At 42.7% G+C, this 250,225-nt stretch overlaps 8 protein-coding genes across 27 annotated transcripts; 2 read left to right on the top strand and 6 right to left on the bottom strand.

The window, feature by feature from the left end:
- Window positions 1-66,928: 66,928 nt before the first annotated feature.
- On the bottom strand, window positions 66,929-145,230 carry LOC130920099 (F-box/WD repeat-containing protein 7). 4 transcript variants are annotated; one of them, XM_057842982.1, is made up of 13 exons: window positions 144,712-145,225; window positions 117,459-117,719; window positions 116,864-117,343; window positions 88,994-89,076; window positions 83,269-83,410; window positions 75,152-75,286; window positions 73,892-74,015; window positions 73,680-73,816; window positions 72,963-73,076; window positions 70,775-70,956; window positions 70,079-70,304; window positions 69,771-69,981; window positions 66,929-68,243 (listed from the first exon to the last, which is right to left on the bottom strand). In XM_057842982.1, exons 2-13 carry the CDS (start codon window positions 117,645-117,647, stop codon window positions 67,975-67,977), a joined length of 2,292 nt encoding a protein of 763 aa, XP_057698965.1. In that variant the 5' UTR covers window positions 117,648-117,719; window positions 144,712-145,225; the 3' UTR covers window positions 66,929-67,974. The 4 variants fall into 4 exon arrangements, with proteins under 4 accessions (XP_057698965.1, XP_057698966.1, XP_057698969.1 ...); XM_057842983.1 differs by lacking the exons at window positions 69,771-69,981; window positions 70,079-70,304 and having other exon boundaries at window positions 144,712-145,230; XM_057842986.1 differs by lacking the exons at window positions 116,864-117,343; window positions 117,459-117,719; window positions 144,712-145,225 and adding an exon at window positions 113,465-113,849.
- A 1,583-nt stretch (window positions 145,231-146,813) lies between these two features.
- On the bottom strand, window positions 146,814-158,148 carry tmem154 (transmembrane protein 154). Of its 4 annotated transcripts, none has more exons than XM_057842990.1 (7): window positions 154,772-158,148; window positions 153,557-153,625; window positions 153,414-153,485; window positions 153,296-153,337; window positions 150,442-150,612; window positions 150,307-150,361; window positions 146,814-147,016 (listed from the first exon to the last, which is right to left on the bottom strand). In XM_057842990.1, exons 1-7 carry the CDS (start codon window positions 154,866-154,868, stop codon window positions 146,923-146,925), a joined length of 600 nt encoding a protein of 199 aa, XP_057698973.1. In that variant the 5' UTR covers window positions 154,869-158,148; the 3' UTR covers window positions 146,814-146,922. The 4 variants fall into 4 exon arrangements, with proteins under 4 accessions (XP_057698973.1, XP_057698971.1, XP_057698972.1 ...); XM_057842988.1 differs by having other exon boundaries at window positions 150,442-150,615; XM_057842989.1 differs by having other exon boundaries at window positions 153,296-153,340.
- On the top strand, window positions 155,921-158,137 carry tma16 (translation machinery associated 16 homolog). The gene is made up of 7 exons (XM_057842991.1): window positions 155,921-156,104; window positions 156,213-156,319; window positions 156,423-156,460; window positions 156,535-156,619; window positions 156,963-157,111; window positions 157,191-157,233; window positions 157,301-158,137. The coding sequence occupies exons 1-7, from the start codon at window positions 156,102-156,104 to the stop codon at window positions 157,449-157,451; spliced, it is 576 nt and encodes a 191-aa protein (XP_057698974.1). The 5' UTR covers window positions 155,921-156,101; the 3' UTR covers window positions 157,452-158,137.
- Window positions 158,149-158,173: 25 nt separating the features above from the next.
- Window positions 158,174-180,972, bottom strand: marchf1 (membrane-associated ring finger (C3HC4) 1). Of its 5 annotated transcripts, none has more exons than XM_057843000.1 (15): window positions 179,827-180,972; window positions 179,495-179,543; window positions 179,338-179,418; window positions 175,135-175,370; window positions 174,968-175,070; window positions 174,635-174,768; window positions 173,983-174,479; window positions 169,238-169,294; window positions 169,105-169,178; window positions 164,056-164,676; window positions 163,415-163,595; window positions 163,185-163,329; window positions 158,887-158,931; window positions 158,565-158,800; window positions 158,174-158,472 (listed from the first exon to the last, which is right to left on the bottom strand). In XM_057843000.1, the coding sequence occupies exons 7-14, from the start codon at window positions 174,043-174,045 to the stop codon at window positions 158,568-158,570; spliced, it is 1,419 nt and encodes a 472-aa protein (XP_057698983.1). In that variant the 5' UTR covers window positions 174,046-174,479; window positions 174,635-174,768; window positions 174,968-175,070; window positions 175,135-175,370; window positions 179,338-179,418; window positions 179,495-179,543; window positions 179,827-180,972; the 3' UTR covers window positions 158,174-158,472; window positions 158,565-158,567. The 5 variants fall into 5 exon arrangements, with proteins under 5 accessions (XP_057698983.1, XP_057698982.1, XP_057698981.1 ...); XM_057842999.1 differs by having other exon boundaries at window positions 173,983-174,244; window positions 174,452-174,768; XM_057842998.1 differs by having other exon boundaries at window positions 173,983-174,768; window positions 179,495-179,595.
- apela (apelin receptor early endogenous ligand) lies at window positions 175,291-183,222 on the top strand. 2 transcript variants are annotated; one of them, XM_057843013.1, is made up of 3 exons: window positions 175,291-179,561; window positions 181,408-181,504; window positions 182,974-183,222. In XM_057843013.1, exons 1-2 carry the CDS (start codon window positions 179,471-179,473, stop codon window positions 181,494-181,496), a joined length of 180 nt encoding a protein of 59 aa, XP_057698996.1. In that variant the 5' UTR covers window positions 175,291-179,470; the 3' UTR covers window positions 181,497-181,504; window positions 182,974-183,222. The 2 variants fall into 2 exon arrangements, with proteins under 2 accessions (XP_057698996.1, XP_057698995.1); XM_057843012.1 differs by having other exon boundaries at window positions 175,291-175,476.
- Window positions 183,223-184,642: 1,420 nt separating this feature from the next.
- tmem192 (transmembrane protein 192) lies at window positions 184,643-200,957 on the bottom strand. 5 transcript variants are annotated; one of them, XM_057843004.1, is made up of 9 exons: window positions 200,652-200,957; window positions 199,789-199,921; window positions 199,611-199,717; window positions 198,990-199,139; window positions 196,418-196,679; window positions 196,228-196,350; window positions 186,135-186,225; window positions 185,161-185,320; window positions 184,643-185,020 (listed from the first exon to the last, which is right to left on the bottom strand). In XM_057843004.1, the coding sequence occupies exons 1-8, from the start codon at window positions 200,676-200,678 to the stop codon at window positions 185,206-185,208; spliced, it is 1,008 nt and encodes a 335-aa protein (XP_057698987.1). In that variant the 5' UTR covers window positions 200,679-200,957; the 3' UTR covers window positions 184,643-185,020; window positions 185,161-185,205. The 5 variants fall into 5 exon arrangements, with proteins under 5 accessions (XP_057698987.1, XP_057698986.1, XP_057698989.1 ...); XM_057843003.1 differs by having other exon boundaries at window positions 184,645-185,320; window positions 200,652-200,953; XM_057843006.1 differs by lacking the exon at window positions 184,643-185,020 and having other exon boundaries at window positions 199,611-199,840; window positions 200,652-200,752.
- A 1,562-nt stretch (window positions 200,958-202,519) lies between these two features.
- On the bottom strand, window positions 202,520-238,512 carry LOC130920102 (LIM and calponin homology domains-containing protein 1-like). Of its 5 annotated transcripts, XM_057842992.1 has the most exons (28): window positions 238,103-238,511; window positions 237,683-237,984; window positions 231,173-231,243; window positions 231,011-231,080; window positions 229,444-229,550; window positions 229,260-229,290; window positions 229,086-229,193; window positions 227,868-227,995; window positions 227,690-227,760; window positions 226,724-226,922; window positions 221,845-222,126; window positions 221,549-221,779; window positions 221,417-221,455; window positions 217,206-217,317; window positions 214,918-215,057; window positions 214,626-214,832; window positions 213,815-214,055; window positions 211,692-212,093; window positions 209,035-209,134; window positions 208,940-208,965; window positions 208,706-208,819; window positions 207,971-208,063; window positions 207,726-207,912; window positions 207,051-207,141; window positions 206,779-206,832; window positions 204,976-205,084; window positions 204,822-204,909; window positions 202,520-204,741 (listed from the first exon to the last, which is right to left on the bottom strand). In XM_057842992.1, exons 2-28 carry the CDS (start codon window positions 237,776-237,778, stop codon window positions 204,716-204,718), a joined length of 3,423 nt encoding a protein of 1,140 aa, XP_057698975.1. In that variant the 5' UTR covers window positions 237,779-237,984; window positions 238,103-238,511; the 3' UTR covers window positions 202,520-204,715. The 5 variants fall into 5 exon arrangements, with proteins under 5 accessions (XP_057698975.1, XP_057698977.1, XP_057698976.1 ...); XM_057842994.1 differs by lacking the exon at window positions 208,706-208,819 and having other exon boundaries at window positions 207,971-208,057; window positions 238,103-238,512; XM_057842993.1 differs by lacking the exon at window positions 208,706-208,819.
- A 1,119-nt stretch (window positions 238,513-239,631) lies between these two features.
- On the bottom strand, window positions 239,632-243,420 carry uchl1 (ubiquitin carboxyl-terminal esterase L1 (ubiquitin thiolesterase)). Its single transcript, XM_057843010.1, has 9 exons — window positions 243,373-243,420; window positions 243,275-243,286; window positions 242,825-242,953; window positions 241,470-241,611; window positions 241,218-241,303; window positions 241,068-241,115; window positions 240,931-241,000; window positions 240,372-240,430; window positions 239,632-240,241 (listed from the first exon to the last, which is right to left on the bottom strand). Exons 1-9 carry the CDS (start codon window positions 243,403-243,405, stop codon window positions 240,158-240,160), a joined length of 663 nt encoding a protein of 220 aa, XP_057698993.1. The 5' UTR covers window positions 243,406-243,420; the 3' UTR covers window positions 239,632-240,157.
- Between the last annotated feature and the right edge of the window lie 6,805 nt (window positions 243,421-250,225).

Genomic DNA, 250,225 nt, shown 5'->3' on the forward strand with positions numbered 1-250,225 from the left:
CACTGAACATATAAAGTCCCATTTTGGGACACCCTGGGGTCCGCCCAAGCAGAGCCTTTGTTTTGTAAATTGGGGCATTACTTATGCACCACCAGCCACATCCCATTTCCATTTTCTTCCCCCACCCCTTCAAACGAAGCTATAAGGAGTAGGGCTTGAAACGTCAGCCCTACGAATTGGGACACCTCTTTACACTCACAAACGTCATAAGTGCATTCGGCCAGTTACCTAACCAAAAGAGACGATAAAAAGTGCACTTGTGCGTTTAGCAAAACAAAAAAAAACATTACAAATGAAGAAACAATGAATAAACTAACATTAAAATTAGTGGTGTCATTTTTTATTTATTACACCCCTAATTAGTGCACTTCTTATCGTGATTAATCTTTTTAACTATTACTTTTCTGACTGAAGAAAACACATTTACAGGAAATACTGGTCATCAGCTGTTACAATATTATTCGGATGTATTAAACTTAATTTATTTTAGCAAAGCAAACAAAAAAACACATGCAACTAATGGAAGGCTCCATAACACATGCGCATAGATCTGGAGCACTAGTTCAGTTTAATTTAATTTGGTTTCAGATTCAATGTAATATTTACACCATTGTATGAAACCTGGATGGTTTCTGAACCAAGAGTGGTATTTACTAATCTTGCATATTTTTTTCCAGCAATTTCATGTGTAGTGCTCTTCGTTTCACCACTGTGTCTTGGTGTGCTTAGTTGTAGTATTGCTAAATATCTAGTATATCCACAGCAAATTGTTAATATATCTTTTCAAAAATGTTTTTAACATGTGGAGGGTATTCAAACAAATACTAACCTGCCTGACTGGTTTGACTACTTGGAAATTCAGCCATTAGCTCAGGAAGGGGTTGGGCGAAACCTTCCTGAGTAAGGCTACTTTGAGACACTTATTACTTGACACTAAACTGCTAAACTTCTGAGGATATTTTAATCATTCTAATTTATTCGAATGTATTTGTTTGAATACCCCCTACAGGTTAAAAACATTTTTGAAAAGATCAATTTACCATTTGCTGTGGATAGAAATTGATTTTTACAAATACTACAACTAAGCAAACCAAGCAACAGTGGTAAAAAGAAAAGTACTTCTCATTAAATTGCTGGAAAAATATGCAAGATAGTTTAGTAAATACCACTCTTGGTTCAGAAACAATCATTCAGGTTTCATACAATGGTGTAATTACATTTAATTTGAAACCAAATTAAACTGAACTAGTGCTCCGCATCTATGTGCATGTGTTGTGGACCCTTCTGTTAGTTACAAGTGGTTTTGTTTGCTTTGCTTAAATTAATTGAGAAGTTTGATACATCCAAATAATATTCTAACAGCTGATGACCAGTATTCAGTCAGAAAAGTAATAGTTAAAAGATTAATCACAATAAAAAGTGCACTAATTAGGGGTGTAATTAAAAAAAATAAAATTGACACCACTAATTGAAATGTTAGTTCATTGCGTTTATTCAATTGTAAGGTTTGTTTTGTTTTTTCAGTTTTGCTCAACCCACAAGTGTATTTTTTATCGTCGCTTTTTGTTTACGTAACCACTGGCCGAAAGGACTTCTGACGTACGTGAGTGAGTGTAAAAAGGTGTCCCAATTTGTAGGGGCTGACGTTTCAAGCCCTACTCCTTATTGCTTCGTTTGAAGGGCCAAGGGGTGGGGGAAGAAAAATATAAATGGGATGCGGCCTGTGGTGCATAAGTAATGGCCCAATTTACAAAAAAAAGGCTAGGCTCGTCTTGGGGGCGGATCCCAGGGTGTCCCAAAATGGGACACCTTTGGGGATGATCAGACTTTCTTCTAGTGTTACAATTCCCTCCAGGCTCACCAAAAGGCAAAACAAAACACTTTCTACCATGTTGGGAAGCTCACCTGCATGGTACTTTGGGCTGACCAATATGGCAGATAAGGAGTGCAAAAATGAAATGCACATATAAGTGTCATCAAAATGCTTCTCATTTCAGTTCATTCATTTTTTTTTTTATTTTAATCAACCCTGACCCCAAATAAGTAATAAGTGAAGAAATAAATGAAGTGAAATAAAATAAAATTAGTGAAATAAATAAAAAAGTGAAAATAAATGAAGTGAAAACAAATATTGAAATAGAAGCATTTTAATGACATTTAATGGTATTTCATTTTCACTCTTTGTCCTCCATACAACAAAGGCAAACAGCCACTTTCTACCATGCTAGAAAGCTAGCCTGTATGATACTGTCAATTCCCCCAGGCCCACAAATAGGCAAAACCACCTCTTTCTACCATGCTAGGAAGCTAGCCAGCCTGAGACTTGATTAATTTTAGGCCAGTGGTGGGCAAACTATGTTACAAAGGGGCCACAGTGAGTACGGGTTTTTGTTGCAACCCATTAAGAGGACACATTCTCACCAATCTGCCGTTTTACAAGTGCAATCAGGCGCTTCTCATTTCTACTGAAACCTCATTGGTTATACTATCTGTGCTAGTTCAGTGGGAACGAAGACCAGGACCCACTGCGGCCCTTGAGGACCGGTTTGCCCACCCTTCTCTAGGCTCACAAATGAACACCCACTTTATACCATGTTAGGAAGCTAGCCTGCATACTTAAGTCTCAACGGCACAAAAAAAGGCAAAAGCAGGCAGTTTCTACCACACTACCCAGCATGACACAGAATTCCCTCTAGGCTGATAAATTTGAAAAAGCAGCCACTTTCTACCACGCTAGGAAGCATGGAACCCAATTCCCTCTAGCCTCACAAATGGCCAAAAACAGCCACTTTCTACCAGACTAGCCAAGATACTTTGAATTCACTTTAGGCTCACAAATGGCAAAAACGGCTACTTTCTACCACGCTAAGAAGCTAGCCAGCATGACACCCAATTCCCTCTCGGCTCACAAATTGCCAAAAACAGCCACTTTCTACCGCACTAGCCAGGATACTTTGAATTCACTTTAGGCTCCAAAATGGCAAAAACTGACACTTTCTACCACGCTAGGAAGCCAGCCAGCATGAACCTGAATTCCCTTTAGGCTCACCAAAGCCAAAAGCAGCCCCTTTCTACCATGCCAGGAAGCCAGCCAGCATGACACCCAATTCCCTCTAGGTTCACAAATGGCCACTTTCTACCATGCTAGCCAGGATACTTTGAATTCACTATAGGCTCACAAATGGCAAAAACGGCTACTTTCTACCACGCTAAACAGCTAGCCAGCATGACACCCAATTCCCTCTCAGCTCACAAATTGCCAAAAACAGCCACTTTCTACCGCACTAGCCTGGATACTTTGAATTCACTTTAGGCTCCAAAATGGCAAAAACTGACACTTTCTACCACGCTAGGAAGCCAGCCAGCATGACACTGAATTCCCTTTAGGCCAGGGGTGTCCAAACGTTTTGCGAAGGGGGCAAGATTGGGTGTGGTAAAAATGGGGGGCCGAACTTGGCTGATGTCGTTTACGTAGAACGGGTAGCCAACGTCGGTCCTTGAGGGCCCCTATCCAGCTTGTTTTTGTGAGGAGCAGCATTTAGTGTGTAAGCTACTTCATATGCTGGTAGCAGGTACTGCTGACCAATTTATTAAGTCTGTGTGCCGGCCAGACGTTATTTATTTTATGACAGAGGCTGGGGGCCGGATGAAATTTGACCACGGGCCGCAGTTGGCCCCCGGGCCGGACTTTTTGACATGTGTGCTTTAGGCTCACAAATGGCCACTTTCTACCATGCTAGCCAGGATACTTTGAATTCACTTTAGGCTCACAAATGGCAAAAACGGCTACTTTCTACCACGCTAGGAAGCTAGCCAGCATGACACCACATTCCCTTTAGGCTCACCAACGGCAAAAGCAGCCCCTTTCTACCACGCTAGCCAGCATACTTTGAAATCTCCAGGCTCACCAAAGGGAAAAGCAGCCACTTTCTACCACGCTAGGAAGCTAGCCAGCATTGCTCACTACCTCAGCCAACAATTGCCCACCTACAAATAATGAAGGCATTTTTTAGTCTCCTACATACTCATTTCTAATCCAAATTCCATCCCCTGCCAATTTCCACACGGTGGAGCGACTGTCGCTCGGCTGGCCTGGGAACGCCTTGGAATCCCGCCGGAGGAGCTGGCTGGGGAGAGGGAAGTCTGGGCTTCCCTGCTAAAACTGCTGCCCCTGCGACCCGAGCCCGGACAAAGCGGAAGATAATGGATGGAACCCTGACCCTAGCCTCAGGACTGAAAGCAGCCACTTTTGACTATGCTAGAAAGATAGCAGCCAACGATCACTCACCTTTTTGCAATTGATGAAATTTTTACCATCTACATGAGCAGCTCCTACCAATTATATTTTGTAAGCTATAGCAAATCCAACAGACTCATTAGGAACCTCAATTAAAAAAAAAAATAATTCACCCATTACAACTCCCCCCCCCCCTAAAAATGGGAACCATCCCAGTTCAAAACAGTAATATAGTCAATTGGTATATATCTTGAAAATGCCACTTAATTAGCGTCTGGTGCCACCCGCATCCATCTATATTCTCAAACCTACCCCAAATGTTGCCCGTTCAAATTTGCCTTATGTGGTGCAAGATGGACTGTTGCATGAGCGGGGCTGATCCCCATAGAAGACTGGGCAACGATTAAGGTCCTGATGCCCTGGACCACCACACCCGCGTGCTTTGTCCCTGTAAGCGGGACGCAAGGGGGCCGCATACTTACCGCCTACACAGAACAGGTCGTTTGTTAACACCGCTAGGTTACCCCGACCTGACCGGATAGGCTTGAAGAGCAGGAAGTCTTGCAGCACATCCCAGGCTTTAAACACAAGTTTAAACATACAATTGGTCACATAGGTCAAAAACAGTTGAGACTCACCTGCAGCTGTTGGCCCTTGGCTTCTCTCCCACACGACTGAAGGGAGATGAGTCAAGGCAGCCTATATGGTGCCCAGGTGACTGCTGATTGGGTAATTGGCTAATTGGCATCATGTGAGACTTATCATGTGACTTGGTGCATTCAGGCAGTGTGGGGAAAACCAGCACTGGGCTAAAAATTGGTCATCTTTACACAGGATACAGATAATTTAACAGACCTAACTTAGTAATTCTTTTTATCCATTGCATTGCAGGCTTCAGGTGAATTGAGTAGGAAAGCTTTCCACTACCTTCTGACAAGAAAAGACAAGTCGTATTTTTAGACATATAATAATACTGTTCGTTCTTTTTCGAACTCTTTACGTGTCTTTTTAATCCAGCTTTATAACCCAAAAGCCAATAATTACATTAGTGGCATGTTTATTTTCAAACATACATAAATAAATGACTCTTATTAATCTGAAACTTTACAGACTACGAACATGGCTACCACATCACCTTCTACATTGAAAAAGCTGCAGACTTCAAACAGTGCTTTAGTTGAGCAACGACAAACATGGTCACCAAAATAACTACAAACATAGTTATCACAATACTTACTACTTTTAAAAACTACAAATTTAAGCCTAACGTGGGCCCAACATGTGCGTCACAAAAAAAGTTAAACAACAAACATGTTCACACGGCCACCTTGTTGAAATGAAAAGAACTCCAAACATGTTTATATTGAGTTCATTTTGTCTACACTTATATATTAGTTGAATTTTTCTTCTATCCCAGACTAATAAAACTACAAACATGGCCACCATGCTGATTTTAAAAGAACTACAAACATGACCATGATTAAAATGAAATTAAAAGGACTACAAACATGTCCATGATGAAAATTAAAAGACCTACAAACATGGCCACCATACTGACTTTAAAAGAACTACAAAGATGGCCACCAAGCTGAAATGAAAACTACAAAACATGGCCACCATGCTGATTTTAAAAGAACTACAAACATGGGCACTATGCTGATTTTTTTTTTTTAAACTACAAACATGTCCGTGATGAAAATTAAATTAAAAGACCTAAAAACATGGCCACCATGCCGATTTTAAAAGAACTACAACATGACCATGATTAAAATGAAATTAAAAGGACTACAAACATGGCCACTATGCTGATTTTTTTAAACTACAAACATGTGCATGATGAAAATTAAATTAAAAGACCTACAAACATGGCCACCATCCTGACTTTAAAAGAACTACAAAGATGGCCATCATGCTGAAATGAAAACTCCAAACACTGCCACCATGCTGATTTTAAAAGATCTACAAACATGGCCACTTTTAATAATTCTTCAAATAGTTAACTAATTTCGCCGTTTTATTCATTTGTTTTCTGTGTAAAGTCGCAGTGCAGTAGTCAATCATGATGTGAGTATGCATTTAGAGTAAATTGTAGGAGTTGCACATAGTTTGTGCACATTCCCCACAAGTCTAAGTGGAGGAATAGTCATAATAAATGTGGTTTAATGTTCGTTTTTGCCAACCATTTTCATTCGTAGCTTGAGGGATGAAATGTACTCTGGCACAGACATTAAAATTCTCTTTAAACTTCCCCCTTAAAAACTTTTAAAATTATATACTGCAAAATGTATAAATTGGTCATCAAAAAACATAGGATAAAATTGGTCCCTTAAATCAATACCACGCAAAAATGTCAAATCTCAAATTATCAAAAAATATATAGATATATTCAATACAAAATAAAAAAATAATTAAATTTTAAAAATATATTTGTCTTTCTCCCCCCTCGGCGCCCTCCTCCTCCTTATTTATGCCCTTTTCTCATCTGGTCCATCCGGTGTCCCTGAGGCCCCAGTCCTCGGTCGCCTTAAGTGCTAAAAAAGGTGATAATAAAAAATTGCAAACTAACAATCCATGCAAAACAATTTTTAAGATAAATAAAAATAAGTGGTTTGTAAAAATAAAAAAAAGTTTATCTAAAAAAATATATATATAAAAGTAAAAAGGCTCCCGTCACCCTACCGCGCAGGAACCCGAGAACACCACCAGATGGTGGCATTTCCTCCATTTGCCTATTCACCTCCTGCAAAGGAGGAAAATATTTCATTAGAGGAGGACACTAGGAGGGAAGACCGAAAAATAATGTTAAAAACGGGGGGGCACAGTCAGGGTTAGGATTTAGGTTTGGGTTTAGGGTTTACTGATGAAAATGAAATTAAAAGACCGATGTTGAGGTGGTTGCAGCGCAACGTTGTATTCGTAGGAAGAATTGACGGAGAATAAATTTTCTTTCAGCCAAAACTCGGCGTGTTTAATTTCCAACGACATGCGGATACATCCTCTCATTGCTGTCTTCACAGGCAATCACACAGATCAAAGTAATCAAAGTCAAACAAAAAGAAGTAATAAAAGTAGCACTTTAGACAATTAAGTCCCATCCTGTGGCAAAAAGATAATATGTCAATAATAACCAGTGTTGGGAGTAACGCCTTTATAAATAACGGCGTTACGTAACGGCGTTATGTTTTCAGTAACGGGGTAATCTAACTAGTTACTTTTTCCACCGTTACCGTTACTGACGGTCAAAAGCGGTGCGTTACTTACTCTGAATAAATTGAAGAAACTACCAGCCGTGTCGAGTCGACTCTCTGCTCTGTTGATTTGTCATCCAAGACTTGGGGTGAGTTCAGGTTCGAGAATAGCGCACGTACTTCTGACTCCAAGCTCTTTGTCCCTGCTCATTCAATCAGACAATGCTTTCCAAAGTTTGGTAACGTTTCTGTGTTTGCTACACCTGATGCTAGCCTCGTTCCCATCTCCCACTATCAGTCAGCAATAATTCTGCTTCCATCTTGAGGACAGAAGACGCTTTGAAGGTGACGTGAATTGTCGGGAAACGAGCCTACCTGAATGCAGCCCCTCGAGAGATGCGATGGAAGTGATTGTGATTGGCTGAGGGTTAGAGTCATGTGTCATGGTAAGCCAATCAGAGCCGGTGATTTCACAAGCAAACCGGAACAGCGCATGCGGCAAACACACACGCAAAACAGATGCACAGGGTCGGGATGGCAGAGCATCTAGAAAAAAATTTGACCTTTAAGAGGTGGAGATATAGACACAATTTCAAGTTTGTCAAAATTAAAGGAAAGAACCTGCATGTAATGTGTAATTTATGTCCCGGGGCAAAGCTTTTGTCGACATCTGTGGTAAGCAATTCAAATCTGCTGAAGCACCTAACAAGTTAACTACCTGTCTGTTCTTCTCTATTCCACTGACTCGAATACTGCTCAGAAAATTTCAAATTCTTTGACATACAACAAGTTCTTTTAAAGTAACGGAAATAGTTACTTTCCCTGTAACTAGTTACTTTTACTATAGAGTAATTCAGTTACTGACTCAGTTACTTTTTGGAAGAAGTAGTGAGTAATGTAACTAATTACTTTTTTAAAGTAACGTGCCCAACACTGATAATAACAAGCAACAGGACTGATAATAACAAGCAATAGGAACATTATTTTAACATCAACTGAGGACACATTTATGATTACAAAACATTTCTCCCAATATTTCTCTACAAACCTACAAACATGGCCAACCTTACTGCGCAAAGGATGGGGCCCAATCTTTGAGCTCCCCCGCACACGCCGAAGCGGCGGAAAAGCCGTGCGCGGTGGCTCCATTTTTTATAAAACGGCAAACGGATGACGCCCGGAGGACATTTTGGCGGGGCTGTGTCGAACCCGCGACGCTCGACTTAAAATGCCGGGTGCGCGTGCCGTTCTCACGTCATCCATCCGCAATGTATCCCTCACGTACTCCCTCATCGGAGAACACGTTCTTTCACTTTAGAACATTCAGATTGTGTCATACGCTCAAATTCCTTGCTTCTTTCAATTGATTCCTGGATAGCAATTTACCTCTTAGATAAACGAAGTATATTTCCCATTTGATATGCTTTTCATTCATTAGAATAGAATAGCCCTTTATTGCCATTATACGGTTGTACAATGAAATCTCCCTTTACAGTGCAAGACAAGAAAAAAAAAATCTCAAAAGTGGCTTGCAAGAATAAAGTATAGAATCTGAATAAATTAGGGCTGTCAAACGATTAAAATTTTTAATAGATTAAATTACAGCTTAAAAATTAATTAATCGTAATTAATCCCAATTCAAACCAACCTAATTATGCCATTTTTTTCTGTAAATTATTGCTGGAATGTAAAGACACAAGACGGATATATACATTCAACATACGGTACATAAGTACTGTATTTGTTTATTATAACAATATTTCAACAAGATGGCATTAAAGGGTATGACAACACCTATGGAAATGCTAATATTCCATCGTTTATCCATAAATGCATGCCTTTTGGATTCCTATCATGCCACTTCGTGTAATTATACACATCGCAACACCAAGAAAATGATTTGGATCGATTGTGAAGCTAAAAGGACCTTAACCCGAGATCCCGGAAATCTAGCATATTGTGTGCGTGACGTCACTACAAGGAAACAACCGGCTCAGTGCTTAGTACAGAATGGTGGCGATGATGGCGGACAATTTTGTTTCTAGTTGCAGCGACGAATCCGACTTAACGAACTTTCTTCTAATGGTGACGAGGAGAGTTATGAACCTTTCTTCGGTGTTTTGGGTTATCAATTTGAGCCCAAATGAAAGCCAGTGCAGCCTGATGAAAGGATCATTGAGGGGAGCAATCACACTTGCCACGTTTACATGGAGCCAAATATTCCAATTACAATCGGAATATTTGTTCAAACCGAATAAATGTGTTCCATATAAACACCTCATTCGGAATGAACAGGCCCAAACCGAATGGAATTTCATTCCGATTCACAGGGGTGGAATATTCCTTTTCCCAAACCGATTACAAGTAAAATTATATCATGTAAACAGGGAAGCGGAATGGTGTCTGGTTGCGTTCTTTCTGCACATGCTCCGTACTGACGTGGTGACGTCACTTTGTGACGTAAGTAACGTCACTTGCAACATGGCTTCCAACCACAGCGCACCTAATTGGAGTCCGGCGGAAAGATTGTATTTAATTCAAACTTTAAAAGAATTGAATATAATAGCTCGCTTAGACGAGCGTAAAACGAGGAACAGTGAACTATTTAAAAAAGTTCACGAGAGGTTACACGAAGCCGGAATAGACCGGAGCGTTGACCAGATTAGAAACCGGTGGAAAACCGGCTACTACAAGGCAAAAGAGCAAAACAGCAGAAGCGGTTACGACCCCACAAACACAACAAGTGGGTTAAAGTTAAAACAGTAGCACTCCGACGATCGAGCTCCATGTTTTGCAACGTGACGCTTTGTTTTGATTAATCCGCGCATGTCAGACGGCAGTTGTCAAACGTCCTTTCGGAATAAAGGCAGTCACATGTAAACGCTGGATCGGAATAGATGAAGTGACATGTAAACAGCTGATCTGAAATTTCCATTCGGAATGATTTGAATCGGTATGAATAAAAGTCAGCATGTACACGTGGCTACTGAAAGGTAATGCTACGTTTTCTGATGATATTACCTAGAGGAAGTATATACAGCGTAAACAAGATTGGCCTGAGGACCGATCCTTGCGGCACACCATAACTAACTCTACTGTTCACTATACGAGGCACGGACACAGTCTCTATCTTCTGTCCTGAAAGTTGGATTTGTGACAGCTCAGAAAGAGGCGAGTGATCACTACAACACTGCGCCCGGGCCCCCACTCTGGAGTGTCACTTTAAAAGTTGATAAGTTGTTTAAAAGCTGTTTAAGAGTTTAAAATATGCAAGTGAGTAATTTTTAAAGTCTAAAAAAAATATATATATATATATATATTTTTTTTTTTTAACTAAATATTAGACATCAATTAATGATTCTAAGCTAAAAATGATTGACATTGACATTTCATATTCATAGTTTATTTCTCTTAGCGCGTCGTTTTTGCTTTCCATGCACTAGCCAAAATGTTAGGCCAAAAGTAATAAACAGTATACATTGTGACACATATACAAACAATTAGCCAACTACTAATTACTTGACTATGAAACTAATTCTTTGTGGCAGCGCAGCCCTAGTGTGTTTCCATGCATGAGTGTTCCAGTTTTTTTTTTTTTTTTGCCTACGTCCACCCTTCATGACCCAAGAGCAGACTTCAATTTCACTATTTTGGAATTCCCAAATTGGCAACTGTACGATAAACGTCATTTTCAGAATGCTTAATCTGCAGCACCCCGGCACGGGAATGACCGTGCACTCCGTCAAAGTGGTTTCCTTCCATCTGCGGCAGAATTGATTGGTCCCTCTCCTACCCGACACTTTGATGGCGCTCGGTTCGCGTGATTGAGGAGCATCTTAATGACGTCCCGCAGGGCAGGTGCTGTTATGGAAGGTGCGCATGTAAGATAACTGGAAATTGAATTTTTTTCTTGGAAAAAATACATATTGGAGAGGATTTTGGCAGCCAAAATGGAAAAGGAAATTAACCTTTGCTGCCATTGACGGTTATAGACATTAAATCCATTTGAACTGGGGTCGCCGACAACGAATCAAAATGGATTGGACCAATACCGCCCTCAATGGCAGCCAATGAGTCGCTCTTGGATTTCAAACAAAATAATAATAAATTAAAAAATCAAGGCTGAGCAGGTTAACTCTAAATTAATCCAAAAATTAACAAAATTCTTTAACTGTGCATGATCTTGTTCCTAATAAGTTAACATGAATTGGTAATTCTTTACATTTAAAATATAGCCGTGCTAAATACTACTTCTGTATTTTATGATCGGAATACGTGCATGCAGTGCAATAAACGCTGTTAATCTCAGGCAATTAATAGCGATTAAAAGGTAACCATAGAACATAAAGATAATATTCAATGTTTTCAAATGTAAATAAAAATTAGAGACGTCCTGAACTGATCAGATAACGGGCCCATCACGCCATTTTTCAGAGGATCGGAATCGGGTGAAAAGAACAGGGTTTTTTCAAATTTTTCAATTTTTCAAAAAACCCAAGGCCCAAATCATCGTTTAATCAATCTTTGTTGTCAAGAGGCTGTTCTCCTCAGCATGAGCGTCAAAGCGTGAGTGAATTTGAGTGGACCCCTTCAATGACGCATTTAATAAAGACAAGCATTTTTCTGCGTTATTCTTGTTTAAAGAAAAAACCGAGAAAAGTATGCTGATTCAACATTCCAAATTGTCCGTAGGTGTGAGTGTGTGCATGATTGGTTGTGCGTCTACGGGGCCGTTTATATGGTGACATTCCAAGAATAAGACACATTTCATGTGTCTGTCTGGGGATGGCGTGGCTCAGTGGTGGAGTAGTTGTCCCCCAACCCAGAGGTTGTGGGTTCGATTCTCCACCCTGATGAACTCGCCTAAGTATCCTTGAGCAAGATACTGAACCCCGCATTGCTCCTGGTGCTGTGTCACCAGTAGGTAGATGGCAATGTAGTGTAAAGCGCTTTGAGTACCTTGAGAGGTAGAAAAGCGCTATACAAGTATAACACCATTTACCATTCATGTTTGCATTTACAGGGTTCTGTCTTGGTTCCACCTCCATTCGACCAATGTCGCACAAATTTCACACAATTTCTGCTTGTTTTCTCCGGTAATCTTTCAAAAGTAAACATGCCGATCAAACACTGCTACTATGCAACTTGTAGAAACGACTCTAGACATTATGACAGATGAAGGATGTTTTCTTCATACGTTTCCCGAAACCAAAAACTTGGAAGAAAAAATGTGAAGAATGGATCAACATGCGTGGATGTCCAAAGGACCAGTTTAAAGCCAGCAAGGTGAAGCCATTCACATTTAATATGCAGTAAACATTTTGTTGGGGGCCATGGTCCTTCAAAGGACGAAGAGCTAAGCCATGTTGATATTTTTACTTATCGTTTAGCATAGCGTTTTGCCGTGCTGCTTCTGTCTGACAATGAATGACCTGAACACAATGAATGACCTGAACAATATTAACATGGTATCTGACTGCCACTGTTACCTTTTCTGTTGTAATGAAACAACTTTAGTAAGGGGGAAGTGTAAATAAATTAAGCAGTCCATTCATATTGTTGCAAAGCAATCCCCGCAATCAAATCGTTCCTCTTTGGAGGCCGGAATCAGGTTTGCGTCTTTGCCTTCCGTTTTCACCGTCACCGTGTAAAGGTAAGGCATTCCGCAACACAATCCTTGCGTCGTGTTTGGTGTCGCAGCTTCACCATGTAAACGGCCCCTATATATGCCCTGCGACTGGCTGGCAACCTGTGTACCCCGCCTTCAGCTGTGATAGGCTCTAGCACCCCCGCGACCCTCGTGAGGATAAGCGCTTCTGAAGATGAACGAATGAATTACATGAATGTTATGGAAAGTGATAAAAAGTATGGTGTTTAAGGTGATGCAATGAAAATGTGTGTACGCGCAAACATTTTCTACTGGTGCACCTTAAGAAAAAGTGACGTGCACCATTGCAACCAATGCAAAAAATAAGTGTGGAGCCTTGCCAATGTATATCTAACCCAAAAAGTTATTTTCCAATATTGTTGAAGCCTAATTTATACATTTTTTCTCCTTTTTAAGGGCAAAAAAATCACAAAATAATCCAGAAATACAATGGCATTGCCAAAAGATACCAAAAATATATACGTGAAATTATTTTTATGTTTTACACTCAGAACCTTTATTATAAACTTTTAGTTTTATGTACCTTAAACAGTACAGCTATAGACTACAGCACAGTTAAGTCAGGCAGCTGTAATACAATATTTTTGAAGGAAATATTCATTTTGTCTTCCTTTTTACTTACAACATGCCTAAAACGACTTCAAGTTAAAATTTGAAGGTCAATGAAAAAAGTGACATGTATTCAGGTTCGGTTAATCGATGAATCATTTAATCAATGATCGATTATTAGAAAAAATTAAAAATCGTTAGTTACAACCGTCTACAGTAAACTTCATTATTCACAGATAAACTCGCTTAGCCTGGATTAAACGCTATTTATTATATGAAATAATCATATGACGGTTGTGCAGTTGTTGTTTTTTTTTTTCTGTTGTTTTGTTTTTCACTTTGTTTTGATATAAATAAATGAATACAATTTAAGTAAATTGAAGTAACTTAAATTTGTAATGCAACAATAAAAAAATAAATAAAAATACAGAAAGTAGGCCTGAACGATTATGGAAAAACCTATTGTTGCGATTTTTGGGGGTTTGCGATATATTGCGATATTGCGATGTTAAAGATATGTTGTTGTTTTTTTTCTAAAGACATTTTCACTAGATGACTTGAATAGCTGTTTGGAAAGACTTTGGATGATTCACCATGACCACAGTGTACATTGTACAGTTAATGGGGACCAGAACCCGCCGCGATAAGTGGGGAAAAAAAAAAAAAAGCAAAATAGAGCACCTCCCTTTTGGGTGTGTGTTCAATGTATTTCTTCAGATTTAGCATTTGAAAGAGATACATGTAAGATATGCTTTTTGACTTTTTTCCCCAAAGTATGATTTTGATATATATAGATATATACTGTATATTCTAATAAATGGTTTTTAAGCACTTCAAATGTAATAATTATGATCAGTTTTAAGCATAACTGTCCCACCGAATCATTTTTAAACAAGAATAAAGTACTGTAGTAGTAAAATGCTTGGCTTTATTAAATGCTTCTGTTTACCTACCTTGGCTGTGACCCCTGGAGTGACATGTAGAAATTACAAACTCTTCAAGACTTCTGACGTTTATTGCCACGACACAACATGTCCGGCTGCCTCAAATGTTTCAACACACACACATACACACACTTTTTTATAACACTTCCACTTCAGCTTTTCCGGGAGCGTTGCAAACTTGCAAAGTCTAAAACGCACACACCTTCATTCCAGCGAGTGCTTCCTTCCACAGCAACTATTTAACAAGTTAAAAGAGTATTGACATATGCGGCGCATGTGAAGTTCGCTCCTGGTAAGATCAAACAACCAACTGTCAACATCATTAACTTTTATAAGCAAGTGCCACAGTGACTAAGGAACAGAGAGCTGGAAAAGGGAGGGAGGAAGGTTTATAAGCAAGTGCCACAGTGACTAAGGAACAAAGAGCTGGAAAAGCGAGGGAGGAAGGGAGGCTGTGCGGCGCGCATGAATCAGAGCAAAAGTTTTTGGTTTAAAAATAAATAGTATCGCACATCCTTGCGATGGGACTGTTGCGCATGCTCACATCGTTCAGGCTTAACAGAAAGTAAGATAACATTTCCATAATCAAGATTACTTAAAATTATTTAAAGAATGAAAAACATTGATAAAATTAAAAACACCACGATAAATGAAGGGAAAAACAAGAGGGACAATAAAATACTGTTACTGATAATACTAATAATCAAATACTGAATGCAATACACTAATACAAAAACACTGAGTCCACCAAAATTTCCTAAACAGTGCTATTCAATCATCTGCTGAATTTTTTTCTAATTTTAATTTTGCATTTTATATCGCAATCCCTCAAAAAGGCGCAATGTCCTCCAATATTCTTCTTGCCTTGCACTGCCAGACTACTCTCCCTGTATTTTTCAAACACTGAGAAATAGTCTGGGACCCACCCCATTAACAGCCTCTCGAACAAGTACAAAATCAACCGTCCAATCCAATTCGTTTATTTGCGTGACGTGTTATTAACGAGTAACGTCACTCTTGCGCGTGGAAGGTCGTCTGTACAACAACACAGATGGCGAACGGAAGAGCCGAGAATATGTTCCAATCCGCAGAAACACCAGTTGAAATGACCAAAAACACATCGACACAAGTCATTGACAACAGTCAACATGGCTCGCGCTAGCCATGTTGAATAAACGTCTCTATTCTCCGCTCACGCTAATTACTTGTCGCTTTAATAACGTCACGTCTGCCCATCGCCGACTGGTCCGCTCCGCCCTCGGAATTTGATCTGCCGGACGGACGGTGGTATACCAGACTCACCGCTGTTCCAGCGATTGAGGCTGGTATACCAGGCAAATATTCTTCAGCTATACTCAATATACAAGTAAAAGCAAACCATTTTTACAGCAACTCTGGTTCGACACTCATGACAGCCAATGACTTACAAAGCCAATCAAAACACGGCATACATAAATTGCAGTCCAGAAACATTGCCTCACGATGAAGTTCAAAACAGAAGGAACAGGAACGATTGGTCGCTCGGAGACTGTACGTCTCAACGTGATAAATATACTACACTGCGTATATGCAATCCATCACATTTGGAGCTTGCCTGACTTTGACAGAAAACAACATTCCGGAAAAATGGAAAAAAAGAGGCCCATTTAGGCTTTTACGGTGGTCCATAAAAGCGGCCATTACGGACACGCTGTCACGCCTGGATTAATGGAGCCGGTCTGGGCAAGATGGCCGCCATTAACGAGATGGGGCAAGGAGGCGGGACGCTCCTCGCCGCTCATCCGTGGTGACAAGTTGATTGCTGTGTCGCAACCTCGAACGAGCGGCGAAGATGCTTTATCACGGCTCGTTCCCCTGCGGCGGGCTCGTTATGGACTTCTTTTTCGGGTCTTTCGTCGAGTGGCTTCACTATTATTAAATGGAGCGGCAAATTTAAATAAATATATATTAAAATACAAAATCAAAATGGAGCTTGACCCTGTCAGGGCCAGTGGTCACTAGGGTATAAACTTTGAATATAAGACTAAATGGGGATTGTTTATGTCAGTTACAGTATTTGTGTCCTCTTTTTGGAAATCAAAAGATGATCACCCTAGAATGAAAAAGAGCCAGCATGTGTCGTGATTTTTGTTAATGTTTTGATGCTTTTGCGCACGTGGGTCCGTATGCTCAGCGTGTGTCGACTGCGAGTTTTTTCTGTTTTTTTTCCCCCCAAATATTGACATTTTTACTTTTTAGTTTGGTACATGGGTGTAGTCTTTGTGAGGATACCCATTCAACAGCCTCAACAGCAAAAATCAAAGCAGTCTGAATACCAAGCCCATAAAGCTGCTCATCCTCCATTCATCCTAACCATTATGCAACCCCAACTTGCTTAAAATATGCAAAAAATATGCAAAAAGCAGAGACTGTTAGTCTAATTTGACTACTTCCCCGTTCACGTGAGTGTTGTCGGGATATTTTGTCGCCTAATTACATGGTGAGATTGCGTTTATCCACCAGTCAGCTTCTTCAAGAAATTTGCTATCAAGCTACGTGAACTGAGTATATTTTTCAGTTTTTTTTTTTTTTTTTAACCCAGTAGAAAAAATGCTAACAGTACAGTTTGCATTGAAAATAACTCCTGTCCTTAACCTTTTATAAGGCACTCATTGGTTCCCATTGACAGCGCTAGAATGAACTTTCATTCGTTGCCACCCCTCCCACTCTAAATGGATTGGATGTCTAGCATCAGGAGAGAATACTTAGAAATCTTAAAGCAGGTGCTTTGTACTTTGGCTGAAGTAATTTTTGCCCGTGTCTGTACTTTTAGTTCAGTTAAAAAAAAAAAAAAAAGTGAGTACATCATCCTTTGCAAAGAGTTAAACTTTTAATTGGCTGTAGAGACTGTAGGGACCACTGTCCCTAAAAGGGTTAATAGAAAAATGTTATTTTTTTATTAGGGTACACTTATATACACTTTTTTATTTTTACAGTTCATGGCTCTCGCCTCCATCATTGCCAACTGCATTCTGGGTTAGGAACGTCCCAGAGAGGAATATTTTTTGGAATGCCGCATTTGCATAATGGCAGCTAGCGTGCCGCATTCCGTCCCAGCTTTTGTGACAGTTTTAATATATCTTTTGAGGAAGAATAAAAACACATAGTAAAACAAGATAGCATATTCCTTAAAAATGAAAAAATAAAAAATGATTACCAAGCCTGCAGCTGAGTTTGACAGCTCTACGACGCTAATTCAGGACCCCCTGCGGGCAGAGAACATTGGATTTAGGGAGCCAATGAGAGCATAATAAATCACAGTCACAAAAACAAACGCTACTGCGCTACAACAAAAGTTACTCAGAAAACTTTTTTTTCCTCCCCAAGAAAAAATGTTTGAAACAGACAAGTAGCCAAGAGGCAAATACAGTACTAAGAAATTTAACTCATTGGTTGCCATTGACGGCGACATCCTAGCTAATTTCAATTCACACCAGAAGGATGAAAAGACGATTGAACATCTGTCCTCATCATCATAAGTTACCAAAAAAAAAAAAAAAAAAAAAAAGAACGGAAAGTGAGCAATATAGCAAGGAAGCGACCTAGAGATGCCCCATAATCAACAGGAAGTGACCTGCGGGAAGTCTCGCAAATCAACAGTAAGTGACTCGATATCAATAAGTGACCCAGAAGATCAACAGGAAGCGGACCAACGGGGCGTGACCAACGCGAGTACATTAAGCAGCCACACAAAGTCAAGTTTTTTACAATGACCAAAAATAGTTGCCCTTCAAAAGCTTAAAGTGCAGTGATTTTGCGCTTCCAGACTAGCTGTGAACACACTTGTGACATTGTTTGACTGCATATGAATGACCAGTAATACTTATTTTTGTTCAATCACATCTAATAATCAGGCTTACATTTTAAGACAAGTGCGCTCAATAGCACGGAGTTTAGGGTAAAAAACTTTTTGGAAGACAGTGAAAGTATGAAAGAATAGGCAAGAAACAATCTGTCATTGTTTGGTTGTGCCGCTAGATTACTTGTCTAGGTTCTTATGTGTGGCCGTAAAGCAAAAGGGAAGGGCGCCTTCTAATTGTCAATCGATAACGCGCAGCTTCTGTGCCATAGAGTCTCCTGAGAAGCTGGCGCTGTCTGTCGGCGGGGCCGACGTGGAAATGTCACTAGCTAGCTCTTAATTAGCATCTTCAATCACTAAGGCACCGCGCGCGAGCGACTAAGCAAGCCTTTTGGCATTGAAATGCAGCGCTGAGTCGCAAGTGGAATTACAGGACTACATATTTTCAAGCATTAACGCGTCATCAATACTATCGTCGCATCTGGTATTTTCTTAGTATTTCCATTTCTTATATTTTAGATTTTTCATGACAAAATAATTGGTTTATTTATTATTGTTTAATCATTATTTCTAAGAAGATTTGAATTAAGAATTCATATTTCATTGGCAGTAGCTTTGCATGTAAGCTAAAGCTACCATCTACAGGAACCTTCCCCCCCAATGGTGTTTCTTCAGCGCGTCAAACAACCCACTCCACCCCACCCCCACCTCACACGCTTCAAACACCAAAACGGCTTTTTTTGTGTGTGTGTGGGGGGGGGGGGGGGGGGGGGGGTCAATACGCTATTTGTACTCCAGTTTTTGCTTAAATCACATCATTTACACATCAGCTAAGTAGCACAAAAATTATAGATTTTGCCTGAAAAGTACAATTCAGCCAAAATCTTTGCCCTTCGTTTCAAATGGCCAAAATTTCTGATTCATTTTCAATGGCCCTTCTCGCCATTCATCTCAATGGCACAATATCTACTGTTGGTTGTGATTTTTGACCAAGCCCATTGCTATTCGACCAGGACCCTCACTGCCCTTGATGCCCATGTGCCTCTGTGCCGCCAGATCAACATGAAGTGACCATTTAACAACAGGAAATGGCCCAAAAATGCCCCCATATGAAGAGATATTGACCTAATATGAAAAGGATGAGACCCTGAATTGCCTCAAAATAGAAAGTGTTCCCGAAATGCCCCCAAATCCACAGGAATTGACCGGAAATGAACAGGAGCTAAAGCTACCATTGCAATTTCTCCATAAATTGGATTTAATTAAATAAGTCCTTAATTTATCATCTTTAATGAATTAAAACTCACTTCAAGGTAATGATTTCAGTTTATTATTTGAAACACAATTAAACAATCAAAATATATAATTTCAGTACCAACACCAACTAGCTAGCAATTCTGAATAGTGAAGGATTTTCCATTTTACATATATACTGTACTATACATTTTATATATATATATATATATACATATATAATGTGTGTGGCAGAAAACACTCAGGTGACTTGACGTTTCGCTCTGAGACCCCCAATTTGGCCAAATTTCAAAATTGTTCGATATGCATGTGTAATACATCATTGGAAAGATTAAAATCTCCATTTTCTGGGTTAAGAAAATTTTTGAACAGAAGGGCATTTAAAAAACATTGAATTTTTTTTTAAACAGCAAACCCTATCTGGAGCACGCGAGAGCAGAATTACAGACGCCATGACTTTAACGAGATATTATCGCGTCCTTACCTTCTTTCAATCCAAATACTCCATGTAGCATGTATCACTGAGTGTCAAGACACAGCTGTGAATGGCCACAGCTGGATTTTGGGTAAAACATGGTAATATAACAAGGGTCGCGATGCAGAAATCGCAGACATCAAGGAGTGGTCGAGATTTTCTTTTTCATATATTTACCCTTTTAAACTTTTTTTTTTCTCATTGTTTGGATCGATTAATTATCATCTAACATATCGGAGAAAATTCGACAGTAACAAAAAAATACAATTAAGTGAGAGTTATGAGCAGGGGTGAAAGTGGTTAGAATTTCTTGCCGGAACTCCCAGACGTGAAGGTCGCCACGGAGCCAGAAATTTTATTTTGGGGGTGGGGGGGTCAAAACTACTGAAATGCAAATAAAACTCTTTTTGGACAGTTATTTCTATAACACTTACAAACACTGATTTTCATTCAAAATTGTATTTTTTCAATGATTTGCAAAATAAAAGTTAACAAAAACAGCTTTAACCCCAACCTCCATCTCCTAATTTTTATATTCCCTCATTTCCTCACATACTAAATGCCAAATCTCAATTTTAACTACTTAAGAACATAGGATTTATATTAAAATTGAAGATAAGGTAAACATTTACTTTTTGTTGTATTTTTTAATAATAAAGATATAAGTAACATACATTCAGAAAAATAAGTACAAATGACTTATATTATGCAGAGTGAAATGGAATATATTTTGAAGATCGCGCATTGACTTTTTTAAATTAAAAGGAAATGAATAAGTAGCCTAACATAAATGAACAAATATAAGTCCAAAGTGCACATTAACAGCTAAGATGTTCTGAAGCTCCCCATCAGAACAAATAAAACTAAATATGATAAATAAGCCACCTTAACTCTTTCCTTGCTCTTAAAGATTTGATCCATTTTCTGCTGCATTGCCCTTTTTATTTATTTATTTATTTTTGCCGTTTCATAAACATGCACATTTGAACCAATCAGAGCTAACTATCTCTGGCGACCACATGTCAGTATGCCAGCCAATTGAACGGATAAATGAGTCCAGGCGTTTCGCTTTGCTGCGTGCATTGGCACATTAACGTGACTCGTCATCTTCAAACTCGGATAACTGCATCAGCCGGGGAAAACTCCATGCTGTCCGTGAAATAAATAATAAATATTGGTGGAAACGGATTACGCTACACAAGCAATTTATTATGCTTGTTGTTAACACTTGTGTATGTAAATCTGATTGTTGTAGATTGTTTGCTTCTTGGAGATGAAATGCATGTGTAGCAGCTTTGTATTTTATTTTATTTTATTATTATTTTTTTTTTAACATAGCGCTTTGACAGTTGCCGTCATATTTTCGGAATCAATGCACCGTATACCGGAACAACGTTCCGGCCCTGATTCTTATACCGGAACTGCGTTCCTGGCCGTTCCCGCCCACTTTTCACCCCTGGTTATGAGGTAGATATACGTGACTTTTTTATAGACACCATTTATTTCATTGTGACGTAATTTGTTTATAGGTATAAAATATGCGAGTGAATAATTTAATTTTCTTTTTTTAAATACGAAAAATTAGACATCAATTAATGATTCTAAGCTAAAAATGACAGACATTTTAAATAACAAATATAATTAATTACCTTTGTTTCATGGCTGGGTTGAAACAAAAACGGTTGTGCGACGTCTATAAACGGGGGGTTTTCAGGGTAAAACGGACAAATTAAAAATAGTTTGGGGGCTTAATGCGCGATGAATCTGTTATGGCAGCATATAGACCCCAATCACCAACGTCACACAATCACGTGATCGCTGTATTGTGCCGCCATATTCTCCGTATTATCATTAATCGTAGTTTCTAAAGGTGGATTCACTTGCAAATTATGGAAGCCCCGGTGCTTTCGGACGCTGTAAACTCGTTGGATGAGATGCATAAAAGCCGTTATTTGGAAAAGCTTCGGTCGATCCAGTCGTCAGATCCATATTTGATGGCCAAACCGATGTTTCCTCCCGTCCGGTCCCGTCCCGTGCGTCAGAGCTCGTCCTGAGACCACAAAATTTCCAATCATACTCCAGTTTATGTCACGATGAGGAGTTGGGTACCCAAAATAGGCACCGGCCCGAATGTAAACCGACATTTGGTCAGCTGAGGGTCACCATTGTCACAATTGTAAAATGAAACTTGATCGACAACGGGCCGGTGTGTGTCGAAAAATAGCTGCCCCGCATGAAATGTCCCCCCTGACGGGAGCGCTTATTTATAATGCTTTATTGACATGAAAACATCAAATGTTTTCATGGACACATTACAGTAATGGATTTACGACTGTAAGATCGGTTTTAAATAATGAAATTACACAAAATATCAGTACTGTATTTTAGTAACATCGTGGCCTGGGCCACATAACCATCTTTGAACACAAATGTATTAGTCTACAGGTTTTCACGACCATATCCCAATGACAGTCACAAAGGTATGACATTTACTAGTTCAAACAGAGTAAAATAATACATATTCACGGTACAAGAAAGTAGTTTCCGTGTGGGCGCTCCCGTCAGGGGGGACCTTTCACACAGGGCGGCTCTTTTTCGGCACAACACCTGTTGTTGCGCTCACCTTCTTGCTGCACGACCGTGGCGACGAGCTTCGTCGTCTCCGTCTGATGATGTCTGCAATCGTGTTGGCATCATATTGATGTTTTCGCCGCTGGCTAACGGCTGTCGACACAAACGCATCATGGAGCGAGATAAACAAACCGTGCTGCTTTAGAGATTTGCCCTTTTAACAAAGGGCACACAGCAACTACTAAAACTACCGTTTATCTTCTCTGTTACTGCAACCAACCGTCACACATGCATTCACCATTTTGATTAATCAATGTTAACAATTGTCAGGAAGGTTTTTGGGTTCGTTTACTAGGCGGTGATTCCTTAGACAAGCATAAAAACACGCAGTAATAGGAGGAATGTACGTAGCGGTAATATGTAAACACGATGAGCTGACGGACAATATGGCCGCACCAGTCAGCGGCGCGCAGTTGTGACGTCACGTGATTGGGGTCTATAGACATATTGCTTTGTCAAACACAACAGTTGTTTTGGCTTAAAATACAGCAGACAAGACTGAAAAAGCAGAAACTGCTTTTTCAGTCTTGTCTGTGTTTTCCGCCATATATATACTGTATGTGTATAGGGGCCGAACTACCTGAAGGCAACATAACAGATGTGCAGGACAGCTACAGTGCCTTGCAAAAGTATTCAGCCCCCTTGAACCATGCAACCTTTCGCCACATTTCAGGCTTCAAACATAAAGATATAAAATTTTAATTTTTTGTCAAGAATCAACAACAAGTGGGACACAATCGTGAAGTGGAACAAAATTTATTGGATAATTTAAACTTTTTTAACAAATAAAAAACTGAAAAGTGGGGCGTGCAATATTATTCAGCCCCCTTGCGTTAATACTTTGTAGCGCCACCTTTTGCTCCAATTATAGCTGCAAGTCGCTTGGGGTACGTTTCTATCAGTTTTGTAAATCGAGAGACTGACATTCTTGCCCATTCTTCCTTGCAAAACAGCTCAAGCTCAGTGAGGTTGGATAGAGAGTGTTTGTGAACAGCAGTCTTCAGCTCTTTCCACAGATTCTCGATTGGATTCAGGTCTGGACTTTGACTTGGCCATTCTAACACCTGGACACGTTTATGTTTGAACCATTCCATTGTAGATTTGGCTTTATGTTTTGGATCATTGTCCTGTTGGAAGATAAATCTCCGTTCCAGTCTCAGGTCTTGTGCAGATACCAACAGGTTTTCTTCCAGAATGTTCCTGTATTTGGCTGCATCCATCTTCCCGTCAATTTCAACCATCTTCCCTGTCCCTGCTGAAGAAAAGCAGGCCCAAACCATGATGCTGCCACCACCATGTTTGACAGTGGGGATGGTGTGTTCAGGGTGATGAGCTGTGTTGCTTTTACGCCAAACATATCGTTTTGCATTGTGGCCAAAAAGTTCAATTTTGGTTTCATCTGACCAGAGCACCTTCTTCCACATGTTTGGTGCGTCTCCCAGGTGGCTTGTGGCAAACTTTAAACCAGACTTTTTATGGATATCTTTGAGAAATGGCTTTCTTCTTGCCACTCTTCCATAAAGGCCAGATTTGTGCAGTGTACGACTGATTGTTGTCCTATGGACAGACTCTCCCACCTAAGCTGTAGATCTCTGCAGTTCATCCAGAGTGATCATGGGCCACTTGGCTGCCTCTCTGATCAGTTTTCTCCTTGTTTGAGAAGAAAGTTTGGAAGGACGGCCGGGTCTTGGTAGATTTGCAGTGGTCTGATGCTCCTTCCATTTCAATATGATGGCTTGCACAGTGCTCCTTGAGATGTTTAAAGCTTGGGAAATCTTTTTGTATCCAAATCCAGCTTTAAACTTCTCCACAACAGTATCTCGGACCTGCCTGGTGTGTTCCTTGGTTTTCATAATGCTCTCTGCACTTTAAACAGAACCCTGAGACTATCAGAGAGCAGGTGCATTTATACGGAGATTTGATTACACACATTTGGATTCTATTTATCATCATCGGTCATTTAGGACAACATTGGATCATTCAGAGATCCTCACTGAACTTCTGGAGTGAGTTTGCTGCACTGAAAGTAAAGGGGCCGAATAATATTGCACGCCCCACTTTTCAGTTTTTTATTTGTTAAAAAAGTTGAAATTATCCAATAAATGTTGTTCCACTTCACGATTGTGTCCCACTTGTTGTTGATTCTTGACAAAAAATTAAAATTTTATATCTTTATGTTTGAAGCCTGAAATGTGGCGAAAGGTTGCAAGATTCAAGGGGGCCGAATACTTTTGCAAGGCACTGTATATATATATATTTTTTTTTTGTTTTTTTTTTTCAGCGTGAAACATTTCAGCAATTTTACAACATCAATTAAATTCCATCATTAACCAACGATTTTTTTTTTTACACGGTCATGATTTTATTCAAAACTCTTGGAATTGTCAACTCTGTTGTTCTGTCATTTGTCAGTATTTTTGGGACTTCAAAAAATCCTCCAGGCCAAAATCTTGTTAGGTTCCATCTTTTTGCCATATTTCAACAGACGGGACGGCCATAAATGTCACATTTTCCAGGATCGACGGATGCTATTGTCTAATTAGTGTGCTTTTACGCTGCACCTTCCACATTAGACGGCAGTAAAATTGCCCACCTTTCTCACGCAGGTAAAGATAACGGCAGCGAGAGAGGGAGGAAAGAAAGAAACAAATCACTTCCATTTAGAAAAACACCAAAACAGCGCTCGTGGCTTATCTCGAGACGCATTAAGACGAGGACGGAATGATAAGCGAGGTGGCTTTAAGATGAGTGGGTGGGCTGCTGGCTGCCAAGCAGGCAGATGTGCTTTATTGTCTTATGATTTGATTTGCAATCATTCCGAGGTAGCGCCTTCTCTACGCCCGATGAGCGTTTGAGTACGCTTCTCAGTAGCAATGGGGGGAGGGGTGGGGGGCTAATAACCGAAAACTTTATGTGCTGTGAAATTAAATGTAACTAATAGCGGGGTGTGTAGACATGGGTTAGTTATAAGGCTGTCTATATCAATTTCTCATATGATGTACATTGATAGACCAAAGTCAAATGTATCAAAATTAAAAATGCAGAAAGGAATACAAAATTTGAAATATTTATACAATAGAAATGAAATATGCCAGTGCCAAAAGAAAATGGAAATCAATCATTACAGGGCAAAATAAACATACAAATTTTAGAAAATATGGAAATTTGCTGTATAAAATTTAGAAATAAATCTAGATAAATGATTTAGATGTAGAAATACTTCAATAAATGCAATTTTTTTAACATTTAAACTGGATTATTAACTCAAATATTGGAGCGAATAAACACTAAAATCAACACATTTTTTGTTCATTATGTACTGTACGTATGTACTCTATTTCATTTTGGTGACTCCTTATAATACTGCAAATTTTTCTAGTAATGTACTGATTGAGGTTATCCTATAAAGAGACACTTTTAATAGTCTTTTGTAATCAATTCATGTGTTGTAAAATGGGATATTATGGCTTTAATCTGCTCATAACTAAAAAAGACTAAGTCCAACCCAGTTTGATGACGATGGGCCTGCACCTACTCAGTCTAAATGGATAAGACGTCAATGGCAGCCAATGAGTTGATCGTGACCAAGTACGTAGAGATAAAAATTAGCCGTGAACACCAACGAGGTGAGTGAACAAACTTTGAAAAATATTTTAACGACAGCACGGAAATGATAAAAAGGTGTCTTGGCGGTCCTCGGCGGCGGGATAAACACATTTTCTGTCCCCGTAAAAATGACGGATGGGGAAGCTTTTTCCTTCCTTTCATTAGCTGCAGAGATGGGGATGAATCACGCTTTTATGCGGAGGCGGCTCCCCGCGGTCGTACGCCCGCCGGCCCGATATAAGACGGGACCCCCGGAGAGTGACGTTTGATCTGCTTAAGATGACATCATCCAGGGTCATTTAAAAGACTTTCTACTTCTTATAGCTCATAGTCGCCATGCGAAGTGCGATTAGCCGCCGTTGACGGCGATAGACGTCCGGTCCATTTGTAGCGGGAGGGTCGGCGGCCTAGGCGGAGTTTGACTTATGTGGCAGGGGGGTTAAAATGTTGCTGAGCCCGAAACACAGCGTCAGCAATAAAATTAACTTGCAAGATATATGCTCGGATAGTAGCTTGGCCCATGCTCGTACATCCCAGCTGTGTGTATGTGCGCGTAAGCGAGCGCACACGTTTTTCTGTGCTACCTAGTACACGCCGCATCCTTTTAGACTGAATATTCCAGCCTGGAACAATTTATAATAATAAGTTGAAAATGAATGGGTTTTTTTTTTTGTTTGTTTGTTTCCCATCATTTTTAGGGGAATTCTAAATCAGGCTGAATAGGACAGCTATGCTTTTGGCCAAAATCGTCGTCCGTTGAATATGACATGGCCGGTGGTGGCTCTGTTGTACAATTAACGTCGTCTTTAGTGGGGCAAACTGAAACACCGCTCACTATTTTGGTGGTGCTCTCAGTCGTTTCATGGTCCACATCTTCAATCCTTGGTTCTCACTCAGTAGTAGTTGTCACTTTTGAAAGCTTAAGTTTAAAAAAAAAAAAAAAAAAAAACATATCCATTTTGCCTCTTCTGTCCTCAGGTGTTTTTTTTCCAGCTAAGCAAATTAAATGGCCATCTCTAAGGTGCTGGTCACATGACCTGTTTGAAAAATTATTCTGGCCCGTTAGAAAAATATTAAATAATAGATAATACACACAACAAGTTGACTCTGCCCTTCAGCAGTCTGAAGGAGGAGTTTATGGTCACCCGAGCAAGAGAGGTGCTGCTGTACAGGGACTCCAGTGACAGCAGAGGCTCCTCGGCTGGCATGCAAGTGAGGACCGGCAGGAAGTGGTGCGCTCAAGAGGCAGTCGACCAGGCTGAGTCCTGCCTGCGGCACAGTGAGCTGGTGGGAACAGTGGCATGCTGACGAGCAGGACTTGGGAGTAACCAAAGACCTCCCTACAACAAGGCACAGGGGAAGGAAAGGCGCCTGCTTATCCAGAAAGAGGTTCGGGCAGGGGTGGAGGAAGAGCGCTGCAGTAGGACAGTAGGAATGCGGCAGCAGGGGGCGTAAACCCGATGGGAAGAGGCAGCTGGCCGAAAGATTTCGTGGACAGAACTATGGCGATCTGAGCCACACAGGATCAAGTTCCTCATCCAGTCGGTCTACGACGACCTACCGGGCCCATCCGACCACCACCGCTGGGGCCTGGCTGAGAACCCACTGTGCCCACTCTGCCAAAGGGCCGGATCGCTGGAGCACATCCTGAGTTGCTGCTCACGAGCACTGGGAGAGGGACGTTACCGCTGGCGTCATGACCAAGTGCTGCGAGTCATCGCTGAGGCCATCCGCACAGGGATTTCATCCAGCAAACACCAACACCCAGTAAGGCAGTCCATCGCCTTTGGCAGAGCTGGCAAGAAAACACAGCAGCACCGGGGTGAAGCAGGTGGTCTCCTTGCAACAGCCCAGGACTGGCATTTGAAAGTCGACCTGGGGAAACAGCTCATGTTCCCAGAGAACATCGCTGTGACCACACTCAGGCCTGACATCGTCCTCGTGTCGGAAACAACAAGGCAAGTGGTCCTGCTGGAATTGACTGTTCCCTGGGAAGACAGGATGGAGGAGGCTTTTGAGAGAAAGAGAGCCAAGTATGAGGAACTGGCAGGCGAATGCCGAAGCAGGGGATGGAAGACCCGGTGCAGTCGGGTGCAGAGTATTCGCCGGTCAGTCACTCATCAGGGCACTCAAGATGCTGGGAGTTAAGGGACTGCACAACAGGCGAGCCATTAAGAATATCAGTGACGCAGCAGAGAAGGCGTCCAGATGGCTGTGGATCAAGCGGGGTGACACGTGGTCACATGCTCTTAAGGCACAAGCAGGGACTTGATCAACCCCAGCCTGGTCTCCTGGGCGAGGGTGTATGTTGTGAGACCCGAAACACCCAGTGAACCCAGGTGCCAACATTGATGATGTGTCTTAACTTGCACCAAAAGTGTATATTCGAACCCATTAGAAAAATATTTTTCTTGTTCATTCATTTTTGTTGACGTTTTATTCCTTTACAACTTTATGCCGATAATATCTTGTCTGTAAGTCTTCATTTTAAATTCATACTGTATATTGGAAATTAAATTACATGCAACAACATTTTCAGCCACTGGCGTTTGGTCGGTGGCGAATAAAGGAAGCAGCCCTCCCGCTTCAGATGGACTGGACATATACTCGTGATGAACTTGTTTCAAATCCAAGCAGAAACACGATAACACCTTTCGTCACCCCTAACGAGATGGCCTCCGGGCAGTAGGAGCGACCTTCTTCCCATCTAGGTCAACGCAATTCTGTTGATTTTGGGTGATTTTCTATTAACATCGAGTCTCTTCCTGGTGATTTTTTTGGGGCATTTTTTGGATCAATTGCTGTCGATTTTGGGCCATATCCATCAGAAATCAACGTCATTTATGGACCGTAATGATAACACACTTAGGGCTAGGAGTCGAAATAGAGCCCAAAGCCAACCGTTTTGTTTTGAAGGAAATTTGTGGGGCTTGGATTTCATTAAAACAAGTCTTAGCCATTTTTAGAAAAGGAAAATGACCAATTACCAAATGCACCAAGAAGAGAACAATCTACCCACCTATCCTACCAAATCTACCTTGAAAAGAAATGAGGGCACACCTTATAGGTAGAGACGGCCGGCCCGAAAACAGTCAACCTTTTGTTTGAGATTTTTTTTTTTTACTCAAACCTGAATTTGGTGAATATTTCTGTCATATAAGCACGTGGAAAAACAATGATCAGCAATGTATTTTCATACAAAAAAAAAAAAACACGGCTAAATATTTGTCCTGCTCAATTCAAAAACTCTACAATTTACCCTTACACGACACCTAAAATGAAATCTTAAATAGCATTCTTTTCGGAATTAAAATAATATATTGAGGCAATTCAACTATGTACAACAATGGGGCGTAACGCGGATGAAGAGAAATCAGTCTTTAAATCTGCCGTTTAGCTCCTCCTGTGGTGCTTCCGTCTTGGCGATGACATCACTGGAGTAACAACCACAGCGGATTTTGAATTGGGTCGGATGGTGGGGGTAGCGTTTTATAGCGAATCTGGTTCAAGTGTGGATCTATTATCAATCTAGAGCAGGGGTCGGGAACCTATGGCTCACGAGCCAGATATGGCTCTTTTGACTGCTGCATCTGGCTCGCAGACAAATCTTTAAAAATAAAATAAAAAGTTTCATTATGTAATGGGAAGGGAGCTAGGTCCTCAGGGAAAACCTGGCGGGCGTAGGGGAGGCGTTAAAAATTGCAACCAGTAAGGGGCGCTCACATTTTTTCCTTTGGCAAACCAGTGATCAGGCGAGATTCAGGACAGCTGCGGCAGTGGAGATTGCCAGAGTCTGATGATACGTGTGGCAGTCGCTTGAAATAATAGCTATACACAGTGGATGCATCCAGGCACCTGTACGGCTTCAGCAGTAGAGGGTGTGTCTTAAATCCTTCACAGAGGGCATTTATCTTGCCGTGTGTCACTGTCCCCCCCCCCGCCCCCTGTTCAGTATTTTAAGGGTTCATAGTCTTAAAAAAATGCATTCTTATCGGAATTAAAATAAAAAATATGCATTTAAAAAAATAAATGCATTTATTCAGTATGACGGGGCTAAACTATTGCAGATTGGTCAAAATGGCCGACTTCTCGAAACTCCCAAACCGTTTTAACGGGCCACCGTTTCAGAGGACTACGACTCTCGTCATTCCCCTGCTGCGCCCTCGGAGATGGAGGGAGGAGATAACGTATACAGGAGGTGAAGTGCGAGCTACTAGCCTACATGCTAACCCACACCGACCAGCTTTTCCCGATCTCATCCTCATCAAAGATAGAACAAACAGGACATGATTCGGCTGAGGAACGTCTCGCGGAGAATAGATACTGTAGGTGTGTAGCCATTATCGCGGAAAAAATAAGTCTCGATTCAAAGTTTTTTCAACATAGACAAACTGGACTATAATGAAAGCGCTGACAACAATCGACTTCCCACCCAAGAACTCAAGTGTGATGCTTATTTCGTTCATTTTGTTTACATTTTGTAATGACAATAAAGATTGTATTTGAAATGATGCGTTTTTTTTTTTGTTTTTTTTTTTACAAAGGGCTCGAACCCATCATCCAACATGCCTAAAGCTAGCTCACGTACATATATATGGGAAACATACCAAAGTAAAACCTCACCAACACAGGAAAGTTAAATAAAACTAAAAGCTCTCGAACGTGACAAATCAAACAAAACTGTTTACTGGCCCGACGCAGTGATCACGCATGGCGGCGGGAGTGCTCGCAGACACCGGCCGGTGTCGGGTGAGAACGGAGTCAGGCGCCCGCTCGTTCACCAGGGCAGTTCACTGACGTATACGCCATGAGTGCTCCTAGTGTCTGGTGCGCACACATGCACAGATAAAAACCATCAGTTAGAACGATCGTATCTCCGGATTTCGTATTGTCGTTGTTCTGTCAATTTCTTTTTTTTCTTTCTTTTTTTTTTTTTAGTGCAATGACAAAAAAGGAAATTTGAATCTGAAACGAATTGGTCACAAACAGGAGAGGCGTGGGAATGCATTCCTCTGCATATTCTTTAAAAGCACTGTGCCGGTATTCATTCGTTCTACAAATCAGCCAAAATTATCCAGTTTCTTGATAATACGGGACAAAGCGTGTCCCTTGTAAGCTCAATATGGGACTTTTCTTTCTGAATATGGGACTATTCTATTTTTCAAGGAACATTTCAAGGAACATTTGGCAACCCCACCTCCACCTAACCCTAACCCTAACATATCAGTGCTAAAAAAAAAAATAAAACTCTCAGGTAACTATGCCCCGAAATTCAACAGGAGGACATCTAGAATTTGGGCTTTCTTTATTTTGCCAGTGGTTTCCAACAGTTTATTCCATCTTTCATTTGTATTTTCAATTTCATCACCGCACTGTAGCTAGGTTGCATACAATGGAGCTGCACTCAACTGCAACTATTTGAAAAAACAGAGCAGGAGGAAGAAAAAGTGTGGATAAGGGATGCCGCCGGGGGCTCTTTGCTACACTTCACAGGCAGCCATCTAATTACTTTTCTTCCTAACTAACTAACGAGGACTCTCAGAACAGCAGGGGGAACAACAAATATCTTACAGCCCCTGCATAATCCCCCCACATGGCGTATATTTTTTTTGAGAAACAAATTATTAAATCGGAAATCAAAAGAAAGTCAAGCTGCAGAAGGATGGATGGTGGGGTAGTGTTTGTGTGTCCCAATGATCCTAGGAGCTTGTCTGGGGCTTTGTGCCCCTGGCAGGTTCACCCATGACAAAAAGGTCCTAGGTGAGGGACCAGACAAAGAATGGCTCAAAAGACCTTCGATGATGAGCACCAACATTGAATTCAGCTTTCCCTTTGCCAGACGCGGGTCACCGGGGCCCCTCTCTGGAGGCGGGGCACGATGGCGAGCGCCCGGTGGCCGGGCCTGCACCCACGGGGTCGAAGAGGTAACGTGGGTTCTCTTCCGGTGGGCTCACCAACCAAGGAGCTCGAGCGCACAGAATGTTTGGTGGGAGGCAAAGGAGGGGTCCTTGGCGATCCCGTCCCCGGCTGGAGAAGTTGGCTTTAGGGATGTGGAATGTCACCTCTCTGGTTGGGAAGGAGCCCGAGCTTGTGCGTGAGGTTGAGAAATTTGGGTTCACCTCCACACATGGCTTGGCCTCTGGTACCAGTCCTCTCAAGGGGGCTTGGACACTATTCCAGTCTGGAGTTGCCCACGGTGAAAGCCGACGAGCAGGTGCGGGCATACTTATTGCCTCCCGACTCGCCACGTGTACATTGGAATTCAACCCGGTGGATGAGAAGGTAGCCTCCCTCCCTACCTCCTTCCTGCCATCTTTCCAGGTTGTCATGTTTATAATTGCGATGTTTGTTTACCGCTTTTCATCTTTCTGCAAAGAATGAGGAAATGACGTTGGCCCCGCCATGATGTTTACGACATCAGCCTGCAACGCGGGAATTAACCGGCTGCTTTAATACATGCCGCGCCCCGGTTAATGTCAATGTCAGTCGACCCAGGGTAAAATGTCGGACGGGACTTCGGCGTTGTAAAGTCCAAATCACGTAAGTTGGGTACGTCGTAACCCGGGGACTACTTGTAAATTTGTTCAAACCCGAACGTTATCACCCGATTCCAATCTTCTAAAAATGCGATCGGGCCCAATTTCCGATCGCGTCATCGGATCGGGGACACCCCTAGTGATGACCGATACACACTTTGACACCGGTCCTCATTGTATAGCATGAGTGAATGAGCTACGTGCGTATAATGAACCACCGGGCCCGCGAGGTCTTTTGTTTTCGACTTAAGCGGATAAATTTCCAATGAAGCGGGCTACGGCTTGCGGAAGGTGCCCTCTGGCGCGTCCCCGTCTTTGAGGGGATTCGTGGACGGGCCTCGTTTTGCCCCGGCCCGAAAAGCCGCAATAATGACTTTGCTCATTTGCGGCCCGACAGATAAGCGGCCTTTTCCCCGCCGCGGATAAAGTGGCTGCGAGCAGCCAAAGAGATTTAAAGCCTATTTCACACGCCGCTTCAAAAGGAGAGGGATGAGCCCGCGTCATGGCGTAACTTTGTCGGAGTGGTTTTTATTCCGTTCGGTTTTCTAAGGAAGGATGGCCGCACGCATGGAATTGTGGACCTGTTTGATTGGACTGTGAAGAAAGAATTCACCAGGAACTGGTGCGCCCCCAAAAAATGACTGAACAAGCATTGCTATAGCCTCATTAAGTGTTTTTTGTGGGGACACTTCCCCAGAAAGGATAGAATTAATAAATATATATTCAGTGATACCTCAAGGTACGAAATGCATTTGTTCCAGATTGGCTTTCGTATCAAGACGAAAAAATGTTCATTTGCCTTTTCCAGCTCGAAATGGATTGAACGTCTCCCGCCGTCAATGGCGGTGAAACATGAACACTCGCGGCCAGTTTAGATATATATATATATATATATATATACACACATTGCATGTTTCGCGAGAGGAAGGGAAGTGGCTTCGCTTCCCGTTCAATTAGAGCTGGCCGCCACTTCCCACGCAGCTGCCACAGCTGTCAACGCGATGGCGGCTCAAACTGGTGGCCGCGTCCCCCAATTTATTCCACACTTTACTCGCAAGTGTTTACAGAACAGCACAATACATATTTGGCCACTATATTTGACCACTTTATACTCTTGTGTGGAAGCAAAGTTTTTCATAAAAGATAACCAGTTTTTAGAGTTGATCATGGATCTTTTTATTCCCCAAATCATTTGAAAAAATAATTGGTAAACCTAGAAGAAAATCATTTACAAACATTGTCACATAAACTAGAAAATGCAATTTCTGGACAAAATTCCGATGGTAGCTTTCCTGTGGCAGGTAAACACCTAAGACACTTCCTGTTGATTTTAATAATACTTGTTTTGCATTCCCAATAGATTTCCGTCACATTAGATTTTTTTTTCTTATATTATCGTGAGCGTTTCCTTGATTTTACTCAACAAATTTCTTCTCAAAATACTTGTTTTTGGCATTGTCTGGAGATAAATAATTCTTATTGGTTTTTTTTGGCTCCCCGGCTTTGGAATTCACTCCCACCCGACCTCAGAAACATATATTCCCTTCCCCTTTTTCAATCAAAACTCACCTTCTCAGACTAGCCTACCCGTAATGATCACTAAGTAACCCATCTCTTTTAGTATTTTAAATTTCCTTTAACGTTCTTCACTTTAATTTTCTCACTTTTAATATGTTTAAATGATTGTAGAGCGACCTTGAGTGCCAGAAAGCCGCCTTCAAATAAAATGTATTATTATCATTAATTACATTTCCGAAACGTCAGTTCTAATGACCGATCGTGTGTTTGATGGCAAAACACGAGCCTGGGCTCTAATCCTGCTCGCGTCATGAGATACTTCTCATTTAGAAGAGGCTTCGGCGGGCGTTTTTTTCCTCAGACGCCAACGAGCTGAACGCGACGGCGGTCTAATTAACGCCATCCGCCGTGGGTCGACGGATTCTCGTTTGTCAAAAAAGCCCGATTGATCCACAGGTGGAGGTATCGAACGGATGAGGAACTCTTAGGCCCCATAATGGCTTGTTTTAATGATGCATCATGGGAGAGTGGTCTGATGAGTTATGGCTTGCGGGCCACCCGTTTTTACAATGTTTGGCCCAATTGTGTACATACCGGAGGAGCAGGTTGCACTACGGCTTTTGTAAGACAACAAAAATTGGGAAAGTCGAGCATTGAATTTTAGCTTTACTATGGCCCACACCATTTGTTTATGGAGTCACATTTTGAACAACGTAATATCCAATTTCTGTATGTCTGTTAGGCGTATTTAAATCACGACTTATCTAAATATTTGGCCGACTGGCTCCGACCGACCGACAACGCCAGGGAGACGACTGAGTAACCGACTCAGTTTTTCACAATGAATCGCTAACTAACAAATAAACCAAATGACTCAATCACACAACAGATCACCAACCACACCCAACTCATTATCAACCAACAAATGTGCAACTAACACGCTAAAAATTGGACAAACTGATCAACCCAGGTAACTAACCAAATACGTGTATCTGACTGACGAAAGAAGAACCAACAAACTCCAGTTTTTACAATTCATAGCCAACTAAAACTCATTTACAGTCACTTTTCATTCTGCAGAAAAAAAGCTAAGGATTATACAGAACATGGGGGGTTACAGGGAACACACACAAGCGCTTTCATTTCTTTCTTTCTTTTTTTTAATCTTGTTTGTTGATATTAGAAGACGTGATCCATTTTTAGGTATCGCAGATTCTTTTTAAGGCTAGACTCAATTTGCTTCCTTGCAACGTCCAAAAATGGTTTGGCACGCGATACAGTCTACGAAGGAAAAGGAACATTCTAAAACAGATCTCTCTAACTACTGCTATGAAGAAAATGGGTATTATAAGGAGAGGATTAGTAGATCTACAGCAGGGTTCACTAAATCTGGACCTCGGTGCCACTTCTCCTGTCGTGTTTTCCACGTCTCTCTCCCCTTAACACACCTGAATGAAATGATTATGTCATCAGCAACCTCTCCAGAGGCCTGATAATGATCCTGTTTATTTTGATTCAGGTGTGTTGGAGGAGGGAGACATGGAAAACACAACAGGAAAAGTGGCACCGAGGTCCGGATTTAGTGAACCCTGATCTACAGAATGACCTTCAGGAAAAAACAGAACTTCACTTCCTCAATTCAAACAGGAGGTACAAAGAGAAAATACTCCACATTCATGCCAGTAAAAGGGAAGAAGCATTTTAAGATGACATTCATTTATAAACAAACCCAAATTCATGTATGAGGTTGCAAAACTGTTCCATCCCTGTAAATAAGTATTAACTAGTACCTTTGCAACAACAGAACGTTTTTACTTGAACTGTCCACATTAAAAAGGGTTAGCAAAGGTCCTCCATAAGCTTCGGCTTCTGCCCAACTACCTAAATGCCCAACAAATGAGCCATGTAATACATATTTTGTACATTTTCCTCCTTCTTTGATAGACTTAGGCTAGGTTCATACTGCAGGTCTTAATGCACCAATCCGATTTCTTCGTGTTTTTCCGACTATTGGCGTTGGCGCCTAGCTTGCCTTGACTTGAGCTTTTGGGGAAGGGTCGGGTTTGGCAACAGTCATAAAAAAAATAAAAATGGGTCGAGGATAAGCCTGAGAATGATCAGTTTTCTCTCTGCTCTATATGAGCAATATTTCAAGATGGCTTACACGGCCGAGAGTCGGGGCAAACTGCCCGTACTAGTATGTGTGCGTGACATGCACGGACAGTGCGTGCACGCTATCGATCCACAGAAACTTTGAATGTAAGCCTAAACGGGGATTGTTTATGTGTGTTATTTGTGTCCTCTTTTTGGAAATCAAAATATGATCGCCCTTGAATGACGGATGACAGCCAGCATGTGTAGTCATTTGTTTTGACGCTTCTGCGCACGCGTGTCTTCTTGCCCGGCGCGTGTCGGACCGCGATTTAGTGCGCGTGCGAAATACTTGAACGATCTCAATGGACAAAGGCAATCTGAACGGGCACGCCAAAAAAACAGATATGACCAAAAAAATCACATTTGTGCATTAAGACCTGCAGTAAGAACGTAGCCTTAGTTTAACCTGAAACACGACGAAATGACATTGAACATATATTTGCTGCATAACTAGGATGTAAAATTTGACATTTTCAATATTGATTCTAATGACAAATTTTAGAAAACCCAAACATTTACCTTTTTAGAGCAACTTTTTCATTTAGTTTGGACCCAAGCAACACAAGAAAAAAGCATTACAAGGAACTTCTTTTTTTTTCTGTAACATGCCATTATTTGACAAAACAAGCAAACAAGTAGCTACACAAACATCTGACTGACTAAACTACGCACTACACAAACCAAGCAGTCAGTCAGACAGGCAACCAACCAACAAACTATTTCAAAGTTGTTTGACACTCAGCTAATGACAGTCTGACATTCTCTAACTAGATAAACTAAAGGCAACAAATGAGCAACCAATAATCTGTTTGACAAGCTGAGCAACTGAAGACGGGAGGGATGAAGCGTCAGAGTGACAAAAATAACCCGACCGTCTGAGAAGACGCGCTCAAATTCAGGTGCGGTCGAAAACAACCGCGATAGCCGCTCACGGAACCGGAAACCCGGGTTCCCCTTCGCTTCCCCTCACTTCCGCGACTTTCTGGTCCAGCGAGGACGGAGTTCATCGCCTTCACTTTCACTAGCCCGCTTTCCCTCGCCGGCGTATCGCTCGAGAGGAAATTAACGGCGCGAGAGGTCAACGTACTCCCGCGCTCCCACTCCCGTCCTGTAGATGGCCATAATGGCCAACTGCCTCCTGCGTCAAATCTTCATTATCACCCATCAAACTGTCTCTCGGAAGATATATGAACACCCTAAATGACTTTGGGCGCACGATGCTCACACCTCAGCAGGCGCGCGTGGCGCTGACACGGACAAATTGGCGAACGAGGAGAGGCGGAGAGTCAGGTCTATTTTTAAGGCGTGCCGATGCAGCAGCGGCGGTGTTGTTGCCCGCTGACAATGCAAATTCACTTCGTTGTGAAGTTGGACGATGATATCGACGCGGTGCCCTCAAGGCACTAATACCAAATTTCATTAAGGAGTACAAATATGATGACATCACTAAAGTGGTTAACGCAGTTTTATGAGTGAACTACAAAATGACATTTCCGGACAAATTGCGACGGTCGCTTTGCTGTGGTTGGTAGACACCTAAGACACTTCCTGTTTATTTGGGGGCGTTACTTTTTGTTGATTCGGGGACCGTTTCCGGTTCACTTCCAGTCGATTTCGGTTTTAGACATCGGCTGAACTTCTGAAAATTGGTATCTGCCTTTGAAAATCTCATATCGGTCGAACTAATCTATTACAGAATATGATGATAAATTGGTTGTTTTTGGTGGTGTTCTTATTGTAATCTGTGGCCCAAAATATTTACTCTTTTCAAATGTACATTTCTGAAATCACTGTTTACCAATGACATAGATGTCCAAACAACAGTAGATTTGTGATGTTGTGAAGAAGAAATCGGTTGATTTTCTATTGTAACAGGTTCTGTAATTCTATTGATGAACAGGAGATGGCGACACACAATCCAGGAACAAAAAGAAAGCAATAATCACCTAAGCTAAATACACTTATGAAGAAAAGGACAATTAAACGATGCCTTCGAGAAGAATCTGTCCCCGACCTTCCGAATTTGCCTTCGAGAAGAATCCGTCCACGACCTTCCGAATTGATACACTTTATATTATGGTTATGCAAATGTCCGAGTTAGTGTCAGCCCACCGGCTGGCAAAAACAATGGAAGATCACACTTTCCTAGGTAACCTTGGTGAGGAAAGAAGGCTCCCTGACCTCTTAACAAGAAAAAAACTGTCATATACTAGTTCATAGATGTGAGTAAAATACTAGAAATGAATGAATATGATCGCATGAATTGAACAAACGGGTGGGAATAAATAAATATAGCTACAGTCGTTTGCACCTTAAATGATCACTTCCAAAAATTGCGATCATGAAGTGATGAGATTCATCTAGAATAATCACAGGAAAAGAATCTGCTATTTGTTTTTGTAAAAGCAGCACTATTTTTTAAAAATACACCTTTCTTAGCTAATGGGCCCCCATTGAGAGCAATAGACGTTGGATCCATTGGAACTTAAAAGGCTGGCAATGAATCAGTACTGCAACGCTACTCATCATAGCCACAAAGATATCGATGCAATTCCCCACAATCATTTTGAACTCCAGTGCCTCCGGTTTGCTTTTGCCAGCAACTGGAATCCCAATGGAGCGGGCTCCGTCGCTGCCAAATGCCACTCGCCGGGGTCCGTGCCGCCCCTTTGGCTTATCTGTCTTATTGGCCTCTTAGCAGAGCAGAAGAAAAGCTGCCGCTGCCACCACCTCCACCGAAAGCATTAGAGCCAGTCCCAAAGCAATTACGTGCTTCAGCCAAACACGCCGATATTGTTGCGTCACGTCTGACTACCGACTAAAGATAAACACCAAAGAGAAAAGTTTTGGGCTGAAAGTCAAGTCCCCGGCTTGAAATGGCGACCAAGACATCTTTTACAGAAAATAATATTCCTTACTTACTCACTTCTCTGTAATTAACCTACACCACTAAATGGATGTGATTCATCAACACAAATACATATTCAATACAAATTGAATGAAAAAAAAAAAAAGGGGGGGGGGGGGGGGATCACATAATACAAAAATGCGGGCCAAACAGAAAGGTAAGATGATGCGCCAAGTTGTAACTTTGGCTCGGTTCAGAACAATTCCGGATTTTCGTCATACCTGCTCTTTCTCCATAAAGTACTGTGCATGCGCACTAACTCTCAGTCAGATACGCGCGTAGCTAACTGACACGCGTGCGTAGAAGCATTGAAAAAAAGACTACAAACGCTGGCTCTACCTTATTCTCTAGGGTGGTCATGTTTTCATTTCCAAAAAAAGAGGACACATATGATAGACATAAATAATCCTCCTTTATTTTTAAAATTTATACTGTATAAAGTTTATACTGAACGAATTCCCACACATACGGTCAGATCGCCCCGACTTTCGGGAACGTAATTAGTATTGACATATTATGCTAGCTTTATTTGGTGCTCAGAAAGAAAAGCGAGCATTTTATTTTTTCACAACGGCGGTCGAGCCCACCTAACGCCTAAAAGCTCAAGCTAGGCGCTAACGGTAATGCACAGCTCCGAGTCAAACTCTGCCCTGCTCCCTCCTTCGCTCGCTCTGCCGACGTAATTGCTGCACTTTTTGAAAAATGTGGCCCAAATCGGTTTTAAAACCGACATACGAAAGTGACCTAGACCGGGTTTTTAATGTGTCGCTTCCGTGCAACTCTGGCCGTTTGGACCGCCGTAAAAGTGTCTCACTCGAGTCGGTTAAATGTGAAAAAATAACATCTGAATTGGGTCGCTTCAGCCTGCCGTGTGAACGTAGCCATAGTGTTAAGGGGCACTTTCACATTTTAACTAGGGCTGTCAAACGATTAAAATTTTTAATCGAGTTAATTACAGCTTAAAAATTACAAATTAAAAATTAATCGTAATTAATCGCAATTCAAACCATCTATAAAATATGCCCTATTTTTCTGTGAATTATATATATATTCTGTAAAATAAATTGTTGGAATGGAAAGATAAGACACAAGATGGATATGTACATTCAACATACGGTACATAAGGACTGTAGTGGGGATTTCACTCTAGTATCATTTAAATCTGTCTATGCTGTCCTCTCCTCACTCCGAAGCGTCTACTTTTTCCAAAGCTAGACAGCTAGTGAACGACGCCTTAATAGTCAGACTTCTTCCTTTTTCATCTGATTTATTAATAAAATGGCCTCAAACCATTGTCCTCTTTAGACTGTCGTAAAACTACAATAAAAAAAGTACACAAGCATTGCATTAGCAACAACGTTAGCTTAGCACGCTATATAGGTTCACTAAACATAAACAAAAAGCGTCTCATACAAAAAATATAACATTTCGCTTACTAACATAATATGCACATTATTTACAACAACCATACTTACGGACAAATCTTGTCCAAGGATCATATAAGCACAACATTACAACGTAGGCGTCAGCCCGAGACGTCGTGCAGCCATATTGAACTGGCAAGAAAACAAACCATGTCTGAAAGCGACCACAAGAGTTCGCTGTTAGACAGCACAAAAAGCCTTGCTGTAAAACTTACCAAAAGGCAGAATACTGTCTGAGCGAGACATGTGTGTTAATTGCGTCAAATATTTTAACGTGATTAATTTTTAAAAATTAATTACCGCGCGTTAACGCGATAATTTTGACAGCCCTAATTTTAACCAATAGGACCGGGGTCCGGTTAGAGAGCTACCACGCAATAACACTTTGAAATGACTTGTTGAAAAAGGTTCAGTATATAACACTGCGCCAACCCAACTTTCCGAGTAGCATCGCTTGGACGAAAGGCGCGCTCGTTGACTGGACAAATTCAGAAAGGAAATTACCTAGGGGCGTCACAGCAGAGCTGCACTTAATGTAGCGCAAGCGTAGCCTAGTCCGCTCGCATTCACAAGCGAAGCAGAGTGCGCTTAAAGCGGAACGAGACCCGCGATTTTTGAGCGGACCGGGGTTCGTTTGTCTTGTCCGAACTACAGTTCGGATGCACGTTCACCTTTACAAAACTGAGAAAAAAAACTCTGGTCTGTTCAAAATGGACCAAACACAAGTGCCCCAAGTGTTAACCTCGACCCCCTGCTCGGCCAGTCGAGCCGGCTAAAAATATCCACTGGCGCCCCGCACCTCGTACACGATCGTCTTGAGGGGCGGGGCCCGCAAATAATTGTTCGCTAACAGACTTTCACCTCGGAGGGCCACGTTCTCATTTATTCTGCCATGTAAACAAATTCTTTTGCCGCCGGTCCAAATGCGTTAGACGGCATCGGGGCCCAATTGGCTCGTCAGACGAACAGCTTTACCCGTGTCTTACTCACTTTGCCCTCCGCCTCGGAAGGATTTTCACCACTTCTTTGCCACTCGCGGCGTGTACCCGCTGTCATTTAAAACAGACGGGGAACAATTGGAGTGTGGAAATAAGAAGTGGTCAAAAAAATGCATGCACATATTCCACAAAGGTGTGTGGGGGGGTGTGCGTTGACATGTACGCGTGTGTAAGATTGTCATCCTCGGTCCACTCACTTTCTTCTTTCTCATTGCACTGTTTGGTGGACCATAAAGTTGAAGCAAATCCAATTTAAAGCGCTTAGGGAAGTACGACTCTTTGGATTCGTGCTGTTAATAAAACATATACAAACATTGTGCATTAGCACACATGTATTATAAATGCATTTGTTCATGCACCTACACGAACCGTTTCATCCAATCACTAATCTACATATTGTCATTGCTATTTAACATTTACCTACACATTGTAACCATACTTGTCCATTCACGTACACACATAGACTAGGTGCATACCGCAGGTCTTAATGCACAAATCCCATTTTTTGGTGGTTTTCTGACTCGAGCGAGGCATTACACTTGACGGGTTTTCTAAATGTGTCGGCGAGCGGTCTCAAGTCTCCCAAATCAGAGTTAATTGCAGCAATTACGTCAGCAAATCGCGACGGACGGCAGTGATGAAGCCGTGCATTACCGTTAGCGCCTAGCTTGAACTTGGCTTTTAGGCGGGCGCTAGGCGGGCTTGACCGCAGTATAGGAAAAAGAAAGTAGTCATTGAAAAAAAGAAAAGAAAAAAAAAAAAAAGGATAATGCTCAGTTTTCTTTCTATGCCTCAAATGAACAGTACTGAAATACCGTTCAATACTGAAATACTGCTTACGTGGTCCAGGGTCGGGGCAAACTGACCGTATGCGTAAGCGTCATATGCGTTCTAACAATAACGTTTAAATATAAGAGTCTTCTTTTCCTTTCGGCTTTTCCCTTCTGGCGTCGCCACGGCGAAACAAACGGACGAAAATTTCGAAATCCTGAAACCTAGCCTTGCAAGTGGTCTCCCCCTTCAGTTCATATGGATTAGAGGTCTATCACCATCAATGGCAACCGTTCAGGTCAGTTGAAGCCCTTTTTTCCCCCATGACTCAAAAACAGCCGATCAATGTGTAGCGGCCCAAAAAAAACAACAACAAAAAAGGCACTGGCCAAAAATGGAGTGGAAAACAATTTGCTGTGTTTTGCAAGTCATCCTACTCATCTGGAATGAAAATAAGCATCTCACTAGTATCGAGCAGAAATTTCAAGATGAAAAATATCCCTACGCTCCGCATCATGGCTATTAATTATAAATCGGAAATCATAACAGCACTCGCCCGCTACGTTGACTCTCAATATTTCAAGTGTGGACGGAACGCTCCGTTTGACTCGTTCGTCTCTCGTTTCTGTGATGGCGTACAACTCTCCGAACAGAATTCCAAATGAAAAATGTCCAATTCAATTCAAAAAGAAAGCCGGTGAATGAACATTGGCCGCTTACTGTATGAATTTCATCACAAGGGGTTCCTTGTGATGAAATTCATTGGAAATTGGAAAACCTAATAGTTTTCAAAACCACCTGAGGACAGGTTTTCCATGTTCCAATTTTTTTTTTTTTTTTTAAACAGATAATGTGATGAATCGAGTCTACTTTGCCTTGGCGACAAATCGAGAGGAAAAGAGGAAGACTCCGATAAACCGGGTTATTTTCTTTGACCGCGAAAGTCCATCCATTTGAACTGGGAGGGGTGGCCACTATAAAATCATATCGCTTGTTACAAAAGCAGTCGATACCGCTTCAGTGATCAATTCCAAAATTGTTATTTAGTGGTGCCAGGAATTCTAGGAAATTGTGTTGGGAATTGATCTTTTCCTATCGACAGCACTATTAGCTTTAAGAAAATTATTATTTAATTTTTTAATTAATATTTTTTTTTTTATTATTTAAGAAAAATATCACATTTGATCAATGTCAATTTCATGAGTGTTGTATTTTAATCTCAATAAGATCATTCAAATAATACTTTTTTTTTTAATGTAAATCCTACTCTTTCAGTGTAATCACTCTAAGACATATCTTATAGTATTTTATTTGGAAAAATTTTCAATTTCAACGGCACTTGAAAACGGGATTTTTTTTCAGACTTTTAATGCTAATCCTTTTCCTAAGATGACATTTGTGCTTCACTTTTGGAAATGTTTATTTTGATATTGGCGCTGTAAAACTAGATTTCTGCGATGGAGTAGCTGCACTACTGTAGTGGGATCACTTTGGTGTCCACGGTTACTTTCGCCGCCCCCTCCCGGTCAAAACGGATCGCACCAAATGGACAGCTGGAAGTGCCTTAAAATCAACAGGACGCAGCACAGAAACGATTCCAAATGTACAGGAAGTATCTTAAGATGCCCCGGAAGTGACACAAAAGGAACTCATTGCCTGCAAATGACAGGGATAGACGCCCGATTGACTTACACCGGAAGGACTGGCCGCGACGCTCGTCTTCCGGTACCGTTGACGGCGCTCGACGTCCAATAGATTTTGACCGGGAGCGTACATTCCTCCCGGTCAAAATGGATTGGGCAGCTAGCGAGTGAACTTATTTGGCTAAAAATGAATTAGTCCGGCCCACCCGCCAATCAAAAATGAGTTGAATGACACCCCTGTCATTCTTTCAAAAATGGACCTCCTTCCCCTCAAATTGAATTGAATTGAATTCCCCGCGAACCACCGGAGAAAGCCTCTTCATAAGATCACAACACAAGGCGAGTGCAACATTGTCTTAAAGACCAGACAATTTTGTCTTTCTTGTCTGCGGTCCCGCACGCTCTCTGGCACTGACAAACATCACGCGTCCGGCGCTACGACCTTTGGCGCCGTCCCCGACTCGTTGGCATTCCGCCCGCTAAATGCCGGCAAATGTCAGGCGAAGGACACGCTTCGCGCCCCGTGGCAAATATGATTAACGAGCAAAGGGGCCGCCGACAACGTGTCAATCAGCATTCCCCCGACAACCGCCGCCTCCCTGACAGCCATGAAGGGGTTTCTACCTACTCAATAGCCCAAAGTCATTTCACGCCGGGAAGCAAAGGCCATTACATTTTAGAGCAGTCAGGTCAGTAAGAGGCACCGTTAGTCATACACGGAATTTAAGGAGGGGTGGCCGAAAAGTGTCATTGCATGACATTTTAAACTTGTGTGTTTTCCGGTAAAAGATTGTCTATAAAAGTTGTAAAGCAATAAATCAAACAACATCAATGAATGACGTGAACCCAAAAAAAAAAATCATAATGGGTCAACATTATTTTTCCAACAGATCATGTGACTAGCACCTTAGACCAGTGGTGTCCAAACTATTCCACATAGGGCCGCAGTGGGTGCGGGTTTTTGTTCAAACCCATCATGAGGACGAGCTTTCGCCAATCTGGTGTCTCACAAGTGTAATCAGTTGATTGCAGTCAGGTGCTGCTTGTTTTAGCACAAACTTCATTGGTTAAACGGTCTATGCTCGATTGGTAAGAACAAAAACCAGGACCCACAGCGGCCCTTGAGGACAGGTTTGGACACCCATACCTTAGACCGCAGGTGTCAAACAGATTCCAGAAAGGGCCAAGTGGGTGCTGGATTTTGTTCCAACCGATACAACGCAGAGAGTGTAACCGATGAACTTCCTGCTGAAACAAGCAGCACCTGACAAAGTTGAACTGATGACACATGTAAAAGATCTAATTGGTGAAAAGGTGTCCTCTTCATTGGTTGGAAAGCAGACCTGCACCCACTTGGCCCTTTCTGGAATCGGTTTGACACCTGTGCCTTAGACGGTCATTTGCTTCGCTTAGGCAAAACCACCTGAGGACAGAAGGGGCAAGATAGATATAGGTCATTTTAAAGCCTAAGCTTTCAAAAGTGACAACAACTACTGAGCAAGAACCACGGATTGAAAATGTGGACCATGAAACGCCAGAGAGCACCGCCAAAATGGTGAGCGGGGTTTCAATTTGCCCCGCTAAAGACGCTAATCGTACAACAGAGCCACCGCCGTGTTTACCATATTCAGTGGATGACGAGCTTGGGGAAAATTGTACCGTAGCTGTTCTAAGCAGCCAGATTTTGAATTCCCCTCAAAAATGATGGAAAACTAAAAATGCTCATTTCCAACTCGTTATTATAAATATTCATGCAAGTTCATTTTATTGCTAACACTGCGTTTTGGGGTCATCGACATGTTGTGCCCCCCCTGCCCCAAAAGTCTAACTCCCCCTATGCCGTTAGTGTGAATTGACGGTACGGACGCTCTCTAATGAACTCATTTGGTGCCGTTGACGGCAGGGCCGGCCCAGCCTATACGCAGACTATGCAGCTGCTTAGGGCCCCTGACCACTAGTGGGCCCCCAATCTGGCAATTGTTTAATTTGTATTCTATTTTGTTACTACAGTTTGCTTTATTTGACTTTTGTGAGTTTTGAGACTTGATTACAAGTGTAAAAAAATAAAAGTTCTTCCTTCTTTCTACCCTCACTCTTTTAGAAAAAGGTTTGGCGCTATCTACTAGGCCTGAACGATATATCGTTTAAACATCGCCATCGCGATGTGCGCATGTGCAATAGTCCCATCGCAAGGACGTGCGATAGTTTTTTAATTTCATTTTTTTTAATCCACAAACGTTTGTTTTGAGGAAGGAGAGGGAAAAAAAGCGAACAGCTTCTCTTTCCCTCCAGCAAGTCATCGGCTCCTCCCCCTCCCCCTGCAACAGCGGAGTGGAGGGAGGAGGGGCCGAACAGCAGAGCGGAGGGCCCGTTCTCAAAGTGAAAGCAAGCAATCAACACGTTGGAGGAGCAAGGAAGACTGTATCCAAAAGGAGTTTTGGAAGTATTTTGGCAAGAACAAGACTATAAGGGACAAAAAACAGCCCTGTCGACAGTGCCTCGCCATGGTTGCCTCAACAAGAAGTAATCTGTCAAACATGTGGGACCATTTAAAACGCAGGTATCTATGCATTCCTGCTACGAGCTCCCCATCAGAGGCTTTTTAGCACAGGTGGGAACATTGTTACGTGCCAACGTTCTTGTCTCAAGCCTGCTATAGTGGATAAACTAATAGTCTTGGCCAAAAACCTATGAGACCCAGTTGAGAATTGCTGAGCAAGGAAGGTGGACGATATGCAGACAAATACATAACACAGCTGAAGGAATGTCTTTTCTTCTTTTTATTCATGTGACAGCTATCAGGAAGGCAGGAAATTTGGGAGTTAAAATGGTTCTGTTATTCATCACAGTTATTTGTTCAATTATTTACAAGTTCAATTGAGTTTGTTTCTTTTATATTTAAATTTATTGTAAACCGTATTTTTCAAATAACTATATATAGTACAGCTGCACATAAAGTTTTGATACTTAATATTTTTGTTGAAATATTTTTACAACTTTGTTGCCGTTTTGCAGTTTTATATTGTTATATTTTGTGTAAACAACTCAGGGGACTAATGCACTTGCACTTTTATTAGTCAGATTTAATATTCAAGTTCAAATATGTTGACAACTTTGTTGTTTAACTGAGGTTTTTATGTATTGTTATAGTTTGTGAACTCTTGTCATATTTAATATTTTTGTTCAAATATGTTGACAACTTTGTTGTTTTACTGAGGTTTTTATTTATTGTTATAGTTTGTGAACAACTCTTTTATTTGTCATATTTAATATTTTTGTTCAAATATGTTGACAACTTTGTTGTTATTTTACAGAAGTTTTTATTTATTGTTATATTTTGTCAAAAACTTAGGAGACTAATGCACCTGCTCTTTTATTTATCATTTAATGTATCTGCTGCTGTTGAAGTGTAAAATATTGTATTCAATAAATGATCTATTTTGTGCAGACATGACTTCCTGGATACCTTCATACAGAAATCTTCATCATTCACAAATTAAACGGTATTATATGAATACACTGTGGTCACGGTGTGTTATGTAAAGTATTTCCAAACAGCTATTCAAGTCATTTAGTGAAAATTTCTTTAAAAAAGATAGATCTTTTTTTTTTTAATATCGCAATATAATATCGCAATATATTGCAAACCTAAAAAAAAATCGCAACAATAGTTTTTTCCAATATCGTTCAGGCCTACTATCTACTGCAAGTACTGACAATCATTTGGGGTGAGAAGTTTGAAGTATGCAGTGCAACAAAATCTGATTAATATACAAAATATGGATGTATGGGTTGGATTGCATGTATGGGTTTCACAGTACACTATGACGAAATGGTGGGCCAAAAATATGGGCCTATTTGCATTATTTTGCTTAGGGCCCCCAAATGGCCTGGGCCGGCCCCGGTTGACGGCGATAGACTTGTTGTTTGCTTGGACTCGGAGGGCCGGCGTGCAGCGTACGACTCGCCGTCAATGGCAGAGAAAGGTCCAAAACGATGAGCGCTCCCGGACATAACTCAAACTGTTCGAGTACTGTAAATTGTCATGTATTCATTATATCACCGCTTGCTGCTAGTCACTTACTCCCAATCTGTGGTGTTGTTATTATTATTAGCCTGATTGTATTATGTGGGGCACTTTATGGCGAAGCTTTCAATCTCGTTGTACTCTGCTTAATAACAATAAAGGCTTTTCTATTCTATTCTATTATTGAAAAAAAGTTGTGTTGTCAGTAGATTTTTTTGACTCTAATTAATCTCAATGACATATTGAAATGAATGCCACTGAGCTCACTTGATTTCATTGAAACTTTTTGAATGATCACTGCCAGACCTCCCAGTCAAAATGGATTGGACATCTATCACCGGCAATGGTGGAACGGTTGAAAATATCACGCTTTAGCATCCAAACCAGGACGTGAAGGTTTCCCAAATGAGAGTTTATACATAAGTGCGATTGAATTGTACGTCTACCACCGTCAATGATATAACTCTTATTTTTGCCAAATACCGTTTACGCTTAATGGTGCCGTCAATAGATTTAGAACTAAAAGTAGTTGATTGCACAGTTTTCCGAGGTCCATCTAGAACAGGGGTCGGGTACCTAAGGCTCGCGAGCTAGATCTGGCTCTTTTGATGGCTCGCGAACTAGATCTGGCTCTTTTGACGGCTCGCAGACAAATCTTTATTAAAGAAAAAAAAAAAAAAAGTTTTGTTATACTCCTTTGCGCATTGCGCGAAACGGCGACGGTCACCGGTCATACGCTGGTGTTGTGCAGTAATGAGCAGAAGTGACTGTTGCGGCGTATGTCCACTTTTTTTAAAATTTGCACTAGGTATCATCAAATAGCAACCTAGATGTGCAACGTTAGTCCCATGCCATTGGCTGCATGAGCCCAGGGTGATCACGGGACACGTAGGAAGACTAGGAAGCCGGTTGGCAGTCATTTTAGTGGGAAAGTGGCAAAAAGACAAACAAATCTATATTTTTATTTATCAATCGCATTGGCAACGCAGATGAGGCAGACATACTGTTCAAGAGGGTTCGCCGTGTTTTGCTGTCGAAAATAGCGGCCGATGCGCGTCAAGTAAACTTCCCTCGTTTTTAGTTTCGTTTTCCGCGCGTCGGCTCATTTTCAAAACCCTTTTGAGAAGATGGGAAAAAGAAAAAAGACGTATCGTACTTTTCAGCAGGAACAGACAGAGGAATTTGCCTTTGTGGCGAGTTTTTGACGACTTTTCGGATAAAGACCGTCATGATGTCAAATCAAATTGTAGCATCGCAAGTGAAGGACAAAAATGCGGCACCGTTTTTTCCCACGCTTTGGATGAGTCGACAGACGTAAGCAATTATCCCAATTCAGCGTGATTGCGAGGTTTTGACAATGAAAGGGACAACATGAGGGAAGGTTTTATTCAAGTCCTCCACCGAGTTGGCTAAAGAAAAAAATCTACCGATGGATAAACTTGTTGCAGTGTGCGCCGATGGTGCGCCGTGCGCAGAGGGGGAAAACAGGATTCGTGGGGCTTCATCAACATGAAAAGAGATGCATCCTAAGTTTCTCAACAACTGCGTGAAGCTTAACCCCACCAAGTATCAACAAAGCCATCAGCAATACCATGCAGCACCAGAAGTCGCATTAATGGTAAGAAATACTCATCATTGATTAGCCTTAGCATAACAATGTTATTAAAAAGAATCCAGAGACTTATTGTACTTTAAAAGTGTCGAAATAACATAAAATTCACACGTGACTTGTATTTTTGGTTTTCAACATACTCTCACGGAATTACATTTTTAAAAATGTGGTGTTCGTGGCTCTCTCAGCCAAAAAGGTTCCCGAACCCTGATCTAGAATAATCGCCAGCGCAAAACAGATTTGATCTTAACCGCGGTTCCTGAAATGAATAGCGCCATCTCCTGTCATTTATCTAGCTCAATCTCAACCGTAGCCTCTAAAACGATCCGCACAATTTGTCATTCGGATTCTCCATGCTTCGGCACTCGACAAAAGAAATACGAATCGTCGTAAACAAAGTTTGTAATTATTATTTGCCACCGCAAAAGGAATGTGAGCAAATGAGAACGAGACTCCCGAATCGATACGAAAATTTCTCGTCATGAATTCATCGCAGATCCCCGTTTGCAAAAAATGGATGCAATTCATCTCAAGGAATCGCCAACTCTGCCGGAATTTCAAAATGAATTGCGTCACTTCTGTTCGATCATCCCGCACAAAACAAATGCGATAAATCGCAAATACACAGGCCTCCCAAAATAAACACCATCTTGATTATTTGCCACCAAAAAAACCTGTGTCATTGCTGCTAAATTTGATTGCGGAATTTCCAGCAAGTCCTGTACCTGGAGTTAAGTACCGTACTGCTTGCCGAGTAGGAGGCTTGGTCTTGACGTGCGCCCGATGCAATTGAAAACGGATAAATGGCCCGTCCCGTTCCGTTCTTCAGATCCAAACGACGACTACTATCTCATAACACCTCACCAAAAAATTAAGACTTACAAATCCTATTCTGTACAAAAATAACAAACAAAACACTCGGGCACAGTCAAAATTTGTTTTGCCTCCTAACGAGCAACACCTGCTTCTCCATTAGCAAGCTGTCAATCATCCAACCTACATTCCGGGCCGGTTGCTATTTACAGCTCCTAGTGGCAGGGAGAGAAATGACATGAAACAAATTAGGAATATCGCTCAACGACTCGCCAGCAGAAAACAACTCTGATGGACTTCCAAAATGAATTGCGTCCTTTCCATCAAGTCACCGCACACAAAACAAATGTCGTTCAATATAATAATGAATACAATCTCCCGTTCGACTCAAAATTGTTTTTTTGCATTCCCGGACACTAGTAAGTAGACGCTCTAACTCTCCAATTGAAAGAGTTGACAAACGGGCTTAACCTCACATCGGCTTTCCAGACAAAACACCTTTTTTTTACGCCGAGCCCCGGCACCTTTGAATTCGCAGTCCGCTCGGCAACGCGTTCACGCTCCGCCGAAGGCCGCTCGGGAATAGCGAGTACTCGTGAAACGGCCTTTGATTGACGGCGTTTGGTCCCTCCGTCGCTTTGCATTTGAAGGAGAAATAAACCTCCAACTTTTGCACGCCGTCGCTGAAGTTCATCTCGTATATGAGATATACGGCTCGGCCGGCTCCCTAACGAGACGTCCGAACAATTTGACCGGTTCGAACGGAATGGACGTCGATCACCGTCGGTGGCAGCAAATGTCTATTTCAACGCCGGTGCTCCCACGCACTTGAAATGAATTGGTATTGGCCCGAATATAAGACGGTGTTTTTTGCATTGAAATAAGACTGAAAAAGTGGGGGTGGTCTTATATTTGCGATTCACGATGCTAGATGGCGCCAGATATCATTCAAGCGATGTTCTGTCATGACAGATCTCAGCTACTCTTTTCGTTTAACCAGTTTGCATTATTTTATTGCAAAAAACTAACTATATGATTTTCCTTATTCAGATTTGTTTCAAGACGACTGTTACAGTTAGACCTCACTTATTATTGCAATTTTCTTGTTTTATCACAATAGATTGGCTTCTGGTTTTTGAAATGTAAATCAACCATTTACGAATGCGGCTGCACTTTAGTTTACATATTTAAATGTTCAGATATTAAGATTTGAATGAGGCTAAATAACATGCTTTTTCTCTCAAATATATTGTTATAATCATTTGTTTCAGATGTACTGTAATTATTTTCTGTAGAAAAAATTAATTTGGTCTTTTTTCAAACTTGAGTCTTGAAAAAGAGGGGGCCGTCTTATATTCGGGCCAATACGGTACTATAGCCATCCATAGCAGGCACTGAATTGAAAAAAAGAATACAATCACACAATTTTCTCTCATTCATTTGGATGAATGGTGTGGCTAAATTCATGCGATGAAGGGCAACTTTTCAATCAACCAACCTGAATGAACTACTACATAATTTGATTGGCGCGATGGCCACTGCCGGACGGCACTCCCCATTCGGTTACATGAGACGTCTATCAACGTCAACGCTAGCTAGCCTAGCATACATAACTTGACGTTGTCTGCGCAGTGGATGATGACTCATCTACTGAAGACCCACCTTCATCCATCCGTTCGTTCGTCCTGACCAACAGAACACCTCTTTCCATTCTTCGGCACGTATCTCCCAAGCGGCCGGCCGCGGACGTCGGCATAATGATCACGGCGTCCTTCGCTTCGGTCGACCCGAAAGGTTCCCGCGAGACCGTGATTTACGCCGAGCTCGTCGCTTGATATTTGCGGAAGGGCCAGTGTTACGATCCGTTAGTGCTGACAAGACAACATGAGAGGCACGCGGCTTTGACGGCGATTCATCAAATCATTGATTCCGTGATTTGGTTCATGACAGAAAAGAGGGAGAATCAATTGTTTTTTCATCTATTGACAGCATTGTGAACTCATTCACTGGCATCTACGTCGGACGTCCAAATCATTTAAACCGGGAGGAACGAATGAACATTCGTCGCGTCAAAACGGATGGGACGTCGAGCTCATGCTCATCCGTTCGCCGGGAGGCCCGACGCTGAATGGTCGTGTTTCAGTGCCATTGACGATAATAGATGAACATCTCAGGTAGTTTGAGATAAAGGATCGGACAAGTGAAGGCAGTTCATTCTGAAGCCACGTTCATTTCAGACGAATTAGGTAGCTTGTTTCATCTATTGAGAGCACGTGCACGATCGACTTTAGTTTTAAATTACATTTGGGTTGAAGCCATTCGGTTCGCATCGTTTGAAACGGGAGGGCTGTGGACGGTGTCAAATTCAAGCGGTTTCATGGGTGAATTCGAAAATAGATGAATCCGGTCTTTAAGCGATGCGATGAACGAGACGAACGGTGTGACTTTTCAAAAAAAAATATACTGTAGCGTCGCCGGGGCTGTCATCGGTAGGTTAATTTATGCGCCAACGCGGGGCTGTCATTGGTGCTGGTGCACCAGCGCGACGCTCCGATTGGTGGACTAGAGAGCGTCAGTGTATATAGTTGTTGTTTTTGCATTGGTGAGGTGGCGGGAAGTTAATAAAAAAAAAAAAAAAAAGGTTGAGGCTCGTGTGTTGTTTTCGCGGCCAAACTTCCGCTTAGCAAACGTCACCTTTGGTGTCAGAAGTGGGATTGCAGGATGTCGACCACAATTGAGGAGATTGAAGATTTCATTTCATGCTTGCAAATGGAGCACGGGAGTTTGGCGAATCGGGAGCAAACAGAAAGGGCAACGCCACCCCGACAGAGCAAGCGAGCGAGCGAGCGTCGCTCCCCAGAACGACGAGCTGAAGCAAGTAATGAGAGGGGGCGGCTTTACGAGACGGCATGCACCCCCCTCCCTTATCAGAGCAAGCCAAAGAAACTACACTACTCTGACGGCGCAAGCGAGCGCCGCGCTCATGATCAGCGAGTTGAGGCGAGCAACGAGGGGGAGGGCTTTGATGGGATGACGAGCAATCCCCGTCCTTACCATGGGGGGGCGCCATTATGCGACATCAAGCATTCCCAAATGCCATGAATATAATAACATGGAAAGCAGTGTGCAAGCAGCAAGTGGAACTGTGGAGGTGCCGAGGCAAAAAGTGATGACCCAACTGCCACGTTACAATGGTGAGGGACCGCTGGAGACTTACCTCATCCAAGTTCAAATGGCGGCACAATTTAATGGCTGGTCAAATGAAGAGTCGGCGGTCCAAGTTGCCCTTGCATTGGAAGGTAATGCCCTGCAGATCCTCACTGATCTTCGGCCACAAGAACGACTTTGTTGGCAAGCACTAGAGGGAGCTCTGCGTCAACATTTTGGACACCGCAACTACGCTGATGATTCAAGGGACAAGCTGTTCAACCGTCAACGACAAGGAAACGAGTGCTTGGGCGCTTATGCAGCAGACCTCCAGCTTCATGCAAGACAAGGTTACAGAACTTTCAGTTCCATGGCACAGGAAGAACTGGCCCTGCGAGCCTTCATTTGGGGTCTTCGTCCACAGCAGCTTCAACAAAATGTTCGTTTGTGCGCTCCAAAGACATTGGCTAGTGCGCTCGGTGAGGCTGAGCGCGTAGAGCACATACTGTGTGACAGCAGGGCAGACTGTGGCCCAAGGCACAGAGCTCACCGCGTTGATCTAGGAGACTACGAAGCTGGCCGCGACGACAAAGTGGTTTGCCAAGCCGCCACCGCACCCCAGCACAGGCCGAAATGGCGTCGTAACAAAGACAAAGAGAAGTGCTTCCGGTGCGGTGAATCAGGGCACGTCGCACACCATTGTCCAGCTCCGGCACCGAAAACACAGCAGGATAACTGCCACCGATCTCTTCCTCCCACACGGATTTGCTACGACTAGGTCGCCTCAGGCAAGCACATGTTTTATACTTGGATTGCTACATCAATGGGACCCTGTGTAAGGCTTTGGTGGACACAGGGTCCACCATCTCCCTCATCTGCCATGGTACCCTGCCTGGTACCATGGCCCCAAAACCCCAAGGATGGAAACACACCAAACTGCACATAACGACTGTCACAGGAGAACGAGCCAAGATGTGGGGCGTTAAGACTCTCACTGTGACTGTGGCGGGACAACAGGTGGACCACCAGTTCTGGTTGGCCCAGATACAAGATCCCTGCATCATTGGGCTAGACTTGGTCTCAAAATGGAAAGAAAGCAGTGGTGGACGTAGCCAGTACTGCTCTAAAACTGGACTCTGAGGTGATTCCCCTGCAAACGGCTGGCGAAAAAGGACTGCGACACACGTCCATGCCATCGTCGATGAGAGGGCACGATGGACCACAAGCCACGAGACCGAATCCACAACCACCATCCGCTGAGACCGAGCAAGCCATCAAGGAGCTGTACCGACGGAGCAGTGATGGTTTAGAAAGCGGCCAGCGTCACCAGTTGAAGGAGCTGTTGGACTGCTTTGCTGACATCTTTGCCGCCAAAGACAAAGACTGCACGCACACCGGCTTGGTTCGGCACAAGATAGATACCGGGGACGCAAGCCCCATTCGGTGCCTTCCCTTCGCCAAGCGTGCTACAGCCGAAAAACAAATTCAAGAGATGTTGGAGGCGGGAGTAATTGAGGCATCGTCCAGCCCATGGACAGCCCCAGTGGTCCTGGTCAAGAAAAAGGATGGCACTTGGCGATTCTGTGTAGACTATCGGCAGCTCAATAAAGTTACGCGCAAGGACTCTTACCCCATGCCGCGTATCGACGATGCCCTTGCCTACATCACCCGGTCCTGCTGGTTCAGCTCTCTTGACCTGCGGCGCGGATATTGGCAGGTGGAACTAGCCCCAGAGGCACGACCAAAGACTGCATTCTCCCTGTGACAAGGATTATGGCAGTTCAGAGTTATGCCATTTGGACTTCGCAATGCTCCAGCCACCTTTGAGCGTCTGATGAGGAAAGTGCTCGCTGACATTCCACGCAGCTGCTGCGTTGTCTACCTGGATGACCTTCTAGTCCATGCAGCTAACTTCCAGAGCGCGCCGAGCCACCTACGGGAGGTGTTCGACACCATCAGACAAGCTGGGCTTCGTCTCCACCCCAAGAAGTGCAACCTGTTATAGACGAGAGACGTCATTCTTGGGCCACGTCATCAATGCGGCGGGGGTGGCCACCAACCCAGCGGCCGTGAAAGACTGGTCGGTGCCAGAAAATATCAGTGAGCTGCGCAGTTTTTTGGGCCTGGCGTCCTACTACCGTCGATTCATTGGGGACTTTGCCTCCATTGCCAGCCCTCTGCACAGATTGACACAAAAGGGGCAAGTGTTTCATTGGACCCAGGACTGTGGGCGGGCCTTCACGAAACTCAAGACAGCCTTAATTGAAGCTCCAGTATTGGCCTACCCTGACCTCCGGCGACCATTTATAGTGGACACTGATGCTAGTTACGTTGGCATAGGGGCAGTGTTGTCACAAGAAGGCGAGCACTGTGAGCAAGTCGTTGCCTACTATAGTCGTGATCTCAGCCGGCCTGAACGAAATTACTGTGTCACATGGAGGGAACTGCTGGCTGTGATCTTAGCACTGCGCCGGTTCCGGCCATTTTTGTATGGACAAAAATTCCTTCTGCGCACTGACCACGCCTCGCTCACCTGGCTTCTCAATTTTCGGGAGCCTGAAGGACAGCTCGCTAAGTGGATGGAGACGCTGCAGGACTACGACTACGAAATCCATCATCGTTCAGGCCGTCAACACACAACGCTGATGCCCGGTCACAGCGGCCCTGCAATGACTGAACGAGAACCGGTGACCACAGTGGCAGCAGCATGCCGAGATGCAGTCGCGGCCGAAGAGAATACTCTCGGCGGGGTGGGGCAAACGACCGAGCGACGGCTCCCGACATGGTTGAGGTTGACCTGGTGGCGTTACGACACGCCCAAAAGGGGGATCCCATTCTCAGCCGTGTTCGAGGATGGCTAGAGGCTGACCAGCGTCCAGCATGAGCGGCCATCGCTATGCTCGACCAAGAGACTAAGGCACTCCACTCACAGTGGGCTGGCCTCGTCATCTGTGACAACCTTCTCTACCGCCGCTGGAAGAATCCTGCTGGCACCCGTGTTATCCTCCAACTCCTGGTGCCTTGTAACCTGATGATGCAAGTCCTCCAGCTCGGCTGGAACGGGTCACTTCGGCGTCACCAAGACCCTGCTGCACCTCCGTTCCCAATTCTACTGGCCAGGGTGCTGCCAAGATGTTGAACTCCATGTGCAGCGCCATGACACTTGCACAGCACAGAAGGGGCCGGGCCAACGCTCGCATGACCCCTGCAACAGTACCAGGTGGGGGTACCCATGGAGCGTGTGGCCGTTGACATCCCGGGCCCTTTTCCAATCACCGAACGAGGAAATCGATATGTCTTGGTGGCAATGGACTATTTTACCAAATGGGCTGAAGCCTATGCTGTCCCTGACCAGAGCGCCATCACCACCGCCGAACATCTGGCCAATGACATGTTCTGCAGATTTGGTGCCCCAGAGGAATTGCATAGTGACCCGGGGTGGAACTTCGAGGCTAAGTCTTCAGTGAAGTCTGCAAGCGACTCGGAATCAAGATGACCCGTACTACGCCACTGCACCCCCAGAGTGATGGTTTGGTGGAACGTTTTAACCGCACTCTAGCCACTCAACTTGCCATCTTGACCAGCAGTCAGCAAAGTGATTGGGACTTACATCTACCTCTGGTGCTTTGGGCATATCGCTCGGCGGTTCAGGAGTCCACTAAATGCACTCCCGCGGCTCTCGTGTTCGGGCGAAAGCGCCGCACTCCTGTTGACCTGGTGTTTGGATCCCCTCCTGAGCCAGAGGTGGTGGGCGAGGCCAGAATGGATTACTATAGCCATCTGCGAGACAGATTACCAGAGGTTCACGACGTGGCCCGACAGACCCTCGGCCAGGCTGGCGTTCGCCAGAAGAGGACATATGACGTCCTCTGTAGAGGGGAAGACTTCACTGTCGGCGCACAGGTTTGGATCTACAGCCCAGAGGGAAGGCGGGGATTGTCCCCAAAACTCTGGGTGGGACCCTGCCCTGTTCTGGGGAAACTGTCGGATGTGGTGTATCGAGTACAGACTTTGAGGAGAAACCGGGTGGTCGTCCTCCATCGGGACCGACTCGCCCCTTATTAACCCCGGCCATCTCCAGAGACAGAGGTCAGTCTGGAGGAACGGGCTGAGAATCCTCGGACACTTCCAACGCCGGCTGGAGTAGAGACGGGGCGTCCTCGGCGGCACCGCATACTTCCTTTCCGGTTAAAGGATTACACTCTCGACGCTACGGTTGCTGGGGACAACTAACTGGCGAGGTGGGGGCTGTGTAGCGTCCCCGGGGCTGTCATCGGTAGGTTAATTTATGCACCAACGCGGGGCTGTCATTGGTGCGCTGGTACACCAGCGCGACACTCCGATTGGTGGACTAGATAGCATCAGTGTATATAGTTGTTGTTTTTGCATTGGTGAGGTGGCGGGAAGTTAATAAAAACAGAGGTAAAAGGCGCTGAAGCTCGTGTGTCGTTTTTGCGGCCAAACTTCCGCTTAGCAAACGTCACAATACATAGCTACTGTATTTCTGAACTCGTCGGCTGACCGCCAGCCCGCTATCGATGGCGATAGGGTCAGGTACGAGACGGAAGAACCGGTCGCGTATCGCCAACACGGGATTTTATTGATGTCGGCGGGCAAAGAAAACAATCAGGAATTGGAGAAATGCCGTTGTCGAATCGAGCAGGTCGGACACTGGCGTCGGCGGGAAGAGCAGGACGGGCGGAGCGGGTCGAGCGGTCACGGACGGTCGACGTGCGTGAGCGTGCAGAGTCGCCGACCAACTGAAACCGAATGCTATGAGCCTGGCCGTGCCTTAAATGCGCAGCCGGGCAACGGTCATGTTTTTGTTCTCGGTTCTTCTTTGCGACGCATGAAAAAGCACACAGTCTTTTTGACACATGAGTGTGATGGAATATGCTGACAATTAGCAGGGAAGGGCCAGGCACACGAAAGATACGTTCGACGTCCGTCCTTCCGTTCCACCGTAGCGCGGTTTGGGGTTCCCATGGTAACAGTGCTCCCCTTTAGCCACATTTTCCCAGCTGCTAAAATATGAAAATATTGGCCAAGCGACGCCGATTGAAGGGCAGCCTCATCGCCAGTCGTTCATCACACTCGCCCCGCTAATGGGAGCGGTTAGCCGCCCGTCGCTAAAGCCGCGGGGGGCTCCGAACGGCCCGACCGGTTGATGAGCGACATCAATGTGGAAACACGTGCGATTGTTAGGGTCATGACGTCAGCGAGTGTAGTTTAACAACCGCTGATCCGAATAGAGTGATCTCTCGTGACTTCGCGCCTCAACTTACACGCACTCGGTTCATCACGGATTTTTCAAATACATAAGACTTCTGAATACATTTCTGTACACTTACGGAGAGTACATTTATCTACATGGTTACCATGCCCAAAGCACTTTACTCTTTCACGCACACATTCACACACCGACGGCGCTGCCGACAACCCATTGGGGGCAAATTAGGGTTCGGCGCCTTGCCCGAGGGCACTTGGACGACGGGCCGTCGTAGCCGGGAAACGAACAACTGACCCTTCGGTCCCAACAACTCCAGCTACCGACGGCGCCGTGCCCGCAGTGTCCCCGTTGACGTTTATGCAACTCATTTTTATTCGGTCATGAATTCAGTTCATCGTAAATTTAGATTTTTTTCCCCATATGTTGAAAGGACAGACCACTGTTAAATGAGTTATTTTCATGATGTTGAGACTTAAATTTACGCCTTTTTACTTGCTGAATGTGCCAGTCCATTTTTTTCCCTCAAACACTGTGGATTGGCTGATGACTAGAACCCCCCACACGACACTCGCACAACCACGACAGAAATACATATCATTATGCCGCCTCCTTCGAAGAGGAGGGATACTAGAAGTTTTTCTTTCGGCCAGCAGCAGCAGCAGCAGCAGCCGCTGTAAGTCATGTAAAAAGGGGTCAATATTATGGAGGTGGGAAACACACCACTATTTTTACTACTGAAAACCCGACCCGGATTAGAGTTGGCATCAGGCGTGAAAGTGGCTAGAATTTCTGTCTGGGGGTTGCCAACCTAGGCACTTATTCTCATGTTTTGTTGGAAATACACTTCATTTCCTCAAAATAGGAAAAGGAAAGAACGTCCTGAAAAGCTCTTTTTTCTTGTTGGGAAAGTTTTTTCTCTTCCGCAAACTGTGGCTTCATCTGGATTGGGCGCCTTCTGATGGCAAGCCAATCCGGGGAAACGGGCGGGAGCTGCAGACGTGACCGGTAAGCCGCGCCTAGCTTTTTCTACAAAGGTCCATATTTTAGAATGTTAGGTCCTAGTTTTGTCTGAAGTACGCTTTATTTCCTCATCGAAAGAGGAGCAAAGACAACTGAAGAACTAAATATTCTATTTCTAATTTGAAAAAACGATTTTTGCAAAATTATTTGTATCCTTTGTATTTAGAGATTTTATTTAGACAAAATAAATCTATTTTTAAATTCGAAACACTTTAGAATATGAGGAAAAAGTGATTTCTGTGTTATCCATGAAAAAAAGGAAAAATCTGCTATAATATGGCATTTACAGATTTTATCTTGCATATAAGGCAATGCAAATATAGGTCATTCACAGTGCTGGAGAACGCCAACGATCAATGAGCGGACCATCCGAACGGTAACAGCCCTCCTTATTGGCTGCATGTAAACACGGCCAATATCTCCCATGGCAACAAACGTGACAGGTTAGGCGGAGGCTTACATCACGGTTAGGGAGGGAGGGAACCCCAACCTCCACCGCTCATTTATCAAGCGCCATTCACCCAGAAAAAAAAAAACTAAATGGATAAATGGCCGATAACCATAGGCGGATCTACTATTCAGGCCAAGTAGGCGATCGCCTTAGGCTCCCAACCAGTAGGGGGCCCACAACCAGCTGCCCTTGCCCCAACGAGCAAGGGCTTGGGCCATCGGAGCCAGCAGCAGCACCCCCCAACTATTCATAATGTGTAATTATGTCAGCATACCACAAACATGTAACAAAACAAAAAAGAAAGCCATTTGAATGCTGCATTTATATGAGCTCTCCCCCCCCACGCACGCACTACAATGGACTGTTCCTCGACGACGAACTGAGTATCAGTCGCTTAGCTTCATTTAGCGCCATTTAGCTTCACTTAGGTCCGTCTAGCGTCGCTTAGTTGTTCGTTAGCTTCACTTAGCTCTCCCGTGTTTTTCACGCCACAAAGCTCGCTATTTTTGCAGCTCACTTGCTACTTTGCACGTCTGCTATCGTTCATTTCATACACATGAGGGAACGTGCTCTCCGTGAGGCCGACGGCCGTTGTCAAAGCGATGATTCGTCACCATTTTAATTTGGAAATAAACATACGAGGAGAGCGGAGACGTTTATACACCATGGCTAGCGCGAGACAGACTGTCGGTTTTAGCGACTCAATGTGTTTTTGGCCATTTTAAACAATTTATCGCCGATCGGAACATATTATCGGCTCTCCCGTTCGCCATCCGCGTTGTCGCAGAGACCACTTCCGACGCGCAAGAGCAACGTTGCTCGTTAAGAACGCGTCACACGAATAAATGAATCCGATTGCAAGGTCACTTTGGTTCGGTTTGGGCTCCAGAGGCCAATGAGGAGCCAGACCGCTTAAAAAATACCGGGAGAGGAGTCTGGCCGTGCCAGGCAAGATTTGAGGAAAAACTCATTGCCACATGTTCGCGCCTTCATTTGGATGGGTCGCCATCAATAAACAAATGCCATTCATCCCATTTTAGAAAAAACAATCCACATTCTGAAATTCTTCTCACGTGATCGCTCTCGTCAAATAAATGCGATTCATCGCAATTTGGGTGGTAGACACAAGTCCAATGCTGTCGTCGTCGCCGTCGTGGTCTCCCGCTTATCCAAATCCGGGTGGCGGGGGCAGCAACCTCAGCAAAGAGGCCCAGACAGCCCTCTCCCCAGCCACTTCCACCAGCTCATCTGGGAGAATCCCAAGGTGTTCCCAGGCCAGCCGAGAGATATAATCCCTCCAGCGTGTCCTGGGTCGGCCCCGAGGTCTCCTCCCAGTTGGACATGCCTGAAACACCTCCCGAGGGAGGCGTCCAGGGGGCATTCTAACCAGATGTCCAAACCACCTCAACTGGCTCCTCTCGACATGAAGGTGCAGCGGCTCTACTCCGAGTCCCTCCCGAATGACCGAGCTCCTCACCCTCCTCTCGAAGGCTGAGCCCGGCCACTCTCCGAAGGAAACTCATTTCAGCCGCTTGTATCCGCGATCTTGTTCTTTCGGTCATTACCCAAAGTTCATGGCCATAGGTGAGGGTAGGAACGTAGACTGACCGGTAAATCGAGAGCTTCGCCTTCCGGCTCAGCTCCCTCTTCACCACGACAGACTGGTTAAGCGCCCGCAACACTGCTGACGCTGCCCCTATTCGCCTGTCAATCTCACGTTCCGACCTACCCTCACTCGTGAACAAGATCCTGAGATACTTAAAACTCCTCCACCTGGGGCAGGAACTCACCCCCGACCTGGAGCGAGCAATCCATCCTTTTCCGGCTGAGAACCATGGCCTCAGACTTGGGAGGTGCTGATTCTCATCCCAGCCGCTTCACACTCGGCTGCGACCTGTTCCAGCGAGAGCTGGAGGTCGCTGTTTGATGGAGCCAGAAGGACCACATCATCCGCAAAAAGCAGAGATAAGATCCTCCCTCCCACTACTGAACTCGACTCCCTCCACCACCCGGCTGCACCTAGAAATTCTGCCCATTAAAGTCACGAACAGAACCGGTGACAAAGGGCAGCCCTGGCAGATTCCAACCCTCACCGGGAACAGGTCCAACTTTTTGCCGGCCACACGAACCAGACTCACACTCCTGTGGTAGAGTGACTGGATGGCCCCTAGCAGAGGGCCATCCACCCCATACTCCCGGAGTACCCCCCACAGGGTGCCCCTGGGGACACGGTCACAAGTCTTCTCCAAATCCACAAAACACATGTGGACTGAATTGGCAAACTCCCATGCCCCCTCAAGCACCCTCGCGATGGTAAAGCGCTGGTCTGTGGTTCCACGGCCAGGACGAAAACCACATTGTTCCTCCTCGATCTGAGGTTCAACTATCGACCGGACCCTCCTTTCCGGTACCCTGGCGTAGACTTTCCCGGGGAGGCTGAGGAGTGTGATCCCCCAATGGTTGGAACACACCCTCTGGTCGCCTTTCTTAAAGACAGGGACCACCACCCCGGTTTGCCATTCCAAAGGCACTGCCCCCGATGACCACGCAATGTTGCACAGGCGCGTCAACCAAGACAGCCCTGCAACATCCAAAGCCTTGAAATACCCAGGGCGGACTTCATCTCTCCGCCGCCGTGTAGTAATTTCACTACCTCGGCGACTTCTGCCCCAGTGATTGACCTGCCAAGCCCAGGTCCCTCGGCTCTGTTTCCTCCATGGAATGTGTGTTAGTGGGATTAGGGAAGTCCTCAAAGTATTCCTTCCGCCGCCCGACTATGTCCTCAGTTGAAGTTAGTAGCTCCCCGCCCCCACTGTATACAGTGTGGGCAAGATGCCGCCTTCCCCTCCGAAGCGTCGGACGGTTTGCCAGAACCTTTTTGGAGCCGATCACTAGTCTTCCTCCATAGCCTCACCGAACTCCTCCCATGTCCGAGTTTTTGCCTCGGCGACTGCCAAAGCTGTACTCCGCTTGGCCCGCCGGTACCAGTCAGCTGTCTCAGGAGACTCACAGGCCAACCATGCCCTGTATGCCTCCTCCTTCAGCTTAATGCCCCCCCTCACCTCCGGTGTCCACCATCTGGTTCGAGGGTTACCACTACGACTGGTCCCAGCTACCTTGCGGCCACAGCCCTCAGCAGCCGCCTCGACAATGGCAGAGCGAAAATAAAAGCCCATTCAGACCCGATGTCCCCCACTGCCCCCGAAACGCGGTCGAAGTTCTGCCGGAGGTGCGAGTTGAAAATCAGTCTGGCAGGTTCCTCCGCCAAGCGTTCCCAGCAGACCCTCACTATTTGTTTAGGCCTACCAGGTCTGCGTAGCTTCTTCCCCTGCCATCTGATCCAACTCACCACCAAGTGACGGTCAGTTGACAGCTCTGCTCCTCTCTTTACCCGAGTGTCCAGAAGATAAGGCCGCAGGTCTGATGATACGACTACAAAATCGATCATCGACCGGCGGCCTAAGGTGTCCTGGTGCCATGTGCACCGATGAACACCCTTATGTTCAAACATGGTGTTCGTTATGGCCAAACTGTAGGTAGCGCAGCGGTCCAATAACTGAACACCACTCGGGTTCAGATCAGGCAGGTCGTTCCTCCCAACAACTCCTCTCCAGGTCACACTGTCATTGCCCACGTGGGCGTTGAAGTCCCCAAGTAGGACAATGGAGTCCTCTCTTGGGGCACTTTCCAGTACCCTTTCAAGAGACTCCAAAAAGAGCGGGTAATCTGCACTACCATTCGGTGCATATGCACTGATAATAGTGAGAACCCGTTCCCCAACCCTAACGCGCAGGGAAGCGACCCTTTCGTCACTGGGGTAAACTCCAACACAGAGGCAGAAAGCCATGGGGCTATCAAAAGACCCACCCCAGCCTTCCGCCTCCCCCCCGGAGCAACTCCAGAAAAGGTGAGTGTCCAACCCCTCTCGAGGACCTGGGTTCCAGAGCCAGAGCTATGTGTTGAGGCGAGGCCGACTATATCTATCTGGAATCGCTCAACCCCTTCAACAAGCTCCCGCTCCTTCCACGCCAGAGAGGTGACGTTCCATGTTCCAAATGCCAGTTTCCACAACCGGGGATCAGACCGCCAAGGTCCCTGCCTTGGTCTGCTACCCGATCCACATAGCACCGGACCCTGTGGATTCAACCTGTGGGTGGTGGGTCCACGAGACGACGAGCCCATGTATCCGGTTCGGGATGTGCCCGGCCGGGCCCCATGGGCAAAGGCCCGACCACCAGGCGCTCGCACACGGGCCCCAACCCCAGGCCTGGCTCCAGGGCGGAGCCCCGGTACCCCTCCGGGCCGGGTACACGTACTCCTGTTTTTATCGTCCATCAGGGTCTTTTGAACAGTTCTTTGTCTGACCCTTCGCCTAGGACCAATCTGTCATGTGAAACACTACCAGGGGCAAAATCCCCCGACAGCATAGCTCCTAGGGTCATTAGGGCACTCAAACTCCTCCACCACGATAAGGTGACGGCTCACGGAGAAGTCCAATGCCATTCATCACAATTTGGGTGGTAAGAACTAATTGCACACTTGTCTTCAATGAATCCTCATCCTTAAATGGGTGCAATTTGCGGTCCATTTCATCTCACCTCTTTTGATGGATCGCATCTTCCCGAAATGAATGCCATTGATTGTACCAAGAAGCATGGCAACATTTTTGGGGTCACAAATTTGGCCACAATCTGGATTTGAACAACTCACTGCAAAATACAGCCTAGTATCAATTTCAATGAAACATTTTAAGTGCCTATGACAGCAAAAAGCATGTTTATTTCATATTTCACGTCGGATTTTATGCTCCTGAATGAAACTGACCGCTCGGATGCATGTAGAAGCCATCCATTTATTTATTCCATTTTTTCATTTATTTCATTTATTTATTTATTCCATGAAAATGAGGTACTTCTGACTCCGGTCTCAGGTTAAGGAAGAACGCCGACGTGACGTCACCCGGGTCGACGTCTCCCAACACGGCCATTGCTTTGTAGCATGCGGACGGACCGACCGCGGATTCGGCCGATTTTGCCGATTTGTTCATTTTTCACATCACGCCGGCCCAATGTGCTGCAGGATTTTGTTGCTGCACCAGGGAGAGAGATGTGAGGCTTTTTGAATTTCCAAAAGATTGATGTTCACCGCAATGGGCATAACAAGTCCGACAACAGAGGAAACATTGGACTGACAAGGAAGTAAGCTTTGCGCTTTATGTCAAATACTGGGGTCGTGGCAAACGTTTTAATATGGAGGCGGCTTGCATTTTGCGGGTGATCATACCACTCCCGTTTTCTTTACATTTTCGGCATTTCCCCTTCTCTCCCCGGCGACCAGCGCCGCCGCGGGCCAGCCGATCGGCGAAGACGATCGAACCGCCGCCGCGCGTCACACAAGTCGGGGTAGTTTTGTGTGATTTTTTGTTTGCGAGAGGCGAAACGCCGCTCGCTTCGGGTTAGCGTGTCGGCTAGCCGTCGCGCCTCCCGTTTTGTTTGCGCTCTTTCCTCAGTCTCCGAAGCCGGGACGGGTATATGACAAAAGCCGGACTAACTACGGTGGCATAAAATACCGTTCGGGAGGTGCAAGACATTAACAGTTTGGACCATGATTCAGTCATTTTGCCCTGTCCTACTGAATAAATGCATTTTTCATATTTCATATAAAAAGAATATCCTGTAAAAATATTGGCGTAGAGAGATTGAAACAATGACATTTTACTGCTCTCTATCGCAACTTTCCTCAGTCCGAATCGTCCCCCCTCAATGGGCTGAATTCTAAATCGGCCGAAATCGTGACCCCGCTGTCATCCGCCGGCTAGGGACGCCGGAGCGCTATAACGACAGGCGGGGCTAAACGGCAGAATAAAAGATTCATTTCTCGTCATCTGCGCTTTGCCAAATTGCTGTATATCGTTGTCTCAAAATAGGATTCTAATTCACATAATAATGCTATGTAAGATTCTTTTTATGGTATCGCAGACACTTTAAGCACAATTCTTTTAGGAACTAATTGCACCATTTCTGTCAATTCATCACATCACTGAACCGATGACATTATTATAGACATAGTTTCACGTCTATTGAACGTTTTGAACTCTCCGGCCGTCAAACTATTTGCGCCCGCCGCATGCGGTCCAAATAGATCGGACCACTATGGCCGTCCGCTCCATCCAAAAGGAGTCAATTTACCCAAATAATTTGCTTTATTCAACATAGAAGATTCCTTCACACAAGGTAACAAAACAGACAACGGATTTTCGCTTGAAATGGGGGAAAAAAAAAAAAAGTCAAATAAACCCACATTTTATTGCACTTTAAGTTATAAGAAAATAAAATTCTAAATGAATGAAACAAATACACAAAAATCCCTTTAAGGTTTTTTTTTCCGTCCGTCCATCTAGTCTTTTTTTGTTTTTCGCCGGGCAGTTTTAATGGCAACTGAACTGTGGCGAAAACAAAAAAAATAAACGACAAATCTGATTGGCGAAACCAGACTATAAATTAAAAAGCGGGAGGAGAACGAGCAAGATTGTTTTGTTTTTTTGTCGACTATACAGTGTTGCAACCGCTTTCACAGTTCAGCTTTCCACACATTTTGGCTACAAGGTTGACTTTATGTTTCGTTTTTTTTTTTTTTTTTTTTTTTGCCGTCCCAGTTCTTTCCCTTCCCGTGGCGCCGCGTCGGGCAAGCGTTTTTACTCCGACGCGCTTTCTTTCTTTTCTCCGCCTCGTAGAGGCACGTTTGGCTCAAGTTTCAGTGGCAAAAAAAACAAAACAAAAAAAAAGTATGATTTTGCTTTCTCTTCTTTTTCCGCCTCTGGAAAATGCAGTTTATTTGGAATTTTGCTGGAGACTAAAACGTCACAGCAAAAAAAAAAAAAAGTCCAAAGTTGCCATTTTCGTCACCCCCGGTTCGTGTAGCAGCATTCGTCGTTTGGCCACGGGCCGGAGGGGCATTCGGGGGCGGGGGGCTCGGAAGTTTGTGACGCCGGACTGAAAAATTGGAGGACAGCTGTGTTTTCTGTGCGCGTCGCGGGAGATCAGAAGCGTAGAACGCACCGGCGGGACTGGAAAAAAAACATCCCCGGGTTACTTTTCGCGTCGGCGGCGAGCGGAACCCGACCTGGGAAAACCGGACGACGGACGGAAGTGGAACTGAAAATGGGAGAAAGAAAAAAAAAGCTTGACCTAAAAGACTTTGGACAGCCATCCTGTTCTCGTCAGGTTCTAATACTTGGGGAGACTTTTTGGAATTCACAGTTCATCGCGCGGAGGGTCGGAACGGGAAAGAAACGGAATCGTTGCGGTTTATCGCCCCGCCCCCTCTCCGGGTTCACTTGGCGTCGACGTCGAAATCGAGCACCAGCAACTTGGTCTCTTCGGTGCCGTTGCGGCTGCCCACGGCGCACACCAGCTTGGTGTTGGAGGCGCGGATTCGCCAGACCACGCCGCCGCTGCCGCCGCTTTCCAGCGTAACCAGGTTGCGGATGAACTCGCCCGTTTTCAGGTCCCACAGCTTGACCGTGCCGTCGTCCGAGCTGGTGATGACAAAGTTCTTGTTGAACTGGAGGCACGTGACGGCGCTCTGGTGCTTGTGCGGCCCTGAAAAGGCAAATCGGACAAACGGCGTATTAGGAAGGCGCGCGCGGCGAGGGACGGACGGAACGCCGCTCAACCGAACTAGGAAGGGCCGGCGGCGACCCGTTTCATATGGATCGTCGTCAACGGCGCCCCGAGAGTTGAGGATTTCGTATTTGAAAAGAAATACAAACGACAACCAATCATTTTCTGTCACGAAACTCATCACTAAATGAATGCGATGGATCGCATCCCAAAATGAATACGACCGATGGCATCACTAAATAAATGCAATTCATTGCTAGTGCCATCAACTGATTCCAAACGTAAAAGCATTGCATCATTTCCTGTCAACGAAATGCATCTTTAAAGGAATGCCATTCATCTCTATTTTCAAGTACGCGGGTTGTCGTTTTTATCAGGGATGTCCCGATCCGATCGCGCGATCGGAAATCGCGCCTTTTTTTTTTCTCCCAGAAGATTGGAATCGTGCGAAAAGGATGGGGCTTTTAACTTCAAATATATATTGACGTTTTTCTGCTTCATGCTAATACAGCCTCTCAATCCTGCTGCTTTCCTTGCTCAGCGGTGCAGCCGGAGTTGGTTTGATCTTGCCGGAGGGGCTCGGGAGCTCTACCATCAAAGACTTTTGTCAAACATTTGCCAACCTTGAGTAAGTGTGCTGTGGCAACTCATTGTGTAAGTGAGAGGCTGTTCTCAACGACGTCAGCGGAATCACTCGTTTGACAAGCATTTTTCAACGTTATTCAGGTTTTAAAATAATTCACATCATGAAAGTGGGACAGTAACACCCCCTCTTAAGTCTTGAATCCTCTTGTGCCGTAAAATGACGAACATACCTTTTTTGATTCTTTGCAGAAATACCGCACGATTACATCCGGAACAAAGAGTACAGTTTTTCAACCACTGTGCCGTGGCGTAGTGTCTGATGTGTCGTGGAAAATCATCCTCTTTCACCTAATTTGAAAATGAATCCTCAAATGCTGAGTGTCTTTGCTGTCTGTAATCATGCAATACCCTCAATAGGTAGCTAATTACCTGGCGTACGAGGTAAGAGTGGCATCTGGGCTAGCTAGCAAAACTAGAACTGACAGCCAGGGAAAAAGAAAGACGCTAACTCAGAACTGGACAAAAGTCCTTGAATGGCGGTCGAAAGGAAGCCAAGACCGGAAGGTAAAATATCATCGCTATCATTCGCGATGCTGCTGACAATGAAAACCGTGTATTTGCACGGTCAAATAACTCTTGTCCATTTGTCTGTCTGAGAGCAGGCGCACGCACATCTGTCAGTCATCGTTTCACTCTAACGCCGGTGTGCCGCGGCAACTCGTTGCGTATGCGAGAGACGACGTGAGCGTCAATGAAGCATTTCATAAAGGCGAGCATTTTTCGACATGATTTCAAAATAATTCACATTATGAAGGTGGGACCGGAACATGTTGGGAAATAAATTGCAGTTTGACAGCAGCGGACGTGCAATCCATTTGGGGCTTCAAAGAGAGTGAACGTCGGCAAGCGATCGGCCCCCACCTTGCAGCGTTTGCAGACACTGTCCCGTTTTGATGTCCCAAATCTTGACGGTGGAATCGGCGTTGCCGGACACCAGAATGTTGTCTTTGAGCTCCATGCCGCTGGTGAGCGACTGATGGCCCGTCAGCGTGTGGATGCAGTTGCCCGTCTCCACGTCCCACACTCGGATGGACGTGTCCAGCGAGCCGCTCACCACGTGGACGCCGTCGAACTGAATTCAAAGGGCGGAGGGGCTCGGCGTTTTGTTTTTGCCGCGGGCGGGCGGGCGGGCGGACGGACGGACGGACGGACGGACGGCGCGGTCCCACCTGTAGCGAGTAGACCCGGTTGCTGTGGCCCTGCAGCGTGTGGAGGCACGTCTCGGTCTCGGGGTCCCACACTTTGACCATGAAGTCGTAGGCGCCGCTGACCACCCGCCGCCCGTCGTACTGGACGCAACGCACGGCCGCCACGTGGCCCATCAGCACGTGTAAACACTGGCCCGTCTCGATGTCCCACACGCGCAGCGTGGCGTCCCGAGAGCCGCTCACCACTCTGCCCGAAAACAATTTCAAAATAAATGATGACCGTTAACGCGTCGGCCGTCCGATTCGCCCCCGCCCGTCGGACGTCTATCGTCGTCGATGGCAGTTAAGGGGCTCAAAAAACAGCACCCTTTTCATCTCCGTTAATTGCATCTGAAATCTTATTTCAAAAAGATATCAACAAGATTCAGTGAAAAAAAAAGCCCTAAAATTTGCACGGCGCGACCCAAAAATACCCTCAACGAATTTCTCCAGAAATGGAAGTGTTTGTTTTTTTGTTTTTGTTTTTTTTTGTTTGGAGCGAAATGACTTTGTGCTTTCAGACTGGCTGTGAACACACCACCGATCGGCTGCATACCAATCACTCCGTCGTTCAAATCTTTCCGTGTTAACGCTCGCTACTTACGTGCGTACTATCTCTTAAATCCATCCAGACGGCGTCGTTTATACCGCAGTGCGGAATTGACTGGCTTAGCTCACCTTTTCTCGTGCAGGTGCATGCAGCGCACCGTTGAGGTATGCCCGTAGAGGGTGTGGATACATTCTCCCGTCTCGGCGTTCCAAACCTTCAGCGTGCGGTCGGTGGAGCCGCTGATGATGATGTTGTCGCGCATCTGCGACGACCACACGCCGCCCGTGTGACCCACCAACGTCCTCAAACACTGGGGGGAGGGAGAAGCTTTTATAAAATACTACGGCAAAAAATCCACCCCCCCCCCCAAAAAAAAAAAAACACAGAAAAAGGTTGATTCAGGAATTCAGATCCTATTATTTCTCAGTAGCCTTGGCCCCACCCAATAAAAAATCTGAACGTCACACCCAGAATGAGGTGCAGATTGTTGCCATCTGCCAGCGTGCATTCTGTCAACCGTTGTCGTTTTTGTCAACGATGACGAGGAAAATGTATCATCTTGGCGACGCTTAAACCTTAAGAGGTTTCCGCCCGGCAATCCTCCCACACCCAATGTAACTCGTAGCGTTGGCATAGCATTTGCGTTAGCTTTTTTTTAACGGCGGTTTTACATTCCGTGACGTCTAGCCGGTTATCATTTGTTAAAAATAATATACAGCTTTAGCACGTATTATCATAGGAAGAAGTGCTGCGCGCGTTTGCTGGTTTGGTGGCAGTTGACATCTGCTTTGTAATCATGGTATCATTAGACTGACCTACTGGGTACTCAAAACGTACGCTGTCGAAATAGTTGGATTTTTTTTTTCTTTTCTTTTGGACCTTGGAATTTTTGCAGATGAAAACTAGAACCCATTTTGAAATGGCTAAAATTTGACTAATACGTATTTTCATCTCAAAGACGACGGCTGCAAAAACAACACTGCTATCTAACTAGCGCAGCACTAGAAAAGCTAGATGTGAAAATAGCGATGCGTTGTTTTGGGTGGAAAAAAACAGCCAGATTTGGATTCAAAGGGCATACGTCATTTTAATTTAGAACCATTTCATAGTACCTTTAAAAGGATCGGAATTAACGGCGTTCGTCCTCGTTAGGCGCGCTCCATCGATTACGGTAAATCATTTAGATCGATTGGCTTTGCTCGGTTTGTCTTCAATCTGCGGCGCTTCAATGAATTCAATTTAAAGCGCGTGGGGTAAAGCCGTACGTAGAAAACGCTCGGTCAGGATTGACTTCTGGGAGATTACCTGCGCTAATCCTCTGCCCTGTCACGATCGCTCTCCCTTTATGATGATGGTTTTTTGGGCTAACTCTCTGACCGCGACAAACGTCCGATCCATTTGAACCGGGAGGGGACGGCGGCGGCCTCAAATAGATCGGACGCCCAAGAGTTTTACAAACAAAAAGTCGGGACGACAACATTCCTACGCGCGCGTCAATGTTGCCGGAGTGAGAGCAAATGCCCGGTAGGAGTCAGGAATGTGTGGTTAAAACGTCAAAGGCCCTAAAATATAATGCCATTTTGTATGAAAACGTTGGCATGGTCCAACATGAAAAAAACAACCCTTTCTTTCCTGTTTTTAAGGCATGTGTAAAATGAAAGCAACGGAAACTTGTATAATGTCATTTCACGAATACAACTAGTCACTATGGACGCTATCAAATATTTCAATTGGTTTACGCGCAAATATTCACTTTTGGGCAAGTCATTGATATTCTGTAGAGCCACAGGCCATTACAAAAAAGAAAACAATTCAGCTTTAATGATCACCTCAACAACCTGATTCAATTAGAGTATAACAATAATCAATGAGAACCAATTATAAGGCTTAGCGATATTTTGCCAATTCATTTCTAGAACACCTTATAGCTCGGGTATGGAATTTGTTGTTGGTTTTTTTTCTGTCACTTCCTTGTTAATTTTGGGTACGAACAGGTCGTTTTGTGTCGTTTTTGGCTCACTTCCGGTACCTTCCCTGTTGATTTCTCAGACATATCCGAGTCAATTCCTGTTCACTGGTCACTTTCTGGTGGTTTTTCGGACAGACCGCTTTGGATAATTCGGAGGAAGCGCTCACCGTCCATTTTCTGAAAAGTATAATGGCGCCGACACATCGCCTAGAACCGGTTTGCGACGAGGTGCGGATGCCCGACGTATCTTACGCACTGCGCTTTCATCGGCGCGGACGGGAAAATTGCGGGCTTTAATTCCGCTCCCTCTTTCTGTTTTTCCCGTCCGATTTGCTCCGGAGACTCACCTTTCCCGTGACGGCCGACCAGACTTTGAGCGTGTTGTCGTCGGAACCGCTGACGATGCGGTTGCCGCAGAATTGGAGGCAGGTGATCACGTGGTCGTCGTGACCTTTCAGCACCTGAGACGCAGGGGTGACCGTCAAAGATAAAGTGGAAAATGTCCGGAAGCCCCGCTTGGCCGAGCAAACTTTAAGCGGCCACGGACGTCCGATCCGTTTGAAGTGGCGGGGACGGCCGATCGACCGATGTGAAAAAAAAACTTTTGGTCGCGTCTTGGCCAGAAGATCCATTTTGGAAAACTCAATAGACCACAATAGAGCCGTTTGAAGTTCGTTCCTCAATAAACAAATGCCATGAATCCCAATTCATTGCCGTTGTTATTATTGAATGCAGTTTGGAGCGGAGAAAGATTTCACTTTCCGTTCATTGTCATCAAATGCGTTGAATCCATTTGGATTTGAGCGAGAAAACTTGTCTGCGATTCATCTCAATTAACACTAAATTAACCCCAATGAGGATGGCATATTTTCAAATTTGAATTCATTCATGCAACTGCATTAACAGGTTCACTTTAATACTTGCATTGTTTGTCACATCTATTGAAAAATTGGAATTCATTGGCAGCCATCGAGAGTAACGGACTCCGGCCCCTACCCTTCCAAATGGATCGGATGACGGAACGGGGGGTTTTTTGGACATAAAAAGACTTTTCGGGTGGCCACCTTGGGTGATTTGAGGTCCCCTCTCCTCCAATTAGTGTCTATTCTGTGCTGCCTGATGTAGGCACTTTTCCAGGGGCTGTGCGTGAATCCGGGCTTGACCACTTTCCTCTTCTTAAGCGACAACGGCTCGTCGATGCCTGCCGGGGGCGGAGAAGCAAAAATGACAAAAAATGGGGCGGACTTTTTCAAGGTCATTCGGCCGGCGAGCACACCTTCTTCCCGGCATTTCTCCCTCCACAGCAAGTTGTCCTCGGCCAGAATGCGCCAGTAGCGACACGTCTGGGCGGCTTGGAGGAGGTCTTTGGGCTCCAGGAAAGACAGCACGTACAACGCCAGCTGAAAGCGTGCCGGAGAAAGGCGTGCGTGAGAAAAGCTCAAAAACAACACGCGGCCAATTTTGATTGAGGTTTTTCCGTCTCATCTTTTGGTCAATGGTGCATTTATCACACTATTGACATTTTGGTTGTGTACAGTTTTACAGAAAAAAGTATTCATGATTTTCCCCAAAAATATTTTCTCTAACCCTAAATAAAATATATATATATTTTTTTTTCAATTCCTCCATTTTTTTTCCATTTTTCAATTAAATTTGGCTCATTTATTTATCATACATTTTTATTTACTTTAAGTATCCCACCAATGCTTTTTCCCATATACTTGTTAAATTTCAATTCAGGCATCAAGGTGTTAACATTATATTAAAATGTGGACGCCGGTTCTTCATATAAAAGTAGTCACTTGCCCATAAAAAGAGCCCCCTCAATACTTTCCACTTTCTAGATGTGGTACCTATACTGTAAGTACGAATTGAATTGGTTCCAGAACCCGGTTGGTAAGTCAAAATGGTCGTACTGTATGTCGAGCATAAGAATACATCATAATTGGATGAATTGGTTCCGCGGCCTTTTCAAAAATCCTCCATAAATACTGCTGCTACAATTACACCTATCAAACACAAATTCTGGAATGATAAAATAAAAGTGGCGGTTGTGTTTTGCATGCTGTTCCCGAACGCACCGTGTGACTGATGACAGAGGTGGGGGCGGGAAGTTTTCACGTTCTTTTCATGTTTGTTCTGAAAAAAATGATTCGCCACCTGACGACTTCCTTGCCGATGTTACAAATAATATTAAGATATATTGTCACCTTAATTTATAGAGACTGGCAAACGGAGGAGACTGGCCATATTGTCGAGCCGGTTCACTCACACGTGGCACTCCGATTTTTCTCTCACTTCCTTCTTCACTCAAATGGTCATTTTTTCACCACCTGCACTAACCTTCTCTGGACCTACGTCGATTTCTCTCACGAGAAAATCTGCCGTGCGTCCGTCTCGCGGGGAAAATTGTCGCAAAACGTCGTATTTCGAGCACGTCGCCGTACGTCGAGATGAACGACCGGTCAAATTTGACCTACTGAACCGGAGTTTGGCGACGCCTCATTCAAAAAGCGGATGCAAACGTAGGGCTGACCTCCTTGGGCAGCAGGGAGATAAAGTCTCGCTGGAACTGCGGTTCGATGACTTGCATCATGTGCTTGACCTGCGTGGGCTCGCAGATGTCGATCAACTCGTCCAGCGCCAGCAGCTTCTCGGGCCCGCTCCAACTCTGCAAAACCACAAAACCGGCAAGGTTAACACGTATTCCCGCCCGGAAGACCGCTTTTGAAGCCATCAGACCGACGGCCAGCGGCAAAAAACAATTCTTTTCATAATGGTCTATTGCCCTACTGGTCCCTACTCACAGTTTTTGTTAGCATTCTCTGACTTTTTATCCGGGTATTTTGCTAAACTGGAATAGAATTATAATAGGGGATTTTTAAATATCCGTGTTGATGATGAAGGTGACTCTTGGTAAGGCCTTTGATGACCTACTAGATGAGACTGGCTTCATTCAAAATGTAAATAAACCAACTCACAGTCACAAGCACACCCTAGACCTGATCTTAACCTACGGTACTGAGATTAGTGAGCTTATTGTCCATCCCCATAAGCCCATACTGTCAGATCATTTTCTAATTACCTTTCAGTTTGTACTTCAAGATAATCCTACACTAGTAATAAATAAAACTCAGATGAAAAGGACACTATGTGATATCTCTGTCTCAGAGTATAAGCAGATCATTCAGCCAATATTTGCCTCCATGTCGCCTGATTATGAAGGGAATATGTCTGGTCCTGCTGTTAGTGATGCGTTTATTTACAGTGTCATGCTCAACGTACAAACTGCTCTGGATGTAGCTCGCCCCCCCCCCCCAATTTAAAGTCTGTCAAGCAGAGACAACCTTCTCCTTGGTATAATGCTGAAACACGTTCTCTTAAACAATCGGTACGTAAATTAGACTTTCCAGCGCCGTTCCAGCACAGAGCACAGTCTCTCTGCCTGGAAAAACAGTTTAGTGACCTATAAACAGGCCTTGCGTACGACTAAAACCAGATGTTACTCATCCATAATAGAAGAAAAAAGGGATAATCCTAGGTTTCTGTTCAGCACTGTAGCAAGGCTGACAAACAGTCACAGCTCTGTAGAACCCTCTAGCCCATCTACTCTCAGCTGTGATGACTTTCTAAAATTCTTCAACAATAAAATCTCAACTATTAGAAACAAAATAGATGAATTACTTCCAACTATTAGGTCTGACAAAGCAGACTGAAAATTCAGAATCTCCTATAAACCCCCTCTATAATATGAAATTACTTCACCACTGTAGACCAAATTGATGTAACCTCAATCATTGAGTCCTCCAAATCATCAAAGTGCCTCCTAGACCCAATCCCAACCAGACTTTTTAAAGAGACTCTGCCTCCATTGATATTATCCTAAATATAATAAATACCTCATTAGTTACTGGCCACGTGCCACAGTCCTTTAAATATGCAGTTATTAAACGGCTCTTGAAAAAAACCTACTCTAGATCCTGATATCTCTAACCTACCCTTCCTCTCCAAAGTCCTTGAAAGAGTGGTAGTTAAACTACTATGTCAGCATCTCCAGGACCATAGTTTATTTGAACATTTCCAGTCTGCCTTTTGAGCTCTTCATAGCACTGAAACTGCTTTAGTCAAAGTAACGAATGACTTGTTACTAGCCGCTGAGGATGGATTAGTCTCGAACCGGTTTCTGTTGGACCCGAGTGCAGCTTTTGACACAATCGACCATAATATCTTATTGCTGAGACTAGAATGGGACGTAGGCATTAGAGGAGCAGCCCTCTGCTGGTTTAAATCCTATCTATTAAAAATTTTAAAACTATCTAATAGGTACCAGTTTGTCAATGTAAACCAGCAATTATCACCGTATTCCAGAGTCAGTTATGGGGTGCCGCAAGGGTCGGTCCTCGGGCCCATCTTGTTTACGTTGTATATGCTGCCTTTAGGCAATATCATCAGAAAAAAAGCATTAATTTTCATTGTTACGCTGACGACACACAATTGTGTTTATCAGTTAAACCGGATCAGATCTGGCAAGTGAATAAACTAAGTACCTGCGTCCGAGATGTAAATACCTGGATGAGCACTAATTATCGTTTACTTAACCCTGAAAAGACAGAAGTCCTTATAATAGGCCCTAAAAGTCTTAGCGACTAACTACCCAGATAGTCATGCTGGACAATGTGAGTGTAGCCTCCAGCACCACAGTTAAAAACCTCTATCATTTAAAAACCAACCCATCATTTAAAGCTCATATTACAGAAACCTGCAGAACAGTCTTTTTTCACCTGCGCAACATAGCCAAATTTAGAAATATTCTGTCTAAAAACGATGCAGAAAAATTCACGCGTTTGTTACATCTAGATTGGATGACTGTAACTCCTTACTCGCAGCTTGTCCTAAAATGTTCCCTAAAAGGTCTTCAGCTAGTCAAGAACGCAGCAGCAAGACTTTTAACAGGAACTAATAGAAGAGAGCACATCACCCCTGTGCTCCAAGCCCTTCACTGGCTACCAGTCGAGTTTAGAATTAAATTTAAAATCCTCCTTCTTACTTTTAGACCATTATGGTTTGGGGCCATCTCATCTCACAGATGCTCTGGTTCCATACCGCCCAAACAGAACACTTCGTTCTCAGAATGCAGGTCTACTGGTAGTTCCCAGGGTCTCTAAAAGTACACTGTGGGCGGCGAGAGCATTTCGTTACCAAGCTCCTATCTTACAGAATCAGCTTCCAGCTAATATTAAAGAGGCCGACACAGTCTGCACATTTAAGATTAGACTAAAAACGTGCCTATTTGACAAAGCTTATGGTCAGGCTAGTTGAAAACTGACTGGACTCACAGTTCAGTCGAAGCTGAGCTATAATGCTGGGGGAAGTACAGCCACTAAGTCCTAACTCCTGTTTTTCACTCTACCTACCACTTGTTTTTACTTTATTTCTCTTTTCTAATTCTAATATCTAGTTGACTAGACACCCGGTGTCCCCTTTGGAGGGGCTACTTTTTCAGCCGCCGCCGCTTGACTATCCCGACCCCTGGCTGGCTGGACGTCCTTGTTGCCCCCCCCGTCTCATCTGGCTAGATGGACCCCCTCATGTTCCCTCACCCCATTGCATCTCTACAAAATGGAAGTCCTTCTGCTAATACCCATCAACAATCCTGTCCGTCCTGGGAGTGGATCTCTCCTGACTGTGGTTCTCCTCAAGGTTTCTCTTTTCCCCACTGTGTTTTTGGAGTTTTTCCTTGCCGCCACGGAGGGTCTAAGGATGGGGGATGCCCAGGACATGAATTCTTCTCATTTATCTACTGCACAGGTGTCAAACCGATTCCAGAAAGGGCCATGGTGGTGGAGGTTTGCTTTCCAACCAATGAAGAGGACACCTTTTCACCAATCAGATCTTTTACATGTGTAATCAGTTAAACTTTGTCAGGTGCTGCTTGTTTCAGTAGGAAGTTCATTGGTTAAACTCTCTGCATAGTATCGGTTGGAACAAAATCCAGCACCCACTTGGGCCTTTCTGGAATCGCTTTGACACCTGTGATCTACTGTATCTGAGTACGTATCAAATTGACTCTGTAAAGCCCTCTGAGACAACCTTGTTGTGATATGGGGCTATACAAATAAAACTGAATTGAAGTGAATTGGAAAAAATACACTAACAAGGGAAAAGGTAGAAAAAATGATCATTAAAAAATGACAAATTAAAAAAAAATTGCACTTTTCCACCACCCTAAAAAAGCCAATTCATTTTCTTTAATGACAAACACATTGATATTGAAGAAAAAGCATAAGGAAACCTTTTACTTGAAAATTGCACTTCTTTACATGGAGGGGAAATAAGTCAAGAATGACAAAAATATTAGGTTTTATGTGAGATTATATATACACATTAGAGATCGACCGATATAGGGTGTTCAGTATTATGAGTAGTTTGAGGGGCCCATAACCGATTTTTAAAGTCCATAATCATTTGCGGTTTAAAAAAAAAAAAAAAAATGGAATCGTGCAAACATTGAACTTTTTCAAATTTGGCCAAATTGGGGGTCTCACAGCAGAACTTCGAGTCACCTGAGTGTTTTCCGCCATATGTATGTATATATTTTGAAATTGCATTATTAAATGTTGCAAATGTGTTTTATCTGTGAATGTTAGGTGTGGGCAGTGGTTACTCATTTTAATGGCCACAAATCACTTGAGATGAATTACTATTCTGCCATATTCATGAAATAATAATCTTAATTGTGTCACGACCAGTGTTGTTAATAACGGCGTTACAATATAACGGCGTTACTAACGGCGTTATTTTTTTCAGTAATGAGTAATCTAATTAATTACTTTTCTCATCTTGGCAACGCCGTTACCGTTACTGAGGCGGGAAAGGCGTGCGTTACTATGCGTTACTAAGTTGGTTGAATAAAAAAAAAGTCTGAGAGAAACGGACTCACGGGGACGAGAGCTGAGCAGGAGTGGGGAAGACGCCGTTGCAACCGCGATGCTAGGTGGCTCCAATAATACCTGACTGCAGCCATAGCCGACAAACTACGCCCACATGACACGGTAGATATCATATTATAGAACTAGATGCAAATGACAGACACTGCTGCATTGCCAACATCTTTTAAGGACTACATGCGTTTGTAAACAGCCGCCATCTTAAAGCAGTAGACCTCTCAGGAAGGCCCTGATGTAGAGATCCTTCCTAGCGAACCTAAGTAATTTTTTTTTTTTATCTAAAATGCTCCTAAATCGGCAAAATCTTAACTTAAATCTATCCTTAAATGATGAAACAGTTTTAAAACTTACACATGTTTAAAGTAGACAGAAGGGAACTAATGCAATAACGGGAGAAATTTTAACAACTTTAACGATTGATTCACAACTTTAAATGACTTCCACACATAGCTAAGGTTACTAGCTAGTTATCGCAATACCCTTGTGTCTAGTTAAGCGGAGGGTAAAGAATTGGGTTAGGGCCAATTGTCCCCCAAACCCTTTAAGCTTCACATTGTGTGACCTGTGTTTTTTTTTTTTTTTTTTTTTTTTTTTTTTGAGAAAAAAAAAAATATATCACTAGTTACTTTGCCAAGTAACTAATTACTCTTACATTCAGGTAACTGAGTTACTAACGCAATTACTCTTTGGGAGAAGTAATTTGTAACTGTAATTAATTACTTTTTTAAAGTAAAATTAACAACACTGCATGGCACTAAATGCGTTAGTAGACAGCCGCCATCTTAAAGCAGTAGACTTTTTAGGACGGCTCTGTTGTAGAGAACCTTCCTAGCGAACCTAAGTAACTTTTTATCTAAAATACTTCTAAATCGGCAAAATCTTGACTTGAATCTATCTTTAAATGATGAAACAGTTTTAAAACTTTCATATGTCGAAAGTAGAGAGAAGGGAACAAATGCAATAATGGGAGCAATTTTAACAACTTTTAACAGTTGATTCAGGGTAAAGGGTAAATTCGGGTAAATAATTGGGCTCGGGCCAATTGTACCAAAAACCTTCACAAAAAACTTCACATAGTGTGGCCAATGTTTTTTTTTGTTGTTGTTGTTGTTGTTTTTTTTTTTTGAGGGGGAAAAAAAAAAAAGTAATTATCACCAATTACTTTGCCAAGTAACTAATTACTCTTACATTCAGGTAATTGAGTTACTAACGCAATTACTTTTTGTGAGAAGTAATTTGTAACTATAATTAATTACTTTTTTTCAGTAAGATTAACAACACTGGTCACGACAGCGATAGATGCCCAATCTACTGGAACCGGGAGAGACCGACATCCAAATGGATTCAACATTCATCAAATCAAATCAACAATGAGATGAAACTGCCATGAATGGCATTGTGTATCATCTAAAGCAGAATTTAGCCTTCTTTTGAATGTACATCGTGTCATGCCTCCAAATTGATTTGAATTGAAACGGTCCAAATGGATTCCAGGCAAACACCGAGCACACGTTATTTCCGTGATATCAACGGATTTCTTCACTGGACGGCTTACGTAAGCCCTTCGTGTGTCAGAATAAACAACCGAGGACGTGCCCTAGCTGCGGGCGGTCGCCGGTTCAGACCGCAAACACGCCAAGTCACAAAATATTTGGCTTCTGTGCGCCGCTTGAATGCTTTTCGCTGCTTTCCGTCACAACATCCTCATCGACCGCGTTCCGGCAGTGACAGAAACACCCCCCCTTTCCCCCCGCCGGAGTGTTTTATCAGGCCGCCGCCATTAGCTGATCAAAAGGCACACTTCTTTCTTCTAGTCATCCAGCAAAACACTCTTCAGCGTCTGTCCCGGGGTTATTTATGGAACATTTTGAGGAACTCCCCCAACATCCAGCTGTTATTTGGCACTCATTTTCAAGTAAGCAGTAGATAACATGCTCGCAGAAATAGAGAAATTTCCAGTGGTCGGTGGGAGGCCTTTTAAAGCGCAAAAGTTTATAGAGGCGAGAGTACACGCAAAAAAAAAAAAATGTCGTAGACATATATATTTGCTTTAACACCTTGAGCCCTGAATTTCCAATTAACTTCAACGTCATCAAAATGAATATTGCCATGAATGAGTTGCTCAATTCCAAATGGCCATGAATGGCATTAGTATCCTCACGAGGGCAGCAGGATGGGTGCGGAGCCTATCTGCCCCTGAACTAGCGGACGGGAAAAAGCTCGGGCGACGCTCGTAATACATCCGTGTCGTGGCGACATCCGACGACGGAGCGCGGAATCGCAATCGGCACGTGTCGTCGGCCCGAAAGACGCCGGACGTCTTCCAAAGTTGACCAGATACTATCCGGTGTCGGCGAAACGATGGCGATTCCCTATTATTTGCGAGGCCGAGGAGAAGCCGCGGCTAACAAAGGCCCGCCGTTTCGTTCTGACTAAAAAAAATTTTTTTAAAAAGGCCGGATGACCTGCATATTTAACTGATATTCCCTTCTAACGAATGAACTGACAACTACTGAAATATGTCAATTTTTAAATGAATTGGTACGGTACTCATTTATCAATTTGAATCATTCTTAGGACAAATTTATAATTGTACTTTTTATTCATTTCATACAATTTGACTTTGCATTTTGAATACTTCTTTAGAATTCTAATTATGAATAAATGATTTGAAGATTTTCTAATGATGACCCGATTATTGTTCTTTTATATAATGGCTAGATTTTCCTTCAATTTGTTTTTATTGTTCAATGTTATAATACATATTTTTGTTTCCTAGTTAGGAAAAAATATATTTTAATGTCAAGTGCATGTTTGGGAAAGTTTTTGATGATATATATCACCAAAATTTGGGTCATTTAGAAAATTCTCTCATTTTCGTCAATATTTGATTTTTTCAAATGTATACACCAATCAGAAAATATTCTTTGATGAATTGAAAAAGGTAAATATTCTGTAGTCCTCGATGAAATCCTCATATTTCCGAACAGCTATCCATCCATCCATGATCTTCCTCTTGTTCCGGGGTCGGGTCGCGGGGGCAGCAGCTTTCACAGGGAAGCCCAGACTTCCCTCTCCCCAGCCACTTCAGCCAGCTCCTCCGGCGGGATCCCAAGGCGTTCCCAGGCCAGCCGAGAGACATAGTCTCTCCAGCGTGTCCTGGGTCGTCCCCGGGGCCAAACAGCTACTCTTTCAATATATTCCTGTTTTTTGGCCTCCGGCGCAGACTTCTTTATAGGCCAGCCGGCACCATACGGTACATGGTTTGAACATCGCCGTGTGCGCGTGAGCGATAGTCCCATCGACATTCTTTTGTTTTGCGGCAAGCTTTGGCTTCCTGGATCCATTTAGTGTACATAAAGCAACAAACCCTAACCCTTAGCCTGGATGATGTGACTACAACGTGAGCTATTCCAATTCTTCTAGTTTTAGTACGGCAACACAAAATGCACACAATTAAGAACTTAAATATGAAGCCCTGATCAACTCATAGAACGTGACTTATCAACGATGAGTAGACCAGCCATCAATGGACCATCAAAACAACAGAGTCAGAATTGGAGTAGAAATCATCACTTTTGACAGAGAAAACACCAAACCGGACGGCATTTTAGAAGCTTCCCTTTGTCAATGGCCTTACTTAGTCAAATACGCAAAGCGTTTGGCTGCGTTTTTGTTACCTTTCGTTGAAAGGAACGAAGCCTACCTGAAAAGTGCGGAGCCATTCCTGAAGTCCCGAGGGCGGCTGGACGGAGGTGATGCGCCGCCTCTGCTGGCCCTGCCCGTTGGCCGCCCGGATGTGGCCGAACGTGGTGGGCGTGGACGGGCACGGCACGATTCCCGTCGGGCTGCCGGCGCAAAGAGAGGGAAAAAATGGTTTTAAAAGACATTTAATCGTCGTTATTTAATTAGCTCCTCGACAATCTAGAAAGCAACCGAAGCAGTTCAGGCCCTAGCATGGATGAATTCAGCGAGGGATTTAGTGAGACCAATGGATTCATCTTTAAAAAAACACGACAAATGACTTCTTCCCATCACCCAAATGCTGCGACATTGCACCCGTTTAGTGAAGATAGTGACAGTCAATTGCACAGAAGTTGATATAAGTACGGCAATGAATACAGAAATTCATTCATTCTTCCTCAATTCCTAATTGCGATGATTTGCATGTGTGTCAATTCATAAAAATGAATTCAAGAAAAAGTTTGAAATGACTGAGTTCTTGCCCAAATCCAAATTGCCATTTAAGACATGATTCAACAATAGCGATCAATCGGTCGACAGAGAGAACGACTTTGCTCAAATCCAAATTTCAATAATAGCATTCTGTTATCAATGGCAATTAAAAGTGATGTTTTCATCCAATCAAAGTTGAGTCACTTTGGTTTTTAATAATTGTGATCAATAAATACCTGCAATTAAATTGTGGTCATCATGTTTCACTGCCATCGATGGGGCAATCCAATTTGACGGTCAAAAATGGATCGGATGTCTATCCCCAAGGGGTTGATTTGAAAAAGAAAATTGCCGCCATTTCCCATCACCTGACCGTTCCAGCGACTAAAACGTCGACTCCCGTCGATAAAAGCGCCGTTTCGGTCGGCCCGGTACGCCCGTCTTTGGGTTGGAAAAGTATCCGATCGAAACAACAGGAACGAGGCCTCGTCGATTTTTCTTTGCTGCGAAAACGTCGACGGCCGAGGGAGGAATCCATTTCATTATCGATTCATATTTAATGGGCGATGCTGCCGATACGCGCCCGCGTTTACGCTTAAGTGCGTGCGTGTCTTTTGAATGCGGCGACACACGCATCAAATATTCATTGGGTACGTCAGGGACGGCCGGCGGGAAAAGCGTTTGAACATCTCGCGCGCGATGGTTTCCTTTTCGTGGCTTTTAAGGCGCCTTTGAATATTTCATTTCTTTCAATATGTACGCATTTTCCACACTACAAGACGCATAAGTCGCACCCGTTTTAAAACAGTTTCCATATATAGGGTGTCGCGAATTATAAGGCGGAGTAGTAGTTGTAGTCGTAGCGGTAATGGTGGTGGCGTTATGCGTCCACTAGATGGGGCAGTGCAAAAGTAACGGTACGCCACGATGAACCAATATCGGTCCATATATGAGGCGCATCAAATTAAAAGACTCAGTGTTGAGAAAATAGACATCTTATAGGTGCGCCTTGTCGTGCAGGAAATGAGCTCCATCATGAAATAATGAATGTTTTATTTTCACATTAAGATTCTTTAAGAAGAAATTCTTTGGTCAAATTTAGTTAGTTTAGTTAATAGTTAATTTAACTTTTATTTTGAATTTTTATTTATTTCTTTTTTTAAAAAATTGTTATTATATCACTGCTACCAATTGTATTATCAAACTTCATGTGTTTTGTTTCTTGGTTATTATTCTTTCATTTATTTATGGTTAAACTTATTTCCATTTATTTTTGTGTAGGTGTGTGTGTCGTTTCCCTGTGTTTGTTTTTTTTTTTTTTTAGTGATGTATATGTGGTCTGTGTAAAAAAAAGATAAAGGACCTGTTTATGACACAGCCAAACACAACTCTGGAATTAAGACAAAGACCAAGCGTTTACCTTTCCGTTGTTACCAAACGGACCATGAATAAGATTATTCTGTTACTATCGTTTTGGCTGAGATGTTCTGAACTCTGTTAAAAAACTCAAATTAAAAAAAAAAAAAAAAAAAAAAAAAGATTCTTTAAGAACAAGACTGCCAAACTGAAATAGGAATCAACGGCGCGTATTAAAAATATGGGAATAAAAACTCAAATGTAGGATGAAATGAAAATAGCCAAATGGAAAAAAATATGACATCAATGTTAGACTCGGTGTTTTTTTGGTCAAAAAAATATTTCGTCGACGGGCTCAAAACCTGGCTCTGAAGAGTAGAACGTAACGAGACGAATACCAAACGAAAATAGTTTCCGTCACCTGTTCGCGACGCGTGACTAGACATGTGCCGGTTAGCGGTTTCAAGGTTTACCGTGGTACGAAAACATCACGCTTTCAAAACCAATCAAATTTTCCGTCATACCGTCGTTACGGTATTAGCTATTTTTGAGGTCCCAAAAATATAGCGAGAATTTCGTGGCTTGGAGGGGCAGCGCTAACCCTTCCCCTTCCAGTTGTTGCCTTGTCCGTCAGTGACACGACACCTGAGCTTTCCCCCCCCCCCTCGCAAAGTCGCCAGTATGGGAGCACTTCGGCTACCGGAAAGAAACAGACGACCGCGGCTTAGAGAAGGAAGGTCAGCCGGCGTGCAGGCGACACCTCCAACACGATTTCACATTTACGTGACGGTCATCCGTCACTTTACACAAAATGTAAGGTAAGTAAATGCCGGCGTGAACGTTTCCCACTAGGGATGCAACGATACAGTTGGAGTTTGGTTTCGATTCAATTCAATTTCAATTTAATGCTCTGAAACAAAAAAATACAAGTGTTCCTTATGTTTTTACCTTTTTTTTTTTTTTTTTTTTCAGCTCTCTGAGCAGCTATGCTTACTACATGAGGCAGGGGTCCCTATCTGCCGGGGTACCGGTCCGTGGCGCATTTCCTACCGGGCCGCACAGAAATAATAATTTAATAACGACCGCATTCTGGCCGAATGAACCCTGTGCCCCTGCTTAACACACCAATATCCCTGTCTACTCTCGATACAATACTACGAGATGGATTAGAACGTCATCATAGAAATCCATTGATTGGACTGCTAGCACCACATCTTGTTTGTGTATATAATATATCTACGTGCGCTTGTCCTCGATAATAACGTATTACTAGGCCGTGGCGCAGCACGTTTGTTCCCGGAAATAATTAACCCCCACACGAGCGAAGATGACTGGAAAACAGACGTCTTTGGAGATATTTTTACGGCAAAAAGGGCACCTGACGAGCCTACAACCTCAAAGACCCACGAACTGCGAAGGAGTGGATTCGTGACCCGTTTGTGAATAAACCGAGTGATTCGAGCACGTCTGTGCAACAGGAGGATCAACTTGTAGAGATCGCAAATGACGGCGACCTTATTAAACGTACATTTGAGACAGCAACTCTACCGAGGTTCTGGATTAAAGTCATTCCGGAATATCCTGACATAGCTTCGAGAGCATTGAAAACCTTGCTACAATTTCCAACACCGTATCTTTGTGAAGCGGGCTTCTTAATTAATGCTTAACGACACGGCGAAGTCGTTAATGGTGAGAGCGGTGTGCAGTTGTGGCGTGCAGCTAACATGGCAGGATAGAACTTTTCTACAAGTCCTTCCGTGATCAAACATAAGTTAATATTCTTTTCTTTCAAGAAAGTTTTTAGTGTTTACTTTGGAATCGCTGCATTTGTGCATTTTGCGGCGATGTTTAACGTTACGCGCGTGCGCAGAACCGCATCGTTGCAATGTTTGGTGAGTTGCAAAATTTGTCAGAACCGTGAAAAAAAAAAAAAAAAAGACCCAAATAACGCCGGTCCGTGGTGCAAAAAAGGTTGGGGACCCCTGACATGAGAAATGCATCCTATTTGTGGTCCATCTGTGTTACGTACTGAATTCACAATATTTGCAGCATTATCTATAGTCACTGGTATGGATTGATTTGGCCTGCTTAACATCCATTCAGTCATGGCGGTTTTTAATTCATCGATGCGGTATTTGGACTTCACGTGCCCTGGTCACTCTGGGCTCACGCAGCCAATGGCAAGGGATCTAACATAGCACATCTAGGTTGCTATTTGATGATATCTAGTGCGTGCGTGCCCGAGTGTTGTCGGGGCATTGACTTTGGGCACTAAAAAAGTTGAACGCCACAGAAGTCACGTCTGCTCATTACTGCACAACTCCAGCATTTGACAATTGACTTTCATAAACAGGACGAGCTTGAAGTACAGCGCTCTTAATTTGCCGCTCGCTGTTCATCACAAAACCCGAGCTATTCGTAGCAGCCAAGTCGGCAACGATATATTGGCGGGCATTGTTGTGCGTGTCTGAAAAGACAGTCTTTGTCAATTATGTACGAGCGGGGATGGCGCATCGCTAACTCGAAATGCGGCCGCGCGATGGATCCGTACGACGTTGAAATCGACAACAATCGGCGCCTCCGTAAGCTTCTGCGTTTACTAACGAGCAATGGTCCTCCTGCACTTCAGGCAGTTTGGAGGAGCAGCGGAGGGGGGGCCGCTAGCAGGGAGGAGCTTTCTCATAGCTTTATTTACAAGGCAAAGATGCGCCGGAAATTATAGCGAGAGAGACCGCAAAAATGTTCGGAAGATAGATTTTGGGAGCTTTTTCAATTGGGTCGAACGTTTTTGCGTATTGAATCAAAGAGGACGCATCGAACGGTCCATATATAAAACCGAGTATTGTTGCATCTTTATTTCCCACCAGCTACGCCAGTTCACTCCGGTGTGTCTAGCGACGATCAAACAAATAATATAACGTAAGCTTGTTAACGACGCAGACAACGTGGCTAGTTAGCATGCCGAGACGGCTAACAGGTTTCTTCTCTAGCCTACTTTTGTAAAATCTTCCACTTCCATCTTGTAAACATCTGCCAATTTGGAAATATGTTGTGAATTATTTTTTTTTTTAAATCCTTTTCATTTTTTTTAACCCATACATCGCAAAATAACACATTTTAGCGCTATAATGGCAATACCGTGAAACCGCAGTATTTTGGCTTAAGGTTATCATACCGTCAAAATCTCATACCGACACACGCCTACGCGTGGTGACATTGTCGGCTTACAACGGAGCGGTGTTTGGGTTGCGTCGCTCGTGTGAGATTTGCCGCTCCTCACCCAGTTTATGATGTGTTTCAAACTAGGCTGCCTGCGCTTCATCTTGTTTTTGGAAACACATGTTAAGAGAACAGAATGTCCAATGTTGCTTTAGCCTTTAAAGATCTGCACTGAGCGATCATCGCACACTAAATGTAACCCAAAGCGTTGACGTAGCATTCGCGTTAGCATTACCATCAACTTTAGCGTGGCGAGCATCCTCTTAACGCTTGGATCATTTTTGGGGTTTTTTTGTTACATAAAGTTTGTGGCATCTAGGTGGGTTGAATTCAATAACTTTTCCTGCTGAGTGAGCATCATCGTCACGAAGTTGACACCACTGCTGGTCTTTCTGTTAATTGTTGGAAACCTTTATTTTGGGACTAAAACTTTTCAATTTTACGGAGGAAAACATTTGGAGTAACTAAAACTAGATGAAATTTGTATGAGATTCCATCAACTAGAAATGACTAAAATATGACAAATTATTTTCATCCAAAAGACTAATACAAATTAAAAAAGTTGCCAACAACAACACGAGTTAGAATGTTGAAATAAATTCATTGAAATCTTGATCCTTCAATATGACTGTAAATAAATGAAATGATTTGTGATTTGTGTGTATGTGTCTGAAGCTCACCTTGGGTACTCTGGACCTTTGCAGGGCTTTTTTCCTGAAGGGAAAGATCGGACCTCGGGGCCATGGTCCAACTTTCTCTTCATCTACAAGCCAGAACAAGACAAAGATACTCTTAGATGAAGCAGAGCAGCAAAAACCCCCCCCCAAAAAACCCAACTCTGCTTCTTCTGACATCGTTTGCATCGTGTCTGCCAATTCAAAATGGCTAGGAATGCCAAAAACAATCGTAATCACACGTCCGCTCTCAATTTCAATGACTGCCAATCACTCGAACCGGGCGGGCCACATTCATTCGCCGGTCGGATCGGACGTCTAGCGCCGTCAACGGTGCCGAGAGAGGAATTAACAAAGCAACTGCAATAGTATTTGATCTGCGGAGGCTCGATAACACGTCTCTCCGCCAGATTGCTCGCTTATTTTGCCCGTCCTTATAATTTGGCCAGTTTTTTTTTTTTTTTTTTTGGTCCCGAGGGGGCATTTGGGTTTTAATTACAACCCGAGCCCTTAAAACACAGCCAGGAATTCTTTTCTGTACAGAAAAGCCACGACAGAATCAATGCGCTAAAGAAGAAGAGCGTCGACATGACTAGCACGCTAATGCGTAGCCGGCGCGGCCCCCCTCAGGACTTTAAGACTGATCTAAAGCACAATTGACCATTTCCTCCCCCTTCTGCTCGTATGCGAAAAGCCCCTCTAAAGCGCCGAGTTATCCTTTCAGAGTAACCTTTTGACAAGAAACGTGGCGACGGCGGCGGGGGGATTAAGAATGTTGAAACAGAGTTTTGCGAGGGCCCTCGAATACCTTCGGCCGTATCCGCGGCGAGGGGGCTTTTCCGCGGCTTTAACCGTCGGAGCGTTCGACGACCACTTTTAGCGTTTCGGCTAGTCCGGCCCGTGGGTTCCCGTTACGTTTCGCGTAGTCCGCAGGCGGCAAGATAGACGGAAATACAGAGAAAGGATTGAACTGAGGGTTGTCGGTACACACGGGAACCGATGGCGTGATCGTATGGGGTCGTTACGGCGACTTGACCTTCCTACAAGCGAGACGGCCCTTCCCGATCCGTCCGTCGATAAGGCGGTAGCGTCTGGCAAAGCTCGAGCGTCCGACCCGCTCGTCTGATATTCCGGCCAATCGGGAGTAAGAAAGACGTCCGACGCCCGCCGATCAATTCGGATCGGACGTCCGTCGCCGTCAACGGCGGCCAACGATTCCGCGAATGAAATAATGGAACGGATCATTACGCAACGCAAAAATAATCGGATTCGTCGACGAGCGAACGATGCTCTCTGTCACCTCCCGGTCCAAACGGATCGGAAAGCTATCCCAGTCAATGGCTGACCGATGGGTTTAATGGAACGATAAAAGGGCGAATGGTCCAATTGTGCCAACTAAGGGCTGTGACAAAATATGGAAAAGGTGATATATAGTGATACTTTGCATCCTAAAAGGTTACCGATACGTTCATGGCTAGAATCGAGATGTCGTTTTTAAACGGTGTCAATGTTTTTAAAAAAAAAAACAAACAAAAACAAAAAACAATAAAGAACCAACAAGTTGCTACCAAAACCTTCCACCATTTTAGTCTCTCACTTAAACTCAATGGCTGCCATTGACGGCACTTGACGCCCAATCCATTAAGACTGATTGAACGTTTATTCACAGTCACTCTTTCCGACAGGTCACTTTCAGTTCATTTTAGGGCATTTACAGGTCCCTTCCTAGAGAGTCACTGCATTTTTATTCCCGGGTCACTTCCTGTTCTGTAATCTAAATGAGCCACAGGAAGTGACCCTGAAATGCCCCAAAATCAACAGGAAACGATACTTGAAATGGCCCAAAAAGGACCGCGTTACCTGGCATTGGCTGTTACTGATGGCCATAGAAGTGGGAGGGGCCCGTTTGAAGAGGGAGGGGTTCATTTGCTGCCACTCTCCCAGTTCAAATGGACTGGACGACTACCAGTGATACATTTACAGCGGAAGGATGAAGATAACTTGTTTTTCTGTTCATCAGTTGTATTGTAGAATATCCTAGAAGGGTTTCCTGACCAACGTATCCAGAATCATTGGATCGCCATATCGTGAGATCACCGTTATCCCGAGCTTTGAAAAAAACGTCTTATATGTAACTCTTTCCAAAGCTAAATCTGAATAAAATACATTGAACAAAAAAAAAAAAATTGTGTGTGTGTGTGTGTGTGTGTTACTTTGCGGTTTTTCCACTTATCGTGGCAGGTTCTGGTCCCCATTAACCGTGAAAAACGAGGGATCACTGTATGATTATTTCATAGCATAGCATTTACCAAGTATGTCTTTGCAAAAGAATGACATGTACGTTGAAAAAATATCCATTGAACAGACGGGACGTCGAGCGCCGCCAATGAGTTCGATTCAGGCACAGAGGGGTTAAAAAGAAAAATTGTGAGGCGCGCCAAAGAAAATGAAGGCGAGGCGCGCGCACGGAACAAGCCCCTTCTTGTACGTGAAGAGAATGCAGACTAATAAGCGCTTTCGCAAACGGAAAGTTGACGCAATTTTCTGGCGACGGAAGTCACGGCGCCGCCGGCCCGTTTGCGGCCGAAACGGGTTCTGTGCCCGGGCGGGGCCAACGACGGCGAATCGTCACGCGAGTTGCGCTCGTCGTATCGCGGCGCGCTTGTGCACAAGTCCACCGTGATACTTTTCGGAGTAAAAACAACCTTTTGTGACAAGTCGTGCTTTAGAGGAGATTAAAGAGTGTGGCCTGACAGAAGTCAGAAGCAGAGTAGCTGAGCTGAGTGCACAGTTCCTTTGACATATAAAAACCGAGGAAACAGATGATCCATAACCTTCCTATTGATATTTTTTCATGTCGTTTCAACAACGAAAATTTGAAAGCTGTAAATCAAGTTTTTATTTTTGTTTAGTTATACATTTAATGATGACCGTTGCATATAATTGCATTGCCCAATAAAACAAAAATATGTACGTTTTATACCCCGCAACACTCCCAGAAAAAGTGGAGGTACCGTCAAAGGTACAGTAATGTAACATGTTTGGTTGGAACTGAGGAACCCCCACGCCATCTGTTCGGGACTTTATATCGGCAGATTCTCAAAATCAGGTGACTCTGGTGCAAAAACGTGCGATTGGGACATCCCCACCTCAAAGTAAATATTGTTCATTTTGAATTGGTTAATAAAGTGAGGGGTTCAACTCATCTTTGTTACACTAAAATGCTTATGAAAAATGTCAAACACTTTTTAAGGCTACTTTGATTGGATGCAAGAAATGTTACATCAAAGAGTTGTAAATATGACTTCATTTGACGAAAAAGACTGAGTGGTTTGGCTAACATGTAGCTTTATTCGGCTGGTCCAAAATAATGTTTGAAATAAAAAACGGGGGGGGGGGGAACAATCATTATAACGTACGCTTTGAAAATACTGAAATCAATGGATCACTGTGACCGCGCGGCCACCTGAAAGAAAGGGGGTCCCCGATCGGGACGCCGTCCGCCGCTTGCGACCCCTCCCATTCGAGCGTAGTCGTGCGTCAAATCAATGGGGAAGTCCAACCGCATTTTCGCCATTTTTCTCAAAAGCCTCCTTTTGAGTGCCACCCGTCCGCGGTATGACAACAATGTGCGCGTTCAGCGAGGAAAGGAGAGGACGCCAATCGGTCCCAAATGAACGCAACAGCCGTGCCTTTTGCCTTTTTTTTTGACGGACGGACGGACGGACGGACGGAGCTCTGCGCCACGCCGCTCTCAGTCCTCCGCAGTGACCGAGCAACCTGAACCGCGAGCGGAGCGTCATCAAAAAATGTGTTAAAAAAAAAAAGCTGACGCAGTGACTCACTTTGTAGAAAATCATCTTAATGGTGCCGTAGAACCCCATGGCGCTGCCTTGTCGGAGCTTCCTTCCTGCTGACTGACTGGCCGCCCGCCCGGTCGGCCGGCCGGCCGGAGCTTGACCGTGCGATGCCTCGCTAGCGGGGCTGGGACGGCGTGAGGCCGGCAGGTAGATCCGACGCCGCCTCGGGTGTCAACATGCCCGGGCACGTCACCCCTCCGCCCGCCTCGCTTTCAGTGGAATCCCCTCGAGCGACGGCATCGGATTCCCGCCCGCCCGTCAACTTATCAAGCCGAGTGGACGCGGAGCGAGACTGGTATCCGTGTCGGCGACGCGATGCGGCGGTCAAGCGGGGGCTCGAACGTGAAGGAGCACCGGAATGGAGAGGAGAGGAGAGGAGAGAAGAGCGAATGTGCGTCCTCTCTTCCTCTGCGCGCGCTGCAAAAAGACGACTCCTCCGCACGGAGCGTATTAGAGCCTCCCCAGTGGAGAGGAATGGTGCAGTCAGCGCCCTCTCGCAGGATTCACACGAAAGCTCAACTCCTACCTAACAACACTTGTTGCGCAAATGCAATGAACCGCGCCCTATAGTTGGCACGCCACTGCTGTTTCGGTGGAAGAAAATGGAACATTTATGCTTTGAACTCTTCTTGCAGTTAACGCCAGTGAACAACATATATACTGTAGATTTTTTGGCCTTGTAAACAGGAGAAAAGAGATTGTATTTGGACTTTTTCCCCACCAACAATCTCTATTGGGGGGGGGGCTCCTTTTGGTTGGTAGGCCACATTTATGGCATTTAGATCTCACGCGGGCGGGTCGGACTCGTTTATTTTTGTTAGCTCACAGACCGCCTTTGACCGATCCGTTCTGACCGGGAAAACGGATCGACGGTGCCGGAAGATGAGCGTTCGCGGCCCATCGCTTCCGTAAATTCGACTTGAAATCTTACACGACGACGATTTGTTTTCTTTCCATCCGTAAGCAGATCAAAATCCGGTTGCAGGCGGTTTCGCTCACTATAATGTTGCCAAAGACTGCAAAATTCCTCGTACTAGCATTTTCACAATGACCGAATCATAACATCTGTCACGTGTCCAAAAAAAAACAAATGAATGGCCTTTTCCAGATGACTACTTGCACTTTAATGCGCCGCAATGCCAATATTTGCTCTCTTCACATTTGACTAAGATGTTTGTTTACCAAGGCGAGTCAACAGTGTGCTGGAGCGGCAGATGACATAAGAGAAGAGAAAGAGGGCCGGCCACCTCTCAATTAGCGCTGCTTATTTGCGCATCAATTAATATTAGCTCAAGAGGGCGGCAAGCGACGGACGCTGACCGCTTACGTCAACGGATGGCTTCGCAACCCATCGAGGACGGTGACATATCAGGCAAAAACATGAGATATTTTTCCTTGAATGTTGAAAGGAAAATGGCAATGACAGTCGAGCATCTGAAAGGGAGGGAGGGAGGGGAATGCCAAAGAATTTGTTGTTGATTGGTTGCAATGAAAATCAAGTCATCTATCTGATGTTAGGATAAAGTCGTACCTGGCAAATTTAAAAACTATCAAAATAGGCAAAGCGCTGTGAAATGATCCCGTGCAAATGTTTTTTCCAGTATAATAAAGAGAATGTTTAAGACTACTAGGAGTTGGGTTTTTTTTGTTGTTGTTTTTTTAAATTCTAATCATTTTGATAAATTGCTAAAATCTGCTTTCTTTGAGGATTGTGGAACTATTCATGACCCCCCCCCCCCCCAAAATGCATTTAAAACAAAAAAAATGCTAAGATTTGAATATTTGACTGTTTTTTACATTTATCATTTAAACATTGAAAAAAAGAACAATATTCAGGACAATATTCACTGTTAGCTTCTTACAAAGCTCACCTACATTTCGTACAGGCGGCGTTAACTTCCAATTCTACTGTAGTACAAAGCATTTTTGTTTTTGGGGAGAATGTGCTTGTACAGCTGGATTCCTTTGTGTAGAAATGAAAATAGTGCATCCTAAAAGCTTATCACACGATTCTGGGAAAATGACGCACGATTTCCAATGAAGCAATCGGATCGTCCCTGCTCTGTCCGTTACGGCGTTTCCATAACGGAAAACGGTTGAAAACGGCCGCGTTTTCTCCAAACGGCCGGCGATAATTGCTAAGGTTGACCTCCGCCCACCTATTTATTTTCCCGGCCGCTCATTGACGTCCCCCGAGCGTCTCTGGCCTTCGACTCCTTTTCGACCCCCCTCAATCGCGAGCGTGGCTGTCGCGCGGTCGTCTCCGGGGGAATGTTAATTCGACTCCGACGCTCTATTATCCTTCTCCCGTTGCCGCGATTCATCAATTCCTCCTCACGCCTTGCATCTGTCACGCCTGGAGGGAGGCTCGCAATTTAGCTTTTTTTGGGGGGGGGGGTTCTATTCAAAAGGGGCACAATGACGCGCTGGCGTTTAGTGACGCGTCACTGCCCGAGTGGTATTCCGGCCCGGAGTTGGGCACCTAGCTTAAAACGATCGCCGGAGAGAGGCGGCGGTTCCCACCGGCGGGATTTGAGGCGCGGGTCTCTCGCCGCGCAGCTGTTTGATACTGATGTTTTTGGCAGCCCTTTTCATTTTAATGACGTTTGTCATTTCAAAATGTGTTCGTTTACGTTGACGATGACTCAAAAGGTTTTCATCTGTAAAATTAGGAAGTCCAAAAGTAGGTCAATAAAGGCTTCCGACTATTTGGAATGAACGCGGAAGGCAGAGTACATATTTTATCGTCTTCGAGGACAACGCCGACTCGCTTTAGGGTCAGCTCAGTGCGAAGAGGAAAAACGGGAGGAGCCGCGTATCCCGACGTCGACAAAGTGAAAAGCCGCAAACATATTTGCTATGGTCCAGTGACGTGCGGTGAGGTTCATGGTTGGTGAGGCACTGACTCCTTTAGTGTCAGATTTCCAAATATAGAAACCAAAAAGGTAGCTTATTCAATTGGCTACTGGTTATTTCATATCTCATCAGCATTCTTCACAAAACAGGCACACACGGTACATATTATCGATACGTAAAAGTAAGAAAATAACATGCATTTGCTCTACACCCTCAATGTGTTGGCCGTCACCATTCTATAATTAATGCAACATAAATGAGAGTAAAGAGTGGTGTACAAAACCACAGAATTCAATTCTGACCTTTAGTGAAATATTCAGTTGTTTTTAAAACTTTTAATTCTGAAACTTTAATCAATTTATTACAGATTGCTAAACAAAAAGTGTGAAAAGAAAAATAATATTTTATTTAAGGCCAAAATTTAGTTTTTAAATATTCTATTGTATTTTTCTTGGTCCAAGCTCTTTTTTTTTTTTTTTTTTTAATAAGATTGAAATGAAAACTGTTTGTGGTCTTGCACCTGTCCTTCACCACAAAAACTGGCGTTACTTTGGAAGGGCATAGGTTTTGTCTCAACATTCGTAGGGACGATATAACAGCATAACCTGCATGTAGGTACACTTTTTGCTGGGGACGGGACATTAATTAGACCAAACAGATTGGATGAAGGGGGCAAAGGGCCACAATACTAATGTATATGAACCTAATTAATTAATTGGCAAAATGATCAATGCAAAATAAATCCTTATCTACTGATAATAACTTTTACGTGCATTGGTTTAGATGATACACTGTTCAATTCAAAGCTTTGTTTTCAAAAAATACTAAAGAAACATTTTGAAAACTTCCTGAATAAATGTCTGGTTTTTATTAGCAAACATAAACGTAGCGAAAATAATTCACTTAATAATGGTAGGGTCAATTCTATCCTTACAACATATGGAACTATTGAAAGATCTAAATTCTCTATATAACTGAACATTATATCATGCAAAAAAGGTAAGGTTGCTTAAAAGTTGGTGGGGACAATTTTAGCATGCTGAAAAGTTGGTAGTGTTATGTCCCTACCGTCCCTATGCAAACCTACGCCCTTTTAGTAAAAGTCCTCCTTATTTTCCTTTACTTTAAAAAAAAAAAAATCTCTCCGCCTCAATGGAGAGGATTGCTTCAATTAGATCGTTCTGTGTTCTATTTGACAAGCCAGAAAACACAGTGGATGTGTCCAAATGTCTAGCTAACCTTTCATCTTTCTCAGCAAAACTATGTAATCGTTCTACATATATGCCACTTTTAGAAGAGCTACACGCTCATCGTTACCACGAAATGTTAACTCCTGTTTAGCTAGGATGCAGGTTGCATTGATGAGGTCTTTCAAACTCTTTTCTTTACCTTAGCTTTTGAGGATGCTACCGTTGAGCTTCCGCTGTTTGTCAAAGCCAAATCGATCTTTGAGCTTCCAAAAGTTTTTAAAGCAAACAGGCTTTGAATGTGAGTGGTCGAGCTCTCATGTTCGCTGAGGCTTCGTGGTAGTTTTTTAATGTCACAATATCTCGTGTTAGTCCAGACATTGGCACAAGTTGAGAAGAAAAGGCAGGGAAAGCAGCAAAGGCGATTTTTCGAAGGACAGCCACATAGACAGTCTTTTCGGGTGTACTAGTCCGTTTGAAAAGCGCGAGTTATCCTCTGTCCCATAGTTTGAAGCAAACCTTTTAGCTCCGGACAACACCGGCGTTGTGTTAACCGCGTCCACTTTTGACGGAAAGTCCAGTTTCACGTACGCCCCCTTGCAGTGCGGCAGAGTACTATCTGCCGCAGCCTGTGTCTTTTCACTGCGGTTTTATTTCCCATCAGCAAAACTAAATATGTCGCTAACAAACATTAAACTTTAAGGGTTAAAGACATTAGCCAGACTGAGGAAAATCAGGTCAAATAAACGTATCTGGAAACATTATAATGGCGACATGCAGATGTACGGCAACCAGCACGCTCCAATTCCATGTATCAACCCAGTTTGTTAAGGATTGCGCAATCAGAGGTGAGGCTTGACTCGTTGCTGCCGCACCTCTCGTTTCATTTCTTTATTTGAACAGGAAATAGGCAAATTCAGCGATTTTGACTATAAAAAATGTTTGAAATGAGTCATAAATAAAGAGCAATGGACAAATATTAATATAAATTTAATGCTATAATTCTGTTTTTGTCATGATGACAGGTGAGGCTCTGCCTCACCTGCCTCCCCTGACCGCACGTCACTGCTATGGTCCCATTGCGTTTATTTTAGGCACAAGAAAACAGCGGCTTTACCTATTTCAAGGAGTATGTATGGGGGCATTATAATCGCCTTGTTAAGAATTTTACCCGTTTCGGTGAGAATCGTTTTTTTGTTGTAGTTCGTGATCTAAATTTCCAGACAAACGCACACCGAGGTACTATTTAGCTTAGCGAGGAGCGGTACGACTATTTTTTCCAGTGTCCCAGAGCTCGCCAATCTTTAAAAAAATCGCATCGGTATAGGTTTTGTCGGCCGCGATTGGCACGTATGCGTCCTCCGAAACAGCCCTATAGCGCGGATACGAGTACGCCTGCCCCTGTGCTATTGGATGAGTTGTTGACGTCAGCGTGGCAACGCTGTGAAAATAGGACAAGTCTCTATTGTGGGCCCCGCCCCTTGGTGAAAATTCCCTCCAGACTTTCCAAAACGACCACCACCGCTCACTTTCGCAGAGAAGTCCCCTCTCACATAAGCAATGGATAGGTTGCGGCGGAACCAGTCACACCGGGCGCCTTAAAAACAGTACATTATTTTCAATGAATTCTACCCACCTGGACGGCACCAAGTATATGGAAAAAAAAAAAAAAAAAAAAAAAACAGCCAGGCTAAATGCTAATGCTAACGCAAACACGAGCACTAGGCTAGGCGTAGGCCCGTTGCCATAACAAATTTTAGTAGGCCATTTATCGTCTCATAAATTATTGCCGATATGCGGTAGGTCATTTTTTTTAAACAATTCAACCACTGAGGTCATGAGAGTACATCCAAATAAAACACCCTTTCTAATGCAATAAATTGTTATTCTTAAATAAAACTGCATTCAAACATACAATGCATAACAAGTCATTTGAAAGCTAGCTAAGTGCAAAATTCTAAATAGTCACTTTCTCACGATAAGCCGCCACCCACCAAATGTGACACGAAAACTGCATTTGTTCATAGATAAGCCGCACCAGACTATAAGATGCAGCTGTCCTCAATGTATCATGGGATATTAACACTAAAAGATTCATTGCTTCAAGACGCTTCATTTGGCCATCACTGCTCCCTAGGGGGAGATGGTCATGCTCTGCTGCCACCTGCTGTTAACACTGTTGTCGTCCAACCTGCCTCCTAGTGTGAAATGCAGCGCTACAGATGTAAATAACAATCAAAATTTATGTTCTATGCTAATTATTTCTTCAGTTACTGCTCCAGTTGTTTCATTAATTGCTAGTTATGGTATTTGGAAACACTTTATTTGACAGCGGCGCCATAAGACTGTCATTAGACCATCATAATTACGACATGACACTGTCATGAGCATCAATGAATGCTAAGCTTTAGTGTTCTCCGGCAAATGATGTCACTTTTGAATGGATGTAAAAGATCCGAGCTGGACATAAATGGGGTTGGTGACATCATTTGCCGGATGACACTTAATGACATCTGTCATAAACATTGAGTAATGCCCATGATAGTGTCATGTCATAATTATGATGGTCTTATGGCACCACTGTCAAATAAAGTGGTACCAAATACCATAACTAGCAATTAATGAAAAAACTGGGACGGTAACTGAATACAGAATTAGCACAGAACATAATTTTTGATTGATATGACAAATCTGTAGCTCTGCAATGCATGCTAGGAGGCACGTGTTACCTAATAACCAAAATAAATCACAGCCGCACTGGACTAGAAGCTGGAGGATTCAAAATGAAAGAAAAAAGTAGCGGCTTATAGTCCGAAAATTACGGTAGGTGAGAAACCAGATGCCATTTTGTTCTCTGCCAGTCAAAGCCCATCAAAAGTTTATTTGATCCAAAAGGACTCATCTTGTCCTGCAAAGTGCATGTTAGCAAATTTCAAGCCAAATTATTCATCGCTAATCAGATTTTTCATAATGGGTGTTGTTTTAAGCTATTCTCAGTGTAGAATCTGAAGTATGTGAGATTAACTCCAGAAATCGTTATTTACATGTTGAACATGACGTGCTCTTATTTTGAAGTGTTCACCGGAACGGACTGACACTAACCGTAGGCTTTACACTCAGTCATGCATATGGAGTCAGTAGTAGACCCCCCCCCCCCCCCCCCCCCGCATCGTTTGCAAATGCGAATTTTCATGTCACCTTTTAACTGAAAGTTTTGCATTTTGGAGAGGATTGCCCTTCTTTTATTGCTGGCTAAAGTGGTAAGTACATTGTCTTTTTTTCCCGTTAGCCTCAATGTAGCAATGCTAATGTTTTACAATGTTTAATATAGATGTTTTTCATTATTTTGTATGTCTGTTCTTTAATTCGACGATGTGTTAATATGCATTTGTTGAAACGCGGCGCATGTAAACACGCACGTACACGGCGATAAATCGCAGCCGGGAAAATGACCGCCCTCATTTTTATTTGCCGTGCGATAAATTGACCTACTGCATATCGCGAAAGGCTTAGTCTGACGCTGTCAACGGAGTAAAGCGGTGTCTGACCGAGCCGTGATAGAAAGGACTTGACGTTCAAGTGAGTATGCAGTCATTTAGTGTTATTAGGAAAAATGTTTTGGTCCCCCTCCCCCCAAAAAACCTGTTCTCGGCCAATACCACAGAGTCAGAATTGGAATCGAGAGTAACCCTGTTTCTGATGATAGAATGATTGCGGCAACAAAGAAGAAGAGTGACATTTTTGAAAAGGCACTCATCAAACTCCTTTCTGCCAATGACGACAACGGACGTCCAATATACTGGAACCGGGAAGGGTTGGCAGAAATCGTTCCAAAAAGGCAGTTACGGCAATGTTGGAAGGTCCTCATCGGACCTAACCGACACAGAGCGGAGGAATGCCCGGCATGCCTGCCTCTAAATGGGCCGGCCTTTCCTTTGTGGAGCCTCGAGCACCTCTGCCCCCCCCCCACTGTTGATCAAAATCCAAACGGCTTTGGTCACGCCTACAAAAACCTTAATAAAGCAAGTTTGGTTTTTGGGGGGGCCAAAAAAAATCTGCATAATCAGCAGAGGTGGGGAAGATGCGGGCTCGGTGGAAATTCCAAATGCTAACGTTTTAGCTTCATGGCAGGCGGCTAATCCTGGGATATTAGGGCCTCACAAAAAAGGATGGTGCTTGTCATTTTGGAATAAATTAAGACTCTTAACCTTGTAGAGGTTCTCAAAATACAGTTTAAGGACATGAAAAGACAATAGGAAGACAAAAATGTATTTTCTTTTCACGGTAAATTAGGAAACTTTTCCCCTTTTGGTTTTCCTTTTTTGGCACAGAGCTCCAGGACTATTTCCCCTTTTCGCCCGTTCCGGCTCCGAACGTGAACATTTTTTCCCCTCGTTTCGCTCGCAAATTCTGCCTGCTTTTTCCCTCCTCCGCCCTTTTGTTTTCCCCATTCCGGCTCATAAATCCAGCACAGTTTCCCTCTTCGACCCACCTCTCTCCCCTCAAATTTTGGTCCAAATTTCAAACCATTCCACTTCGACGCCAAACTGTTCATCTCAAAAGGACCGTTCCTTAAAAGACAGAAATCCTGTCGGAGCAGCCTTTTTCCCAGGCCCCTTCCGCTTCGGACGCGGTTTATCGCCGCTCGTAACGGCGTGGCGGTCCCGGGGCCGCTCAGACTCGCGATGCCTTTTGTGTCTGCGTTGTTCAAACAAAAGGGCACGTTTCCCTTTCCCCCGTGCCATCTGGCGCCTCGGTGACGCAGACGCTCCATAAATCCCGCTTAGCTTGCCTTAGCCCAGGGATTCCCGAACTGCCGTGCGCAGAGATTGAAGCGGCGCGGCGGTCTGCTATAATAAGGCCAAATGAACATTGTTTTTTGGATTCCCCTTTGAGCGCGAAGGGGCTTTGTACTCTGTCCGTCAATAAACTAATAGTCTTGTGAACAACGGGCCATTAGAAATCAAGCCGTGCCTGGGAGTTGCCGGTGCATTATTAAACAGCGCATTCTTCCGTTGTTTGTGGTCTCGGTGCAAACGATTCGATGAACGGCGCCGCCTACAAGCGCCATTCAAAATGGCCCACTAAAGTATTTGTTTTTTATATGAGGTAGGAGGATGCAGCCTATGTCTACTCCTAACGTGTAGGGGTACGCTACTGTAGCAACCCTAACCTTATTGTGACTGAAAAGATTGCAGCAAAGTCTGACACAAAGCGCCGCATCCAGCACCCCCCCCCCCCAGTGCTAGCTCGCCCAACAGTATTGCAAACGCAAGCTAAACAAGCCGCCTTCATTTATTGAATCAATATCTGCCCTGTTGTGACGTCGTGCATTTGCAACCTCTGCTGTCAGACGATTTTCAGCCCGAGCTCGCACGACAGCCCCCCCCCCCAAATTTGGGCAAGCAACATTCCCTGTTTTTTAGTACTGTGGTTTTTGGACAATACGGCACATCCGATTGTGATACTATAGTCACAAAAATAGATTAGAATTGGGGATGTCCTGATGGCATATTTTTGGAGCCCGGTCACCAGAGTTTGAGTCCCGATCCAATACCTAGTCCTATCGCAATAACAAATTTGAATATCGTCTCATACGTTATTGCCTATATTATTGTCCCAGAACATTTTTGGAAGCAATTTTGCCACTTGTAGAGACAACGCCTCCTAATAAATCACCCATTCAAATGCAATAAATGTTTATTCCTAAATAAAACATACAAACTGTATTGAATTTTTTTTTTTTTTTTTTTAATTACAATGCATGCATTCGAAGTGGGAGGCGCAGTCTATCGTCAATAATGGCAGACTGAGTTAGATTGTTCAAAGATGAGAATTTAGACCATTTTTGGGTTATTAAAAAATGTCTCTAAACAATGATTTCAAAACGGTTGTTAGGTCATTTGATCATTTGATTGATCGTAGCGACCGTGGTTGAGATGCTCCTCCGTAATCTCACTCTCCAAGACACGTTGGTCGGTCTGGCATCATCGCATTTATCGTCTCCGTGTGACTTGCGGTGAGTTGCGTCATTCTCCTACCCCCACCCCCACCCTCCAAATATATATATATATATATTTGACAAATATTCCCTATTCCTTCACCTGCGCAGTCTGCAGTGAAGTCAGGTCGGCCGGGCTATCGGCTCTGCGGGTGGCCCCGTCAAAGATAGCGCTAATCTCAAACGGGACACTTTAGACAAGAACCGTGCCGGGCGGACACATCTAAACGAGATCAAACGCAGCCTTGGCCGGCTGAAATTGGATTGTAAATCAAGACGGGTCGCCGCCGCGCTGTCAAACGTGGCCGCGCAAACCTGCTTTGACGCTCTATATTATTCCTTGTCAAAGTACCGCCTGAAATGTTCATTGGCTTTTCAAGTAATGGCCAATTCAACAATGTTCAAGAATAGAATGACAGTAGGCTAACGTGGCACGCCAGATCGATCGTTCCATATAATAGTCCACATAACCATCTGGGAAAGGTCCAATTGAGATCTTTTTCACAGGAAGAACTGTAGTGTTGTACCCTCAGACTGCTGGACAGCTTGAACTTGTTTGGCTGCTAGTCAAAAGTTCTTGATCTACCATCTGCACAATCTTTCATTGAAATCTCTTGTCAATTTTTCTTTTCCTTCCACATCTAGGGAGGTTAGCCACAGTGCTTTACACTTATTGATGACACTATGCACGGTAGACACAGGAACATTTAGGTCTTTGGATATGGACTTGTAGCCTTGAGGTTGCCCACGCTTCCTCACAATTTTGCTCCTCAAGTCCTGAGACACTTCTTTGGTCTTCATTCTTTTCTCCATGCTCAATGTGGTACACCCAAGGACGGCGGTTGAGTCAACTTGAATCCATTTTAACTGGCTGCGCGTGTGATTTAGTTATTGCCACCACCTGTTATGTGCCACAGGTAAGTAACAGGTGCAGTTAATGACACAAATTACAGAAGCCTCACATGATTTTTCAAAGGGTGCCAATACTTTTGTCCGGCCCATTTTTGGAGTAAAATGGTAACGTTTTAATTGTTTTTTTCATTCTCTTTTGTGTTTTTTCATTGCAAGCAAAATAAATGAAGATATTCAATTCAATTCAATTTTATTTGTATAGCCCTAGATCACAAAAATGTTGTCTCAAAGGGCTTTGCAGAGGCAATATGATACACAATCAGAAACAGCAAACGAAGCAACAAAGATGAAGAAATAAATTCAAGTCCTGGGTATCCCCCATCCTTGGACCCTCCATGTCGGCAAGGAAAAACTCCAGAGTCTTCGGGAGAAAACGAGAAACCTTGGGTAGTACCAGAGTCAGGAGAGATCCACTCCCAGGACGGATAGACAGGAAGCCCCATATTACTGCCAAAGCATTTGTAATTGCAATCATTCTCTGGGAGAAACTAAGCATTATCTGACAGAATTGCTGGGATGTCAACACTTTTGGCCAGCACTGTATGAACAATAAATTTTTTTTTTAAAAAAAAGGTTTTTTTTGCCCCCATTCCCCTGTTGTTAAGGTCAATCACGGGCAATTGTCTCCTTGAATAGTACATCTTGGAGCAAAAAACAATGGGCCGCCCAGTATTACACTCATGAAGTTGTACTGTTACAATTAAAATGAATTTGGTTTTCAAACTCCAGTTTACCGTACACATCAAAATGGATTGGACGTCGAGTTCCGTCAATGGCTATTTACAGTTAACCTTTTTTTGGTAAAAATTGACAATGTTAAAATGTGTGTTATCTAATAGATGACACTTTTGGTCAATTGACTTCTTACACACAGCAGCCAATTTTGATGTTCCACAAGACCGGATTTTGGCCTAAATTCCATACAAGGGTTTCCTGTATCGCTTTACCAGGCTTCTCTTGCCTCCCACGTCAGGTTAAACAGTGCTAAAAAAATAATAACGTTTTTACGGCGTCTGATGATAGTGCTGAAAGCACAGTTCTTATGGTTGATATCTGACAGCTCTCTGCCATAGCCCTGTAGTTTTGTTAAAACTACATTTTAAGAGTCTGCCTTTTTCTAAGACGTTACGCTTAACTATTGTTGATAAATGGATTCTAATAACACATAGGTTATTTCCCCAAAATGTTGTTGTTTTTTGTTCAAAAACATGGCGGCCTGCCTGTGGCTAACACCAGGCTTTCAGAGGGCAACCATACAAAATTTTCAGTCTTAGCCCACACAAAGGACATTTATATGCCCTACCCCTGCTTTAAATAGCTTTACAGTACTTTTAGTCTCCAAAATGCAAACCGAAGAGCGGCGCGGCCCATTCAATGGCCACGAAAGGGAAGGGAGGCGCGAGTCATTGCATCGATCCAAGCGGCCACACTCAAAATGACCCACGTCGTCAGACAAAAGACGACCCGTCGTCGCGAGCGATCGCGCTTTTAATCCGGGCCGGTCCATCTGGCGCGGCCGCGTCTCCGAGCACATCCGGTCGGACAGCTGTATGGTAATGCGCGCGAGGATCGGCGGCCAGACGACACGAACAAGGGGCCCCCTTCACGCCGGGGCCACTTGGCAGATTACACATTCAGGAAACAAATAAAAGGCAGCGGACCACGTCCGTGCGCAAAGACGTCGTCGCCGGGCAGAGAGAGCGGACGTCGTGAAATTTGGCGGACGTGGCGATCCTGCGTAGACCCGGGAAAAGTTGCGGGAGGGAGGTCTGCCATTTTGATTTGTAAAAAAAAAAATAAAATCAAGTCACTCAAGCCACTATTGTGAAATTTGGTCGACATGTCTATCATACGCGGACCCACAAAAAAAAAAGTCTCAAGAAACTATGCTTGAAAAGGCACGGGAAGCGTGCCATCTACATGTGAAGCGGTCATTTTTAGCTAAGTGGCGGCCAAAACAATTGGGCCACTGGAGCCAGTTGCGCTTAGATACGTGAAATTTAGGGTCCATTTACAAACCAGATTCGGTTGAAGTTGGGAGATTGTGTAAAATGTAAATAAAAACAAAATACAACCATTTGAAAATCCTTCTCAACCTATATTCAATTGAATACACTTCAAAGACAACATATTTAATGCTCAAACTGATAAACTTAATTGCTTTTTGCCAAATAATAATTAACTTAGAATTTCATGGCGGCAACACGTCCAGCAGTTGAGTAGTAGTAGAACCATAACAAATATCTATTTGAAATATTTCATGAGCCAGGTAGTTGATTACAATGACATTACCCCACGTTTTTCTCGTAGCAATAGTATGACTTACATTTCGTAGTCCTTCTTTTTCCTTTTATTTGGCCCTAATATTTACTACATGAACACAACAATAATAGTACTTCTGTTCATGGACCAATGGCGTAGGTTTGCATCGGGACGTTAGGAACTTTTCAGGATGCTCAAATTGTCCCCACCAAATTTTAAGCGACCTTTTTGCATTATATAATGAGTTCAGTTATAAAGGTCATTTAGATTGTCTTCACATATTTTGTAAGGATAGAATTGACCCTACCATTATTAAGTCAATTACTTTCCTTATCTTCAGACTTACACTGACACTATTTTTTTCCCCTCAAACATACGTTTGATTGGCAGTTGACTGAATTCCCTTGTTTTCAATCTACTAGAAATAACAAATTATCTGCCAGTGCTTTAAATTTTACTCAGATTTCTTGACATAAGATTATTTTCAGATAGCTATTTTCTAACACACTTATTTTAAGCACAAAAAAAAGGCTTTTTTTTTTGTCAGGAATGTTCTTAATTCAGCTAGTGATATTGTTCAAAACATTATTTGAAAGCATTTTTCCCCTTGATTTTGGTGAAAAATGACCAACCTTTAGATGTATGGGCTTGATAAGAACAAATGGTAATATTTACCTAAAGTAAATTGAATAATCTGACCCATTAATCTGTTAACTAGTCTTTAACACTCCAAACAATTATTTGAATAGATTTCAGAAAAATCATCATATTAAAACGTTCTAAATTTGCAGTGTGAAAGTTGGCACGTCAATACCGATTTATTTTTGCATTGATCATTTAGCCTATCAATTAATTAGGTTCATATTGGTGGTAAATGTAGCCCTGACCCCCGTTCACCCAATCTGTTGGGTCTTATTACGGTAATGTCCATCCCCAGCAAAAAGTGTACATGCAGGTTATGCTGTTAGATCGTGCCTACCAATATTGAGACCAAACGTACGCCCTTGTACTGTAATGGATCTATTTCAAGGAGTAGGGGGAAATTCTAATTGCCGAGATTTACTAGTTTCGGTGAGAAGGTGAATATTTTTTGGGTTTTGTTTGTCAACTACATTTCCACACAAACGCACATTGAGGTACCAATTAGCTCAGCAAGGAGGTATGAGAGTCATTTTAAGAGTGTCCCCGAGCTCGCCAAACTTGGATAAAAAGAGCGCATTTATCAAGGTTTCGTCAGCCGTGATTGCGTATATCCATCCGCTGAAATGGCCTGGTCATGAGTCTGTAATGGCAACAATAATAAAGAAAAACAATTTGAAAAAATAACAGCGGGCTTCCGTGACATGCGACCGCTATCTCGCTTCCCTCTACGTCACAGCTCCTCCTCCGATCCTCTCTTAAGGGGGCTTCGCAGAGCTCCGGACATTACAATACACAATGAATAGGTTGCCGCTGAACCCTTCACACTAGGCTGCCGGAAGTTTGAAACGGCCTTAAAATTGTTCTCTTTTGCACGGCGTGGCGGCTTTTATTTTGGTGTGACGGTGCGCCACAATAATTAATGTGTAGGGGAAAGCCTGGTGTATGCGTCATCAGTGTAAACTTTGAATATAAGCGTAAACGGGGATTATTTGTGCCCTCTTTTTGGAAATTAAAATATGATCACCCTAGAATGATGTAAAGCCAGCATGTGTAGTCATTTGTTTGGCTGCTTCTGCCCACGCGGGTCAGTTTGCCTTCGCGCGTGTCCGACGGCTAATTAGTGAGCACGCGTATTACTTGAACGGGCTCCATGGAAAAAGGCAGTGTGAACATGCGAGCCAAAAAAGATATGACGAAAAATCCAAATTGAGCATCGAGACTTGCGGTCTGAATCTAGTCTTAGATATGAAATTGGCAAACATATCGGTTATAACGAAACCCAGAAAAGTCTCAAGAAGCCATGACTGAAAAGACACAGGAAAAGGAGACCAAAGCCGAGTGACACAGACTTTTTTAAATTCTAAACGACGCAAAGTCTGGCTTATGGCCCCCGCCGTTGTTTCTCCGGCATCTGTTAGTATTTCTCAGATACGTTTCCTTTTTTCCACGCGACGACTCCTGCTGCCGCGCCGCTCCCAGGGACTCCGATCAAATCGACGCCTAAACGTCCGATGACACACCCGAGCGACGGCGTTTCTGCCGTCGAGCGGTTGCCCGGCAACGCCCCCGAGCCAGGCCGCGCCGAGCCGAGCGCCTCCGGCCGCGTCGGGGGACGACGGCCGTTTACGGGCGGCTGGCAATTTAGTGAAGACGTTTAGCAGATAGTGCTGATTAAGGCTCCAATTTCACGGGGATGAGGCCGATCTCCCCACTTCCAAAGAACAAAGATAAGATCTCGCGCGGCAATTTCATGCCCCAGCAGAGTGGAAACAATCTTTAAAGGGGGGAGGAAAAAAAAGTGTCTTTAGAGTATCGGCGAGGCATCTGCTCGCGAATTGGATGACAAAACGACTTAATTATTATGCGCTACAACAAAACGTGGAGAGAGGAGAAAAAGCTGTGTTTATATATCACTAACGTGACCGGATTACTCATGTAGAAATACCAGGCGCTCGTTATCTTTAGCGATTGTCGTCATTCGGTAAGGATTTTATCCATTATTTTTAAGATAACGTCATGTTATTCGGCCTTTGAGGTTTAGCGGAAGCAACAAAGTGAATATTTTATAACCATGTAACTGTATGAAGTTGTTTTCACACAAAAAATAGCAGACACAGTGATCCCTCATTTTAAAAGGGATCCACGGATAGAAAGACTTGTAGTTCTTAAAAGACACACGTCATTATAAGTTTAAATAATTTGATATTGAAAACCCTCTTGATGTTTTCCTTCTTGTAAAATTTGTTTAACTAGTAGGTCGCCAATGTTGTTGACGTCGCAGGGCGGCGACGTCACACGCTGACGCCGCCGGGCGATGACTCTGGCAACATAAACTTGTCATCTGTTCAACCCTTTCGATTTGACGCTGGGATGACCGATAAACATCTGCGAAAGGAACCGGAGTCTCGTATGCAAGCAACGCACGAAATGTACGCTCGCACGCGCGCGGTGATAAATAGCAGCTGGGAAAATGACCGCCCTTATTTTTGATTTACCGGGCGATATATTGACTTATTTCATATTGCAACAGGCTTAATGATCGCAAACGATGATTATGGCGGGCATGTTAAGTGGCCCCAATTTGACAAATTAGAAGCACTGCATAGGCGGGACCCACATTGGAGTAGATCAGCACAGCCGACATATGACCGAGAAGATTCCACTCTTGACAAGTACAAACTCCGGAATTGTGGGGACACGCTGCCCCCTGGAGGCCACAAAAGTTAAACTTCAGGCTTTTGTAAAGGTCGACGCTGACAAAATTTCCTTAACCCTTTGAGTTACGGACCTATTTCGTTCCATTTCGGACCGTTTCAGGACACCGTCGCCTTAACTAACCAATTATATTCACATTTGGTGCTCATAAAGACAAATTTTTGGTGGACTGATCAAATCACGTGGCAGCGCATCTAGTCATTATATCGCCATCAACGCGAATCGTAATATACTTTTTCGTCAGGCGATATTTTGTCCCAAAAATATTCTTCTCCAACGTGAGCATATATTGGGGTCGCCGGGCTCATTAGTAGAGCGGACGTTCCCCAACACGGAGGTTGTGGGTTGGATTCGCTCGTGAAGTATTCTAGAGCAAGAAACTGAAGCTCGTATTATTGCTCCTGGTGCTGCGATGTAGTGTCAAAAGTGCAACTCCATTTATGACTTTTTAAGTTTGCAATTTGCACTCGTTCACAGACATTTGAGACGTGGGGAGGAAAGGACAAAGTGCGAAAGGTCGTGTGCGGTTTTGGGAAAATTTGAAGCGACAAGCGGTCGGTCTTTCGCTAGCTCGCGGGTAGAAAAGCGAACCCGGGCGTCAAGGCCGGCGACACCAAAACGTCGACGTTCCGCGGATAATACGGCCGTTCTATTAGAGCGGCTTCGTGTGACCGTAGGGCGGACGGGGCGCGACGTTTTCTTGCTGAAGCCGACTCTCTTTTCTGTAGGCGGGAATGGATTTGCGCCGGAGATCGGTATCCGCCGCCATGTACCTTTTACGGCACAAAGAGCAATTTCACAAGTGACTAAAAGAGATTTTAGATGGTGGTGAGAAAAAGTCAATCCTACCACACCTCTTGGCCTACACGTCTTATAAAGTCTAAATAATATAAACGCAATTATTTTTTGGCTCTCATTGACATAAGTGAAGACTACAAATATGACATTTGTTTTCCAAAGCAAAATATCACTGGATTCAGCACAAAGATAATCACCTGCCAAAGTCGTACAATGTCAGTTCCCCCCAATTAAAAGACATGAATAAAAATGTACAGAAATAAAAACCGGAAATCCTTTTTCATCAAATATTTTTAAATGTGTAAAAAGTAAATAACAGTTTTTGAATTTTATGAATTTTTTTTTTTAAGCTCAAAGAGCAAAAATGAAAGTAAGAGAATATTTACAACATGTTAACTCATCTGAAACGTGACCATAGCCAGTCTTCCCAGTTGAAATAAATTGGACGTCCATCGTTGCCAATGGCAGGTTAAGAGATTCCAAAAAAAGTCTAGGCTATTTATTTACCATCCAAATACTTATTAATTTCATAATCAGCAAATATTTTTCACAATGCATTACCATTTTCTTCTTAACACTAACTGGCTAGTTCTTCTTCAAACCTCCCAAAGAGACCCACTGCTGCCACCCGGTGACCATTTCACAACACTCATTCACATAAAAGAAGAAAAAAAAGTAGCCGCTAGACACGGCTACGAAACTTCACCTTGCCAATTTTAAGTGGCATTTTGGTTAAACGGAGCAAAGAAAGAGTAAGCGGGCGCCTGGCAACTTTCCACGTATCCGTAGATGTCGCTTCGCTTCTATTGGGGGTCCAATGAAGAGGCTCGAGCGCTACATATCATCACTTGGCAGGGAGGGATATCAAATTTGGCGCCGTCATTCCAGATGGGGGTTTACGGTGCACAAATCCAGATTGGGGGTGGAGCGGGATCACTTCCGTTCAGGAGAATTTCTTTTTTTAAATGTTTAACAGTGAAGGGAATAGTATTTTTTCTCCCATTTACCGTTCCACTGTTTGTATTACTCTAACACACTTCACATAATCAATCAGGGAATGGTATCTTTTCTCGTATTTACTGTTTGCATTACTCGAGCGCACCTAATATAAAATAAATAGCATTTATATTATAATCTAAGGAAAACAAGCCCAATAGATTTGATATTATGAACAGTTGCGCTTGGAATGATTAGAACTTGCAGCGCCAAGACAATGAGCAGATAAGCCCGCGGAAGCCCAACGCTTGAGTCACGCAGCTCACACTGACAACCAGGTGATAGGTAAGACATCGACAAGCCCACGTCTGCAACCCTAAAATCCCGCAATCAGTACTTCAGGACGGTCCGGAACAAACGTCCTGTCCTGTAAGGAAAACCGGCCCGATACCCAACCGATAACAAGACCGATGAAGACTCCGAGCGCCCCTTTGACGGCGAGGCGGGCAAACTCTCCCACTCCGGTTGCCTCAGTAACGTTGACACAGCGACACAGAAACTCGACCGCCCAAATCTGCCACAGAAGAAGGACCCAAACGCACCCCTCTTCCTGCCCGCGGCCCGCCCCGCGAGAGCCTTCAAAAGGACATCGTTGTCATTTTTCTCGGGAACCCTTTGTTGACTTGTGATACGGCGACGCAGAAGCCTGGCCCGGGTCTCTCCGTGCCGCGAGATTGCCATCGTCTCAGAATAAATTGTCAACTGGTGTTTCGAAGCCTTTATCCAGCTTGCAAAATGGAGTCGGTACAAGGGGTTAAGACGAAGGCGAACGCGCGGAGTTTGGCCTTTCGGCCGGATCGTCGGAGCTGCGTTTCGGCCGGCGCGATTCCGGTAATCTGGCTAAAAGGTCAGATTCCTCCAACAGTTAAATGGTCTAGGTTTCATTCATTTGATGAAATGAAAAGCCAAATCACTGGCGGCCAATACATTTTGACTTGAAATGAATACGATTCATAAAAATGGAAATAAAAATAGCTAAATCTTGAAATGAATATTCTAACATGAAAATATGAACATAGGAAAAAACCCATGATGAAATAAAAATTGAAATAGAAAATAGGATTAAAAATAAACTTTGAGATTTAAATGAATATATGAAAATACAAAAAAATTGGAATAAAATAAAAATGGGGAATTTTTGAAAATTATTATTTAAAGAAAATTTGAATGACAGTTAATGACTGCGTACTTCATTTAGTCACCTCCACAGACAACGTCGGTGAGATTCAGAATTGAATTTTTTATGCACTTCGCCCATCCGGCACGTTCCGTTCCTGCCGTTAAATATAGCCGCGCGTGATACCGAGCGGCCGGGGATCGTTTTGCCTCAACTTGGTCGTTCGCCCGCTTCCGACGCCTCGCGCCGCTAGCCGACGGATGTGCTTTTCACGCCTGGAAAAGACGCCGAGAGGGTCGCCGTATCGCTAAAGCCGAAAAACCTTTCACGATTGGAGAAGAACGCGACCGATTTGCAGTCGTGTTTGATTGAACGTATAGCGAAGTACATTTTCCCTGTGTTCAATGTTCCTTTTATCCCCGTCGTGTTGATATTTTCTGCCACACATTGCCGGTCTGAGGGGGAAAAAAAGGGGCTATTGTACAAAAAAAAATTTTTTTTTAATTTGAAAAAACAGATACTGTAAGCAATTACTCACAATGTTACTCATGACTTTAGAATTCTTTTCCAAGAATACTTTATTACTTGTGCACGACTACATTTTTGGATGACTACTTTTACATGAGTAATAATATATAGAAGTAACGCTACTCTGGAGTAAAATGTTTGTAAATGCCAAAAATGAAAAAGAACAAATGAGAATATCGGGAAAGACTTAGTTTACCCTTTATCCACCAAAATTCATTTGAAAAATATTGTTAATCAGAGGTAAAAATGGAAAATAAAGTTTGAAAAACGGAGCGTTGTATTGCAATACGCACACGTGTTCTCACCACGTTCTAGTCGTTCCCCGCTAATATTGCTCCCGTTTGAAGCGCGGCCATTCCACATCACGGCTAAAATTAGGCCGGCCGGCCAGTCGGTCGGATCCTCTGTCTGTCTGTCTGTCAGGTGTCACATTTCTCTGAGTGACAAAAGAACACTTCCAATTTTCTTACACCAACAATAACTTTCTCACTTCTTTTGCCATTTGTTTGTCATTTTGCTCAAAAAAGGACTCAGTACAACGTGGTTGATCCGTTGAACAGAAAGACACAAAAATCACTCTCACTCACTCACTCACTCACTCACCCGTCGACAGCAGAACGGCAAACCCTGGGCGATGATACTGATACTAAATATTCCGAGGATTTTCTGAGGAGGTAGAGGCTCGCCGACGCGGAGGGCTCGGATATCAGACGCCGCCCGGCCGCCGGCCCCGTCATGCCCGCGATCGGCCGCCTTTCTCCGGCCGCCGGACGAGAAACGGGGGACGGGGCAATGTCGCCGCATGGCAAAAGCGGGAAAGGAGAAGGACTCGACGACGTTCGTTCCGGAGCTATGGGCCTCCGCTCCTAAGTCCCGCCCCGCGAGCGGCCGGCGCCCGAAGCGCGGACGACCCCGCCCGCTGCGGAATCCGCTCCCGTGACCGTCCGGCGGCGGAATGCGTTCCGCCGGGAACTCCCTCGTCGCGACCCCCCGCCCCCGTCCCTACTTAACAGCGGCGGACATTCCGGGAATATCCAAAGTGGCGTGTCGGCGAGAAGGCCGAGGACGTTTATGACACACGAGTGAACTCGTTGACGGACGAGCCAGAGTTGCTGCGGAAAACAAAGAGCCGTTTTTACACCGAGCGCACGTACAGTATCGCATCTACAAGACTCAAACTCGGGAAACGGAGCGACGACCGAATGAGCTCGTTGGTCGGCCGCCACGGACGGCGCCCGACGTCCGATTAAAATCATCCACTTTCTCCAGAAATGGCCTTTTGTACATTATGGCACTCATTATGAAATGTCATTTGGCCCATTGAACTGCCATAACTAACATACAGGTGAAAATGGGGCAAACTAAGAGTGCTGCGTTTATCTTCCAATAACACCGGTTTGCGAACTCCTGTAGGTTACCATTTGGAATGGCCTGATTGTGAAAGACAGGCCTGGAGCCATGTTGTTTGAACCGGCTTATTTCTTTTTCTTTGTATGTTTTGATGCTTTATTATATTTAGACATTGTTGAAACCAAAACTGTCCCATTTTTTCGGGGGAATTGGATAAATATTCTCATTTATGGAAAAAAAAAAAAATCACTTTTTTCCAATTCATGAAATGACTAAAACTAAAAAGGACACAACCATCACTTATTGATCTTTTTGAAACACATTTAAATTAACTTTTATTTCATATTTCAAATGAACCGGCAAAAAGTATTCTCGCTGATGAATTTGTGCGCATCTAAAGAGGCGGCGGTCAAACTAAAGAATGAACCTCTCCATTCTCCCGTCCGTCCGTCATTGTTTGAGGAGGATTAGGGCGTCGCCACATCGAGCCCCAGAATTGGAACGGCGGCTGACACTATCTATGTGTTCCCACGCCTTCAGATTCCTTCAATAAACAAGAAGGAAAAAGGCCTACTGACGTCAGTCTGATTATCATTAGGTCGTTGACTTCATCAATAGTAGCGTTTGAAGTGGGCTCCGCGCTCGCTCTAATGAACATTACATCTCTCGACCTCAAAGTAACAGGAAATGACACAAATGGCTTTACGGGCGACAGTACACACGGGCCGTAAAGCGGTCCTAGCAAAAAAGGATAAATGCCGCCCCCCGGTGGAAGGGAATGGCTTCTACCCTCAGTCGTCAGTGCAGAATCTTATCATTTGCTTAGAAACGATCGGTTGATTTGTTCACAGGATAAAGTGCAAAAGCGAACGAATCAACACAGTTCGACAATTTTAAAAGTAATGAGATGTTGTTGACCTACAAATTGTCCAAATCTCCTTATTTCAGGCTGAATTTATATATGTTTGACCTTGAAATGGAAAAACTGCTTTTAATAACATTTCATTTTTAATTGTAGTACAGACAAGGTTCCGTGTTACTTCAGTTTTACTTCCTTATGTCTGCTAACAACTTCCATTTTAGAATTTCTCCATCCAAAACAACAGTGGAGCCGGAGTAACATGACTCATCAAAATCCCTTCAAAAAGACCATTTGGGAATAACGCATCCATGCGTTATTACATGTTTATGAAGGCAGATGTGGAACAGAGCTCGTGCCACCACAAAGACCGGGTATTTTGTGTAGCCGCCGGCCGCGTTACGGGAGGTATGTTCTTCCTATCCCTGAATTTTCCTGTGTAACACCGGCGCTCGCTCAAAAAATACTAAAGCAAAAATCTTGCGCACAAAACAACTTTGATATTGTTATTACGATGATGATTGTAATTTTGATGATCTTTTATAGTATTAACTACAACTACTGTACTGCTGTGGCTGCTAGCCTGTTGCTAATCAGTATGTGTAGGATGGCACAGTTACGCCATAAATGCAAGTGTTTTTTGTTTGTTTGTTTACAGGTGGAAAACGCTGTTAGGCAAGGGAAAACCACTTGATGCGCCTCACAACAACACTCAGTGTACGTTGACGGACACATATCGAGACGACGTCGGTCTACCCGGGGGCGGCCGGGACAGACGGACCGTCGGCTCGATCCCGAGATCCAGCTACGAGCTTTTTAACTACAGCCACTTTAAGATAAGCTATTGCAGCTGGAATTACCTTAAAAAAAAAAAAAAAAAAGGGGGGGGGGGTGCCTGTAGATACTATGTCTATTTTAAATTACTGACAAAGCAGTATTTTTAAATTTCTGCAGTCCTCCATGAAAAAAAAAAATGAAGAAAATATTGTTATTCCTCATTTTAATTTACGTGTTTAAATAACATTTTAATAAAGCATATAAAAAAATATTTGATTTTATAAAAGAGTGAAAACGGCACATACAGTATTTTTGGTTTCACAGCACATTTCAAAGTAAAATGTTAAGGCCAGACCAGCATAAGAGTAAATAATGTGATGAATGGAATATCAAAATAGTCTTCCTCACTCACCACTGTTCCAGCTATTGAGTCTGGCCACCATTCAGCGGATGCAATTTCCAGGGCGGAGCAAGCCACAGCAAACAGACAGCGGAGTGGACCAATCAGCGACGGGCAGACATGACGTTAGTAAAACGACGAGGGCAGGACGAGGGACTTGCGCGCGGAAGTAAACATACGAGGAGAGCGGAGTTTATTCAACATGGCTAGCGCCAGACAGACTGTTGTCAATGACTCGTATCCATGTGTTTTTGGTCATTTAAAACGGATTTTACCGTGGATTGGAACATATTCTCGGCTCTCCCGTTCGCCATCTGTGTTGCTGTGGAGACGACTTCCGACGCGCAAGAGTGACGTTGCTCGTTAAGAACACGTCACGCAAATAAACGAATCTGATTTGTCGATTGATTTTGTACCTGCTCGAGAGGCCGTTAATGGGCTGGTTCCCAGACTTTTCTCTCAGTGTTTGAAAAATCCAGGGAGAACAGTCTGGCCGTGCCAGGCAACTTCCTCGCTCCCTCCCTCCTCTGAGACGGTTTAGGGAGCAAGAGTTGCAGTGACAGACTTTGGCCGCCAGAGAGCGCCAAAGAAGATGAATTTGGAGAGTTCCGCTTACCTTTTTGTGGGAGGAGATTTGGTGTGAGCGGACGTTGTTGCCGGCGACGGTTGAATTGTTCCTAACGGAGGGCGACATCAGGCCTTCCTGTTCTTCTTCCTCCTCCTCCTCCTCCTCCTCTTCTTCTTCCTCCTCGCGCCCGCTTTCCGCCGAGTGCTCAAAGTCATCGCTGTCCTGGTCCATTTCCTCTTCCTCCTCCTCCTCGTCCTCCTCCACCTTTGTCCCGCGTTCGGGCCCTCCCTCTGTCCTCTCCTCGACGTCCTCTGCCCGGCGAGCGTCGCCGTTGTTGTTCTCCTCCTCTTCCTCCTCCTCGTCCTCCCGCGTTCTCCGCCTTTGCTCGGACCGCCACGCCCAGCGGGGTCCTTTCTCGCCCCGGGCGGCTTCGTCGGGAGGATCTTCCGCGTCGTCCCCGAGGGGGCCGTCGCCCGGGGCCGACTCGCCCGGCGCCCCTCGATCCGTGTCCGCCTGCGAGGCCTCTGACTGGAGGGGGAGGGAAGGGCAAATTTTTTGTTTTTTTCTCAATGAAACTTTTGATTCATCGACACCTCCCGGTTCACATCTATGGCGGCGAGAGAGAACCGGAGGCCTTTCTCACCTGCCGCGGCGGACGTCGGCGGTCCTCGGGCGCCCGGTTCATCCGCTCGTCATCGTCTTCGTCCGGCCGGCGGGGCGCCCGGCCGGCGGACGAGGAAGCGGCGGCGGCGCTACCTCTGGGCGCCGGCGGCCCCCCCGAGCCTCGACTCCGCCTGCCGCCGCTGCCCCCCGACAGCAGATCCTGGTTCATTTCCAAAAGCCAGCTTGCTACCTCCTGCACCTTCGCTAAGCTGTCTGAGGAGGAGAAGGTCTTCTTGACATGCTAAAGGAGAAACAGACAAGAGACATTAGGCCTTTCTCCAACTCTTCCAAAAAAAAAAAAAAAATCATCATCATCATTTGACATCCCGTCCATTTTGACTAGGAAGTAGACATGTGCCGGTTACCGGTTTCACGGTTTACCGTGGTGTGAAAACGTCGCGGTTTCAAAACCACTAAAATTTTCCGTCATACCTTAGTACGGTGTTCGCTATTTTTCATGTGCCAAAATGCAGCCGAAGTGGCTTGGTGCGGCACCGCTCACCCCTTCCCGTTTGTTGCCGTGAGTGTCACTAAGCAGCCAGCAAACCCAAAAACAAATCCTCCAAACACAAGGCGTACTTTTCTTCAATTTATTGGTGAAATATACAAATAAATACATTTAAAACGTTGTACAATTGTATTTTTCCACGTGTGATTAGGTTCAACAGGATAGCAGTAGCACCATTAAAAAGTTCGCCAAAAACAAAACACACATTTTCCTTTCAAATTCAATATACAAACTAACTAAAACTTACAAAGACGAATGTTAGCCTAGGCTAAACTGGGAGAGCAGCTTCTTTTATGTCTCACAGCCGCTGAGTGAGAGAAAAGCTTGAATGAAGGGGGGAAAGAAAAAGAATCGCGTCAAAGATTGCTAATTGACAGAGGAGGTCTCACTCCTCACTTTTTTTTTTTTTTTTTTTAGTTGAAACCTTGAAACCTCAACAATATTAACTAATTTATAAAACTAACTTATACATTTTTAACTAACTTATTAACTTATGAATTCTTTGTTCTTTTTAACACAAAGGCATGGCATCATGTAGACTAGAGTTGACACAGTGGCTGAAAATGGCGAAACTTCACTTGAGCTTCCCCCCTCAAAAAAAAGTCATACAGTATATATTTTTAATTTTATTTAGAAGTGTTTTTACTTTTTATAGCAATTATTTTGTTCTTACTCTAATATTGAGCAACTTGGGCTGTGGCTGTGGGTATAGTCTAGGTTCTATTTATTTTAATTTTAGATAATATTTGTTATTTTTTGTTAATTTATTTATTTTCACATTATATTCATGTTCCAATTTGCAATTATGTTTTGAAAAAATCCTGTTCAATGGATTTTTTTTGTTTGTTTTTTTTAAACCCATATATCTCAACATTTTGGAGCTATAATTGCAATACCGTGATACCGTGAAACCGCGGTATTTTTGCTCACGGTTATCGTACCGTGAAAATCTCATACCGGCACATGCCTACTAGGAAGGCCGACGGCGATCGAATCAAATCGGATCGGACGACTAGCGGCGTCAATGGCGGTGAAACGTGATCGCTCGATGTCAGACGGTGCGACAACTGTCAACGAGTGTCACGATACCATCCTTTTTTTTTCCCTTTCTTTCAAATATTTTCATTCAAGTTGAATGTACATAGACAGATGGGAAATTATAAACAAAATAGTGATGAACATGTACAAGAAAAAATCAGGTAAAAGAAACACAAATCAACACACCCACCCACAACCCCAACTGTCCTGTGTAACTATATTATTTAGGCAAACCATGCATGGCAATAGTGGGATACTCAAAATCAATGCTGTTTGTTGTATTAATGTCCATGTATGTACAGGTATATGTAAATACCTTGGCCTTTAGAGCGACTGGAGGGCCATCTCCGCACATCTAGGCATAGCTCATACCATAGATCTGGGCATAGATCTAGGCTTTGTTGGAGTGTTGTGGAAATAAGTGTCCCACGTCATATGAAAGCTTCTCCTTGACTTAGCCACGGAGAGGCGTAGCATTTCTAATTTGAGACAAGACCTATCAGGTCACAAAGCCACTGGTCAAGCGTGGGCAGGGCAGTACCCTTCCAATCTCAGTCAAATTGTGCGTCTGGCCAGGAGCAGGGCGAAAGTGACCAAACGGTGTTCTTTAAATGACAAGCGACCGTTATCTTCACCATCCATTTTTAATGACTCGCCGAAACGGGATCCAACAGTTACGACAGCTTATTCACTGTCATATTGAATTGACGTGAAACTATCCGGCTGCTCCTATTTTTGCTCAAATGTAAAGATATCCAACTAGGGGGCTTTTATGGCTATGTCTACACTAGGACGGCCTTACACGTGTAATTAGTTGGACTATACGGCATGTCGGCTACACTAGAATGCCTATTATCCGGATTAGTCGTCAGACGGGTAATGTTACCCGCCGCCTACGCGCCGTCTAATATGGACTGCTGTCTCCGTACAACATTCGGATCCTCAGGAAAGAACACCCCAAGTAACGATGTCAGGCATTCGTTCTCATCAGTATGTTCATTTGTAACGACGCGTTACCTTGATGAAATGACTTTCCCTATCTTGAGTGATCACGTTTTGGGACCAAACAATACTGAGTAAGCACAATTTGAAAGGCTAAATTGTACTAGCTTGAAATGTTTTATAGCGGACCAAAGTGGTTAGTATATTGTCTTTTTTCCATTAGCCTCAATGTAGCAATGCTAACGTTTTACAATGTTTAATATAGAAGTGTTTCATGATTTTATATGTCTGAACTTTAATTCCACGGCGTGTTAATGGCCGATAAACATCTGTGAAAGGTACTGCAGCCTCATATGTAATCGGCACACGCACGCACTTATGTATGCGCACGCTCGCGGTGATAAATCGCAGCCGGGAAAATGACCGCCCTCATTTTTATTTACCGTGCGAGAATTTGACTTATTGCATATCGCCACAGGCTTAGTATGCCTACATACAAATTGAATTGGTTCCAGGACCTGGTTTGTACGTCAAGCGGGACTTTAAATCATAAATCCTTCAGGTACAATTACCGATAGCAACGACTACCGTGGCCGAGAGGCGAAAGGCAAAGTCCAAACGCTCGCAAAAGAAAAAGAGCACGAATGCGAGCCGGCACAACACGATCCCCGTTTGCCGAAGCGCCACTGCAAGTTGTCTAATGTGGCAGTTGTGTTTTGCGCGCCGCGTGACTGACGACAGAGCGAGAGAGGTGCGTTAGAGTGGGAAGCTTTTACTTTCTCTTTTCGTGTTGTGTTGTCGTCGGCTACGGCGGACGGTAGCGTTCTGAAATAAATGATTGAAAACCTGACGAAGCGGCGTTACAATACCGATTCCAATCATGAGAGTCGTTCTCGAGATCGTAGACATATTCCGTCCGTATCGTCGAGCCGGTTTACCGACACGCTCGTATTTTACACATCGTGTCCTTCTCAACTTCCATGGTAAGCGTTTCCATTTTTTCACCACCTGCACAGACCTTATCAGGATCTCTCACAAGAAAATCAACCCTGCGGGAAAACGACGAAAGTGCGGCGCCGTCATAAATTGTTGTATTTCCGGCACGTCGTCACGCGTCGAGACAAATGACCAGTCAAATTTGACGTCGGCTATCAAAAGTGTCGCATGTCGAGGTACCGCCGTATTACATTTTCGCCTCATTTAAAAAATATAGATAGATATCTTATTTGTATCTTTATTAGGGTTGCGCGATATCCATTTTTTGAAACCGATATCAATAACTTCCTGCTCCTCAAGGCCGATACGATAACCGATAATATATATAATTTTTCAATGTTGATTCACCTGAGTTTCTGAACACTTCCAGGTCAAAAATACTGCTGGTGGATTCAGCGTAGATTTTCCTTTGACCGAACCAGAATTTTCATAATGACATGAACATTATTATAATGAGCAAAACAAAGACGGGCACAGTTTTGACTTCACATAAAGTGCCCATATTCATTTTTTCAAATAAATGTAATTTGAGTCAATCACAATCAATCAGTCAATATCATTGAGGATGTGAACAATGAGCACTGATCTAAAACAAACAAACATATTGTGCTTTATCAGCAGATAAAACATTTGGTACGGAGACTTTTGTCGTCTTGGTCCACCAAACTTTCTAAACGTGGCAATTATAGGTCAGAAAGCCTATCAATAACCAAAAGGCCTCTCGAGAACTTGTAAACATAACACTGTAAAATGCAAACATTTACAAATCAGTGAAGGAAAAATACGGCCTCAAAACTTTGCATGCTGGCAAAACAGGAGCGGAAACAAACGCAAATGTCCCAATTGGACACCGTGCCAAAAATATTATTAATAGGCCCGATAATATAATGTTATCGGGATGACGTCATAATTCCTATTATCGGACCGATAATTATCGTGCACCTCTAATCTTTATTGTACCGTTTTTTCATATTTGTTAAATGAAATTTCAGGAATCAAAGCGTTAAGAATGTCATTCCATTGTTTTACTTGAAATGATTCCTTATCGTTCTACATTTGAGCACAAATGTTTGATTCCGCCGCTTCTCGGATTCCCGGCGGAAGCTTTTCATCGATTTCCCCTAAATAAACAGACAGAAATTTGGCTGTTAGAAAGCAATTCAACTTGCGCATAAGCTCCACTTCGCGGGGCCAAAAGTCGAACGTCATTTGGAGTCATAAGACCTATTTCCCGGACGCTTTCTTTTATCTGTCCAGGTTTGACTTTGAGGACAATGTCGGCCGTCTCCTTTTGCGCCGCGGCGGCGGGAAGCATTAGTCGGATCTCGGATTGCGCGGCCCCCCGCGGGACCGCCCGGGCGGAAGGAAAAGCTATGAATAGTTAAAAATCGGGGTCTGGAAATCGCCGGGTTCGCACGCTCTGCCAGTCGAATGGCAAGTGTTGTCGATAAAAGATTTTGTCGGCGCGGCCAGTCGTGATTTGGAGCCCGCTCTTGTCCGCTTCCATTAAACAATCAATTCCTGGCCTTGATGGACTTGGGTCTTACAAAAAGGAGGAGCAAAGACACTGTGCTCTGCTAATATGCGCTCTCTAATCATTTTCCAGTAATAACTTGATCTTTTGCCTGAAAATCAAGAAGCAAATTCCACGAGATTAATAGCGAGTGACCCGGAATTGAACTCGGTGCGAGCCGTCGACGGCGCCGCACGTCCCATCCGTTTAGACTGGGTGGGTCGGCGGCACCGTCGCTCGATGCCGGGTCGTCGAAATAGATTTGGCGTCCGTGACCGTCAATGGCAGAGGGAATGGGTTCACGGGAAGTGCCGCAAAAATCAACAGCTCCCTTAGATCTGGAGCTGTCCCAAAATCATGAAGTCCCATAAAATGCCCTATAGAATTGCCCCAAAAATTGACAGGAAGTTTGTCAAAACCAACAGTAAGTGACCAGGAACTGGCCCAAAACATGTCCAATGGATGGCATTGCCCGGAAATGCACAGGAAAATCAACGGAAATCACGGAACACAATTTTCAGGTTACGACACAACTCGGCAGGGAAGTATGACCGTAAAAGAAATAAAAGAGTATGGGCTGCTCCCAGAGTTCACTGAATGTTAACATATTTATCGCTGCTCTGCCATTGGCTATTGCCAAGCATCCAATTGGCTAAGAGGGCCCTCTGCTGTACGCGTATCCCAGTGTCTTCTTCATTCGTCCCTCGACAGCTTAACTTTTATTCTTTATTCTTAGTTTTTTTTACATGATGCGCAACTCTGATTTTATGTTTATTGTGCAACAATCTAATTGTAACATGTACTTGTGATGCATTTTTTGCTTTGTAAAAGATTTATGTCTGAATTTTGGAGGGCTTAGAACAGATGAGGGCATTTACATGGAAAACTTAGCGATTTTTCAGTTGACCAAACTACTATCAGAACCAATTGAGTTTGTAAGTAGAGGTACCAAGCACTGTACTTGAACGGGACCAAAAACATCATCCCAAAACTGGCCCCAAATCAACAACAAGTGACTTAACCCTTTAAGGTCTGGGCCTATTTTGTCTGATTTTGCATGCCTTTGAAGTTGCCTTTATATTTCAAAGACAGAATTGTTTACGATGGCCTGGTTTGGTCCCTTTTTTTGTGACACCTTGAACTTCATGTCCAAACTGTTGTTTCCTTCACTGACCAATTATAAATCATCATTTTGGGCCCAAAAAGACCAAAAATTCCAAAATCGTTTTGTCAAAATTTTTAATATTGATGTCCAATTGACAACCAAACATGCGTAACGAACCGTTTTGAAACTTTGTAATATTTATTCAACATGTTAGGATGAACATTCAACCAAAAAAAATTAGAATAAATAGTCTTTTATTTGACAATTCAACATAAACAACAGGTATAGCCATAGGCGTTTTTTGCATTTATACATGCTCTAGTCAAAACAGGTTATATACAGCAGACCAAACAGTGAAGAACAGTGAAAAAATATACCATCTAACACAAAAAGTGTTTAGAGGCCATCTCTTTATGAGTTTAGGTATTGCGGCCCATCACCTGATGAAAACTATGTACACACAATCAAGCTTCTTGAACACACATTTATATACACAAATTGAGAAGACTGATTGTGGGAAAAAATATATATATATAACATTGGGGAAAAAAGTATTTTCAAAAATATTTACAATAAACAAGTTAAATTTTTTTCAGGCATGCCACTCCGAAAAGCAGTTTCGTCCTGGAATTAGACACAGGGCTACATCACAGCCCACACTTCCATGGGGTGTCGGTCCTCTTTCCACCCTTCCATTTTCATTTCACTTTACTTTTATTGTCACTATAAATGTACATGAAACAAAAGTCAGTATTTATGAAAATAATAAAGTATAAAATAAAAATATATACAGCAATAAATAATAATGGAAATCTATATGTATGACAATAGAAAGAATACCGTAGCTGAATATGTGCTACATCCCTAATCTTCATATAGAAAGAAGACCACAAATTATACTTTGATCTGATATGCACATTTTATTATTACATACACAAACACGCACTTATATTGCATCAAAATTAACTTTGTCTTGCAATATCAAAAGAAACTTTTACAGCATTAAAAAAAAAAAAAAAAAAAAAGTGAGTTGGCTTACCTCTGCTCGTCGATGGCGTCACCCACGTGTTCAAATCCGTCACTATCTTCACTCGAGGACTCTTCCGAAGAAGACTATGATGACGAATTTGGACCACCCTCTTCCTCAAGTTGATCAAAAAGCACAATTGCTTGCGCTAAATTTAGTTTTCCGTTCATCCTCAAAGTCACACAAAGTCGCTCGCCCGCTTGCTTGATTCAAACGGCCGTCGCTCGCCCCCTCGCTGCGTCAGAACACTCCTGCCTCTCGTTCGGTGGAACCTCGCACGGCAGTTATATTTATAAAAAAAAAAAAAAAACGCATTTTGTGCTTCCACTGTGACTTCGAAAGGGTTCGTTTGATTTGTGTTTTTTTCATGGAGCTTCCGTTTTGAAAAAGGACAAGAAATGATGGAAATATAGACATAAACAAATGATCCATGCAGCGTTTTAATGTTTTTTTGAGAGGACAATAAAACTATAAAACTTAAATGACAATATCTCACGTTTTAGTTGGTCGATTGACTTCAAATAACAACGAGAGTAAACCGCAACTTCCGCACTTTAAAACGAGACCAACCAACGGCATGTGGGTGACGTAATTAAAACGCGAGGGTGCTTCAAAGACGACGTGCGCTGAGGACGCGCCGGCGCGTCCTTCGACTCTCAAGGGTTAAATGGCCCCAACTCACCAGAAATTGACCTAGAATTTGCCAAAAACAAAACAAAAAAACCAGGGTACCCAAATCAGCAATAAGTGAGCTGGGAATTGGCAAAAAGTCAACAGGAAGTCAGTCAGTGAGCTGATAATTCATGAAAATGAACAAAGAAGAGCCCCAAAATCAATAGTAATTGAAGTGGAACTGGCCCAAAATTAGCAGTAAAAGTGACCAAAATCTGCAGTCAGTGACCTGCAACTGGCCCAGAAACAATAGAAAGAGACTTAAAACACAACAAAAAAAAATCAACAATGTGATTCACCAGGAATTGGCCAATAGTCAAAAGGAATTGCCTTAAGTTACAGTTTATGAGCTGACAAGTGCCCACAGTAATTGAACTGGCCCAAAATCAGTAGGAAACGGGATCCGGAATCAGCAGCAAGTGACCCGGTCCAAAATCAACAGGGAGTGACTTAACCCCAAATGAATCGAGGGGAGGGAAGTGACCGAAAAAGTGACTTCAAAATCAACAGGAAGTGCCCCCCCACCCCCACAAAAGTCCCCTAATGGGACCTAAAATGTTCAAGTGGCTTTTAACGGAATCACACCGCCTCAAAATAGCGCTTTGCTGCTGACGTTCTTCCCCGTGTGTCACACGAGCGATGATACTTTGCAGCCGCTTGACCAGTATTCTAGCATTTTCATGCAATTTCATTTCCCGGCTGAGGGTACTTTTGTGACGCCTTTTCGCGATCCCGGCACACGTGCGACAGGTTTTTACCTTGGATCCGGGCCGCTCGGAGAGGAGTTCCGAGCAGCACGCCGCGCGGCCCAGCCTCTTCATCAGAGAGGAGACGACGCCGCAGCCGCAGCCGCAGCCGCAGCCGCGCATCCACCCGCTCATCCGGAGCGCTCTCGGCGATACCTCGCCTCCGTCTGATCTGCTCGCCCTCGCTCGCCGCGGCTTTTGGGCATCGCGGACTTCCGCGTTAAGTCCGCGCGTCGACGTGCCGAGCGGTTTCCCCGCCGCGGCTCCCCGGCGACGGCTTCCCGCTCCCGTCCGCCAAACGGTGTTCGTCCGACGCCGCGAAGACGGCAAAAGCCGGCCGGCCGGCTCCTCTCGGCGTAACGAGGACGCGTCGGCGCGCGGCTACGCTCGGACGAGAATGACATTTGAGCTCTCGGCGCCGGCGTTCGTGGCGAGGCGAGGGAGGCTCGGCGAGAGGAGAAATCCAACGCCACTTTTGCACGCGGCGCGGCGGTAATGTAGGAAGCGGGCGACGACGCCAGATTAGGCGGTCGCCTGTTCAAATGCTGCAGATGACCGAAAAAAAGGGGACGGCTGGGACAATTGTCTTGGCTGTCGGTCCTTTCATGCCAACTTCAGCAACGGTGAGGAACTTTTAACAGCTCAGCTCATGATCGGTAAAGGTAAAAAAAAAAAAAAAAAAAATCAACAATATGAATTACAAACGGCTCACTGCATAAAAAAACCATCATAAAAAGTACAACAGAAAGTTTGTGGGTTCACCAAAGTCAAATTTTGGGGAATTTCAATCGAAATGATGAAATACTGCATATTTGTTTCATGTTGTATTTTGGGGTTGGGGGGATCCTGAACCTGACAAATAAGTAGAGGTTGGAATCTTTGGATACCTAACGATTCGATTACGATTATGATTCAGAGGCTCCGATTCGATTATAAATCGATTATTGGTGTCACCCACCCCCCCCTTTTAACGTTTTGTACGTTAGTTCCAAAATTGTTTAAAAATTCTATTAGGCTAAACCAAACTAATATTTAAGTATCAAGTTAACAGTTGAAAACATTAAATAAAATACTCAAGTCCCAATTCTGTATCAGCAGCTTTAAACTACATTCAATTCATTTAATGATGTGAATCAACCATTAAAGTTGATCAAATTTGCTCCCGTTATTCCATAATTTCCCTTCTGTCTACTTACAACATGTCGAAGTTTGAAAACGGTTTCATTATTTAAAGATAGATTCAAGTCAAGATTTTCCTGATTTAGAAGTATTTCAGATAAAAAATTAATTCGGTTCGCTACAACAGAGCCTTCTGGAGAAGTGTACGGCTTTAAGATGGCGGCTGTTTACAACGCGGCAACTACTAAACGGCAAGCCTGTCGTTTTGCATCTAGTCCTTTTTATTTGTTCTAACACCGCAGTTGTCTGTCATTTAGCATCTAGTTCTGCATATATGTGATATCTACAATAGCCGTATGTTTGTAGCAACTAGCAACTGGGTGTTGTTTGGAGCGGCTGTCGGCCGCAGTCAGGTATTTTTGTTTTTTTATCAAGCGGCATGAGTTGAACATGATATTTGCTCTCGGTCCGTTCCTCATTGTGTCCCGAAGACCGCGTTGACTGTGTTTTAGTTCCGCTTTACCTGGTATAATTCAATAATCGGAATTTGGATGTTTGTGAATCGTTCTCCAATCTTCCGCCGCCGAATCGCGAATAATCTAAGAATCGGAAATTTCGCACGTCTCTACAAATAAGTATGAAAAAGTATTATATAAAATATTATTTTTAAAAAAACATGAAAAGTAGCAAAACCATTCTATTACCCAATTAAAACTGAATTAAGACCAAAAAATGGAATCATCAAAAGTAAAACTATAATCAAAAATCATTTTTCTACAGTTACAAACATATTTCTATCAGGTACCAAACTCGATAAAAACTGGGTTACTCAAGTTAAATTTAAGACTTTTTAAGACCTAATTAAGACCATTTCTAAAAAAAAAAATCCCAATACCCATTTCACAGCCATATCAACAATGAAAAACAAAATCTGTGAATTTCAGTTATTTTATTCTCCGAAGTGGAATGTGCGCAAGATATTATATTTATAGGCTATATTGAATAGGCTACTCACACGACACCGCCAATTTGGCTACGTGAGCCTTTTTGTCGGCGGCACCGCAAGGGTCGTCAATGTCAGTCTGGGAAAAGTTCAGAAATGCCTTCGTTGCCATTGTAGGAATTATGTTTAGCGATGGCGTGGCAAATCCACGACCAATCGTAGCTAACTGGCTCGTGTTAGCTGCTGTCGGCTGGCTGACTGTCCGGCTTTAGCTTCTGTCTCTTCAGGCTCGTGAGGAGCTAACGCCAGCCACGGAAGGAGTTTGTTTCTTTCTTCTCATGAAGGTTATGTGCTCGGACGATTCAGCATGGGACTCGAGCGTCTTCGTGCCCATTGTACCCAGCTGATTTTTTTTTTTTTTTTGCATCTGATGCAAAAACGCTTCAAACACACCGCTATCCGTTTGCTTGAGCCAAAGGTGAAAGGATCGTTTCCTCAACCATGCTTTGCCCAGCTCTCTAATATGAAATATATATATTAAAAAAAAAACAAAATCTGCGTCCGCATAGTGTAGAGCAGGGGGCCCCAACCTATTCCACAAAGGCCCACTGTGGGTGCAGGATTTCATTCCTACCAAACAAGATGACAACACTTTTTCCCCAATCTGGTGTTTTACAAGTGAAATCAGCTGATTGCAGTCAGGTGTGGCTTGTTTTAGCAGAAGCCTCATTGGTTCAACCGTCTCTGCTGGAACAAAAACCAGGACCCACAGTGGGCCTCTTGAGGACTGGGTTGGGGACCCCTGGTGTAGAGCATGACATTTTGACGGGATTCCTGTCATGACACGGGATCGGGATGCTACGTGAATGAAAGTCAACGAGAGCGTGCGGTGGAGCGGGAGTGACATCGATCTGTATAAAAATAGTGATCTTTTTCGGCTGGTCGCACAGCACACCAAAATGAAGAAGCGGCCATATATTTGTTGTCATTTTTAGTGAACCAACGCCATTTTGACTTGGGTTAGCAGGTCAAAAGAACGACAAAATAAAGGTGTGCAAAATTTCCGATTTTTAAATTCTTCGCAATTCGGCCGCCGGAGATTCGAGAAGGATTCACAAACATCCATATTCCGATGATTTAAATATGCTGAGTTAAGCAGAACTAAAAACACAATCGGCGCGGTCTAACGGACCGAGAGTAAACATCCACAACTCATGCCGCTAGATAAAAAACCCGCTGGCAGCCGCTACAAACTTTGCCCACAGTAGATAGTTAAACAGTTTTTAACAGTATAGACAGTTAAAAACCTAGGAGTTTTATTCGACCCTGACTTATCGTTTAAAGCTCACATTAAACAAACTTGCAGAACGGCCTTCTTTCACCTGCGCAACATAGCCAAAATTAGAAACCTTTTATCCAAAAGCGATGCAGAAAAATTAATTCACGCGTTCGTTACATCGAGATTGGATTACTGTAACTCCCTACTTGCTGCTTGTCCTAAAAGTTCTCTAAAAGGTCTTCAGCTTGTCCAAAACGCAGCAGCAAGACTTTTAACAGGAACCAATAGAAGAGAGCACATCACCCCTGTGCTCCAGGCCCTTCACTGGCTTCCAGTCGAGTTTAGAATTCAATTTAAAATCCTCCTTCTTACATTTAAGACCGTTAATGGGTTAGGGCCATCTTACCTCACCGATGCTCTGGTTCCATACTGCCCCAACAGAACACTCCGCTCTCAGAATGCAGGTCTACTGGTAGTTCCCAGGGTTTCTAAAAGTAGTGTCGGAGCTAGAGCCTTTAGCCACCAAGCCCCTGTTTTATGGAATCAGCTTCCAACTAATATTAAAGAAGCCGAGACAGTCTGCACATTTAAGATTAGATTAAAAATGTTCCTATTCAACAAAGCTTACGGTCAGGCTAGTTGAAGTCGGAGTAGACTCAAAGTTTAGTCTAAGCTGCATTAGAAGCTATAAAGCTGGGGGAAGTACAGCCACTGAGTTCTATCTCCTTTTTCTCACTCTACCTACCACTTATCTTACTCTATTTCTATTTTACAATGTTAATATCTAGTTGTTTAGTTTTTTCATCACTAGTCACCCGGTGTCCCCTTTCCCCCCTGCCCTTTTTCAGCTGCAGCCTCCTGACTGTCCGGACCCCAAGCTGGATGGACGTCCTCGTGGCTACCCCCGTCTCATCTGGCTAGATGGACCTCTTCTTGTTCCTTTACTCCACTGCATCTTTACGGACTCTAACTTCGCCTGCTAATTCCCATTAGCGGTCCTGGGGTTCCTGTCTATCCGTACTGGGAGTGGATCTCTCCTGACTGTGGTACTCCCCAAGGTTTCTCATTTTTCTCCCGAAGACTGGAGTTTTTGGAGTTTTTCCTTGCCGACATGGAGGGTCTAAGGATGGGGGATACCCAGGACTTGAATTTATTTATTCATCTCTGTCGCTTCATTTGCTGTTTCTGATTGTGTATCGTATTGCCTCTGCAAAGCCCTTTGAGACGGCGCTGTTGTGATCTAGGGCTATACAAATAAAACTGAATTGAATTGAATTAGATATCGCATGTATATAGAACTAGATGCGAAATGACGGACTCGCCGGCATTAGTAAACAGCCGCCATCTTAAAGCAGTAGACTTCTCAGGAAGGCTCTGTTGTAGTGAACCTTCCGAGACAACCTAAGTAACTTTTTATCTAAAATACACCTAAATCAGCAAACTCTTGACTTGCATCTATCTTTAAATGATGAAACAGTTTTAAAACTTTCACATGTTGAAAGTTGACAGAAGGTAAATGATGGAATAAGGGGAGCAATTTTAACAACTTTAATGCTTGATTCACAACAATAAATGAACTGAATGTAGTTTAAATCTGCTGATACAGAATGGAGACTTGAGTATTTTATTTACTGTTTTGAACTATTAAGTTTATTGAGGCCCGAGAGGATTTTTTTCCCACTATTTTTCTAACTAATGTACAGAACATTAAAAGCAGCTAATAGCTGGGGGGCATCAATAATGTGATTTATAATCCAATCGTAGCCTCTGAATCGTGATCGTAACGGAATGGCGAGGTGCCCCGAGATTCCCACTTCTACTACACAATATCCCATAAACCATCAGTGTTTGCAATCGACGATTTGGACCCGGAGCTGCGTTGCGTTCTCAATGATTGGCCCCTTCGTCTCGTATATTTATTAAGGATACGTTATTTCATCAAAATGACACTTTTGAGGAGTGTTCTGCCTTTGGCAATGTGTGTTCAATTGTATTATTGACTTTTGTATTGAAACGCATGCCTTTATTTTTACGGCGCTTTCACGCACGGGGTGAGGGGGGCGCACTTTCCCACACGAGGAACGTGTTTGCTCACATGAGGAAGAGAGCAAAGAAGAAACCGTCTGGCCCTATCAACATTAAAATATAATCAATAGAAATATTCATACTAATGCTTTGTGGTCGCTCCTAGCGAAGGTACATGTACTATGTAAAGTGCGTAGCGGCTTAAAAAGTGACATTACCCTTACGTAATAATGCGACTTTTTTTTTCTCGTAGCAATATTATGACTTTAATCTCGTTCTGGGGTTTTTTTTTGGCCCTAATACTCCGTCGTATCAACGTGCATCATTAAGTTTTTTTCAGGTACTTGACTCCAGTGATAAGTGACATTTATTTACCTACTCTGCTGGTGCTCAGTCTAATGCTGAGAACAATATAGACATATCACAAAGAAAGAATTGTTCTTAATCCTGTTGGGAAAAACAGTGTTCTGAAGCCGTTTACATTCCATTCTTTTGCACTAGATTTGACCTCATTGGTCATTTGTTATTTATGTCTTTATTTGTACTCTAAGGGTAATAAATGTCAACAAAAATTGAATTGCAAGATTGTTAAGAAAAAAAATAAAGTTCATAAAAAAATTATTAGACTAGTCGACTAATCGTTAAAAAAAAAAAAAAAAAAAAAGTCTGCAGACTAATCGGGAGAATAATAATCATTTTGGACCGCTCTACATTACATCATAAATTTTAAGACCCCGATATGAAAATTCTATACTTTTACAGGTATTATTTCCAAATTCATAAATTCAATGCTTTTAAGACTTTTTAAGACCCTGCGGGAACCCTGTTGACTGCAATTTTCTGGCATAAATAAACGTGGCATTTGAACCCATCGACAACCAATAAACCATGGCGTTCCGGTGCCTTTGAAGGTTCCTTCGTCCGCTTCAAACGGATCGGACGTCTGGCGCCGTCACATTGTTTCAAGAATCTCCATCGTAACCGGACGCCTGGAAGGTCGGCTAGGATGACTCTGGCTCCCTCTCCGAAAAGGAAGCGCTAGCGGTGGGATATTAATAGCTCGGGCATTACGTTGATTGATTCCCCGTCCCCCTCTATTGCCACCATTGTGTCAGGAGAAAAGCACAGCAAGTAATGAAAGAAGCCACAAGAAACGGATGATGTTTTTCGACGGCGGCGAGGTGATTTGTAGCCATTTTTAGGGAACGGAAACGAATCGCGGAGGACGACCGTGGAAGAAAAAAAATCTGCGTAACCAAACAAACAGCGTGCAAAGTTGATTAAACGTACATCTGGCAAGAGCAGTCTCCTAAAATAAACTCAAAAGCTGTCTGACCTAAATACTGATGGGCCCTACTTTCAAAACAATGAAAACTCAGAAGCGATTAGCGCAAAGGCTTCTTCTGTTACTTTCGTAGAGCGACCATAATATGTCATTAGACGTGTGAGGAAAAGCTGAAAACTGATGGTGCGTATTAGGGCTGGGTAATTCCAAGATCGGGGTGTAAACATACCAGCCATTGGATGACAATAAAACTAGGAGAGCTGGGTAAAAATATCATCTGGCGATCCATTATGTCACCATCCGAGTATCGATACTTTTTTGTCGAGTATTGATACTTCTAATGTGCGGCGCCGGCCACAAGATGACAAACTACAGATGTCCAGATCCGACCGCTCTCCGTCCCGCAGTGCACCGAGATTGCTTGTTAACGTTAACGATGAGTGACAGCTGTTCAGGCTTTGATGAGAAGCCTGGGAGTGTGATACTTGAAAGACGCCATTTCGTTGAGCTTGTTTAAACCCTTGCTGTACTGTGAGTGCCAACTCATTGTGTGGGTAAGTGTTCTGAGCAACGTGAGCAGATTTGAGTGGACTGACTCAATAAAGCATTTCATAAAGACAAGTATTTTTCTACGAGATTCTTGTTTAAACATTCTTCAGGAGGACAGGAACACGTTCAAAACTTTTAAACAATTTTATCTTTGTATCAGATCGGGACTCTGTATAAAATGTGAAGGGTTTGCACAGAAACAGTTGCTGCAACAGTTAATGCCCTTTTCTATGTAAAAAAAAAAAAAAAAAGTCAAATGATATCTAGTTTTAACGGAGATACTGTACATGCCTCTGTGTTTTTATGAAATATGCTGCCATAGTTTAAGTATCGCAATACGTATCGGATCGCTACACGGCTATCGGAATGCGGATCGGATCGGTACAAAAGCGGATCGTCCCAGCCCTGACGACTAGCGTTGCGCCGATGTCGATACGAGTATCATGTAGATGAAAGTGGGGAAAAAAATAATTTGACTGAATTTTTGTTGTTTTGTTAAAAAAAAATCCATTTAAAAATATTAACCATGTCTGTCTTTATACACAATTTACAGACGTTATCACATGACTGCTCCAGCTCGTAGCCAACGCGGAGCGCTAAAAGACGAGCTCACTTCGGCAGCTTTCGCTTGCGAGCAATTTTTCTGTTCTATTCTTTTGTTTGACATACATACACATTGCGGTGCGAAAGAAAAATTTGTGTGCCTGCCGACGCTCTCGTGGTACCACTGTACTCAGAAATCACGTATTTTACAATAGCTAGTATTGACACCACTGCCGGCCCTGCCACTTCTATTGTATTGGATATCTAGCGCTGTCATGGGCAGATAAGGAGTCAAGCCAACGTAACAATTACTTTACAGACAAGTGAGTATGCAGTTATTTAGAATTAAAGCAACAAAAAAAACAACAACAAAAAAATCAATGATAACGTATCGGTACATCGTTTGAATCGGCCGATACCGCGCAGGCGGGCGTGGGAATCGAGAGGCCAAAAATGCCATCTGTGCCAGACTCATTTTGACGCTATATCAGTCAGACAGGAAAAAGCAAAATAGTGCGAGCGGACGGCTCAGGCCACGCTGCAATTTTGATCGACACTGAGCAGTCCATTATTGCACTCGGCACTTTTCAAGCGGGCCAATTTCCAAGACGGCCGTGCCGGCGAAACCCCGCTTCACCTGCCGCCAAAAAAGATCGAGCTATCGAAGATCACTTTGCCGCCACCGACGGCCATAGACGTCCGATCTAGGAGGCACGGCCGATGCGGTTCCTGCCATACTTGGAGACGTTGGTAAGTAACCGCCCTATTCTTTTCCTAGCAAACGCGGGAAAAGGGGTTCATTATTTATGAATATTGCTTTTCAGCGTATCGATCCGTACAGCAAAGTGGTCACTGCGCCAGAGGAGAGGACATGATATCAGGCTCAAGAATACGAGGTAGTGTCGAGCTTATTGGTCACGCAGCAGATGGTATGAAAATAACCTTCAATAGTGCTGAGAGATGTATTTCCTTCCATCATCTGTCTCTATTAGCGTTTGTTAGGCAATAATGCAATTGTCAAGCTGGTACTTAGTCAAAAATCGTGAGAAAAAGTCTGTCCATTATAAGTGAGCACACAAACACTATACACTTAAAAGGCTTCATGAAAATGAATGAATCAAAATGAATGACGACAACAACTTTGTGAAAGAATTAGCCATGAACCACCGATAGTGATATGACGTCCAAATGGACCGGCCGTCTATCGTCCTCATTTTTTTCTTCTTTTACTACCTACAACAACACACACGGTGAATACTTTCCATAAACCTATCGAGACATTCCACCAAAAAGAACAATTAGCAACAGTGACGTACTTCCAAAATCATTATCGCATCAATAGCGGCGTTCCTGTCATGCAAATTCTGACCAGCAGACGGCGCCGACTCGCTACATCGATGGGATAGTAGTAGCGGCGGCCGGCGGCCTCAAAATGACCCCAGTTAGCCGGTCGGCTTCCCCGTGCCGACCCTGCGTGAGTAATGCACGCAAGACAACTGAAAATCCCAACACATATACTGTAAAGGAGGGCTGCAGTTATCGATTATTTTAGGAGTCGATTAATCGATGAACTAGTTAGTTCGAATAATCGAGTCATCGGAACATGAAAAATTAAAATAACTATGTACAACAAAAGAACAATTGCCTAACTTGCAAAGCAAAAGTCCGCTAGCTTAAATGCTTATGTTTTTTTTTTTCCCAATACTCTTAACAAATGCTTCAGACACATATTCCCACAAAAAAATGCTAAATATACGTCGGCGTGAGAATTGTGTCGATGGCCGTCGCTTGGCTCCTAAAAATTCAACTCTTGAAATCAATTTAGTACGAGTAGACGTCCGATCGGTTTGAACTAGCGCCAATTAGTTCGTGCTGACAAAAGATGGGCCTTTAAACAAGAAGATGAAATAATGCCGCAACACACAATTAAACAATATTCAGCCGTTCACCATTTGAATAAAAACAAACGATTTCCAGATGTTTAAAACTGCTCCCTGGTGGCCAAGGGGCAAAATGTCAATGGGGCTTCGTGCTTATAGGGCAAAAAATAAAATCATTTTCATTTCATTAACTTTTAAATGACATTAGAGTTGATTTATATATAAAAAATATTTTTTAAATGAAATCATATTTTTTTAAACATATGTACAATTGATCATATAAAAGTGCATTCATGACCAAAAATAGCCACTTGGCCCAAGTAGCCACGTAGTCATTTATTTTATATTCGTATTATACATTGTTCAAAACAAAAAATTGGGGTTAAAAGTGACTACAGTGATCGCTTGCTACTTCGCACTTCAAATATCGCGCCCTACATCGCAGATTTTTTTTCAACTAAACACATACAGCCTCTCACTCTCCCTCCCGAAGCACCGGGCAGCTGCAGCTTGTTAAAGTTAACGATGAGTGACAAGGGAGCTGCTTTCAACTTGCCAGAGTCCTACTTAACAAAGACTCGTTTAACTCGTTAAACATTGGCTGTACGGCAACTCATTGTGTTGTGTGCTGTTCTAAGGCGCATCAGTTGATTTGAAAGGACTCACTCAATGAATTATACTTTGGGGAAAAAACATGTCTTATATGTATCTCTTTCCAATGCTAAATGAATAAACACGCTGAAATACATTGAACAAAAAAAAATCTTAATAGACAATAAATAAATAAATAAGCTACACCTCTACTTTGCGGATTTTGATTATCGCAAGGGGTGCGGTCGATCGTTAACCGCAAAAAACAAAGGAATCACTGTATTCTCTTATTTCAGTCGTCCCGCCATCGACGGCGCTAGACGTCCAATCCGTTGAAGCGGGAGAGGCGTGGCGCCAAACGAACAAACGCTCATTGATTCGCTGACGCCCTCCCGCTTCAAATGGATTGGACGTCCTCTCGCCATAAACTTGTTTCGAGAGGAGCCCAATGGTGGCTTTGAGGTCCCGGGCAAGGAAGCGGTAGCGGCGGCGGCAGACCTGAGCGGCGTGCCGTTGCCGTGGCGACTCCCATAAGCCGAGCGGCCCGCCCGGCACGCAACGCGGTCGGCAGAGATGGCGGCTGACGAGGAAGAAATGTTTTAAAAAAAAAAAAAAAAAAACGGGGCCCTTTTTCGGCGTGTCAAAAGTGACACGCTTGTTTTCCTGCGCCGTGCGCTTAGTTGGCTTTCACTGTACAAATGGGATAATCCCTACTTAATAGACTTGTAGGCACTTGAAGCGATTTCCCACCCAGCTGTCTGCGGGAGCAGCCGGTTCCCGTCCAGACGCCTCAGACGCTACATTTTTAATCAAATTCCAGATGCGTTTTAACACCTAGCTTCAAGACGGTTATTGGGACTAGGACTTTTCTGCCCCCTAAAAGTGCCTTTTTCTTACCTTCGATAGAGAGACTTTCGCCGGGCCTTCCGCTTGGCAAAAACATTTTCCCAACCCACTTAAGACTTGCTACTGTTTTTACCTTTCTGAAATACATCAAAATATTTATACTTTTTCTTTTTGATACCAATATTTAAAAGACATTCAAGTTTTTCCACACTTTTTCACATTTCAAAATAAAAGTATATAGAGCCTACCCACCGACGTCATAAAACCACGTGCTCGCTGTATGGTTCCGCCCACTTGTCCGTCATTTTGTCTCTCTATTAGCATTGGTTTCAATTGATCGAGGATTTTAAAATGCATTTCATGGAAGGCCCGGTGCTTTCTGATGCCGTAAACTCACTGGATGTGTTGCATAAAAGGCGTTATGTGGAAAAGCTTCGTTCTATACAGTCGCCAGATCCATATTAGATGCCTAAATCGATGATTTTTGACCGGCTGCCTTCACCGTCTCTGCCTGACCCTGATATTTACAACTATCTTGTCCACACAAAATCAGCCTATTCTCACGAAAGTTTGAAAAACTTTAAGAGCTTGGAGGCTTATAAATGCTACGTTGCTGCTTGGGTGAAACAGGTCCTCGTACACGAAAATTCGGGAGGAATCTTGTGCTCGGAAGGGGAGTTACAAAATTTTCAATTCAAAATCTTTTGTTCTTGCTAACATCCACTGTCAAGTCTAATGTATTTCATGTCATTTGTCAATGGAGCTAGGGCTTTTAATGTTTATATGGTTTAGCGATAGCACTCACTACATACATACGTGTATGTTGTCGGCGATTAGCCTAGCAATGATCTTAATTGTGGTTGTCAGCCCAAAACCCTCTAAATATATATTAAATGCATCTTACCAGATATAAAATGACTACTACATAATCTGTGGTAATCGTTTGGAGCCCAGTTTTCTCGTCGAATTGCAGCAGCCCATCTCGCTCTCTTCTCTCCGGGTCTCTCGGAATCCGGTAGAACTTCAAGTCTCTCCGTCTTCTCAGTCTACCTTCTCTGTTATTGCAACCGACCGCCACACACGCCTTCACCATTTTGATTATTAATGTTAACGAGCAGAAAAACACGTCGTAAATAGGAGGAATGTACGTAGCCGTAACAGGTCAACACGATGTGTTGCCGGACAAGTGGGCGGCACCGGTCAGGAGAGCGGAGTTGTGACGTCACGTGGGTAGGGTCTATAGGATTTATAATATTTGCTATTTATTCTCAAAAAAAAAAAAAACAACATCAACACTTGACAATTAAAGTAGATATCGATGAACTTCGTCGTCGATTCGCCCGATTTTAAGTCTCTTAACTCAATGACTACAAGCCCGGGTATACATATGTATACCTGCATTCACGGAGCACGCGCTGTAGGTAGACATGTGCCGATGTCCGGTTTCAAGGCATGCCGTGGTATGAAAACGTCACCGTTTCAAAAATTCTTCGTCATACCGTCCCTGCCGCAAGGCTCAACACTCCCCCATCGGTTGGCGCTCAGTGTCAGTGAGTCTGCTGTACTACACGATGGCTGGAGGAGGTGAAACTCCTGAACTTTTCCCCCCTATTAAAGAAAACAAAATCCCCGGTACGGGAATACTTTGGCTACAGAAAAGTTACAGACGACCGCGGCTTAGAGGAGTAGGGCCAACCCACGTGCGAAACACGTTTGCTGAGGGTGGCTGCCGAGGAGGCAATATCTCCCGTATGATTTCACGTTTATACAAAATGAAAGGTTAGTAAAGACTCATGAACATTTTCTACCAGCTACGAGAGTCAACTCCAGTGTGTCTAGCGGTCTTTTTCCTCTGGCAACTGTCTGTGTGTGTATATTGCAAACATGTTACGAGTCATACGCACATACTTTTTATGGAAAATAATTCAATTTTTTTTTTTCTGATGGTAATAATGTGGGTGGGTTTTGGCTCACTTAAAAGACTGCATTTATTACAATTTTATTGAGGATATGTTATTTAGGGGATTTTATTTCGAAAATGTAGTTTAACTTAACATGACACTGATGTTCCAATTGGTTAATATGTTTAGGGGGAAAAAATGGATTTTTTTTTTTTTTTAAACTCAGATACAGTGGTACCTCTACATACTAAGTTAATTCGTTCCAGGACCTTGTTTGTCAGTCGAAATGGTCGTATTTGGATTCACCTTCTCACAAGAACTAGCAAAAACTATTTACACGGCTAATGCGATGCCCCCTACTCCTTGAAATAGGAAAAGTCGCAAACAATGAAAAATAAACCCATTGGGACGATAGTCAATATGCTTGCCGCTTTTCACTTCCCGACAGCGTCGACGTCAGGCGACGCGGCTCTCGCCGTTTTGCTCCTCACACTGGACTGACGCTAGTGTAGAGCAGGGCGGTAAACCGAAAATTTACCGGCACCGAAATTCTTCACGATGACCGACGTAATTTTGACCATGACGGTAAATTCGGTAATTTAATAAAACAAGAAAATATAGTATTTTCATCCCGCTTTGACTCTGTGTTGTTCGGCAATGTTCATTCCCTTTTAAGAAAGCAGAAAGTGTGCTTACGTATGGAGTCACGTGGTTATCAGGAAGCCAAACAAACAAGAGCCCTGTGGCTAACGCTAGCGGCTATCGCTACAAGCAAACGTGATGGAGTGTGGCTTAAGGGAGGTTCGTCAAACTTTCACCCGACATTAAATAGACTCTTGGCGGCATCCAAGACAGGCTTTCACCCGCTGTCCTCCCTTGTTCTCACGATTTTCAAAGAGGATGCTTTCAATGCTTTCTACTAGTAGCCAAGCCACAGGCTAATGCTAGCGGCTAACGCTACAAATAAACGTGATGGAGTCGGATAGCGGCTCTAACCTTGGCGAAACAGCTGAACTTAATGAGTGGATTGGGCACGGACTGCATCTAGCAATTAGTATGTCACGTTATTGTGTATCTCTGTCTATGTGTGATTTCTGATGGCTGTTGTGATAGCAAAGCATTCAGCATAAAGTACAATCCAACAGTGAAAATTTTAATATGACTGTTTAATGGCCCCAGCTATTTTTCTGTATGTGCTTAATTCTGTGTCATTAGATCAATGCAGCTTTAATGTGTGCGTGTCTGTGTGGGGGTTCATGTGTGCTTGCGTGTATTAAAAAATGCACTGGAAAAAAAAACTGAAACCTTGAAGTAAACACTTGTGTGAAGTAAATATGTCATAGCAGCCATTAACAAGAAGTTGTCTTTTTAAAGTGTACTGTTCAAGTTGTAAGTCATTTGTATTACAATGACATGTTTGCACAGGCATATTGACTTTGGCAATGTACATTGTTCAAGCCATACAAGCTGTTATGAATGTTCATAGTTGAATTGTTATTGTTTACAAGAAATTTTTGTATACTTAATGTTTAGACTGCATGTACGAGTGTTAAACATATTAAATTGAAAGCTGGTAAATAAATCAACAAGAAACGGTTCATCTGTATTTCATGCATTGATTCAGATTTTCAAATTATATAACAGTCCGCTTGGGCGAATTTATCGTCATTTATCGTTATCGAGGTAAATCTGCTCAATTTACCGCGATACGTGCTTAAAGCCATATCGCCCAGCCCTACGCTAGTGTGAAAAGGCCTTTACAATTGTCAAACGCAAATGTCAATAAACAATCATATGATGGCGTGTATGTCTTATAACACCAGCGGCAGATCAATCAATCGTAGGTCCAAACAGATCACAGACATGAAATTCTCCAGTGCATCTACTGTGCGCGCCATCCGCATCCGTGACGTCAACCGGAAGTAAGTTCTTTTCGAATGATGAAAATATAGGCAAAAAAAAGTTGAAGTAAATACACATACAATTTAGAAAATAATTCATTTCAACAAAGACTACTGGTTTCATATTGTCACAGTGACCGAAGGAGAGGCTGGATTTGAGGCCGGCTAAAGTTAGTCAAATTTATTTTGCCAGAAAAAAAAAAAATCATTGTCGGCAATAAGTGTCCAATCCATTTCCAGTCAAAATGGATTGGACGTCTATCGCCTTCATCGTCAGCCAAAGCGTTAACACGGCTGCTAATAGGAGCGTCTTGACGTCTCTTATCGGCGCAAAACAAGCCTACTTGAATGGAAAACAAACAGGAAGATAAGGGATTCCAGCTACTGACTTGAGGAATGCGTGGACACCTGTCAAACTCTCACTGCTACACGCTTTCAACAAAAGTCAACAGATTAGCAATTATACTATTCAGTTATTTTGCTTCATCAGCTCATCGGTCATGAAATGAATTGACAAACATTTCATTGTTTACAAGCATTGTGGACCTCAAGATTGGCCAAATTGTCTTTTAATATATTTTCTTTGATTTACTTTTGTTATTTTTTTAATGAGGAAACTGGAAAATGGTACCTATTCTTTTCCTGTATATATTTTGATTTCCTTTTGTTTTCATTCAATTCAAAACAAATGGAAACAGTCTGTAGTTTTTTAATGTAGAAAAAGAATTTGGGGGGACATATTTTCTTATTAAAGGAAATATTGTCTTAAAGCAACACAAGGTCACTTTTCAACCTTTCTTAAATATTTTCGTCACATCTGTGATATGTCGACTGACACCTCTTTTATACAGTGTATCACAAAAGTGAGTACACCCCAGGCATTTCTACAGATATTTAAGTATATCTTTTCATGGGACAACACTGACAAAATGACACTTTGACACTATGAAAAGTACCGTAGTTTCCCGAATATAAGGCGCACCCGTGTATAACGCGCACCCCAAATTTACTTGTGAAAACTAGGGGAAATTATTGTACCCGTGTATAACGCGCAGCCTAATTTTCGCACCACTAAATAGAAGAATACAAGAAAACAGAGCTCATGTACGGATGCAGAAAGGTCATTTTACTGACTGGTGAAACAAGCATAGCACATTGGTAGTTCAAAACATGACCGTAAACTGACCATATTATATGTACGGTAATAATATGATTTGATAACTTCTTGAACTTACCAGAATCCAGGAGAAAACAAAACAGATGTGACTTTTCTTTTAAAGGCTGCTATAGAACTTGCTCGTTTCATCATGATGAATAAATGTTTCTTCCATGGATTGATACGGCAAAATGAAATTGAGAACGTAAGTCGGAAATCCCAGAGAGCTCATCGCTGTCGACACGACAGTAACAATAGGAACTATTGTTATTTGGGTGTGAGTTTCCCGAGGGACAGCTATAGTTGACGGACACAGGAAGTCTGTGTTACGTTTGTTATGGTCCGAGTTCGGAGCTGTAATAAACGTTGACTCAAATGAGTTCAAGAAACTAAATTCTGTGCTTTATGAAGACTGAAAAAAGCAGAATTTAACACAGACGAAATCATTCGGCCGATCAGAGTGAAGTATTACCGAAACAAAATGGTGACGTAAAAATGGTACCGTAATGGTCGGCAACGGATCGCCACATACATTTCTTCAACACAACATGGCCGTGTCAATAAAAAAAAAAAAATCGTTATATATACTGCATATTTCTGTCTCCATCCATGTACCCGTTTATAATGCCCACCATGATTTCATAAGTTGATTTGGGGGGGAAAAAGTGCGCGTTATATTTGGGAACTTACGGTAATCTGGGTGCAGCTTGTATAATAATTTATTTTCCCCTCAAAATAACTGAAAATATAGCCATTAATAGGTAAACCCCTGGCAACAAAAGTGAGTACACCCCTTTGAAAAAACGTACATCCCTAAATGTCCAAATTGAGTACCGCTTGTCATTTTCCCTCCAAAATGTCATGTGACTCGTTACAGGAGTGCTGTCAGCATAGCAGCAGAGACTGAAGAGGTCAGCCTGTTAGTGCTCTAACCCCAGGAGGAAGACTGTACACAAGAAAGCCCGCAAACAGTTTGCTGAAGACATGTCAACAAAGCACATGGATTACTGGAACCATGTCCTATGGTCTGATGAGACGGGCGAAATCATCTCGTCGGACGAAAACGGCCATTCGTCTCGTTAGGTTTTCGTCTTCCGAGACGCATTTTTAGCCGGTTATTATTTGGTGGACGAAATATTTTCCCGATCGTCGTCGTTGACCAAAACGGCTCGCTTCTTTTTCCGCTCGCTTTATGACTGACAAAGTCAAAACTTATTTGGCGACTGTTTCTGTTTATTTCCTAATTGTGAGAAAACACGGTGAAGCTCTAATCAACACGTCCTGGCGGACGGCATTTCAACTCCGCTGCGGACCCTGACCGGCGGAACGGAAGGGGAAATAAAGCAATTCTTTTCTCTTGGCCTGAAATGAGACAAATGGATTTGGTTTGAATGAGCGTCTCTTGTGTCAAGAGGCTGGCTGGCTTCTCTTCTTAGCAACTCGTGACAACAATTAAATCAACCTCATTAATTTTTCAAAATATCAATAAAAATTTAATGTCACTTTTTGCTTTTTTTTTTTTTTTTTTTAGAAAGGAGTCTTTTTTTTCAAATAATGTAAGACATCATAATTCATGATTTTTTAGAAGGGGGGTGAACATTTTTTCAAAGAATAAGAATGGAGAACATTTACTTTGAGCAGGTAAAACACGATGGGTCTCCAAACAATAGCCTTTTAGTTTTTGTGTTTAAAACTAAAAGAACACTTTTCCTTTTCTTGTCTGAATAAAAATGTATTCAAATACAAATTAAAAATAAAGACCTTACAGACCTTACTAACCCTAACCCCATTTTCCTTTTTATATAAACATTTTTGAAAATCAATCAAATAAAAATACACTGCTTTTTGGGTTATTTTAATTCAAAAATTGGATAAAAAACAACTCATCTTAAGATATTACAAGATGAGAGTATTAACTTTTTCAGCCTCATATAGATGTCTGACCCATTTGAAGCGAGAGGGTTGGCAGCGAATGAACGAACCCGCCGTGGTGGCTCAACTTCACAGTTACATTTCTTTCTCTGTATCATCTTTCGATGATATCATCCTGCTTTACTCTTCGAGTTCGTGACTCTACAGGTCATTAAGCTAGCGAGCAATATTCATTATATCATAAAGGAAACGATATTAAAGCCCGACAGGATCAAAGTCATGCTCCCTTATAAATCATTGCTTGCCATTGACGGCGCTAGTCGTCCAACGCTCTTAGCCAGCCGTCCAAGTCCGAAAGGACTGGACGTCTAGCGCCGTCGACGGCACTGAAACAGCAGTCACAGCCGTTCCTCGCAGTTCAAATGAATTGGGTGTCTGTTTACTGTGTTAATGACACGGATCCGACAAATTTGGTGTACTTATGCGGAGTAACGACACTAGTTCAACTTGTTAGAACAAAGTTAAGTCAAGTCAAAGAGTATCGGTTCTAATGGAGTGCTGTTCTTTTCCAAAGTGACGCCACACGTGGGAAAAGACGCCGGACGCCAGAAATCAGGTTGGACTTTGGGGGGGGGGGGAGAAAGAATAATAAGTGAACCCTCTGCTTTCGGACTAGCGGGCTAGACCTAGCACGCTAATGCTAAGACGCAAGAAAGGCCCAGGAAAGTGGAGCCTCGCTCCCCGGCTCGGCTCGCGTGCGTGCGTGCGTGTGTGGAAAATGCCCCAGTGCGCTTACCTCGGACGGCCGGGGACAACGGGCCTCTCCGGGAACTCCTTGCGGCCGCGTAACCGGAGCCAGATATCCTCATTGGTTGCGGCGAGCAGCCGCCGGGAGGCTCCGGTGGGACGGTGCCCGAGCCTCGAGTGTTCTCGGCTGATAACCCGGTGTGTCTCGCACTGGTACAGCGGGCGACCACGTTAGCGGCGCCGGCTAACTTAGCATCCGTCCGCGCGGGGGTGCTAGTGGAAAAAGCAGCGCTAATAGGAAGCGTATGGCTCAAGGCGGTCGGGTCGGGGCCGGCGGGGAGCACGGCGCGGCGGACGAGGGGTCGCTTCGGCTCCGTCACGGGCCGCGTTTGTGACGGGAAGAGGCCGCGTGCGTCTCCGCGGGAGCGAACGGCTTGTTAAACATGGGCGATTCGGCGTTGAGCTGAGTGCCGCTAACCGCTACCGCTAGCTTTCGGCTCCTATCGCTTGACTAATGGTCGTCGCGTGGATATGACGTCTCGTCGGGATTTTGCTTCCATACGGGCGCTCGGAAATGACGTTAGGTTTCTGATTTAGTGGCTTGACAAGTTAGCGCGATGTCGGAAAAAATCTTTGATATTTGTGAAAAGCCACAACTTTTTATGTGAATAATTGCTTATAGTATCATTCATTGTTTTTTTTTCCCTCTGTTGTGCAATGTTTGGAATGTTTATACACCCTGGCATATTTGTGTTTGTATTCTTTTGTTTTTGGTTTGTATTATTGATTATTTGCTGTCAATTTTTGTGTTCGTATTGTTGTTTGTTCTGTCATGTTGTTGTTGTTGTTGTTAACAAAAAAAAAAGTTAGCGCGATGTATTTTTTCTTTAAACGCAAAGAAAATCATTTCTTTATTTTTAATACTTCTGTTTATATTATTTTTATCTTTGTATTTACAATATATTGATTTTTTGAATTAATGCGTTTTATTTTTGTTAAAATTACATTTAAAACTCCCCCATTTAAATTACGATTTATTAAATTTTCCCCCCCTTATTTTTTTGATTAATGAGATACATTTCTTTTAATGTTAAGTTTTATGTAGGAAAAAAATCATAATGCCAAACTATTTGCTGTCAAAATTAGTTTCATTATTACTATCATACTACTATATACTACTAATACTTTTTTTAAGCTGTTAAAACTTCCTTTTTTTCAAATGGGATTTCCCTTTTACTATTCCAATGACTGTTTCTTTTTAACATATTGTTTTTTAAAAGCCAATCGTTAATTTTATTGGTTTTCCTTGTTATTTTGTATTAAAAATGTTTTCCCCACAATTTTTAAAAACCAAACATTTTTTTTATCTTTTTTACTGTTTTTTCTCCTATACTATAAAATAAAAGTATTTTTTTATTTATTTTTAAATCATTAAAACGTGTTTTGTTTTTACAGTTACATTCACTATATTTACCAATTATGTGCAATACCTACTGGGCTTCCAGTGAGGGTTAAAAGGATGTTTCATCATTAATTTATTTTTTCAATTTTCATTAAGTCTTTATTAAGTCAACTAAAATGTGTTCATCGCAGGTAGACCTCCAATCCGTTTGAACGCACTTCGCCACCAGCCCTCGCAGTTCAAATGGATCGGACGTCTGCGGCAGTCGGCCAGTTAAGATATGGATTTTTTTTTTTTTTTTTTTTTCCGAAAGCGTGAAGACCGCTGCCTCGGCGGACTCCTCCGGGGAACGTCTGAAAGCGCGAGAAATCGCCGCGTGTGATCCGGAGCCGTGTGAAATCCACACCGGCGACCGTCAAAAGGCTCGCAGAAAAGCCGTACTGTGTACAAATGCGCGCTTTTGTGTGTCGTCATTCCTAGCATAGCCAAATAATCGCGCCAGTTCAATGCCGTTGCGCATCTTTCTTGGGGTTGTTCCATTTTTTGGGTTGGCTAGCAATGCGGGAAAAAAAATAACTGTCATTTGCCGGATCATTCCAATAAGTCTTGACCAGAGGTCATGTTTTCAGATATATTGATTTGTGGGGGGAGAGAGAATAGCACCAGCAATTCATTTTTCTCACTTGTTCTTGATGTCGATCCAAACGTGTCTCGCATCCTATCGGTCCTGTCCACAATCATTCACCAACACAAGCAACTTTTCAAATAGTCGTGGCTTCTTTTTAATTTGTATATGTACACATTTCAGTCGACTCATTCCGAGTATGGAAAGCCACCTTTTTGGAAGGTGCTACTGCGCTACGTTGCCGTGGTGGAGTCTTTCATCATCCACTGGTCCAATTCTTCCATTTCCAGCTCCAACACGGAAGGAACGTCTTCTTCAAACATGGGCCTGAAATGAAATCAAACAATATTTATGACATTCTCAATCACTTCAAAACAAATCAAATCCATTGATTAGCATTTTTGTGCAAAAGTCCGCCATTGACGGTGCCAGACTTCCAGTCCATCTGAACTTGGAGGCTTGGCAGCAAATGCTATTATTATATGAAAATAAATGAGGAATTATACACCGCTATGTACCCTAAGACACAAAATGAATTGGTTCCAAAGGGTTACCTCACGCTAACGCCTAGCAAAAAGTATGGAATCACCAGTCTCGGACGAGCACTCACTCAGACATTTTATCATGTAGAACAAACTTGGAAAAAATAATGAATTAGTTCAAAAGTGCCACTCTTTAGCATTCAGAAACACTAAAAGAAATGAATAAAAAACATTATGGTGGTTAGTAAATGTTACTCTTAAAGAGCAAGTGCAGGTAAATAAATATAGAATCACTCCATTCTGAGGAAAAAATATATGGAATCATGAGAAACAAACAAAGAAATAACAATCAAAGCACATCTCTAGTATTTAGTTCCACCACCTCTGGCTTTTTTCAACAGCTTGCAGTCTCTGAGACATGGACTTGATGAGTATTCTTCATCAATTTGGTGCCAACTCTCTTTGATTGCAGTTGCCAGATCATCCTTGCAGGTCGGAGCCTCGCTGTGGACCATTTTTTTCCAATTTCCACCACAGGTTTTCAATAGGGTTGAGATCTGGGCTATTTGCAAGCCATGACATTGACTGGATGAGTCTTTCTCCAAGGAATGCTTTAACAGTTTTAGTTCTGTGGCATGATGCATTGCCATCTTGGAAAATGACAAACATATTTTCAATTGAAGGGATAAGAAAGCTGTCTAAAATTTCAATGTAAACTTGCACATTTATTGAAGATTTAACCAAGATTTAACCCCGGTGCCTTTTCCTGACATGCAGCCCCATATCATCAAGGACTGAGGGAATTTGGAGGTTTTTTTCTTCAGACAGTCATCTTTGTAAATCTCACTGGAATGGCACCAAACACAAGTTGCAGCATCATCATCATCACCTTGTCCAATGCAGATTCTTGACTCGTCACTGAAAATAACCTTCATCTAGTCATTCATAGTCCACGATTGCCTCTCCTTAGCCCATTGCAGTCTTGTTAATCTCAATGATGGTTTCCTTTTAGCTTTCCTGTATGAAAATCCCATTTCCTTTCGGACATGACATTTTGCACAGTTCTGTCACATACCCAGACTCCAGCTTCCTCCCATTTCTTCTTCATTTGTTTTGTTGTACATCTTCTGTTTTCAAGACATATGGCCTATAGTTGTTTGTCATGACGTTTGGTTGTCTACCAGTACGCTCAACTTTAACAACCTTGCCATGCTGTTTGTACTTGGTCCAGATTTTTGATACAGCTGACTGTGAACAGCCCACATCTTTGTAGCGTTACCTTTTTCAAGAAGTTTGATCATCCTCTGCCTGGTCTCAAGAGACATCTCTCTTGTTGGAGCCATGATTCTTGTGAATCCACTTGGTCCAGCAGCCCTCCAAGGTATGATAACTGCACTGTTTTTAACTCCTGACTAACGAGCAGATCTAATCTGAGGCAGGGGCCCAACTAAGGAAAGGAAATTGTCTGTCTTTTCTACTCAAAATGGAGCGATTACATTTTTTGCCTTGCCTTCAGAATGGAGTGATTCTAGAATGATTTCCTTACACTTGCTCTATAAAAGTAACATTTACTGATCACCACAATCTTTTTATTCTTTTCTTTTCGTGTTTCTGAATGCCAAGGAGTTTCACTTGTGAAATACAGTAATTCATTAGTTTTCCAAGCTTTTTATCTGAGTTTGTTCTACATAATAAAATGTATGAGTGAGTGCTTGTCTGAGACTGGTGATTCCATATTTTTTGCTAGGGGTTGTTCATGGGTACCATGGACTGGGGGAAGATTTAGGGTTCGGCGCCTTGCTCGAGGGCACTTCGACAGTAGGCCGTCATAGCCGGGAATCCAACCGCTGGGGATTAGGGAGGCGGGGACCGACAACGGCGAGCTCCGCCCTATTTTTCTCACGGCCTGACATCAAGGTAAGCGTGTCCTACTCTGCGGATATTCATTTATCGAGGCGGATGTCGTGAGCGCGTATCGTTCTCGTGAAGTCGGCGCGCGGATCGTTCGGAGCGTCGCGCCGACTCGTCGAGGGCCGAACCGCGGTCACTTTTGAATTTCGGGTGCTTCTTTTTGACGGATCGGAGGACGTCGCCAAAAAAACCAAAGCCGGCCGTTGACCTGGCACTCGTCGGAGGCTCCGTCCGGGAAACGTCATCATTTGAAAGTGAAGCAGATGATAGGGGCGGCGACGCAAAGGAAGAATCCGCTCCAGACAGTACGGTGAGTACCGTACATGAGGTCCCGGTACTCAAAATGGTTATGTCCTCCGATTGCCCTCTGATTGTGGTTCATTTACATTTATAGTCAAACGTAGTTCAAAGATTGTGAGCGGGAATGATCTATTACACCGGTGATTCCCGACCAACCACCGGGCCACGGCGCATTTGCTCCTGGGCCGCAGAGACAAAATAAGTCATTTGGTAACTACACCGTGCCTCTTGAGATTTGCCTACGTCGCCCTCTCGTGGTCGGCCGCCATTGCTGTGCTGTTTGCACACTAGCGGCCCGGCTTCAGTCAATGTTAGCGGTAACGTTAGCCGCTGTCGGATGCGCACTGCGGGCGCCGGCGTCTTTGGACAGCTTTTTTACGCTGGGCCGGAAGAGGAGCCTACAACCGAGTCCGTTCTGCATAATATGTGACTAAAAGCTAGCAAACGAGGCAACAAAAGCCAATGCGCTAAGAGCGTCACGCCTCGCGGCGAACTGTATCGCTAAAGCCGAGAATCCTTTCTCAATTGGAGAAGAAGTCATTATGCCTCTGACCGAGCATATTTGCCGTCAAGTTTTAGGAGAGGCCGCTGTTAATTCAGCGGAGGGCGTTACATTTTTCATGCTTGTTTTTAGCCTCGTCGTAATTGAATATATACTTCAGCCACACTTTGCCGGTCCGTGGTGCAAAAAAAAAAAGTCAGGGACCTCCGTACTACACGACGTGTTAGCTTTGATAAGATAAATAAATCATTTATTGTCAAACGAAGCAAAAAAACTGCAAAAAAGTTTTCGTAAAAAGAATTTCCCGTGTCCAAAATATTTTGGCTCTCCGAGTACCGCCGTTCACGCTCCTGGCATTTGTAAATGCTATGAACGTATCATGCTTCATATACAGAAATAAATAGACATTGCAAAGTACGTACATTGGCACTTGTTCTGCGCCGGAGCCGTCCAGATACAGATCGTCTTTTCTGGCTTCTAAAAAAATAAACAAAAAAAAACGATTGAGCGAGTCTTTACAAAAACTGGCATATTGCACGCCGCACTTCTTGCCGCACCTGCGACGGCGGCCTCCATTTTGAACCTGCGCCTGAGGAAGAGGGCGAACGTGACGACGACGATGACGAAGACCGCCACGGCCACCGGGACCAAGATGAGAGTGACGCTCGGGCATTCTTCGTTCATCGGGGTCGACGTGGAGTCCGCCGGTTCGGGCTCGTCCGTGCTGCCTTCTGACCGCCGGACGGACAGAAAATTCTAACAATCGATCTACGGCCAGCTGCCGTCGACGGACGTCCTATGAACGGGGGAGGACGGTTTGGACGTCCGTCGACGGCAGCGAAGGAGTTCAAAACCATCTTAATACGATCATAAAAAGCTGGCAAATGTACTAATCAAAAATTTCAAAAGAAGTATTTTGTAAAAATATACATTGTAGTGACCACTACCACATAACGTGGAACCTATGTGGGGGGGCTCTTTGTCGCACGCGTTTCCAGCAGAGACACGAGACTCGCCAACATCATTCTTTTAACCTGAATCGCGTTGGGGTCACCGGTGTAGAGGATGATGTTAGTGAGTCTCGTTACTCGTTGAGTAGAGTTCGTGTCGTGTCGTGTTCGATCGCTCGCGTCTATTGTTCTTCTCTCGTGTCTTTGCCGGAAAAGCGCGCGACAAAGAGTTACCCCCTGGAACACAACATGCCCCGCATAAGTTCCATCGGTGAATGAATTCTGTCATGAGGTAGTGGTCACTACAACGTACTGTATTTTTCCAATATATTCAGCAAGGTATAGACAGGCAAAGCAATCACAATAAAAGATGGAGAGAAAAAAACAGTCTGACATAGGAATATTTATCATCCCTAATATTACAATAATTCATAAAATAAGATACATTGAAATATGAATTAAGACCAATCTTTAAAAGTATGTGAAATGTCTGGGGGTGCCTAAATAACTAGTTCATTCATTGCTATTATCTTTTTTATTATTTAAACGGTATTATTTTTAGGGCTGTCAAAATTACCACGTTAACGGGCGGTAATTCATTTTTTTGAATTAATCACGTTAAAATATTTGACGCATTTAACGCACATGCCCCGCTCAAACAGATTAAAATGACAGCACAGTGTCATGTGCACTTGTTACTTGTGCTTTTTGGTGTTATGTCGCCCTCTGTTGGCGCTTGGGTGCGACTGATTTTAGGGGTTTCAGCACCATGGTGTAATTATTGACATCAACAATGGCGAGCTACTAGTTTATTTTTTGATTGAAAATTTTACAAATTTTAATCAAACGAAAACATTAAGAGAGGTTTTAATATAAAATTTCTATGACTTGTACTAACATTTATCTTTTAAGAACTACAAGTCTTTCTATCCATGAATCGCTTTAACAGAATGTTAATAATGTTAATGCCATCTTGTTAATTTATTGTTATAATAAACAAATACAGTACCTATGTCCCATATGTTGAATGTATATATCCATCTTGTGTCTTATCTTTCCATTCCCACAATAATTTAGGGAAAAATATGGCATATTTTAGAGATGGTTTGAATTGCGATTAATTACGATTCATTCATTTTTAAGTTGTGATTAACTCGATTAAAAATTTGAATCGTTTGACAGCCCTAATTATTTTTGAAAAATATTTTTGGGTTGCCTACATATAAACTAGTATATATGTATGCAAATGGCGGAAAACACTCAGGTGACTCGCAGTTCTGCTCTGAGACCCCCAATTGGCAAAAATTCCAAAATTGTCCTATCTGAATGTGTGATACATCATTGGAAAGCTTAAAATCTCCATTTTCTGGGGGAAGAAAACATTTGAACGGGATGGCATTTTTTTTTAATTCTTTTTTTAAACTCCTGAACCCTAACTCGAGGTGAGAGCATAATTAAAGACACAATGATTTTAAAAAGATATTATCGCGTACTTACATTGTTTCGATCCAAAAACTCAATGTAGCATGTCTCACAAAGTGTCAAGAAACAGCTGGGAGTGGCCACAGCTGGACTTTGAGGGGATTTTATGGGTCATATAACAAGGGTCGCCAGGTACAAATCACAGACATCATGGAATGAGTTGAGATTTTCTTTTTCAAATATTTACCCTTTTAAACATTTTTTGTTTTTTCCAATTTTTCTTTCTTTGGATCGATTATTCATCATCTAAAATATCTGGGAAAATTCAACAGTAGCAAAAAAATACAATCGAGCGATAGTTATGAGGTAGATACCCGTGACCTATTTACAGACACTATTTTTTTCATTGTGATGTAATTTGTTTAAAACATGCGAGTGAATAATTTTTTAAAGTCGTTTTTTTTTTTTTTTTTTTTAACGAAATATTAGACATCAATTAACGATCCTAAGCTAAAAATGACAGACACTTTGAATAATTAATATAAGTAATTCCCTTCTTTTTATGGCTAGGTTGAAACAAAAGCGGTTGCGCGGCATCTGTAAACAGGGGTCTCCGGGGTAAAACGGACAAATTCAAAATAGTTTGGGGACTTAATGTGGCATGAAACTGCTACGGCAGCATACAGACATATTCTTCTAGGCTTGAAATACAACAGTTTATTTTAAAAAGAGGTGCAAGAGCAGAAACTTCTTTTTCAGCCTTGTCTGTGTTTACCTCCATATATATATATATATATATATATATATATATATATATATATATATATTCTTTAATAATTTATATTTGTTACATTTATTTTTGCCATTTATCATAATATTTCATTTATTCTACATTAACGTTATATATAAGAAGTCAAATAAAATAGAAGTTCAAATACAGTACAAAAACATACGAATATAAAATCATGCAAGTACTGTATATGAGTTAGTTTATAATTACAGTCCAAAAAGTATTCATATAGTATAGTACCGCTCGTACCTGCGTTGTCCACTCCCGAGCCGAGATCTTCCGCTTTATCTTCTGCTGCCAAATCAACAACAAATAAAAAGTTTCCACAAAAAAAACCCAAAGACAAGTGAGTAGACTTGTGCCTTACCTGAATTGGCCCCTCCCTCCCAGGTGGGTGAGGCTTCTGATGTCACGCTGTCCGAAGGGGATAAAGTAGACGCTATACGTACGTAGGAGAAAAACATGGTCATCCTAGCATACATCTTATTTGATCATTCTATCGAGTCGAACCCGCGCCATCTTGGTCTTCTGTCTCCTCTCCCGCTTCTTCGCTCTCCGGCTCGTCATATTGGCTCCGCGCTACGACAAAACACAAGCGCACCTGTCAAAATCCACATTGCATTTATTGATCGCGTGTAGTAGCGAGCTAGGCTTTCGTCAAGATGGCTTCCCCCTCCTCCCCTTCAACTCGTCGTCTGACATTGACCGCGATAGATGCGATAGACGTTTCGATTCGCAGCAGAAGGAACCACGCGATTGGACCTCTGTCACCGTCATTGGCGCAGAAAGATGAAAGGTCATCTTCATTTCTTCTGCAACCATTAATGTATAACCTTTTTTTTGATTTAAAAAGCCTAAAGAAAACTATCAATGTTCATTTTGATTTTTAAAAAACTACATATTTTTTAATCAGCTTTCCATTTGATTTTTTGACTAAAAAGCAACATTGCAAAAAATGAAAATATTATTTTGTTTCATGTCTTTTTTTATTCATATTTTACATCTTTTAAAAATTCATCATTTTGAGACATTGTTCAATCCTATATTTAAGCCTCCTAATAGTCATTATCAAAATGTATTTTCTACTTTTCTTTAAATGACAAAAGCGTCAAATGAGTTGATATTTAATTTTCTTTTCAAAATGTCTATTTTTCTAAACACGAATTTAAAAAAATAAATAAATAAAACGGGAGGTCTTAAATAGTCCTGATTTGAATCTATCTTTTGGATTGAATAAAATACTTTATTGACTGATGAGTGTAGTCCTGAATGAAATCTTTAATGAGATTTACATTTGGAAAACAACTATCCTTGTGATTGGCAGCCAATGAATTAAACAGCCCTAACTACGCGGGATATATGTAGCTTTTTTTACTTTCAGTAACTTGTAATACCTCTGGGATTGCCCGTACTTGCACCGCATTTCCACGTGCATACGTACCTTGCAGCAATCACAGTACTTTTTGAGTCACAACATACAGGAACTCTGCGCTTCCTGTTGCACGCTCTAGCCACAAAAATCAAAAAGATTGCAAAAGCACTAAAAGCACAAAAAAGTACCAGTCAGAACACTTTGACTTCATTTTTTTTTTTTTTTAAATGTTGTTGTATCAAAATCAAATTAAAACCAGTGAGATCAAAATGATAGTCAAACTAATGGTTTTCAGGGAGGCGGTTCTAGCCTGGAATTGAATTTTCTGACAAAGAAAAAAAGAAAGTTGTTACCTGTCCCGATCCAAGTGCTTGCGAGGAGCCACAACAGGAGGAAAAACAACGGGGCGCGCCCTCTCATGCTGCTAAAAGAAGGCCTCGGGGCGGACATGTTGCCATCGTCTTGTTTTGGGGTCACAGCATGGCAATTTCCTGACGCTCTGACTCACGTAGACGTCGGGGAGGGAGAGAGCGAGAAAGGAAGATGACAGAGAAGAAGCAGCAGAAGTGAGTGAGACGACACACCCACCGGGACCGGTCACTCGGGTGTGACGCAACTCCTGTTTCTTCTCGCTTGTCGACGCCTGCTCGCATTCCTGTGACGGGCAGGTAGAAACTGGCGGGAAGTTGTTTCCGTTATCTGCCCTTTGATTTTTAGGCTGAAATCGCCCATTCCGGGACCTGTCGCCGGGCAGGATTCGTAGGGCAAAATTCAACCTGCCCCATGAGCCAATGAAAAGAGGTTAGGGGTCTCAAATTTAAAGCCCCGGGGACAATTGTGGCCCCTTACTTCGTATCTTATATTTTGGGAATTCAAAAATAATATTATGAACCCTTTCACAAACAAATTAAGATTTTTTTTTAACCCTTACAGGGCACTCCGATCCTTTTCCACTGGAAGGGGCGAATGACTGAATGAATGTCAAAATGGATTGGACGGCACTCAAGTGTCAGCATTCGCGGCCGTTCTTCCCAATTTAAAGTGACTGGACGTGCTTCGCCATCAATTACATGCAATAAGTTCAATACTGTATAAAAAGGAACATTTTTAGTCTTTCTCCACTCAAGACTTAAAGGTCAACTTTGGTGACCTCTGTCCCTGAAAGAGTTAGCCTACATTGGTTTGTACATATCATATATATATATATATAAAGCTAGATGTTTTTAAAAGTGGAACAATTCTCAAGTGTGCAGTTCACTTACTGCATCTCTAAAGTTGACCCCCCCCAAAAAATTGCAATTTACGGCTTTCAAAGTACAGGCCCCATAAGCCATATTTATCGAATGGCTCCGACTCAAAATGGCCGACCCATGACGACGCTCGTCCCTTGGCTCGAAGCACAAACAAAAAATCTAGCCTTTTTTTAATGACATCTATGCGTTAAGGAGGAATTTTTTTTTTTTTTTTTTTTTTTTTAAGATTTATCGTTAAAAGACGAGTCAAACACCCGTTTCATAAGATGCAGTACTTTTAAAATATCGTTTTAAGGGGGGAAATGTGGAACAAATCCATGAGCTATTTGTTTTCCCTCCGGTCTTTTTTCCCCGAAACGGCAAATCTTTGTCGCTTCCGTTTCCGGTCCAGGTGTCAACAAACTCGCCACGAGTTTCACCAGCAGCGAAAATGGTAAAAGCCGACATGAACCAAGAAAGTTTTGTTTTTTTTCCTTTGACGTAGCAGATATTTTACGCGTGGGAGACCGTCCCGAGTTCATCAAAATGTACGTCTTTTCAGCCGAAGACGCAGAAAAAGGCGAAAGCCCCGGACAAGGCTGTGCATCCGTACAGTCGGAAAGCAGCCTACATGGCCCGGGAGGAAATACGACTCCAGAAAAAAGAACGGTGATCACTCAAATATGACTAAAACTTGTATCGTGATGATGACTGTCGTTCTAGCGTGTTTTGTCACGTAAAAACTCCAAGGTTGCTTATTTTGTTTCTACAGACAGAAAGTTGGCAAAGCCGCACGTCTGAACAATATTGGTAAGCATCTTTTTCCGACTTCTTTTCATCTACGAGGCCCGCGGGTTGATTTCATGTACACTTGACATTCACAGGTGAGAAGTTGCTATGGTTTCAGAGTCAGTTGGATCCTGAAAAGACGGCGTATAGCAAAAAAGATGCCTGCGACATCATTGAAAGGTAGGCTTGCAACCTCACTCCATTTGAATTTCATCGTAACTAAATCGGCGGTTTTACTCGGGCTCCCTCTGCTGGCGCCCAATCTGAGTTCAATGTTTCCAGCTACCTTTTTAATATCCACTTAGTTCTTCCGGAGGTTTCCCCTGTTGGGGGTTTTCATGGCACGTCATAACTATCAACTTTGTCGCAATTAGGACTACACCCAGAAATTTTCCGCTTCTTTATCCTACGGTTGACTTTTTGCGATCTAGAATGACAGCGAGAGCTCCTTTAACGTTAGAGACCGGAAAAAACGGACAACGGATCGGACGCTCGTCCGTGACTTTATCGCGCATGCTTTTAGGTACCTCCGACGTTTCGACGGCGAGCTGGAGCAGATCGAGCTGAAGAACGGCATCAAGGGACGTCGGGGGCGTCCGCACGGCGCCAGGGAGGACGTCATCGAGCGGACGGTGGAGCGCGAGCGGGCGCTGTACCGCGGCGTCGGTCTCGGTCCGCGCCTCGCACGACTCGTCCGTACGCGTGTTTATCGTCGTCGATGTTGACGGAAATGTGCATCTCGTCCTCGCAGAGATCCCGGACTTGGTCGATGCCAAACATCTCAAAACGTTCAGGTGGGACACTTACTTGAGGGAAGCCTCGTAGGTCAACTTTTGAGCAATGTTTCTTCACCCTCCGCAGGGAGTGGACGGGGGATCTGAAGAAACTTCCTAACATTAAACTGAGGAAGATCTCAAGTAAGGATGCAGAAGAGCAGAAGAAGGACAAACCGAAAGAAGATCGCGAGGAGGAGTTAGACCCGGACGTTCCCATGTCTGACGCCGACCCGTAATCACTTTCCACACAGTTTATTTCACCGACAAACAAGTGTCGCGTGGGTTGATTTGATCCCATCGGAAAAGTGTTTTGTGGCGTCTCTGCTCGTAAACAACATTTAGCACCACTGGACGAGACTGCATTCTGATCTTTCAAACATCCAAAACGAGAAAATAAAGGCGAGGGAGGGGGTGAAGCAAATTCACATCTTTTTTTTACTAGAAAATACATTTCTGAGGGTGTTTTGCTTTGCTGGTCCATGAACTCTTGATTTTCAGGTCTCATCAGGTGGCTTGCTGTTATTTTTGGGGCATTTCTTGATATCAGAGTCACTTGTTGCACATCCGTGAAGCTGGCCCTCCATCAGATGCAAATTTATATTTGTTTGTGGTGCCGAGAGATGAATTTGGAGCGATGACGTCACGCATTTAATGCAAAATGGACCCGAAATGGTGCCATTTGTTTGTACTGCTATGGTTTGATAGATACCAAAATCATTTTTGGTGATAATGTCCATTGTGGCACCTCCGTCGCAGCTAAAGAAGCGTACTTGGGGTCCGTTTTGAATGAAATGAGGTCACTTCCTGTTGATTTTGGAGCATTTCTGGTTCCCTTTGTGTTGATTTTGGGGCAATGGTTGGTCACATCCTATTGATTTTTTTTTTTTTGTGGAGAGCATGTCTATACACGAGCGAAAATCTTTTCGCCTAGAGATGATTCCCCCCCCCCCCCCCCCCCCCCCACACAATGATACATGTGGATGGACGTTGAGCAGCTGAATCGTGTCACGCTAACAGTTGGGACGAATCACGGAGAGGGCGTCGTGCCGGCGTCCCGGCCGATCGGCGAGAGGAAAGAAAATTCTAGAACGGTGGCGATACGGTCAAAAGTGGACAAGTGCAGTGAAAATTCTAAAGGAGTCCGTGAGCAACTAGTTGGAGGCTATGAAGTGCAGTTTGACAAAGTGCATAAAGGGAACGGAAAGGTCAAAGTTGGCTCCTTCGTGGTCCTCCGTCTACCCGCTTGCTTATGTTCACCTGGAGAAACAAAAAAGCCCACGCGAAAGGAATGGTTTTATTTTTGAAAAAAATCCAATTGAAGTTGATTTGCAGGATGACTTTTGACTTACGTCTCAAACGGGGTTTTCGGAAAGCGTCGCCTGAGCGTCTTCCGCCCGCCGTTTCTCCCGGGCGACCGCCGGGTTCTTGTCGGGGCAATTCTGCACTGTGATGATGCGGTTGAAGGCCTTGAGGCGGCGCCACAGCTGCAGGTAGACCTTGCACTGGATGTACATGAAGATGAGGCCGCCGGTAAAGCCGATGGCCACCACGATCAGTTTGGTCCAGAAGGGCCACTCCAGCACGCCTGCGGGCGGGGACACGCACACGCCAAGCGGCAGAGTTAGGCGTCCGGCGGGGGGCGCCGTCGCTCGCCGTGCTTTTTGCGCTTACCCTCGGGGGTATAGTACTTCAGCAGGGAAAGCCGCCATAATTCCTCTGCAATCGACAGCGTTAATTTGGCGCACAAATGAGCTCATTTTTAGCGACATGTATCACGGCCACGCTTCCCGGTTTCGTACCACTCCTTTCAAATAGTTGCATACAGAGTTCCCCGAGTGTTCATTATATTTGATGTTTCAGCTGCTACGGACGGCGATCGACGTCCAATCCATTTTGACTGCGAGGGGACGGAAGCCGTCGGCCGTCTGACCGATATACAGACTTATTCAAGAACGTCCGATACAAATCGATATAATGGGATCGTAGTTACGGGTCAAGCAATATATTTGCTGGCAGATATAGGGACAAGCCCCCAAAAATCAGCTAGCATGCAGCTGACTAAATAGGATAACGTATGTACAGTGGTAGGATAAAGTATGAACATTTTGGAATTTCTCACATGTCTGCGTAAAATCACCATCAAATGTGATCTGATCTTTGTCAAAATCACACGGAGGAAAATAGTGTCTGCTTTAACTAAAAACACCCATACATTTATAGGTTTTCATATTTAAATGAGGATAGCATGCAAACAATGACAGAAGGGGGGAAATAAGTGAACCCTCTGCCAAAGGAGACTTAAAGACCAATTTTTACCAAACATTTAAAGTCAGGTGTGTTTCCAATCACTGATGAGTGGTTTAAAGCCACCCTGCCCACTATAAAACACACACAGGTAAGAAATATCTTGATGAGAAGCATTGTCTGATGTGCATCATGGCTCAGTCAAAAAATCTGTCTGAAGACCTGCGATCAATCATTGATTTGTATAAAGCTGGGAAAGGACACAAAACCATCTCTGAAAGTCATTTACAAATGGAGAGAGTTTGGCATTGTCGCTTCTCTCCCAAGGAGTGGCCGTCCACCAAAGATGACGCAAGAGTTCACCGCAGAGTACTCCGAGAGGTCAAAAAGAACCCTACATTTTCAGAAATCACTGGCACGATCCAATATCTCTGTGCACGCATCAACTACATGTAAAACTATGGTGTTCATGGGAGGACTCCAGGGAGGTGTCATGTATCTCATGTATCAATGTACGAGCATATTGCATCACAAAGCTTTCATCACATGGACTGGGTACTCTTTATTATATCACAAAGAACAAGAGAACAGTATATAAGGCACAAACAAATAGTATTCAGTGTCAGGTCGTCCTTTGCCTGTTAACATCAATAAAATCCTGTGTCTGCGATACACAGCTGGCTCCTCAGTCTCATACATGACAGGAGGAAGCCACTGCTGTTTAAAAAAATATTGTTGCTTGTTTAGTGAACGCAAAAAGACACTTGGACACTCCACAGACGTTTTGGCTAAATATTTTGTGGACTTATGAAACCAATGTTGAATTGTTTGGCAGCAACACACAAGCTCATGTGTGGAGGAAAAATGGAACAGCTCACCAACATCCCCAGTGTGAAACATGGCGGAGGGAGCATCATGCTTTGGGGGGCTGTTTTGCTGCCTCAGGGCCTGGACAAGTTGCAATCATTTGTTTATCGGGATGTTTTGTTGTAAAAGCTGAGGCCGTCTGTCAGACAGATGAAGCTAAAAAGAGGATGGATGCTACAACAAGATGATCCAAAACACAGAAGTAAATCCACTTCAGAAGGACAAAATACACGTTCCGGAGTGGCCGAGTCAAAGTCCAGACTTGAACCCCATTGAGATGCTGTGACATGACTTAAAGACAGCGATTCATTCCAAACATCCCAGGAATCTGAACTACAGAAGTTTTGTTAAGATGAGTTCTGATCAATGTGCCAGACTGATCTGCAGCTACAGGAAGCGTCTGATAGAAGTTATTGCTGCCAAAGGGGGTGTGGGGGGGGGGGGGGGCACAAAATATTAAATGTGATGGTTCACTTATTTTCCCTCCTTCTGTCATTGTTTGCATTCTCTCATTAAAATATGAAATCCTATAAATGTTTGGGTGGTTTTAGTTGAATCAGTTTTTTTTCCATCTGTGTGATTTTGACACAGATCAGATCCCATTTGATGGTGATTTTATGCAGAAATGTCAGAAATTCCCAAAGGTTCAGATACTTTTTCATACCACTGTACTGTGATGATCTTTGTTTTATGTGATTTTGCACCACCTAGCGGCCAATGTTACGAAAGGAAGTAGCAAAAGATGTAGCCATTTACATCACGAATGTTACAAAAGCTTTTCATAATAATGAATGTGCTTTTTAAAAAAAAAAAACGGCGTTAAATATCGGCTCGCAAAATGAAGTGTCTCCAAACTTTTGATCAATGGTGTTTTCATACGTCATTAATTGTAATATATGAATAGAATAATTCAAGTTTTTTTTACACTTGCAGTAGAGAAGCAAGTCAAAGTGTCAAATCTGACCCATAATGTTTTCTTGAATTTGAGCCCTGACTTGTGTCCACAAAAAGAACATTTTCTATAAACTGTACTTTGCCAGCGATCGGCTCATCCATCCATCGCTGCTCCGAAATCATCTCATATTTTTAAAATGGAATCAGAAAGTTGCAAATAAGTCTTAAAGCAAGCCAGAAAAAAAAAAAAAAAGCTCAAATAGTAACGCCATTTTAGCAGGTAAAAGTAGCGCTTCGGTGCAATCAAACGTTTGTACGTCGGGCACTGGCCGTGATACATACAGATTGACGTAGTACTAAATGTTTAGTAGAAGACGATTGGAAAGGACTTTATGGACGCTATCAGCAAACACAAATCACTTACTAAAATGTTTCACTTTGAATTGATATCTATAAATTTGGCTACCTGCACACAATAAAAAGCACAGTGAGCACACTCATTGATGGCAATAGCTCAGTTTACTCTGTCCTTAGCATATCAGTTGGAAAATTAAAAATAAGATTTCCAAAGCAAATGTGTCAAAAAGAGAGAATTTTTCCTGTTGTAAAAATTATGATCCATGATTTTTTTTCATGAATATATGTGCCTAAAAATTTTCAAAAAATAATATTTACTGTTTGGTCAGGGTTTTTTTTTTTTTTTTTAAATTTAAAAATACTATATCCAAATTTAAGGATAGGTACCCAAACAAGAGAATATTTTCTCAGTTTGGAGTGAAACTAAAACATAGTCAAACATAAAAATCATTGAACTTCAGATTTTTTCCCTTTTTTGTCTATTTAATATTGGTGTTTTCAAAAATCAAATAGGATAGCTTAAAAAAAGATACTGTATTGTTTTGGGGTTGGGTTTTTTTATTTTGAAAATTGAAAAAAAAAGCCACAATTTTTGGACTAGACTTTAAGGCGCCACCCACCAAATTTGGCACAAAAGCGGCCTTTGCACACTGGACATGGGATATTTACACCAAAACATAGTAACCGATAGCACTTTATTTGACAGCGCCATCATACGACTGTCATAAGACCAAATGGAGCAGCATTGCTTCACTGTTCCCTTGGGGGAGACAGTCAACCTCTGCTACCACCTGCTGTTGTCCAACATGCCTCCTAGCACGCATTGCACTGCTACAGATGTAAATAACGATGATTTCTTCAGTTACTGTTCCAGTTGTTTCATGAATTGTTAGTTATGGTATTTGGTAACATTTTGACAGTGGCGCCATAAGATCAGAATTATGGCATGACACTGTCATGAGCATGAATCCATGCTTATAACAGATGTCATTTAGTGCAAACCATCTCACTTTTGAACGGATGGATGTAAAAGATCCGAGCTGGACATCAATGGAGTTAATGACATCATTTGCCGGACGACATCTCTCCTAACCGTTCTGTAATGCCTATGATAGTGTCGTGATCATTATGACCGTTTTATGACATTCTTCTGACGCCGCTGTCAAATAAAGTGTTACCGATTACCACAAATAAATCAACAAATAAGCCGCAATGGACTATAAGATTCAAAATGAAGGAAAAAGTAGCTGCTTATAGTCTGAAAATGACGGTACATCGTTTTCTATTGAGGTCGAAACAAAAAAAAGATTTTCTGTCTTTTTATCCGACAAATAGATCTTTTAAATGAATGATAAATTAAGAGAGATTTTTTTTAAACATTTTAAAACAATTAAAAACACTGAAAACGTATTGACTGTTTTTGTTTCCATCCAGTCTCCATCTAGAGCAGCGAGAAAAAAGGATGCAATCTAAGGCATCCTATATCAATCCAGTGCACTGTTATTTTTCAAAAGTAAATCGTTTCTAATTAGTGAATCATTTTAGAAAAATGATGATGAAAATATCTAGTGGATTTTTTTAGCAGTGGTTTTTTGCCTTTTACTGACCGTTTTTTCCCAGTTTAATCTCCTCGGCGGTTCGCTTGACCAGGATGTAGACGGACCAGAGCATGCAGACGATGGCGATGAGGTGGAAGAGCACGGAGCAGTAGATCTTCCTCCTTTCGCTCTTGGACATGTGCAGCTTCTCCCACTGGCGGAAAAGCCAGCTGGTCCTTCACAATCCCTCCGGAGGGATTGTGAAGGCCGGTCCGGCCATTGTCGGCGTTTATTTGTACCTTGCGCAGAGGCTTGAGTTTGGTCTCCATGATGAAGTGGAAATTGCAGAGCTCGCAGCAGCGCGTGTCCGACGACTTGATCCACTGGTAGAGGCAGGCGTGGTGCACGAAGCTCAGGCTGCCCGTGCAGTGGCACGGCGTGATCAGCGGGCACTCCTCGTCGCCCTCGCAGTGGCAGATCCTGAAAAAGACATAATCTTCTCTTTCTTTCCGTCAAAAGCAACCTAAGATTCAAGGAAATTTTTAAAAAACATTTAATATTGACTACAATATCATGCATTTCTTATATTTGTTACTTGTTCTCATCACTATGTATCTTTTTTTTTTTTAATTGTGAATCATCTTTTTGCCATTTTTTAAATTCTCCAAATCACCAAAAAAATCACCGTTTATTTCTGCAACCTTTGAAAAAAAATGTTTTCAAAAAATAAACAAATATTAAATTTATTCAAATTCAATGAATGCTTTTCAAATTTAGTAAAACTTCAATTGAAGTCATGATATTGTTCATAATGATTCTTTTTTTAAATGAAATGGATTCAAATTATTCAGTTTTGCCAAGGACGACGGCGATAGATTTCCGATCCACCGGGGTCGGACGTCTATCGCCGTCGACGGGGCCGCTCGGCGCCGAACCTGACCTGCACACCTCCGTCTCCGAATCGTCGGAAATGACGGCGAGCGGCGCGCCGTTGACCCCGGGTGGCTTCCGCGTCTCCGGCGCCCCGGCCGCATCTCCGGGCCCCGCCCCCTTCTCCTCGTACTGTTTAGTAACGCTCTCCTCGGAGGACGACGGCGGGGAAGCGTCGGCCTCGTCCGCGCCGGGCGAGCTTTTCCCGGGCGAGCTCCGCGCGCTCTCTCGTCCCTTTTCCGTTCCGTCCTCCGCCTTCCCCTCGTCGGAGCCCACCGACCGCAATTCCATCACCTCGGCGACGTCGTCGACCGTTTTGCCGGGCCCGCGCCGGCGAGCCCGTCTGTATTTCTCCCGGCGCGCCGGCTTCTCGTCCTCCGAGGTGGAGTCCGAGCAGAGGAAACGCAAAGGGCGGTCCCGCGGGCGCTCCGGGTCGGGGTCTTTGGCTTCCACGCAGTCGAACGGGCCGTAGCCGCTCCTCTTTTTGCGGCGGCGGCAGCGCTTCACCTGCTTTCTGGGGGCGGACGGGGCCCGAGCGGCGCCGGGGACGGTCATGCGAGCGTCGCGCGCGTTCTTGTCGTGGCCGGCAAATTGGGCCGCGTCCTCCTCGACGCGGGTCAGCTGGACCACACTGAACACACACGCATGCACGCACGCACACAAGACGGATGCTGGGATGACGTGTGATCAGTGAGGTGAGACTTTGCCATTGACAATGAGAGGCGTCCAATGATGTGGCGGCGAATGAACATTTTGTTTCAATTTGAAATGACTTGGACGCCTATCGCCGTCAATGGCAGCCAATGAGTTAAAGATGGAAAATGACATGATGGTTTCATTCCAATTATTCTCATGCCAGAGACTCCACCATCAGTTGACTTCCCATTGAGCGTTGAGGTGGTCACTGTGATCAACTCAAACACACGCTGCGTTCTAACGCCGGATTTAGGTGGAAATAGGACCAAGGTTTTACTGCATGCATTCAAGCAGGCAGGAATGTCTCAAGAGTGATTTGGTCGTGGATTCAAGGTAATTATTATATTTTTCGCACCATGCATGCACTTTCAAACGTTGTGAATACATTGGGAAAAAATTTGCCTAACTTTAGCTTGAAATATTGACGTAAAATGAACAATGACTGCCCGTATTTTGCTTTTACCCGAGAGTCTAGACTGTTTAACATTAATCTCTATAGAAATTCCGCCATTTGAGCATTTATTTGCGAGAGTTTTCAACTTAAAGTTCTTTCTTCCATGACGGCTACCATGTTGGATTAAACAATACCATAACTTTGGCTTGAAATATTTACTGAAATGAATGATAACTGCCCATATTTTGCTTTTACCCGAGAGTCTATAGACTGTTTCACATTAATCTCTATAGAAATTCCGTGATTTGAGCATTTATTTGTGAGAATTTTCAACTTAAAAAGCTCTTTGTTTTGTGACGGCCGCCATGTTGGATTTTGGATCTCTACACAATAGAGGAATTCTACCTAAATAGGTTGTGATTGTATCAAGAAAATGCTAATTTTGCTTTTGTTGAGTGAAATTATGATCATTCTGCATGTTTTCCTCAAGTATTCATTTTCTGATGTAAAAATGGAGTGATTTATTAGCGGTTGAAAACTTACAGTTCCTAATTTTAGCAAAAAATGATAATGGTGAAAATAGGTGATTACCTCTGCATTTTGTGATTTTTGTGCAACTAGCGTAAAATTTGAGAATTTTATAGCCATTGTAAGTTTTGTTGTACTGTTGTATAAAAAAATAATGAATCGGGATTTTATTAGGGAACGACTGAATTTTTTTCAGGCATGCAAACTTGCCACCTTTCGGTGAAATTTCACCGTTTTGAAATCAAAATGGGTCATTCTTCTGAATCGCGTAGATCCGAGGAGAAAAAAAATGAGGGGGGGGGGGGGGGGGGGGGGAGTGAGTGAAACTGTTAACTTCAAAACCGTAGTCCATGCTCAAAACTACACTCTAGTCCTATGACCTAGACCTATCACCGCCACTCTCTTCTCGTGACAGCAAATAATTGACAAGAGTGAGCACAGTTATCACCAATCAGCAATGGGGAGGCGGAACCCCTCTCCACCCCAGCTTCTCGCCCGGACCCGTTGGAAATTGCGGCAAGGTAAGGGATTAATGTTAAAAATTGTTAACTTCTTAAGGCTAAAAGTTTGAGTGATGGCCTATAATAGTCTTCATAAATCATTCAATCGTGTCGTACGATCAATTCCTGCGCTTGTAATGGTGTCTCTAACACAAGTATTGGGTTAATTTCTTGGTTACTGACTTCAGACAGTCCTTGATATTTCACCGCCTCGTAGAACGCAGTTAGTCGAGGTAGCTCTAACTGCGGAGGGGCTAACTAGCGCCTTTCACACAGGGCTTTGCTAGTAAAGTTTGCGAGCGTTAGTTGGGATCTGAATCGTCGCCAGTTGGCGTTGTGATAAGTTATTTAAGACCCCTTTGTAAAGCGCTTGTTAACGATAAAAAAAAAATCATGAGCAATGTGGTAACTAGAGTAATGAACTAGTGCCTTCCATACTTGTCATGTTCAGAGCTTTGTTAGTAAAGTTCTGAATGGTCACCAGTTATTTTTGACAACGAGTTATTTAAGGCCCCTCAATACTCTCCGATAATTACAGAAAGGGAAGAGTTTTGCCTTGTTGTGGAGGTCGTTTCATTTGTTTAGCCATGGAGAGTTTATCAATCCGGAGAGCTCCGCTACAGGTCGCATTTGAAAGTACCCCCATTCCTGCGCTGTTCGTTCATAAAACAGCCTACAGGTGTACTTCTGTTTATCCAGTATGATGCCCTATCAATCCAAGTTAAAGACTAATTGCTTTGGTTGAATGGAAATAAACTTATGATCACTACAGTTAATGCTTTTGAAGACTTGCCATTTTTTTATTCTATGTATCTAACACATAATAGTTCAGTGAATTGAATTCATACTATACCTGTAAATGCATATTTTATGCTGTACAGCTGTTCTCTGCTTAATGCAAATGGGACATACCAGATTTTGTATAATTTGCTACTTAATGCGTCTTATATGTTCTGATTTCAGGATGTGAGATTTCAACTTGTATATGTTAAATTATTATGTACGGTGTTTCATTTGAGATGTCTCTGGTTGCACTATGAAATGCACTTTTCCACGCATGCCGCGTGTCCATGTTACCTTGTCACCTTTTTCACCCCTAACCAGTTTGCATGCCTGTTTTTTATGTTGCTGTTCAAGGACTCCTATATGCCTAAGGGAGGTGTCCGTTTTGGTTTTAGCTCGCTCGCTTTTGAAAATACGCCCCCTACGGATCGGCCCCGAGACCCGTCAACTGATAGTGAAGTCTTGCTTGCAAATCTTGCTGTCAGTATGTCGTACATTAGCACTAAATTACACTACAATGACCTAATAACAAGTATTTATATCAATGAAAATTGAATTCTTTTAAGAATAAAGATTTGCTTTCCCCCAGTTAAAACCAATCTGTACATGGCGATCTTTCTGTCACAAATTCAATCAAATGAACTTGTGAATAATAAAAAAAGAAATACATCAACATTTAATTCAAAATAAAAAATATATATCTTAATAAAATTAGATTAAATACAATTTTTCAAAAATATCTCAAATTAATATTAGCGTTTATCATCCATTGATGCGGTAAATTAAAACTACTAGTAATGACATTATGGATAAAAATTTTTTTTTTTTTTTTAAATATATGACACTCAATGAGAAAATGTCATTTTCTTGTTTCTCTAATTTTTTTTTCCTCCAAAAGGAACAAATCTGTTGATTATATAAACTTCAAATTAAATGAAACTAATTGTTAAAAAAATGATCCTCCCTCAACTCTTATCTGATTACACTTTACAATGTTTTTTGTTTTTTTTTATGTCGATATGTTGTATAAAACTGTCATTTGATGGACTTTATATTGGGTGACCATTTTTACTATTTCTTTATAGAATGTTGAATTATCATTTTTTTTTTATATGTACATTGTCAACTGACTCGTGAACGCTTCAGTTTTTTTTTTTAAACTTGACAATAACGAAAATATTTCATCGACGAACAATTTTTCCATGACGATCACGAGTTAAAAAACACGGCTCGGGAGACTAGAACATCACGAGACGGATGCCAGTTTTCATCCAACGAGACTTAAATGCGACATAATATGTTCACAATGCGCTAAATGTAACTTCTTGCATTAGCTTCGGAATGGCGAACATCCTCTTAAAACACTGGCCAGTCTAAAGCAGAGCCATTTAGCTTTTCTTTGGAGGAGCGCCAGTGGGCGTTTTTGTTTTTGTTTTGGGGGGAGGGGGGGGTAAATGAGCAATTATTGGGAAATACTGTGGGGTTTTTTTTGGGGGGGGGGGTGTAAATGAGCATTTATTGGGAAATACTGATTGAAAAAAATCCCAGACTTCCAGTGTGAAATGCTCAGACAATTTTTTTTTCCCACATACAGTTCGTAGCTTCCCAGTGGGTTTAATTGAAAATGATCAGATGTACTGCTTTTCCTGCTTTGCGTGTATTATCATCAATAAGTTGGCGTTGTCTTTGTAGGCGCTACAATATGTACTCGTCTATGTTCATTCAGAATAGTTGGAAACCTATATTCAATTTTGGACAAAAACTTGTGAATTTTACAGACCAAAACATTTTGATTAAGTGTTGACTAAAGCTAGACGAAATTTGTATGAGATTTGGGCGACTAAAACTAGACGAACGCATTTTCAAATGACTAAAACATCACAAAGACTAACAAGTATTATCGCCCAAAAGACTAAAAAAATTAATAAAAGGTCAAAAACAACACTACACTGATATATATACAGTATATTTGTTCCCTATTATTTTCCAAATAAATGTACATTAATTAAATATGATGAAGTATGGAAGTTGAAATGGCTATGAAATGTAATGAGCAGACTTGCACAGCTGAGCCCGCCAGTTGAGGAGTTTTGGCTCCCCCCCCCCCCCCCCTTCCCATCATCCCCTTCCTAACCGGGTCGCGTTTGGCTCCCGTTACCTGCAAATATCCTGAGAAGACGGGGTGACGGACGTCTTGGAGGCGCCGGTCTGTCCCGCGGTGGAGTTGCTGGCCTAGCGTCAAAGCACGCGCTCACTTTTCAAGCGATCGGACGCGAAAGACGCCGGGTTACCTTGGAGATGTTGCTGGATCGACTGCCCGAGCGACCCGGGGGCTTGCTTTGAACGCCCTGGAGCGGAGACATGACAGCAAATCACGAAGTCGCCTTATATACAAAATGAGCAAAACAAGTATAGAGCAAGTGTGTCAACAGACATATTTTTTGGGAGCTGACCCAACTGCTAGCATGCAACATGCTAGCTAGATCAAGTGAATCACAGGGTTCTTGCGCCTCTTTCATGGCCAAATTCAAGGACTTTCAAGACCAATTTTCCAGTACCTTTTAAAACTTATTCCAATGTTTTTTTGTTTAACGCGACGTCTCCCAAAACCATTCTATGACCCCAGAGGTTCGGAAAATGAAGTTTGAAAGGTGCCTATTCTGAAACCCCCTGGGAGGGAGTGTTTGTGGCAAACTGAACACAGAGGCGCCAGTGCCGTTCGGCGGACAGAGACGCACACGTCACCACACCTTGATAAATGCGCTTTGTTCACAGTTGGGACACTGGAACGATGGCTCTCATGCCTCCAATCGCTAAGCTAAATGAGATACATTTGCACGGAACTGTAGTTCACAGCCACAAAAAGACTATACAGTTCTTGCCAAAACAGGTAAAGCTCTTGACAAGGCTCCTTAAAAGAAGTGATTGTTTTTTTTGCGTCACAAGTAGACATGTGCCGATTACCGGTTTCAAGGTATACCGTAGTATGAAAACGTCAAGGTTTCAAAACTGCAAAAATTTTCTGCCGAATCTTCCCTAACGTAACAGTGAAGATGGATTTCAGGGAAGACGAAGAGGACTTGGAGCTGGTCAAGGAAGTCGGCCTGACTAAGAAAACGACAACAAAAAACCTGACCGCTGTTGAAATCACCAGAGGTGGTCAACGGTGACTTGACACGTGCCGATTACCGGTTTCAAGATATACGGTGGTATGACAACGTCAAGGTTTCAAACCTGCAAAAATGTTCTGTCATACTGTCCCAAAGGTATTAGCTATTTTTTGGGTCTCAAAAATGCATGGAGAAATCCCTCATTTGCAGCTGCAAGGCTCAACCCTCCGCCGCCGGTTGTTGCTCAGTGTCAGTGAGTCAGCTGTGCTATACGATGGCGGGAGGAGGGGAAACTTTTTTTCCCTTCATCCAAGAAAACGAAATCACTGGTACGGGAATACTTCGGCTAGATATCTCAAAGTAACACATTTTAGAGTTGTCATTCCAATACCGTGAAACTGTGATCTTTTGGCTTACGATAACCATCATACCGTCAGAAGCTCATACTGACACATGCCTAGTCACAAGGCTAGTCGAGTAGGCAGAGCGCAGATTCAACGGCATCTGGCAGAGGAGGTGTGGAGGTCGTTAAAAAAACCGAGCTGGTCGCAAGGTAAGCGTATTGTACTGAACTAGGGATGTCCCGTTCCATTCACGTGATCGCGCCATTTTTCAGAGGATCGTAATCGTTTTTTTCATTTTAAAAAAAGATTTGTTTTTCTGCTTCGCGCTCGTACAACAGCACAGCGTCTTACCCTACCTCCCGCAAATGGCCAAACTTGCGTTTGGTACTTCAAATGAACGATGATTGCCAGGTTTGTAGCTTTGATCTTGCCAGAGAAGCTTGGTAGCTCTACGATCAAAGGCATAAATGTGTCAATCATTGTTAAACTTGCAGAAGTGTGATGCGGCAACTCATTGTGTAAGTGATCATCTGTTCTCACTTTCTGTGGACTCACTCAATGAAGCATTTAAAAAAGACGAGCATTTTTCTACGTTATTTTGTTTCAAAATAATTCACATTATGAAGGCGACACGGTGGGACAGTAACATGTTGGCAACTTTTGTTTTTTAAAAAATAAACAAAATTCGATATCAGTGCGGGACTCTATCGGCAGAGTCTCAAAATCAGATGACTCTGACGCAAAATTATGCAATTGGGACATCCCTATACCAAACTACATGTTTGCATTTGAATACAACTATGCTTGGATTGATTAAACTCCAAACTAAAAATGCGCTGTACTCGATGTGACGCCACTTCGAAACCAGCCTGTTGCAGCGATGAAGCAAATTGATTTGATTTCCGTACCAACCCTGGAGTCAAACCAGCTTTATCCGCATATGTCTGACCGGTCAGGCTTTCTTAAGTAGAAAGCTACGGGGAGGATGAGCATTTTCCCCCTACAAATTGCCTGGCGATTCTAAGGTGCACTTGCGCCGACGAGAGGAAACGCCCACGCGTTGGAAGACAAAACGAGCGCTCCGTTTAAGCCGTTTAAGGGATTTGCCGCTACCTCGATTGCTATTAGCGGATCTGTGCTCGCTCGCGTGTTGATCGGAGCACGTGGGAAAAAGTCTGGAAATGTTATTAAATGACAAAAAAAAAGCCATTCACATCCTGTCAGACGATGGATGAATAAAATCCCTATTTTTTTCAAAATTGCATTTGATGTTCACACTGGTTATTTTTGGGCCCAAAATAAACAGGAAGTGACCCCCCCCCCAATCAACAGTATTTTTTTTTTAAACTAGGCTTGCACACGCTCTTGTATCATCAATTCCTATTGCTAATTATTGTATTAAATTTTTCCGTGCCACGGACGATGCTAGACATCCTTAAATGATACATACATGTACATATATATGTATGTATAGATAGGTTAGATAGAATAGGTACCTAAGAAAAAAGAAGAGATGAGTGCAACATGTGCATGCCACTAGTGAAGCTTTTGCAGTACGGATTAGCTGCTGTGTTGTGCTATACACACACACACACACACGTCTAACTGGAGATTTAGAAAAGATAGTGTACGTTTGGGGATTTGCGGGAACAGACTTCTTTTTTTAGTGTACTCATCGATACCGACGATGAATATTTGATCGTGACGTCTTGCGACCGTGATGTTTTATCTCAAGCGAACGATGTTTCAAAACATCACATTTTCTTGAAATGGGCAAAATGACCAGATTGGAAACGTATCACGCTCATTCCTATTCGTTCCGTAAGGACGCGCTAATGGGTCAACTCTTGAGCAGAGTTCACATCTCGGTTCAGGTCTAAATCTGGATTTTCTCCTTTCGCCGTCTAGGAAAACACCTGTGAGCGTGTGACTCCTTCCCATCCGTTGAAACTAGGAATGATCACGTTTCAAATCCAATGACGGGGACGGACGTCCAATCCAGTTGAACTGGACGGGGTCGGGCTAGGCCGGCAGCCATCCCGCCAACCGACAGCAAAGAGCATTTAGTCGTTCTGTGTTTTTTCCGGACATTGGCTGGAAGGATACCTTGAAACTGCTGCCACAATTAGTAAACAACAACTATTTTCATCATCGATGCATCATCGTTGATCACAATCCTCTTTTAGGAGCCTCTTGGTCAAAGACGTTTTAAAATTTCTATCTTCATATTTTTATATTTAAGAAAGAAAAAAATCTGTAATCATTTATCCAAGTTCCAATATGGTCATTTATACTAGTGCTGCAATCATTAATCGATTAGAAAAAAAAAAAGATTAGAATTCAATTTTGCTACTTTGAGTATTCATTTAAAGTGGCGTTGTAATGGTTTATTTTGAAAGTTTTTGCATTATGTTTTATTGATTTGGGTGGATACACTGCCCTCTAGTCTGCTTCATTTCACATGGCGGAATTCAGCTGCTCCATGTTAAGATCAACATAAGCAAAGTTTTTGTTTGAGCTTATGTTTTTTTTTTTTTAATGCAGTCGTAATTTTTATTTATTTATTTATTTATTTATTTATTATATTTAGCCATTTTTGTGGGAATGTGTTTGAACAAAAAAAAAGTTGGCATTTTATAGCATTTAAGCTAGCAGACGTCTGCTATGTAAGTCAGCCAGTTCTTTTGTTGTACTTAGATCCTAATTTTTTTTTTTTTTTTTTTACCGTTTGAGGCTCAACTCAGGTATTTTAATTTTTCACATTCCTTATCCGATGACTCGATCATTTGAACTAATAGTTCATCGATTAATCGACCACTAAATTAATCGATAGCCGCAACCCTAATTTATACATGTTTTTATCTGGATTAATTTGCATACTTTTTTTTTAAAGGGCACCCGGGGGGGAGCTCTCAAGGTCTCGCTCACTTTCTTCTTCTTGGGGAGGACACTACTAAACTAAACTAAATTTTGCAGTCTTGGCTGGATTACAATGGAACGGATGGGCATGTGCACGCGATGATCCTTGGATTTTTGTGACCCGTTACATGAATTGAGTGCAGATTTATGGTTGCCTTTAGGTTCTGAGTAAACCAGGCAGTCTTAGTTCATTTAGAACACTTTCTAAAAATGATCATTTCATTTAAGATACATAGAAAAATCCGTTTTCATTTTGCAATTATATTATTACTTGTTAAAAATGACAGGCAGTAACTCTTAGGCTACTGAAATGCAATACTGCCAGTAGATGGAGCTGGGTGGTCGTAGTTCATTTTGTACTTGTTTGACTTGAATTGGGCTATATAAATAATCACTCAAATTTCAAAGTTAAAATGGCAGGCTACCGAATTGCAATACTATATTTTTGTGCCTCTTTGTATGATTGACTATACGTAAACGAACACGTGAATTCAGAGGAATACAAATTTTGTTTTTAAAAAAGGCTTAAGGAACAGAATAAATGGGCAAACGGTCATGAATGAAGCCACATTCTGAGCTAATTTGCTGGATCAGTTAGTAGTTTCGTATGAAAAATGACTTTAAAGGCCCATCCCCGTTCAACGCGACGACACCGTCCCTTACCTCGTTCCCCTCTTTGGCCCTCTTGCCGCCGGCCGGGACCACCGTGATCTGGTGTACGGGCATGTCCCCGACGACGCTCTCAGGCGCACGTCCGCGTTCCTCCGGCGGCGTGCCGGCACCTTCCCGCGCTCCGCTGGGCGGCCATGCCGGCCGAGGGGGAAAAGCGGCGATTCCTCCTCGCGCCTTCCGATCCGGACGCCGGAATTAGACGGTCGTCATGGCGACTGGGAAACTACTCGCCGGCTCCCTCCCGTCTCCCCCCCTAGAGACGAAAAGGAGGAGCGCGTGTTGGCGTGCGGGGGAATAATAAGCATACGCTCCTCCGCCAGGGGATTAAGGCTTAGACTAACCTCAATCCACCCCCCCATCTCGGAACTAATGGGATTACACAACATGTGCGCGTGGATGAGAGAAATACACACAACAAATGAAAGGCACTTGTTGTCGGTGCCTGAAAATAGATATTTACCTATTTTTAACCCTTTCAAGGGGACTCACTGGCGATAAAGTCATTTCCATTCACAGCAGGATGACCGGACACCGCGCCGTCGGACGGCGATCGCCGTCAGCGACGCCCACGTTAAAGCACAAAGGCAATTCATGAATAATTAGGGTTAACATGATCTCTAGTACCTAAGTACTACGCTCGCACCTACGGCAGCCTCTCGGGACGACCATGGGGTCCGCGTCGGGCGAGCTGGAAGCTCTGGCCGTGATCTTTTCCCTGCTGGTTTTCGGCCTCTTCGCGCTGACGGGGATCGTCCGGGAGGGACGGAGATGCCCGGACTGTACAGGTAAAGTGGACAAGTGAAGATTCCGTGCCGTTTTGGGAGTTCTAGCCAAAAGCATCATTTGAAAACCTATGCATTTAGGCAATGATTTTGGGGGGAATATTTCCCAGAACATTTTTCATTCACTATGGGCTGTTGTTGAAAGAGTACTGTGAGTGCATTTTGGTTGTTCCACTTAAGGGAGGAGCGTCTACCTGCGCCACGACGTGTTGATCGTTTGACACCGAGGAAGCAAAGTCCAAGTCACGAGGGCGTGTACTCTGCGCTCGGGTTTCGCAATACTCGCTTCCGGGATTCCTATTGCCACACGCGTCACCGGAATGTGAATTCTACACACCCCGGCCGATATTTCGATACGTACTTCCTGCCGCGTCGTCCTTATGGAAGTCCCTTTCTCCGGCTTGGAGCTGGCCTTCATCGCGGCGGCCTTCGCGGTCTTCACGCTCTTCGGCGCCGCTTCCGTCTGCGTCCGGACGGGTGAGAAAAGAATACGCAGAAATGACAAATAACAAAAATGACAAATACTGCGCACGTGCTCTTCAGAGGAAAGCGTCGACGAGGCCGTGAGGGTCAAGCAGAGCGTGATCAGCGGGCCGGCTGGAATGCAGACAAAGTGAAGAAGTTTGACAAGACCATAAAAGATGATGGGGTTGAAATTGAACAAAGTGAAAAGGACTCATGGATGGCTTCAGTTCAACTTTGGGCAAGTCGACTCATTAGCAGCATCTGGTGTTCGTCGGGACTATTACAACACATGAAGTACTAATAATAGGTTCTCGAAAAAATTGCAATTGAAATCATATTCTCAGTCAGAAATGAAGTGAAAATTCATATGAGAAAAGAAATCCATTTCTGAGTGATTACTTTTGGGGACATTTTTTCCTCTCTGGTTTACAGAATATTTTTTGTTTTTCAGATTTTTTTTCCCTGAGACTTTACTACTGAAACTGCTGTTGACTTTTTTTCTAAACTGAACTCAGGAAAAAATATATTCAGAGTAACACCAATAAAAAAAAAAAGGGCAAAATGAAGTTATGAATATACAGAAAACACTGAAAAAAATCCTCCAAAACTAAAAAAAAAAAGTATTTTTTTGAAAAGACATTATCAATAAATAAATGAAGTATTTGAAACATTTTTTTTTTTAATGAAATATGAAACTATGTACCCTTTCCTTTCATTTTTAAAAGATATTTTTTCTTGATTTTTTTTCTTCTGGAATGAAAATGCAGTAAATGATATCATTTACAAAAGCAAAGCACCAAACTGGATTTTTTGGGGGGTTCGACGGAGCGGTCGGCCCGTCTTGACTTTTGGCCTCGGAAGCTACGGCGAGCTGACATCTTGACCGGGAGAACCAGCGGGGCGGGGCGGGGCGGGGCGGACTCCCTGTCGAGTTAACCCCTCGACCCCCGGGGCCCTCGGTCGTCTAGTTCCCGGAGAGTGTCCGTCTGCTTCTACTTGACTGAATTTGTGGTGCCGTGACCCGCTTATGCGTCCGTCTGACTTTCGGTCGCGGATAAGGGGGTCTTAAGTGTCATTCGGGGGCGGCCCCGTTATCACTAAAGTAGTGCTTTAGACTTAGGCAGGTGGAGAAGTCACGTAGCCGAGTGAATGAGAACGAGGCTTTTTGATGCTTAAACATACCACAATTTATCTTCTTTGTTCTGAGTTTTCACGCCGTGTCACGTTGTCGTTTTGGACACTAGCCGTTTGTGTAGGTGTTATTGCTGTATTAGCAACTCATTATAATTGCGTTTGCCATTGAGGAACAGACTACTTGATTTCATTTTTGGTTTCACTCTGCAAAGTGTGGATGTCAGGAAAAGCTCCATAAACACACGGACTTCTGCCATCATCCTTTCGGAGTTAGCCATTTTGACTTAGCGAGCATACGACAGCCGCCTCAAATTTTCTGCCAGCGGGAATGATATCTTTTACAGTGCATCGTATCTTTTGCGTTTTGAATATTTTTTCGTAATAGGAAGCAAAAAAAAAAAAATTGACAAAACCTTTCGTAAACGGAATATTTCGCTTACAGAAGTGTTCAGATATCAAGGTACTGCTGTACTTTTGTACTTCTATCCAACACGACCACTTCCTTAGTAGAGCCGTTTTGAATTACAAATGATGGCGCTATGCTCTGCCAGCAGAGGTGGGAACTTAACGATTCGATAACGATTCAGAGGCCACGATTCCATTATAAATCGATTACTGACGCACCCCCCCAGCTATTAGCTGCTTTTAATGTTTGGTAAATTAGTTATAAAAATTATACAAAAATCCTTTCAGGCTTAAATAAACGACTATTACAGTATCAAGTTAACAGTTCGAAAAAGTCAATAAAATACTCCATTCTGTATCAGCAGCTTTAAACTACATTCATTTAAAGTTGTGAACCAACCGTTAAAGTTGTTAAAATTGCTCCCGTTATTCCATCATTTCCCTTCTGTCTACTTTCGACATGTGAAAGTTTTAAAGACTGTTTTAAAGACAGATTCAAGTCAAGATTTTGACGATTTAGTAGTATTTTGGATAAAAAGTTAATCAGGTTCTCTACAACAGCCTTCCAGGGAAGTCTACTGCTTTAAGATGGCGGCTGTTTACCAACGCCGCCGAGTCCGTCATTTCGCATCTAGTTCTACATACATGTGATATATACCGTAGCATTATGTGGGCGTAGTTTGTAGGGGCTGTCGGCCGCAGTCGGGTATTATTGGTTTTTTATCTAGCGGCACGAGTCGAGCACGATGTCTACTCTCGGTCCGTTCCTCATTGGTCCCGAAGACCGCGGCGATTGTGTTTTAGTTCCGCTTTACTTGGCATATTTCAATCATCAGAATTTGGATGTTTGTGAATCGTTCTCGAATCTTCCACGGCCGAATCCCGACTAATTTCGCACACCTCTATCTGCCAGTATGAATAGATTGGACGTCCGCCGACGGCAGGCGGACCGGTTTTCCATTCGTTCCATCCGAAATGAAAATAATAACCCCCCAGAGTCCGTTACAGCCACCGCGTGGCTCTGTGCGAGTGCCTTCGTGGTGTGTTTGAGCAAGCTGGGAAAATCCCCCGTCAAGGCGCTTAATCCCCCAGCCAGAGCAAATATTACAACACCAAAAAAACCTAGCAGGGAGACTTTTTTTTCTCTCCTCTCAACACGTACACAAGGCGAGTGAATAACAATCGGAGCCGCGTTAGCATATTCAAAAGCAGCAAAATACAAGTTTTTTAAAAGACAATAGCCGCTGATATGCAAAGCGCGATAAGAAACGAACACCTAAGTGGATCCGGCAGGAATCCCGAGAAGGTCCGCGGCCATTTTTGCAAATATTAGAAAGTCAAAAAGGCCCGCACGGAGACCGACCGGTGTGGAGTTTAGTCAGGTTTCTCAAGAGACGCTTGTTCAAAGTCTGGAGGAGGCTTTTCAAGGCGCTCCATTAGCGTCCTGCTGCTCGCCTTAATCCTCATTCACATGTAATGGTCGACATTTCATCTAAATGTGCTAATTGATGAGAGGCGCGCTCAATGGAGGAGTCGACAACGCGGCGGAGGAGACGTCGGACGAGCGGAGTAGACGCGCTAACGAGGAGCCGAGAAATAGAAGGCGTTCATTATTTTGGCTTCTTTTTTAAATTCTAGATGAATAAAGGGAAAGAATTATTACATTCTCTTTTTTTTCCAACTATATACGTATATTCCCCACAAAACAACACAGAAGCAGGATCTAAACACTGTGGCCGCAATCCTTCTCTTTTTAATTTGGAATATTTTACATTAAAATCTCACATAGCCAATACAAAATATCAGTAAATTAGCTTAAATTGGCTTATTCTATGTATCATTTTAACAGACTAGTCTCTTTGAGATTTCAAAATCATGACTCATCTTAAAAATATTCAATGATCCAAAAAATTGATTGTGACATCCCAATAAGCCTGCCTGACAGGTTTTTTTTTTTTTTAAATAGATTAGACGTCTATCACCGTCAATGGCGGGCAACGAGTAACATGGAATGTGCTTTTTTTCTATTTAATGCCGCAATGCAATGTATTGTGCGGCTCCTTCAGGTGAGCCCAATTTATCCACTAGGAGGTAGTATCGTACTGTGCAATCATGAACACCCAAGAGCACTTCTACAACTGTGGGCGCTGTTAGTTCTTTATCACAGAAAACGAGGATAGACGTCCAATTATGTGGTTCTTTAAAAATAAATTTAGACAAATTAGTTTGTCACTAGTAGACGTCCAATCCATTTGAAGTGGAAGGGTTGGACAGCGAATGAACCAACCCTAATAGATTGGACGTACAGCGCTGTCAATGGCAGCCAATAAGTTAATAATATACTGTATATATTATTAAGATTTGTTCTATGTTTAGTATGACATTAAACCGTTTTAACATGAGGCGTTTGTTTGAGGGGACAGTTGCAAGGTCGGGGTGTGGGGGCTTCCTGTCATTTGAATTACCCTCTACATGTGGGGTCAATATGTGCCTTGTGGAGGCTGGGGGGGAGGGGGGGTCTGCAAGAAAGCAACTATAAAGGAGGTGGGGGCAGAAGCACCTTTGTCACTTAGTTCTCAAGTCACTGGAAAAGATTCAGGACTCTCTCCGGGGACGCCATCCGGGCTCGTGTCTTTCTGGGCTGGGAAAAAAAGGGAACAGGTTAGGACCAAGCAGGACTCTTCAACGCAAAAATGAGGATCTTCAACCTGCTCTACCTGCTACTATTGATACTCCTGGTGGCCACCGTGGTGCTGGTGGAAGCAGCTTCCATCAATAGGCCAAGTAAGGAGAAGAAAAATCAGCAAACTTAAGTGAACTAGAAATGTCCGAGCCTCGTGTTAGCTTCATCAGTTAGCGAGCAAGTACATTTAAGTTTATGTACTTGTATTGGTAAATAAATGACTAATTAAACATCGCAAAATAGGTAGTAACGCCTCGCTAATGGTGCAAAAACGGCAAATATCAACAGAAGTCATCCTGTGTTTGAATATGGCGCGTCATTTTGGTAAAACAAAAAAGTTTGGTTTGGTAAAAGTCCGTTTCTTACCTTGAGAGAGTGCGGAATCCCTCCAACTGTTTGATGCGTTCAAATTCAACCGCCAGTGTCGTAAATAATTCAATTCGGTCAGCGGAAAAGTAAACAGCATGTTCATAATTCACCAATGAGAAGTGAAAACGTAAATAAAACGCTTGAGAACTCCTACAATAGTTGCTAAGTGTATTTAAACAATTGTTTGATGGTTGAAAGCTTTCAAGTTTGACCGCCAACGCCGTAAATGACCTAATCCACGAAAACAAGTCCAATTTGTTAAATATCTCATTTCTCAACTCACAAAAACACTAGTAGAAACCTACGTTCAAGTCGTTTCTTTGTTGGTTGGTTGTTTCAGCGTGTATTTAAATGGATAATAGAGACCCATCATTAATGCTAATCATTGTTGCGTTCAATGTCGTCAATTATAAATCCAATAACAAATCATATTGTAAAAAAAAAAAAAAAAAAAAAAAAACACGTTTCTCTTTTACCAGCTAATGTTTACAGTTGTATAAACGTACGATTACTTTGTTTCGTTGTTAGCCCTTTATGCAGTTAAGAATAGCGATTTTTCCGTCATCAGGGCGGATTGTTGCGTTCAAACATTCCACCGACGTCGTAAACGACACATTCAAGTGTGTACCGAATCCATACATCTAAAAGCATTTATACTCGTTTATACTCAGAAGATATTGCTTGGAGTGAGATATTGATCAAATATCATGTTCGTTGTTTTGGTGAATTCTACCATTTACAACATTGGCCGAGTAACTTGAAGGCGTCAGATATTGATCAAATATCATGTTCGTTGTTTTGGTGAATTCTACCATTTACAACATTGGCCGAGTAACTTGAAGGCGTCAATCTTCCGTGGCGATGGTTTCATCGTCAAACATTTTACTTGTGGTAAATCTCTTAATTAACGATGTCACGTGTAATTCAACAGGTATGACGTTACAACCAAGCTTTAAACGTAACAAAAATGGATTTTGCGCATCTCTAACAGTTCGGGGCGTTCACCTTCCACCACATAACGTCGTAAATGGAGCCCCCCTCTCGAAAGGCTCAAAACTCGGCGCGTGTGCGCATTTTGGATTGTAAAACAATCGACTTCAATTCGATCACACGCACGCACTCGGTTGCATCGCTACAGGTGAGATGTATCATGCATGTGGGCGCTTCGCGGAGCCCCCCGCCCCCGCCGCCGCCGCCGCCGCCGCCGGGGGATCGCATTCGCGGGGGTCTCCATTGTGCGGCGCTTTTGTTAATCCCGGCTGGCCACACCGGCCGGCGTTAAAACGTCCTGCAAATACGCCCCGAGCTTTTAATCAACAAAACGCCACGAGAGGGAGGAGAATGGAAAGATGCGTTTGCCTTCAGGCCTGCATGTTTAAGCTTCGAGGGAGGGAAGGGAAAAGAGAGTCATAAAGTCATCTGGCACTTTTTATGTTCTTCCTGGGTTTGGTCGGCAGCTTGTGAACGACGGGACTTCAGTGGTGGTCGTGTTCCATTTTATTGGGGGTTACCCATGATCCATTGTCAAGTCACCTGAGGTGATTCCAAGTCATGCAAATCTTCTGGCTTTCTTTGCAGATTTCCAGAATATGAGGAAAAAGTACCACAGACACTTTTGCCTGCACCGACGCTGCCTGCCCTTGCACTCTCGAGTTCCTTTCCCCTGACACAAACGGTAAGGAATGGGACGTCTTTCTCCTTCGATCAATGCAAGATCCAGAAAAATGAACTTCTACCCAAATGGCCGACTTTTAGTCGTGAGTCCTTGAGACGTTTTCATTTATGCCAGGCGATTGCGTTTCGCTCCACATTTTCTTGGAATTTGTTTTGAGCCAAAACTTCCTGTTGACTTTTGAGCATGGGTCCTTGAGATTTGTTTTTGCCAGATCCTACACACGCCCACCAAATTTGATGTTCATTAGTGACACGGGTGGATGAAAGGGACCATTTTATTTGCATTCTCACTGTCCTAGCACCCTTTTCTTAGAATTTTGCAACTTAAAAATGGCTGACTTCCTGCCAACTTTTGAGCATGGGTCCTTGACTTTTTGCTGCGTGCTGTTATGATACTTTGCAATGTCAAATTTAGTTTTACTTGGTAAAAGCGGTGATGGGCTTGTTGTTGTTGTTTTTTTTCATAACTTTCCTGACCTATTTTTTGGAATTCACCAACCCAATGACTGCTTCAAAGCAAAATAAGCAACTTCCTCTTCCGTTTGAAACTTTTTTTTTTTTTTTTTGTTCATCCACTTCATGGAACCATTTTTCAAACGCAACGTGAATTGGCACAGACACCCGTGAAAACCAGTTGAGCCCAAATTATAGGGGAAAAGTCACTTGCCTCATAAAGGGTTAACGATGCCATTTTGGGACAAACTCTCACTTTTTTTTTTTTTTTTTTGCCTTCGGTGTACATCAGGGGTGCGTAAGTCTGGTCTTTGAGAGCCCCAATCCATTTGTTTTCCATGTCTCCCTCCAACACACCAGAATCAAAAAATCAGGATCGTGATCAAACCAGTGGCGTCCCCAGGAGTGGCCACGGCCACCCCTATAAATTTGTTGGCCACCCTGCTTGTCAGATTGTTGTAGCATCAGTTATGCATTTCTTTCATCCCATCACATGTCCTTAAGTCTGATAGTTTTTTCCCTGACCTTTTTACTGCAATAATATCATGAAAAGCTAAAATGATGGCTTTTAGTTTTGGTGTGCCACCCCAAGATTTTAAGTGGCCCCATCTGGCCACCCCAATGAAAAATTTCTGGAGGCGCCACTGTATCAGACTCCTGTTGATGAGCAGATCATTTGGTTCAGGAGGCAGACGTGGAAAAGGAGCTGGATAGGGGCTCTCGAGGACCAGACTCTGGCAGGCACGGTTAGCATAACACTGTGTCATCAAACATAGATGAAATTTGGAGTGGGATTTGAAAAAAGGAGGTGCGAGCACCGCTTCGGGCTTTAATTGCGGGTACCGGAGGTGACGGGTGGCACTTAAGTAGGTGTGTGATGAGTGCCAGAGGCCCGCAGTCCACATAAATCCGGCTAATGATGCGGAGGAAGGACTAAAAGCGGGGGGCTCGGGAATGCCTGCGACAGCCTGAGCTGGAGTTTACCTCACCGGGCGCTAATCCCACTTTTTGTCGCAGGTTCCGCACCGGAGAACGAGAAGGCCGCTCGGAGTACGGGGGCCCTTTCAAAATGGTGGAGCAAGGAATTGTGAAGAGAAAGGAAGACGAGAGAAAATGTCTCTGCACGTGGACTCCTTATAAATGCAAAGCTGCGGACCAAAGAGCTGCTCTCGGGCGGCCGTGATGTTGATAAATATGTATACTGTAATCTGCATTGTATGCACTTCAAATGTTTATGAAATATGTTTTATCCCTTCTAATAAAGAATGTAAAGTGTAGTTTTTGGTTGTCATTTTGTCATCTAGTCATTTAACAATAGGGCTGCCACAAAGGATTATATAGATCATCAATCATTGATATACTGTATGTCAATCACAGTTATTACTTAGCTGGGCACAATGGCATACCGCAAGCAACACATCACTTTTGCTCATTAATACTCAGAACGTGAGCAATTGTGGCTAGGGGGGTCAACCTCCAGTTTGTCCCTAATAGTAAATGCATGAAAACAGTGTACGAGCGAGAGGTTTACTGAGCTAAACCTACCAATTCTGTCCGAAAACGCCATGAGTGTCAAGGGCTGAAAAAGCCGACCTGACCCAGAGGTAGCTCGTTTATCGACACCTTTTTCTTGTGTGGGTTGCCTTACGCCACTGACAATGACCTCCTCCTGTTTCAACAATCTATGCTTTACCACCATATGCCCTGTCTTTCTTATATCCTCTTACCTCTCTGATTGTTCTTGGGGGAAATTTACATTGCCATTTTTGTCTAGCGATGGCAAATGCGACTCGGTGACAGCCAACGAACACTTTTCTTTTTTTCATTGATAACAAATCTTAATTCTATATTTAGACTTCCCCCTTACTAAAGTTGTTTTTTTCCAACAGAAAAGGTAACAGTGGACCAACAGATACCATGTTCATTTTGTTCAGGTCATTCATTGTCAGACAGAAGCAGCACGGCCAAACGGCGCCACTCTAAAAAATAAGTCAAAATGGCTTGCCTCTTCATCCTCTGTAGGACCACGGCCCCCGACAAAATGTATACTGCATGTGAAATGTGAATGACTTCTGTTTGCAGCCGTAAACTGGTCTTTTTGACATCCCCCTTAGTTGATCCACTCTTTACATTTTTCCTCCGAGTTTTTGGTTTCAGGAAACATACGAAGAAAAAAATCCTTCATATGTCGTCATGTCTAGAGTCGTTTCTACAGGTTCCGTAGCAGCAGTGTTTGATCGGAATGTTCTTTTTTGAAAGATTACCGGAGAAAACAAGCAGAAATAACATTGACTGTATGCGAAGGCTCGTCTATTACGTCCCACTTTCGATAACGACGTCACGGTCTAAAAATAGCATTCGTGCGGTACGCTATTTATTGTGAATATACATTTTTTAATTTAAATGCATGAAAAATAACTTTCCCTTTTGTTAAATTTTTAATACAGTAAAAAATAGGGTTATTTTTTCAGGTTTTTTTTTTTTTTTGTAAATATTTTATTAAAAATTAAGAATACTGTTTTTGACTTTGTTTTTTAAAATATTTTTTAAATGATTAAATACAACAAAACTGAATCTTTAGTTTGTCATTTCTTTTTATATAAAATTTAAAAATACTATAATAAATAAAATGGAAAATATGAAGTTTTACTTTGAAGAATTTAAAATATTGGGGGATGAAAAGCTAAAAAAAAAACAAAAAACATAGGATTAATTGGTTCATGAAGTTAGTTATTTGTCCAGTTCATTCATCCCTATTAAACAAGTGGGTTCATTTTAAGAAAATGATTGCTGAATTAAAATCCTCACCCATTAGTGCAAAACAGTTCAAATAACATTGCAAATATTACAAATATAAACCCATGAAATATCAACCGACAAATCCAGTCGAAAGGAATAGAATGTCTATACGTTTTAATATCCAGAGAAAAAAACAAGACTGATGATTCCATTTGAACAAGAATGCCAAAATGGCTTGGCTTTAACGACACCTGCGGGCCCGAGGGTCACGTGGTCACAGAAGTTGTAAAAAGCTAAACTGCTACTAAAAAGTCAGGTGGCGCTGCTGTGTTAAAAAAAAAAAAAAAAAAAAGGCTGGAGGCGTAAACATTTATTATCATTTGACGCACAGACACGGATGTACGATAAAGGGATCCATTATTTACAATTTGTTTAAAGGCTCCTTTAAAAAAAAAGGCAGCTCACCTGAGACCCTGGAGCATTTTCATTTTAGCTAAAGTTGGGATTTGATCAGTGCTGAGCCGTGAGGTTGAGCAGCCTCTTGCTCAGTAAGCCGTTGTGCTGTTTCAGGTACTCGATCAGGTCGGCCTGCTTCTCCACCACCTCCTCCAGGCAGGAACCCTCTCTGAAACACAAGTCCAGGGATTTCACTTGACCGACGGACAAATTCAAAACCAACGGATGGGCAAATAAACACACACCGACAGTAAATTGATGGTCAAAGCATCCTTTCCAGACATTGACTCAAAAATGAGCATTTTAACAGTGTATCCTGTCTTATCATTCATGTTCATGTCATTTTTTTGAATGAAAGCAAAAAACATGAAGGCATTTCTTAAACTACTGTGTTAGTGAATATTTGCGGTCGTTAAAAAAATTATGAATATTTTTCAATAATTCATCATTTGAAGTACATGAATAAAAACTAATTTTATGAAATGATTGATTTTTCTTTATTCATAGTATTGAACTCATTGGATGGCGCTACACATCTCATTTAGACTGGGAAAAAAAAATTGTAATTCATATATGAAAGTGTTGAATTAATGTGAAAATGTCCTTTTTTTCCATTTCATTAAAAAAAAAAAAATCCTTTATATATCCACCTAACTATTTTTTTAATTATACAGCAAACCATTACAGTATAATTAAAAATATATATATTACTATTATTTGAATTCATGTATCATTGATTAAAATGGCTCTGAAAACATAATATGCCCTGAAAAACAGCCTACTGGTGAATACCTCAATCAGTACTTTGCTGCATTCACAGATAAGTTAAATAACATGATTTCCTTTAGAGCATTTGCGTTGCTTAGCAGCCAGCCATCGGTGTCGCTCTCTCTCTTAAAAACATATTTGATAGGTCACTCTCAGCATTGTTAGCCGCTCACTTCACTTGTGCGTAAAGCAGAGCGCTGCAGACGCGGGCCCACCTGAATCCAGTCTCGGTGGGCGGGCGGTGCCATCGTTCTTCCCGGCTGACGTCGGGGGGCGCGCGTTCCGCATTGAACATCATCACTTTAACTGCGGGGCCAAAGCAAAGCAGAACCAAAAAATACATTTACATCAGTTATAAATATGAGATTAAATCCTACAATATAGGATCAAAAGTAGAACAAAAAATGAAAAATATAAATACTAAACAATAAATGACCAATGATGATCTATTTAAAAGAAATCATCTAAAAATCTAACAAATTTGAAAAAAAAAAAAAAAAAAAACGCTAAAAAATGCAAAAAAATTCAACAATGACATAAAATACTACTAAGTGGTAGAGGTGTGCGAAATGTCCGATTCTTAGATTATTCGCGATTCGGCCGTGGAAGATTCGAGAAGGATTCACAAACATCCAAACTCCGATTATTGAAATATGTCAAGTAAAGCGGAAGTAAAACGCACTCAGCGCGCCGCGCGGTCTTCAGGACGCAATGAAGAACGGAGCGAGAGTAGCTAAACATCATGCTTGTCATTACCCGGCCCTTCGGGTAATGCCAATGCTCAACTCACGGCTGTAGCTCAACTCATGCCGCGAGATAAAAAAAAAAAAACAACATACCTGACTGCTGATCGGCAGCAGTAGCAGTAGCAGAAGAATGAATTGTGATTGTTATTAACATCTGTAGCGCTGCAATGCATGCTAGGAGGCATGTTTGACAACAGCAGGTGGCAGCAGAGGTTGAATGTCAGAACAGTGATGGCCAAATTGAGCTTCTTGAAGCAATGAAGCTTTGCAGCCAATTGGTTCAAAGCTCCATGGCGGTTCATTTTGTCTCATGACAGTCGTATGATGCCGGTGTCAAATAAAGTGTTACCGGTTAATATCTTTTGGTGTAAATATTTCATAATACAATGAGGACAGCTGCGGCTTATAGTCCACGAACAAATGCACTTTTCATGTCAAATTTGGTGGGCGGCGGCTTATAGTCATGTGCGCCTTATAATGCGAAATATAGGGTAAATCCATTCCAAGACCCCCCCCCCCCCCCCCCAAAAATTCCGTCATAAATCTTTAATAAAGTGTTGAGGTAATTATCGGGGTTTGATTGATTAAATGTTTGCTTGGTTGGTTGATTGAATATTTGCTTGTGCTCATATATACCATAAATAATACATATTGCCATATTTTTCTTACTTATATATTTGCTTGTGCTCATATATACCATAAATAATACATATTGCCATATTTTTCTTACTTATATAACCAGTAAATGATTATTGCTTGCTATACCAGGTTGTAGTATAATGCTTAAGTGTTACAAAGGGTAAAAGAGGGTCGGGATGACAACTATTTTGCCTCATGGCCGCACCATTGCTAACTAGACCTTCCGAGGCATCTTCAGCACCTGCCCTCCGAGGACAATTTTCCATCCGAGGACATCTTCCATGGCCGCAGCGTTGCATAACTGAAGTGTCTGGATTATTTTGACTGTTTACATGATTGTTTTGACTGTTTACATGATTGTTTACATAAGCTCTTGCCTCCACACGTGTATTCACTTAGTTCCACCTACATGCACACACATATCCAATCGAAAACCACATGGGTGTCTCTAGCTTGCTCTCCCCTCCCTTAGAGAAGACACCCCATTTTAGGACAAACCCCTAAATAAAATACCAAGGAGGATTTTTTTTTTTTAGATCAATTTTGGTGACTCACGAGTCACATTTTGTTCTCCTTGGCCAAGAAAACTGAGTGTCTTCTCTCCTTATTTTTGGGTAATTTTACAATGTCTACCTAAGGATCTATTTTTGAACTTGACATAAAGCATAAAAATGCATCAAAACATCTAACAAATACAAGATGATTTAACCATAAACAGAAAATAACAGTTGTGCATCATGTAAAAAAAGAGTTAAGAAGCAAAGTTAATATGCTCACGTAAAGCTGTCGGCTGTCGGCATGGGCTGACGGGCGAATGAAGAGAACACTGGGATACCCATATAGTACACATACAGTAGAGGGCCCTCTTAGCCAATTGGATGCCAGGAAGATGCTAGGCAACAGCCAATGGCAGAATAGCTAGAAGTTTGTCACGTTCAGTACACTCAGGGAGCTGTGAGTAGCAGCCATTAAGGTATTTTTTGCTTTTGGTGTCCTGAAATTTCTTTCGTAACGAAAGGCAGTATTTTCTCCTCGAGACGTGTCGTCACCGGAAAATTCCGTATGTAGAGACGTTCGTAAGTAGAGGTACCGCTGCACCGTTAAAAGGAAGTTTCATATCTTCACATTTCAAGCAAGTTCAAAACTTAAGATGGCATGTCAAATACTAGGAAATAGTCCATTTCATTCCGTGAGCGTTTCCCCAATGAAACGAATGGGCATAGTGAATAGTTTGAGCGCATAACCTGACAGTGAGAGTTTCTGAGCTAGCATAACGACGCGGGTGGGAAAGTGGACAGCTAGCGTGTTTTCTTCTTTTACAGGCTTCCATTCCTGGGCCCACTTCCAAACACACATACACACGGGCCGTTATGACCCGCACTTACTCTTACGGGCCGCCATATCCTGCACTTAGAGCTCTAATTCTCACGCCCTAAACATACACCTTTACTCAGGGGGCGGGGGCGGCGGCGAAATGCGCGGCACAGGGGTGGTCGCCGCTCACTCCAGCGCAGAACTGAGGGCTCAGGAAAAAGTATATCAACACAGTTGTCAGCTTTAATGCTTTTTCAGCAGCAATTATCTTCTAAATGAAGCTCGGAGCAAGGCTGCCACAATCGACCAACTCATCGTTAAATTCATGACCTTTTTGGTTGACTTAAAAATGGTCCCAATCCTCTTTTTGAGCCTCTTAATTGCAAAATTTATGTTTTTGAATTTTTTTAAAACGGGGGAGGGGGGCAGTAAATATATCATATATAACAAATAAACACACAATTTTTGATTTTTATTAAATAAATATTAATTTTTTTTTAACAAACTACAACAAAAAGTGGGGAAAAAAATATTCTCATTTTTGATTTATTTTTCACATTTGTGTTAATGGCAAAAGTAGATTTTCGCTTTAAATTGTCCTTTTTAATTTAGGACCTTTTTTTACAATGACAAATTTTAACATTAAAAATGGGGGAAATTGTATTCTTTTTTGTCTTTGTGATTTATTTTCATTTAAAAACTAATAAAACAGTACATAGAACCTTTAACTTTGCTTATGAACTTTTAATTGATTCTCATTTTTTAAATGATATAATCAAAAAATGGGGAAAAGTACATATCCTTTTCAATGTGTTTTTTAAAAAAAAAACCACAACACTTATTTCTTTCAATTTATTAATTTTATGTATTTTTCTCAAGAAACCGTAAATATTCTCTTTGATTTCCGTAGTCCTTTATCTTTCATCAACGACTACAGAAACTTGATTTTTTTTTTTTTTTTAAATGAAGTGGATGTACACGATTAACTTTGACGGGCCGCGCGAAACGATTCGGCAGACCGAATCCGGCCCCTACGCCGTGAGCCGGACACCCGTGTCTTTAAACGTGAAAATGAGCGCCGCGCTAGCATTATCGGGGGTAACGGTCCCTGTATTGATAAGGCCGGCGCGTCATTAGCCGGAGGAAATTGTGAGGCAGATCCTAAAGAGCGCAATCTTTGCTTTGCTCTGTCGCGGCGTCGACAAACAATCCAAAGAAATGCTGAGCATTCCTGCATAATGAGGCCCTAAATACGTGCGTGTGTTTGTAAATACAAGTGCTATGCAGAGTTATTTAAAGTGCAACTCAATAGTTGAAGCTTTTACGGACTATTTGGTGGTGGAACGACAAGTCCCGTGCTGCTACTTTATCACGTTCATTTCAGTGATTGTTGCAATTTATCTGCCATTTAGCCAAGAAATGTCGATGCCATTAATGGACGGACGGAAGGAGCGGTTGAAAGGAAGCGCCGCATTTCACACTTCCTTGTCAGTAGTGCACGGATAAGATGGGCCGAGCTCAAGACGGAGACGTGAGAGGCAGCAATACACTGTGGGGGGAGAGAGAGAGAGAGAGAGAGAGAGCACAATTCCACAGAGAGGTGGTCTAGGTGCTAAAGGCTAATGGCGCTCTGTGTCCATTTTCAAGAAATGGGATAGAAGTCATAAGAAGTCGTGTTCCAAAAGACAGAAGAAGTCTGGCATTTTGGTTTAAAGTGGATGTTTTTGCTCGTCCTCACCTTCACAGACTGATTTATTAATTCCGACCCTAGAAACTGTTTGACAGATCAACATTAAATTTGGTAGGAATGTCTGTTGTCAAAAAAGTTTCAAGAATCCAGGATTAGGGGTTTCAAGTGAAGGAAAAGGGACTGCAGAAAAAGTCTCAAGCAGCCACGTTGAAAAAGTCACAGGAAGGATTTTTGCCTTCTTGAATTGATTTTTTAAAAAATTTTAAAAAAAAACGACAACAACAAGTTTGACTGATCAACATTAAATTAGGTGGGAATGTCAAGAGGAGACCTACAAAAAAAGTCTCAAGAAGCCATGCCAAAAAAGACACAAGATGTTCGTTTACAGTTGCCATTTTTGCTCATCAGCAACTTCATAAAGCCATTCCGCCCGTAGAAACAGTTTGACGGATCAAACTTCAATTTGGTAGGAATGTCTGTCACCTTAAAAAAAAAAAAAAAGTCTCAAGAAGCCAGGTTAAAAAAGAGCCAGAAGTCTGCCATTTTGGTTTAGAGGCTATGTTAGTAGTTGGCACAATCACAACCTTATTCAGCCCCTTGAAAGGGTTTGACTGAGCAATCTTAAACTGTCTGTAACGAGTAGACCCAGACCCACCCAAAAGTCTGAAGAAGACAAAGGATGTCTGCCATTTTGGTTGAAAGAGGGCCTTGTGGATCAGTTGCGCTCACCACAATTTATTATTATTCGCCTCCATTCTGCCATATACTGAATAACAAACAAACTGGCTTGTCAATCATGAGGAGTAAACTTGCCAATTTTGTCAAATTGTTCTCACCCAGGACTTTGACAATAACAAATGCAGAAAAAAACATTCTGCTCCTATTTTTTGGCCTGAATACATTTTATAACATCACGTCTTTCAAAAAAATAACCATTTGCCATGCAAAAAAGTCCTCCGCCGATCCACCTGTCGGCCCCGTCGTCTACCGCTAGCCCCGCAGCGCTCGAGCAGCCTTTGAAGGCCGAGGCGTGGCTTTGAAGTGCGTGGGGCGCGTGGATCCGCATTCATGTTGAAATGAGAGGCCAGAAACCTACACGCGCTCCCGGCAGAGCCCGCACTTCAAAGACCAGCGGAACGAGGCCTTCCGTATGGACCCGACGGTCAGGGGCGCTAGCTCGGGGTCGGCTCGCTAGCTCCGTTCCGAGTGGAATGCGGCACGGAATGACCCTAACCCTATGCAAACACTGTAAACACAAGGGACAATGTGTGTGCGCTAGCCTGTGGCTAGGCTAAACACGACTAGCTTATCAGCACCTCTGTGTGGGGGTATCTGGCCATCTGCGCCCCGCGGCGCCACAAACAGCCCTTTAATATGGATTTCCTTTCAATAGCGGCTGATCAATATCCTATCAGACATGAGGTAACTGCAGTTTTCCCTCAGAGAAAGGGGAAGCCCCTGGAGGAAAAATGTTTCTGACAGAATTGCGGTTTGATGGAAAATTCATGGTCACTCCCTGTTTCTGTGAAAAGTTGACTCTTCTATTTTGCAGTTTTGTTTCCCTTTGCTAACGAGTAGTAGGGCTGCCAAAATGAAATTTGGACCTAAAAATGCCCCATATCCTCTTTTTTGAGCCTCTTAAAAGAGTATGTACTGTATATTGTCTTGTTTATTCACATTTTGATCACAAAACAAAAAGAAATGTATTGTAAATATTCCCTTTATTCATTTTTTGCTGCTTTATTTAAAAATATATATTCTGAATGAAAATGGGTGGGAATAACATTTATTTTCTAAAATTTCATTTAATTAGATGAAACAACTAAGTACCTCTTTTTTAAAAATACTTATTTACTTAAAAATATATATATGAAATAAAACTTCAAAAAGGGGGGAAAGAAGTAACATTCTCTTCATTTTATTTTAAATCTTATTTACTTATATATATATGAAATAAAACTTCAAAAAGGGGGCAAAGGAGTAACATTCTCTTTATTTTATTTTTCCTCATTTCATTTATCTAAAAAATATATTTAAAACGACTTTTTTTAATTTCCTAAAATATTTGATTGAATGAAACAAAAAAAAAAAAAACAACTAAATGCTATTTTTAGAAATTGTCATTTTTTTTCATTTGAAAAAACGTTATATTTAAATTCATTTTTTAACTTAAAAAAAAAAGGGGGGGTGAAAAACGACATACCTATTCTCTGGTGGTGAAGCTGATTATTTTTGTAATGACTCAAAATGAGATATTTGCGCTTTACTTTGCAAAACAATTATACTGTGGAATTTGATTATACTGCTAGTGCAACTTTTCCCACTTCCAATGCCCATTTCCGGCCGAAATGCCACATGCGATGCAAAAATCATCTGTGATGAATGGACTATCTTGTAGGGCAAAGCGAAGTAGTGTTTAAGTCCATTTAAATACATTTTGAAAAACAGTACAGTATGCCAAACTTGAGCCGTGTGAGTATTTGCGATTCAGTCATGTTTCCCAACTTAATGTAACTTATTTTGTTGATGAGTGATGAAAAATCAGAGCCATTTCATGACAGTTGGATGCATTGAGTACATTACGTCTACACTTAGTGTAGACATTTTATCCCAGACAATAGTTGACATGTTTCAGCAAACACTTCCGCCGTCATCATCATCATTTAATGACCTTTTCATGGAAAGAAATGGGTGTAAATCAGCTGAAGCTCCAGAGTGCCAAATCAGCAGATCAGTGACGGGCCGGAGGGAGGGAGGGAGGGAGGGAGGGAGGGAGGGAGGGAGGGAGGGAGGACGGAACAGAATGCTGGATTGTCATGCTGTCGAGTTTGAAAAGGGCAGGGCGCCTATTGTCATGCCAATGCCCTCGCCGGCCGACCGCATGGTGTGGGGGTTGCGCGCTGCTCTCTGCCCATGTGCTGCTTCTCAAATTCCCCGACAAAATGATGAAAACCCAAGCCAGTGACTATTTTTGCTCAATACTCCTTTGGGTCATGTATAGGCTTCAATCTTAATAATTGGTATAATATAAGTGTGGTCCAGATGTGGACGCCAGGTCTCAATTGTAATAGTAATTCTAAATGTTTGTGAATAATGAGAATGAATGAAACATTCAACAGAAATGCAGGCCCAAAATAACTTCAGTTGCTCATGAATGAATAAATTAGCATTCAAAACAAATGGCATTTTTGAAATTCCTTTTTTGTTTTTATTTGAATTAAAACTGAATCTACATTCGAAATAAAGGGAAAAATTGCACTTTTATTGACTCGCTAACTCAGTGCCTGCCATTAAACTGGGAGGAGTGACGGTGTATGCTCATGTTTTAATGCCACGGACGTATAATAGCGCTATTTTTCGAGCGTGACGTCGCCATCGTAATGCGGGACATTGTAGACACGCCCTCGCATACAATCCATGTTGTTTCTGCTTGTTTTCTCTGGTAATCTTTCAAAAAAGAACATGCCGATTAAACTCTGCTGCTATGAAACTTGTAAAAATGACTCCAGACATGACGACATACGAAGGATGTTTTCTTCAAACGTTTCCCGAAACCAAAAACTCAGAGGAAAAAATGTGAAGAATGGATCAACTCGCATGGACGCCCAAAAGACCAGTTTGATGCCAGCAAGGTGAGGCCATTCACATTTCATATGCAGTAAATATTTTGTTGGGCTCCACGGTCCTGCAGCGGACGAAGAGGCAAGCCATTTTGACTTATTTTTTAGCGTGGCGTTTGGCCGTGCTGCTTCTGTCTGACAATGAATGACCTGAACAAAATGAACATGGTATCTGACTGCCACGGTTAGTTACCTTTTCTGTTGGAAAACAACAACTTTAGTAAGGGGGAAGTCTAAATATAGAATTAAGATTTGTTATTAATGGGAAAAAAAAAAGAAAAAAGTGTTTGTTGGCTGTCACTGAGCGGCATTTGCGATTGCTACACAAAAATAGCAATGTAAATTGCCCCCGAGAACGGTCAGAGACGTAAGACAACCAGAGGATATAATAAAGACAGGGCATATGGTGGTAAAGGATAGATTTTTGTAACGGGAGAATGTCATTGTCAGTGGTGTAAGGCAGGGGTCTCCAAACCGGTCCTCAAGGGCCGCTGTGGGTCCTGTTTTTTGTTCATAGACCTTTTAACCAATGTGGTTTCTACTAAAACAAGCAGCACCTGATTGCAATCAACTGATTTCACTTATAAAACACCAGATTGGTGAAAAGGTTTTGTTGGAATGAAATCCTGCACCCACTGCAGCCCTATGTGGAATACTTTGGAGACCACTGGCATAAGGCAATGCACACGATAAAAAAGCTAACTCTGGATCTGGTCGGCTCTTTTTCAGCCCTCGACACTCAAGCCATCTCTTTAACTGAACATTTGTAAGTGCCTCCACATCGTTACCAGTGAATTTGGCACCAGGGTCATCATTTTTGGACAGAATTGGTAGGTTTAGTTCAGTAAGCATCTCCTTCGTACACTATTTACTAAAGTTGCACCGATATCGATACCAGTATCGGCAGGGGGCGCCGATCCGGCCCGAATTGGTGGTATCGGTATCGACGAGTACCAACATTTAGGGCGCCGATACCATGTACTGGCATCATTTGAACGCTAATATACTGTCCTTCCCACGTGAGCTAACTTCCCAAATCGTTACATCTGTATGTCTTTGTCTTAAAATTACCATACGAAATTTACACCTTCGTCTTCAATACTATGGATGTACACTACAACGCATATCCGCGATGTCACGCTGCTCATTTCACATGGTATTCACAAACGATTGGCATGCATAAGCTAACGCTAACTGTTGTAGAGTTGAAGGGATCAGAAAGGTTAAGACCGTGGGAGACTCAGCAAACTCATGGTTTCATGATGAACAATGAGTGGCAAATTAAGAGCGCCGTACTTCAAACTCGTCCTGTTTATGAAAGTCAATTGTAATATGCTGGTGTTGTGCAGTAATGAGCAGAAGTGACTTCTGTGGCCAGAAAACACTCAAGCGGCGCAGCGCGCACACTAGATATCATCAAATAGCAATCTAGATGTCCTATGATAGATCCCATGCCAACTCTCGCGCGCACACACTAGATATCATCAAATAGCAACCTAGATGTACTACATTAGATCCCATGCCATTAGCTGTGTGAGCCCAGAGCGACCCGTAGTCCATAGACTACACTGATTAAATAGAAACCGCCATTACTGAATGGAAGTTAAGCAGGCCAAATCAACCCATACCAGTGACTATAGATAATGCTGCAAATACTGTTAATTCAGTACATGTTAAAGATGGACCACAAATAGGACGTTAAAAATATCTGCTAAGAGAGCTGCAGCAATCAACAGTGTGACCCACTTTACAAACAGTAAAGATTGTTCTCAGCACTTATATACAAAATTTCTTCGGATCAGTAAGAAGTAAGCACATAAAAATTATGCACTAAAATGCTTGTTTATATGATGGCACTGTTATTTTTGCTTGTTAGCAAAAAAAAAAAATAAATAAATAAATAATAATAATAACAGTTGTATTTTCTGTTTCAGAGCAATAAATGTATTGAATTGTATCAAAAATCGTACTGAAATGTGACTTAACTGTATCGTTGCATCTGTTATACGCACATATATATATATATATATATATTTTTTTTTGCAAACAGAGTGGTATCGGAATGGTATCGGTATCGGCCGATACTGCACAGCCAGGTATCTGTATCGGGCCCAAAAAATGGTATCGGTGCAACACTACTATTTACATGCATCTAGCATGAGGGACAAACGAGAGGTTGACCCGCCTACCCACAATTGCTAACATCATGAATATTAATGAGCAAAAGTCACGTGTTGCGTTGCTTGCGGTACGCCATTCATTTTGACTGGGAGGGGCCAAAAAACCAACGGGTGTTTACCTGTGTAATAGATGAGGCAGGGCAATGCAACAAGTAGTTCCAACACCAAAAGAGCCACCAGCGCGTAGGCGCGCTCCGCCGCTGACATTGGCGCCGCCACGACGACCAAGAGCACGGCGTTGCCTGCGGCGCACGACGACACGTCAACACCGCCGCCTAGAGTGTGCCGTGCGACAGTGCGGCCTCCTACCTGCGGAGTGGACGGCGAGAGGCACGCTGTGGAGCGTCGCCGTTTTTCTGTAAAAGCGCAGGTAGCCTCTGCGGCGGGCTTTGCTTTGGTGGTGCCGAGCGCAGCGGGTGAACGCCGCCACCAGTAGCCACAGGACGGCTTTGGCGAAGACCACCACGCTGTCGCCGCGCTCGGGTCCCAGAACTTTTGCGCATGCCTCTTCGTGGCCCAGTTTTAGAACGCACATCAGGGAGACGCACGCCGATAGGACCACAAACACCACCTGGGAGGCACGGTCAAGTACTTTAGGAAACACTGTCTCGGATCGTCTGTTTGCTCCGTTCGTTGTAGTTGTAGTCACACCGGCCCCAAAGGTGCGCGCCACCAACTTTTGGGTTTAGATGTGACTACAAACTAAAAAAAAACACGTATGTGCTACTATGGGCCGAGGGCTGCCTTCTACTGCAGGGCTCCAGACTGCAACCAAAGGGTTGCATTTTGCAAGGAAAATGACAGTCAGAGCGGGTATTTCTTTCATCTACTTGCACATGTGTGACCCGTTTTTTTTTTGTTTTCTTTTACTGACAAACTCCTTCACGGTTAAATCCACTCGTTGATGGTTAACAAGCTGGTTTGCCAAGGGAACAAAACAGAAGAAAACATAGTGTAGGTGGGCTATGTTATAATATAGAACAAAAATTCCAATGTTCATTTCTAAGCAGTATACTGGTCGATGTCAAAACTGATAGAGAATAAAATATGTGGTTTTATGCATGTATTATGAAAGTATTTATCCCTTAATCAGTGAAAATTGGAGGAAAACTTTGCACAGCGATTTACAGTCAATCTTCAGCTTGCTCCCCAGAAATGTTAAATTAGGGGCCACTGTGCTCCTAGTAAAAATGTTAGTCTGGAGCCCTGTACTGGTTAAGTGGTAAACTACAGGCAATACTGGCATCGATAAGTCCATGTGCTTTGTGCACGCAAACCTATACTGGCAACTCCTATCCTACAGAAGGCTGCCATCTACTGGCTAACTATGATTTTGCCATGTATTAATGAGCCCTGATCAAACATTTAAAAAAGAAAAAAATCAGGCTCCGAAGATCGGTATAATGGCCCACGCTATATCAATAGACCCTACCCACGTGACGTCACAACTCCGCCCTCCTGACTGATGCCGCCCAATTGTCCGTCAACACATCGTGTTTACCTGTTACGGCTACGTACATTCCTCCTATTTACGGCGTGTTTTTCAGCTAGTTAACGCTGATTAGTCACAATGGTGAAGGCATGTGTGGCTGTTGGTTGCACTAACAGAGAAGACGGACGGAGAGACTTGAAGTTTTACCGTATTCCGAGAGATCCGAAGAGGAGAGCGAGATTGACTGCTGCAATTCGACGAGAAAAGTGGGCTCCAAACGACTACCGCAGATTATGTAGTAGTCATTTTATATCTGGTAAGATGCATTTAATATATATTTAGAGGGTTTTGGGCTGACAACCACAATTAAGATCATTGCTAGGCTAATCGCCGACAACATACACTCAGACGTTGTGAATGAACTACCTGAAAATAAATAATTATAAGGGGATAATAAAACAGTTGTCATACAATTAATTTACAATTTCACTATTGAGGTCAAAAGCCAAAAAATAAATTCAACTAGGGACAATCTGGAGTAGTGCTATCGCACTTGATATTTATTACATATTATATATGTATGTAGTGAGAGTGCTATCGCTAAACCATATAAACATTAAAAGCCCTAGCTCCATTGACAAATGACATGAAATACATTAGACTTGACAGTGGATGTTAGCAAGAACAAAAGATTTTGAATTGAAAATTTCGTAACTCACCTTCCCGAGCACAAGATAGATTCCTGCCGAATTTTCACGGACGAGGACCTGTTTCACCCAACCAGCAACCAAGTACTTATAAGCCTCCAAGCTCTTAAAGTTTTTCAAACTTTCGTGAGAATATGCCGATTTTGTGTGGATAAGATAATTGTAGATATCAGGATAGCAGATGTCAGGCAGAGACGGCGAAGACAGCGGGTCCAAAAATATCGATTTGGGCATCAAATATGGATCTGGCGAATGGATAAAGTGAAGCTTTTCCACATAACGCCTTTTATGCAACACATCCAGTGAGTTTACGGCATCCGAAAGCACCGGGTCTTCCATGAAATGCATTATAAATTGCTCGATCAATTGAGACCTTTGATAATACAGACACAAAATGACGGACAATGGGGCGGAACAATACAGCGATCACGTGATTTTGTGACGTCGGTGGGTAGGGTCTATACCAGGTTTCCGGACAATCAGATCAAAATAAATAAATGAACATAAATTTCAAAAAATAAATCAATAAGAATACAACTAAGAGTATATCAATGTTTTTCTATATAGAAATGAAACAAATAGATAGGCTCGAAATAGAGGAATATGACAATTTTGTGGTCGACAATAGCTGCGCCTCCATGACAGTTTTTGCAACATAAAAAGCTATTTGAAAGTAGAATTGCAACTGATAAGGGTGCTTTTCAAAAAAGGCTCAGGATGATGGGTGCGTGTCTGTCCATACGTGCAGCAGAGAGAGCAGGACGGCGGGGCAGGCGGTGGGCACGCCGCGGAACTCTCTCCTGATGGCGGCGTGGAGGGCGTCGGCCGAGATGAGCGGCCCGTCGACCAGGGACTCTTCTTCGCTGCGCGTCATGTCTGTCGATGACCCCGCCTGCCACAAACACCATCGTGTCATCATCTGCATCCACTACACAGTAAAGCCCCTCCAGGTCAAAATGGATGGGATGTCACTGGCAGCCAAATCGTTAACATTTACTTTTTTTGATTCCCTCTTTTTTTTTTTTTTTAATAAAAAGGTCAAAAACATTTGCTAATAAGAGGCTCTATTTGGGCAACTTTTGGTCAACCGTGTCTTTAACCATTCATCGAGTAAAATAGATCGGTTCATTCATTCGATAATCCATGCGTAGTTGATCAGTCGATAATTATTGAAACCATTTTCATATAATTATATAATAAATGGAATCCGTTTCTTATTAACCCTTACATGAATCATTGGCTGCAACTGACGGCGCTAGACGTCCAATCCCTTTTGACTGGTCATTGTGGACTACAGGAAGGTGCCTGCCTTGGAACCGGCACCTCTCTGGGTAAACGGAGTACGTGTGGAGCGTGTAAAGACCTTTAAATTCCTCGGCGTACACCTATCTGATGACCTCTGCTGGTCAGCTAACTCCTCGGCCATAGTGAGGAAAGCTCGCCAGAGACTCCACTTACTTTCTGAGGGGCCTCAGAAGGAACAAGACGGGCAAGGAACTAATGACTGCCTTCTACCGAGCAGCTATTGAGTCCATCCTCACCTACTGCATCCCAACGTGGTATGGAACCTGCTCGGTAGCGGACAAAAAATCTCTGCAGAGGGTGGTGAAAGCAGCGGAGAAAATTATTGGCTCCTCTCTGCCACCTCTGGAGGACATTGCTGCTGCGCGACACCTTAAAAGAGCTAGGAACATTATGAAAGACTCTTCCCATCCTGCCCATCACCTGTTTGAACTGTTGCCCTCTGGCAGGAGATATAGGGCGATGAGGTCACGTACAACTAGACTCAGAGATAGTTTTTTTCCTAGGGCCATCCGCGTTCTTAATACTGAACAGCACTAATTCCTCATGACGCTGCTATGTAGCGACTTTTGCACAATCATTTATTCTTGTCTTTTATTCAGTGATATGTTTTAGTTGTGTGTTATTTTATAGTCTTGTGTTTTATGGTTTCCAATTTCGTTGTTTGCTCTGCTTGCAATGACAATAAAGGAATTGAATTGAATTCACCGCCGTCCATGGCAGCCAATGCGTTCAAACTCTGAATTTTTTTGTGCCACGTAACACGAACAAAATTAGATTATCCTAACAAAGCCTATGCATAAACTGTTTTTTGAACAAAGAGCTTGCAAACTTTTGAATACTTTTTTTCTGTGACACTAAGTGTTAAAACATAAACAAGGTTATTATCGATGTTAAAGGCAGCATTTTTTGACATTTAAAAATTTGTGAAGAAATTAAGACGTGTCGGTAATGTATATCTAATAAAACTGACAGGAACAAGAGTTTTATCAAGCGAAATAACCACAAAAACAATCCCATTTTGCCCATGTTAGCTTCTTTGGTAAACATACGGTACCACGAGCAAATAGGACAGCAATTGAGAAATATGTTGGATACATACAACATGGACGGCTCCCTCGGATTCCATCTAGTCTAAAAAGTGGACTATTTCCCGAAGAAAAACAACATATTGTAAATACGTAGCATAATTTGGGAAGACATAAGGCGGAGTGCAAATGGGGGCCGGCAAGTGCCGCACGCACGCTATGCTCAGCTGTTTTGGTCTATCCAGGTGGCCGTATGATGACCTCACGATCACGTGACCAACAAGGCGGAACTCTCCTTCCTCTAGCTACCATGAGAGCTAACGTCGATCGATCGATCGATCGATCGAGAAAAATCATTAAAAAGAGCACATTTAGCCACACGCTACACACATTGTTTTCTAAAGTACGGGTGGAGTTAAATGAGCTCATATAGACATTTGAACAGAACAGTTCCACAGTAAAAGTCAATACCTACGAGAATGTCGGACTAGCCGATGCGTGTCACATGACGGGTAAGTCATAGCACTTCCGCTTTGGTTGTCAATAAAAATGTTTACGCGCCAAAATCCCATGACAAGATGCACACAAAAACGATGTCATCTTGCGTTCTAATGGACAAAAAGACATTATGTTTTATTTTTCATCTTTTGAAGGAGATAGTACCTTTTCTCGTAGGCACACACTTAATCAGGGAATTGTATCGTTTCTCGTATTTACTGTTTGAATTTCTCTAACACACCCAATATAAAATAAATAGCACTTATACCATCGTGTAAGGAGAACAAGCAGAATATAGGGCATAAGAGATAAACAATGCCTCCCGATCACGGAAGCCCAGCGCGTGCATCATGCAACTAACTGAGCAAGATTGACGCTGACAAGCCCGCGTCTGCACCAGCAGGTCTCGCAATCAGTTCTCTCGGACAGTCCAGAAAAAATGGCGGAATGCTCTGTCCCAACACAAGGAACACTGGAGAACGCCCGATATCGAACTGATAACACGACTGACGAGACTCCAAGAGCCTCTTGACGCTGAGGTGGCAAAATCCACAACCTCGTTGTCCTGACAGCAGTAACTCCCGAATCCTCCTGTTCAATCCACAAACACACAATAATCCTAAACAACGCCCAAACACACCCTTCCTCTGCCCACAGCCCGGCCCAAGAGAGCCTTCAAAAAGGCAATGTTTAACTAATCGTTGTCATTTTTTTCTCGGGAACCTTTTGTCGACTTGTGATATCCTGAATCCTCGCCTGGGTACCTCTGTGCTGTATGATTGCCATCGACTCAGAATAAATTGTCAACTTGTGTTTTTAAAGCCTTTTTCTAGCTTTCAAAATGGAGTCAGTACAAGGGGTTAGGACTAAGGTGGACGCGCGGAGTTTGGCCTTTTGGCAGCCCGGGTCTTTGGAGCCGCGCCAGCGTGATTCCGGCAGTCTGGCTAAAAGGTCAAATTCTTTAAAATATATATTTTTCCTTTTTAGAATTGTATGTTTATTCCATTTTTTTCCCTTTAATATTTCAATTTGAACCATATGAACTGGTGAAGTGAATTCTATATGAAATGTTCATATAAGTAAAACAAATAAATAATTAACAAAGCATAGGTATATTCGTCCCCTCCCAGTCAAAATGGATTGGACGTCCATTGTGGTCAATGGCCGCCAGTTCATATTGGCTAATGAGCTATTCTTGTGGAAGATTTTGGTAGCAATCCGTTGGTTCATTTAAAAAAAAAAAGAAGAAGAAAAAAGACACTTTTGTCAAACAATATATCCATTTTTAGCAGGAGAATATACAGTAGATAACCTTTTTGGGATACATAGACACCATCCCTACTCTAATGAATCATTCACTGCCAGACCTCGCAGTTCTAATGGACTAGACGTCTATCGCGGTCTTGATTGATACAACCGAATGAGTCGATGCCACACAAAAGTATCCATTTCAGAGCGTTTTATTGACAAACAAAGTGGCTATAAAAGATGGCGAGCGGCGCATTCTTCGGACAGAAAACACAAGAAGCGGAGGAGACACCCCCAAAGTTACGAAATGACGCTAAAAATAAGAAAGAGGGAAGTATCAGGTGCTACTTGTCATTGGTTTAAGCCGGGGAAGAGGAAGAGCTCATTTGCTCGCTGGTATGGAAGTTGACGCGCGTCACACATTTACAGGTCCACGTGTCTGTCCGTCACACTCATTTAAGGCACTGGTCGACAACTTAAAGCAGGGGTGGGCAAACCGCTCCTCAAGGGCCGTAGCGGGTCCTGGTCTTTGTTCCAATTGATCCAGTGCAGACAGTTTACCCAGTGAGGTTTCTGGGATCAATTGACTGCACTTGCAAGACACTAGATTGGTGAGAAGGTTTCCTCTTAATGGGTTGGAACAGAAACCCGTACCCACTGCGGCCCTTTGTGGAATAGTTTGCATACCCCTAGCTGAAAGGGAAAATAGTCAACATGCGTCAAGGGAAGACAAACTTCAATGCATGTCAAACGATAACTTAGCATCATGCAAAAGTGGAAAAACAAAGATGCAGGAGGAGGTAAGGCATTATTACGGTTGTGGTGCTACCTAAAAAAAAAATATATATATATATATATATATGGGAGGACCAGGAATGCCAAACTGAAATGATTACATGTGTCATTAAATTTGTTATATTCCATTTAGGGATTTACTGATCGCATATTTTTGCTGTGAGAATTACCTGATTTTGAGAATCTGCCAATACCGGGTCTCTATCAGATACCGGGAAAAAGTGTTGTTTCAAAAAAGTTTGAAACATGTTACTGTCCCACGGAATGATTTTCAAACAAGAATAAAAATGCTTGTCTTTTTTAAATGCTTCATTGAGTGAGTCCACTCACGTTGCTGGGAAAGCCTCTTACACGATGAGTAGCCGTAGCACACTACGCTAGTGTCCATCTAACAAGCTAAACAATGATTGACGCATTCGGCGTCTTTGAAGATAGCGCTTCCAAGCTTCTCTGGCAAATTCAAAGCAGCACCCGTCACTTATCATTAGCTTTAACAAGCAAACTCCCGTGCACCCTTGACCAAGAAAAGCAGCAGGAGGGAGAGACAGAGTGAGAGGCTGTACGTGTATGAAGCAGAGAAACATTTTAAAATGAAAAACCCGATCCTTTTCACCCGATTCCGATCCTCTGAAAAAGGGCGCTATTTCCGATCACGTGATTGGAACGGGACATTTCTACTTTTAGTGTTGTTGTTTTTTTTTTTATTAATACATATTTTTCAATTGTTTTTGTTTACGTTTTTATTTGTGAGAATTTTCATGTATGTCATTATCTGAACATGTATTTTAATTTTTGTTGATTTCAAAACTGAACGTTCTGGAATGAATAACAGAAATAATGAACTGGGTCCGTAAAATATATTTTCACTGTTTTGATATTTCAGCTTTTATTTTCATTTGTCAATTTCTTTTCACCTTTTACATACTTAAATTTGAATTCATTTAATTTTTATACCTTTATTTGAATTCTATGTAAATATTTCAACATATTTAATTTTGTATTTGAGTTATACATTTTTGAAATATATATGAAAGTAAATAAATGTTGGAATAAATCATTTTTTAAAAAATGACTACATTAATTCACCGCGTCATTAAAAATGTTATTTCAGTATTTTATTTTTACTTTATTTCAATGTTATTCATGTAGTTACATGTTTTTATTTAACATTGAATTCAACATTCATCCATTTATTTCAGTTGGTATTCATTCCAAATTCAATAAATACTAAAGAACTTATGAATGAGTAAATGTTGAAATAAACAAAAATCAAAGATTAAAATAAATACTAAATAATAACATATTGGCTGCCATTAACACGGAACGATCGTCTCGCTGCCAGTCCGACCGGATTGGACGTCTATCGCCGTTAATGGCGGCCAATGAGTTCATGACACACTTCATTATTTATTTATGGTATATTTCTTTCAGTTTGGCTTTCTTGGTCATCCACACACAAGAGAGTATTATTATTATTTCTTACTCCAGTTGATTTATTGTGCTTGTTTAATCATAAATACGCTGGTCATGCTAGCAAACGCACTGCATTACTGAATGTTTAAGGTCCATTTAAAGTCAAATGAGGATGTTTGCATCATCATAATGTGGTGGGTTGTCCTGCACCTGCAGACGACAACAACAACAACAACAAAAAACGGATCAAATTTTGTAAAATGATAAACAAAAAAGTCAAGTATTTTTACCCGTAGCGGTCACGTAGCAGCGGTGACAGCTCAGGAGTCCATTACGGATCCGCACGTCCGACCCGAGCTCGCCCTCGCACACGCCGCACTGAATGCGTATGTAACACATATTATATTTGAATATTTGGTTTAGGCGTCTCTTGCGATCCGGTACCTTGAAACACGGCACGTGGAAGAAGAGCCCGAGCGTTTCGATGATCATCGCCGCTCCTTTTCCGAGGGGTCGCGAACAACCGGAGCATTGCCTTTTTCCAGTTATGCATCTGCCAACACATTTGATCACATATTCAAACCAAATTTGCGCAAAATGAATCCTTTCGTGCACCAGTTACGACCACCTAAATCAGGATGTTTTGATCAACTCTATCGGTGTCATCGAAACAATAACCACCGTTTTGACCACTGTCTCTGAAAAGGTTAACGCCACATATCTATAAACCTAACAAATTATTCATCAACTGCGGGGGAACAGACCAATATGAACAGCCTCGTTCCTCCCGGCATGCATTGTGACGCTCGCTTCGAATGTAAATAACATTCAAAGTAAAAATTTCTTCAGTAACTTTTTCATGACTTGCTATTTCTGCTGTTTTCATTTGTTGTTATGTGACCAATTCAGTTTTGTGATGACACTGTGACATTTGAGTTCATGACAAGCGGTTATTTTTATGTTCGTGAATGAGAATATACAGTAAGTCTTCTCTACTCAAGTGCAAATTGTCCCTCACTGTCTCGTGGGCGCCCCAGTGTTGTTAATCTAACTTTAAAAAAGTAATTAATTACAGTTACAAATGACTTCTCCCAAAAAGTCATAGCATTACTAACTCAGTTACCTGAATGTAAGAGTAATTAGTTACTTGGCAAAGTAACTGGTGATCATTTTCATGTTTTTTTCCCCTCAAAAAAAAACAAACAAAAAACAGTTTCAAGGGTTTTTGGGACAATTGGCCCTAGCCCAATTCTTTACCCTAAATTTAACTAGAAAGAGGGGTATTGCGGATATTGCGATAACTAGATAGTAACCTTTGCTATGTGTGGAAGTCATTTCATGTTGTGAATCAACTGTTAACCCTTCTGTCTACTTTAGACATGTGTAAATTTTAAAACCTTATCATCATTTAAAGATAGATTTAAGTCCAGATTTTGCCCATTTAGGAGCATTTTAGATAAAAAGTTACTGAGGTTCACTTGGAAGGTTCTCTACAACAGAGCCTTCCTGAGAGGTCTACTGCTTTAAGATGGCGGCTGTTTACTAACACATCTAGTTCTTTATAAATGTTGCTATCGCCGCCGTGTCTGCCATTTGCATCTAGTGCTATAATATGTGATATCTACCGTAGCATCATGTGGGCGTAGTTTGAAGGCTATCGGCTACAATCAGGTATTATTGGAGCCACCTAGCATTGTGTTTGCAACGCCGTCACAACTCCCTTGCCTCTTCACCACTCCTGGATTGCTCTCTCTCCTCTCCGCAAGTCCGTCTCTCTCAGACTTTTCTCGCGTCATTCAACCAACATAGTAATGCATAATAACGCACACCTTTCCCGCCTCATTAACAGTAACGGTGTTGCCAAGATGAGAAAAGTAATTCGATAACTCACTACTGAAAAATATAACCCCGTTAGTAACGCCATTATATTCTAACGCCGTTATTAACAACACTGGGCGCCACAAATAGTCATTTTGCTCTTGAGTAATTTCACATACAAGTCATTACAAACTATGAAACAAAAAATAGTACACTAATTCTTTATGTGAATGAATACAATATGTATTTAATTGTATTAAAAAATGGGAAAAAAACAGTTCATATTTTTTTTGCTCTTGTTAAATTCTTTAAATGTGCTGTGTGCGTTTGTAATCTGAGACAGCAAATGTGTTCAGCGAAACATGGAGGTTATTCATGTTTTGTTTTTTCTCCCGCCCTCAATGTCCTATTTTGTGTTTGTTTTATTACCGGCTCGGCGAAGACTTGGTCTGCGTTCCGGCGAAGCCGTCGTGGGAACCGCACCTGTTATATCAATCCAAATATGAGTCGCTGACAAAATCCAATCACATATTTCATCACAGCTTCACTTTTAATCCTCGCTACAATGTTTTTTGAATGTCGGAATGATCTTTTCTTCATTTGTACATTAAAATGAGGCTTCGTCTTTTTGATATACGTGAGTGCAGTTGACTTAGTAGGCAAGTAGGTGTCAGCTGGTATGTTTGCGTATTTGAAAAGACCTCTTAACACCGTGCGTCGGCAGATCGGCCTGAGCGTTCCGGTCCAACGACGCCGTCTTCCACAATTGGGACTTGCTGGACGGCTCGCCATCTAAAAGAAAGCGAGCGAATTTGTCTCTACAAGATGAGTCAAGAACCAATAAAAAGATTATGATGGATGATATGTTTTTAATATGAAGGAATCCAGAAAAGGAATTTGGCAATTACTTGAACTCAAATTTGCAGGTTTTAGGACACCAGTAACCTGGCGCGCCAGATAGATTTTTTCATATAGCGATGTGAAAAAGATCCCATCAAGAGCCTAGACGGCTGCAGATTGGACGGACTCTCTTCTCGTCACACGCGACGTTTCCCGTCCAAAAAAAAAGCTTTTAGTGACCGTCTTTGCTCCTCTTTTAATCAAGTGTATTTCAGACAAAACTTGGGTGACGGACCCATCTACAAAAAGTATTCAAGCGGATAGTCGCTTCCCAGTCACGTCTGCACCTCCCGCCTCTTTGCTCTGATTGGCCTGATTAGCAGAAGGTGACCGATCACAGTATGACGTGTCGCTTCACAGAAGTGCAAAAATATCAAGCTTCTTTCATCTTCTTTTCATGAAAAAATGATGTTTTTGCTTCCTATAAATGGCAATGCTTTGAATTGGTCTACTCCTATACTTTTTCTTGATCTCACCTTGTAAAAAGTGCAATTGGGGTTTATGCTGCTCTTCGTTTCCCGGGGTGTCTTTGTAGCCGTTTTGCCGCGAGGCGACCGGACGGTCGACGCTTTCTCGGTCGCCGGGGGGCGGCGGCGGCGGCGGCATCGCGCCGCCCGAGTGAGGCTTGAGGGGCGTGACGGTCTCCTCCAGGATCTTCCTTTCCTGGACAAGCCGATCCAGACAATGTAAGTGGGCCGAAACAACGGGCGTCCCGCCGTACCTCTTCGTTGTGCTTGCGTTCCTCCTCCTGCACCTCCGCTTGAGCTTTCTCCCACTCCTTTTTCAGCTTCTCCTGTTCCTTCTGGTACTGCTCCTTTAACAAGCAGAAGTCACAAAAGGCTCACTGTACAGTAGATTATTTAGAAAGCGGATTCATCAACAACGTTTTTGCCACGAGTCCACGCATACTGGACAAATGATTCATGTATAAGTTCCATGTTAATCATTTTTAAATTCATTTTATTTTTTGTTATTTAATAATGGATATTTGGATTCATGACAGAATTTTTATCAAGGACTAAAGAGGATGTTTATGGTTTATTTGTTCATTTTGTTTAATGAGAATTTTTTTGTAAAGAAAATGTACATTTTTTTTTTTTCCTTTTTTTGTTATAATATAAAAGAATTGAAATAAAAAAGCTTACCGTTTCATTTCAAAAGTGTTTTGTCAAATACCAATCAATTAAAATACAGACGATATTTAGAGGAAAAAAAGTATGATTAAAAAAGATAGAACGTTATCTCCAATATTGCCTCTTTTTTTTTCTCCTTTTAGTATACAGTATAGTAGTCATCGATGAGTCCATTTGCCGTGGCGCTCCGGCCTTATTGTTCAGTCAAAATGAGGCTTTATAGACTTCAGTTGACAAAGACGAGCCGAAAAGAAAATGAATTTCTAATAACTAGGTTTACACTACAGTACATGCGCACGCCCCTCGCATGAGCACGGCTATACCTGTAGGAGGCGCTCCTGCTCCCGTTGCCACCTTTCCACGCGCTTACGCTCCTCATTGGGGTCCCAGACCCAATGATTAACACGTTTAGCCAAGTTCAACACGGGGGTCTCAATCTACCCCCGTTCCACAAACGTATTCGGACACAGAGAGGAAAAGAGGAAAGGTCAGAGGACGAGCGGGGAAAGATGAAGGAGAAGCAGAAGGGGAAGAAAAAAGCGGATGAGAGTACTCACGCTTATGGTGCTCTCCTGTCGAACGTCTGGGGTGAGGAAAAAGACACGCGAGCGTTCAATTTGGGAAGGAAATCCGCTTCGATAATAAGACGTACCTGTGACACCGGGACGACCTTCTTGTACGCTGCTCACGGAGGTGGACGTCGACACAGACTCGGCTTGTTTTTCCTCGGCGGTCGTCACACTTCCGTTCACCTGAAAGGCACGTTTACTCGTGTCGCACCCGTACTTTACATCAGAAGGGGCCCGCGACAAACGGCGCTAAAATGTAGGCCATTTCAATTCACTGGAGAAGCACCGAAAGACCTTTTATCGTCCCTACCGACGTGACCTTGTCGGTAGGGGCGTTGACATTGAGCTTATTTCTCAACCGACCATTTGATCAATGTTGAAGCACTTGTTATGTAATCAGTGGCTGCCATTGACGGCGCTGGACATCCAATCCGTTTGAAGTGAATAGCGTACCGCACCAATGCTATTTTTAGACCGCAAGGCTGCGCGACGTCACCATCGTAAACCGGAAGGGGGTCAACATAGAAGAGCACTTGAATAAGACGCATGCTAGTACTGCTTGTTTTCGGCCGGTAATCTTTCAAAAAGAGAGTAAACACTGCAGCTATGGAATTTGTAGAAAGGACTCTAGACATTGCGACATATGAAGACATACGTTTCCCCAAAGCCAAAAAATGTGAAGAACGGATCAACTGGGCGGACGTCTGAGAGACCAATTGAACGCCAGCAAGGTGAAGCCATTCACCTTTATATGCAGTAAACATTTTGTTGGAGGCCATGGGCTTACAGATCGACAATGCTGACCCACTGCCTGCCCCGAAGAGGTAAGCCATTTTGACATTTTTAGTGTGGCGTTTTGCCGTGCTGCTTCTGTCTGACAATGAATGACCTGAAAAAAATTCAAATGGTATCCGACTGCCACTGTTGCTACCTTTCCTTTTGTAAAGAAACAACTTTAGTAATGGTGGAGAATGAATACATTATGGAATTAAGATTTGTAATAAATGAAAACATCTTCGTTGGCTGTCACTGAGTAGCATTTGCGATGGCTACACAAAAATACCAATGCTAAACGCCCACAAGAAAGGTCAGAGACAACCAGAGGATATAAGAAAGACAGGGCATATGGTAGTAAAGCATAGAGTGTTGAAACAGAAAAATGTCATTGTCAGTGGCGTAAGGCAATGCACACGATAAAAAAGCTACCTCTGGATCTGGTCGGCTCTTTTTCAGCCCTCGACACCATCTGTTTAACTGAACATTTCTACGTTCTTCCACATCTTTAGCAGTGAATTTGGCACAAGGAACATCATTTTCAGACAGAATTGGTAGGTTCAGCCCAGTAAACATCTGGTTTGTACACTATTTACATGCATCTAGCATGAAGGACAAACGAAGGTTTGACACCCCCCCCCAGCAACAGTTGCTAATGTCATGAATATTAATGAGTGAAGGCGATGGCACCTTTTCTCGTAGCCACCGTCTAACTGTCTGCATTATTCTAACACACTTAATATAATCAATCAGGAAATAGTATCGTTTCTCATATTCACTGACTTTACTCCAACTCACTCAAAATAAAATAAATAGCACTTATACCATAGTTTAAGGAAAACAAGCAGAATATAGGGCATAAGAGATAAACAACGCCTTCCTATTACGGAAGCTCAGCGCATGCGTCATACAACTAACTGAGCAAGATTTGACGCTGACAAGCCCAGGTCTGCACCACCAGGTCTCGCAATCAATTCTCCCGGACTGTCCACAACAAATGACGGGACGCTCTGTCCCAACACAAGGAACATTGGAGAACGCCCGATATCCAACTGATAAGACAACTGACAAGACTCCCAGAGCCCCTTTAACGTTGAAGTGGCAAAATCCACAACTCTCGGTGCCCAGACAACAGTAACTCCCGAATCCTCCTGTTCAATCCACAAACAGACAATAATCCCAAACATACCCTTCTTCCTGCCCACGGCCCGCCCTGCGAGAATCTTTAAAAGACTGAATGTTTAACTAAGCGTTGTCATTTTTCTCGAGAACCTTTTGTTGATGTGTGATATGGTGACCTTGGAAAGAGTTTTTCTTCTAGCCAGAGTCTGTTTTCGCCTTACCGTTTTGATCGCTGTGGACCTGAATACATTGTCAACTTGTTTTTGGTGAGCCATCTTTAAACTTTTCAAAATGGAGTCAGTATAAAGGGTTAAGACTAAGGTGAATGCGCGGAGATTGGCCTTCGGGCCAGATTGTCGGAATCCCGCCGGCCCGGGTTGTTGGAGCTGCGCCGGCGCGGGTCCGGCGGTTCAGCTGGCGCGATTCCGGCAGTCTGGCTAGAAGGTCCTTCTAGGTTTCCTTCATGAGCAAAGGTGACGTGTTACGTGCGGTACGCTGCTGGATGTCAACTAGTGATAAACTCATTTGAATTCGCAGAAGAAGGATAATTGGACGGACGTCATCTTTTTATGGCCGTGTGCGAAGCTGCCGGCCATCTCGAGTAGAGCAACTGGCGGTTGGAAACTACATTTCCAAAAGTACATTGTTTACAGCATCTGCATTTTACTCCCCGATACCTCAATTTAGTGCCGTAGCGGTGCAACACTAGCAATATTTTACATTCGACTATAAGTATGCAGTAATGTAGTACTAAATGAATAAAAAAACATTTTGTATGTTCTCAAATATGTGGTATCTGTACCCCTATCGGGCCAAAATTGGGAGCTGAAAAAATAAAGCTTACCTGACTTTGGTCTTCCACCAGCGTCTGAGTGAGCTCCGTGACGATGGTGGTCTTGGTGACGCAGTTCCTCCCGCTGAAGAGCGAGCTGATGGTGGAGGACGAAGACGACGAAGAAAACGAGGCCGAGGGGGGAGGAGGAGGCGAGCCGTCCGCCGGCGTAGACGTGGAGGCCGCGAGGGGAGGAGGCGGCGATTCCGCCGGCGTAGACGTCGAGGCTGCGGGGGGAGGAGGCTGCGATTCCGCCAGTGTCGACGGCGAGGCCGCCGGCGTAGACGTCGAGGCCGCGAGGGGAGGAGGCGGCGATTCTGCCGGTTTAGACGTCGACGGCGAAGCGTCCTTCTCCGACGGCGAGTGGATCAGTGAAGCGTCCGCGTCGCCGGTGACGCGCACCAGGCCGTCCGTCTTTTTAGGATGCGCACAAAGAGACGAAACGGAGTAAGAATGCAACGAATGCATTTGAAAAAGGTCCATTGTAGAATTGAACCCTTATCAGGCAGTGGTCTCAAACTGGTGGCCTGGGGGCCAGTTGGGCCAAAATTTGGAAGCCCCCCACCCCCTATTTCCAGTGCTGTTAATTGAAAATATTCATTAGTTACAACTTACTTCTCCCAAAAAGTTAGTAACTCAGTTACCTTACTGTAATTGTAATTAGTTACTCAGCAAAGTAACTGACGTTACTTCAGGTTCTACACGTTATTACTAGGGTTGTTCCGATCATGTTTGTTTGCTCCCGATCCGATCTCGATCGTTTTAGTTTGAGTATCTGCCGATCCCGATATTTCCCGATTTGATTGCTTTTTTTTTTGCTCCCGATTCAATTGCAATCATTCCCAATAATTTTTTCCCGATCATATACATTTTGGCAATGTATTAAGAAAAAAATGAATAAAACATTCAACATACAGTACATAAGTACTGTATTTGTTTATTATGACAATAAATCCTCAAGATGGCATTTACATTATTAACATTCTTTCTGTGAGAGGGATCCACGGATAGAAAGACTTGTGACTTTGTATTTTGTGACTAAATATTGCCATCTAGTGTATTTGTTGAGCTTTCAGTAAATGATACTGCAGCCATGCCCCAATGCATGATGGGAAGTGGAACCATGACTGTGCGTCGTGCTACCAATGGATATATCTTCTCTACTTTGGGAAATAACTTAAGGGTGTTAAGACAAAGATCAATTGCCACCTTGCTTCCCCACATAGCTTCCCATGACATTTCTAATCCCAGGGAGAGGGATTGCAGGGCTTTAGCCAATTGAAGAAAGGCTCCAAAGGCTGCCAAACTTCACTCTACTCATTTAGCGCTGCCTTTTAACCCGCTATATAGAAAAAACGGCATCATTACAGATTGAGCGCGACAACGAGTGAGAGGGTCGTGCAGCGCATACATTAATTGCGTTAATTAATTTAACGTGACACATTTTTTAATAAATTAACTGCCGCCGTTATCGGAATATTTTTGATAACCCTACCTTAAGCCTAAACTAAAGACTCTGGATGAGTGTAACATATTATGTCTGTAACATTAAATACAGTTAGAAAACGATTTAATTAAAAAATATATATATTTAAAAAAGGCATGGCCGATATTTTTTTGCCGATTCCGATACTTTGGAAATGACGTGATCGGACCCGATCGATCGGCAAGTTATTACATTATACATCAACTGTATACTATAAAATTTTTCACATCAAATAGGTTTATTTTTCCTGATTGAATTGAACTGACTTCATTCATAAAAAAACACACAAAAAAAACATACTGTAGGTCATACTTACATACTGTACATTTTTTTTTATTTCACCTATATTAGAGTATAACGGTAGACAAACTTTTAACTTTCAAATGCTGTGGGGTTTAAAAAAGCCTTTTTGTTTTTCCTGTTATACTTTTGACCCCGTGTGATCTCTGTACTGAAGTACGTACTGAACCGTGACTTGTGTGTCTCGTCGGGGTCAAAAAAAGTTTTGCTTGTTCAATTGTTATTGTATGAATAAAATGTAACTTGGATAGGAATATATCAATGTGTGAAGGTGATTTCATGGGACAAATTTTGTAAAAGTGAAATTATGTGCACCGTTTTGTGACTATACAGCGGAAGGTTTCCTGACCTTGGCTCCGTGTGAGCCGCGCGGTCGGCGGTACGGCTTGGCGGCGAGCAGGGGGACGGGCCGGGAGGACGCGGGCGCAGGTTTCGCGGGGTCGGGCGGCGTCCGCTCAGGTTTCGGAGGTCGAAGTCGGGGTTCCGGGTCCGATTCGGCCGCCGGCTCCGGTTCGCTCGGAGACGATTGGCTCGGAAGGTAGCGGGGTTCTTGGCCTTGAGGTGGTGTGGATTCGCAAGATGGTGGATTGCTGGAGGAAGGGAGGAATGTTTTATTCTCTTTCTTATGTCATCTGTGTATCAGCATTAAACTCCTGGATTGGACGTCTCCTGCTGTCAATGGCATTTAAAAGAGTAAATATTTTCCCATTTATTTTTGGGCTGTTTATCCATTTATGAATTTGCATTGTTTTTAATCCAAAACAAAAACAGGAAAGAAAAAAATAGCATCGTAAATATTCGCTTAATTATTATTTTAAAATGTTTAATTAAAAAAAGACAAATGGAATGAAAAAAAACATTTAAGTCAACCATTTTTTTTTGTTTTGTAAATATGTTTTTTAAATTCCTCCCAGTTATCCTCCCTTATTGCGGGCAATATCCTGAGTGTATTTCAATTTTTATTCATTTTAAATTCATTTTTGACAATTTTATTCATTTATAATTTAATTTATTCATGATATTGATATGCATGTATGTATATGAGTTAAACACGATCAACTCTTAAAAAAAAAAAAAAAATCGTGAGAGTGTTATTGAGGACCATAACGATGGCACATATCTGTTTTATGTCATTTTATAAATGGATGAAAACCACCTACTTTTGCTGGCCGTCTTCATAGGTGGATTCCGGCTCGCCGGTGTCACGGATCAGCTCGGGGTCCGGGGAGAGTCGAGGCAGCTTTAAGAAGTCCAAGGTGGCTTCGCTGATGGTAAAGCGGAGAGCGTAGCGCTGCAGAACCATCGCCGCCTCCTCCGGCGTGGCCGCGTTGCCGTACGCCTCGCAAAGCTCCGCCTCTCGACGCTCCCTGGGAGCAAAAAGGGCGAGTCGAGTCGGAAGCCTGCCTGCCGGCCGGCTGGCCAGCCGGCCAGCCAGCGCGACGGGACGCGTACTTTTCCTCCACGATCTCCTTGTAGGTTTTGATGCTCTTCCTCTTGTCGCCGTTCAACATCTCCATGCGCTTGCGCTCCTCTTCCTTCTTGATCAGCTCTTGCGAGGCGCAGCGACGACGGCTTTTCCAACGAGCCAAGTCCTGGAAGGCAAAGAAATCCATCAAACTGGGTCATCCTAACCCCTCATCTTTTTGATATGAAATCAGTTTCATCCAGATATTGGTTTGCCTTTTTTGGGGCTTTGAAGATCCAATAAAAAGCCTTTAATGGGTGAGATTGGACTGTTATAACAATAATACAATAAAGAAATGGGTGAGATGAAATGATTATTATATTGTTATTTGCCAGGATTTTGGTTTTAAATGACCGCAAAAATAACATTTAAAACAGGACAGATGAACTGTATGAAATTGATCAGGTGATCATGTGGGAAAAAAAAAAAATCATTTAAAAAACGGAATATTTTGATCAAATGTTATCATTCCAAAGAAAGAATATATAACCACTATGTCATTGGTTGGATCTTGGTGGATTTTTTTTTCATGTGAAAAAATATTTTTAGACTAGAAACAGCAATTTCTGGAGAAATTACTATGGGGCATTGCTGTAGGTAAATACAGATCCGCCCAGGTTGATCTGGGGACATTTCAAGGACAATATCAGGTCACCTCCTTTGATTTGGGTACATTTGGGGGATATGTCCTGGTCAAATCAGGTCACTTCTTCTTAATTTGGGGACATGTTCTGGTCATATCAGATAACTTCCTGTTGATTTGGGGGACACGTCCTTTTGATATCAGGTCATTTCCTGTTGATTTGGGGACATTGTTTTTTCTTTGCCATTGAAAATGAATGGGAAATTTGGACGTCCATGGCCATCAGTGGCATCAACTTACATATGCGTCAATGGAATCCAAGTACATTGGCATCAATAGAATTGACATGCATGGCTGTCAATCGCATTAACCAAAGTAAATGCCATTGGAAATGAATGGGAAATTTGGACATCCGTGGCCGTCAATGGCATCGACTTCCATATGCGTCAATGGAATCAGGGACATTTAGGGGACACTTCCTATTGATATCTGGCCATTTCCTATTGAATTGGGGAGCTTGGGTTTTTTTTACCATTGAAAATGAATAGGAAATTTGGACATCCATGGCCGTCAGTGACATCGACTTCCATATACGTCAATGGAATCCTAGTACGTTGTCATCAATGGAATCAACGGAAACATTTTCGGGGTCGTTCAAAAAAGTCCCCGTGTCGTGCGAGAATTCCGGTCGTTTCGATATTAGAACGGTGCCGATCGGTCAAACGATTCGGGCTGTGCGGCGTGCCGAAGAAACACCATTCGAAAAATAAATTAGAATTTTACTAACACTCTAAATTGTCCGTAGGTGCGAGTGTGTGCGTGAATGGTTGTGTGTCTCCTTGTGCCCTGCGATTGGCTGGCAACCAATTCAGGGTGTCCCCTGCCTACTGCCCGAAGTTAGCTGGGATAGGCTCCAGCACCTCCGCGACCCTCGTGAGGAATAAGCGGCATGGAAAATGAATGAATGAACTATCTGGGCCTTTGCTTCAGCAAAGCCCAGAATAAAAATGGTTACTATGGATTGAATATTTTTTCACCCGAGTTCCAGTCACCTGATTTTGAAAATATGAAAATATTGAAAAAAAAAGTTCCAAACATGTTACACTACTGTACTGTTTACAGCATTTGCTGTTCCACTTTTTTTCAGCGGAGAATAAAACATATATATTTTTGATTCTTTTGGCAACGCTATTGTATTTCTGGATTATTTTGTTACTTTTACGTCCTTAACAAAAAAAAACACACAAAAAAAAGAGAAACCCAATCCTTTTTACCCAATTCCGATCCTCTGAAAAATGCCCCGATCGGCCCGATTTTCAATCCCGTGATCGGATCGGTGACATCCCTAGCGGTTACCAGCTGTTTTTTGTCATATTTTATGATTTGAAATGAAAAAATAGATAACCTATAGGGATTTAGACAGACATTGGTTGGAATTTTTATCATGAAAAAAAAACAAATCATTTGAACCCTCCCCCCACCCTCCCAAAAAACCTTAACCTAAACCCAAATTTCAAATTTGATCATTTATATGGAAAGACAATAAACAGCAAGATAAGATATTAGTCATATTGGTTGTTTGAAAACAATACTCCTAAATTAGTTTTTAATGGGTGACATTTTTGTGAGTGAACATCATTTGAATGAAAAAAAAAAGAAAAAATCAACTCGAATACAAATGGGCATTCTTACACTCTGCCACTGGTCGTCCTCGTCTTGGAAATGGTTGTACTGCTCCTGCATGCGTTCGTAACGCGACTGTTCCGCCTCTTCCTGCTCCGCCATGTCGCCCATGCTCACGCTCCTGAAAAGAATCATTCCAAATGGTCAAAATACCACCACACAAGTGTTAAAGGGAGCCGTTGGTGAATGGTGGCGCAAAGGAAATCGCCATGCCAAAGAAAGCGCGTTTTCGCGGCCGTCGACGACCATAGACGTCCCATCGTCCGCCGCCAATTTAGCTTAGAAGCGGAATGAACTCCGACGTCTATCGTCGTCAGTGACGGCCCGCGAGTCGATGGAGCCGAGTGAGCAAACTGAAAAAGCGCCATGTTAGCCATTCAAATATAAAGCTTTCCAGCATGTTAGAGCGTTGGAACGTAATACAGTGGCACCTCCGAAGTCATTCCGTTTATGACGCGCGACGAAAAAAAATCATCCAAATATATGTGCCCCGCGATTGGCTGGCAACGTATTTGGCGCGCTTTCTGCCTATAGTTAGCTGGGATAGGCTCCAGCACCCCTGCCAAGATAAGCTCTCGGTTGGATACAAATAGAAAAAAATGAGAAGAAATAAAAGTCAATATGGAAAAGAAAATTTTGATATCATTCAAAAGAAAGAAAAAAAGACTCCATTTTGACACCAGTAATTTTACATGTACTTTTTCTACTCCCATAAACAAATAATCGGTTAAAATAGTACTCACTGCCAGGATTAATCACAATATTTATTTTTTTGCCATTGGCAGTGCTGGACTGCAGCTTTTTTTGTTGGGACCAGTACATACGTCACAGGTGTCCACTTTTTAATATGGGGAAAAAAATCTCCTACTAAAGGTGCTACAAAATGGTAACCTGGCACGCCAGATGGATTATATTCACCGTATCAATCTGGGAAAGATCTGATGGAGACACTTTTCACGGGCGAAACCTTAACAAAATAGACGGCTGGTGCTCGGATCACGATTCTTCTCGAGACACATATCGTTTCCCGTCAAAAAAAGCTTTTGGTGACATTCTTTGCTCCTATTTTAATGAGGAAATAAAGTGTATTTCAGACAAAACTTGGGAAATGGACTACATCGATTATCGGCGCCGATATTTGGAAATTTGACATATATCGGTATCTGCCTTTTTTTTTTTTTTGTCCGACCGGCCGATATGAAAAAAATAAAATCCCGGCTCAGATGCAGCCACGCCTCTCTCTCCTGCACTAGTATTCACCCTGTCCTCTGATTGGTTAAATGGTAATGGTAAATTGACTTTCCACCTTTTTGAGGCCCTCAAAGTGCTTCACGCTATCTACAGTCATGTGAAAAAATGAGGACACCCTGTGTGTTTTTTAACATATTTGGTCATACGGATATTTAAGATCAACTTGAACAATCTCGAGGGATTCATGTAATAGAACTAAACAATTGAAATTGGAAAAAAAATGTTTTTTTTATAACTTTCGGTAAAATGTCATTTTAAATAAATGACATTTCTGTTGAGGAATAAATTAGGACACACTTAAAATGGCTAAAATCACAGACAGGAGTATCACGTCAGATTAGAACATCATTACAGTGTTTTGAAGGAGGCCTCACATTTAGTTCGGTGTGCCCCCTGACTGTTGAAGTGGGAGAAAACACCATGGTGAGATCATCTGAGGCCTTCAGAAAGAAGATTGTAGACTCTGGTAAGGGATCGCAAAAGAATATACAATCAGCCATTCCGATATCCGGAAAATAGTGGAGGACATTCAAAATAACTCCCAACATGCCCGGCCTGGTCCAAGCGAGTTCACCCCGAGAGCATACCGCAAGATGCTGAAAGAAGTCTCCAAAAACCCTAAAATGTCATCACAGCAGATTCTTGCTACTGTCGATGTGGAAGTGCATGCCTCGACAATCAGAAGGAGACTTGACAAGTTTAACCTTGACGGGAGGAAACCTTTGCTCTCCAAGAAGAACATAAAGGCCAAATTGAAGTTTGCCAGAGAGAATGTAGACAAAGACTAGGACTTCTGGAATAATGTTCTTTGAACAGATGAATCTAAAATGGAATGATTTGGACAGCAGAAAAGAGGACATGTTTGGCGTAAAGCCAAAAGAGCATTCCAGGAAAAGAACTTCCACCTCCATGCTTGACCGTTGGTATGAAGTGTCATGCTTTGCTGCAGCAGGACCTGGCCAGCTCACCATCATAGAATCCACTATGAATTCTATCGTGTATCATAGGGTGCTTAAGGAAAATCTGTGAAAAAATTCACGCTGAAGCCAAACTGGACCCGGCGACGTGACAATGACTCAAAACATACCAGTAAATCTACCAAGGAATGGCTGAAATGGAGAGTCCTGGAGTGGCCGAGTCAAAGCCTAGTTTTTAATCCCATTGAGTGACTTGAAACAGGCTACAGATGCTCAAACATCTCACAGCTGAACGTATTCTGCGTTGAGGAGTGGAGCAAACTTTCATCAGACCGTTGTCAAAGCCTGGTAGATGGCTACAAAAAGCGCCTCACGGAAGTTATTTCAACCAAAGGGGGTAACACTAGCTATTGGGTGTCTTCAGTTAGAATATGCATTTTTGTTGATATATTTGGTTTAATTAGTCAATTGCAATTGCAAATTTCAATTGCAACTGCAATTCAACCACTTTCTTTTCCAGAGATAAAGAAAAACAAGATCAGACATTGATATGTTAATAAAGAAGTGAATATTCCATGGGGTGTCCTCATTTTTCACATGACTGTACCTACTTGTGACGCAACATCAGGAGCAAGGTATCTTGCTCAAGGTCGTCAGGGCTTTCTTTTTTGTGGAAATTTTTCAGAGAGCTATTGATTCCACTTTACAACAGTCTAGGAAATTCATAGCCTGCTACACCAGACTCACCGCTGTTCCAGCTATTGAGTCTGGCCACCATTCAGCGGATACAATTTCCAGGGTGCAGCAAGCCACAGCTAACAGACAGAGGAGTGGACCAATCGGCGACAGGCGGACGTGACGTTGGTAAAGCGACGAGGGCAGGACAAGGGCCTTGTGTGCGAATAAGTAAGCGAAATAAGCGAAAGTAAACATACGAGGAGAGCAGAGTTTGTTCAACATGGCTAGCGCGAGACAGACTGTTGTCAATGACTCGTGTCAATGTGTTTTCGGTCATTTAAAACTGATTTTACCCTGGATTGGAACATATTCTCGGCTCTCCCTTTCGCCATCTGTGTTGTCGTGGAGACGACTTCCGACGAAGAGGAAGAGTGACGTTGCTCGTTAAGAACACGTCACGCAAATAAACAAATCTGATTGGACGGTTGACTTTGTTCTTGCTCGAGAGGCCGTTAATGGGCTGGGTCCCAGACTGTTCTCACAGTGTTTGAAAAATACAGGGAGAAGAGTCTGGCTGTGCCAGGCAAGGAAATTCAGGCACTTCATATTTTCTATTCCATAAATATGCTTTAGGCATTTCAATGAAGTTCATTGTTTGCATGATTCAAATATTTCAGGCCAACTTTTTCGGTTATCGGCCCCTCCAGCTACTAATAATCGGTATCGGTCGATCTCTAAAACGGACCGATCTACAAAACGCGAGAGGTGGCTTCCCGGCCTGTCACGTCTGCAGCTCCCGCCTCTTTCCCCGGACTGAAGGCGACCGATCCACATCAAGCTACAGTTTGCGGAAGATGTTGTTGCCCGTCAAGAAAAAAACTTTGGTGACGTTCTTTCCTCGTATTTCCGACAAAACGTCATTGTAAAGTTGCATTCCGCCGTTGTACTGAAGCAGATAGTGGCTTCATCTTTCTCCCCGATTGGCTACAACATCTCATGAGCGGGGAAGCGAGGCTACTGCATGATCTATCAATCAGGGAGTAGTGTCTTGCTTGCAAGGTTACGTTCTACAATCATTTTACTTTAGTATTTTATAGCACCTCTAACTCACCGGCTGTCACTGACAGGGACGGACGTCCAATCCATTGGAACTGGGAGGGTTGGCGGCGAGTAAACGATCGCTGCCGCCCTCCCAGTTCAACTGGACGAGACGTGGACTAAACTCCTTTCAGTTGACGGCAAAACAGGCCACACACGCGATCGTATCCTAAGCGGATTGTTCCGCCGACATTCCCGTGGTTTCCAGACGTCGAGAGGTAGAACTGTACGAAAAGTGAAACTCACATGCAGAATTTGCTCTGAAACCCAACTTACTGGCCATCCTCCGGCGCAAATGCCACTCGCCGGCTCATCCTGGAAGGACAAAAACCAAGTCAAGGACACGGGAGCGGCGTCGATTCGGAAACACACGCCGGGTTACAAGAAAAAAAAAATCGGGCCTCTCACATCATCGGCGGCAGATCGTCGCCCGATTCCGTAAGCCTCTTTTCGGACATTTTAGGCGCTCGTTCCGTTCCGGAACTTTCTCCGGTGTGGTTTTTAAGCGCACCCGGCATCGGTAGAAACCGCCGGAAGGCGGCGTTAGATTTTAGGAGACACCCCGTCCCGCTAGTCGTTGTCTCCGTTTGGGGAAGAACCTCGTTTTGGTGGCGATTATCCGTTAATCCTTCTTCAGTTCTGTGACAAAAACCCCAGTGAGATGTTTGGATTCCACGCCGGCCGGTTAGCGGACACGTCCGAACCTGACGTTACGGCTCTTGTCGGCGACCTGGACTTTGGATTTAGAAGCGGGCGAAGGCAGGAAACGGTTGTAAGAACTCAAAGCCGAGCTCCGGTTGTGGAAAATTCCGGTTCGGCGCGCCATCATGTCGTCTTTTTGAACGTCCGGCATCTTCTCGTCTTCTTCTTCCTCTTTGAAACTTTGCTCACGCTCGGCGAGACCAGCGTCCGGCTCGGCCGGGGCGCGGGGAAACTCGGGGGAACCGGCGTAGGGGTCATCGCAGGGCTGTTGTTCACCAGGGAGGCTGCGGTGGGAGAGGGGGTTCATATGACGTTCTGAAAAGTGGATTGCGTGGTCAAAAATGCACGTGCAAATGGATTCAGGTTGCTAAAAGGGAGCAGTTAGTGAAGTTTAATAAGTCATTGGCTGCCATTAAACTACTATAAGGCGCATCATCAATAAACGAGTTTATTTCATACATAAGGCGCACCTGATTTTAGGGCATATGAGTGCAAGAATGTACAGGATTTGTCATTTGCTCTTATCAAAATTATTGTTTTATTTATGAGATTGAAATGAGTTTTTCATTTAACTCCAACGATAGACAGTCAAAATGGATTGGACATGTACCGCCGTCAATGGCAGCCCATGAATCAGAACTAGCCGCAAATACCATACTATCGTACTAATATCATACATTAGTAAACAAATGTCAAAGAAATTCAATACTATACAAAAATAAATGAATGCATGTAAAAGTTCAAAAAACTTTTTTTAATTAATTTATCAACTTTGCATGCGTTAATAAGAATAGAAGTCTAATTCATTTCGACTTGTCCATGCCACTGCTATCCCTGCCAGTCCAAATAAATAAGTCCATTCAATGGAAGCCAATGAGGTCATTGGTATCCCAAGGTGAATTCTAAGCTTACGGCAACATTAGAGGCGCAAAGATTAATTGACAACTAATTGATCACCAAATGAATAGATGTCGATTTTTATCATCGGTTCATCGTTTAGATTTTTTTTTCTTTTTTAAGATGTCCAAATCGGTCGGTGGGTGGAAATGAAATGCATTTTTTCCGACCAGATTTGTGGATTAAGCGATGATTTAAATCATTGTTAGTTGCGGCAGTCCTACAACTGTTGCGTCCCATCAATTCTCAGCAGGCTACAACACTGAACGTCTATCTCCGTCGACGGCGAGCAATGAGTTCAAAGCAGAAAAGCAATTTGAAAAAAAAAGGGCACACGCTATAGATGCCGCGTCCGCATTTGTACCTGCCTTCCCGCCCATAAGGCGGCAAGCCCGGGGCGACGGTCGTCACGGCGACCGTCGCCCGGGCGAGGAGTCGTCCTAGCGACGTTTCGCCGGGACCCCGTCCGCCGCCGGCGCGGCTTTTCTCCCGACAAGCCCGACACACGGGGACGGGGTCGCGATGGCTACACGGACGAAAGGATCACGTCAATCGGACGGGAGGTAGAAGATCGTGCGTGTTAGCGCAAAGGATTATTTTGATAGTTAATTCATTTTGTGATAAGAAGCTCATTCATAAATTGCGTATTATTTACATTTTAGTAAGAAGATGGAAATCTGAACCAAAATGGAGGTGTTAATTTTTCATATTGTTGCAGTATAGTTCCCAATTTTAATTCATTACAAAGATAATCAGCCAGCCTGCAAGGACTGCAGAAATCAGATTTATATGCACTTTTTTCCCCTTTTTTTATTTCATTTAAAATAAATAAATGAAATAGAATGTTTACATGTTTTACTTTTAAATGAATTATAAAAAATATTTTTTATAAAAACTTACATTTATTAAGAAATACTTATATTTAATTTTTTAAATATTTTTTAAATTATTTTGAAATTTAAAAACAGAATATTTACATTTTCTTAAAATTATTGCCATCCATCCATCCATTATCTTCCACTTATTCCGGGGTCGGGTTGCGGGGGCAGCAGCTTCAGCAGGGAAGCCCAAACTTCCCTCTCCCCAGCCACTTCAGCCAGCTCCTCCGGCGGGATTCCAAGACGTTCCCAGGCCAGCCGAGCGACATAGTCTCTCCAGCGGTCTCTCCCGGGGCCTCCCGCCGGTGGGACATGCCCGGAACACCTCTCCAGGGAGGCGTCCAGGAGGCATCCGAACCAGATGCCCGAATTAAAATGATTGATTTTTTAAAATTAAAAATAGAAAAACAGAAGTTACATTATTTTTCTCTTTTTATGAAAAATATTTTTAAATGAATACTTTCCAAAAAAATGTAGATCCAAGAACAATACTGTTTTTTTCCCCGTTTTTATTTACAATTTGTTTACTGCATACATTTTTGAAAATTTAAAACAATAGATAAAAAAAGAGTTTATATATTTGAGTCATATAATAACGTGGTTTATTTCCTTTCTTCAAAATATTTTTCAACCTATAAATAAATCATTCTAAAAAGAAGATCCTATGTACATGTTTTCCTTTCTTTCTAAATGGCTTCTCGCAATTTCCAGTTCCAAGATGAATCCACTTTCAAAATTTGCTAGCCCTAGTTAGCACTTAGTATGTTAGCCAGCATTTGCGCGTCAGCCATTTTGTCCACGTGACGTTCGAGCACACAAAACTACCTCTGTGCCATCAGATGACATCAGTGCCATGAGGACTAGAAACAAAAGCTCGAGGACGCAGCCAACAATCGCCTCCTTTTTCCTTGCTAACACGCACATTCCCTGCCCTTTCAGAGCCCGTCAGACGGCAATGAAGTGCACAATAATGAGGAGAATAAATAAAGTGGTGAAAAGGAGCCTAGCCAGAGGGAACCAAAGGAGATTTAAAGCCGCTTTCAAGGGGGAAAGAGCAGCCACTAGGGGGCGTACCTCCAAATATTTACGATCTTTTGTCTTTCTGATTTACTTGGTGTTTTTGTCATGGTTTCCTTACAGCAACAGTGTCAATAAAGTTATTTTAACGGGGTATTTAGCATTTGTCAGTACAATCTGCAAGCCTCTTTGAGCTAACTATGTTAGCGTACCCTTTTAGTGCGTTCTGTCATTTATGTCCAAAATAGTGTCAATAACCAACTATTTTAGCGAGTTACTCACAGCGTTAGCGGGGATTGCTAGCACAGTTTTGTAATTGCAGCGTAAATCGCAAGTTATACAAGACCTTAGCATTTGTTAGTCGGCCGACGCTATGCTAGCAGACAGTTGCTTCGATCAGTAGGCTGTTTTAGCGTAGGCCTACTCTTTTTGTGCTAATCACTTTCATTTAAAATCCCTGCTTCGAGGTTATTCATGTCATAAATTGTAAATAACATGCTATTTCAAGGAGCTATTCACAACGTTAGCATTTGTGATCACACTATACAGTCATCTTTATACACTAATCGTTTGATGCTTACGCTACACTTGCAGATGTTTGCCATGCCGATTAAGCTATGTTAGCGTACACTTTTTGTGCCAATTACTTTAATTTGGAGTATTTCATAGGGTAATTCCTGTCATAAACTGTAAATAACAAGCAATTTTATCTCACATTGTTAGCATTTGTTATCGTGGTGTACTAGTGGACTTTAGCTATGCTCACTAAACTAAAATAACTCTTATTGTGCTGTTTTTAAGCTAATTATGGCCGTACACAATGTATGTAAAGCACCTTTTTGTCTGTTATTTGGAATTGATTTTTGGCATAGCTGTAGTGTAAACCTAAACAATATTAGTAAAACATTTTGTGCTATATTAATGTAGCAATTTTTGTTAGTATGTCAGTCATTCAAAACAAAAATAAAAAAAGAATTAACGACAATACGTTTTCACGTCCATATTGAACAACTCTCCGTGCATGCGCGGCACCTGGGTTCGCTCATCCTGAGTCGCTCCCACTTCTGAACGTCCACTCGGCTCATGGCGCCCGACGGCAAACTCGCGGGTCCGTCCCGGCGGAGGGGGGGCGGCCTAACCTGAGCCCGCCTGAGGGCCAGGTCGTCCGTTTGCTTGTCGGGCGTCGCTTTTAGCCTTCCCGCGACCTCGTCTTCGCTCTCCTCGTCCACGTCTCGTCTTTGGCGAGTAACGATGTCGGGGATTTTCTCCAGTTCGCTGTCCCGTCGCCGGGTTAGAAAAGTGAGCGAAGAAACGGCGTGCACCCGCGAAAGCGCCGAGTCGTCTAACCTGGTGTCCTTTAGCGTTTCGCGGGACGATCGTCTGATGCTTTCCCAGCGTTCCCGGTCTTTGCGCTCCAGCGACGGCGGCGCCGTGACAAACTGATGCGCCTCGGGTACCGCGGGTCCCCGGGCGGCCCGTCGGGACGCGAGGTCGTCCTTGCGCACATCCGGTACCTTCTGGTCCTCGCTTTCTCCGTCCGACGAGGAGTCCCAAGGGGCTTTGCGAGAGCTCAAAAAGTCATTGTCGCGGCGGAGGATGATATCGGGTGAATCCGGTTTCTCCGGAGCAGAGGAAGGGCTGCGTTGAAGTCGCAGAGACGATTAAATCCCGAGCGTGCAGAATTAGTTGGGTGCACGAGGAACGTTAGTCCAACCAGATGAAACCAAAATGAAGACCACATCCGAGGAGACCAGAGACGGGCAAACCAACGGAAGGCACAAGCGACCGTCCGGCACGTTTCGAGCGGTTAGTCGTCAACCGACAACACCACAGCACGGATTAATCAACTCATCGGCAGTTCCCCACAAAAATTCAAGCGCTAACCTCCGGTAGCGAAGCGCGGCGGGCAGAACTTTGATGCCCGCCGTCTCTAGCTTCTGTAGCCTGGTCCGTTCGCACACTTCCTTTCCGCCTCGGCGGTCCGTGGCCCACGTGACGCTCTTTTGAGTCTTTTTACCCTCGACTGGCCTGTTCGACGTCACGTTACGGCGATTTGTCGCAATGGAAAGATTCCAAAAAGCGTCGTTACCTGCGCTGTTCCCCGTCCTCGGCGTGAGGTCGGCGTCTGGCGTTGGGGACGTAGAGGCCGGCGTTGCTCCGGTTGGGCAAGAACTGATTGAAGACGACGGGGTTTCGCGCTTCGCCGCTGGCCGCGCGGCGGGCCGACATGTCGTCCTTTTGCACGTCGGGTCTCCTGCCGCCGTCCGCGTCGGGGTCGGCCTCTCGTCCTGGTGATAACGCAAGACGTAACGTCAAGATTTGCCGATTTACCAAGCGTCAATGCTATGTAAGTTACGTGTACTATTAGCGCACACTAGTGGTAAATGTGTGTCAAACATGAACTAGCCTTTATTTAATGTCACAATTAGCTCACATAAGGTTATAAATTTGTGCTAATTCTATAACATTTGGTAAACTATATATTATTCATGTACAAGTTTGTGTTTTTCTTGGTTGCAAATATTGTATAAAACATGTTGAAAAAAAGAATTATTCACATCTTTAGCATGCTATGCTAGTGGACTTTTGCTATGCTAATTATGTTAGTGCATCCTTTTTGTGCTGTAGTAGCACACATTGCTCATTAATCTATTTTTGTGTTCTATTCTATGCTAATTACTTTCATTTGGCATGCCTGTTTTATAAGTTGATTCACGTCATAAATCGTGTAAACGTATGATTTGTATTTTTTTTCACTTTTCAAGTATTTTGCTAGTGTAACAACTTAGCAAGAGAACAATAGTGTTATTAGTGCTGTATTAATGTTGTACAAAACATCGTTTTTCTCAACGTGAGGATTTGTTATCCTGCTACGTTTACAGTATTAATCTCCCGAAACAGTGCAAATAATGCACGTTGTTGTGTAATATAATTTTCTCCCATTTCTGACATGGATGTACTGCTAATGTAACATGTTAGTCAGACATTTTGCGCTGTATTTTTAGGGTCTTTCACAGCTAGATTGGACGTCCGTCGCGGTCGATCGTCGGCTAACCTTCCATGTTGCCTCGGTTGACCACGTCGGGAGAAGGACTGTGCTGCGAACGCGAGCCAAACGAGTCCAGGCTGCCAATTAGACAAAGGACCGTTAACCAGATGAATGGACGACTGTGTCAAAGTAGAAAAATATGTCTGTTTCATTGCTCGGTGTACAAAGGAGGGATTTGTCCGACCTATCTAGCGAGTTGTCTCGAGTGTGTCTGGGCGGCGAGAGCGAGTCGCTGCGCTCCGAGTCCCAGCAGTCGTAGCCGCTGTCTCGAACGCTACGCTTCTGCGAGCCGTCGGCCCCTTCTTCGCCATCCTATACGTGGGAAAAGGACAAAATGTGAGGCTTTGTTATTTTTGCTGCATTTTTAGCAAGCAAGATGTCATCATCTTGAATTTATTATTATAAACAGCGAGTTTATTGGGGTGTTGAAATGGATGAATCCAAGGGAGTGTGGCAAAAATGTAAATCAATTCAGACTTTATTTTGAAAGCTTTAACAGAGAACTTGATTTTATTTAGAAAATTTATCGATTCATAGGGTTAGGGTTTATTTAATTCATCGGCTAACTGACACCTAATTGATGATCAAATTATTGAGATGGTTGATTGTTTAGAGACATTGCTGATCTAAAAACTGTCCGAGTCATCTTTTTACACCTCTTGATAGTTAATAATTACATTTTTGCCAAAATTGTTTTGAATTTTTAAATCAAATTTTCCAAACATTTATTGTAAAAATTTTAAATTTAAAAAGAGGGGGATTCTCTTTTGTCATTTTTTAAAAATTATTTCTCATACAGTATTTTATTGTTCATAATAATTTGCTTTTTGTTAAACACAAAAGGATTCTCATTTTGATTTATATTTCCAGTTTTCAATTAAAAAAGGAAAACAAATAAATAGTGTGTATTTTACTATTTTATAATATTAGAAGTGAAAAAGGAAAAAAAAACAGTCTTATTTTTAATGTATTTCCTTCGATTCATTTTCTTTAGTAATTTTTTATTTTTTTAAATGGGGGGGGGGCAAATTTCTGCGGTAATTTCTGCAGTGCGCAATGAAACCAGACTGAATATTTGTCTATTAGTCCAAATAACTAAAAAAATGTTGCATAATTTTCAAATTCCAACTTTATCAATATGATCATTTCGGTCCCAATGTTTTTAGCTATAACTAAAAGGGAGATGCTCCACAATTTCATTTTACAACCGTATAATGACAATAAAGGGCAAGTCTATTCTATTCTATTTTTGCCCAGAGTAATAGAACAGTAATTAACATGTAAAATGAGTCAACTCATCACAAATATATTCGCCGATTAGTCCACTCCCACAATAATGGTATGTGACAGCATTTCATCTAAAAAAAAAACACTTGAAGCCCCTCCCTCAGCCAGCCAGCACCTTCATATTGGCCAGCAGCCCCTCAAATTCCTTGAGGTGGAGCGTGGGTCCGCTGTAGGAGGCGCAACCGCTGGCCGCTTTACCCAGCCAGAAGACGGTGTTCAAAACCTGCCGGACGCGAGGCGGGGATTAGCAAAATACACCGGCGGAGAAAAGACGGACGGCGCTCCTCACATTTTTCAATTTGCGACAGCAATCAGAGTCCCTGTCGGAAGAGAGAAGGTTGGAAAGCTTTTGACGTCCGATCTATTTGAACTCGGGGGGGTGGCAGCCAACCCTCCCGCTTCAAATGGATTAGACGTCTGCTAGCCATGAACTCATTTCATTGGCACTGCAAGAAATGTCAATGCGTATTTACTTGAGGTTGGCTCGGACGGAGGTGTCCTGGAGGTCACCCGGGTCGAACAGCTGCGAGCCTTTTAGGCCCAGTTCCTCGCAGCCTCGAAGGAAGACTGATAGGTTGTCCTGGAACGACAAAAAAAGAAAATCATCATACTAATGCACCAAAATGTGATCACGTGCTGTTGATGACATTCTTGAAATGAATGATACAAAAAAATGCTTCTTACGTGTTTTTTCCTACTTTGACTTTCGTTGGCTTATAGTCATTAAAAAGATATTCAGGAAAAAAAGTACACATATTATTTTTGGATTAAAAAAAAAAAAGTATATGAACTCTCTGGAGTTGGTCAGATCTTGATTGGAATTTTTAATCATGTGAAAACGTTATTTTTAAATGACCCTACATATTTATATATGTATTGGGGGGGTGCGTAACAGAAAATGATTGAGAAGCATTGGTCTAGGACCTTCACCTTCAATTTTAAATTCTTGAAATTATACATATAATTTCTCAGTTGTATATATGATCAGATTTCTTCATTATATTTTTGTCAAGTCAAAGAAGAATATGAAAAAAATTCTGCTTTTACTTTGGAAGACAACACATTTTTGCCAATTTTCAGGCGTCTTACCGTCTAAACTAGCTTCTCAATAAGGCTGCAACAACTAATCAATGAATAAATTAATTGCCAATGTGTTTTTGGGGTTTTTTTTTTGTGATCATTCAACATTTCTCACTTATTATGACAAAGCAGCGAACAGGAAGGGGTTATGGGGGAACAGAAGAAAAGAAAAAAGAAAAGAAACAAAAAAAAAAAGAAAAACACAAACAACAAATACAGTGAACGCCTACACTAACTATGAATATGTTGGCGCAATCGTCAGCTAGATGTATTCTCGGTTGACACCATGTGTGTTGTCCAGTGAAAGAAAGGGAGGGGGGGTCTATAAGATAAGTTATTGGGAGGGGTGGAGTGTACACAAATCAGCTCTGTGATCTAGAAACCAGTGAATCCCTTGTGAGCGTAAGCCCGTCGGCGACCGACCCGACGCTGCCCCATCGCCAATCCCAGCACCGAGGGCCCCCGCCCGAGTGCGCCCAACGAGCCCCATCAAACAGACCCGACCCGGGAGGGAACTGTGGTCGCCGCATACGGCCCAGTTGCCAATGAATTTGATGATCGATACAGTTGTAGACTACAGTTAAGTCCGGGAGCTGGAATAATATATCATTTTTGAAGGAAATCGCCGTCCATTTTGTCTTCATTGTTACTTACAACCTGCCTAAAACAACTTCAAGGTAAATTGCGAAGATCATTGAAAAAAGTGACATTTATCTGATTAATCGTTTAATTAATCGTCCAATCAATCGATTATGAAAACAATCGTTAGTTGCAGCCCTAGATTGTATATGTTTTTTCTCTGAAATTTTGATGGCGCTGTAATGTCAAGGGCACTCCACAGCAAGGGTGGAATTTCCTATATTTGAATTTTGCGCTAGCTTTCCATTTCAGAACTTTCATAATGTTAGTTGCGCTCATTTTTGGGTGTCTTGCCAGAAACGATATGAAGAAGGTCCTTACCAGGCCGGCGATGGGAGTGGGCAGCCTGTTGATCTTCTTGACCAGGCCCGGTCTGATGGCGCTCAGAAGCCTGGACAAATGAGGGAAAGGGGAGGGGCCAGATTTCCTTTAAAAAAGGGCCTCGGTTTTGGTCGTCGGTGCGATGTCCGTCGTCGGTCTTACTCGCATAACAGGATGCCGTTCTCCAAGGCGCTGCGGAAGTCCTTGTCCCCGAAGCTCTTCCCCGTCACCGCCTGACAGTGACAAGTAATCAAGGGTTATGCAATATGGACGCAAAAGATAAACGGAAAGGGAGAGAGGATTGAACGATTCGTGTTGATAGCCTATGTGATAATCCAGATCAAGGCAGATTACAGTTTGGACGGACTATGTGCGCGTGAGCGTGGCTTCCTCAGGGAGGGCTCCAAAAGAAAAAAATATTTCAAAAACTGACGCGGCCGAAACAGTTTGCCGAAAGGAGGCCGACGTATCGGTCAGCTGCAGTAAGCGAACTAACCCGCGCCGTGAACAGCAGCGGCGGCGCCTAGCGTTTAAACCCACGAGTAGGCCAAAGTAGCATTTACTCACATCTTGTGCGAACGCTCCCTTCAAAAATAACGCGGCGTCAGACGTTCCGCTTCGAAATGGACGTTGACGCAAATCTCGCCTGAGGATTAGTCGCGTCGTTGTCTTCGGCAGAGACAACGACGCGATCGACACCGCGTCCTTCACCTGGCACGAAACGTCGTTGAATTGCAATGTTCTGAGACAAGTCTGGGATGGGATGGAAAAGTTGCTTTCTGTCGAAAACGGGGCTACGACAGTATTTTTGATAGTTGATGAATTGCTTAGAGACATTGTTGACCTCAAAATGACAACTTCATAGCAAATACACTTTTAAAATTGTATCAATATTCATTATTTGTCATTATTTTGCCTTTCAATTCAAAAAGACTATACTTTTTTTACTGGCGGCTGCCATCTCCGGCCTTTGCGTAACTGCGGCCCGAGCGCGGCTCGCACACTTGTACGAGCGCCGACATAAAGCGACCGGCGTTTGGCCCGTTAAATCGGCACCGGAAACGGGAAAACAGTGAGTAGCGGGTTAGAAATGTGTTTTGGCCAAGCGGAGACTGTAGGCGTAGTTTCAGCCGCTGCCGCTTCGTAATAAAGAAAACTAAATATTCACATTAAATTATGATTATTTGTTTTAAAAAAGGTAACTATTTTATTTTTCAATATTATCATTGGAAATACTTTTTAAGTGTAAGTTTAAATGCAGTTTTGGGGAAAACGCAGTTATAAATAACGCCGTTACATAACGGCGTTATTTTTTTCAGTAACGGGGTAATCTAACTCATTATTTTTTCCGCCATTACCGATGGTCAAAAGCGGTGCGTTACCTACTCTGAATAAATTGAAGAAACTACCAGCTGTAGCGAGTCGACTCTGCTCTGTTCATTCGTCATCCAAGACTTGGGGTGCGTTCAGGTTCGAGAATAGCACACGTGTTTTGTTTTGTGCTTTTTCTTAGCAGAGATATACCACACGGGACGTGCTGGCACTCTGTTTCTTTAATAGCACATACTGTATAACTTCAACATTAACACAAACGTACGGCTCTCGGCAGGCCGTGTCCTCACTCACTCCCGCATCATGTGAGCAAAACAATATTGGCGCCGTGTGCACTTTAGGGTGCCTCGGATAATTCTGTATCAGAATATTACAGCACGTACTTCTTATGACTCCAGGCTGTTTGTCCCTGCTCATTCAATTAGACCAGCAGTGCCCGAGTCTGGTCCTCGAGAGCCCCTATCCAGCTTGTTTTCCATGTCTCCCTCTTTAACACACCTAAATCAAAAGATCAGCTCATCAGCAAGCTTTGCAGGAGCCTGACAACAATCCTCATTATTTGATTCAGGTGTGTTAGAGGAGAGAGACATGGAAAACAAGCTGGATAGGGGCTCTCGAGGACCGGACTTGGGCACCCCTGAATTAGACAATGCTTTCCAAAGCTTGCTAACGTTTCTGTGTTTGCTACACCCGAATGCTAGCCTCGTTCCCATCCCCCACTGTCAGCCAGCAAGAATGCCGTTTCCATCTTGAGGACGCTTTGAGGGTGATGGGAGGAGTAGGGGGACGAGGCTACCTGAATGCACCACCTGGATAGACGCGATGGAAGCGATTGTGAATGGCTGAGGGTTAGAGTCATGTGTCACAGTAAGCCAATCAGAGCCAGTGTTTTCGCACACAAAACGGAACAGCGCGTGCGGCAAACACACACATGCAAAACAGATGCAGAGGGATATGATGGTAGAGCATTCAGAGGAAAATTTGTCCTTTACGAAGTAAACACTATTTCAAGTCAAAACACTTGAAGTACAGTAGGCTATGTCTACTCGATCAGTTGTCTCAGGTTGTGAGAGTTAGATTTAATTGATTAAACTCACTTTATATTGTTTACTGTTTATTTTTGTAGGATAAATCTGTTGCTGGTGAGGCGCAATAAATATCACAAGGTTTTTTAACACAACTACCTGTCTGTTCTTCTCTATTCAACTGACTCGAACACTGCTCAGAACATTTCAAATTCTTTGACATACAACACCTTCTTTTTAAAGTAACGGAAAGAATCAATTTCCCCGGTAAGTAGTTACTTTTACTATAGAGTAATTCAGTTGCTAACTCAGTTACTTTTTGGAAGAAGTAGTGAGTAACTATAACTAATTACTTTTTGAAAGTAACGTGCCCAACACTGTTTAAATGTAATTGGCAGCTAAAATGTCAAGCCTAGAGTAATACAACAATAAATAACCTATGAAAATACGTAATCATTTGTGGCAGCTTTCATCTGATTTTTAGCATCCCCCACCTCCAACCTGCATCGTACACACAAAACACAACGAGACAAAGTGTAGTCATTTTTAGCCGACTAAATAATTGACGAGCGTGCTGTAAATGTTTCAGAAGCCCCGGCCGAGTCGACGTGAGCGGAACGATGGCAGACAGGAAAAGAAAAGAAGAGACCGGGATAGGAAACATCTGGAAATCTTATATAAGTGGGGGTCGTGGGAGGTCCTAGCATACAATAGGGCCTTTTTAATGCATTGCACAATTAACTGGCCACCCCCTAAAATGGAGCAGACGTCTAACGCGGTCAATGGCACTGAAACATGATCATACACTGCCAGCTCCCTCTCCCAGACATAAGATGCCGCGCACGTCTGGGATGGAGTCATCAAGGACGGTCGCGACATCTGGCGTGCACGTTTGTGGCACTGGCGTGTCTGCGTGTGTGTGCGAGCGAATGCGTGCATGTGGCATTAGAGTGATTTGAACATTGGCCCCGCCCACCTCACAATGTCACTCAACATGCTTCTTGTCTACCCAAAATGGGATACAAAAACAACACAATTACGCTAAAAAAACTTGTTTGGCAACAAAATGACAGGTATAAAATCTCTGACCAGTAAAAAACGATGATTTTTTTTTAAATCCAAAACTGCAATACTATGCATCTTCTAGTAGATAAAACACCAAATGAGTTCCAAATAATAACAAACAGTATGAGAAACCTTCTATGCAGAAAACTAGCTGAAATTCTACACAAAATTTAGTCTGTTTGCAAACAAATGTTTATTCTTTTGAAAAAAACAAAAATGAAAATTTTTTTTTAAATCCAAAACTGCAATACTATGCATCTTCTAGTAGATAAAACACCAAATGAGTTCCAAATAATAACAAACAGTATGAGAAACCTTCTATGCAGAAAACTAGCTGAAATTCTACACAAAATTTAGTCTGTTTGCAAACAAATGTTTATTCTTTTGAAAAAAACAAAAATGAAAAAGCTATGATTTTTTTTTAAAAAATCAAAAGCTCACACGCTAAAGTAGTTAGTTTGAAAACATAAAATTCAACAAACAAAACCCTAACCCAAAATGCTACACAAAATCTAGTTTACTCCTTTAAAATAAAATACAGAACTACACAAAAACTACTTATTTTGCATAACTATAAATCTCATCAAAAAAGCAGTTTCTGTTCTTGCACCCCTCTTTAAAATAAACTGCTGTATTTGAAGCCAAAAGAACTGTTTTGTTGATAGAACAATATGTCTATATGCTGCCATAGCAGATTCATGGCGATTGAAGCCCCCAAACTATTTTTAATTTGTCCGTTTGACCCTGGAAACCCCCGTTTACGGACGTCGTTTCAACCCAGCCATAAAAAGGTAAGTAATTATATTTCTTATTTAAAATGTCTGTAATGTTTAGCTAAGAATCATTAATTGATGTCTAATATTTCCTTTAAAAAAAAAGACTTTAGAAAATGAATTCACTCGCATATTTTAAACTTTTAAACAAATTATGTCACAATGAAAAAAAAAAATGTAAATAAGTAACAGATATTTACTATTGCTTAATTGTATTTTTTTTTTTTGTCACCGTCGCAGTTTCCCCAATATTTTAGATGATAAGTAATCGATCCAACCAAAGAAAAATTGGGGGAAAAAAACACATTTAAAAGGGTAAATACCTGAAAAAGAAAATCTCGACCACTCCTTGATGTCTTTGATTTCTGCATCATGACCCTTGTTATATTACCATGTTTCACCCATAAAATCTGGCTGTGGCCATTCACAGCTGTGTCTTGACACTTGGTGATAAATGCTAAAGGGAGTTTTTGGATCGAAAAGAGGTAAGTACGTGATAATATCTCATTAAAATCGTGGCGTCTTTAATCATGCTCTCACCTCCAGTTAGGGTTTTGCTGTTTTTTTTGTTTTGTTTTTTTTTAAAGGCCCTCCCGTTCAAAATGGGTCTTTCCCCAGAAAATTGAGATTGTAAGCTTTCCGATGATGTATCACACGTGCATATAGGACAATTTTGAGTTTGGCCAAATTGGGGATCTCAGAGCAGAACTTCAAGTCACCTGAGTGTTTTCCGCCATATATTAAAAAAAAAAAAGTCAAAAGTAAAAACAAGGTAAAGCTCGAACTACAATGCGCAGGTTGTCATACCCTTTCTCATTCACATGACCACCACCTACAGGCCTGGGGCAGAAATGCACTACGCTGTAAATTGAATTATTTTATTTTTTTCATTTTTCATTCCCGATTTCCCTCCGATAAGTGGGGTCACACGGTCCAAACCCCTACTCCCGAGGGTCTGCCCGTGTCATGTTGCCATAGCAACCGCTGTCACTCAACCTGGGCGTGTCTGAGGAGTCTGTCTCTCACACACACATTTGGAATAGCATTCCATGGGATGGCTCCTACACTGAGTCACTGGCACCTGTGAGAGTGTAAAAAAACAAGCGCACTGCAAATAGAAGCAGTCCGGACGGTGCTGAAAATAAACCCGTAGAATTCCAAAGAGAAGACAACAAAGCAGCATATCAGGAGGGAGACGTTGACTCCACTAAAGCGCTTCTTCGTTAATGTACAGCAATCGTGCCTTCGAGGTTGAATGCTAAAAACCATTAGTGCATTAACTGCAAAATGGACTCAAGTAGTGGGACGACGGGCTACTCCAACCACAAGAAGTGACATTTGAAGAAAACGGACAATTGTAGACCAACATGACCCGAATAAATGAAGGCTGTCTTTTTCCCAGACGACATAGAAATTCTTAAGATTTTGGCCCGAAGGACAGCCAAACCATCTCATCTCAGAGGTCAAATCAGCACTTTTACAGTCAACGTTTTAGCAGGCTTTCATGCATATTATACCTGGTCAAGATGGAGTTCAAAGTCTAAACTGTCACCATTTGAAGCTATTCCCTAAATGTTTCAGGGGTCTAGCTAGCGCTTATTAACTTCAAGAAAATGATGAACGGAAGCTGGGTTCAAATGTTAACTCATTGGCTGCCATTGACAGCGATGGATATTTTTGCATTTTTCTATTTGATATTTTTAATCTTTTCTCCCTGTATTTATTTGTATCTTTTCTTTACTTTTGTATTTTAATGTTTGTTTGTTTTTTTAAGTTTTAGGAGCATTTATGTACAGTATTTTCATTTCAACACTTATATTTTGGGCCAGTACTTTTCCATCTCGTGTCTTTGTATTTACGGGCTATCTCTGTCTCATGTTTGTACACAGTATTTTTATCACATTCATGAGACAGCTTGTCTCTTATGACTGGTAAATGATCATGTTTCAGTTCCATTGACGGTGATAAACGTCCAATTCATTTGTAACCAATTCATTCACGCAGCAAAATATCACTGCCGTCCAGTGACCTTAGTAAATATTTGAAATACTGTATACAAAAAGAGGTCATAACAGGCTTTGCCATCACGTTTGACCACTCCAGCATACAGTACATTTATATCGCCAACGCAGATGATGCACACGATAATCTCATCTCATCATCATCGAATGCTGCTGGTGCGTGAACGTTGGCCCGGTTTCATCCCCATGGCAACCACCGTGAAAAAGTAGGCGTTCCTGCCCCTACCGTGGAATAAACACGCGATTTGGAAGAAAAACCCCAAACCGCCAGTAAGAAGAATCGCCGATCACACACCGCGTGTTCGCACGCCAACTTTTCGTCCTGTAACCAGACACGTGAACTGCCCCCCACCCCACGGAACAGGTGACGGTGCACCGCCCGGTGGGTGTTTATTTATATCCGCGAAGCAGCCTGCTAACACCCCCCCGGCTACGGTTCGAGTCGAGTCCGCTTACCTCGATCCATTTCTGCGCCTCCAGGCAAGCGGGCTCCGGGCGGCTCGCCTCCGCCGACTCCGGCCGAACGTCGTGACCCGCAGGCGAGCTGGCCATCGCCGGGCAAGTAGTGTCGCGATGCGGTGACTCGACCGGACTCGGTGGCCGGTTGCCTTCCGCGTCGACCCTCCGCGAAGCAGAGAAACGGTGCTTGTTTTACGCAGGAGGCGAACCCTGATGGTGGACACTGTCCCCCACCAACACCGCTGCGGGCGGGCGGGCGCGCGCTGAAGGAGGCGGGGACGCGCACGCAGGAATCTGTCCTATGCGGGAAGGGGGGGGGGGGGGGGGGGATCAGTCCCGTTATTTTGCATTTGGGTCACTTCAACGTGTCGTAGAGCATGAAAATAAGGGTTTAATAATAAGGGATTAATACCTTACCAAGATGGCGGCGTGGTTTCTGATTTTGCTGAATCCTACTAAGAAATATACCTGCGAAGGGGTTATCTTTCTGTACCATTGACGGCGATGGACTCCTCGAAGGGGCGATGAGTTAAGTGGCACATATGGTCACTCTTCATTTAAAACTTTGGTTCGCTTCTAGTCTAATGTCATTTAGTCCAATAAGATTTTAGATGAAGTGTTGTCATGTCGATTTTAATCTGCCCTGAGCATTTGGGAATCCAGCCATGTTTTTTTGTTTTGTTACAAACTAGGACTAGTGGCAATGAAGGTTTATGTTTCAGTGCTATTGGCGGGGCTGGACGTAGATTCCGTTTTGACCAATCAAAACTGATTGAACGTCGATTGGCATTCAAGGCTGCAAATAACGAAAAAAAAATGTTTTAATTAAATATATTTTTAGCCCCCCCACCCCACCCCCCGTTAGAAGAAAGGGGATTGTTTTGTTCATTTGTTATCATAATTCATCAAAAAAACTTAAATGGCTTTCATAATTTTTCATTTCTCTCTTTTACCCATATTTGAAATTCTTAAAAAATTACTTCTATATGGTAATTAAAATCTTTAAATTATTCGAGTGCATCCAAAATTTTATCGAAATTTAAAATGAAATATTTTTACATGACTATGTACTGCAATTACTAGGGCTGTCAAAATTATCGCGTTAACGGGGGGTCATTTATTTAATTCGTCACATTAAAATATTTGACGCAATTAACGCACATGCCCCGCTCAAACAGATTAAAATGACAGAATAGGGTCATGTGCACTTGTGTTTTGTCACCCTCTGCTGGTGCTTGGGTCCAAATGAGTTTATGGGTGTCAGCACAATGAGTGAGCATGGTGTAATTATTGACATCAACAATGGCGAGCAAGTAGTTTATTTTTTGAAAATTTTACAAATTTTAATAAAACGAAAACATTAAGAGGGGTTTTAATATAAAATTTCTACAACTTGTACTAACATTTATCTTTTAAGAACTACAAGTCTTTCTATCCATGGATCGCTTTAAGAGAATGTTAATGTTAGTGCCATTTTGTCGATTTGTTATAATACAGTACTTATGTACCGTATGTTAAATGTACAGGCTATCTCTATGGGAAAACCCATTGGCAGTGTATCAAATACTTGTTCTCCCCACTGTATATCCGTCTTGTGTGTGATCTTTCCATTCCAACAATAATTTACAGAAAAATATGGCATATTTTATAGATGGTTTGAATTGTGATTAATTACAATTTTTAAGCTGTAATTAACTCTTTTGACGGCCCTAGCAATTACATTTTGAATTTTTTTTGTGAAATTGTGAAATCAATTTTATCATTCATGGAACATCTTTTGGTGACTTCATTAAAATATTTCAAAAATATATTTGCTTCACAAGAACATTCAGTAACTAATGATTTCAATTTATGTTTCTTTAAACTAAAAAAAAATAAACTTCCAGTTCTATCGTTTCCCCTTCCCAAATTTCATCTCCCCCATTTATGTAACCACTCGCACCATCAAACCATCAAAAGCACTTTATTGGTGTCAGTCAGTAACAGCCACTCATGCCAACAGTGCCCAAAAACACAGCAACACACGCACAATTCTAACCTGTGCATAGTAAAGCAAACTAATGGCACTCTTCAAATGCTTCACATTGAGTCCAACTAAGTCGACAAACATTCAAAAGCTACATTTGGGCTGTGAGGAACATCACATCAACCAATTAGCAGCAAGAGGCATCTAAACAGTCCAAAAAGGATTCCTTTCTCTTCTCCATTCCCATTGGTCCGCCAAGCATAACAAACACGTACAAAAAGAGACAAGTGCTTGTGCAAAAAAAAAAAAAAAAAAAAAAAAAAAAAAAAGAAACAGCAGCCAGATTTGTTTAGTTCACATCTAAGAATGATTATGTGGATCAAAATGAGGTGTGTGTATAAGCCACATTGTGTATGCGTGTCGAGTGAAAACGATACTCGCTTGACAGTGCTCAGAAAATGCTAACGAATGCATTTTGCGGTCAACGTTTCAGCCCGCCGGGGAATTTAACCGCGACACAGCGCCACGGCCGAAAAGCGGACTTCGCCTTGTCCTCGCTCCACGAAGCCTCGGCACACTTTGGCGGCATCCTGGATCCCCCCCAAAAAAATAAAAACAATTTTTTAAAAAGATAATTCACAGCCAAACTTAATATAAAAAATATTAGTGACTTGAAAGTTTGTAAAACTTTCAGAGGTTGAAGTCCCCTAATTCACGTACCATTACCAGCGTTTCATCTTTGGTGGATCCGTGGTTCAGTGGGCCGTTCATCTTCCCGTCTTTGTAGCAAATCAAACGTCAAAATTATTTCATTTTTGTAAAAAGCCTTGCAGAACAATTCACTTGTAAAATTTACAGGTGGGCTGCCACACAAAATTTTCATTGTTGATCTATTGGTGAAAGTCGACTCAAAACCCACCTTTTTAAAGTGGCTATTAAATTCTAATGTTTTTCCTGCTGATGTTTGCTTGTTTCTTTGACAGTAAAACATTTGAGCATCTGTAAAAACTACATATACAGTATAAGTATTCGGTATATAGTCATTTCTTCATAAAACATAGGCTAATGTTCACTTAAGATCAGAAATATCAAACTGATTCACCAACTATGAAACTAGATGTCAATTCTTTCGACAATCGATTAATCTTGGTAAGCTCTACGCATACCACCGCTATCCTTTCATGTTCCAGTCGAGGTGTCGACCGTGAATCAATGTCACCATTTCATCAAAAATAGTGTACATGTGTATACATATAAAAAAATTTTTTTAAATCCTTACCAAATTCAAGGAGTTGCCCATTCACATTGACAAAGGCAATAAAATGGAAGTTGACTTTATCTGCTTCTGGCTGTGAAAATTGGAAATAAAACATAAGCCAAAGAAGCCATACAAGTTCCATGATAAAATTAACTTACCCTACACTGTCCCTGTGCAGCTACTTCATTGTGAGCATCGTGAATTGCCTGAAAATAATAATCCAAAATATCTTAGATTGACACAAATGTTTGGTGGTGTGGCGCCCTCAGGTGGACGTGAACTGTAACTGCAGATGTTTGTCAAAAAACCTGATTCTTGTCCAGATGTTTGGCTCTGTCGTCAGCAGACATCTTGGCAGTTTCATCCAGAAACTTCTTCAGCACAGAAGTACGCTCTGAGAATAAAAAAAATAAGTTTATATATAAACTATTTTTTTCATTTCTTCCTTGGCTGCCACTGACTGCAACAGACGTCCCATCATTTTCGGGGAGGTCGGCAACCGCTCCCGTTCGAAACGGGAGGGACGTCTATCGCCGTCGATGGCAGTGAACTCATGTTACCGAAGGTGAGTTTGCTTTGGTTGTTTCCCAAAGCGTGCAGCAAAGCGATGGTGCCGCAGGAATTGGTGGCCGTCTGCTTGAGGAAGTAAGCGTCGGAACTCCGCACCACTTTGTCCACCTGTTGTTGTCTGAAAGAATCGTGCTGAAAAAAACACAAAAACACACGTTTTCATGCAAAAACTTATCAACATGAATTATGTATTCTAAAACAAGTACTCAATACATTGCAATTTTTTGCTATATCCTGCTCAAAATTAATCTTTTTTTAAATCTGATGTTTGGGGTCATTTTGGTTTCAACAGTAAATCCAGAATAGACCTAAGGAAAGAAATTTGTATGCAGTACTAGGCAGAATTGTTATTCATATATTAGTGGGATAAATTAAATATTTACAATGTTTTTTCAGTGCTTCACAAAAATCAGAAATGGACATGAAAATATAAGTTCAATGATATTTATATTAAAAAAAAAAAAAAAAAAACATTGTCTGGGTTAAGTGACACTTTCCCAAAATAAAAAGGTAGATAAGGATCACTAAGCATTTTCCATTGAAAAAAAGCAGAAGTGATTTTAGTGAGGGTCCACTGCACAACTAATTTTTTTCATTCATTTTCCGTGCTGCTTTTTTTTTTTTTTTTAAATTGGGTTCTTGACAATAGGAAGGCATTGGAGAAAAAAATTCTTTTAAAAATCCAAATCCCAAAATATTTGATTAAACAAGGATAAATTTCCCCTCAAAAATAAAATGGGGGTGAAATGCCATTGCCAGTTTTTTGTTTTGCAAACATGGGCATGAAAATAAGGTTCTCTGTAATAAATGTGTGTGTGTATATATATTTAAAAAGTGATGAAGCCCCCAGGATCCACTGACGACTATTTTTTCTTAAAATGAAAATAACGCTCTTGGTAACATATGGGGGGGGGGGGGGGGGGGGGTGTCAAGACCATACCAGAGGGCCGCCAACCTCTCTCAGTCCAAATGTATCGGACGTCTAGCTTCGTCAATGGCATGTTAAAAAGTAACTGTTGGACATGTTGTACATTGTTTGACAGTAAAAATTAAAATATTAAAAACATTTTTTAAACATGTAATTGAAAAATTTAATACATTTTTTTTTCCGTCAAACTCATTCAGACATTGACGGAGATAGCCTTCTAATCTATTTTGACTGGCAGCAAATGAGTTAAGTCGCAAAGGGTGGGGTGCCCATTATCCGTGTGGCTTGCTCCCTAAACCCTTTTAGCCCCTCTATCAACTGCTGACTCATCCCCATCAGCCACCCCTGCAAGCTCAGCATCACCACACCCCAACATTGTTCTCCACCCGAATTCCTCTCATTCACCCCTTAAATGACCTCCTGTGTGATGGGAAAGAGCAGCATCAAGGCACAGCAGGGCTTCGGAACGGCGGATAATTGTTCAGCTTCCAATCCGAGGACGTCGACAAAGCGCCAGCCCTCACCCACGCCAACTTTACTCATCAACTGGAAAAGAAAAATATAAATATTTGAAAAATACCACGTAAAAACGAGTTAGCTGCTAGCTCACACAGACCACACCCAGTCACTCATCATTAGCCGACAAGCTAGCAGTATCACGAGGGATGATGCCATCATGTCCAACTTAATTTTAAACCATTTTCACACACACACAAAAAAATAAATAAAATAAAAATAAAAATAATGGATGTATTTGGTCACACCGTCGACCATTACAGCTGCACTGACCTTTTGAGAGCGCTTTTTGAAAACAACATATTTAAACGTCGGGATTCAGTGTTTGACTCATCTTTTTAGATTACCCACCTTGTTCAGCACCTGTACACAGAAAACAAAAATCAACAATTATTCCGTTGTCGCCTTGAATGACTCAGCTAATTAAGCTCGCGTTGCTTTTAATTCACCTCGGGGTTGATTTCCATCGGTGTCCACTCCATGTTGGCAATATTTAATCGAGGTTTAATTTGAAAATACTTAGGAATAATTTTCCGGCGTCTGCAAATTCGGTTATACTTATATGACGCGGGTCGTACCATTGAGTGGAATTTATGAGGGGTGCACTCACACCAGACGGACGTTTTACCTCAACGGTGGCGGTCATTTAAGAATTCAAACAAATTAATTGTATTTACCAACAAGTTAAAACCATCGTGTGACAAAAAAAATCAGAAATACACGATTTATTTAATCATTTAGGCAAGATTGGACTGGTGGTGTTCAGCATTGTTTCCAGAATGGTGTGACGTGCCAATCAAAACCAATCACAAAATGCTTTGTAACAGCAATTTTCACTCCACTGAAGTTCAACAAAGCTTGATTTCGTCCCGTGACCAAGCGTGTCATTCAATTTATTCACACACTACTAATCATTTTTTTTCACATAGAGTATATAATAACTCTCTTTAAGGATATAAAATTAGAAAATGTGGTAATTCAGACTTTAGCAACAACAAATAATTATGAAATAACACAAATATATTATCGTATTTAGTTTTTCCCTTTGATTAAAAAATTCTTTGAAATACTGCATTTTTCTTCTTTTTCTTTATTTAAAATGTTTAAGTATTTATATATTTGTTTTACCTAAAAAGAGGACCCCCCCCCCCCCCCCCCCCCCAATTAACACACACATTCGATTTGTTATTTACATAGTGTGTTATTGGGGCCCATAATCAAAGGGTATTTCTGCTTTTATCATTTTTTTATATTGGTTTTATTTACATGACCATTCAAATTTCTATGCTTGTTTGCTATCAGAAGAAATAAAGGAAATTCCTCAAGGGCATAAAAAAGCAAAGCTTGTTTGGAAAAATGTTTAGTCATTTGCATTTTCTGTACACTAAGAAGTAAAAAAAAAAAAAATCATTTTGGGAGGAAAATAATAGATAAAGCTTCAATTCGGTTTTGTGTAAATGCTTAAAGACCAAATGTGAAGTAAGGTTGGCCAGCCATGTTTTTGAATCATATCAATGGCTAAACAATTACAAGCATATTTTCGTTATTTTTTTTTAACGCAACCCTTCCAGATTCTTTGTTTAACCCATAGCAACGCCCTTGACAACGAAAATATTTTTCTCCGACAATCTTCAGAAATGACGTCACACCGAGAACTGCGAGGAAAGCCCGCCATAGAACAGTATTGTTGCATTGCTTCTCGGTAAGATGCCACGGCGGTGTGTGGCGATGTATTGTTTTTAATTTAAAGGATAGCAGGGCACGTAAATGGACATCTTTCGTTGGCATGAAGCGAATGAATTTCACGCCATCAACGAGTAGTGCTCTCTGCTACAAACACTTCGAAGATGCCTGCTTCCTCAACCGGTCTGCTTATGATCAAGGAGATAGATAACTGATGACTTTGTCAAAGCAGAGCTGCCAACTGTTGTGGAATATACAGTAGAAGGTAGCGACGTTAGCCGCAAGGTAACTCGAGGCAAAACCCCGATCGTGTTGTGGAATAAACAGTAGAAGCAAACTCGTGGCAATCCCCGATCATAGTTGTATTGAGTTCATTTTGCCTATACTTATAAATTAGTCAAAACGTTTCTTTTATCCCAGGCAATAGTAGGTGGTTTATTTACCTGACATGTTTCGGCGAACAATTCCGCCTTCGTCAGAGGGTCTGTTGAGTTAATTATCGAGGGTTGATTGAATATTTGCTTGATTGATTGAATATTTGCTTGTGCTCATACATACCTAATACATACATAATACATATTGCCATATTTTTTCTTATTGATATGACCAGTAAATGATTATTGCATTGTAGTATAATGTTTAAGTGTTACAAAGAGTAAAGAGGGTCGGGATGACAACTGCCTTGCTTCATGGCCGCAACATTGCGTAACTAGACCTTCTAGGACATCTTCAGCACCTTGCGTCTAGACTTTCGAGGACAATTTTCCATTCGAGGACATCTTCCATGGCCGCAGCGTTGCATAACTGAAGTGTCTGGGTCATTTTGACCACTTTACCTGTGCCCTTGCTTACACACGTGTATTTAGTTAGTTCCACCTACATGCTCACACATAGCCAACCAAAATCACATGGGTGTCTCCAGCTTGCTTTCCCCCTCCCTTTAGGGCGGCACCCTTCTGTGTTAGGACAAACCCCTAATAAAAAGAGCAAGGAGGGTTTTTCTTTAGATCAATTTTGGTGACTATACAGCGTAATCTAGCATTTCTCTGTCTAGTCCCTCTTTGCTCTCCTTGGCCAAGAAAACTGAGTGTCTTCTCTACTTATTTTTGGGTAATTTTACAAATGTCTACCTAAGGGTCTATTTTTGAACTTGACAGGGTCCGAAGGCGGAAGTGTTTGCCGAAACGTGTCAGGTAAACAAAAGCTAACGTTGCCAGTTTCTACTGTTCATTCCACAACATGATCGGGGATTCGTCAAAACTTTTCTTTTATCCCAGGCAATAGTAGGTGGTTTATTTACGTGACATGCTTCAAATCATAAAAATAATAACAGCCTATATCTTACCAATCTTGTAATCTCGATGGGTCTTGTCTCCATTCCATGTAAGGTAGTCTCGGCACATTGTTTGCATCCTGATTAGCGTCTGGCTAATATATGTACGGACCAAAATAAAATTCCAACCTCCTCCTCTTCCTCCAACTCTTCAAAAACTTGGATCTCCTAACTTGCGTTCCATCTGTCACTTATATCGCTGTTTGAATCATTGTTTGAAGGGCTTTGTATGGCGGCCATATGGAGCGCTGTCATCGCTGTTCTCGGTGTGACGTGTCACTTCCGGGTTCGTCCCCTTTCAGGCTCGAACTTCGGAAAAGCGATTATTTTGTCAAATATACAACATATAAATTATTTTTTTCAGGCTTTATTTGTTGGACATTGTTTAATTACTGTAATTGTGACCCTATTTGGCATTTAATGAAATTATTTTACATTTGGTCTTTAACATGCATATGCTAGCGAAGTCTGGAAAACAACCTACTATATGAAGTGACTGTGTGTAACTCCACCCCTATTCACCAAGCGATTCATTTTTCTTTGGCATTCTGCCAATTTTTGAGGAAATTACAGTTTCTAAAAGACACTTTAATTTACTGTACATGCCAGGTTTGCCAAGAGCAGACAATCGTGTCAGACTAATTGTCCGTCTTTGTATGCGAGCCGTGCCAAGACAATATACTCATGAAAGGAAATCCTCCACCTACCATTAGTTATTTATGATAACGAGAAGGCATGGAAATAGACTCCAGTGCTGGCTCAATAAATGATGATTTATGGCTATGGTTGTTGAACTACTGAAAAGCTAGAGTACGTAAGTGCAGTAGTATTAGTAGTGTAGTAGTATTCCCATTGCTCATGACACACAAAAAAGGTGAAATGTAGTGCATTCTAGTCCACGTTACAAGTAAATATGAATAAATTATCTACAATAATACTGGTGAATTTAAGGTTAGGGATTTATAACATTCACATATACTTCATGCTATATATTGACAGCTCCCTTCCCCCAGACACTGCGCCACGCCTTCGCGTCGGGGTCCTGCCCACACCCAGCATGAAGAGCAGTTATTCTCAAACACACACAGAGATCTAACGGCAGATTTAGGTTGAAAAAGAACGACAGCTGCACCGCATACAAACAGGAAGGATTGCTTCAGGAGCGATTTTTTCAAGGATTCAAGGTAATTATTATATTTTTCGTACCATGCATGCATTTTGAAACGTTTTGAAAAAAATCACTTGGAGAAATTAGCTGCTACAGCATTGGCGTCATACTTCGCAATATTTATGTGAAATAAATGCTAACTGCCCTTTTTTTTTTTTCTTTTAACCAAGAATCGAGACCGTTTTACGTTCATATCTATAAAGAATTCGGGGATTTAAGCATTTATCCACAAGAATTTTCATATCTGTCAAGTTATACTGCTTTGGCGTAATTTGTACAAGTGAGCACTGATTGTTAAATGTGTACGCCGTACATTCAAAATCTGTACGTTTCTCGTGCATTACGGGTTTTTTTTCCTCCGTTCGGATTTTGTCACTGTTTCGGCAACGGGATAATGTGCGTTACTACGTTGGTTGAATGACGCGAGAAAAGTCCGAGACACGGAGAGAGAAGAGCGGGAGTGGGAAGGAGAGAAGAGTGTTGTGACGCTGTTGCAAATGCGATGCAAGGCTAGTTGGCTCAAATATTTCCTGACTGTAGCCGACATCCTACAATATACGCCCACTTGATTCTAAACTAGATATCACATGCATATAGAACTAGATGCAAATTGAAATACTCGGCGGCGTTATTAAACAGCCGCCATCTTAAAGCAGTAGACTTCTCAGAAAGGGTCTGTTGTAGTGAACCTTCCTAGCGAACCTAAGTAACGTTTTATCTAAAATACTCCTAAATCGGCAAAATCTTGACTTGAATCTATCTTTCAATGATGAAACAGCTATAAAGCTTTCACATGTCGAAAGAAGGGAACTAATGCAAAAACGGGAGAAAACAACTTTAACAGTTGATTCACAACATTAAATGACATCCAAAGTTAGCAAAGGTTACTAAGTTTTTTTATTTTATTTTTTTTGAAAAAATGGAAAAAAAAAAAAAAATACATGAAAGGTAACACCAGTTACTTTGCCAAGTAACTAATTACTCTTACATTCAGGTAACTGAGTTACTAATTCAATTACTTTTTTGGGAGAAGTAATTTGTAACTGTAATTAATTACTTTTTCAAAGTAAGATTAACAACACTGGTCATAAAGATGCAGTCTGCAGAATGAAAAACGACGGAAGCGGAGATTTTATTCTGCCAATTTGTGACTGGTGATTATCTCTGCATTTGGTGATATTTGTGCATCTAGTGTAAAATCTGATAATTTTATAGCCATTTAAGTTTTGTCATACTTATTTAGAAAATAATTAATTGGGATTTTATCGGGGAACGGCTTTGATTTTATTTTTTTTATGCCGCTGCTCATGGAGGCTTATATATGCCTAAGGTAGGTGCCTGTTTTGGTTTTAGGTCGGTAGCAGCTTTGGTGTTGAAAATATTTTTTAAAAAATAGGCCCCTTATGAATCAGCCCCGCGGTCCGTGTCCCATCAATATATTATGAAGTCTATGAACATTCTATACGAATACGCGCAAGAATCGTAAAACAACTGTACTTTCTCAATATGGCGGACAAATTGATGGATCTAGCCGAAAGTAGAAACCGAGCGCCAAGGGCGTAGGTTTGCTTAGGGATGGTAGGAACATAACACTAGCAACTTTTCAGGATGCTCAGTTCGTCCCCACCAACTTTTAAGCAACCCTATTTGCATGATATAATGAATTCCACTATATAGGTCATTTTCTTTAGATTGTCTTCCTATATGTTGTAAGGATAAAATTGACCCTACCATTATTAAGTGAATTATTTTCACAATGTTCACTTGCTGAATGTGACAGGCCATTTTTTTCCTCAAACACACGTTTGATTGGCTGATGACTTGACAAACTCCACCCCCCCACGCCCCACACACAGCTCAGAGCCCCGACAGAAATACAACATGTCGACAACATGCCGCCTTCTCTGCCCCTTTCAGAGGGATATAAAAAAAAAAATTCAGCCAGCAGCAGCCACTGCAGGTAATGTAAAAGGGTGGAGGTCGGGAACACATGACTAATTTTGCTATTGAAAGTCTGACCTGCATCAGAGTTAGCATAACGTTATACTGTGTGAATTTGCTAACCGGCAAAACTCGAGTAGGAAGCTACTTAGAGAGAAATGTCCTCCTATATGTGTTTTCTACTCCTAACTATTAAACTGTGAGAAATGTAGTGAACCGTTCTGCCCAATTTTCATTTTTATTTTATTTATGTGGTCTTAAAGCAGCCCAAAGGAGCTTGGCTGTGCCTGTGGGCAAAAGCAGTAGTGTTTTACCTAAAGGAAGCCTCCATTTTTATTTATTTTTGTTATTCCCTGACTCAGTCTTTTTCAGTTATATACAGTGCCTTGCAAAAGTATTCGGCCCCCTTGAACCTTGCAACCTTTCGCCACATTTCAGGCTTCAAACATAAAGATATAAAATTTTAATGTTTTGTCAAGAATCACCAACAAGTGGGACACAATCGTGAAGTGGAACAAAATTTATTGGATAATTTAAACTTTTTTAACAAAGAAAAAACTGAAAAGTGGGGCGTGCAATATTATTCGGCCTCCTTGCGTTAATACTTTGTAGCGCCACCTTTTGCTCCAATTACAGCTGCAAGTCGCTTGGGGTATGTTTCTATCAGTTTTGCACATCGAGATACTGACATTCTTGCCCATTCTTCCTTGCAAAACAGCTCGAGCTCAGTGAGGTTGGATGGAGAGTGTTTGTGAACAGCAGTCTTCAGCTCTTTCCACAGATTATCGATTGGATTCAGGTCTGGACTTTGACTTGGCCATTCCAACACCTGGATACGTTTATTTTTGAACCATTCCATTGTAGATTTGGCTTTATGTTTTGGATCATTGTCCTGTTGGAAGATAAATCTCTGTCCCAGTCTCAGGTCTTGTGCAGATACCAACAGGTTTTCTTCCAGAATGTTCCTGTATTTGGCTGCCGTCAATTTTAACCATCTTCCCTGTCCCTGCTGAAGAAAAGCAGGCCCAAACCATGATGCTGCCACCACTATGTTTGACAGTGGGGATGGTGTGTTCAGGGTGATGAGCTGTGTTGCTTTTACGCCAAACATATCGTTTTGCATTGTGGCCAAAAAGTTCAATTTTGGTTTCATCTGACCAGAGCACCTTCTTCCACA

The sequence above is a fragment of the Corythoichthys intestinalis genome, chromosome 8 (assembly GCF_030265065.1).
Source record: "Corythoichthys intestinalis isolate RoL2023-P3 chromosome 8, ASM3026506v1, whole genome shotgun sequence".
In the NCBI taxonomy this organism is placed as follows: domain Eukaryota; kingdom Metazoa; phylum Chordata; class Actinopteri; order Syngnathiformes; family Syngnathidae; genus Corythoichthys; species Corythoichthys intestinalis.

Coding starts and splice junctions, on each gene's coding strand:
- LOC130920099 (XM_057842982.1), bottom strand. CDS start 117,647: ATGAACCAGGATCTGCTGTCGGGGGGCAGCGGCGGCAGGCGGAGTCGA. Junction 83,411..88,993: donor AAAGGTCCAGAGTACCCAAG/GTGAGCTTCAGA, acceptor TTGCGCCGGCAG/CCCGACGGGAATCGTGCCGT. Junction 69,982..70,078: donor ACCGGGTCTACTCGCTACAG/GTGGGACCGCGC, acceptor CTTTGAATTCAG/TTCGACGGCGTCCACGTGGT.
- tmem154 (XM_057842987.1), bottom strand. CDS start 154,868: ATGTCCGCCCCGAGGCCTTCTTTTAGCAGCATGAGAGGGCGCGCCCCG. Junction 153,626..154,771: donor AAGCACTTGGATCGGGACAG/GTAACAACTTTC, acceptor GTTTTGTCGTAG/CGCGGAGCCAATATGACGAG. Junction 153,486..153,556: donor AGAAGACCAAGATGGCGCGG/GTTCGACTCGAT, acceptor ACGTACGTATAG/CGTCTACTTTATCCCCTTCG.
- tma16 (XM_057842991.1), top strand. Junction 156,620..156,962: donor GCCTGCGACATCATTGAAAG/GTAGGCTTGCAA, acceptor GCATGCTTTTAG/GTACCTCCGACGTTTCGACG. Junction 157,112..157,190: donor GTACCGCGGCGTCGGTCTCG/GTCCGCGCCTCG, acceptor TCGTCCTCGCAG/AGATCCCGGACTTGGTCGAT.
- marchf1 (XM_057843001.1), bottom strand. CDS start 174,045: ATGCCCGTACACCAGATCACGGTGGTCCCGGCCGGCGGCAAGAGGGCC. Junction 169,295..173,982: donor GGGCCAAAGAGGGGAACGAG/GTAAGGGACGGT, acceptor TCTCCGCTCCAG/GGCGTTCAAAGCAAGCCCCC. Junction 169,179..169,237: donor GATCCAGCAACATCTCCAAG/GTAACCCGGCGT, acceptor CTTTGACGCTAG/GCCAGCAACTCCACCGCGGG.
- apela (XM_057843012.1), top strand. CDS start 175,415: ATGATGGGGTTGAAATTGAACAAAGTGAAAAGGACTCATGGATGGCTT. Junction 175,477..181,407: donor TGGCTTCAGTTCAACTTTGG/GCAAGTCGACTC, acceptor CTTTCTTTGCAG/ATTTCCAGAATATGAGGAAA. Junction 181,505..182,973: donor CCTTTCCCCTGACACAAACG/GTAAGGAATGGG, acceptor TTTTTGTCGCAG/GTTCCGCACCGGAGAACGAG.
- tmem192 (XM_057843004.1), bottom strand. CDS start 200,678: ATGGAATCCGAGGGAGCCGTCCATGTT. Junction 199,922..200,651: donor CCGAGGGAGCCGTCCATGTT/GTATGTATCCAA, acceptor AGCTCTTTTAAG/GTGTCGCGCAGCAGCAATGT. Junction 196,680..198,989: donor TCCTGCTCTCTCTGCTGCAC/GTATGGACAGAC, acceptor CGTGCCTCCCAG/GTGGTGTTTGTGGTCCTATC.
- LOC130920102 (XM_057842992.1), bottom strand. CDS start 237,778: ATGGCCAGCTCGCCTGCGGGTCACGACGTTCGGCCGGAGTCGGCGGAG. Junction 227,996..229,085: donor GGCTGCTGGCCAATATGAAG/GTGCTGGCTGGC, acceptor TCCCACGTATAG/GATGGCGAAGAAGGGGCCGA. Junction 205,085..206,778: donor ACCAAGTCTTCGCCGAGCCG/GTAATAAAACAA, acceptor ATGTGTTGGCAG/ATGCATAACTGGAAAAAGGC.
- uchl1 (XM_057843010.1), bottom strand. CDS start 243,405: ATGGAGTGGACACCGATGGAAATCAACCCCGAG. Junction 241,304..241,469: donor CCAAAGCAAACTCACCTTCG/GTAACATGAGTT, acceptor TTTTATTCTCAG/AGCGTACTTCTGTGCTGAAG. Junction 241,001..241,067: donor CTGCACAGGGACAGTGTAGG/GTAAGTTAATTT, acceptor CAATTTTCACAG/CCAGAAGCAGATAAAGTCAA.